This window comes from Ochlerotatus camptorhynchus, unplaced genomic scaffold, assembly GCF_037179485.1.
Source record: "Ochlerotatus camptorhynchus isolate MF236.1 unplaced genomic scaffold, CSIRO-AGI_Acam_v1.1 ptg000367l, whole genome shotgun sequence".
NCBI classification, from domain to species: Eukaryota; Metazoa; Arthropoda; class Insecta; order Diptera; family Culicidae; genus Ochlerotatus; species Ochlerotatus camptorhynchus.
The window spans coordinates 1,246,464-1,534,821 of NW_027040855.1; the positions used below are offsets into that span (position 1 = coordinate 1,246,464).

The window sequence follows — 288,358 nt, forward strand, 5'->3', positions numbered from 1 at the left end:
ACAAATCAATAGTTGCTGTGTACAACTGTGCTTGCTAAGCATGCTCCTACCAAGCTATAGATAATTTAATTTCAAGTAACTTTGTTGAAAAAATAAATAAAATTCCAAAATTAAGATCGAGTGGTTCTGAAAAAAAATATTTTTTTTGCTATAAATTATTTATTTCGATTTTCATTTGAGAACTATCTTCACCGGACTTCAAAAGCATGAGAGGATGCATATTTTAAAGGTTGTTGAGCGTGTTGTATTGCAAAAGTTGAGACGGTTTTGGTGGCATATTGGGAAAGTAAATAATTCCTCCAACAAAATCAATGGATTATTATGTGTCCCCTTGTACCTCGACGAGAAAAACATTATTGGAATGATAAACAATATTGATTGTTTTTACACAAAAAAATACATAATTTTCGTAAAACAACATCTAGCAATTATCGACAAGCATCAAATTATTCGTCTTCTCATGCTCTTAAAGCTCTTCGAAGATAGTTCTCAAAATGAAATCGAAATAAAAAAGTAAGAGAAAACACTGTTTTTTTTTCAGATTCAACCTAACTAAATTTCGAAATAAAAATCATAGAATGATATGTTGATGAGATAGAATTTTGATTTCTACAACAAAGTTTTCTTTTGGCGTAGGTGTTAACTAAGGGTATGTTTTTCAAAATAAAAAATCTTAATTTTTATGGTTTAGAAGAATGAATGCGTCTACAAACTTATAGATAATTTGATTTCAAGCAACTTTTCAGAAAAATTCTAAACGTATAACGTATTGAATGATAGTAAACCCGATTTTCGCTAGTGGGTTTATTCATTTTGCAGCTGTAACGACAATATGAGTTATTTTTTAGGACTCCTTTTTTGCGCCGAACAGAGCCAACATTATTTACTGCTGTTTTGAGTGAAATAGTACATAGTTACGAGTAGTTATTACTAATTTTGAGTCAAATTGAAAACCATAACAAATTGTTGGGTAAAAATTTGCCAATATGCTGTAAAATGATGTAGAACATACGGGTTTCAAAAGGCTCTCAAATCCCAACCCCACCGAGTCCGGATGAGTTCTTACCACTACACTATGGTCGAAAACGCAAGGAACAAGGAACTTACTTCCTTAGAAATATTGTCCATTGATCATTTTGTGTACGTCTGGTAAGGACTGTTACTAAGTAGTAAGTTTTTGAAATAAATATAAAAATAAATTATGGCAATGTTCAAACGCTTCCCAATTTTTTTAAACATCATCATTTAACGCAGCCGGTAACTTAGATGAATTTACAGCTGTTCTTAATAACGCTTTGAAAACGTGTACTAATCAACTAGTTGAGCAAAAGTTTGTTTCTTTGAAGAACTCGAACAGCTGGTACAATTTGGATCTTTTGCGTCTTAAACGGAAAAGGAACAAATGGTACAAAAAGTTTTGAAGATCAAATAATGACAATCATTGGAATAGCTAAACAATCGCGCGTAATAAGTATTCACACTCGCCTCCCTTAGCTCAGTCAGTAAAGGCGCAGCTACAAAGCAAGACCATGCTGGAGGTGGCTGGGTTCGATTCCCGGTCCGGTCTAGGAATTTTTCGGCTTGGAAAATTTCTCGACTTCCCTGGGCATAGAGTATGATTGTACTTGCCACACAATTATACTAATGCAAAAATGGTACAGGCATCGAAAGCTCTCAATTAATAACTGTGGAAGTGCATCTAGAACACTAAGTTGAGAGCACGCAATAAGCTAAAATGCGATAAGCAATAAGCTTGAAATGCGAAGAAGAAGAAGAAGACTCGATAAAGAAAACTCGTTGTGAATATGTTCAAAGAAAGATTGATCAGCATCAAAACAACTGCAAAAAGTTATGGAAATCATTATTAAAACCTGGTAATTGCAAATCGCGTTCCATAACCTTAAATGGCACATTATAACAGTCAGAACAAGTAATTGCAGCTAAGTTTAATGATTTTTTTGTAGACAGTGTTTCATTGATTAATCAACCCATTGAATTGGTCATTGAAACATTGTTGAACACATTAGAGAAAATATTAGAACTTGTTGTTAAAGGCCAGCTGCTGGAGTATTTAAATAGTAATAGTTTGTTGATACCAGAACAATATCGGGAAGGTCATTATTGTGAAACTACGTTGAATTTGGTATTAGCGAAGTCGAAAAATAACTTGGAGGGTAAAGATACGATTGTTGCTGTTTTTTGGATCTTAAACGCGCTTTTGAAACAATTTCTAAGATCAATCAAGCGCTTTGGAATTACGAGTACTGCATATAAATGATTTGAAAGTTATTTGTCTGACCTTGGAGTGTACCAGGGGCCTCATAGCCTAGTCTGTAAAGGCACGGTATTACCAAGCCGGAGGCGTCGGGTTCGATTCCCGGTCCGGTCGAGGGAATCTTTCGGGTTGGAAATTTTTTCGACTTCCCTGGGCATAGAGTATCATCGTGCTGCCACACAATATACAAATTCATGCATTGGTATTGCCATCGAAAGCTCTCAATTAATAACTGTGGAAGTGCAATTAGAACACTAATTTTAAAGGAAGCAATAAGCTAATGTTAACTAAGCAATAAGCTTGAAATGCGAATAAGAAGAAGAAGAAATGGAGTGCACCAGGGAAGTGTATTAGGACCCCTGTTATTTATTATGTATATTAATGACTTGCGACGTGTTTTACAATTTTGCGACAGTAATCTTTTTGCAGATGATAAAGTTTTAATCATTGCAGCTAAAGGATTTAGATGATGCCGTTTTACATTTGAACGAAGATTTTCGTTCTCAAAGTAGATGGTTGAAGTAGGGTAATTGATTCTGGTTGGACCTATCCAAAAACTGATGATGGTTGGACCTATTTTTCAATCGCTAGTTTAGTCAATCTTCGCTAAGTTTTTATTTTCAAAGATCACTTTACTATCATAAAAAACTCTTTTTCTTCAATTTGCATGGGTAGTTTATTGAAAAAACTTCAAAACAATTGAGTTTCAATGTGTTTTCAAATCAGTTCACTTTTCACGCATTAGCTCGTCATCATGCCTTACTTTCAAACATACAAAAAAGGAATATTTTTCACATTTATTTTTATTTTCATGCAGCAAAATACTGCTTTAAGGTGTAAACAGCACGTTAGTACGCCATTTATCCATTGGTTTCACTAAAATGTTTGAATAATTGATGAAATTCGAATAGATAAATATGATCATGGTTGGACCTACGCATGATGATGGTTGGAATTATGTGTTTCCTAAGACGGCCGCTAGGTGCGCTTCGGTTTGTCTACATCCTTCATGCGCAGCTGATTTGAAATTCGATTTCGTTTTTTCCGAGTGATCAGTTTCTTCGATTGAAAAAATGGCTAAAGAAAAGAGTTATACGGTCGAAAATCTTCAAGAGACTTTTCTTTTAGTAAGAAATAAATCACTTACCGCGTATCAGGCACAGAAAAGGTACAATATTCCGAAAACGACGCAAAAATTAAGGGAAGCCGCGGCAAGAAATATGAAAGGGAAATAGTGTTGAGTGTTGATTTGGAGAACCAGCTAGGGGATTGGGTTTGTATGTGCGCTGCTTCTGGCAGTCCCAAGACGGCCTAAAAGATCTTGGAAGCTGCGAAAGACCTTGCGTCACTAGTTGGGCGTAAATTTAAAGGAGGAATTCCATCGTCAGGTTGGTTGAAAGGGTAACCACCGATTTCCGAACTACCACGGAAGCGCCGAAAGAATCTATTAATATGAATTTACATTAAGCACTTCACATACACCTTCTGTGTGTGAATTAACTTGAAATAAAATGTTAACAAACTAAAAATTGCTAACTGAAACTTATTTCCGAAAAAAAAACTCCTAGTAGAAAAAAAAACTATAAACCGGAATTAAGTTCTGATATTCTGTCATTTTAAGCCCCTAAATTCCCCGGAGGCACCCAGAACAGGCCCGGAAGTGGCCAATGTGGTCCAAGGCACTCAATTTTGTTATTGATCTTGTTATCGAATTTGGAAGTAATGTAAAGTGTCGCATGATAGGTTTTATTCCTTCCATGTCAAAATTAGGTCCATGTTCCATATACCCTGGAACTTGTTCCGGCCATATCTCTGGAACCAGTTGACTGATTCCAAAAATATTCAATAGCTTACAATGGGACCACAATACCTATAGTTTGACGGTAAAAATTTCCAAATCGGGTCAATGATTCCCGAGAAAATGAGCCCTGATGTAGCTATTCATGCGTGGAAAGTGAACTTTTTTTTAATACAAGTTAAACTCAAATTTCTTTATTTTTTTAAATAGCAAATTCATAAAAACTGCATAATAACAGTTTTTTCATGATACCAATAAGCTCTAAACAAAGTTTTTGAACAAATATGGGCTAAACTAGCATTTGCAAAAATAGGTCCAACCATCATAATTTTTTAGGTCCAACCAAGATCAGCATAGGTCCAATCAACATCATAATTCTTTGCTGAATAAAAACGTTTTATAAAATCATTTGTTCATAATATTTAACTTTTAATGTTATTATAAGAAACAAAAGAGGTAGATATTTCCCCTAACCATGCATTTTTCATAATTATATGTTGAATTCATATAAAAAAAATACGACATGAATATTGACGTCGTGTGAAACCGGCCTAAATAGGTCCAACCATCATCAGTTACCCTATAAGCAGTTGTAATTGAATACAAGAAAAACAAAATTTATGGTTATTTCGCAGAATCGAGTAATTGATAACGTCTCTGTTGTAATTGATGATGAGACTATTGATCGCGTTCGGGAGATTAAATATCTTGTCGTGATTATTGATGACAAATTTAAGTTCAACTATCACATTGACAATGTCATCAAGAAAATTTCTCCTCATCTTAACTTTTGCCCTTTCATTGTATTTCTGGCCAATGCAACACAAATATCGAGATTACAGCGCTTGCAGAATAAAATAATGCGTTTGATTTTGCGATGCAATATCCCAATTTCCTCAACTTTGATGCTAGACGCCTTACAATGGTTGTCGGTTAAGTAAAGATTTGTATATTTGACAATGGTGTTCATTTTTAAAGTAGTTAACGATTTGCTGCCTCGATATTTGTTTGATCAAATTAAAAGAGGAAGTGACTTTCATGGATATAATACTAGAAACGCGGTTGAAATAAGAACACTACATTTCTTGACTTGTGCTTCACAAAATTCATTATATTATAAAGGAATAAATGTTTTCAATTCGATGCCTAGACATATCTAACGTTCAGCAACACTTACAGAATTTAGAAGACACTGCATTTCACACGTTCAAACTGTCGTTTGAACAGTTATCCAATCATATTTTTTTTTATGAATTGACAAATTCTGTATCTTGACGTTTATTTTGTATTTTGTTTTTAATAATTATTGTAGCACTGCAAAAACTATTTTTGTTCGCCACGATGGTGATGATGGATTTTTAATATTTGATTTAATAGTAGTAGATTAGTTTAAAAAAAAGAATCTACAAAGGTTTGAGCCTCGCGCGCGTATTACGGATATAGAGGACTGAATTTAACATTTGATTAAAAAAAGTATGCAATTTTGAAGCTTATTTGGAAGGTACTTTGAGTTAGTAGTAAGTTTTCTGGCAAATGTTGGGGGTTCGTGAGCATTCCTGCCATTGCTGAAAATTATCTTCTTTCCTTTATTTAACATCGGTCTCTGTTCCCCAATCTAGTGCCAATCACCGACGGACATCGATTGCCATCCATTGACGGCAATCGAATGTGCAGGAAGGCAGCTTCCACACCTGCGTAGGATATCGCACCCATTCAATACCTCAGCTGGGATTGAAACCAGACCCATTGGGGTGAGAAAGCAGTCACGCTTACCACTACACCACTGGCGTCGGCTACTTGCTGAAAGTTATGATAGCATCACATTGCGGGGTTGCTAGCATTATAGGATGCTTTGTTGATTGTAAATTAACTCTTGATTGCTTGTAAAGGGTGATACGGTCAAAATTTGGTCAAGGGAAAACGCATGTAAATCGGTGAAATCGTTTATTTAAAAAATCAAATTAAATTTCTTTTTCAAGTTCAATTAGTATAAAATTCAGGAAAAATATTCAGTTAGGCTTCCGCTTTTCCAAATCCGAATTGCCGGGCCTTACTCTTGACCCCTGCCATCAGATTTTGTACAGCCACCTTGTCCACCTTCTTCGCCGCAGAAAGCCAGTTTGCCTTGAACTGCTGCTCGCCCTTAGCAGTTTTTTTGGTCTTCTTTAGGTTCCGCTTGACAATAGCCCAGTATTTCTCAATTGGGCGGAGCTCTGGCGTGTTGGGAGGGTTCTTGTCCTTGGGAACCACCTGCACGTTGTTGGCGGCGTACTACTCCATGGCCTTTTTACCGTAATGGCAAGATGCCAAATCCGGCCAAAACAGTACGGAACAACCGTGTTTCTTCAGGAAAGGCAGCAGACGTTTATTCAAACACTCTTTCACGTAAATTTCTTGGTTGACAGTCCCGGAAGCTATGAAAATGCTGCTTTTCAAGCCACAGGTACAGATGGCTTGCCAAACCAGATATTTCTTTGCGAACTTTGACAGTTTCATGTGCTTGAAAACATCTGCTACCTTTCCCCTTCCTTTTTCCGTATAAAACTCCTGTCCCGGAAGCTGCTTGTAGTCGGCTTTGACGTAGGTTTCGTCGTCCATTACCACGCAGTCAAACTTCGTCAGCATCGTCGTGTACAGCCTCCGGGATCGCGCTTTGGCCGTCGTATTTTGTTTATCATCGCGATTTGGAGTCACTACCTTCTTGCAAGTCGATAGTCCGGCTCGTTTTTTGGCTCGATGCAAGGTTGTAGACGATACACCCAGCTTATTTGCGGCATCTCGGAGAGAGAGGTTAGGGTTTCGCTTGAAACTACCGGCAACTCTCTTTGTCGTCTCAGCGGCTTCCGGTTTTCGATTTCCCCCCGATCCAGACTTCCTGGCTGTCGACAAACGTTCCCCAAACACTTTAATTACATTTGTAACGGTTGATTTGGCAACTTTTAGCGATTTTGCCAACTTTGCGTGCGAGTAGCTCGGATTTTCGCGATGCACGAGCAAAATTTTGATACGCTGCTCTTCTTGCTTGGACGGCATTTTGACAACTGAAGAGTGAATTCCAAAATCAAAATAGGAGCAACATTCTACACACACACACCTTCAAAATGAGGGGTGTTCAGGTTTTTTAAATGCAAAATTGAAAGAAATACGTCAAGTTGATATTGACCAAATTTTGACCGTATCACCCTTTAATACTTATGAATATTTTAGGTGGACAAAAAGGCAAACTAAAAGGTTGACGCCTGAGCTTTTCCACATTTATATCGCTGTGAAGCAACTGTAAACTCTTGAGGAAATTTATATCTGTAACTGAAACCAGTTCGATTTTGTTTGCTAACCTGGTTAAAATATAATATTTAATTATCTTAAAGATAAATCGTCCAGCTCAGACCTTTGTAGGTGTAAGTGGTGGGACCATCATCATAAGATTAACGTATTTTAACCGTTGCTACATTGCATATAAATACACAGCAAAAAATAAATTTAACTATTACATCCAAGAGAATGCACTTCAGTCATGTCAAAAATCTCATGAAATGTTTATGACCACACAAATAAACAAATGCAATAAAAGCAGTGTAATGTCAGTTCATGCACTGTATTAATGATAATTTTGTCCTTTTTGGTAAGTAATATACCACCAGCGGCGCCGGTGGTGTAGTGGTAAGCGTGATTGCCTCTCACCCCAAAAGGCCTGGGTTCAATCCCAGTCGGCGCCGCCGGGATTTTGCTGAGGCATAAAATTTCTGATCAAGCCTTCATTCGGAAGGGAAGTAAAGCCGTTGGTCCCCGATTCATGAGTTGATAATTAGATAGGTAGGGTCCAGGTGTGGGAGCTGCCTCCCTGGCGTCGGTAGCATTGGTGCTCAGCACGGAAAACAAGATTGACGGAAAACAAATCAAGAAAGAAAAAAAATAATCAAAAAATAACAACTAAGAAAACCACAAAAAAAGTGTTTTCTTATTTTACACAGCAAAAAAATAATTTTGATATCACGTCAAAGTGGATGCACTACAATCATGTCGAAAATATGGTGTAATATTACTTGCTAAAAAGGACAAAATTATCATTAATACAATGCATGAACTGACATTACGCTGCTTTTACTGCATTTGTTTATTTATGTGGTCATTACAAATGTGATATCAAAATTATTTTTTGCTGTGTAACTAGCATTGTTCGAGGTACTTCTTTAAGTGGGATTTTGAGCCCAATTTTCCCCCACTCTGCAACGCTGTAAATTAATATGATGTATAGAGCTATGCTTTCTCTGACTTGGCAGTAGTATAACAATCTTATCAAACGCACTATCTAAATACAGCTGTGCTCGATAAAATAGCAGCGCATGCCGATTTGCATACACAGCAAAAAATTAATTTTAATATCACATCAAAGTGGATGCACTTCAATCGTGTCGAAAATAAGGTGTAATATTACTTGCCAAAAAAGAAAAAAATATCATTAATACAGTGCATGAACTGACATTACGTTGCTTTTACTGCATTTGTTTATTTTTGTGGCTATAAAAATTACATGAGATTTTCAACATCCTCTGGAATGTAATATTAAAATTTATTTTTTGCTGTGTCCAAAATGACCAACTTTGACGTGATGTAACTTTGGTAACTTATGATCAATTGAGCTGAAACGTTCGCCAAAGAACTACAAATATGTTCAATATTTGTGATGTTGTATTATGAACAATTTTACCTGGTGTCTCACTTTCCGGAAAGTGCTTAAAAAAATTTAATATTTTGTAATCGTAAAATTGAACATATTTGTAGTTCTTTGGCGATCGTTTCGGCTCAATTGATCATAAGTTAACAAAGTTACATCATGTCAAAGTTGACCATTTTGTATGAAAATCGGCATGCGCTGCTATTTTAACGAACACAGCTGTACATTCAAGACGATTACTCTGAACCTAATTTCGTCTGCTTCAGAAGATCTAGCCGCACCGAATTCGCCCGCCCTAGCGATCGCACACTTTTCTCTCTATTTCTCTCCTATGTTACACCAACCTTCCAGCGGCAGTCACAGAGCACCGGCATTCATAAACAACGGACGGCGACGGCAGCACCAGTCAGTAGAGCGTATGTAGTAAGTTTACAAGAAGCTTCTCTCCTACCGTTCCGAGTCCAACATCGCTAACGTCATCCGCCGGGCTCCTTCACTACTGAGCGAGAGTGTGTGCCGAGCATGTGGGGGAATGCGTAGCATCAAACTTGTTTTCATGCCAGAACATCATCACCGTCCTCGCCGTCCATCCATCCATACCCACACACATCGCGTCGTCGCGTCGGGATCGGCAGTGCTGCTGAGCATTATCAGAGCCTCGAGGTTGATCCTCTACACACCACCACCCTACTACGTACCATCGCAGTCGGGAGCGGGAGGTGGTCGTCGTCGTCGTCGTCGTCACAGCGAGAGTATGCTGCGAAAACCTGTGTGGAGAGCCGAAACAAAACAAAAACAAAAGACCGACGGTTCATTGGTGTGTGTGAGCCGAGTGGCGCCCGAAGCCGAATGCAGGAGGAGGTGCGCACGCAAGCAACATAAGAAAATCCGCAATACCCACTACTGAGCACGGAGGAGATAGAGAGAGTGAAGGGACCCGAAGGTCTTCGGTTGGTAGTGTGAGTTTTATGCTGGGGGGTTTTTCTGAATGGATTTTCTTCGGGCTCTTTCTCTCGCTCTCTCGTGGTTGACTAACGCTTGTGTGCGTGATCGGTGGGCGAAGGAGACTTCGGGTTGTGCGGGTTGACGATGACGCCTGCCAGTGTATGCTCTCAGCCACCGCCGCACGGCTAACACAGGCTAGTGTCGGTTTATACGCGAAGCCGGCTGGAAGCTATATCACTTTTTATGTTGAACACACTCTCCTTCAGTTTTTGATTAGTCAAGAGTCCTCCTTACGGTTTTAGATTTTTGTGTACTCTTTTGTTTCAACCTTTGTTAAACGCAACAAAGCATCGATTGTTTGTCAGCGGGGGCAAGTAAGAGGAAATTGACACGCGAATCTTGCTTGAATCCGGTTCCGGTGGGACACGTCCGCAGTTTGCGATTTTAAGGATTCGGTTCGGATTGTCTATCACGACAGCCCACAACAGTTTATAGCGGAGAGCACGTTTTTCGTTGAGTCGCACACCCACTCGCTGCGTCGCATAAGGATTTCCAGAACGGAAGCAGTGATTCATAACAGTGTCCTGTTTACTTTGAGTTGTTTTCAACGTTCTGTTATCGTTCGGAAAAAAGCAATAAGTCGAAACGTAAGTTTGTTAAGTTTGGAACTGATCGGAAACACCAAACAGTGATAACCCAGAAAATACTCATTCATAAGAATAAACCGGTGCAGAAGCAGTCAACGAGTAGCCGAAGTTGTGCATGTACACAGTGAACGAGTTTTCAAAAACACATTTTTTATCAGTTTGATTGGTAATTAATGCAAACGAAGAACGAAAAAACGAATTGTGATAATAGAATGTCAATGACCAATCGGAGAAGGAGTGCAGTTTACGAATGATTTCATCATCCAGCAATGTCGATTCCGGAAGATACTATCCCCAGAGACCGGAACAGTGAGCCGATTCGGTCCCGGAGATCGACTCTGGCGTAATACAGAAACGCACGTGAAACTCGGCGGCAGCAGCACCAGCGGCGGCAGTCAACAAAACATCACTCAGCAGCAACATATACGCGCTAATTTCAAAGTGCCGCTGGCTCCTCGACTGCAAAACCGAACAACGAATAACAATTTTTCGCTTAAGCTACCCGTTTTTGAAAGTCCATTTTTCCGCAAGTTTACTAATCAATTACAACGATTACAAGTTTTAAGAAACCGCCAAAAGTTTATTCGCATTACGAGACAACGATTGCTGTTCAAGTGCTTTTTTTCTAAATACAACAATTTTTACAACCTTTAAACGTCACTTTTTAACAAATTTAAAATCGTTACAAAACAAATATTATTCTAACAACCAATCGCTTCGTAAAACTCGCTATCAACTAAGGAAAACCGCAAAGTTATTTCTACTTACAACCATAAGAATCGAGAAAAAGTGTCTTATTTACAACTAGAAGAAGTAGTCGAAACCTACAGATGTAAGAAGATTTTATAAAGTCTACAAAGTGATACTGAAACAGAAAAAAAAAGTGTGTATCTCCCCCAAAAGCGAACGGAAGTCAACTGAAGCAACACAAAAAATATGAATTAGCATAGTGAGTAGTTAAAAAAAAGCGAGTGAAAAGTGCCACAAATGACGATGAAGAAAATATGACACCAAGGTTGGGAAACTTATGCAGAAAACTATTTCGGTTTGCACATTAGTTTGCAATAAACTGAGTTGAAATAGTGATAGTGGTAATAAAAATATTTGGCTGACGAAAATACAAAGAAGAAAAAAATATCAAAACGGAACACGTCCAGATCTATTCAACCCGTTCAAAGTGACACCAGCCGTACCGAGGAGCGCAGATAGAGAAAAAAAAACCCTTCATCGAATCCATCCAAACATCCAAGCGGAAGAAATAAATTCGTCTCTTGTTTTTATATGGTAAGTGTTTTGTCATCGTTTTATGCTGTTTTTGCGTTCCGCATTTTGCCGGCAGCATTAGAAATTGGATGGACCTGCTGCCCGGCTTAGTGGAGGTTGAGCTGGATCCGTTGGGTGGACGTGCGGCACATGTGCGTGCCTCCCGCAAAGAGCACGTGGTGTGTTGGGGGGGCTCCAGATGAATTTCCAACTGGGGTAAAGTTGTCTGTTATGGTCCCCTTGCGGAAAAATTGCAGCGATTTCAAATGTAAATTCCATCCTTGTCCAACTCATCTGCATCGGATTCATGAAAAATATTGCTCAAATACTAATTGAAGCAACGAGAAAATTATATTTCAGCGTTAAACACGCCATGAGCTGTCAAATGAACAATAGGGTGTTCTTTTGTGAACCATTTGTAGTAGATGGCAGTCAAATAAAATGTGACATTTTTGCCCGTTTTTGAATTAAATTTAATATAATTCAATGCCATATATTGTTTCTTTCTTGTATATAAGCCTAATTCGCATGATTGAGATGAATTTCTTCCAGACAGCGTATCATTTTTTTAATTCCGTGTTGGGTATATTCATCACTGCCACCATTTCTTAAAAATTGTGACATATTCTCCGTTGTAATATGGCTCTGTCAGAATTTCGTGCCACTTTTATGTGAAGCGACCGACATGGACTAACCAAAAGCATTTTCCCAGCCAGGTATTACATTTCGAATGAAATTTACTACTTGGCTGGGAGCTGAATTCCAAATAACAAAGGGTTCTGCCAGCCCCTTATCCAGAAAAATACGCCTTTTATTGAAGATTGCTGTACAATACCATACTAGGTGTTCAAAGTCTTCCTTTTTTATTCCACAGAGACAACAGCAGTGACCCTGAGATCTTTCTTTGATAATTCAAGAATTCTAGTCATTGTGATCATCGGATTTATAAACCGTTTCGATTTCCTAGCAATGGAAGTATTGTTCCAGTTGGTCTCCACTTTCATTTTTCCCATTTCATGATCTCTAGTTTTGATGATGGTTGTCAACTTTAATGCAGATTTTCGTGGGTAAAATTAGGTAATTTACTTATTTTACGTTTTAGTCATAATAGGCAAAGGATAAAAGTGTACCTAAGTGAAAAACATAGCTGAAACAATAAATAAAAGATTATGAATTTAGTTTTAAAGCCCAAAACAGCTACTAAGATAGACTGATGCAAAATTTGAAATTTTCGCTCCACAATGTTCAAACCGTTGGGTTCTGATTAGCCTTAAAAAATTGAATTCATTTAGTAAGAAACTGACCTGGCACAAACCATTTGAAGTTGACATGGAAATTACTATGCAAAAACCAAATATTTAGTTCATATCTATCTAACAATTCACCATATCGCTCTGCTTTAAAAAAATGATAGATGTGCTTGTTGAAATTTTCTAAGCTACAACTTTGTTGAAGATCATTTTTCAATAAAATGCAAGGAACAAAAGTTATTAATGATTCAAGGTAGTCTTATGATTATGCTCAATCAACTGTTCAGCAGGCAACTTTGGTGTTTTTGGGACGTAGAATAGAGCGTTAAAGTCATGGCTACTATGTCACACTGTAAAATACAGTGTTACCCACAAAATGTTATTAAATTGTCAATCTGTTGAACAATTAATAAGTATTTAAATTGACGATTGGCTAAAAATTCATCTTCCGCAAAGTTGAAGCTGAATTTCTCATAAGAATAGCTATAGAACTTTTTAACAGAGCAATATGGAAATAGGCTGGAAGTCAATGAACAAAAAGTTTTGTTTAACCATAGTAATTTCCATATAAACTTCAAATGGTTTGTACCAAGTCAGTTAGTTATCAAATGAGTTCAATTTTTGAGAAGCTAATAAAGACCCGATTTGGAACCACTTGAGCATTGTGGAGCGAGAATTTTAAACTTTGTATCAGTCTAGTGTCCATAATAGGCTAATTTACGCTAAATATCTGCATAGAGCAGCTGATTCTTGATGAAAAGGGAAGATCAGCATGAACAGAATTAATCACTCCGTCATTATTTGATCGAATAATAATTGGTACTTTAAGGCAGGGTTTCTTCCGCTCACTTTGCTATAAAAAATATATTGCGGAATTATGGAACAGTTAGATGTTATAATGTTATTTTATACTTTTAAGTAACAAGAAGAAGTTGTGAAGTACGTGTTTGACACAAAAAAACGTGCCAATTTCGCTTTCAGATAGTCGCAATCATCGATTTCACGAATCTTAAAATTGCTAATAGTTTCTCTCTGAAAGCAATATTGACAGGTGTTATGTGTATTAAACATATTGTTTAAAACCTCTTTCTTGTAACATAAAATTACAAAATAACATTATTACATCTAACTGTTCCATAATTTAAAAAAAAATCAAAGTGTGTCGAAGCAACGTTGAGCATATTTCAATTCGTAAACAATTCATTTATGTAACGGGTTTGCGACGAAAAGTAATATAATAGTCATAAGGATTATGCAATATACCTTCTTAACGTTAAATTTCCAAAAAAAAAAAATTAAGTGCGCGGAAAAGCGCAAAATGTTTGGTTTAGGATCATAACAAACAAGTACAGCAGAGATCATCTGTCATAGCAATAAACGAAAAGGTAGAATCATATTCAACAGCTTTTTCATGTGGCTAAGCCTTTATTTTGTTCAACAAGCCTACACGCAAAAAAGAAAAATGTCATTTCCTACATCATCTGTACATGTTTTTTTTACAGCAAATGTACTTGCAGTACAGTAGTTACTATGAACTGGACTGCCGCTCATGGCAAGTCCGTTCCATAGCACAAATCAGCATGCTGATAAAAACACGTTAAAAGTTTGCTTCTCACCATTGCTTCTTACGTAATGGGACAACTCGTTTGGCTATTTGTCCAAACTTTTCCAGAACAAAGTTGTTGAGTTCATCTAGTATTATGAAAATATGGGTGATTAGCTACCATCTCCAATGAAAAAAAAAACAGTTGCGCTAAAAACGCAAATGGGACCGACTTGCGATGAACGCCAGTGTAGGTGACTGCACAAGTTACCATAGGCTCGTTATTCCGCCTTTTTGGCTATGTACAGCTGAACAACGGCTATACCAGTGTTCTTGTAAGTTCATATGAGGCCCGTATATAGCTAAAAAGGCAAAATATTGTGCCTATGGTTACTTGGGTGTGCAAGTAACTTTTTCTAGAAACGAACTTTGTTCGAAAGCTTTGCTAACATGAAGATTACAAAATTATTTGAAAAACTTTTCGTCGATCACATACCGGCGGTGAACATTGCGAATTTCAAATAATTGTTATGCAAATCTGTAATACAATCAAACGTTTCCCAGTTGAATCTACTGTTGGCTGGTTAAACCGCTGTACAGCTCAGACATCAAGAAGCCGTATAACAATGCAGATAGGGTTAACTATCCCATTTCCGGCCTATTAAGCACAACCCGCACTTAGTCTTTCTTGATCTAGCGTAGTATAGCACCAAACGGAATTTCATTATTACTGATGGCTTCCAAATGTATTTACCTTTCCGTACGTACCGTAAGATTTGATAAAGATAAACAAATTTTTGTGATATTGTTAAAAGTCTAACACTGCTTCTTGACGCCAAACTCGGCCTTCGGATTCTAAACTCGGCCTCACGCATTGAAACGCCATTGAAACGCCAATGAATTTACTTCGGCCTATCGGATGAAGGTAAAGAATGATTCAGTCGGAGCGCTTCATTTGTATTTGAGAATATTGGGTGAAAACATTCATATCACGCGTTCTTATTGACTTCGTTCGGTAATATTTGAACTAAAGTATCGTACCAAACGCATAATTGACCTGTTAACGCCAAAATCATGAATTTATTTTATGTTGCCTGCTTGATAGGCCCAAAATGGGCGCTTAGGCCGAAGTAGTTTTCTACCCTACCGCATATAAGAATAAATTTCATCACATAATGTTTCATCGTCTATAATGCAAACTTCATTTGTCCTGTTCAGTTTGTAAAATGGACAAACACTTTCAATCACAACCTTTTTATCCGTCTACATAACTTGATGCTGCCTTTGGCAAGTAAGAAAACTCTGCTAATAAGCAACTTGGGAATGATTACAAACAATAAATCTGAAGCAGCATGTATTTTTTCGAAATTTTAAATCACATATACAAATTTTGTTCTCTCAATCAACACAGAACTTTTCACATTTTGTTCTAACTCATCGATTTGACAAGTGTTCATGATAACATTTTTTACTTGGGGCTGTTCATAAACTTCGTAGACAGCTTAGGGGGGAGGGGGTTGGCAATCATCCACGGCCCATACAAGTTTAATTTTTTGTATGGAAAATTGTCTACGCAGAGGGAGGGGGGTTCAAGAATCCCAAAAAAACTGTCTACGTAGTTAATGAACAGCCCCTTAAATACTTCCGTGTTTACATAGAATCTCATTGACAAAATTACTTATTTATACGAGAAAACTTACAGATGGAAATATTGAATATAGATCCTGCGTCGAATGTTCATTCTGAAGCTATACGTTTGACTAGGGAGTGGGACATTTTGCCGAAGGACGTTTTGCCGTAGGACGTTTCGCCGAAGGTCATTTCGCCGAATGGGTCATTTCGCCGAATGGAACTTTCTAAAAGTTCAGTAAATTTTGAAATCAGTCTCGAAAAAATATCAAGAAGGTTCGATTTTTTCAACCTGGTAATGCTTCCTTTCTTTTGAACACGAGCAGTTCTTTTGAGTTGTACTAATTTCGGAAATGTTTAAATAATCAATGCGTCACATTTGAAAAAAAAAAAATGTTACCTTACCATTAGTTCTTTCAATTTGTGCTGATTTCAATTTTTTTTTAAATATTCAATATTTTTGATTTGTATAAATGTTTCTTGGTTTTAAAAATGAGCAGTTCTTTCAAGTTGTACTGATTTCAGAAAATTTCAAATAATGGAAATTTTTGATTTATAGGAATGCTTCCTCATTTTAAACATGAGCAGTTCTTTCGAGTTGAATTCATTTCGTTATTTTCTAAATAATCAATATTTATAGGAATGCTTCCTTCTTTTAAACATGACAGCTCGTTCGAGTTATACTGAACTGACTTCAGAAATTTTTAATAATTAATATTTTTGATTTAAAGAAATTCTTCTAACTTTTAAACTTGAGCAGTTCTTTCGACTTGTATTGATTTCGGAACATTTTTTTATTAAAAATGTATCAAATATTTTTATTATATTTTAGAAATGAACCATTCGACGAAATGATCCATTCGCCGTAATGTCCTTCGGCGAAACGTCCTTCTGCGAAATTAAACAGCCCGAAGTCAAACTACCCCTCAAATGACTTTCGAGTAAATTTCTATTAACTGATATTATTAAATTTGGGTTCACTGAATCCTAAGCAGATGCTCAAATTTGTGTGCAAAGTGTATTTTCAGCAGAAATTTCAGAACAAGAATTCTTAAACGGTAAATTTGCACCTAGATGTAAGTAATTTATTTTAAATGCACAGTAAATTTAAAAAAAAAATCCTCTGATTTCACAAAACTCCTCTGATGCCTCAATATTGACAACAGTAAACCGTCATTTTTAAAATAATTCAGATTAATTGACACTTAGTTTAGTGAAAAACACTTCTTTCAACTTCAGGACAGCAATCGTTGCAACCTTATGCCCGTTTGCTTGAATACTACATTTTTATGAGAAAGTCGTCAAAGCAATCATTGGAGCCTCATGATGAATAGCTATCAAGATTTTTCTTGAAATCCATCATGGAAAATGTTCTACGTGACATCTAAAAACGCAACCCACCATGATCAATTTTACCTGATTACGATTCGTATTTGACTACCTATTTTCAAACTGTTGTGTACTGTACAGCATCGAACCAATTAATCTGTAACATTATTCTTTAAATCAGTGCCAAGTTTTTTGAAATCTATTCACCACGAATAAAGTTATATCAGTTGGGTTTTATTTTCATTTTACAAGAAGATTGGGTACTTTCTGGTTTTTGTTTTGTTTCGCGGCCTACAGTTCCATCTTCTCTATTACCAAAATACTCATATTAAAGTGTTTGAGAAGCTATTTGGAAGACCGGAAGTCCTCTGATCATAAATTAGTCCGCTGATCATAAATTAGAAGTACCGTAAAACGGGGTATCTTTGATAATGCGGGCATATTGTAGCTTAGGGTATTTCCGTTAATATCGTAAATAGTTGTCATATTATATGTGTTACATATTTTACAAACATATTAACAATTTTCGTGTTATTCGCCTGTTTGAAAAAGCTTAACCACCACAAATTTAATATTGTATTCTTATTGCTTATGAAGTTTTCTGATTATTTACTCATTCAAAGTTTCACACTTAAAGAACTAAATTGTTTGAGTTTCACTCATTTTTTTTTCTTCATTCATCGAGCATTATCAAAGTAACCCCAATTAAAAATACTGAAGTTCGGTCACAAAACTAAAAAAATAGTGCAAATGCTTTAATTTTTGTTCAACACATTATTTACGAATTAATTCTTGGGTCCTCAGTACTTGTTTTAAAATATATAAAATTTGAAAAACATTCATTGCTGTAAAAAATATTTAGAATATACTTTGAAAAACTACCAATGTTACCCCGTTTTACGGGAAATGAGTTTTGGGACTTATAACTTTTTTCGCTGTGAAAATAATAAAGTAAATTTTCGACCACTCGAAATAATAATGTATTGATTAGACAAGATAAAAATTACAGCTCATCTAGGTACAACAAAAGGTACAACCCAATACACATGTTATCTTCCGCTATCCAATAAGGCTTCTCCATTAGAACGGGAGCCGTTTCCAGTGGTTTCATTGTATGGCAGTATTGCCAATGGGGGGTAGAGTGCTTCCATTGCAGCAATGGACACAAAACGTGGTCATCACTAACACACTCATCACGAAACGGTTGCTCTCCAAAGTCGACGACTCATCGGCCTAAAGAGCTGCTGAGGAAAAACAATGAGGAGGACCACATAATGGCTGCTGCCAAGTAAACAGACGATCGCGTGGCACACATCAAGAGCGGCCTGCTTCTGTCGACAACCGAGTGAACACCATTGAACCAATAAACCTTAAATATTTTATTCAACAGTTGCCAATATTTGAAAGCTTTTGACGCACAAATTGGAAAGTTACAGCACTTTAAAGTTTTTTTTTTATTGAAGAAAAATTACCGAGATTACTGTATTATTGCCAGTAGTTAAGGCGAGCAAGAATGTTTTTTTTTTCAGAAATAACTTATAAAACCATGACGAAACAATTTTCTATCCGCAGTACATTTACGGAAACAAACTTTGCTTGAAAGCTTAACTAACCTAAATTACAAAAAAAATATTTAAAAAACTTTCCAACGACCACATATAGAATCTGTTCACGGGGTGAAACGTTCGAATTTTGAAATAGAATCTATTATTTTACGGTTAAGTATATTGTTGGCTAATTATACCGCTGTACAGCCCAGACAATCAGAAGCCGTATAACAATGTACCGATTTAATCGTAAAATTCTACAGGTTTTTAATCAACATCGCATAAAAGAATTAAATTCCTCGCATAATATTTAAATATTATCGTATATAATGCAAACTATTGATTTACCATTATACTAGCGATGTACCGAATAATGCTATTCGGCCAGATATTCGGCATTTACACCAAAATGTCATCTGATATTCGGTCTTATTTCAGCCACAAGTGGCCTGCAAAATTTTGAGTTTAGCTTGATATTCGGCCTAAGTATTCGGTGAATGGATAATATTTATGTCAAATATACAGTGCCTTCCCATTCTTTCCAACACATTATTTTGCCTTCTTTGCTTGCTAAAAAATCAGTCCAGTGCTTATTTCCATTTCTGATATCACTAGACCATCATTTGGAGATCCTCTCTGCGTGGTATTTCATGAAAAATTATCCAAAATTCACTAGCTTAAATTTGAAGAAAATTTAGCTAATGAAGTTGCATTGCCAAAAACGGAACGCACTGTATTTATTTGAACTCTAGATCCCAAAATATTTGAACATTGCCCAACTGTGAAGTATCTCCCAGCTCAGTAACGCTATTTCTATTAAAAAAATAGATAAAATTGTAACTTTCTCAGATACAACATTCATTTTTTTCAGTTACCGACGGCAGTTGATAAAAATAAGTTGTTAACTATTTTTATAGAACAATGGCCAGTCACAACAGCCACAAACAGTTTTGCCTAATATCATTTCAGTACTCTAAACAGCCAAGTCGGAGCCGGCACATTTACCTTTCCAATGGATTGCAGGTAGTTTCAAACGCCACAGATCTTTAAAAATACAATCAACTTTCCACAACTCGATATTCTATAACTCGATATTTTCTATAACTCAATGGGTTCAGCGGTCCCTTCATTTTTCCTTGTATTGTACTCTCCATAAGCCGACATTTCCACAAGTCGATGCCTCCTTTGGTCGATGTTCTGTGTAGCATAATTTTGGTTCTAGAACTCGATGTGTCAAAGGCAAAGCTTCTCATTCTGATTTTAAAATTAAACATGTTTACTTCAAAAACATGACAGCTGGTGGTCATATTGAGTACCACATCCGACCATGTTCCAATTGTTCTTCAGGAAATTTTCCGGACCTTTAATTAATATCAGAATACCATGAAACAAATCAATCCAGTTCTATGAAGAGGTCAGGGCGATAGCGCCTCCTGTCATAATGTGCCAAATACCTTCGGAGAAGTGATCAGCACACGTATTGCAAAATACGGGAAGGCTTTGTATGTGAACGTCTATCATAACTTCAGACTAATCCTGGTATTGTTTCGGGCATCCTAGGTGCAAATGGCCAATACTTATCATGAACTAGAACCGTTCATGTGACCCATCAAATTGTTGGCAGTAGTGCCTTTGTTCACATTGCACAGCGGTCTAGGAATAAAGATCAGGGGAAAATAAATATTTTGATCCAGAAACTGCAACCTTACTAGCATAGTGGCTTCTGTGAAATTGATGTTTATAATAAGGTTTTTATTTTAATAATAGTTGCAGCCCCGTAACGTGGGTAGATCACCTTTTCGTGGTACGTTACGGGATGTAAGATCTACCACCGATTCCTAGTCCTGACTACTTCAAGCTAGGGGAACAGGATTTTTCAGTATTCCAAGGAACACATCTTAGTCCTTGTTACTTTTTATGCCTTGCTGATAGTGACAAAACTCGGCTTTGTCCACCGAGTATGATCTTGAAATAAGGAAAAAATAAATTAGTTAGTCTTCATCTATGTAATTCCTAATCTTCTATTCGTTGTTCCCTAGTTTGAAGTGGTTAAGGCTAGGGTTCTGATGCATGGTCATTATTGGTGTCATACCTTAATTGTGTTGCTAAGGAATCCAATTTTGACTGACAAAGGGGCGCGGCTTTGGAGGGAGTTTCAACACTCCGAAGGGTATAAATAGCGGGACCTTTCAATTAGAGTCGGATCCTTGCGATAAATGCAAGAGTGGCAACTTTAAAAAAAATCGAATACTTCATCATTTCTCATTAGTGATGGAGGAATACGACATGCACTAAACTAATGACACGGGATTAACTACAATAGATCAAATAACTGGTCGCAGTGGTGTTAGGTCCCGAACAGAGGAAAAAAAAAAATCATTTCAGTACTCTAAACAGTCCAGTCGGAGCCGGCGGGTTCGATTCCCGGTCCGGGTTAGGAAATCTTTCCAGGTGGTTTTAAACGCCACAGATCCTTAAGGCCCAAGCGCAATGTGGACGGAAGCGGAACGGAAACGGAAAGTTTGCCAGTTGTCACAAATGGCATCAAGATGCCTAACCGAAGTCGATTTGGTTCTAACTAGTTTTCAATCCGACAAGTAGGCTTACTCAGATCGGGTTTTTCCACTGCCGCTGCCGTTCCGCTTCCGCTGTCATTGCGCTTGGGCTTTTAAAAACACAGTCAACTTTCCACAGCTGGATGGACTTTTTCCATGTTTCGTACTCTCCATAAAATGACCTAGCTGAAACTCATCAGTTATTTACTGAAATAACTTACAGGATAAGAATTACTTTAACTTTGTGTTTGAAGTAAATTAGCTCGAAAACCATGAGAACTTGCATCACAATGCAGCTGTGTTACAGTGTTAGGATCATAAATTACTAATATTGGACTAGAATTCCAGTTGTTCTTTGGAGTTTGAAAACCATTCATATGATCTTCATTAAAACATATTTTGGAATCTTGTTTTGAAAGGCCGTACAATGGTCTTGTAATTGTAGCAAAATGTTGCATAAATTTCCAGAAATAACTAGTTAAACCTAAAAATATTTTTACATCTTTCACGCATACAGCGGTAGTCTTGAATTTTCCAGTTCAGGTACAAAATGGTACACATCTACGTTTGGTTCCCTAGCAAAGAATGGCAGCATCATCGACTTTTCGACGGGTTTGAAACTTCCACAAGCGTTTTGTTGGTTGAAGTACAAGTTACCTTGATTCAGCGAATCCGACGATTGAAAATTCCGTGCGGCTCCAGAAATTCCTTGTCCCAATTCATGAACTGGATCTCCACCTCCATGCGATTCAACACCGGTCGGAAAACTGGATGAACAGCGGTTGCAGCAGCATTCATTGCGATAGAAACGGCGATACCAACAATCAATACGAAACTATCGATTTGAAATTGGCTCACTACTTCCCAAGCAAACGATTAACGAATCCCATTCTTGTCGGAATTCTAGTACTACACTATGTTTGTTTTGATTCTCTATGAATGTTTGACAGATAAAATGAGGGGTTCGTGGATTTTCCCATGTTTCGAGGGGTGCATCGATTAGCTTGGGACCGAAGATAGTACCAGAGTTGAGCCAAAAAGTTGAGCACATTTCTTCGGGACCTACTAGTCTTAGAGTTACCTCTATGGCGATACCGCTTCATCCATCAGTCTGCCTACTATGATTATGAATCACTACAAAATTTGATGTTCTGCCAAAGCAATACAAACAAAACTTCAGCAACATTTTGATATGCTGTAAAAAGACACTGCTGAAAAAAATAAAAAATAAATCAACAAATGTAGATCAAAAGGACAGCAAAATGAAACCAAAAATTGATACCATATTTGTTAATCGTAAACTGAAATTAAATTATGATTTCAATCCAAGGGGTAAGTCACTCAGCACATTGTGCCGGAATTATATTGTACACAGCTTGGGCACATCTATCGGCATTTTTTCGGCATACCTTTGGAACAATCTCGTAGGCATTAGATTATTGTAAATAAAATGGGGGCAATGCTGGACAACTGTCATTGAAGTTGTTTAGAACATTACGTGCTGTTTGACTGTATGTTCAGGAACATCTTCTAATTGAATATACCAGAGAAACTCAGACCAGCAGTTCACTTATAGATCTGTATACGAAATGTAGGTTCTAGAGTGGACTCAATAGGAAGAGGCAGTTAATCAGACCTCATTAGTACCCTTAATTCAAATAATGCTGCAACTCTCACAAAACAAACTAAAGAAGTCTATTAATTACCCACCGGTTCCAACTCTTTCCGGTCGAAAGGCTAGGTTTCTGGTCTGCCTTTGAGGGCATTATAAAACACTAAAACACAGAACTTTTATTACTCTATGGATTACAAAACACCGAAATTTCGCACACCCGCCACTTCCCGCGTCATCCTCAATCCGATTTATCCTTGCGATTTCAAATCAAAACATTCAAGGTGTCAGAAATACCGGGTTTCCGGGATGGGTATTTTACAAACAATCGCAGCTTGCTCTATGACCGGCACAATCAGCATACTTGCGGCACACTGACAAAAAAGTTGACCCAAAATTGGTGTGCGGAGTGACCTAACCCTTGTTTCAATCTGATGTTGACGTCAAAATCTGATTTTGATTTGCCATCATTTTTAAGTTGTACTTTGCTCGGGAACGGTGTACCAACCAGTGTCTGCTTTTATCATTTACCATCACACGTAAGGAGCGGCGCCGGTGGTGTAGTGGTAAGCGTGATCCCAGTCGGCGCCGTCGGGATGTTCTGAGGCATAACATCTCTGATCACGTCTTCCTTCGGAAGGGAAGTAAAGCCGTTGGTCCCCGGTTCATGAGTTTGATGGGTCGATAGGTAGGGTCCAGATGTGAGAGCTGCCTCCCTGGCGTCGGTAGCATTGATGCTCAGCACGGAAAACAAGATCGACGGAAAACAAATCAAGAAAAAAAAAATAACACGTAAGGAATAGCACTTCAACCCAGTTTGTTTTGTAAATCTTCGCTGTCACGTTCAAGCGAAATGAACAAATGAGTTCATTATACATCATCGAATACGCGTTTTTAGCTATTAACTAGTGCTTGATTATCCAACCCAAAATTGTCAAAATCAGAAGCGATCCTCAAAAGCAAAATAATCAATTTTATTTTGGATAAAATGATTATTTTGAATATTGACGAACCCAGAGTCTAAAACCTCGAGATTATCATCAATTCAGCCTGAGGCAATAAGTTTTCAGCGCTATATTTGTGTAAAATGAAAATAATCATTTTGAAATTGATCTTCAAAATAATCCCCACCAAGATGAAGACGAATATTAATATTGACAACAACACAGACGATAATGAATATCCAGCCACGAACGAAGAAAAACAAATGTGGATTTCGATACTCAGAGGTTGCCTTAATCAAAAGATTGTTTTTATGTCAAAATTTAAGCTCATGCAGGTAGTTGGTCTATGGGTTAAGGTTGTCTTCATTTTCTTATCACCACTGGTACCAATAGCTATTTCATGACGGCACCGGTGGTTGAGTGGTGAGCGTGACAGTTTTCTCATCTCAGTGTGTCTGGGATCAAACGTCGTTGGGAGCTTTATGAGGCGAACAAATCTCTGGTATCTCGAGTATAGTATATAGAAATTAATCCATTTTAAAAAAAGCATCTGATTTTGCTGGACAGTGCCGGGTGATACAGCGGGCCTCGCATACCAGAAACCTTCTACCTACCGAGAGAGATTCGAACCTATAAATTCCAAACAAATGCTAATTCTCCCCCACCGAGACGTGTTTGAACGACGACCACCAAAGGGGCCTTTCTGGCGCAGGCAGGTGAAAGCTCTTTGCCACCAACGCGCGATCGGGCGTCCTCCATCGCCCTCAAAACCCCGTGGAAAGGTCTTTTGTGAAGTTGTTCCTTTGTTGCGTCCCGTTTGCTTTTTATAGTTATTGACCATCGGTACATACCAGCCGACCAGCCAGTCAGTACACGCGTTCACGAGTACATGTCTATTTGGTCAATCAAAGCTCACAGGTCATCAATTTGAACTATACGGTCTACGTGCGGTCTCCCTATTCCTACACCTAGCAGCAGCAGCAGCAGCAGCGGAGGCGGCGGGGGTGAAGCCAATCGAATACCTTACCCGAAGCCAACCCCGAAAATAAGGTACTTGCATGAAGAAAAAAAAAACAGACAGTCGAGGAAAAATTATAATTGAAAATTACCTCGAGCGCGAGCCGCACGGCACACAGGGGTGGTGGTGTTATATGTAAAAGAAGGTGTTAAAAAGTGCTGAACGTGCGCGCTTGATGGGACGTTGAAAAGCAAATGAAACAAAAACGACGACGTTTACATACAGCTATAGAGCCAGCCAGCGCCAGAATGCCTAAATGTGTGCTCATATGCCCCCCATCGATGCGAATGGGCGAATGAGCCGGAGGTGGGAGGTTGTGGCGACAGGCGAGGGAGAGAGTGCGAGAATCCGCTTTGCTATTCATTTATTCTGCACTCGAATGAAATTAAAACCTTTTAAAAAGCGTCACTCCAACAACCCAGCGAACGAACAGAACGAGTGAAGGTGGGTGAAGGAGGTCCCTGCGTGTAGGGATCGAACCATCAACGATGGAAAAAGTTTATTAAATATGGATTTATGCAGGTATACCGTCGTCGTCGTCGTCGCCGTCGTTGTCGTAGAGTGTCATGTCACTATTAATGTGTGATGTAATGGAAATCGGCGCATCAACGCGATTGGTAAACAGTTTAGAATTTGTTTTGCCGCGCTCTCTGACATGCGCTTGCTTGTGCCGGGTTGCGCTGCGTTTTGTGCGATGCACCTCCGGACCTGGGAACGAAAAGTGGAACGGAATGGGTTTGGGATTTGCCAAAATTATGTAAAGTTATGCGAAGGAACTTCCTGCGAGTTTGGTAAGGCGAATCGCATAGCTGCGGGGCTGAGATACAGGAACTGGGTCATCAAAACAAGTCTAATGAATTCAACGGGAGAGAAGAGCTGGTTAGATAACGGAAGGTTGGTCATGGGATTCAAATTTAACATCTCAGCCGGTTGCAAGCTTCTTCGCATTGAAATGTGTTTTTTTTAGCAAATCTAGAGCTGGGGTGAGTTATTACAGTAGTAGTGTCGTTGCATATTTCGTTAACGAATGTGGTTCACATTTGCTAAATATCCTGAGTGTGTAATTTGATATGGATGCTCAATTTCTTCGCATTCTTTCCGTCTAAACCCATCTGACACTGCTCGCCGAAGCAATCGATTCGTCGATTTCTCTTCACGGACCTAATTGAACCTTCTACTAATCCTTGAGTTTTACCCTTCATTTGAACCCAGAACCTAAGAGGTAAAAGCCCCTTCTTTCAAATGATGACAGTTTTTTAGATAGCGATTTTTAGTATTGATATTTACTTACTTTGCCATTTGATCGAATGCCAATTGAATGAATGGGTCAAGTGATTTAATTGTTGTGCTAACTGAAATAAAATTTTATGGTTTCATCAACCCCTTTACCAAGTATCGTTAATAAATTAAATACCTGACCATGATTTATGTTTTCGCTTGAGGGATCACCTTGACCTCGTGGAGTAAAATAGCTCAGCCTAGAGCTCAGCCTGTTTATTAATTAATTTTCCTTTTCTAATTCAGGAACTTAGAATTTGATAAAAAGCCACGTTCGGCCTATCTTACCCCGAAGAAATTGACGAAGAGTAAAATGCCCTAATTTATGATACCTCGAACGTAAACATAATTGTTTTTTCAAGAATTCAAGGACACATAAGAAACGCTGCCATTAAGGCATTTCTTGAGTAATTTTTGTTTTTAAATTCACTGAATCAAGTAAAGAGTGAATAGAATCACAGTAGGCATTGGTTGTCCGAATAAGTTCATTTGTTTACATCATGGTTTCACCGGAGCAAGCACGTCACGATTCGATCCTCGAAACGATAATCAAGGTCTATCCGCTCCTGGCAGTTTTCGATCAAATTCCTGGGCAGAAATTTTACACCTCAGTTGACCGGACGAGTGCTCTGGGAGAATGTAAAATCAAAAATAAGTCGAAACATTCTCTACTTCTGGGACCATGAACCAGCAAATTTACCCGAAGGAGTGCCTAAGGAAGAGACTACTGCTTTTTCTTGAGCAGCATGAGGTGGATTACCTATTCTGGTCGGACTTGACAAGCTGCCACTATTCAAGCGTACAGCGAAAATGGCGTCACAGTGGTTCCCAAGGATGATGAATCCGGAAAATACTCCGAAACTAAGGGCAATTGAGGAATACTCGTTAATTGTGAAGCAAGGGTATACTGAAGAAAAAGGGTTGAACTGCAATTGACCTGAAAGATTTCAAGCGGAATGGAATTTGGCAGTCAAACAAGTGGGAACAGGGCTCGTGCAAAAGATGATGGGCCGTGTACGAAGAAAAGTTCGAGCAATGCCCTACGATAAGAAGGAAGACTAAAACAATGGTCTTACAAGAAGCATAATACCTACTAATGTATAGCTGTTACATTGAACTATGAAAAATAAAACGCACTTTTAAACCCCAACAAGATTTCCGTGTCCAGATTTTGTCATCCTCGTGGTCAATCTTTACTAGATCAACCACGACTAATATAAAGACTTCAGCAACGAAACGTGTCCAAAAAGATTCATTCACACCATGCACAATCTAATTTTATCCATGTTAGATGTTCGAGGTTTCCCAAATCGTTCTGGAGCTCTAGATCAACCACGATTGGAACAATGCCCTCAGCAGCGAAACATGTCCCAATAGATTAATTATCTGCATCTGCAAAATTCACGCTCCAATTATATGAATATTTAATTTTTTTTTTTTGGTTCACCAAACTGGTCTGGATATCAGACCAAACGATCTACTAGGACAACCACGACTGAGACAATGTCTATAGTAGTTAGTTAAACTCGTTCAGGCAGTCTTATAGAGTCTATAGACTCTGATATGAACATGGACATGGACATATCTAAAGCACCTGATCTTCAATTATTTTAACATGAAATTTACGTATTTTACACATGGTGTAAGAAAAATTTGTTAGAACTAAATGTTTATAAATGCACTTCTATATCGTTCACAAGAAAGCACGCTGTAATACACGGCACAATTACTCTTGACCAGAATACAATCCAAAGATCCTATCTAGTCAGAGACTTAGGTGTTATCCTCGACTCCAAGTTAACCTTCGCTGATCACTACAATAACATTATCTACAAAGCAAGCAACATGCTCGGGTTCATCAAAAGGTTTAGTTTGCACTTCAATGATCCCTACACAACTTTACGTAGCATATGTGAGGCCTCTTCTCGAATATTGTAGCATGGTTTGGGCTCCATATCATGATACACATGTAAACCGCATTGAATCAGTTTAAAAGCAGTGCTTGTTTTCCGCTCTAAGAAAGTTGGGTTGAACGAGTTTTCCACTTCCATCTTATGAATCTCTTTGTATGCCAAAGCATTTAGATGAGCTGAAAAAGCGATGTTCTAGGTACCTCAAAACTTCCAGTACATCAAATCAGATGATCTACTACGTCACAAACGACTAAAACAATGTTTTAAGCTACGAACCAACCAGACAACCAGATTCATGGAGTGCACATCATTTACGATCCATTTACATGTATTTAAGAAGTTTTAGGGTCTCCAAACCGTCTTGGAGATCAAATCAAACGATGTACTCAATCAACCACGACTGGTACAAAGGCTAGGATAAATTACAAGCTAGGACAAATGATTTAAATCTATGGATAATTTGGAAAAATTAAAACATGTTTTATCCATGAAAGTGGACCCAAAATAATAAGCATAAACTCAATAAAACATCGTAGGTTCTGGTTGACCTTTGACATGTTCTATAAAAAAAATATTGGGTTGATTACTGAAAAATAAGCTGTTTAAAAGCACCGTAAAATTTAACCGACTTTGGTAATCTAAACTCTGTTTGTAGACAATCTGATATGCATAGAAAGGGATCATGAGAGATGGATTATTGATTCAATTAATCTACTTGTACATGTTTTGATGCTGGGGACATTGTTCCATACTTGGTGATGTACCAAAGCAACACACAAGTTCTATAACAGTTTAAATAACCTTTGTATGACTGGTTTTGGTTGCATAGATGTTTACTCAACATAATGTCACGAAGATGTGTTGCTTGGGTTATAGATCGAATGATCAATGAAGAACTTAGAACATCTTACACACAATGGAATATCATATCAATTGATGCACAGAGGCTCCATGAAAATGTTTGGATAAAGGAAGTGGTACTCCTCTCTCTACTAATAACAGGTAACCGTAGCGAGCATAGGCGAGGGCCCACGCTCTGGGCCCGCTTAGATTAACCTTGGTTTGGATATATTCTGCTTGCTAAGGACATTGTGCAAGGCCTGGTTGATCAAGTAGATCATATGATCTAAACTCTTGAACGATTTAGAAGACTTCAAATATTGTTTGGACATGGGAATGGATCATGATCAGTCTTGTAAGCGGTCACCGTAGTCGACACATTTTCTGTGCTAGTTGACTGCCTTTACTGCCGATACTTGCAAAACAAGCTATCAAATTACACTACCAAACTAAATTGTCATATGACAGGCTCTGTCGTACGACACTGTCGCTGATTATGATAGTTATTTCAGGGCATATGTCATATGATAGTTATTTTAGGGGAAACATGTCAGAAGTGTATAACTCGAAACGTAAACAATGACTTTGAACGTCGATTTCTTTTGAATGACCACACACTCACGGAATCTGACTTCACCTGCTCATAGAACAAACATTGCTCTGTCAAATGATCTAGTTAGTTTGAGTGGATGTGTTGTCATTCGTAAAAAACTGACGATCCAAGTCATTGGTTACGTTTCGAGTTAGACCCTTCTGATATGTTTCCCCTGATTTGATAATTTTCTTTTTGCTCGAATGTTGTTCTACCGTTAGTGGTGTGTAAGACAGACGACGGTAGAGCATGAGAGTACGAATACAAACAGACTGTCACACACGACAACGAAACGAGTGTACTAAACAACGTCAACCGTTTCAACCCCTGATCATGATACATCTAGATTTTATGAATATGACTGAGTACCAGACCACAAAAAGATCAGTACCCAGGTGTTTTCAGCAATTTAACCAAGAATAAGCACTCCAGAATAGTTTGGATGGCCTGGGCCATCCCAAAAAATGATATATTTTTTTTAATATGCTTGGGTAAAATATTTTATATTTTAAGCTTGTTTTGTATGCTTTTTATGAAAACCACCATCAAGACTTTAATCTTTAGTTAATCGTTGTGTAAAGAAAAATGTCGTCCCGAAAGGGTCCTCAGAGAGTCACAAAATATATTGCGAGAGAGCGCAGCCAGTGTTACCAATATAATGGTAAAAAAGTCAACCAATTACATTCAAAGAGAGATTGGGAACGCCATAATTCCAATGACCTCATCCGACATGATTCGAGTGCCTTTGAGGACGTGGTAAGAACCTTGTTTGAGTCAAAACTAATTATACGACCTATCAAACCATATGAGACTTCGAAAGAAGATCATTTTAAATCAAATTTAGTCTCTAGAGCAAAATGGTCACACACGCACATGTTCTAGGTATCCCACGAGAAGTGACAGGATTCTGACTTGAGCAAAAACTCATAATGCGAAACGTAACGTGATTACAAGATGAATGGTGATCATATTTAGTTTTCAGCATTCCTATGATAACAACTATACATGTTCCGAATGCTGCCGTAAAAGTGACCCAATGATGTTACATAATTTATATCAATATTTAATATCATACATGATAATATTATACACAAAGAACATTCAAAAATATGATATTGAGTTCCCAGAACTGCATTGACCATTCTATGTAAATCAACGGGTTGGTCACTCAGCACAGTGTGCCAAAAACACAGTAGGGCACACCATGGCTCACTCGTTTGGCACCCATGGTACATATTTTTTGTGATCTCTAAAGTAACTGGCACCACTGCATTATTGCTGCGCATGCGCAGTGAGGATGCGTCAAAATTTGATTATTGACAAAAACAATTTTCGGTATCCGCCACAAATAATTTCGCCGGAGCATCCAACTAACCCTTAGTGCTATGATCCGCAACCGGAACAACGGAAAACGCCGACATCACGACGCCGACCGGGTGGATTTAATATAAATCTTTGAAAACCAACGCAGGAGTACAGAAACTGCCACGGAATTGGGAAGTTTATGCACTTCTGTATTGACTTCCAGATGTTTCACGGATTTTGAAGCAAAACATTCACTAACATTGCCTGTTGTAGAGCTCCAGATATAGATACGCTATCCGGCACACAAACACAACCACCAACCGGCCGAATCACCAGGAAGCATTTAACGGTCAACCTGGAATAGTTCAAGATCGATTAAAATAGAATCACTGCTACTCCACCACTAAACGTTTTAACCTCCGTCCTCGAATAAGATCATTAAAAATGAATCCAAAAACATATTAATTAAATAACAGTAAATCATTTTTTTTAATAAATTTTCTTGACTTATTCGACATTGGACATGCTCATCCTCATCTTCACCATCGACATCATCCAATATCGAAAGGCTGTGCGGTGACGTGGACAGTCACGTATGGCTGGAGCAGATATTTGCATCTAAGTAGCCCTTCTACGAATGTAGTAGATCCTGAATGGTGATCTGGGTTTTGGGATTCTTGTCGACGGATTTCTTCAACGTCCACGGATGGGTTCTCGAAGAACAACGACACGTACAGTGTCACACAGAGAGCCCACATTTCCAGTTCAGGGCAGGAGTAGCGGTTGCCTAACAACGCTTCCAGACTGCAGTACTTGGTCGTGCCGTAGAAGGTTGAAAAAAGTTGCCCTTCCTGTACGAACGTCGCCGATCCGAAGTCGATCAGCTTGATATGGAAATGGTGATCGATGATTACGTCCTCGTCTTTGATGTCCCGGTGCAGAATGTTCAATGAGTGCATTCCCAATGTTCCTCACCAGCGTGTAATGTTTGCTGTACTCTCCGTGGATCAAATCTGCATGCACTGCGATATATAGGAGACGGAACTGGGCTGATCAGAGTGCAGTACTCCTGATGGGCTGCCCATTCTGTTGATCTGGCGTTGACGTGAACATTGTCTTCGACAGCTCGTACGGTTTGATATATAAAAAAAAAAACATTTTAATTGTCAAAATACCGGGTTGCCAAACATACAATTATTCACATACAAAAATCAGTCCGATGACATGGCACTCTTGGTACTTGAGGCACACTGAGATAAATGTTGTAGCAAAATAAGTGTTTAGAGTGACCACTAGACTGATGCAAAATTTGACTTTTTCGCTCCACAGTGCTTAAATGGTTTCAAATCGGGTCCTGATTAGCCTCCCAAAGTTACAACTCATTTGGTTCGAAACAGACTACGCACAAGCCATTTGAAGTTTACATGTAAATTACTATGGGAAATCTCAACTTTTTGTTCATTGCCTTCTAGTCTTTTTCCATATTGAGCTGCGAAACAGTTCGATAGCCATTCTTATAGAAAATTTTCTCAGCTACAACTTTGCTAAAGATCGTTTCTATGTAAAACGAAACAGGAAAAAGTGATTAATTATTTAAGAGATTGGTAAACTTATGACATGATCAAGCAGCTGCTCTGTAGGCAACACTGTATTTTGCAGTGTTACATAGTAGCCATGATTTTTGTGTCCTATTCAACGCCCCAGAAACACCAATGTTGCCTGCTGAGCAGTTGGTTGAGCATGATCATAAGACATCAGCGCATTGAACCATTGATAACTTTCGATCCTTGCATTTAATCAAAAATTGGTTTTCAGCAAAGTTATAGCTTATTTCCTACAAGTACAGTTGAAAGGTTTTGAAGCAGACCGATATGGTGAATTATTAGATAGACATGAACAAACATCTTGGTTTTACCATAGTAATTCCCATACAAACTTCAAATGGTTTGTGCCATCTCAGTTTCTCACCAAATAGGTTCAAATTTTGAGAGGTTAGTCAGGATCCGATTTGGAATCGTTTAAGTATTGTGGAGCGAAAATTTCAAATTTTGCATCACACTAGTAACTACCCCTTGATGTGAATCTAATATATCAAAAATTAAAAAAAAGAAGATCATCAATTGGGTGTGCAATATCTGTCATGATGCTAACTTGGGTCTAATTAGTAGCTATTGATTGTGATTTTAATCATAGCTCAACTAATCGTTGACCAGCAGACTAAATTCCATTGTCACCAAACGTAAAAGACTATCCTTTCGATAACAATAGATCATGAAAACTAACTTTCCATTATCACATGAAAATATTTCAGAAAAATTGATGTTCTGGAAAATGGATGAAATGGATGGCCTACTGTTCGCCTTAGGCCTATAAAGGATCGCAGTAGGCCGCGATTGAAAGCTGACGTGTTTTTCTTTTGCGGCGTATTTTTCGACAGCGAATTAAACAGTTTATTTAGTTTTAAGTGTTCAAAAGTTATTATTTAGTGATTTAGTGACTCGGTTCCATTGTTCAGTGTCGGTTTACATTGCCTCCTGTTCTCCGAGCTCGGATTCCACACTATCGGTTCTATTGAGAGATTCGTCACCTTGGGCGAGTTTGAACTCGGTCCGGTTGGTGAATTATCCCGGGAACGTGCTGATAATGTGCCCGTCGCGAGTTTTGGTGGCGATTTGGTGGCCGACGTTGCCGTGAGTCAGCAGGTTTCAGCCGGAGTCAGAGATTGCGAGCAATCTGAAAGATGCCTCGCTGGATACGCCCAAGACTGGACGGGTGGTAGCTGGTGGCCGCTAACGGTTCCTGCGGAAAGCACTAGATGCGAACCTCCTTCCAGATGACCATGGCAAGGCAAGAAAATTTGTGTTCGTTGAAGGAAGTATTACGACGGTGAATCACGAAATGAGATGCAAAGCGTAGGGAAAAACAAAACTACGGAACCCATGGATTGGAGGATCAAATTAACATGATGAGACCAATCCAAATCCCTTTTTACAATTAAAAAAAATCATAAACTAAATACGTGCCAGGATTCAAAAGAACATTTTATAATTTAATACTGATATCCTTTTGATAGAGGTAATACAAACATGCGGGGCTTATTGTAAGTGAAAGTAACCTCGGAATGGGCGTGGCTCTCAAGACATTCTGAAATGGGTTGCTAGATCTTCAATAGAGCTATCACCTTCTAACTCCCGGACTAAAGCTGTCTACAATGACCATAAATGTGACATTGTAGAGAGAGTTTATCCATAATAACACTGCCGGCCAGTGGGGTTAGAATTATTTATTTACTTTATATTTATTTTATATTTATTTATTATTTATTGGTTTGTCGTCAATCAGTGTAGACCGTTTTACAACTGTTGTGCTATTTTTACAATATTGTCTTTGTTTATATTTTTTTATAATATGTCTCTAGAACAATTTAAAACATTACTTCTAGCTGACGTTATGCAAGGAATTAAAATATTGCTTTAATTTGGTTTTTGTCATTGTAAAGTCAATGTTATCGCATTGCTTATTATATGTATCCATCATTTGGTTCAAGGGTCCAAATTTGGCATAATTCGTACGATGAAGATTTGTAGCAAATATATTTCTATTTCGTAAATGCCTAGGTGGTGTATATAAATTTAAGGATGATAATAGTTCTATTGAATCAATGCGATGTGATACGATATTGCTTACGAAATAAATCATAGCAAATTCACGACGCTCTTTTAATGTTTGGATATTTATGAGCATACACCCAACCTAACTTGCGGAGTGCATACAATAGAAACTGCTTTTGAACGGACTCTATCCTTTCTTCGTGTGTGATTGAAAAAGGAGACCAAACTATGCTGCAATATTCTAATATCGATCTTACATAAGCAATGTACAATGTTTTTATCGTATACGAACCGTGAAAGTTATAGCAGAAACGTTTTATGAAACCAAGCATGTTGTTAGCTCTGTCAATAATTGTATTATAATAATCGGTGAAAGTAAGTTTTGAGTCCAAAATGACACCTAGATCCCTGACTTTATCACACTTTTCTACGATCTGGTTTCCTAAAGTGATTGATATATCGGGTAGGATTCGTTTTCTACTAATGGTAATTGAGTTACATTTTTTATATTTAATTGTAGCAGGCTTTTATGACACCAAGTATGGAATATCTGTATTGATTGATTGATTGATTTCTTTATTATAGAGACTTTCAGCCGTTGGCTGGTTCGTCTCTGAATATCTGTATTTCCTCTTTGAATGTGATGATGTCTTTTGCATCTTTTATTTCAAAAAAAAAGTTTAATGTCGTCAGCATTTCAATTTCTTAATAATGAAATATATGTCATTGACGATGAGATTACATAAAAACGAACCTAAATGGAAGCCTTGAGGAACTCCTGAAGTGACATCAACGGGATTTGATGTCTTTCCTTTGTATTTTACTATTTTATAACGGTCAGTTAAATATGATTCAAGCCACTTGAGGAGTGCGTAATGAATTGCCATTTTTTTGAAGTTTAAAAAGAAGCCTGGGTATGTCAATTCGATCAAACGTTTTGCTGAAATCTGTATACAACACTTCTACATGGTTTCCGTTATCCATTACATTCAAGGAATAATTAATTAATTCGAGCAAATTCGTAGTTGTTGAACGGCCTTTAAAGAAGCCAAGTTGCATAGTAGTTATTCTGTTTTTTATTTGAAGAAAGAGTTTTTCATTTACAATCGCCTTGAAAAGTTTCGGAATGCAAGAGATAATAATTGAGGGAATACACACACACACACTGTTCCCCTTAAACCTATAAATGTATGCTTTTTCGGCCTTTTTGAAAATAGTCCTTGATCTTATATTGCTGGCTGTCTTCTTTTTTTTCAAATCACTTTGTGTTACTACTACACATGACGCAATTCTCTTTATTTTCGAATTTTCTTTTAATTCGTAAATTAAAACAAAAAATGTCCCTCAATCTAAAAATACTTATTTCTCTTCGTTCAGCGAACACAGAATAGCGAGAGGAAAAAGCCAAGCAAAAAAAAACAGGAAAAGTACTCAATTCGTTTAATTTGTATCACCATCATAATTATCACCCCTAGATGTGTATCTCGGGCACCTAATTGGCAGTTGAAATCAGCAATACAAATTATGGGTGGGAAACTTCAAAAAGCTACGATGACTATTAGACGAAAATTCTTGCACTTAGCCAAGTTGCTATGACCGGATAAGTTTTAGATTTTCCATGTTTCAGGGATTCAGACAAATCTTAAAGCTTCCGGCACTCATATTCTGGAATTTGAGGGGGAAAAAACCTAAAATCAATTAAAAATGCATGATTTTGAAACCCAGAAACCGCCCGTTAGCTTAATGACTTAACACTTGAACGGAGCAGTGGCATTTTCAAAATCTTACAGCACATAAGTAAGAGTCCTTTTTTTTCTCTAGATGGGTCAAGCCCGGTGGTAAATATTTTTTCACAATCGCTTTCGGCACTTCTATCCAGATCTTGGTTTCAGTTCCTAGCAACAATCTACTAGCGCTTTCAACTCGAAAACTAATCCGTCAAGCATCTTGGAAGCCACCTCGCAATTCAGAATTAACCAGATCCAACCGGATCAAAATGTGCAAACGCTTCGATTCGACCTCCGAGTAAGCGTTTCAAAATGGGGATCCCGTTTAAGAGGATTGCCCCGCTCGCGCGTTCATATTTAATCAGCGCAAGGTTATTCGGCACGCATCGAATGAACAACTACATCCCCGCTTTTCGGAGTCAATCGTGAACCGCTAATTAGCCGTCCAAATCACCTTTGTCACACAAGCTCACATCCACACTCATGCGAGAGGAGTCCACCCCTCCCCCAGCATCTTCGAATATACAGGCGAACTTTGCTCGCACGCCAAGATTGATTGATTTGCGTGGAGTCTATTATTGAAGCCCGCAGCAGCTAATCCATCCATGCAGCTTCTGCGTGCCAAGTTTAGCCTAGTTTTGCTGCCTCACCTCGGATCATTTCTCAAATCTCTTTTGTTTTGTCTCGCTCGGGTCGAAAATTGAGTTCCACACCGCATCGTCGTCGGTCGATCGTGAGCTTATGTGTATGATAAATTTGACACGAAACGCATTTGCTACCACACCGCATGTGTAGCCCTGCGGTCATGACAGATGTGGCCGAAAACAAAAATCTCGTTTCCAGCTGTATGGCCGGTTATTAAAGGCAACCAACCACCGCTATCTCCTCTCGAGTGCTCTAATGACCATCGCTACCGCCACCGCCATCACCTGACAGGTTGAGACGCTTGGTCAATTGTCGCGCATTTTTCTCCATTTTCGCCGTCTCTTGCCCTCTACCATCAAGTCAGGGTGATTGTGAATTGTGATTCTTTTTTTCTCGCGTTTTCGGACTGCACAAGTGTTGCTATTTTGAAAAATTACACCCAATTTGTCAACTTCTGAATGTACCTAAGTGCTACGATGACGACGACGTTGCGAGAGAAAACCACCCCTCAAGGGCCCTCGGGGGGTTGGCACTTGAAACGAATGGCTGGGAGTTGCGTTTTGCTGCGATTTCAACATCCCAGCGCGCTGAAAACTATGTCAATCCCATCGCTTCATCGCCACCTTCAAGATCAATCAATCCACCACACCGGCTCGGAACCAAGAAGAGGCAACTATTCCGGGAATCACCTGACCAGCCATAATTCTCCCCGGCACGACTAGTTGAGAGCTCATGGCGCGGGGTTTCCTGGTATAGACCAAGAAGAAAAGATCCCGCCGACTCGATTACCATAAATTTCACCTGGCGAAAACAATCGCGCAAATATTTTATCGCAAACGCATCTTCCCTTGTTTGGGAAAGCTCATGTACCCGCACACACACGTTCACACATCGGAGAAGATCCCTCCTGATCTTGTGAACTCCACCGAGCGTAGCCTCCCTCTGGAGGATGGCGAAAGTTTGGTCCAAGTCTCACATTTCACCAGTCAGAGTGGTGTGCACTGCGCAAGATTGTGGGTGCGCGATAAGGTCCCAAGATTTGTAGCTGCCCAGATCTGGCCCCGGCCGACTGCGACCCCAACGATGTGATGCGGTTCTCGAGCTCCGCGGGTGGGTGCTCGCTGCATGGGCGCGCAGCCTCCACAGCCAGGCACTAACTTCACTCTTAATTTAAAGTCAAATCAATTTAATTTCTTAATTTCTGCTTCTTTCGCTTTTGAAGCCTTCCTCATAGGACCGTGGGGGAACGGCATGGAGGAGATTCTTACCTCTCGAGACGTTTCTGGGAGTATTTAAAAATATCCCATATGTTTAGTTGCTTGTCTCGATTTTCGGAAGAGTCGTCGTCGAGTCAAGTGTGCCTTTCGGATCTCGAGATCTCGAGGAAGCAAATTTTTCTCACGCGGCGAGAACGGAGCCTTCGGCGCTGAATGTTTTTCAATTAAGCAAAGAAAGGAAAAGAAGTACCTCTCGCGGTTGGCCACTTACAGCCTCCGATTGGGAGGGGCCACAAACACCGGCCGCCGTCGCCGCCGCCGCTCTGCCATCGTACAGAGGTCGAGAATAAAAGCGTCAATTAATTAGGCCATGACCAACAAATGTTAATGGAGTTCCGAGCGGCGATGGCCATGGCCGCCCGCCGTCTTGGAAGTGCGCGAGGTGAGCCGACCAGAGGGACATTGTGAAAATGGAAGTAAAAGCTTCGGGCGTGATTGCACGGCGAGTAATCGTTCAATTAAGGCACTTTTTCTGCGGCGAGATTTATTGAACTGTCGAGAGTGCAAACGGTGCGGTGCACAAGGAAATCAAAGTGGGAGAAAGTTAGCCCCGCGTTCTGAGTAGGATTCTCTTCTAAGAGATCAATGCAATTGGAGTTTTAATTGAAATCACAGCTCAGCATCGATCGTCGGAGGAAGGGAGGAGAGCTCTGGAAGCCAATATAAGAAAATGCGTTGGTGGTGGCGATGATTGCTGCGCTTGTAAGTGGCTGATGTCAATTGAGACTTCTATTAGCAGCAATTAACCTTCCCCTATTTGGGTGTGAGTCGGTGGGTTCTGATTTGATGCTGGGCAGCCGTCTGATGGCGTTCGATGTGTAATTGTAGCTAGATGATGGTTTGTTGATAAACGTTGCTTATGGACAGTCCCTAGTATTTACATCTGGTTGAAATACGAATGGTAATGTATCTGAGTAGTTGAAAGTTATACTCAAGACAAAACATATTGCTTTAGAATATTCAGATAGACTTCAGTTCCTACTTTTAATCTAGATTCGATAAAATTTTGCTGTCAGAAGCAAACAATGCCAACACCATTTTACCAGCCAGAATTTTTCGACGTAGGACTACGCCTTTGATTTTCATATAGGGGTACACTTTGTGAAAACCGAAAATCGAACAAGTAACAAAATTATGAAAGATTTTGAACGTTAATAACTCAACTGCCCCTGGACCAATTTCAATAATTTTATCACCAATCGATCAGAAATATTCCTATGCTTCTAGAAAAATTAATACTTTATCATTTTTTAAAATGTCACTATTGAAAATTGCACGAATGTGCAACTGTTGCTATGATAATTAAAATTATCACCGATTGCCTGCGAAAAGCGATTTCCCTAACACAGATTTCAAAGTTGAATTCCATCCGGTCTCACCGAACGGTTTAAATTCAAGCACGGTGGTGTTCTACAGAACACAACGAAAGGCTGCCTGCTGATCGGAATCAGTAGCTCTTCGTAAGTCGCGGTGGGGCATCTATGCCAATAGCGTCATATTAAAGAGTATAAACAGAGAAAACCCCGCTCAAATTCCTATTCCTACACAAAACACAAGCTCCTGCTGCAGTTAACAAATAAGATTTATTGTATAAGACCATGTAGTCCTACGTCACCATTGCGTATAACCCCATAGGGCTGTCCCTTGTAGTTTTTTTTATCACACTGACGCAAATATTGATTTCATTTTTGGTTCGACGTCACTCAAATTGGGCAAGGTGGGCGGTGGTGAAAAACATAAATAACAAAGGACAAAAAAAAAATAATGTATGAACACTAGGATACGTCAACCCTTTGTTCCTTACTGCTCTTTCAATGCATATATCCTTAAGAACAGTATAAATTTGAACAAATTTTGGTTATAATCTCGATGTACGGGAGAATTTTTAAATGTTTTATGTGAAATATATAGCAACCGAAACGATCCTATACATTTGCTTTCCAAAAAAACCAACTATTGCTCAAAGTTCTTCAAATCTCGGATTGAAAATACTATACAAAACAACTTTGTCGAATACTCCTAATTTAATAATAATAACACATTTTGATTGAATGTAGTAACTCAAGGCGGGAGCAACCGTCAACAATGCTGATGATGGTACAGCATGCAACACCACCCTACTACTTCTTACCGAATTGACTACACTCAGAATAATTTTCACTTCAATGCTACGTGAAAACATACGTAATTTTTTTCCATCGTACTTTATATATATGAGCTACGTGATTCTCATGTAGGGGTACTGTAAAACGGGGTATCTTTGATAGTATAATTTAAAGATTAAATGTACTCGTTGTGCTTTTTCCAAATTAGAAACATTGGTTCCATATTGTAGCTTAGGGTATTTCCGTTGATATTGTGTATAGTTTTTATATGTATGTGTTACATATTTTACAAACATATTAAAAAACAACTTTCGTGTTTTTCGCCTGTTTGAAAAAGCACTCAAACCATCACTAATGAAATGTATTTCCGATATAGCCATCACAAATTCAATGTGGTATTCTTATTGTTTATGATGTTTTCTGATTATATACACGCAAACCAAAAATCTATTACAATGAATGTTAGTTCCGTTTCCTATCATCCTCTGTTCATGAACATCGCAACGAATGTTAGAAATTGACCATGCAGGCGATGTGTCTTTTTTTATTTCGTGTTCCATCTAGGTTTCGACTATACCAGCAAGCTTGTAGAACGACGTACATTGTAGAACATTGTAGAACGACGCACACACTTGTCTCGAATCTCTCCAGCAGAAAAAGCATACGAATTCGAGCATTTTTATTTCGTGTTGCATCTACGCTTTCGACTATACCAGTAAGCTTGTAGAACGACGCACATTGTAGGACATTGTAGAACGACGCACACACTTGCCTCGAATCTCTCCTGCAGAAAAAGCATACGAAGTCGAGCATGCGAGAAAATGAGCGCTTCATGTTTGCTTTTAGGCTAACCATATTCAGAAGCGTGGAGAGAGCAGTGGAGAAAGCGCAGGTCTGATAGTCGCAACGTCCGTGGTTCTAGTCCAGTCGGCAACCTTTTTTCTATTTTTTTCGACATAATTAATTTCACTCACTAATACAACTCCACATTTTTCGGTCTCCAATTTTCTTACATCGGACCGCAGCTAGGTATATCGCATCCTCGGTTCATGCGGTCTCCACTTACATCCTCTGATGATGAATCCCACATAATTGTAAGCGAATCTTACATCCACCGGTTGGGTGTACTCATTCAAAGTTTCATATTCAAAGAACTAAATTGTTTGAGTTTCAACCATATTTTTCTACATTCATCGAGCATTATCAAAGTAACCCCAAATCAAAATACTGAAGTTCGGTCACAAAACAAAAAAAAATAGTACAAATGCTTTAATTTCCTTTAAACATATTACTGACAAACTGACTCTTGGATCCTCAGTACTTGTTTTAAAAATATAAAATTTGAAAAACGTGACGTGAGAAGCAAAACAATAGCTGAGTAAAGAAGAATTGCATTGTATCACACTATCGCCTGGAAATGCTTTCGACAATGTGAGGCTTCCGGTAGCAATAGACGTCACTAGAACTATTCGACAGCCGCAGACAGTATATGAGCAAGTCCAACGCACACTCTTTTGCCTGTGAATTTGAGTATTGTATGAGCTAGGTAAAGGAGAGTGCGTTTGATTAGTATTGTCACATTTAGGCCATCGTTCGGACATTTTGATCCGTTTGTCCCGAAAATCCGGTAAAGGAAAACGAGTATCGGAAAAACAATTCCCTGCGATTGAAGCCCAGGATTTTGTTGTTTCTAATGGTGTAGAAAGAGCATTTAATTTCAAATAGCTTGCTTTTTTCCAGGAAAGTGGCATTTCCTCTCATAGAGAATATGGACTTGAGGTGTTCGATACTACTGGCTATTTATCCAATCAGTGTATATGTGCTCAAAACGCAATCTTGCGCCTATGATTTCTCGGGAATTTCCCAAAAAAGTATAAAGTTTGTTCCATTTAGAATTTGGCCGCACAAAAAAAGTCATTTCTCCAAGGGAAAATAAAGTACAAAAACGCTAAAGGTATCATTTTGTAGGATTTTTATTAAGCTTTAATGGAAAAATACAACAAATATTATTTGTCAGCTTTTCGGAACTTTTCGCGGAATACCTCTCATCATGTTTTGCACAGTAGTACTGTCAACCTCATCTACCATCTTTTTCTACCACTTCTCCAAATCAGATGGTGGTTTGATTGTTTCGCCACATTTCTTCAATTTGCGCTTGATAATTGCCCAAAATTTTTCAATGGGACGAAAACCAGGACAATTTGGTGGATTGATAATTTTCTCAATAAAATCGACATTATTCTGCTTATAGCATTCTATGACATCGCGCCTGTAATGGCAGCTGGCTAAGTCAGGCCAGAACTTTACGGGACCTTCGTGTGATTGAATAAACGGCAAAATTATGTTCTGAAGACGCTCTTTCTTGTAAAGTTGTCCATTCATAGTCGCTCCAGGGATGAAAACCTTTGTTTTCTTTCCGCAACTGCAGATGCCTTGCCAAATCATCAACTTGCGAGCGAATTTATCTGCAAAGACAAGTTTGAATTTATCCGGAGCATCTCCCTTACGTTTAGCAAAGTAAATTTTTTGGAACGGGATTTGTCCAAAGTCCATTTTTACGTAAGTTTTATCGTTCATCAAAATGTGAGTGTGAAATTTTTTTTCACGCCTGCACGTTCCATCTTCGATAAACTTTTGAACAAGTATATGAATCCTGATGAAATTTTAACTACTAAATAAACAATCCTTCCGGATTGAAATAGTTTCTTGCTACGACAACTAGAGGCGCTACAGTAATTAAAAAGAAGCGGCCAAATACTAACTGGAACAGACTTTACTATATTTGTATACCAAAACTTTCTTCAAACATGATGGTATACATAAACTTCCTTCTTCTTCTTCTTCAGTTTTCAAGCTTATTGCATATCGCATATTAGCTTATTGCGTGCTCTCAGCTTAGTGTTCTAGATGCACTTCCACAGTTATTAATTGAGAGCTTTCGATGCCTGTACCATTTTTGCATTGGTATAATTGTGTGGCAAGTCCAATCATACTTCTATGCCCAGGGAAGTCGAGAAATTTTCCAACCCGAAAAATTCCTAGACCGGATCGGGAATTGAACCCAGCCACCTCCAGCATGGTCTTGCTTTGTAGCTGCACCTTTACCGACTGAGCTAAGGGAGGCCCCCATATGATTGTCAAAAGTTTGACGCATGATTTTTCAATTTCCAAATCATGCGTTAAACATTCTCGCTGTAAACTTGTCACGGACATAGTAATTGGACGCGTTTGTTTTACCACGTTGTCACATTATCTTGTTCCTTTGCTGACCGGTTCACAAGGGTTCACATGTTCGTAGAGCCAAGTGTCCTCGTTTTTTAGTTTGATTTATGATCTGATCGGAAAGTGATACGAGTTCTCCATATATTTCCTCGTCATATCAAATGGGTCATAAATTCTTCTTATGACAAAAACCTGCAAATAATCGGCAATTAAAATTAAAATCGAGTTCTTCATATATTTCCTCATCATATCAAATTAATCAGGAATTCTTCTGAAGATCTTCGGTCAGTTAGAATGTATTTCAAAATAGGCATGATCAGGAGTCATGTCAAAGATCTTCAAATGATCAGAAATTGGAATTAAATCCTTTGAATATTCTTTAATCATATCAGGTTGACCCGGAATTCTCCCGAATTATCAGAAATTATAACGCAGACCTATGACTCAAAGGAAATTTACATCGAGTTCTCTATATATTACCTCATCATATCAAATTGATCAGAAAATCATCCGAATTATCAGAAATTATATTCGATCAGTAGATCTTCCATAGGATTTCTGATAATTTGGAAGAATTTCTGCTCAATTTGATATGATTAGAGAATACATGGAGAACTCTATTTCAATTTCCTATTAGTCGAAGGTCTTCAAGATAATTTCTGATAACTTGGAAGAATCCCTGATCACTTTGATGTGACAAAGAAATGCCTTACCTTACCAATCAAGGTAAGGCCTTGTTGTCCCTGCTGTCCGAAGAAGTCGTCTCCACTCTACTCGATCCATGGCCACACTTCACCAGCCTCGTGGTCGCCTTCTACTTGGTCCAGTGGCGTCTCGTCCATATGTGCACCTCGTGCACTGCACAGTCTCAAATTTTCAAAAAGTAAGATTTATATTTCATAAAAATTGAGAGGCAAAAATTTAATACTCAATTGAAACCATTTTTGTCCACCCTATTTATTGGTTTCATATGGATAGTAACTGAATTATCCACTACATCACTGGATAGTAGCTGAATTGTTTACCAAATCGCTGCTCAACCTCCGTTTTACCCACCACTGAAAGAAATGTACGTAAAACAGAAGCGAGGCATAGCGATATTGTTTTCACGTACGGGCACGCTGGGATTTTACCACATGCAGACAACACTCTTTTGGGACTTCTATGGCGAATGAGCGACACAAAACAAGCAAGGAAAATATGCCTTCGTTCTACCAAAGCCACCGCATGCTTAGTTCTCCCAGTCTGAGCACTTATGCTTGTGCACCAGAAACGCTCGTATTTACAACCAGATCAGTTGTATATGTATTGAAGTCCCGTAAGCATAATTGCCGCTGTGTTAGTGTTTATTTTGTGCACTTCTATCTTTGCACAGTTTAAAGAGAAGAGAATAAATAAATTTTAAATTTTTAAATTTTCTCACTACCATGTCTGCATTTTATTCAGTATCCTCAGAGCATTGATGGAATATTGTTCATAGCATAGTGCAAAATTAAATAAGAATCATACACATGAGACTTAAAAAGAAAATCAATGTTTCTATGCAAGAGTAAGCAAAACTGGTAGCAGAACTGTTTCCCATCATCATTTCGTTTATTTTTTTATGCAGGTACCCCCGTCGAAAGATTTGTATCCCATTTTTTTTTTATTATGCATCAAAATTGGCTTCTACTGTTACAGACAAAATATAAATAAACTAGGTGCACAACTAGTGAATTTTCTCACGTGACGCCACTGACTTGGTCGATCGACCTTGCCCGCTGCGCGCCTCTTCTTCTTGTTCCAGTTGGGTCGCTTTCTAGAACTATTTTCACTGGGTCGTCGTGCGGCATTCTTACGACGTGCCTAGCCCTGCCATAATGCGTCTTTGAATTTCTCTGCTGGTATCATTTTCGGCGGTCACCAGTGAGCCCAAATACACAAACTCATTGACCACCTCGATTTCCTCACCATCAATCTAAACTCGGGATGGGAGGCTAACATTGTCTTTGATGCGTTGATAACAAGTCCAATCCACCTAGTTTCAGCCTTCTGTGTGATGTACGTTTCCACCATCGTCTCAAAGTTCCGTGCCATGATGTCAATGTCATCGGCGAAGTCAAGAAGCTGGATGGACTTCCTGAAGATCGTGCCACTCGTGTCTATCCCAGCTCTTCTGATTACACCTTCTAACGCGATGTTGAATAGCAGACACGAAAGGCCATCACCTTGCCGTAACCCCCTTCGAGATTCAAAGGGACTCGAGTGTGTCCCCGATGCTCAAACAACGCACATCACTCGATCCATCGTCGCCATCCGGAAATCCGTACTCATGAAAAAGAAATACTAAGAGCATTAACCAGTAAAATCACTTTAAATCGTCAAAAAACCTTTAAACACCAAATCACTTAATGAACAAAAAATCTTAGATCACTTAATGAACAATGAAACACCAAATTTCCAAGAAATATTAATGCTATTTTGCTTTAGAAACGTCAAATGACATTCAAAAAATGTCATCTTCTTCTGTTTTCTACCGATTGAATCCATTCTTTCCGAAATACCTACTACGTTCACTTTTTTAATGTTTATGCTAAGCTGGTCAAACAGGACTGCCTACGGAATTTGGCTGTGCACTAGGAGCATGTTAAATCCTTGCCTTTGTTTTGTTTCTCGGAACAGTATTGATTTGTCCGTTGGGTGGATTGATCGCATCGAACAGTAATACCCATATAGGCCACGACCCGGTCGAAAAACGCTGTCAATTGCAGTGTTTAATGTTTAGTACAGTAAACCGAAAACATAACCATTCATCGAAAACGAACTGTTATTTATGCAGTAGTGAAACTCAATCCTCCTCCGAAAACCTGAATGTTTGTAGCTCAATATTTACATTTCAATTCACCAATAGTTGACGCCGCCCTGAAAATGATCAAGAATGCACAACCACCTTATTCCTGGTGGCTACGAGAAGCGCATGTGACTTTTCCATTCGTAGTTGTTAATGTTATTGTTTGCTAACAACACACCCGAACAACGTCCCCCAAAGCCGGGTGCCCGCGCGAAAGTGCTTGAATATGGTATTTTTCGCGGTGGAGCTTTGCCAAAAAGAGTGCTCCCGCGCACGGGTGCGCATTCTTCTGGGGCAAAAACAAACCTTGTTTTTGTTTTGCAATCACGTGGTATATTTTGCTTAATTCAGACTGCTGGTGTCATTCATGCTCATAGGACTTCATTCACCCCTGCTCGGTGCTGAAGTTTGCATATTTGGGAGTTTCGGGCCGTTTAAGTACGAGGATGAAACTCGAGAGATTTTACAAGGAGTTTGAAAAGATATAAATAAGCGTTACAGTCGGTTGACAACCGAAAAATGCAGTGAGATTTAACCGGACTGTCGGCGCGCGGCAGACCACTTTTTCAACCTTTATCGATCTGTCAACACGAATTATCGCTGACGGATCGAATCAAATCCCCGTTCCATCTCGAGCGCATGGCGCGAATTTTGACCTGAGGCAATCACTCCCTCGCCTGCCTCTCAGAAAGGAAACCCATCAATTTTCCACCGGGTTGACAGGTTCAAAACTCGGTCATGGCAACAAAATAAAAAAAAAGAGTGACAGAAAGCTCTTGCGTATATCCCTTGGGTCGCGTCCACACTCGCACACACACAAATGATCAATCCAATCGCCCATTTCCTGTGTCGAATCCATTTCTTGCTTGGAGCCCAACCGGCATCAGTGGCGGTAGCGGCAGCGACGGCGGCGACGGCGACTAACGAAAGACATTAATTTATTCCGCGGGCTCATTTACGGTCCCCAGAAAGTGTCCCATCCGCAGTTCCAATCGGCTGCAACCGTCCAGTGGGTGGAGCGAGGGAGAAGCAGCGTGGGGAGAAGAAGCTTTGAACGCAAAATTATCCCACACTTTTGTGACCGACATCCGGTGCGATCCGGTCTTTCCTCCGGTCGGGGTGGATCCACCGAGAGTTGCGGCTATCGACTCCGGACTTGACGCCCCGGGTCCGATAAATTGCCATCGGGGCAGATTTAGGTTTGTTTCTTTTTGCTGTCGTGGTGGTTGTTTTCCCTTTTCTGAAGCTAGGAAGCACAGTTTTATGGCCCGGTTCTTTCCTCTTGTGTCACAAAAAGATGCTCGCTCGCTGCTGAAGTGGTCGGTCCCCCTGGGGACTTCATCGGTGATGCAAATGTGTCTCTCTACGGGGGAGGAGCAGATGCTGGCTGGCTGGCTGGCTGGCTGGCCCTCCCGCAGCATCAGCAGCATTGGAGTGTGTGTGTGCAGAGGGTGGGGTTTGTAACGCAAGGCAGAGATCGAGATGTTGTTCGGCGTTTTTATGGGTTTCCGCTGCCGGCCGACGACCGATCGGTGCTCCCCATTGCAACATAATTAATCCGATTGATGACTGCGCGCGAGTCGCAAGTCGTTGTTGTTTAGTATGAATGCTTGTGTTATTTTCTGCGCATTTTCGGGAGGGAACTTGTGGGGATTGTGGTCTGTGTGGGGAAGAGGAGGGGTGGTCTTTATGCGGTGTTTCCATGCCCGGGAGGTGGAGATTTTTTGATCACCGCGGTGGCACCAAAAAAAGCACGCCGGAAGTATCGATGGTTTTGGGATGGTAGTGTTTGTGGTTACCGCTGAATGATGGTTCGCTTGGAGCGATATTGTTGGATTTTGAATACGTAATAGAACGATTTAGTGGTAAAATAGGGTCATTCAAAGTAACGACTGTCTCAACGTTGTAGACTCCACAAACGAGAATGGTCCATTTAAATCAATAACTGCTCTCCACTGAACACGACCTTCAAAACCGATAACTGTTTGCTCAAATTGCTCCTCGCATATTTGGGATACCATCTGGTGAATCTGCAAACTGTTCTGCCAATATGCATCTTCTTCATCCAGCACGTCCAATAAATGCGTCATACCTCCTCGAAAAGCAATCCAACAACCGAACCAGGTAACAATTAACCCCTGGCAGCTAAACGGGGAAAATTACCGCGCGTAATTCCCACACCACCCGATCGATCGGCCGACCGGTGAAGCAAGGCTGCTACATCACCTCTCTCCCTGATCTAGATCATCTGCGCCCGCGGGAGCAGACAGCCCGCAAACCGACTCGAATCCGATTGAGCCGAGCTGTTCCACACATGCAGCACACACCGCCAAGCGTAACATTTTATCAATTTCATGCGAAACTTTCCCCGTTGCTACCTCCCGCATCGGAGCCCACGAAAACCTTCGCCCTCTCAAATGAGAAAATACTGTTAATCTTCTATTTGGAATATAATTATAACATTCGCTGCTCTTCGCAAGCCCACCTTCCCGCCCCCAGTTTCTTGGTGTTGGTCCAGCCAGCCACTTTCATTCGAAAACTCCTACACCACCGCCACGCCGCCGCGCCAGTCAGTGCGTTCTCATTTCACACATCGATCATCGTGCCCATAAACATATCGAAGTGGTTTTTGGAGCCCGTGAAAACAGAAAACAAAACAGAGCAACAGTGCAACTCATCATCATCATCGTCCAAACTCGTCAAAACTCGTACACTGGCCAGAGAGTCGAGTCCCACTGTATAAGAAGCATAATTTTCCTAATGTTATGTTAATCGAAAAACAAATATTTGCGCCCCTCCGCCGCCGCCTGCCAGCCGGCTTGGAAAGGGTCTCTTTTGGCACCTCTCGGCTGTTGAACTGGTGGCTCTGGCTCCAGCTGTTGCTGGTGCCGTCTGGATCGGACAGTTATGGGACCGATCATCCAGCTAATTCGAACATGGAAAGCAACCTTAGCTGTGGTCGGTTGGATGGTGGACCTTCGACGTATGCATATATTGTTGAATTTTACAAATGTCCAATCCCAAAAGGGTTGTCGCACATAATTTCCTGTCAAATGTCTTAACTTGATCACATCACAACTTCCGGCAACTTTTTCGGTATGATTACTGATTGTGTCTGCTTCCATGAGATGTTTTAAGGGACAGCTTACTCAGAGACAAACCGACATGACACTCAATTCTGACTTATGCCCGAACATCGTAAACGGCCGATTTAAATGTGCAGTGATCCAAACTGTCAAAACCATAGGATTTTTTGATCTAGATGAAAATAATTTATCCAGAATAGATCAGACACGAGCCAATTCATAACTTTTGCATGTGGGTTCATGGCTTAGCTATATATTTCCGGCGAACACGGAGCCAGATGTCATTGATTCTTTTTGCTCCTTTGCGCGTTTTGATTCTTTTTTTTTATAATGGAAATCTTTTTTTTTTCTCCTTAGCTTCCTTAAAAAATTACATGCAAATATGTTTTGTATATCATCGTGAAAAAATGGGACCCTCTACAAAACCAAAAGGTTGATGTTTTGTGGTTTTGGAGTCCATTTTTATGACATGATTACTTACGAAAAATGTGTTTGCATGTGAATCTTGTTAAGAAAAAAAATTAAAAAACATATTTTGTTAATATTTTTCATATTTTTGCTCGATATTTTTCGAAAAATCAATGCGTAATTAATTTTCAGAGCGGTGAACTTCCCCTTAATATCATTTTAATTTTTTTTTTTAATTTTGGAAAAAGATATAAAAAATTTAATAAAAAACACTTTTTTCTTATTTTTCAATTAAAAAATAACGTGGAAAAACATGATTTGTAAGTCATCATGGCATAAAGTTTAAATCCAAAAAACACAAATCATCGATCTTTCGGTTTTGCTGAGAGTCCATTTTTTCAGGAACCGATAGCAAAAAAAATTTACGTTTAAATTTTTTCAGAAATCTAAAGAAAAATCTGTTTTTCTTGGATTTTTGATAAATTGTTCCAAAATTTTTCGCGCCGAAAATAAAAAGTTTAAAATGACTTAACACACCAAAGTATCCTAGAGATCCTATAGACCATAGCTTAGTCGGTAAAAGCGTAGATACAAAGCAAGACCATGCTGGAGGCGGTTGGGTTCAATTTCCGATGTGGTCGAGGAATGTTTCGGGTTGATGAAAATGCTATAGACCTACAGAGTTACCAAAAGTACACGAGAATATGAGAAAATTGAACATGGAATGTGGAATTTCGGAACATCAGACTTCTGATAAGTTATCAGGATTAAATTGCCTATAATGAGCATGAGCATGAGTACGGTTGACCGCCCGTGGATTCAACTCTGTTATTTCCAGATCAGCTGTAATTACACAGAGAACCAATAGATGTTGCTTGGGGCTAGCGATCTTCCTCAATGTGTAAATACCGGGGATCTAAAACTAGCAATACCAGCGCCGGCTACGTTGGAATGTTGGTCAAGAAAAGAATGGGTAGGAATATGTTGACGTAATACTCTCTTTAATGAAAGCCGAGAACACCTCTGTGTAGTGGGTGACCTCGGCGTAGTGGTTAGCATCCATACCTCTTCTCACGCCAAAGTCACGAGTTCAAATCTCACCCCCAGACAAGTCACGAATGACCCAAGAGCGTTAAAGTGACTATAATAAAAAGAAAAAGAAAAAAAAATGCCTCTGCTGTAAACGAGGTGCAGAATTGCTGTCCTAACAATTCACTAAATATCGCGAAGAAGCTTGGGTTTGAACCCACGGACTTCTGCTCAGTAAGCAATATCGGTCACCACCAGGCCACCCAGCTCCTTATATTACAAAACAATTATGATCAAGTTTCCGTTCAACTTGTTGTTTCTACGTTTCGATGCCGGCGGTGACCTAACCGACGACGACAACAACTACTCTTGAGAAGGATTTGCGATGGATTTCCGATCAAAACGTCTTACCTAAATCTCAAATATTACTTTCTTTACGTACCCGGCTCTCCAACCGAATTTTGTTACGCTTTACATCATATTATGAAAGAAAGTTGTACCGTATGCGTGATAATGTTTGCACCATTGAGCAATGTAAAAATTAAAAAAAAAATCTCAAAAATTTCGAGTTTTTTTTTTTTTTTTTTCAAATGAGGGATGTTTCTCAAGGTCTTAAACTATGTTAATCATGGATCGAATTTCCACTTGCTGCAATTGCGGCCTCCACACGCTTCCGGAATGCATGGCAGGTTCTAATAATGTAGTCTGGATCCATTTCTCTCCAGGTCTGGGTCAATGTTTGTCTGAGGCTTTCTGTACTCGGGTGGCGTTTAGAACAGGCCTTGGCCTTCATGACGTGCCATTTTGAGTAATCCAGCAGATTAAGATCGGGGCTGGATGGCGGCCACATATCCTTCGCCCAGAACGGAAAGTGCGGTTCGAGGTGTGGCACGGAGCCCCATCTTGTTGAAATACAACATTTGGCTTCGGACCGTACTGTTCTTTGATCCACGGAAGAACATACTTACTTAAAATCCCGATGTAGATCTCCGTGTTGACCTTGTCGCCTTCTGGAATGAACACCGGGTCCATTTTTTTTTGCCATCGGAAGCCATCAATCCAAACACCATAACGCTAGCAGAATGCTTGGTCAGACACACGTTCTTGTGCTCGTCAGCCACATCTTTTACTGGAAGAGAACTAATATACCAGTCGGTTCTTTAATTTGATGCGGGTTCGATGGTAAACATACTCTCGTCAGTGAACAGGATTACCGGATTTTTTCGCTTAAGGAAGTTCAAGATTTTCTTGCGTCGTTCGACTCGTAGCTCTCGGATGCGGTTGGTAATCATGTGAGTTTTTTTCCGTGCCCTCGACTTCGCCCCGCAATCTTCCTTTACGATCTTCCGTGCCGTAATGTCACTGATCCCGTGTTCCTTTGCCATTTTCCTTATTGAACGCACTGGATTCACCCGAATCTTCCTTTTGATAGCAGCGATAACCCTCGGAACCCGAGCTGACCTCGGACGACCTGTGGCCACCTTCGTGGATAGTTGTCCTTTTTTTCTCGGTCTAAAACCCTTTTGACGGTCCACCGGGACACTCCCACGGCGATTGAAATGTCTTTTTGTGAACTAAGTGAATCATTTTCTTTTATACACAGCCTACTACGGTATGAGCTATAGGCTACGTGCATGCAAAGTAAACCAAGGCATTGTATGCACAGGTGAAACGGAAACTTTATTTGTACGATGGTGCAAACATTATCACGCATACCGTATAAGGTGAAGGATTGAACACATAATGTTCTGCTCAGTAAGCAAAATCGGTCACCACAAGGCCATCGAGCTCCTTATGTCACAAAACAATTACCACCAAGTTCCTGTTCAACGTTACTACAATAAAAACTATTCTTGAGAAGGATTTATTATAGATTTCCAATCAACGCGTCTTTCCTAAAACTCGAATATCGTCTCTTTTAAGTTCTCGTTCCACCAACCGAATTTCAATACGCTTTATCTTATTTCAAGAATAAATTCGATTCACTCTAAAACTCTATAATGTGAAGGAGATTGAACCCTTAATTTTCTGCTCAATAAGCAAAATTGGTCGCCACTAGGACACAAATTAGGATCAAGTTCCCGCTCAACTTGTTGCCTCTAGGTTTCGATCCTGGTGGCGACCTCACAGACAACGACAAACACTGCTCTTGAGAAGGATTTGATATGGATTTCCGATAAACACGTCTTAAGCAGACGATCTTCTATTCAGTAAGCAACAGTGGCAACCACAAGCTAGATGAGAACCTCATTTTTTTGAGTCGTTATTTGATTGAATTAAATTCAAACGAATAACTGCAAAGATCTCATCCGAATGATTTGTAATAAGCCAGCCTCCTTATGTTTCATAAGCTTAAAATCAATCGTTCTTAGAAGTTTACCGCTTACGATACATCCATATAGATTTCACTATCTCCTGGCCAGAAACTGCATCCCTATTACCAATCACACTCCATAAAATCAAGAAATCAAGAACAATGATAATAAAAGTCTAAGACCGTTTTAAAAAATGTGGAACGCTTAACGATTTTGCGTGTCATCTTTGGGCAGGGCCATGCTTATCTCCTCTGTATCGGTCCAATGCAAGTTGTATTCTACATTGGAAGTAAAACAATAATGTCATCATCATAAACCTCGATTCAAAGTAAAACGGTTTAATACACCACCGCGCCCCTGGTGGTTGGAACAAAAACGTTTGACAGGCATTTGTTGATGTTTCATTGACGAAAAAATTGGTGAAAAGTTTTTCTCGATTAATCGACGCATCCTGAAATTACGGATCATGGAACTTGAGGAAAAAAAAAAATTGTTCATAAACATCTAGAGAACCCTTCGTGGTTTGCCTCAAAAATAGCAAAAGTGTTAAAATTCCCAAAGTCAACGGTGAGTCTTGTAATCAAACGTTACAAGGATACTCTGAGTGTGGATAGACAAAAAGCGCATCTATCATAAAAGTAGCACTAGGGACAAAGAGCTGCGGAGAAAGGTGTTGAGGTACGTGAAAAGCAACCCTGGTGTCTTCATACGTGATTTGGCAAAGAAATACGATTCCAACTTTTCCACCGTGCATTAATCCTTTCAAGAAAAGGATATAAGTCTTTTTGTGCCAGTAAACATCCGAATCGCTCCCTGAAACAACATTTAGTGGCCTAAAAGCGAGCACGATTACTATACGAACGAGTTTTGACGAAATTTGATGACTGTGTTTTAATGGATGACGGAACATGTCAAAATCGATTATAAACAAATTCCCGGACGAAAATTTTACCTAGCAACTGGTCGAGGTATAAGTTTGTTTTTGCTAATAAGTTTGCTCGGAAACTAATGATTTGGCAAGGAATCTGCAGTTGTGGCCTTAAAACCAAGGTTTTCATCACATCTCACACAATGCGTCGAAGGTTTACATTAAAGAGTGTCTGAAAAAGCGGATTTTACACTTCATTCGGCAACACAAGACCAACGTTATGTTTTGATCGGATCTAGCCAGATGGACTCTAAGGAAGTACTAGAATGGTATGCTGCAAACAATGTTAATTTCGTCGCCAAAGAGATTAATCCTCCGAATTGGCCTGAGTTCAGACCGATAAAAAAATATTGGGCAATTGTCAAGCGAAAACTTCGAGGATGCGGTAAAGAAGTGACAAATGCACAACAAATGCGTTTAAAGTGGAATAAGTTCGCCGGTACAGTGTCACAAGCGAATGTGCAGATCATGATGGCATCGATCACAAGTAAAGTGCGACAGTTCGTTCGAAACGGAGAAATGTAGTAACTTGTTATATATCGTTTGAAAGCTGAATAAATACCCTTTTGTTTGACGTTTCGATCAACCGTGTATGCTGTTTAATTCTTGAGTTATGATCACTTGAATGCGTCCAAATTTACTTTGAATCGGGCTTTAAAGCATTTAAAAATATCCAAGAAAAAAGTTTCTCAAAAGTTATGATTAAGTTAGTGAACTTCAGAAAAACCGTTCTAGTTACGAATGTTTGAAGTCATTGTTTACAAAAGCTGTTGCGCCCTAATTCCAGCTCTATCTAGATATATCGATCTTCCATGCATGTGAGGTTAAACCGTATTAGTTCAATCCAACATACAAAATAGTTTCATAATATTGCATGTCAAATGCATGCATTGCAAAATGTCAAATTGAAACAATTGATCTTCTTTAGGATACAAAATTAAAAAAAATCTAATTTAATGTGAACGGTCATTAATAACATTTCTTCTCTTTTACTTTGCAGGTAAGCCAAAACAACAAGTCTAAGTGCACAGAACTGCCAAATTATCTACCCCACACAAGTTTCCGGTTACGTAATCGGAGAACCAGCTAATCGAATCAGCTAGTCACATCATAAGGTATTGCTAGCGCTTAATTTTCTAGATTTTCAAGATCAGCACTACATCGGAAAATTCACCAAAACCACCCACCCCCCACCTGTCCATGCTGATCGCCAATCAATTATCCCACACCCAGCGGATCACGCACGGGAAGTTTCCCCACCCATCGTCGATCCATTGGACCCCATCCGGCCCTCAGAACCAATCATTCATGTTTCCTTCGACACAGCACACCGCTGGAAGCTACGGATGCGCACCGGTCCGATCAGTCGGGTTGGTCGGTATACCGCAGACCTGTCGTTTTCCGCCTTCAACTTGCTTGCAGGTACAACAATCCACCTATCTCTCACACACTGCTCCCAAGTGACTCTCGCTAGCTTAGCATAAGCACACCATTTCCACCGCCGCAAGCGATCACCGATTCAACGACCAAGACGGCTACGACGACGCCACCACCTCCAACTTCAACAGGCAGTGAAGAAATAATGACACCCAGCATCCAGTCGTTGTCTTTCGTTTCTTCGTTCGTGGTCAGTTCCAGGAAATGCTCGAAGGAGCCTTTCCGCCCCGACTTCCCCGCCCCGTGTCCCAGTCGTCACAATCTATGCGCGCCGGTCACATTCTGACGACACAGGTTGTCGTAAAACGTTCAACGACGAAGACGATGGTCGGTCCCTCGCACGGCCATTAGCAACGGGCGATTGTTGATTTTTATACGGCAGATTTAAATCTTGCTTTTTTCCTTCATTCCGAAGCCCGATTAGATGTTTGTCTCCTGCTCCGATGCTTCTGCGACTGCGATCTACGTGCGGATGTGCGGAGAAGAAGCAACTCGGGGTCCCGGCGGCAGTGGACTAGTTCTCGCGAACAGAGCAATGCCATGGGAACTTTGGTCCCACCACCGTAATCAGAAGTGGCGAGGCTGAAATTAGTATCGTGAATTAATTAGTCTTTCGCCGTTCGAGGGTCCCAACCCGCTGCGCTGCGATGGCTGTGGATCTTTCTTTGCTTCGGGGGGCGAGCTCGGTTCGGCTGCTTTATTGATTTCCGATGTCGTTAGCTGATAAGCGCGTGAATTGAATGGTGCGCTTCATTTCCGCTTAATTAAGGGTACGCAACGTACCCTCGGTCGTCGTCGGTTGGTCAATCGCCGCCTTCGGCGGTTATGGGTGAGTTTCTAGTGAAAGTGAGCGACAACGATGACGGTTTGGTGATTACTGTGTTGAGCTCCCAATCGATCCTTGGTACTCAAATCCTGCTAAAGTCACACCGGAATTCCAGCCTCTATGAGTCACCGCCATTCACTCAAGATCCATCAGTCATTACCTACCGATATGTCGGTATACAAAAAAATACGACCCATCAAGAAGACCCCAAACAACGGCGAGTGGACCTCTCGCACCCCACCATCATCAAAACACCGCACCCGCCCGATTCCACTTTCGCACACGAAAATCAGCAGCCCTCTCAACAGAAAAGTGAGCATCTTGAGGTCTTGATTGGAAGAAAAGTACTTTGTCCGCCGAATAACTGAAAGGCCATCGACGAACATGGCGGCGTTGGCAGCAGCAGCATCAGAAGCAGCAGAAACAGCAGCCTTTTTTTTAGTGATGTGTGCTTCTTCTCTTTGGAGCACTTGTTCACACGATTAATGACGCGCTCAAGTACCTGTGAATCGACAGCCGCCGCCACCGCCAGCAATATCGCAAATCGGCGAGTCCTTGCCGCCGACCGACGCCGTCCCCGTCATCTTCTTTGTCGTGATTTTGATGAATCTTGAATGCTTAATTTTGAGGTCAGTTTCCATCGGGGAAAGGTCAATCAATGAAGCAGGTGAAAATGGACGGCTTAGAACACGCGCTCCAGGTCCGTCGTCCAGGTGATTTGGGAATGACTCAGCGCTAATGCAATCCTAGGGCAAATCAACAAATTGGTCCGGTCCGAATATGGAGCAAAAGCCAATTCCACCCATTATTGCCAGTAGGGTGCTGGGAAAGGGAAAATAAATAAAATCCTCCTCCAATGTGAAATCCTAAATTAATATTCATTTAGGGGTCTGCATAGAGAGGAACACAACTCTGGACGATTGGTGGAGGGGAGGAGGCAAAGGGACGTGAAAAAGCTCAACACGCTGTTGATGTTGTTATAAATGTTCAAGTGTATAAAATTCCACTTATGTACGGTAATATGAGAGCTGCCTTCTTCAGGCGGACCGTGTGAAGGCAACCTTCTGTATAGAGTCTAGAGTCGAGACGGGACGACACGGGGCGAGACGAGACGACTCAAAGAACGACGAGAGAAATGTGAGGGTGGGAAGCCGTTCAGTTTTCGTTTTCCAGAAGTGGCTCTGCTACTCTGCGACGACCGCATACATACCTGTGAACGAACGACGACGACGACAAGAGCCCAAAAATTCCCGGACCCTTGGAATGCCTACCCGATGGAGGGGTCGTGAACACGTGGGTAGGGAAGGATGAGGGGGATTTTTTGAGTGTTGCGTATGACTGAGAGAGGGAGAGAGGTGGGTGAGTGTGTGAGACGTTGTTGAGTTCAGCAATTGTGTGGATGCTGTGGCTTGGGATCCATCCATGCTACTCTTCATCTGCACTGTTTTGTCCGAACGAGTGCTGTCGTGGCTGAGTGCGGGTGCAAGTGAGCTAAATGAAGTTCGGGAAAAGGGTTCCGGAGCAATCCACGTAGATGGGGCTGGGGAGTTTACTGATTGAAGGGTGTAATCGTGTAAATCTGTTCAAAAAATCGTGTAGTAACACATTAAGCCATAAACTTCCAAACTATCAAAAAAGTGGCTTTGAAAACCCCAAAACAGCCAATATTTGGATTTCGAACTCAGATAATTTTCGCACGAAATTTAAAAAAATGCAGACCAAAATGTCTGAATTTATGCGACCCACCTGAGGGCAGCCTACGAACCACCGGTGGGTCGCGACCCATAGATTTAAAAACACTGCACTAGAGTTTTATGATGTTCCTGCATTTTCCTTACAGTTAAATGAACTGCCCTGAAGTTCTGTGATATTTCCTGATATTCACGAATATCTGTCATATTTTTTTGCAATATTCCTTAAGGTTTTGGTACTGACAATTACGGAAACCCTAAACATCTTTAAGCTTCCCAGAAAATCTGTGGACTTCTGTGAAATTTCCAAAAAATGCCAAATGCTTCAAAAAAAAAAAAAATTCAGGCTTCCCTGAGACTCCTGGAACTTCTTACAGATTCTCAAAATTTTTACTGACGCTCATGGTGCTGTCCTATAGTTATCGCAACTAACTTGCAACAGCATCTTAAGTCAGTCCAAAAGTCTGGACGATACTGAAGATAATGTGACAGCCCTTTAGCTCCCTTGAAAATTTCTAAACATAGCTTCTTCCCTTAGGATCTTGGAAATTCTTTAAGGTATTCACAATTTTCCTCAATTTATCTTGACTTTTCAGAAATTTTCTTCACTTGATATCGCAGGAGCTCTGCAGTTTCCCCGAAACTGATGGAAACACCTTGAAATTCTCGAAGATTCCTGAAGTCAGAATTTTTCTTGTTCTCCAAACTTTTCTGATATTCTCCAGACTATCATACATTTTTAGAACTTCTTGGAGGTTCTCACTATTTTCCTGATTGTAATGGAACTGACATAAGGTACTCGAAATTTAACTGATGCTCTCGGATTTTCCCGGAAGATCCCAAGTTTTTCCTCGAGAACTGCTCAAAGTGACTTAAGTTCCATTAAAATGTTCAAACTCAACTTAAGGTTTTGCAACTTCAGTAAAGTTCTTGTAATTTTCCAGAACATAATGTAGCTGCCCTAAACCTCTTTGATCTTGACTGCAGTTTTCGAAATTTACTTGAAACCTATGGAACTGCCCTGCAGCTATCGGAACTTAAAACTTCCATGTTGTTCTGGACGTTCTGGAAGTTTTTCAGAAGTGAGCAGTTCCACGCCAAATGAGGAATCGGAAAAACACGACCTTCTCCGGTTTGCATGAAACATTGCATAATTGTTTGCTATGGGAAATCATTCGCATGTTTGCTTGAATTCGGCCATTTTGGACCTTGCATTTTTTTTTTCAAACTGGCGTCTTTGACATTTTTCAATATACGGAAACCCACTTTTTCTTCATGTCTTCCTCAGATTTGACCTCCTTGCGATGCTTCCGTAGTGCCTGCTTCATATTAGCCCAATATTTTTTCGTTGGGCCTTAGTTCCTGTGCATTGGGGTCGAAAGTGACCGCGTTGGCATCGTACCACTCCAGGACAACATTTGAATGTTGTCCTGGAGTGGCACGAAGCTAGATCCGGCCAGAAAACCGTAGGGCCTTCGTGTTGCTTCAACAGAGTAAGCAGACGCTTCTGTAAACACTCCGTGAGGTAGCTCTCCCCATTTACAGTCCTGGTTGTCTCGAACGGCGCACTCCGTTTGTCACATGAGCAGATCGCTTGCCAAATCATGTATTTCTTGGCAAACTTTGAAAGTTTCTGCTTCCTTACTTCCTCTGGAACATCAAACTTGTGATGTGCGGTGAAGAACAGTAGCCTCGGAAGCTGCCGTAAGTCCGCCTTGACGTAAGTCTCATCATCCATCATGAGACAATGAGGCTTCGTCAGCATCTGGGTGTACAGTTTCCGGGCCCGTGACTTTCCCACCGTATTTTGCCGTTCGTCATGATTTGGAGCCTTCTGCACTTTGTACGTATGCAGTCCCTCCCGGTCCTTGGCTCTCTGAACGAAAGATTTGGACAGATTAAACTTTTTGGCCACATCCCTGACCGAAGCATTGGGATTCCGCTTAAACGCTTTCACGACAAGCTTGTGATCCTGATCACTAATAAAAAATCCTTTCTGACCGCATTTCTCCTTCCGTTCGATGCTCAGAATTTCGCAGTAACGTTTAATCACACAACTCACCGTTGACTGCACGATTCCGAGTTGTTTTCCGATGTCCCGATGAAAGAGTTGAGGAATTTCCAGGTGCTTGCACAAAATCAATTCGCGACGTTGCTTTTCGGGTGATGCCATTTTTTCCAACTTTCGAAAAACTGACAGCGATAAAAACACCAAGGGGGGGAGGTGGCTGTCAAATACGAACAATCGTCGCCTACCTCGCATTAAACTGGTTCCAAACGTTCCAATTTCATACAAGAATGATCAGTAGGCTGATTTGACAGCACGTCTCACCCCAGAAAAATACAGTGTAAACAATACACTCTAAACTACTTCTACCCAAAATTTCAAGAGAAAATACCCAATGGGTAATTTTCTACTACGTTTTTTATTTCGTGATGCAATTTGATGTGGATACCCTTTAGGGGAAATGGATGTAATGTCGGCCTAAATGCCCCTAATTTGGGCCCATACATAAATTCAGCAATCGACTAAATTTTCAATGGCGACCAAAATATCCATTAGTACCGTCCCAATGACGTGTGTTCATCTAGATAAAATTGATAAATAGCAGATTTTTAGCGATGAGCCCAATCTTAGATCCAAAGTTTAACGTTTGAGCCATTTCCTCCATTATCGAGGAAATTATTGTACATGGATACAATGATTTCACTACATCACTTGCAATTCCGGTTGTATGAACCAATCTTAATATTTTTTCCCATCTCTTTTCAATGACACCCCATTAGCCATACAAACGTTTGCCATACATATGGTTGCCATAATGGACATTAGCCATGAAGCTATTTTCGAATGTGGATGTTAGTTATAATATACGTTGGCCATAATGGATGTTTGCCATAAATTCGAAAATCCGCTCCAACATTCGGTGCCTAAACAGAAGATAGTTTCATTAACTTCTGTTCAAATTCCAAAACCCGAAAATTTCAGGAAAGTCCAGTGAACTTACGAAAACATCAGATCTATTTTGAAAACTTCACTAGTTCAAAGAACTTCAGGGAAATTAAATGGTTTTCAGGAAAGTTGAATTTGTTTCAGATAATTAGGAGAGCTCCGTGAACATCAAAACAGATCAGTTTATTTCAAGGAAATGTTGATATTTTAAAGGATTTCCGAGATGCCTGAGCTTCATGTTTCACAAATTTAGGAAACGTAAGGGAAGTTATATGAACATTAGAACATTTTGAGAACATTTTATGGGAAACTCCGTTCTTTTTAATGGCAGTGCCAAGAATTAAAATTTTGAAAATCGGGAAGATCAGAGATCTTCAATGCTAATGATACAATAAATTCAAAAAAAAAATGTGCGAGCACTTAAGAAATATCGTAATGTTCAAGAAAGTCCAGATACACTCATATATGATTATAAATATTCAGGTAGTCTCATTATAATCAGGGAAGTTCCGAGTACCTGGAGGATGTTCAGAGAACTCTAAAACAGCCAAATTAACTTCAAGAAAATGTCAAGAACTTTTAAGGAATTCCGTGGAATTATGGAATATTTCTAAGTGCATTTCAGGAATGTCCCGAAAACTTCAGGGACATTGCGAGGTCTTCAGGGATGTTTTATGAATATCAGAAAAATTTGCTGGATCATTAGAACATCCCCCAGCAATCTCTTTCTTCCGGAATTATGTCCTTGTTTCTTCTGACTGTTCCATAGGTGCTCTGGCTTCCGAATTTCTGCATAAAAATCTTGAAATCTACCTTAGGAAGTGTCTGCCAGTGTTTTTAGGAAGTTCCTTCCGTCTTCTTCTGGAAGTGTGTCCATAAGCCATAGGTTTTCGACTTTTATTCGAAGGTTTTTCCGAACTTCTTCTGGTTTCCCCTAGAACCGGCTACTTCCGGAATTTACTTCCATTTTCCGAAGCTTTTCTGGCTTCCTTTGGATGTGACATCCGATTTTTTTTTCGATCGTTTCTTTGAATATTCACTAAAAGTTTCTCAAAGAGATAAGTGATTTGTGATCATTTCAATTGAATGTTCCTAAGAGATTGTATCTGCCAAAGAACAGCTCATGATATAAAGAAGGAGTCAGCTACAAAAGAAAAACTATTTGTGAGTACAGTATTTAACCGATTTTTCTAGTCCCCTTTTTGAAAATCTGTTCTTATATTCTACGTAACCCATGCGCTTTTTCAGTTGTTTCATTGTACCAAAGTTTATCTTAAACATCCATCTTGTAGATGAATGAAAAGAAAAAGATTTGAAAATACGATTATGTGGAACAATTGACAAATCAAGAACAACATGTGAAAAGGGCATACAAGCTTTTTGTAAACAAACATTCTTATGCCCTTTTCACGCCACCCATATGGCATCAACGCAAACCATTAACATTAGCGGGTAGGGGAAGCTTTCCCCTTCCCGATGATGTTGTTGTTTTGCGTGGGTGACCCTCGGATGGCGAGAAAAGGGCCTACAAAGCTTTGTTTACAAAAAGCTTGTATGCCCTTTTCACATGTGGCTTGAAATGAAAGTCTGATGCGTAAAAGAGCTGACAAGATCGGGTCGTTACTGTATTTCAATTGTTTTTTTAAATAATAAACTAATCTTTCAAAGAACAGCTCATGATTGAAAGAAAGAGTCAACCTTCATAAGAGAAATTATTTGAGAACATTTGAATTGAATGTTTCAAAAGATGCATCTGTCACAGAAGGAATCAACTCCAAGAGATAAATAATTTGTGATATTTTCAATTGGATTTATCATATAAAAATGTCTGTTAAAGAACAACTCATGGTATAAGCAAGGGAGAACTGATTTGAGAGCATTTCAATTGAATTTTTCACTTTTACAATTTGTTTTATATTACTTATGCGTGAAGTCAACGATTTACATATTTGAAGATGTCAATTTTAAATAACAGACTTGAGTGGTATTTTTTATACGATAGATGAGGAGATGAAAGTATTGAATAGATAGTTCCGTTAGAGTACGGCAATGTGAAAATTGCATATAGAGAGTAGAAAGCGAGCTAGGACAACTTTTATGAATGAAGGTACAAATCGGTTTGCTCATCTCTCTTTTACCAAACTCCCCCGTTGGAGAGGGATGGGGAGGGGTATCTTCCCCGCTACCACTGGCAAAAAAGAGATGATCACCGACACGCTCATGATTCCTACTTTCAGATAAGAACTTTTTTTTTGTTAATTACTTTATTTGTACAGGCTCAATCGAATAAACTTTACAGAGCCAACTTATCATTTTCTTTATACCTATAAATGTCTTATAAGATAGATAACAACTTGAGTGCGGTGAAAATCGATAGAACTGTTTCAAACACATCGACGGTATATGAGCGTGTCGGTGATCATCTCTTTGATCTCTCAGGAGGAGTCAGCTCTAAGAGAAAAATTAGTTGTATGAATTTCAATTGAATTTTTGAAACTAATTTAACTTTCTAAGAACAGCTCATGATATAAATAAGGCGTCAACTCCAAGAGAAACATAATTTGTGAGGAATTTTCAAAATATTTTATCCGATAAAGAACAGCTTATGATATTGAGAAGAAGCCAACTGTCAGATGTTATCTGTCAAAGAACAGCTCGTGACGTAAAGTATTAGTCAAGAGCAAATGATTTGTGAGCATTTTAATTGGATTTAAAAATAATCTAATGCAACTAAATTATGGCTATCGTCTATTCTGGCAATCATCTGTATGGAAATCGTACGTATGGTAGCCATCCCTATGGCTAACATATTTATGGGTATTGTCCGGTCACCTTTTCTTCGATGTTCTAGCCATAGGAAAGCATTTTTCAAACAAGTTGAATGCAATTTACAACATCAACAAAACCAAAAACATTGGCAGTGCTGATTTGTGGCTATTGTGCATTCTAAATGCTGAGATCTGGCAATGAATATTTGCATAGCTTTTTGCATGCTAATTTACAACAGATATGCATTCAAATTGCTTATATACAGCAAGAAGCATCGGCAATGCAAATATGAAGTTCATATACTGAACATTCTAATGCTTCCAAGTGTTACCAGAAACCCCCAGAAACGTGTACATCATCCTTGGTTTTCCCAACCAAATCCACCGATCGCAGTCTTCGATAATAATGTTGACCATCGATCCAGTATTCAAGAGCACTCAGAACTTGTGAAAGTCCTTGCGAAAGTCCTTGCGGGAATCTCTAACGTAGACGGCAGCAGTATCGAGTAGAATTTGGTGACGAATCGGATCGGTGCTTCTTCAAGAAATCCATAATGGGAATTTAAATAAATAAATGATTATCGAAATTCTAGCATTATTCTAACAGACATTTCAAGAACTGTTCGAACGACTTTTTTGAGTCACAGCTCAAATGAGATTGGAAATAAGTTTCCACCAGATTTTAGCAGGGCAACGGGGATCCCGAACAGTACTTAAAGCTACTTGTAGATGCGGTTAGCAGCGTCATGAGTCGTTCAGGCGAATTGTGCGGGCCACGAAGTGAGAGTCATGCCAAATCTCAGACAACCTTCCAAATGAATTTATAAAGATAATGTTGAAGACTCTTTGGAAAGTTCCTAGATTGAGCTTTAAAAGGAATTTTAATAACATTAAATTATGGACAGTTTTTTAATTAGTGCAAATATCCAAAACCTCTTAAAAAAGGAAAGCTAGTTTATTGAAGAGCACCGCTTGAATGCTTCCTGAAGAACAATTCAGACTTATTCATGAGTAATTCATGGAACGTGAGGGACGTGCCCCTAGTTGTCTCCCTGAAAAATACACAACAGCACTGGAAGCTCGCTGAACATCTACGGGACATACTCTGAACGTTCAACTACCATTTTTATGAAGCTATCCCGGAAGGTTAAATCAGTTGAAAAATTATGTGTGCCTTAGGAATCATCTTTTAAAAAGTCGATAAACTCATCACCCTCTGGAAGTTGAGTCATATTACGAGCCCAAGAATATTCTCAATATACTACTCAGAAAGTACTTCATCTTTCCCTTGGAAGTTTACTAATTCTGAACCCCGGGAAGCACAACCCGGACCGGGAATCGAACTGCCATCTCCGGCTTGGCAATACCGTACCTTTACTGCCTAGGCTGTCTGAGGCCCCTTGCTCATATTAGCAAGGAATCTCCAACTTGTCAAGGAATGGAACAAGCGGACTCACTTTCTGAACTGTGTTGTTAAACGGTGAGCAACGACTATTGTATGCCCATCAACAACAAAATCAAATTTACTTTAAATCAACAAACCGCTCACCTCAAAATTCCAATACTTCTCCGAAAACTCCCCATACAGAACTGTTCCTCCACATACCTACACACACTATCAAGTGCATAAATATTTATGTACCCAAAGAGACGTGGGAATTTTATTCGGGTTTCGTATCGTATTACGCTATCTCTCCCCCGCTTCCAACCGGGTATGACCACATTGGACTCTCGAGTTCTGGCTGTTGGTTGTTAGCTGATGCTGCTGCTGCTGCTGACGACGGCGACAACGATGATGATGATGATCATGGGCTGTGATCGTTTTGCCTACCGTCCTCCGTCTGTGCTCGTCTGTCGGTCATTGGTTGAGCTCAAGCTACAACGCCGACGACGACGACGACGACGACAACGACCACGGTGGCGATGTTGTCAACTCACTGCGCGTATCTAAATTGACCCATGATTCACTGGTCTTTCAACTGGTTCCTGGCTCCGCCATCCTACGTCTCGCCTCGTCGAATCCCGATTGAAGTTCCCGGTAGGTACCTCTGCTCGTCTCAATAGAGCAAATCTGTGATGATGATACCGAACGAAACAGATCCCCAAGTTGATGGCGCGACGCACACACTCTTATACGCATCTGTCAGTTCTGTGTGATCTCTGGTCCTCTATGGAGGGAGTCAAATCAGAAAAACTAAAAGTCAAGTTTAATAACGAACTAATTGAGCGAGACGCGCCACGCAGCAGCATCCGAGTCGGTCCGTCTCCGTCTGTCACACTCCGGTGATCTCTCTCTCTCTCTATCGCTGTCGCTGTCGCTTCGACGAGCGAACGTGTGTGTGAATTTGTGCGGGTGACGTTCAGACCGTGTAAAATGATCTGCCTCTGCTCTGTGTGGAGAGTTCAGGGATCTGTCGTGCCTTTGTTTCTTGTTTTGTTCTGCGAGTAGCACGCTGCGCGGTTATATGCGCTCGATGGTATCAACAAAAGCATAAATAAAATAATGTAGTGAAACAAGCTCGGATTCGTGTAATTTGCCCCATGGTGAAGGCCTTCTGGTTCGAGCGCTTTGATTAATCAAATAAATATAAATCAAACAATAAAATGGGACGTCACTCCCCCCGGTGTGGTATGTCTCAATCTGATAAGTTCTGGTGGAAGATTTTTTCGCTGCCCGAATGAAATCTGATTTTGTCGTTAAACTTTTTCAATCTTCGTTCGATCTCTGAGGGACACTAATTTGAAGCGACCATCCGGAGTTGTGGCACAGCTCTATGCTCTGCAGGTACAAAGCTTCCTCTGGGATTCGGTTGGACATCATTTCAGCTAATCTAGTCGAAGATCTGGTGAGTTCAAAATTCTCATCTCCGAGGACCCACCCACCTCCTGAGTGTCGATGATCCCGCCCCAATAAAACTTCCATCTTTACGACTGCTCCATTTCGCTAACAATCCTACCCGAGTCAATAATAATAAAAGCCAATCCAACCAGCCGGGAGCGGTACATCGGCTTAAGGAAAATTGCAACATAATTTTATTCCTCACAGGCTTCAATCCGATCCGCGACTGAACTTGAACTACTGCATCGTGCGCACAATGCACATGGGACTGCAGCGGCATCTGCTACTACCAGGTGTGTCCGATCCAATGCACTCTCACTCCATTGCCATGGGCTGCTACTGGTGCTGCTGCTGGTAGCAGAATCCGCGAGACGCGGTGAGATTGAGTCGAACAAATAATATGCTAATAAGGCTATCATTAAGCGGTTCATTTTTCCACTACCTCTGGATCGATTTGAATGAACGTGGTCTCGCTGAGATTCCCGCGGGGGAAAACGGGGCAAATCAGACTAGCTCCCTCGTCAAGATATGGCGGGTGAACTCTCGTGTTGTCTGTGTCGTCTAGCTCTCTGTGTTTATATCGAGTAATTTATGTAAATGATGTCTTTCTTATCGCGCCGAGCATGCACGTGTTTTTGCGTGTGTGTTGGTGCAAGGTGCCACAGCGCAAGTGAAGGTGCTGATTGGTTAATTAATCCTAGTACAAGCAGGTACAACAACAACAACAACGACGACAACGCTGGGGACTCGTGCTCACACTTGCTAGCTGCTGCTGCTGCTGCTACCGAACCGAGTCCGAAGGTGGAAAATCGAAGATTTAATGGTAGATTTCCGATAATTGAATGGTATGTCCACCATGCATGGCACCGCGCACTTGGCGTTAGGTATGGAAATTATGGGCTACGATAACCGGGTCCCCGAAGTAGCTGCGTGGAATGGATGAAGCCGTTCCTCGGATTAGCACCACACTGCACAGGCTAATGAAGGCATCAGCACTTGCACGTATGACTGGGTGTGATTCGTTGTGTGGTCATAAACATAAATCTTTCCCCTGGTTATGGCTCAGGTCTCAGAACTAACGCAAATGAGCGTTCAAATCGTGTTGGTTTGGAATTGTTCTGACGTTCTTGATTAAAGATTGACTGAGTTCAAATTTAGCTGATCTTTGCAAACATTCGTAACTAACACAGGTCAGCCAGTTATGACCGAGGTCTATTATCTGCTCTGCAAAAGCTTCCAAATGCACTTCAGTTGGAACCGAACAAACGTTTCAAATCGAAGATCCGCCGTGTTCAAATTTAGTACTATTTCCCACAAAAAAAAATCGCATTCCTCGATTCCCACCATTGCATCAAATTCCACAAACCAACAAAACCTTTTCAAAGGCCAATCCGCCAAAGCCCACCTTACCATTAAACGGCCCTAACTAGCACACACACCAAACGGTGAACCATCAACTCGCTCAGGATCGAGCCCAAAAATACAGAAATAATTAAACCGCTCGAGAAAAAAAAACAATTAATTTTATATTCAGCCGTTCTCTACCCGTTTTCACATACTGCCTGCTCCCCGTCAGCTCTCTCCACCCCCACCGGTATTTAATTAATTAAGTGTATATGCTTCGAATTTTTACCGGAGGTATTTGGCGATCCACCACCCGCACTGCCCATCCTATGCTGAACATGTGTGGCTGTTCGATTGAGGCAGGAGCTCCGCACTGCTTCGATTCGACTGTGTGTGTGTGTGTATGTTTTTTGTTTAATCCACAAGGTGGTAGCGCGCAAAAGAACAAAGCGACAACATGCGGATGAGGGGCCGCGAATCTCATCGAAGGAGTGTAGCCGAAAATTGGCACGATTCCCGCTCGCCCCCTTCAGTGGTGCCCCTCGGCGAGACCCCGGAACCGATGCGGCTGATTGAAATCTAAGTGTGTTTTTTTTTATTAATTGTATCTTGGCTGCGCGGAATGATAGTCTCACTACAGTGCCGCTGCCGCAACCGCGACCGCGACCGCGGATGCCACTCTTTGATGCACTACACGTCCTTCTGCGCGTTTTAAGCTTAATGCATCTTGCTGCTGCCGAAAAATCCTTCTGAACCCATTGGGGCTAGCCGACGCCGCCATCGCCACGCCACCATCGTCAACGGTAGTAGCCGGAGGTATTTTGATGACGTTGCCACTGTTGGACGGCCCTGAGCACGCGAAGAAGTAGAGAGTGAGAGATCGATTCATGATGTATTTATCACATTTAATGACCGTGAAGATGATCTACTACCAAGAAATCTAGTCGGGGACCGTCAAAGTAAGTTCCAATTAATGTGTAGGAACTAATTTTTGGCAAGAGGTGGAATTTTTATCGCCCTCGTAGCTGAGGAGACCTGTAGGAGCCGGATCGATTTCCGACACTTAGACACACACACAGACACATATATATACGTTAATATGGTGACGATTGATGTCACCTGTTAGGGGCATTCATCGTAAAATAGTGGAAATTATTCATATTTCTGTGATGTCGATGCGGCAGAAGGGGACACTAAATGGCATCTGAACACGCGATGGATTGGTTCTGCTGTGTCGTGGGTGTGAAGATTGTCACGATGTCCCGATGAGGGTGTCGGCGTTGGATTCAGGCGGCTGTTGTGCCAGATGAGTGGCTTTTGGACAGGATATGTGAAATGCGCAAGTCAAGTGGAGGTGTTGTTTTGATCGGATTTTTGAGATCCCTCAATCCGATAAGATTTAAGCCGCCTAGGAATGATATCTAATTTTGACGTGAAATTTGAAGCGATCGTGAATCAGCTATGGCACAGGCTCTATAGTTGCCAACCAGCTGGGTCTGGGCCAAACTTCTCCTGGGTCGTTTGAGAATCATTTGAATCGGTCTGGTTGAAAATCTGACGAGTTCAAGGTCTTTACCTCAAACCGAAATGGGATCGGGTCAAAGCAAGTCTTATGACACTGTTATCTATCATGATGTTCAAAAATCTACTTGACGATTTCGGAAGCTTTTCAGAAAGGAAAAATAATTCGAAAAACCTTGATCATCAGGCCTTGAATGCAGGAACTCCTATCGGAGGCTATATAGTAAAATAGCAGACAAACACTGCAGCTCATAGATTTGATCTCGTTGAGATGGCTACTTCGAGGACTTCAATAAATGACTCAAGAGGATCTCTAGTGCAAATTCAGTAAGTTCGTTGTCCAATAAATTCGTACAAACTTAGAAAAAATCATGTAAATTTAGGTGCTCTGAGACTGACATATATGAGCGCCAATTTTGACATAGAATTGAGAAGCCCAATAAATAAGTGTGGAAGACCTCTATCCTATCTAGCACAGAGCCAATTAAAGAGAAATCTTAAGGAGCTGTCCAGAGCAGAGCTGGAAAGCACCTCAGAGCGTTAGGAAAGCAACTTTGTGTATGCATCTCACAATACTCGACAAAGAGTGTGTGGTTCTCCCATTTGCATCGCACACTCTTTTCCAACTAACCTGTGAGAAAGCGATCCACACAATGAGCAGTACACTCCGTGCGGCGCAGTGAGCGAACATAATACAACAAGCGGTAATGTCTTCTTTGAATTCTTTACTGTCTTTGCCTACCACGACTGCATGTATAGGAGATGAAGAAGGGCATAACGAAGAAGAATTTTGTATTTTTGCTGGGTTTTCCATTTGCAACCAAACACTGAGTGGTGCTCTTTGCGTCGGAGCCTTCTAAGCGATGACTACACATTTAGCTTTCGTTATTTTTTGAGTGTGTGTCTGTCTTCTCTTGTGTGCTGCAAGGTGAAAGACAAGCAAAACTTTGTCGTTTTCGTTTTTGCGGTGTAGCTACACCGGTGCAACACTTTTGCACCGAAACCGTTCGGTTTTGGATTTGGTGCTACACCGGTGCAACACTTTTTCTGCACCACTCACGATGGTGTAGCTATATGTTTATCACAGAACACCAATACATGCAAAAAAAACTCTCGTTTTCGTCGTGACGCAGCGATTACAGCTGATTACAGCAAAAAAAAAAGAGGTTGGAATGGAAGAACTATTTCATTTGTTTGAATCCTCTTCATCGGATTCAGAGGATGAATATTGTATGATGCTTAATATTCTTAACAAAAGAAGAAAAACATTGCATCGAATGAAAGAATTTCAGGTGGGCGTAGTGGATCGTTATACAGATATCATTTGCTTTTTAGAATAATCAAAATGATGGGTTAAAGGAAAATATACTTATGGTTTGCTGAACTTGACGGTTTTATCCGTCTCCGACAAACGACTGATCACCGACAAAGTTGTGCAAGGTCTGGTCGAAGGCCTGAAGATGATCGCTTGCATTGTTAAGACGCTGCAGGACCTGAAGTCAGTTAAACCGAAACCGTTTGCTTTCACCAGACCACGATGTGTTGTGCAATCCACCTACTGCTATTTCTCGACAGTACTCTAGCCAATTGAATTTTTTCTAGATAACTACTTCATTATTGACTTCAATCTAATGCTCTGCTGACGCCTGAGATATCATTAACGAGATGAATCTTTTTGATCCACCTTGCTCCCCTTCATTGGCCAGAAAATCCACCCACACTCGCTTTTCCTGTCTAGGTTCTCTTGGGCCATTTTTATTAAATTCCCACATAAACAATAACCATAACCACAACCAATCGACCACCAGTAAAAAACAATACTTTCTACTGTAACTGATAAAATAGAATGAGGAAATCGCAAAAAAAAAAATCATTGTTAAGATACTCAACAAACTCTCTTGTTTACAGTAAAATCCTCAATCGAAACTATAATTCCACCCGAAACGAAAATAATATTTATCCAGCGGCAGAAAGTTAACAGTGACAGATGATCCTGATATCACACACACCAATAAAGCTACACCGCAAGCGTTCGTTAATTCGGTGCAACGTGTAGCACCACACCGGTGTAGTGCAACGCAAAAACGAAAACGCTTGATTCTCACTTTGTATGTTTCAGAAAATCAGTACATTGCGCGCATTGAGTGATCAGATGACAGCCCTGGTCCAGAGTATTAAATTTAGGCGCCCTTAAGTTTTAGTAAATGAAAAACTTTAAAGACTGCAGATTTCCAGGCCAACTTAAGTTTATGCGCATGCATTAGACTGATGCAAAATTTGAAATTTTCGCTCCACAGTGCTCAAACGGATTAAAATTGGGCCCTGATTAGCCTCCCAAAATTTGAACTCATTTAGTGAGTAACTGAGTTAGCACAAACCATTTGAAGTTTATATGGGAATTACTATCGAGAAACCATAATTTCGATTCATATCTATCTCAACATTCATCAGTTTACTCTACTTTAGAAAATGATATCTGAGCTTGTTGAAAAAATTTTCAGCTACAACTTTGTTGAAGACTAGTTTTCGATCAAATGTAAGGAACAAAAGTTATTAATGATTCAAGTCACTGATGTCTTATGATTATGCTCAATCATCTGTTAAGCAGGCAACATTGGTGTTTATGGCACGTAGGATAGAGGACAAAAATCATGGCTACTATGTCACACAGCAGAATACAGTGTTGCTCACAATACAGTTGCTTAATCTTGCCATAAAATTATCAATCTCTTAAACAATTAATAACTAGTTAATTTGACGTTTGGCTGAAAAACGATTTTCTACAAAGTTGTAGCTGATTAAAATTCCCATAAGAATAGCACCAGAATTTGTTAACAGTACAATATGTAAAAAGGCTAAAAGACAATGAACAAACAGTTTTGTTTTCCCATAGTAATTTCCATATAAACTTGAAATGGTTTGTGCCAAGTCAGTTTCTTATCAAATGGGTTTAAACTTTCGGAGGCTAATCAGGACCCGATTTGAAACCGTTTGAACACTGAGGAGCGAAAATTTCAAATTTTGCATCAGTCTAGCATGCATATTTTGTTAGTTTTCCATCGAATAAAGCAAAAGCAAGACTAAGAACAATGATCAATTCAAAAATATAAAGCAATCGATTTTTGACCCGATACCGTGGACCCTCGGTAATCTGACCGTTTTTAATCTGAACACTTTTTAGTTTGAACTCCGCTAATCTGCACGCCGTGCAAACTAACATTGCTCAAACGTCATTTAGCACATGGAATGGAGAAAAGTGAGATGGAACAATGCGAAACGGAACGCAGAATCAAAGCAAAGCAGGCAAATAAGGCTACCAGAAACTCGCTTTTCCGATGGAAGTTCTAGAAGTTCAAACTAAAAATGAACCCCGGTAATATGAACGAAGTGTCGCTCTGATCCCATTTCCATTCACTGCTTGAACGCTTGATGAGAACCTCTTTTATCAAACTAAGATGCTAAAATAACAAGTCCCCGGCAAGGTGACAGATAACACCTTAGTTTCACGTAGCCACTTGCAAATAGTAGATGTCGTCACACGACGTAAACAAAGGGATTGTCCTTCACCACCGTAACGGTATTTCTCTATGGAAAACCACCTTTTGTTTCACCATGTGTGGATGCCAAACAACAGACTAGAATGTCATATGAAAAGAGCTAATTTATGATTTTCGTGGTGAAGTGAAATAAATCCATACAAGTTGAACCGAGTTTCATCTTCTTATATCATTGAAAAGCAATTAAAATTCTTTGGTTTCTTCAGTTATTTTTTGCTCTTGAATTTGATTATCCTTCAGATTATTGCTTTCAGCATAGTTGTTTCCCGTGTTTCTCTTACGAAGTAAGTAAAGCAAACTGCTGAAATTTTAAATTAGTTAAAATGCATATATAGCAACATAACATAGTTAGCAATGCATTTAAGGAATTCGAAAAACGTACAAAGTTCACCACTGTACTCTTTTAAGCTAGTTCCTCAAATTGTACATTTTGCAGTACTAGTTGCGTATAAAGTATCTCCAACCGGTGGAAAATAACGATTTTAAATTGACTCACTACTTGAATAGCCTATTGGTCCCAAACAAATCGATTAACGTACCGCATTCCAGTCGAAATTCTAGTACTACACTATGTTTGTTTTGATTCGCTATGAAATTTTGACAGATAAAATGAGGGGTTAGTGGATTTTCCTATGTTTTGAGGGGTGCATCTATTAGCATGGGACCGAAGAGAGTACCAGAGCTGAGCCAAAAAGTTGAGCATGTTTCTACGGGACCTTCTGGTCATAGAGTTACCTCTATGGTATCTCCCCACTCCGGCTCTCCTCAATCCGAAATCACGGTCTCTTATGGAGCTTTTTTACAGTGGTAACATTGATTTGTATAGACTTGACAGTCAGATTATCAAATTTGTCGGATTAGCGGGGGATACTGAAATGAGTACGCTCTTACTCGCAGGAAAACCACTCTTTTTTGTTCATCATCGACGATAATAGCAATAGCATCGAAATCACCGATAGTATCCTCGCTCAATTCTAATTTGTTTCGATTAAATCGATGAAAATCACAAATTTCGTTTTACAAATCATATGTTTAAACTTTAGGTTCTGTTCTGCTCAAAGGCACACGAAACTTCAAAATAAAAAAGTTTCATAAACTGATTATGAATTGTGCATACGACTGAAAATCAAAACGACATTTCTCGCTGGCATCACTGGACTTCCTATGTCACTAATGTTAATTTTGACGACGGACGCGCGTTCCGGTTTGGTGGGCGCGTGACAATTAGATAAATTTTAAGCTTGGATTTTATTTATTGTACATCATTTCCGCATTCGCCCTATTCAGATAATCCTTCTGAAACTGGTGAGTTTGACAGAATCACCAGCATCAAATTGTCGGTAACCATATTTTACACTGGCAATATACTGGAGTTGTCAAGTCAGGCCAGTGACAAGGCCTATACCAACAGCAGCGTTTGACAGTAGGCAGCATGTCCCGGGCTCAAATCATTTATTTTGCTGTGCTGGGCCCGCTATCACTGTATAACATGTTGCCTACGCGCAACCGGGTTGTAAAATAACAACAGCAAAAAACTGATTGCATAGCGGTGGTCAACATAACATCGATTCATACAGATAGGGCCTTTTGACATTTTCATCTGGAAATGGGAAACCCGACAGAAAATAATATTTTTTCTAGCTCGTTCTCTTCTTCATCTTCTACGTAATCTATCATGATAAGTGAAGAAGGCAAGGAAGACGTAAGCTTCCTGCCCAGACAACCAGAATGCACGTATATTCAAAGTTGTTTTCGTGATATACAAACATATATACAAACAAACAAGTCGTATAGAATGCAAAGAAATGGCTTATACGTACAAAAGTGGAGGCCATATACGTGCATATTTTCGTTTAATTTTTAACGAGTTGATTTAACATCATATGCGATTTGATCTGTAATAACAAATCCATTTTGAAAAGTCTTACGATGTAATCCGATTAAATTTGTGATACAGTACGACGGAAAAATGAGTCATCGCATATAAGTCGGAAATTTGCATTCTATACGATGTTACTTAAACATAATGTGAGGTATGCCATTCTAATTTGCGATTTTGACTTAAACTGTATCAATTTACGATACTGTCTGTACATTGTTATACGACTTCTGGTTGTCTGGGTGTTGATTCCATTCTCTCCCAAAGCCACACAGAGCATGATTTTTGACATCGCTCTTTGTGTGGATAGGTGTGGATTACTTTCTCCCAGAGAAGTTGAAAAGAGTATGCGAAGTAAATGGAAGAACCACTCCACAGTGGTTCCTAGCTGGCCAAAACCACAAAAATTATAGTTGTTACACAGACAAACAGACGTAACTCTTTGAAAAACTTGTTCTTGAAAACATAGTATCCCAAAACATATAACCTCAGTAACGACATCTATCTGGCTTCTCGCGGAAAACAAGCTTGCTCGCTAACTCGTAAACAATATTGCATAAAATTTCTATAGAATATATAGAAACGTCACAGTGATCCGATGCCAACGCTGCGGCGAGTAGTTCGCGGAACTGATAATATTCAAATCAACCGTTAAATGCTTGAACGAAGATACACAATGAAGAGTTACGGCTGTTTGTCTGTGGTTGTTATTTCAATATTTTTGATCATTTTTACATAATAAGAGTATCTTGAATTGAATGATTTGTGCAGTTCTGTTGATTACATATTTTTTATTGTTGTTATAGTGTAGCGATATCACTTTTTTTTTTAAATCGTAATGTTTCTTGTTACTGTTTTGCTCAAAAATAGCAAAACATAATGTGTTTATCAACTTGATTGCTTCAGAAGAAATATTCCTCGGTTTATTTCACGTCAAATGGATGGTAAAAAAGAGTGTCTGTACTGTTTTAAATGACAGTTTCTATTAAAAAAAATTAGCAAAAATGTACTTTTTCACATTTAGACTGAGCAAAACATATGACGAACACATCCACCCACTATCCTTTAGTAATTAAAAGATAGTAAGAAAAGTTAGCTTTCAGATAGGCTTTAATGTGTTTTGCGATTTTTTGAGAAAGATGTTGAAATTAGGAATAACAACCCTAATAAAAAATAACCATAAACGAACGATAACCCAAATCATTGAACTATTCCACAAATGGTTTGGATGATACCCAGAACACGTCGTTAAGCAAATTAACCATACAATTTTTATTAGGGAAGTTAAGTATTCTTTGGAAAATATCCGTTTCTTAGCTTTATAATTTGCGGTGTATACTGTAGCAAGCTTCACAATACCTTTTCAAAGCACACCATTACGCACACACATACACACACGCACCATATATCTATCTCTTATGGTCCATGAGTTATGATTTTTTTTAAACAAGCAGGTTAGGGTGGCCCCTAGACAATCGGCATTCTTTAAATATCTTTTAATCTACGTTCATTTCTCATTAAATTTTTATACTAGACACTTTAAGAACTTCTCCAAAACTTGTGTTCTCAATCCCGACCCTGCCATCCATTTGTTACAATTTATTACTCCTAACCTCGAGATAGCCACGAGTAATCGGCTTTACTAAAGTTAGTTTTAAGTGATTTTGTTATGTAAACCATGAATATCGGCTCCGCAAAACTACAGCAAGTGAGTCTGAAAAAATAAACGCATTATTTAAAAAAAAACTTTAAGAACTTTTTATCACGCATGTTTTTGTTAAGTTGTTACTTCTTTTATTTGAAAAGTTATGGCTGGTTTTTGCTGAAAAATATTATTTTTTTTTTAATTAAATTAAATTCTTTAAACAGAAAAGCTCTTGCAGTTTTTTTTACCAACAATGAAGAAAAAAACGATGCTTCCAATCAAATTAAATGTTTGAAAATCGGTTTGCTCTAGTTTGAGATATTGGCAATTGAAAAGAGCCATTTTTTCGAAGAAAATAGCCTTTAACTTTCTAATCAAAAAAGATAGTAACCTAGTTGCTTGAGCAAAAATATGCGTCATCAAAAGTTCTAAAAGCAATCATGACAATGTTTTTACGAGTAATTAACGCATGAAAAGATATACAAAGAAAACCAATTTTAATGGCCACCCTAACCTGCTTTAAAAAAAAAAATCATAACTCGTGAACCATTAGAGATAAAAACGTTGTGTCTTCAGCAAAGTTGCTTTAAATTGATTGTTCTACAACTGTTTACAACACTGCTTTGATCTATCTCAAATAATAAAAAGGTTTGTATTTTTAATTCACTTATGGTATGGACCACCCTAATTTTACGAACCAGAACATATTGAACAAAAAATATAAAGCAACTTTCCCTAATAAATCATATACCTAAAACTGGCGGCTTAGCGCAAATATTTTTTTCTTGAATCCTGATGAATGTGGGCGTCTGTATAATGAGAGAGAGAATTACTAATCCTTCTCTCTCTCATTTTTTTTTTCTTCCTAAATACGTCTTTGGGACCTTTGTGCATTGATTTTGGTTCTACTATACTCCTATTTGTGACTTCTTGATTGTGAAGTTTTCTTCGTACAGCTAAAAAACTTCTATTTAAACTGTTTTTTGCCTATTTGCAACAATTTTGAGGGTTTGGCCAACTTTTGTTCTAAGGGGAACCACTGTGACTCTCTCTTCGTCGTGATACATGCAAGTGGGGGAGGTGGCTGTCAAATACGAACAATCGTCACCTACCTCGCATAACTGGTTCCAAACGTAAACAAGCCATAAGAAACCTACAGCGTTTGTTTACGTTTGGAACCAGTTTCATACAAGAATGATCAGTAGGCTGATTTGGCAGCACGTCCCCCCCCCCCCAGGATGCATGCAAACCAGGGGCCTGGCTGGCGGCCATGTTTTTGATGCTATCATCTGCCCTTGTCTTTCTGCTTATAACACGATTTTCCGTCCCTTTCCACCATGTATACGTCAGGCGGGCCGTATTTAAATAAGGCCCGTGATGTTGCCTACTGTCAAACGTATAGGATTGATATAGAGCTGCCAGACACCTGATGCAAACCAACCCTGCTCAGATTAAGATTGGGCGATCTTCAGAGAAAGATCAATCTTGACGGATCGATCTTATATTTGGCTCTTGAATCGATCCACTGATTAAATCGGTACCAAAGAATCGATATTTGAAAGATCGATTTTTATTTTTTTTAATACGCTTGTTTACGTTGGTACGTCCTTTACAACATTCAATTAAATCGTCGGCTACCAATTTTTCTTTGCATAAAATGCACGCAAAGCAACGAGCAAACGAAAACAAAGAGAAAATGAACGTCACACTTGCTCACTGTCAATGTTGTCAATTCAGTTCAGTAATAAATTTTTACCATTTTTGTGTAGTTTTGAATCATTGATGATTAATCAATCAAAATGTATCATTCTGTTTCTCCGTGTGGACAAAATGTGTCGACAACGAGCAATGAGCGCACAAACCTTTCAAATGTTACTGTATTCGTAAATATTGGAAACGCAAATAGTGACGTTATTGTAGGGTTAACTACTCCATTTTTGGCCTATTAAGCGCAACCCACACTAAGTCTTTCCCAATCTAGCGTAGTTTAGCACCAAACGGAATGTTGATATTACTGATGGCTTCCAAATGTATTTACCTTTCCGTACGTACCGCAAGATTTGATAAAGAGAAACAATTTGTTGAGATATTGTTAAAAGTCTAACACTGCTTCTTGACGCCAAACTCGGCCTACGTATTTTAAACTTGGCCTGACGCATTGAAACGCCTATGAATTCACTTCGGTCAATCGGATGAAGATAAAGATTGATTCGGTCGGAGCGCTTCATTTGTTTTCGAGAATATTGGGTGCAAACATTCATATCACGCGTTCTTATTGACTTCGTTCGGTAGTATTTGAACTAAAGTATCGTACCAAATGCATAATTTACCTGTTAACTCCGAAATCATGGATTAATTTGATGTTTTCTGTTTGATAGGCCCAAAATGGGTGCTTAGGCCAAAGTAGTTCTCTACCCTAATCCAGCTAATAACATATGGAGCGATGCTGATGTTGTCGTTATGTTCGTTAAATTTACCCCGCAGTCTGAGGTGAGAGTAAATCGCTTACTCGATGTAAATACGCTTAAAAAATTGAACAACTATTTATTTTTGAAGATCGAAAAGATCGAAAGAAAAAGTCGATTTTTTCAATCTTTTCGTGGGCAAAGAATCGATCCGAAAAATCGAAAATCGGGATGAAAAAGATCAATTTTGCAAAGATCGATCCAAGATCGCCCAATCCTAGCTCAAATCTGTTTCTAAAGTACAGTGGACTCCTCCGGACCTACTCCGGTACTCTGCAGGAAACTGAAATGCCCGAGCCTGAAAAATATAATCTACTTGTATAAGAAGGGTGGTTATACAACTAGATTTTCTTTTCCAGGTTCCCATGTAGATTTATTTTCAAATGAGACTGATCCATCTTTGTGGCTGCAAAAACGTTTTGTGAAGAGATCAGCATCAAGGTTTTTTTTTAAACATGGGAATCAATGCCTAGTCTAAAATATACTTCTTCAACGGAAAACCTGTTGGTATACCGTCCGCTGGAAAGAGTTGTGTGGATCAGGACGACAACTAAAATAAGAAGTGTTCTTCCACAGCGTAAACTGCGGTTGAAAGATTTTTTGGTGGAATTTTCGCTGAAATCTGTTTAATGGATCGAGATGACCACTGAGATTGGAAGCGTTCTTCTACAGTGTGGTGGGACCCCAGCTATATATGTTTGAATGGATCGGGATGACCGCTGAGATCAGAAATGTTCCACCACAGCGTGATGGCAAGTGTTGAGTAGACCAGGAAAGTGTTCAGAGGATCAGGATGACCACAGAGATGGGAAGTGTTCTTCCACAGAGCAGTGGGACATATGCAAGTAAGTCTTAAGTTAACCGGGATGACCATTGAAATGGTAAATGTTCTTCCGCTTTGAAACAATCTACTAATTCTGAGTTTAGAAATAAATTCAGAACTACTAGCAGATTCAAGAATGGCTATTTTCTGTTGAAATTCCTCAGAAGCCAGATACTTAGCGAAATTTTGTTTTCTCTCTGTAGTGAACAAACCTTCCAAAACACTTTGGCATTCTCAATACCAAATGAGAGAACTCTTGAGCTTACTCTAGTGAGGATTAGGCAGCTATGTTGCTGCTAAAGAATTGGATACGCAAAAATCTATGGGAAACATGAAATGACATCACATGAAACTCAATCGAGTCTTTACTTACTACGATGAACTTAAAAATAAATGCTTTTTGTGCATGATGTCTACGTATCCACAGTTTATCGTTTATTCAATACCAAACTGATAGTTTACCTTTGTTTTGAATATTTTCTATGTTGAAATGACTACGATACCCATGAATTTTTGGGAACGATAGAATATCTTTATACAAGAAAATGTCATGCATCGTTTCAGAAGTTGACTTTTGCCTTTCGATAAAGCAAAACTCCAGCAAGCTATTGGACCAACCACCTACCGAATGCGATCGTGTCGTAATAATCGAAAGTATCCACAGACGGCAGAAACATTGCTCTGTAGCAATTTCCAGCTTCCCACCTAATCGAACCCAAAATTTCGAGCAGATCAACAGCCATTGCATTGCACTTCATCTGCAGTAGCGTCAGCCGCACCACACCGCTCAGTTTGCTGCTAGCTGGAAACCATGAAAATTAATTTTACTTCCCCTCCCTGTCCATATCACTTTCGTTTATCTCCCGGTCGATTATCTGCGATCAACGTAAATCCCCGCTCCTTCTGCACCGCGACGCCACCACCATCACCCGCTCGCCCGCACTCAAACGCAACTTAATTTTTCGCTTGTTTGTCCAATTAAGTAATCCATACAGCCGTCGAACCAAACCGCGTCTTCCAACCATCCATCGCCCCAAGTCCGCGCGCGCTTCGCTTATTGCACTGCATTGTACCGAACTGAGCGAGCGCGCGTGCGTCTGTAGCTTACCGGATTTTGGGTGTTAATTATTTTCGATTTTCCCATATTGGTGGTGAGCTTTTTCCACTCTCGCACTCTCTCTCTCTCACACCCGCAAGGTGTGCCGGACTCCACCGGTTCGGTGTTTTCCCTTGGCAAGTTTCGCAACTCATCAAAGCTTTTGCACATAAACATAAAACTAATGCGAAATGCACGTACAGAGGGTACCTTACACAAGAAGGTGATTTCGACCATTTCGGCCCTGGGAAACAGCATGGGGCAATTGGTGATGGCTGATGGCTCGACTGAGGCTCCTCCTGGGCCTGGGAGACAGAACAAAGGAGAAGAAAATGGCGGGACAACGACGACAACGGTTGCCGATTGAAATTTATGTCCGAAAGTTTTATCTGTCCTGATGCTGAGCCTGAGATGCTTGGGAGAGCATAAGGATAATTAAATCGTTACTTTACCGAGGATTGCTGCGCGGCCTTTTCGTCGATTTTATTGTTTCACTTAATTATTTGAGGAACACTGACTGGAATGGTCCATTAAATTGGGTTTTCTCACCCTCCGACGATGGCGACGACGATGGGACTGTTTGGAAAAGTGACATCGCGTGGTTTTATGGCGGCCGCGAGTCGGTCGTGGACTTGCTATTAAAATGACGAAATCTTCTCTCGCGCTTGAATGCTTCTTCGTTAGTCGGCGTCGTCATCTTCGGAGGTGTACCTTTTTGTAGAAGCAGCTTTCGGCTGGGGGGGCCGAATGGATTTTGGCTAATTAATCAAAAGGTTGCCGGTACCGCCGGTTCAGAATGAAGGTTGGTTTGGTGAGAAAAAAATCGGAACGATGTGTTTACCGAAGGAGGGTACAATTAAGGCAGTAAGGTCGATTAATGTGGATGTAAATTTCGAACGTTCGGAGTCAATAGGGACTGAATGCTTTCGTTGATCGATTTTTTTTATTGACGAAAGCAGTAAGCATTCGCCGAAATTTTATCCGTCACTAAAGTATCCTGCACAATTGCTTGCTTTTACTTTCACTTGGGCGTAGGTCGAATATTCCTTTTGAATTTCTTGATTTCTTTGTTGAGACTCCACCGCCATCAGCCTCTGGGTCTGTGTGCTCGATTCCCATCCAGTACTTGATAGAAGATTTCGGTTCCGATCCTTCGTAGTGTGGGACTGATCCACCTCCGTTTCAAATCTATTCTCCGTTGAAAATCTAAATGTCTTACATCATTAACTACTCAGACACAATGAAACGTTTCAAAGTAAAGACAAGGGCCTCCCGGATAGGATGTAACCCAAGTAACAATTTTGGTTTTATGAGGGTTCTGGAGACCATGATTTAGACTTGTAGCATGCTTTAAAACCTCGATAAAACCTGCAATGTTACTTGGGAATAAAGCGAGCGAGCCCCATGGTATTGAGGGCAGTGACATGTTGCCACCAAAGTTATGGGATGCATTAGTGTGGCCTGTGCGCAGACGGGATTGTGTCCGATGGTCTGGCGGGTCCTTCCAGCTGTGAGTGTCCCATTTAATTTTTCGTAAGAATAAGCTCCAAGATAGGAAGCAGTCCAATGTCCAGGAGCTGTGGATGACCTTGAATACCCAGTGTTTAGCTGGAACTTCTCGGGTGTGTAAAGATGCTTGCCATCCTGAGTTTGCCAGGTGATCCGTACCAACATTGTCGGGTATTCCGCAATGACCCGGAATCCAAACGAAAATTGTATTTCCTTGGGCGTATTTTGGACCGCTTGTATCCAAACATATTTTGTCGTGTCAGGTTGGTAAGGGTTGCTATAATACTGGCCTAAGGTGGTTCTGATAGCCTTGCCACCTTGTATAAGATGATGCGCGATGCAAGTAGATGCGACAAATGAAAGAAGATTTTTCGAAGATTGATTCGCTAGTGTGAGATTTGTTGAGCATCCAAACTTGAGATTTATATTAGTAGTAAAATTTACGTTTACTTTCTGGTTTTTTATGTTTCAACATTTGGCTTAACATTTCAATTGGTTAGCCTTTGGCCCTTCATCTTTGTTCTAGTTAATTGGTTATTCTAATGGGATGATTGCGTTTAGCGCTAATTTACAGGATACCCTTAATGGGATTGTTTTGGGTTGAAAATAAAAATTTGATAACCTACCTACTTGAGCACAGGAACCTACCTAACTACTTAAACTAGGTTGCCAAATACCGAAAGATGCGGTGGTTTGATCGCAGACAGGCGACTCTGAACCTTTCCAGCGTGGACGTCTTTCGCTCCTCGAGTGTTTGAAGACCGGCCAGGTGGTGAATCTCAGAATTACGAGTTCGCGGTGGACTGTTAAGGATCATTCTGAGGATCTTGTTTTGGATCCTCTGAAGCTTTAGGTGGTGGCACTTAGCACAACTCTCCCAGATTGGCATACCATACTCAATAGCCGGCAAAATAATCTGCTTGTGGACAGCAAGCTTGTTTTTGATGGACACGGTGGACTACTTGTTTATCAGAGGGTAGAGATGTTACACTTGGTGGATGTCTTGTCCACATGGGATCGGAATAGCTATCGAGGGTGAGACCAAGGTAGACTACTTCACTCGACCATTCAATGGGAGTGCTATCAAGATGGATCTTGACGATAGCAGGCGGAACAAGCCGAGGTGAATTCTCGTGTGGAAACAGAATGGTTTGTGTTTTAGCTGCATTGATACAAATCTTCCAGCTCTTGAAATAGTCGGACAGAACATCCAGGCCTGATTGTAGTTTACTTGCCAGAGCACGGATCACTCGACCCTTATAGATGATGGAGGTGTCATCTGAGAACATTGACAGGATACCACCACCCGGCAGGGGAGGAACGTCTGACGTGAAGATGTTGGATAGGATAGGCCCAAGCAGGCTACCCTGAGGGACCCCCCAACACACAATTTTAGCAGCAGATCAGCTTATACAAGCAAATATTGCCTTACGTACCCAATTTTTGCCTGTATAAGCTAGTCTGCAGCTAAAACTGTTTGTTGGGCCCTGCATCAACGTTGAACATATCAGAAGGGACATTGTTAAAGTAGATCTGGAATGATCTGCCCGACAAGTAGTTTTTGATGATCTTCACAAAGATTTAGATGTGTCGCCCCCCTCGACAAAAGCACCCGCAATACTTCAAATGATTATTGCATTGCTCGAGCCCTATAGACTTCTCTAAGGTTTATGAATTGCACAAGTCTGGAGAACTTCGAGATTAGGGCGTAATTTATTTTGTAAACAAACACTTCACTTGACGATTTCTCGCGAATTAAAGCTCAATCCAAAAAACTAACAACCCACACAGGTAGATGAATGGTTCCTCTATTATTTGGTATAGTTTGTTTACGAGATTGTTCTTTTATTCGCGAGAAATCAGCGATTGACATGTTTGTTTACAAAAGTAATTACGCGCAAATCTCAAAGTTCTCCGGAAGTATTAATGCAGAACTTTGAGTGAATTCAAAGGTTTTCTTAATACTTATAATTTACCCCAAGTTCTGCACTAATACATGTACATTTCACAAATGTCAGAGAAGTCTATAACAATATCCTTTCAAATTCCGGAGGAGTGCTTTATGGTTGTAATCGTCATCAGACGATGAGCGTCCATATGACTGAAGGATGATATTTATTTGAAAATTGGTTGGACAACATACAGTTCTAAGAGGAAATAACAATTTAAGAATAGGATTACTTGCAAATGCTTTAAATTAGATTTTTAATTCGATTGTTTACATTTCCATATTGAATAGCTATGAGCAGCCATTCATAGTTACCAAAATCGTTTGCTGGTAGAGGAAACTTCCTCCACCACGAAGTAGACAATTTTCGGTTTCCACGCTTTACCAATGTTCATACCGCCTCTGATAGCGATGACTATGTTTCCACCTTACTTGTCAGTTCAGATCAGCAAATGACGTACGATAAAATTATTTACATCATCGTTTTGGATGATTTGCGTTGTGGGGCTGAACCAATACCCGGAGTGCACAGCCCGGGATCTGCCGATGGATTAAAACTAACAGCCCGTGGCTTAGGTTGGTTACCTTCCGGAGCTAGACGTTCCCCCGGGGTCGTAGATAGTTTCAGACGTCCTGCTCAATTACTTACGTTTTTGAGCAATTTTGGCCATTTTTTGACAACCAAAACCGATTTCAGAGGACTCTGAATGGGATCATAATTTCAATTCACACAAATTTCATCATGCAGTATAAATTGTTATAAATTGCGTGGTTTTAGAAACCTCACATGAACTGCTTACAGGTCCAAAAACTGGCCAATATTCTTCGAAAACGTTTTTGAGCATTATTGATTATTTTGTATATCCAAATTCGTTTCCGATGGACTCTGAATTTGTTCATATTTTGAATTCGCACAGATTTTTATCATGACGTAGAACATCATGATCAGGGCTCTACATTTTTGAAGCTCTAAAATGAACTCGAGTTTCATCTCTTTCATACAACGTGTTCAACGCATCATTTCTATATCAACTAGCGAGACTATCAGCACGAAACGAAAATGAAAAAGAAGCACGCTTAGAACGAAAGGATGGCTGTGGATTTTCTCATCATCGCTTTGCTCACCGCTTTCAATGAAAGTAACGTCGATTTTGGAGTTGAAATGAAACCTCATTATGGCTTTCAATACCTTTCACCGACACTCTATCACCGCTCTTTCAATTTGTTTAATATGCGTTATGTCCCGTTCTCGTGACTTTTTTTTTTCGATAAATATTCGGATGGAAGATTAATCAAACATAGAGCTTACCGTATCGTATGCGTGATAATGTTTGCACCATCGTACAAATAAGGTTCCCGTGCATACAATGCCTTGGTTTTCTTTGCATGCACGTAACCTATAGCTCATACCGTAGTAGGCTGTGCATAAAGAAAGTTATTTACTTAGTTTGACAGTTGCACCATGTAAGAGATGAACTAGCCTCAGGCTAAAAATCTCTAAAATAAAGGAAAAAAAAAAAAAGTTGCACCATGACGAAGTGGCAGCGTATTCGTGATTTGTCCTACGCGCAAATGTCGCAGAAAGACATTTCAACCGCCGTGGGAGTGTCCCGGTGGACCGTCAAAAGGGTTTTGGGCCGAGAAAAGAAAGGATAACTATCCGCGAAGGTAGCCACAGGTCGTCCGCGGTCAGCTCGGGTTCCGAGGGTTATCGCTGCTATCAAAAGGAAGATTCGGGTGAATCCGCACTGTTCAATAAGGAAATTGGCAAAGGAACACGGGATCAGTGACTTTACGGCACGGAAGATCGTCAAGGAAGATTGCGGGGCGAAGTTGAGGGCACGGAAAAAAGCTCACATGATTACCAACCGCATCCGGGAACTACGAGTCGAACGATGCAAGAAAATCTTGAACTTCCTTAAGCGAAAAAATCCGGTTATCCTGTTCACCCGCGAGGGGCCTAGATAATTGTGGAGCGGAGCCTAGATAATTCTGGAGGGGGCCTAGATAATTCTTGAGGAGGCCTGGTTCCCCTGGCACCACAATTAGCTACGCCAATGCTGACCAAGCATCCTGTTAGCATTATGCTGTTTGGATTGGTGGCTTCCGATGACAAAAAAATGAACCCGGTGTTCATTCCAGAAGGCGACATGGAGGTCTACATCGGGATTTTAAGTAAGTATGTTCTTCCGTGGATCAAAGAACAGTACGGTCCAAAGCCAAATGTTGTATTTCAACAAGATGGAGCTCCGTGCCACACCTCGAACCACACTTTCTTACAGCCCCGATCTTAATCCGCTAGATTACTCAAAATGGCGCGTCATGAAGGCCAAGGCCTGTTTTAAACGCCACCCGAGTACAGCAAGCCTCAGACAAACATTGACCTGTACCTGGAGAGAAATGGATCCATACTACATTATAAGAACCTGCTGTGCATTCCGGAAGCGTGTGGAGGCCGTAATTACAGCAAGTGGAAACTCGTTCGATGATTAACATAGTTTAAGACTCTGAAAAACATCCCCCCTTTGAATAACTAAAAAAAACTCGAAAATGAGATTTTTTTTAATTTTGACATTGCTCAATGGAGCAAACGTTATCACGTTTGCGGTATATCCAATGTTGAGCCCACTAAGCACAAAACGCCTTTTGCCTCAATCTTTCGAGTGGATTTTTTTTTAAAATAGAATGTTTTTGCTTCAAATGACTTCTTAATTTATTTACCTTTCCATACGTACCGTAAGATTTGATAAAGAGAAACAAATTGCTGAGATATTTAAAAATCTAGCACAACTTCTTGACCCCAAACTCGGCCTACGGACTCTAAATTAGGCCTAATGCATTTCGGCCTATCGGATGAACATAGAAATTGATTCTGTCGGAGCACGTCTTTTGTTTTTGAGAAAAACGGGTGTAAACATTCATATCACGCGTTCCCATTGACTTCGTTCGGTAGCTTTTGAACTGAAGTATCGTACCACACGCATAATTGACTTGTTAACTTCGAAACAATGGTTTTTGTTTTGCTCGATAGGCCCAAAATGGGCGAGTAGACCGAAGTAGTTCTTTACCCTATGACGTGTAATCTTCAAGTGTTTCACATGAGAAATGCTTTAAATATATATTTCATTTCCGTCATATAGGGGAAATGCAGGTAATGTCGGCCTATTTGTCCCCAATTTGGGCCCATACATAAATTCAGCAATCGACTAAATTCTCAATAGCAACCAAAAATATCCATTAGTAACGTCCCAATAACTCGTTCATCTAGATAAAATTGATAATGAGCAGATTTTTAGCGATGGGCCCAATCTTAGATCCATAGGCCAACATTAGAGACATTTCCCCTACGTCATGAAAGCTCCGTTGATGTGTTTCATGAAAGATGAAACTATCAAAGTCAAGCGCTCTTTGACTCGTCCGCTTGTCCTCACCGAATCTTGAAAGAAAGACCAATGAAGCAACTGAGGTTCTAGAATACTTCGAAGCTGTTCGACTTCAACAGAAAAATAAAGCAAGTATCTTCGTCGCATCGATTTTGTCGATTGAAGCTAATACTGTAACGCTCAATTACCTGCGTTTTTTTGGTCCATTCAGCCATTCTTTAGAAATCAGGAACAGCATCTGACTCGGTGTGTAGAAGCCGGAACAAATCTGTATTATGCAAATAAAAAACTACTCCCATTAATGATCTCCAACTGACAGCTGAGGGAATACCAAGATTTGGAAATTGGCATATCATGAACAACAGTATCTTATCTACGTAAAAGACTCCAATAACCTAAGCTATTACCAGTTGACAGATGTCTTCTGCCAGCTCAAATAACCTAAGCTCATTACCAGCAAAGCTTCCCAGAGACCTGCTGCTGATGTCAACCTTATCCTGACACATTTTCCGAATTTCTCCTCAGCTCCAAAAACGGTCAACCAATTCCTGCTGACAAATCCCATTAGATCAGAGTCCCGAAGGCCGACCCTACGGTACCTGCCCAATCCCTTTCCACCGGATGAATTTTCGATTCAATGTGCCGGCAGCTTTTGTCATCATTCGCCGCCCCGGAGCCGCCGCGCCGCCTGAAAATCAATAAATTAATCTGATTTCAGCTGTCAACATCCGTTAAATTAGCGCGCTCTCATAACTGCTTTCCGCAAGCAGTGGGTATCATCCTGCACATCGTGATAGACACAACCACTATCCATAGCGCAGGTACAGCGGGAGTAGACAGTTACACCCGTACAGTCACAGTCAGTCAGTGGCTTAGTCTCGCTTATGTCTGTTTTGTAGAGATAAAGGAAAAACTAGCCGCCCGATCCGACACTTTTATGCAACTCGAACCCCACGTCCGTCCGTTCGTCGCCGATCGCGAGGATTTGCTCGGCAAGTGCCAGCAAAGCTAGACAAACTGCTACAACTGGTTGGCAAAGCGCGCTCGCAGTGCAGGCAGTCAGTGAGGGTGGAAAGGCGACCAACGACGACGGCTTGTAAACTGATCCAGCTAATAATGTCATTCAATTCAATTTACTTTGTGGTCGGAGATTTGTGCGTTTAGCGAGTTGATTTGCTGTAATTTTGTACTGCACTCGCATGCCCGTATGCATGTTTCGCTACGCACCCAGCGAGAATTTCTAGGGTGCAATTATCATGACGATTTGGAAATTGGAATCACTCGAATTCTAGTTCAGCTGCTCGCACAGACGGGTATGGTCAAACCAGCACATGCGATGCAATTGGATCGGCAGTGTGAACGACTTCTAGCGAGCTCGGAGACGAGTTTCCGTACGAACGACAATCGCCGTCATCATCATCATTATCATCATCCTCATCGCCAGTATCATTATCGTCATTGGTATTAATAATGCTACTATTTTATCCGCGCGCTAGTGTTGTCCATGCACAACTAGTATACACAACAATTTAATATTAATTTCCACTGTCATGCAGCCGTCACTGAGACCCGTTGTCGTCGCAGTCCTCTCCATCGTCGGTGTCGTCCCAAAGCTAATAAACCTGTTTCCCTGCTGTTGCTGGTGCGACTGATGGTACACATGAGATCAAGTGAATCTCCTCCCGCGCAGCTGGTTCCAGTCGGGGCCCTACCTAGCCAATGGGTCGCACTATACCATCGCCATCGCCACCGCCGCCGCCGCCGCTAAACCTGAATCAAGCAACTTGACACTGCGGGTGCAGTGACTGTGTCCCCACAGACAGGGCTGATCCCGTCCAGTTCATATTATGTGCACTCTGGGTTTTTTCCAAAGCACTACACCCCTGAGCGGTCTCAAATCGAACCTCAATGGATCCAATGGAAAGGAGACAGACACACTGCACGAGACGACCGACGACGACGCTTAAATAGATATAGGGGGTGTAGACTTGGCGCACAAAAAAGGCAACCCGGGCAGGCTGACTGCAGGTTTGTGCCTTTTTTGCTGCTTCCACATTTTCTCTGATATCGCGTGCATTCTTTGAGGCTGCTGTGGCTGTTGGGGATGGTTGAGTGTTGTGCAACCGCATCACAAACTCGCCGTCGTCGTCGTCGTCGTCGTTGTCGTTCGTCGATTCGTTTGGGCTTGAGCTAAATATATGTACGAGCAGGCATGCGAACAACAGGTTGAGGGTTTGGCTCGCGCGATCGCGTTTGTCACTCTAGGGGCTCTGATCGACGACGATGTTGGTGGAGACTTGGCGAGTGGCTGTAGCATTTGCTTGCAGCGATCGAGACGACAGGTGGAAATTGATGTTGGTTGATGCGAATTAGTGGGGAAACACGTCGTCGTGCGAGGGTGAGGTAGCAACAGTGTTGCTGAGGGAGGGTATATCGCTTTAAATGCACTGTGATAACATATCATCTGAGTAACGGAGCTGCTGGATGGTGAGTTACGAATGGGACAGGATGTGACGGGATTTTATTGATGGTTTTCTAAATAGTTACATTTTTTTTGAGCTGATGAGTGGTCAGCATTGCACGCAAAGGAATGGCAACAAAGTTCTTGATGAATATATTGTTCATCATGGAAAGTTATCGATCAAAGCCAATTGTTGATCGAGGTAAGCTTAAGATCAACTTCTTGATGGTTGTCGATTGAAGCAGATTGTTGATAAAGGCAAATAGTTTAAACAGAAAAAAATTTCATTGATGAGCAAGGCAAAATGATGATTAATGCAATTTTTTTTATCTAGTTTGTTTATTTGGAAGGCTCAATTGCGTTAGCTTTACGGAGCCGATAGTTCATTGTTCTTTGTTTGTAACAAAATTCACTTAATTTTATGTCTAGTAGGAGTTGGGCCGAATACTCGCGGCTTACTCGAGGTTAGAGAGGTACATTGTCGAAGGTTAGGATCAGGGGAGGAGCTTGGGGGTAAGGTTTCGTTGTCTCATCAGAGCGTTGTCGCCAGTATGAATAGTAGTGCGGTTCTAGTTTCGTCTGGAGTTCGACCGGCTATGGTGCGTAACTGTGCAAATTATTGATCAATACAAACTTTTGATCATGACAGAGTCCTGATCGAAGCCGGTCGTTTATGCAGCCTGATGGTTGATTAAAAATAATCATAGCTAGAGACAGATAATTCATCATGGCATATTGTAAAGCATGGTAGATTGTTGATAAAAGTAGATCAGATTTTTTGATAAAGGAAGATTGATGATCAAGTCAAATAATTGACCATCATAGATTATCCATCAAGGCAATTTATAGACCACGGCGGATTGTTAATCAAGGCAGAATTTTTAATAAATATTAGGTTATGGTTAATATGGTAGATCGCTTAAACAGGCAAATTTTGAAGTTTTGAAAATATATCATCATGGCAAAATTTTGATCATAAAAAATTGTTTTTTTTTTTTCATTATTCAACGTCGGTCTCTGCTCTGCATTCGAATGCCGATCACCAACGAGTGTCAATTTCCAGTTGGCGATTACTCACCGACGGCAATCAAGTGCCAGGGAGGTGAATTCCACACATGGAATCTATTGAACCCATCCCAAGTAGCATTGCAAGTTTTATCGTGGTTTTATAGCATTCTACAAGTCTAAATAATGGCCTTCAGAACCCTCAATAAACCCAAATTGTTACCCGGGATCAACCCATTTCGAAGGAAAATGTGACCAAAGATTTTTTCGCCTCAGAAAAATCCGAACGACCTCAGCTGGGATTAATCTCAGACACACAGGGGTAAGAAAGCAGTCACGCTTACCACTCATCCATCGGTGCCGTCATGACAAATTCTTAATCAACAATTGAGGACAATTTATTGATCTTGGCATAATTATTGATTGAGGTACGTTGTTGATCAAGGCATGTAGTTAATCAAGGCAGATTGATGATGAAGCAAAATTGTTGAACAAGGTAATTTGTTGGTAAAACCAAATTGATGAATAAGGCGTATTGTTTTTTTTTTTTTTATTAATTTATTTGATAAGGCTCAACCGAATTAACTTTACAGAGCCGAGTTCACTATACAATACATCTTAAAACTTTAGTCAAAAGGTACAACACAATAAACATTTTATCTTCCACTATCCAATAAGCCTCCTCTACCAGAACGGGAGCCGCTTCCAGTGGTTTACTTGTATGGCAGATTCGCCAACGAGGGTCAGAGCGGTTCCATTGTAGCAATGGACACAAAACGTGGTCAGCGCTCACACATTCATCACGAAACGGTTGCTTTTCAAAGTCGACGACGCTTCGACTTAAAGAACTGCTGATGAAGAACAATGAGGATGACCACACAATGGTTGCTGCCGAGTAAACAGACGACCGCATGACACACATTGAGAGTTGTCTGCTTCTGTCAACAGCCGAGTGAACACTGAAGGCGTATTGTTGATAAAGGCAGATTGTTAATCAAGGCAAATTGTTGTTTAGTGGAAATTGATGAACAAAACTAATTGCGAATTTACTCCACCACGTTGTTGATATCAGCAATTTATTAATCAAGATCAATGTTTTATCCAGACCATAACTGTTGACATTTGCAGATATTTTGATAAGTAAGGATTGATGATCAAGTCAAATGATTGATCGTGGCAAATAATTCATCAAGACAATTTGTGACAGAATCCCAAGTGCGCAAAGTACGTGGTGATTCTGAGACACAGCATGCCTGGCATTGCCTGTCCCTTTGAGCACCGCCACGCACTTTGCGCACTTGGCGTAGTGTCAGTCAATAAAGGCAAATGGTTAACCTTCCTAGTGCATTGGGGTCATTTTTGGCCTGGAATCACTGTGTTTTTCTTAATGCATTACGACAAATTGCTAATACAGGTCAATTGTTCATCATGAAAATTTATTTGATAAAGGTAATTTAAATTATCAAGGTAGGTTGTTGGTCAAGTCATGCAGGTAAATAATCTTGAAGTATTGTTGTTCAAGGAACATTTTAGATCAAGACAATATGTTGGTTCAGCTTGTGTATTGATCAAGGAAAATTTATGATCAATATTGTTCATCAAGACAAATTGTTGATTTATCATAGTTGTTGATCAAGGCAAATTTATTCAAGCAGATTGATGATAACAGCAGTTTATTGATCATCTTCATATTTTGATCATGAAAAGCTGTTGATAAAGACATTTATTTAATAAACGAAGTTTGATGATCAACACAAATTATTTGCAGATTTTTAATCAAGGCAAAATCAATAAAAATCGACAGTTTGTTTTGAACGGTGGACCCAGCAGCACTTGTTTCTCTCGGCGTTGTCCCACTATCGACAGATTTTTGCTAGGTCACGGTATTCTTTTGCTGATAATCGGGCATAATGTTGATCAAAGCTGATTGATCATGTAGGAAAATTGTTGATGGATGGAAATTGGTGAATTATATTTTTCGAGGCAAGCATTTGGACAAGATTACTTTTTTATCAAGGAAGGTTTATATTTCAAACGGATTGTTTATAACGGCAGATTATTGATCAAGGTCTCAATGTTTGATCATGAAAAACTGATGATAAAGATGGTCATAAAAAATTATAGATGATCAAGTCAAATGATTGATCGTAGAAAATCGTTAATCCAGGAAATGTTTTAATCCAGTTAATCTGAGTAGATTTTTGATCAAGGAATTTTTGTGATCAAGGTAAAACATTGATCAATACAAATTGTTGGTCAAGTCATATTATGGATCTAAAAAAATGTTCTCAAAACTGATCGATGATCAAACCATTTTTTTATCGTGGTTGATTGATGATCAAGACAGATTTAGATCTAGTTAATAGATGATCAAGGTATGATTGTATATAAAGACAAATTGTTGATCTAAGCACCGTTTTAAAGGGTAGATTGTTGGCTAAGATTAGCTGTTCATCAAGGTCAATTACGTTGATCGAGGCAAGATTATTGATGAAGACGACATGTTGATCAGGGCAGTTGCTAATAGGAGAGAACAACCCTTGGGCAAAATGTCCACTTATAGAAAAATAACGATAACTTTTCCTCAGATAACGGATTATGCTTGTTTTCATCTGGAGGTTTCACAAATAATTCCTGATCATCAAATCATACATTAACCTATTTACTCTTATAAAAAATATTTTGTGCAAAAACATGACACAGATTATAAAACCATCGACTACAAAATAAGCTTTTGGCAGCATGTATCGCAAAAGAATGGAACGAATTCATTTATCGTAGGCGAAATGGCTCTAATGTTGGCCTATGGATCTAAGATTGAGCCCATCGCTAAAAATTTGCTATTTACCAATTTTACCTAGATGAACGCGTCATTGAGACGGTACTTATGGATAGTTTTGGTCGCTATTGAAAATTTAGTCGATTGCTGAATTTATGTATGGGCCCAAATTATGGGCCTTTAGGCCGCCATTACATCCATTTCCTATATTCCACGTGGAACACTCTATTGAGACCTTATTTCTGATATAAAATAAATTTATAATAATTTGAAATACCTCATGTATTTTCCGAGTAATACAGATTCATAGATATATTTTGAGTGAACGTCTTTACCTTGATGCCAGCCATACAAAGGTAATATGAACTGTTATATAACATGTGTGTTTCTTGGGTTGTATTCTCTTCTCTACATATCAAGCGTAGTCCTTCACACAGAAAACAACTATGTATTTTACTTGTGATGTAAACATTCATGCGTGTAAACTTGCATTTCATTTCACTCAAGCCAAGAAACATTGCTTACAAAGATGAACGATTGCATACAATATTTTCAGCATTGCATGAAGTGCCTCAGAACTTTACACGATTTACAATGTAAGCTTGTATAATATGTGACGCTCCATTTTTGTGCATCATATTGAACCGGAATAGGACGTTGACTCTACTCACTGAAAAGGTAATACACCGAGTTTGTGCTATCCATCACTACGCAGCAGTAAATTCGTTTGTATAATACAATTCATTTCAATCGTGCGCATCACTCTCGGATACTTCCTGCTTTCGAAGCTCACGGAAGAATGGTAGTAAATATTTATGGAAATATGTGGAAATGTATTGGTTTCTTGTTGGAAATACAATGTAAAGTAAAAAGTAATAAACAGGAAATGTGAAGTAGTAAAAATATTCACATCTATGTATAAATGTCTAGCCGGAAAGCTTTGTTTACCCCGAAAAAAAGATTTCACTATCACTGGAAAAAGTGCCATCTGATGCAATACAACGCTTTGGATCAGTGTTGGCAAAATCATCAATCAAATAAAAAATTTCCACTCTCATACGCTCTCAATATCACGGGTGATATTGGAATAAAATATCATCCTTTTATTTTGCGAGACAAATCACAACGTGCAAGACTCAAGCTGAGCGCTGACTCGACACAAAAATTATTCCGTTCCACATCGTTTCCTTAGAAAGAGAAAGTATAGTTTGCTATCTTTTTTTACTCTTCACCGATGGCAGACACGAAGGGACTGCTGCCAGCCGCTATGGAAGTTTCGGTTGCATTCGGGTGTAAAGCAAAAAGCATTAAACTCAATCTTACCACAGTTTGGTAAGATTTGCAGTTGGTGAGTTTGGTTAGCTTGATTTTCCGAGCAGCAATATCACAGCTTGCAAAATCAACCGCAGATGTTTGCTTGTTGATTTTTATCTACGAAAATCAAGCGTGATCTTGGGCATTGGTGAGATTTGATTTTTTGATATTTTTCCAACACTGATCATGCCCTATTTACACTACTTTTTCGAACTGTTTTATCATAAAATGTAGTAATTAAGGACTAGATATCTGAATTTTATTCAACTGCTGAAAAGTATTTTAACTTTCCAAGGAACATTGCACCTGGTTTAAAGTTCTCTTATCCAGGCTTGCCCTCAAATGTCCCAGGATTCAACAATTGATGTGAGTAGATTCTTTTGCCCTTGGCAAATATGCCTTTTAACTAACTAAGCGATCGATTCAACGTTGATGGTGAATATGAGAAGGAAAAAAGAGTGTTGTGAGCAGAATTTTTACCGTGAGACATAGAAAATTAACCACTTTTGCACTTTTCTTGATCAATTGATTTATCTAAGATGCTCTAAAACTTTATCCTGTTTCGTTTTTGCAAGGATCATGTTGGTGTTTAGGAATATTGTTGTTGAGAAAAATGGAAAATTAGAATTATGCCTTAGTGGTTATGATCTTCCGGAAGATCAGGGACCATGCATTAACTATGTCACACGAAATTGAGACTAAATTTACCACCCTCCTCCCTATCGTCTTGTTTTTCATATACCTAATGCATTGCTTGTCACATATTCTTGCACTCTCAATCTCCTTTAGAACGAAACGTAATATATGCACCACCCCTTAGCTGAGGTACAAATCAGTTCAGATCTGTGGAAAAGACAATTACCGACCGAAATAGGCTTTTACAATGCACCAGTAATGTAGAGTATGCCTCACGAAACGAAGATTAATTATTTGATTCATGTGTTTCACTTATACATTTTTGCCAAAACATCAACCTTATTTATTCCATCAGATAAACCACGTTGGTCCTATTAGCATTTTTAATAGAAACTAACCGATTGATTCAACTTCTGGTGGTGAATAGGAGAACGTCAAAAAGAGTGTTTTGAGCAAAACTGTTTGCCTTCAGAAGTGCTGTCAAATATTGAATCGGCTTCGTAAAGCTAACGCCATTGAGCCTTCCAAATTAACGAACTAGATCTAGAACAGTTCTGCTTTGGTCACTCATTTAAGCTAACAGTCATCGTCAAGGCAAACCATGTCAATTGGCAGTGACAATGCTGTAAGTGAATGAACTAATTGGATAACAATAATGTGACTCAGAATGCACGAAATTAAAGTTTTTGTTACCAGATGAATCTTTGTCATTGACGACAAAATGAATGAGATTTTTCACGTAGGACTTCGTCTGTGATTTCTATATGGTAGTACACTTTGTGAAAACTGAAAATGGAACATGTAACATAATTATGAAAGACTTTGAATGTTAATAACTCAGCTACCCCTGGGTAATTTCAATAATTTTATCACCAATCGGTCAGAAATATTTTTACGCATCTGTTAAATATAAGACTTGTTAAATATATGCCTACGAAAAGCTATTTCCCTATCACAGATTTCAAAGTTCAATTCCATCCGGTCTCCCCAAACGTTGTTTATTCAATAACCGCGCGGTGAGTGGGGTGTTCTCCAGTACACAACGAAAGGCTCCCCGCAAGCGGCGAGCTGCAGCCCACATGAGCATCCATAGGAGGAAGAAGCCGCACCGCTATTGATCGGAATCAGTAGCTCTTCGTGAGTCGCTGTGGGCCATCTATGTCAAGCGCGTCATACTAAAGAGTATAAACAGAGAGAACCCCGCTCAAATACCTATTCCTGCACAAAATACAAGCTCCTGCTGCAGTTAACAATTAGGATTTATTATATAAGACCATGTAATCGTACGTCATCATGGTGGACAACCCCATAGGGCTTGTATTTTTGAGGATCAAGTCTATCAGTGACCATGTGAATAACAATTTGGTTTGGACTTCCGCGCGAGTCTGTCCATGTCAATGACAAATCTCAGCACTGGCCTTGAGACATAGGAAGCGTTTTCCACCTTTTCACTTTTCCTGATAAATTGATTTAACTGCGATGCTCCGAAACTCAATGTGCAGTTGAAAAATTAAATTTTGTATTGTTTTTGCAAAGATCCTGCTGGTTTCAGGATTTTTTTTTTTTTTTTTTTTTTGACTAAAATGGAAAATTAAGCCTTGGTGCTTATGTGTGTGACCAGTTGAGGTACATATCAGTTCAGATATGTGGGAAATCGTAAAATCCTTATTCTGTTGTAAATAATCGGTTTGGTTGACGCTTCCTCTCATGCCCACCTAGCGCCCTCTACATTGGTGGTACATTGGAATAGCCTATACATATAATAATGCAGAAAAGGTATTTGTGACCATTTATACATTTCATTTGACTCATGATCTTCATTAACTGTTTTGCAAGGCGTATGCTTATTAGTTGACTTCCCTTATAAAATTTGTATGGTTATTTTGCTTAACGACACGTTCAGGGTATCATCCAATCCATTAGTGGAAAGGTTCTATCATTTTGGATTATCGTTCGGGTATGGTATTTGTTTTATTGGGGTTATACATTTTATGAATAATCAGCAATAGAAATTTGCCAAAAGGTATAAGGGGATTTCTATCCCTGCAGGCGAGTTTGAGAGGAAAAGTCAATCAAGATTTTTGTTAACATAGGCGAATCCTCGGGCGAATCCAATTGGCAAATCAAAGTTGGCACTCGTGGAGAATAGAAGAACTATAACAGTGATGATGGTTTCAAAATTTTCCACGGGGAAGTATACGAATGCAATCTTTAAATGCTTTTATTTTGCAAATGGAACATTTTATTTAAATCTGGTTGCTGCTACAGTGGTAGAAAAGCTCAAATCTATGTGTACACCTAAAAATCTGAAAAGAAATTAATTTTTCTGTATTATTTGTCTATTGAGTAGTCCTTAAGTTTTCTACTAACATAGCATCAACCAGATTTAAATAAAATGCTCCATTTTCAAAATAAAAGCATTTTAGGATTGCACTCGTATACTTCCCCGTGGAAAATTTTGAAACCATCATCACTTTCATAGTTCTTCTATTCTCCACGAGTGCCAACTTTGATTTGCCAATAGAAACTAAGCGATTGTTTCAGCCTCTGGCGGTGAATAGGGGAACCCTCAAAACAATGATGAGGGTGGAAATTTTAACCGTGAAGCATAGGAAGAATACTCTCTAGATGCGCATCTCCATAGAATAAACCTCGTGGGCAGCAACATCTGTCGGTGTGGAAACGGTTACGATGACATCGATCACGCAGTTTGGCAATGTACGAATAATGACGCCGCCAGAGAGTGAATTTTGAATACCCTCGAGGCCCAAGGAAGACAACCCTACACACTTATATTTTTTTGCCGAGATTCCAACAGCCGAGCAGTTCTGCAATTTATTTTGCTGAGATTCAGTAAAACAATTGCCAAGACTCAGCTAACAAATAACATTTTGCTGAAATATCAGCTAACAAACAGATATTTTGCAGAGATATCAGCAAAATTAAATGCCGAGGTAATCGACTGTTGGAGATTTTACCGAGCTAAATTAAGTGTGTATATCCCTATCAGAGATGTGTTGGGAACTCGCGATATCTGCATGCAGTCGATTTATGTGTTTCTGCCTATGTTTAGTATAATAATATAATGCTTTGTGTTTTGTCTCTCTTTATTAGTTTTTGTTTGTCTGGTCCTCCCGCCTCGATAAGTCGCATCGTCGCCCACTAGAACCGCACTACCGTTCATATTGGTGACAACCTCACCCCAAGCTCCTTCCATGATCCAATCCTTCGACAATGTACCCCTCTAGCCTCGGGTAAGCCGCGAGTATTCGGCCCAACTCCTACTAGACATAGAATTAAGTGAATTTTGTTACAAACAAAAAACAATGAACTATCGGCTCCGGAAAGCTAACGTGATTGGACCTTCCAAATAAACGAACTAGTTAAAAAAAAGCATAGGAAGAGGAAACTATTTTCACCTTTCCTGATTAATTTATCCACCGCAGGTGCTTGAAATCATCATCCACGTGGAATATTTTGTTTTCTGTATCGGGTTGGCAGTGATCCGGCTGGTGCTTCCATATATTTTTGATGAGAATAATATCAAGATGTCCCAGCGGTTATGATCTTCCGGATTTTTTATGTGTGGTTACTTCAGCTGTAAATCTGTTCAGATCTGTAGATAATTGAAAAATAAGCTAACACCCGATGGAAATTTGCAAGTTGTGCAATAAAATATATATTATTTTGAGTTTTGAAAATCGTCATTATTATGTAAACAAATGGATTGGATGATATTTACTCTCAAAATCGGCTAGCGCACTCTACATTGATAGTACATTGAAAGAGCCTATTAGAATAATGATTCTTCAAAACGCAAATTAAAACAGTTTTTACTGAACACTCACAAAGCACATGATAACTCAGATTTACCTCCGACAAATTCACCCCCTGAAACGGCGCCGGTGGTGTAGTGGTAAGCGTGATTACCTCTCACCCCAGCAGGCCTGGGTTCAATCCCAGTTGGCGCCGCCGGGATGTTCTGAGGCATCCCTAATAAAAATAACCATAAAAGAGAACTTAACGACGTGTTCGGGGTATCATCCAAACCATTTGTGGGATAGTTTACCCATCCGGGATACAGTTCGATTATGGTTATTGTTTATTAGGGATAACATCTCTGATCACGCCTTCCTTCGGATGGGAAGTAAAGCCGTTGGTCCCCGGTTCATGAGTTGATGGGTCGATAGGTAGGGTCCAGGTGTGGGAGCTGCCTTCCTGGCACGTCGGTAGCATTGGTGCTCAGCACGGAAAACAAGATCGACGGAAAAAAACAAACCAAAAAAGGAAAATTCACCCCTGGATTTGTTAGTTTCAATAACCGGCATCCCGTTGATTGATATGCACGCCAACTTTAAAATACCCATTAACGAGTAAAAATGCACCCCACTATATTGGGTAAAAAATTTACCCATTTAATGAGTAACTGTTTCCCATTATTGATATTTAGTGGGAAACAGAAACTCATTATATTGGTGAAAACTTTTCTCTCAAATGGATGAAACTTTACTCATTAATGGAGATCTTCAATTTACCGTGCAGAGGGATCTGCGAGTGAGTGCTTTCGTCCGCTTTTACCACTGTCCTTCCGCCATCAGTGAGTGTGAGAGAATGACCGAGGGAGAAAGATCACTCATCGAACGAACGCCCCCACCAACACCAACGCTCTGCATTGCAGATGTTGGGCCAGTTAATCCTGCCGCGCAAATGTCAGTCTATTTTTACATTGTTTGGCTTGTTTTTCACGGAAATAAGTGTTTGCTGGTGAAATTAATAAAAAAAAGTGCTTGTTTGTAAATGGAAAATACTGCGAAAGTAACGTAAACCTCGCTGCTCGTTTCTCTAATCCACAATAGATCAACCAGAAAGGTATTCAGCGTTTACGTTTAGCTCAATGAAATGAAGCAAATGGCGGGGGTGTTCCGATATCCCTTCATTCGATAACACCGTACTAAATTCCCCATTTTCTTTTTCTCTTACAGGTAAGGACCAAATTCCAAGCATCCCAGTGGACCGTAGGTACCCGTTTTGGACTTGTTATTTCGGCTAGTGGAAAAAAAATGTGTTGAGTTTAGAATTAGGCATCTGATCGGCATCTACAAACTCCACCGCGCACCGGTTTCAACCTGCTGCCAAAACATCAAACACGGAACCCCGCGCGGTGGCTAGATTATGCATGCAAAATTGGACCACCATCACATTTACCGTTCTGATCTACACATGTACGCATTTTCCTATTACTCCTCCTACCCTGTAGTGTGACCTCAATTCCGTTTGTGTGTGGCTAACCCTGCGGAGCCACCGTGACGACGACGTGTCTTTTTTTGGTAAAATAGCTTTTGCATCTCGAATAGTTCAACACGTGTGAGCCCTCCCTCGAAGCACCCTCCGGCGACGTTGTTCAACGTGTGTTTTTATTTAGGTAGTCGAAGGACCAACCGATTCGAGATCAAAACAAAAACGTGTTCATTAATAAATTTGCCGAACATTGCGCCGGGCAGCCTTTTCACTCACTTTGCCACCGTCGGGTGGAGTTAGTTTGGTGAACCAATAAAACCAAATCAAGCTAAAATTTGAAAACGTCAGAAAGTCACATCGGTTGACGGTTTTGACCAAATTGTAGCCTGGCATCCACGACGTCACTGCCACTGCACCGGGTAACAACAGGTGTTTGATTAATCGAACAGATTATTTGTGTTTTGCTCTGCGGCTGCTTTTTGGGGCTGCTGCCGCGCACCATTGGCAAACATTAAGGATCTGGCACGAATTAGGCACTTCAGTCGCGCCGTCGTTGCTGGGTTGTTTAACCAACTGCAAAAGCAAAACAAACTGCTACCCCCTAATCGACAGTCAGTGGATTGCCATTTTTTGCGTTTTAGTTTATTGCTGCACCGCTTTTTCCCAATTCAACTCTGATGCTGTGCGTTTCATCAAACATGATGGATTTTTTTTTGGTTGTTCGTTTTCGTTTATTTTGTAATGTGGGGGGGGGGGAGGGTGCGGCGGTGCAGAAGGCTTCCAGTTGTCAAATTGTGAGTCCGTAGTCGAATCGGCTGTATTATAGACTAGTTGTGTATTTCTCAAGGATTTTCGCCACAGCAGGTTGATTGAGTCGCGTGGCGTAGAGCTTTTGAAATACAGGTATAGGAATGCCGAAACAGGCTCATGTTCAAAAAGTTAATTAATGTGTCACGTTTATTTTTTTGTGGCACGATCGATGTTGCCCTAATGTTTCATGTATGTTTGGTTGCTTTTGGTTTCACGCATTTTTTCTCGATTATCTGGATAATTAACGTATCAATTATAGCCACAAAATTTACTCCCTTGATTTTGACTAAAATTTGATGTAATGTTTCAAGTAACGTATGTTCGATTTCCTTAAGCACTGGCCAGGCTGAGCAGTTCTAACATGAAGAGCTTTGAGTGTGTTGGTTTATTTTCTTTAAATTCCGTTATAATTTCTTATCTTTTGACAGATACGCGTATTTCGTCTAATACTTGCAGACTTCATCAGTGCCAAGTACTCAACACCACTCAATTGAAATTAAATTTAAATTAAATAAACCAACACACTCAAAGCTCTTCATAAAGGGATTCCGTTAAGAGGTTTGACAAATTTTAAAGATTGTGTTATAACATGTTACAAGCCTTATCTTGGTGACATTTTTGCTGTCGATAATTATTATAACATGTGATAAATCTGTAGTCTGAACGTGCTTAATTTCAGCCTAAGTGTATCTAATATTGGGCCCATACATGCATAATTAAATGAGGTAAAATGTCCTATTATGTACCTAGCTAGCAGCCGGCGCTGGTGGTGTAGTGGTAAGCGTGACTGCTTTCTAACACCCCAATGGGTCTGGGTTCAATCCCAGCCGAGGTCGGTGGGATTTTTCTGAGGCATAAAAATCTCTGGTCACGTCTTCCTTTGGAAGGGAAGTAAAGCCGTTGGTCCCGGCCCATGTGTGTTTGAATGGGTGCGATATCCTGCGCAGGTGTGGAAGCTGCCTTCCTGCACATTCGATTGCCGTCAATGGATGGCAATCGATGTCCGTCGGTGATTAGCACTAGATTGCGGAACAGATACCGACGTTGAATTAAGGAAAGAAACCTAGCTAGCTGATTTAGCTATTGACGATAAATTCATAGCCTTTTAATCATTTTTTCAGCAATGATTGTCAATAAGGTTCAAGTTTATCCTTTATTATTACTGATGTAAATCGGAGAAGCTCGGGTCAAAAATTCATTGTTTTTGTTTTGCTATTTGGCCAAGAACTGCATTTATACAAGTTCGAGTCCACCGTTTTCTTTTTAGCGAAAGTCTGGAATTTAGCGGCCACAGCTGCAGATTCTTTGTCAAAAATTGCACGAATCGTTAAGTTGAGTAAGTCCAAAATCTAAAAATATTCAATTTCTTGAAGTTTTGTGTTCCATGTTCAAGTTCAAGATATTAAAAATTTTCAAAGTGCCAGAATTAAGGAAAAAATAAATGATTTATTTCAACTTTGTACTTAATTTTATGAAACATTAGAGATCTTTATTGCAATCCCATTAACATCACAACAATTGTAATAACTTTGGAGAAGTTCTTAGAAATGAAAAAAAGTAAGAGGTTGTATCCAAGATACGACCGTAGATTTGACGTAGGATTACGTGTTCGGTATCAATAGTCGGCGATTGTGTTAGGTTAAACACTTTTCCCATCACGGAAACGCCTCGTTTTCTGATGAAAAAATTACGCATTTTCGTGCATAAAACGTACATAATTTTTGATTTATTCACTAAATAATAAAAAAGGAATAATTGATTGGAGGAATTTCTTGCTAAATTTTTTTAATCGAGAAATATTCGCGGTCAATCATATAAATGCGAGATTTTCTTGCTTTTTGCTAGCGTCTTACCTTAATTCAAAGCGTTTCTGGTTAATTGACAAGGTCATATGGTATTCGGTCATGGCGAGAATTTGTATGTACCACTTCAATACTGGTACGCATTTGTTCAACACGGATGAGGCTGGCGAGCTGTATGTTGTTTGGGACGAGGGTGACGTGCTTGGCATAGATGGCCCTCAGTGGCTCACGACGAGCAACTGAATCCGATCAGCAGCGGTGCGGCTTCTTTTGTGTACTGGAAAACAACGTCAATGTCATGCGCCGAAAGCACGGCTACTGCTACTGCTGGTGACGACCGACCAGACACCACCACACACGGTGATTTAATAAGCACCGTTCAGCGAGACCGGATGGAGTTCGATTTTGAAATCTGTGTTAGGCAAAGTGTTCATTTTAGTAGATTTGTAGAAAAATTTAGAATCGATTGGCTTGTTAAGAATTGAAATCCATCCGCTATTGACAGAGTTCTAAGTGGTCAAAACCTGACCACTTTTCGTAACACGGTCGATTTTGGTTTTTTTGAAATTTCACCCCCAATATGTTGCCGAAAGACGTAATCTTACGTCAAAAATGCTGAGAATTTCTGTGAAGCTCCATAAACAATCTGCGGGAACATAAAGGAAGTTACACGCTGAAAATATGGGGAATTTCTTCTTCTTCTTCTTATTCGCATTTCAAGCTTATTGCTTAGCGCATATTAGCTTATTGCGTGCTCTCAACTTAGTGTTCTAAATGCACTTCCACAGTTATTAATTGAGAGCTTTCGATGCCAATACCAATGCATGAATTTGTATATTATGTGGCAAGCACAATGATACTCTATGCCCAGGGAAGTCGAGAAAATTTCCAACCCGAAAAATTCCCTCGACCGAACCGGGAATCGAACCCGCCGCCTCCGACTTGGTAATACCGTGCCTTTACTGACTAGGCTATGAGTATGGGCAACTTACTGGAAGATTTAAGAACGAACTGAAGCTCTCAAGCGAACTTGAGAATTATAGAAAACTTGAAGGGTATTGTGCAAATTATTAAGAAGTTCTAAGCACCTCAGAAAAGCTAGATCTAGAGATATTTGAAGAATTTCAGATCTTAAGAGCAGTTCCCGCAACTTTAGTCCAGGCTTTTGGATCTATAATCGTAAATTAAGAAATATTTACGATTGTTCCATGAAGGATAAAAAAAAATCGAGAAACCTTAAGATGCTCCGAGAATTTCAGGGAAGTACAGATAGCTTCAGAGAATTTACGAAAACTTCAGAAATATTGCAGGAACTTCACAGAGGTCCAGAGAATTTCAGGGAAATTTAAATGTGTTTACGAGAATTCAATTTATTTCCGTGCCGAATATCTTCAATAGAATTGAGAGCTTAAGGGAAGCTTCGAGAACATCAAGACATATCAGAGAGTCAAAGGGCAGTTCAAATAATTTCAAGGATATTGTAGAAACCTTAAAGAAGTTTCGAAAAACTCAGGGAATTTCCAGAAACTTCAGTAAAGCTCCGAGAGAATTTCTGGAACGTGATAAAAATTTCGTGAGAGTATTTTAAGAGCTTCAAGAACTTCAAAAAAACGCGAAAATTTTGCTAAGTTGATAAGAGAACATCAACGAAGATCCATCAATTAAGCAAGCAGCGATATCTTCAAGAAAATTTAGGATATTTTTAGATAGTTTCATGATATTCAGTGAAGTTCCAAGTACTTCGGGGATGATCAAAAAGCTTCAAAATAATCCAATTAACTTAAAGAAATTTTTTGCGACTTACAACTAGTTCTGTGGAATAATGGGGTATTCCAAGAATTCTATGATTGATCCGAAAACGTCAGAAGCGTTATTATTATTATTATTATTATTTAACTTTATTAGGGAGGCTTTCAGCCTTGGGCTGGTTCGCCTCCAAGAAGCGTTATGAATATATATATATATCAGACAATTTGCCGGATTATTAACCATTTGTCTGTCTCTTGGGGTCAATAGGACCCCAGGAATTTTTTGAAATCTTGATTATTCATCAAACTGCCTCCTACACTGAAACAAAGATAATAGTTAGGAATACTATTTTGCAGAAAACACTTATTTTCAGTATAACTACGCTTAATATCGTTAAATCTACCATGATTTCAGTATAGTTGACTATAAATATAATCAAATTTACTACCATTCTGTCAAAACTACTATGCTGACTCAAACGGTATAGTAGTTTTGATAGAAAAATTAGTCAAATTAAATGAATTTCGTTTCTGCACAAATCTATTGGTGGGAGTATTTAATTTAAACCATAAATATAGTATTTTTGCCAATGGATTTTGTTTCTGTGTAGTTGAGACATGCTTCGAATTTTATTTAAGATCCGATTTGAAGAATTTTCGCAATGAACTTATCTTTATTTAAGAGATGAAAACACATTTAGAGAACATCAGGTAAGCATAGATACATTCAGGAAACATTAGTGAGCGTTTATAGTGGTTATAATACTTAAGGAAAATTGTCGAAACTTCAAGGCAAATTAATTTATTTCAGTAAAGTTGCGGGTTCTTAAAAAATGCTGATAAATTCAGGGCAGTCTAGAGGACTTTAAAGAAATTCAGTAATCGTTTAGGCAGTTTTAATAACACCTGGAAACTCTTGACTATTTAAGAAGCCATAAATTAGTGTCGCTAGTTCAAGAGAAGTTTCATGAACTTCAGAGAAACCTTGAGAACTTCAGTGAAAATCATAGTGCATCACGGAAAAAACGCTGTAGAAAATTACCTAGTAGACTGATCCTTTTCAAACTTTCAGGCTATAAAAATATAACCCATTACACAAGTAACAATGTCGGTTTTATAAGGGTTCTGTAGACCATGATTTAGACTTGTACCATGCTTTAAAACCTCCATAAAACATGCAATGTTACTTGGGTAGTAAGCTTTTGGCATATTTATTTCATTCAACTTACCATAGCCGTACGCTCGCACCTTACGCTTAGCTCCACTCATTAGGTTCTCTACAACATCTGGCTGCAGCTTCTTCTGTACGGAAACCCACTTTTTCTTCATGGCTTCCTCAGATTTGTCCTCCTTGTGATGCTTCCGTAGTGACTGCTTCATAACAGCCCAGTATTTTTCGTAGCGCCTTAGTTCCGGTGCTTTGAGGGGGTTCATGTGCTTGGGTACGAAAATGACCCCGTTGGCTTCGTACCACTCCAGAACAACATTTGAATAGTAGCACGAAGCAAGATCCGGCCAGAAGATCGTAGGGCCGTCGTGTTGCTTCAACAGAGGAAGCAAACGCTTCTGTAAACACTCCTTGAGGTAGATCTCCCCGTTTACAGTCCCGGTAGTCACGAACGACGCAGTCCGTTTGCCACATGAACAGATCGCTTGCCAAATCATGTATTTCTTGGCAAACTTTGAAAGTTACTGCTTCCTTACTTCCTCCGGGACATCAAAGTTGTGCTGGGTGGGGAAGAACAGTAGCCCCGGAAGCTACCGGAAGTCCGCCTTGACGAAAGTATCATCATCCATGATGAGACAATGAGGCTTCGTCAACATCTGGGTGTACAGTTTCCGGGCGCGTGACTTTCCCACCGTATTTTGCCGTTCGTCACGATTTGGAGTCTTCTGCACTTTGTACGTATGCAGTCCATCCCGGTCCTTGGCTCTCTGAACGAAAGACTTGGACAGAATCAATGTTTTGGCCACATCCCTGACCGAAGCATTGGGATTCCGCTTAAACGCTTTCACGGCACGCTTGTGATGCTGATCACTATTAGAAGATCCATTCTGACCGCATTTTTCCTTCCTTTCGATGCTCAGAGTTTCGTAGTAACGTTTAATCACACGACTCACCATTGAGTGCACGATTCCGAGTTGTTTTCCGATGTCCCGATGAGAGAGTTGAGGATTTTCCAGCTGATTGCGCAAAATCAATTCGCCACGTTGCTTTTCGGGTGATGCCATTTTTTACAACTTTCGAAAAACTGACAGCGAGAAATATAATATAAACAATACACTCTAAACTACTTCTACCCAAATTTTCAAGAGAATTTACCCAATGGGTAATTTTCTACAGCGTTTTTTTTATGATACAATTTGCTGTGGGACACCCTTTACATTAATTATTTCGTACAAATTCCATGGCATTTGCGGGAGCACAAAAACTCCAGAAATTTAGAAAAACTTCGAAAACTTCACAGGAGGACAGTGGTCTTTAGAAACATTTCGAGACCTTCATAGAAATCTAATTTTTATGAACATTAGCAAAATGCGGGAGCATTTGAAAGAAGTTTAGTAAGCTCCGAAAATTGGAGGAATTTCAGGGGAAGGTCAGTTCCATTAGTTTCAGAAAATTTGCGGGAAATTCAAAGCTGTTATCAGATTTTCAGATAAATTCAGAGACGTTGAAGCGTTAATTGAGGTCTTCGCATAAGATTCAAAAGTTCACGGAAGCTTAAACATGTTTAGGACAGTTCAATTCAATTCAGTGCAGCACAACAAGATTCATGAGAACTGCAAAAACTTTAGAGAAGTTTGACAATTTCAGAAAAGAAGCAGTTCCGTTTACATTAGAGAAGTCACATAAATTTTAAAGAAGTTTAGAGAACTTCAGCGAATTGTCAAACCTTTAGATGAGTTCCATGATCGTTAGAAAAGTTGAGGAAACTTTAGGAAGTCGTATTAAGTTCAGGGAAGTTTAAAAATTTGATGCGAAGTATTGTGAGCATCAGGCTAGTTTCTAAAACTACAAAAGAACTTCAAGGCAGTTTAATTAACTTCAGGAAAAATTTAGGAACGTTCAAGTAGTTCTGAAGACCTCAGATTAGCCCATTCCATATTAAATGGAGATTTCCATTGAAATGTTGCTAAAAATTCCGTTGAAACTATCCTCCAAATTCAATTTTCTTTTAGTTTTCCTCGTAATTACCTTGAAATTCTCCACAATAAGAAACCCTTTGGAAAGATTCTCCTGATATTCATTGAATTCATTTCAGATTTCCTTTTGGATCTGCTTCCTTCCCTTAGAATTCTACTCACATTGAAAGTCTCCTAAGAATTCATTGGCATTTCTCCTCACAAATTCCTTAGATTGCTTCTTATATTGATTTTAGATCCGAATTCCTTTGAAGATGTCATGGAGTTATTCTCAGATTAAATTGTAATCCTACTTTTATTATTTTCAAAACATGTTCAAGGCCTTATGCTCCGGATTCGTTTTCTCCCACAAACTTTATGAAGTTATCCTCAGAATGCCTTGTAATCTTCCTTTGAAGTTCACACGAGTTGTGTTCCTTAGAAATTCCTAAGAGTTTTTATTAAAATTTACTTTTAATTCAATTCAGAGTTTCTTGAAATTCTACTCTAAACTGCCAGGCTTCACATAAAATCTGGAATTCCTCAGAACTACCTTGAAAGCATATTGCATTTTATGTTTTTCTGAAAGATTTTTTTCTCAGATCTCCCTTGTAATGAAGTCCTTAGAAATTATAATATTCCACGAGGAATTTGACTCCAGATTCTTGAAAATTTCTTGAAGTATTATAGCTTTTAAATCCAGATCTAGCTCAAATTTAAAATTTGTAGGAAAAATGAATGTTCAAAAACCAAAAAAAAAAAACATTTCAAGCCTCTGATTTTTATTAAATTTTTTTTTTTTTTTTTTTTTTTTGTTACTGAAGATCAATACACTGTGGATCTATAAAGTCCAAAATTTGAATCAAAATAACGAGAAAAATTAAAAGTTTGTATTTTAAAATTCATTTTCTTCCTTAAAATATCATTAGTAAGAAAATTATTAAATTCTCTTAGACTTCCAGGTATTTTAAGTAAAAATTAAATTTCTTTAGGATGCCCGGTTTTCCAGGTTTTTGCAGTTAGTAGACATTCTGACTAATACCGTGAATTTGACCATACACTTTCTATTGAATCTTTCGCTTCAAAGATTCATATCGTACTATTTGGTCACCTATTTCTTCAACATGGTCACTAAAATCACTATTTTTGACAACAGTGATTGCTACCAGCCCTGAAGTTGGAATTTACCTTAATTTGTAATTTTGTCACACTTCTATCTTTCTTGAATTGCTGCCAAACTGGTCCATACAAAAACAGGCTTGTTGTTCATTGTCATAGCCGGAGACGATGTTTTATAAGAGACGCCCGATGAGAATTAAAATAAATCTGGTTGCACGGCCAGCTAAGTTATTTTAGCTACAAGGTTTGGATACTCAAAATTTTGTGTTTACTTCGAGTGACTTTTAATTTGAGCGACTGTCGTCTGCTTCAGTTATATTTTTGACCGAATCAGTAGTATCGGTATTCAAACGAAGTATTTGGTATCTGGCGTTGCCAAATGTGTACATATGTGTCTAAATTTACGGGAAACCAATCTTTACTATCAATAGCTGGAAATCGTTATTCCTGTCATGCCTTTTTCGGGAACATTTTCCCTGCACCGAAAAAAAATTAAATTCAACAAATCGCATACAATATTGCACCAGGCAATCAAAATTCACCAGTTGATGTCCATACTGTGAGTCTAAAAATCTGACAAGCTTTCAACTAGATTGATTCTAGCATCGCCGAAAAAAAAACCGTAAACTCCACACTTTCGGCAATAATCCCCGCAGAGCACATCGACACATTGTTGGGTGGTCAATCCAAACCACCCCATCCATTCACCGCTGCTTCCCCAATCCGCCGAGAGAACAAATCACTATAAATAGTGTTAAGCCTCCCATAAATCATAGATTTTTGGCACCATCCAACCCCGACAGTAGTGTGGCAGAGCCCAAATGTGTACGTTTCACACGCAATAAATTCCACTGCCATCGCTGCGACTACTCCTGCTGATGGGTCTACCCCGATAGGCGTTCGACGTGACTCCCCTGTGCAGTATCCCTCCACTAGCCAGATTCTGCAGCGGGGCTTCCACTGATGGGTCATTGTGGTCTGCTATCTCTGCTGCCGCTGCTGCTGCTGCAATGTAGCGCTCCGGTGATGTATTGGCTCTATATGGAATTAAACATGTCAGAGAATAGGGGTGGCGAACGGAGGGAAAATCAATCCACTTGGCTCTCGCTCTCTAGGCCACTGCTGTACGCACGCAGCATCATCAAAAAGTTCATCAACGATGGCAAATGGGCCTCATCGTCGTCGTCCGTCGTTAACGTGGTCGTCATAGGCTCTAGGCTCTGACACGGACGGGATGACGAATGAGCCCCTGCATAGATGGCGGACTCCCCGATGGCAGCGAAATTGCGTCGATCGTAACGCAGTTCGGGCTTTCGGGGTGCGAAGCACTACCTATAGGCCTTTTTCAATAGCTACTTCTAGTACTCTGCGAGTTTGGCGGCGAAAAGGATCCCCTCCTCTTATGGTAATGATCGACCTCAAATGAAGTATGCCCCCAGGGATGCACTGCACAGCTCCGCAAAACACCTGTCTTCTGGGAGTAAGCTCATGCGAAAGACAACCCTGCCCGGGCGTCCATGGATCGCACCGAAAATCTGACAAAAAGAGTGGCACTTCCTCTTGCCGTCGATGCTCTCTTCTTGGAAGCGACAATAATGCACGGTGAATGGGAGTACTCTGCTGGTCAGCAGCATCCCAGTTCTGTCACTGGATACGGCAGCAGCAGCTGATGGCGACGATGATGACGACTATTGACTGGATAATAAATTCAAATTAAGCATCACAAAAGGCGATCCACCAGCTATAACACAATGACACCCGGCCCGGTCCTCACAAATGGATGGATTGTGTGATGTGCGTGATTTTTTCCTCTCCAGAGTGCTCGCACTACCGACCGTCATCATTCAGCAGCGGGTTCTACGGCGAGAGACGGCGACGAAAGGGGGACATTCGTGCACACATAAAACTCTGCTAGAAATTATGTCGCCACACACTGTAAACCGCCTCACCGTCCCCCCCCCCCTCAACCCCTCTCGGCCGTTACGTCGGATGCTGCTGAGCTGAGCGTGATGTTTGTCGCATTCGGGGGTGGGTCATTGAAATTTCTGCCGTCGTCGTCGTCGTCGTCGTCGTGGGCCACCAGCGCAGCGAGAGTGTGGGAAAGTTGTGCCTTTTCGGCAGCTAGCTGACGACACCCATCCATGTAGGCGCGCAGATTCCGACCAGAGTGACAAGGAAAAGATTTCGGTATCTAGCTGAGGGAAGCACGTGCTTGGAATCCGTGAGCCGGGTGACCGTTCGTTACGTTGCTACTTCTGTCTTCTCGCAACGGATGATCACAAACTTCTGCAGTAACTGGAAGTAAGATGTGCTGAAATGCTTAATCGATAATCTCGTAAAGTTCGACATGGATTCTACTGCGCCGAGCCTATTGCCAGTTCTTATCGATTAGCCGAATAGTGATTAGCTGGGTGATGCGGAACTGTCAATTTCGTGTAAATTAGACATGATAGTTTAGTTTTCTTTATTATTGAGACTTTAAGCCGTGGGATGGTTTGTCTACTAAAAAAATTACATGATAAATCGGGAAAATTTAAACCAAATAACGTGGAACAAGCTTCTTATAGAGAGCTGTGCATCGTATCATAGGCCGGTGTTGAATCAACTACTTTCAAATTCAAAATTGCATAACATTCTGCAGTCATAGTCGCCTTGGCGTGCAGATTAACGGGGTTCAAATTAAAAAGTGTGGGTTACCGGGGGTCCACGGCATTAAGGCATTTTTAACTTAAGAATGGTAAACTGCGGGTTGTGCTTTTTTTCTTGTAAGTAGAGGCATTTTACAACTGCGTCCATTACTTACAACAAACAATGCGTCCAACAAACAATTTTAGCTGCAGACTAGCTTATACAGGCAAAAATAAGCTGTATAAGCAGATTTTCAGCTGTATAAGCTAATCTGCAGCTAAAATTGTTAGTTGGGTTGTTGTTTGACCCATATTTAATGTGGTGCTAGTCGCATATCTTGCCACATTTAAGGTGTGATAGACATTGGTTGACATAGCATGCAGTCCCACCTAGATTCAACTCGTTTTATAAAGTCTAATACCCAGTTGGGATAGCTTTGCCAAATTTCAAAGGGTTCTAAGAGCCCTTTCCAAATATTGGCATTCTTTGATTGACCAGTGCTCCGCAATTGCAGAGTATATTTTCAGCAGTTTCGTTTTCAAAATGACAAAAACGACAGTCGCTAAACTGATTTTCTTTTGGCTTTTCTGGATGTATCCTTGGCATTCCAATTATATTCTCCATAGACGTTAAGCTTCCATCCTCAGAGCGCACTCAGGGACTCCACAAATTAGTTCCGGACCGATGAAGCTCGATGCAGAAGCTTGTCTGGCGGCGAAACATCCATCGGTGAAATTACCCATTCGGCGATTTTTTTCAGTGGTGAAATGTCCTTCGGTGAAATGACCCGCTCCCGCTGTAAGCATATGAGAGTTCCAAGTTACCGACTAAAATACAGTCAAGTTTTTTTAAATTTCCAATCACCTTTTATCTGCAAAATGATTTGACTTCGATTCAATCGATTCCCCGCAACATCAAAGCGAACCCAAATTTCCTAATCTCAATATGGCACTAATCTCGTACAAAGCTTTCCTCTCTGAAATCTTTCTACCGCCCATTCCCACTAGTCACGGCATTCCTCCCGCACTAATTTGCTTAAGTGCTACAACACCTAACGAGCAGACGAGAGGTCCTAATCCTTCAGCGACGTACCGGCAAGAAGCCCCTCAAAGCTTCTAATCACCAACCAAAAACGCTTGCCTACTGCTGCTGCTGCTGCTCGGTTTCGGCTGCGAGACCCACCGAGAGCCATCGAGCAATCAGCCACAACAACAGCTTGCCACCACCATCACCACCGGCAGCAGCAGCAGCAGCAGCACATGATGTATCCCAAAATAAAATAAAAACCCAACCACCAACGAGCAAACACAACAGATGGTAAATTTATATTCATATACATTTAAAATAAGAGATAAAAAAATTATTTAAACATAAAATTATGGTTTGTGTATGTAATTTCGGGCTCAAAAGCAGCTTTTTCTGCTCGCTCGCTCTCTCACTCCCTTACTTCTTCACTATTCGTATCCAAGTCTCTTAGCTTTTCGGGGCCTTCGCTGTCCTGTCCCGTCTCGCACTGTTCCACCGCACCCCCGGAATGTACTTGAGGGCCTTTCAGCTATTAATCTGTCGCCACCCCCTCTATCTTGATGCCCCCTCGCAGCAGCAGCAGCAGCAGCCGCAGCCAGATCTCAGATGCGAACTAATGCCATATAGAGGCGCACTTGACTCGTCTTATGCTCCAAGCGGGCGAAAAAAAACCCAACATCCATATTTGAGGCTCTAGGCCGGAGCACACCACTGACTGCAGCAGTGACTGGTTTGGCGGGCTTGGCGGGATACGAAAAACTTTTTTTTTCTCTCTACTCCTATTATAAAAATGGAAATAATCGTATGACACAGCGAACGACAGCTTTCTGCGCTTATGCTTCTATCCGTACGGTTCTACTAAAACGACGTATGCTCGCTCGGTAACTGATGGTAAAAGAATTACAAACTATTACGTCTCGCTCCTCTCGATGACGACGACGACGAGCCACCCACTAAAACTGGTTCGAGACGCTGATGCGTGGCTTATGGCAAACGACGACGACGACGACGACGCATTGATATATGGATCGGAGACCGGCTCGAAGCCCAACCAGTAAGTACTTGTTTTGTGGCTTACTATGGAAATGGATATGCCCAGCCGAGCAAAGAAAAAAAAAAGACAAAAGTAGTCACAGGGGCATGGCATTCCTTATTGCCATCCAACTAAGGGGAGGTATGTGTCACTTTTATGCGTGAGAGACGGGGCTGGCATTCGGACGGACGACCTTGTCAAGCATCAACCAACGAACGGAGAACACAAATCATGTGTGAGTTTCGAGATCAAAGTGTAACGAAGGGGGAGGTGGGGTAATTTTTTATACGATCGAATAAAGAAATTGAAACTTTGAGCCACCCTCAAAGCCACTGGGGTACAGTTTCCATTAGAAGTGACACGCGGACCTGTTCGTGCTGCCCATGCAGGTTGAAGTAGATGTACCAAAACGTCGTCAGTTTGGCTACAGCGGGCTAAAAAAAATAGTTGCGAGCGGTGACCAAACTTGGACAGATGTCAGATGTCAGGTGGCACCTTGGGAGGTTCGGGGATTGTTTGTTTTGAGCAGCTCGAATTTCAGCAGGATGCTTAATGGCAATCGTTTGGAACAATCCGATTTCAGAGGTGATTTCTAGTTGGAACATAATGTGCTGCGTTGGATTTGAATTGCCACACGCAAAACAAATGTCTCTTACATTCAATGTAAGGTTGGATTTACTACATCCTCTGCATAAGTTTCATACAACAAATGAATGGCTTTTCTTGTAATGAATTGCAGACACGAATGTTTTTGTTGGCTCTTTCATTGCCTCGTCCTTTACCGTTTGGTACATACGGTCTGGATAGAGCAATGAATTGAATATAGCAGTGCTTTCACACTCAGTCTAAGCAGTCAACAATTTTACGCTCTGCTCACGAATCATGAAATCACTGATTGCGACGCTCTGAATGCGAAATTGACAGGTTGTATGTGAAGAGCTTTGAGTGTGTTGGTTTATTTCCTTTAAATTCCTTTGACAGATACGCGTATTTCGTCTACTACTTTCAGACTTCTTCAATGCCAAGTACACAAACACATACTTTACAAGATTTTCTTGAAACCTACAAATACAACATATCACTATAACATCTAATAATTTCATAATTCCGAAATGCATTTTTTTGTATAGCAAGTGAGTGGAAGCAACCCTGCTCTAGGTCATTTTGAGCAGGATTTCAACGAAAATCTGATAATAATTCTCATGGAATTCTAATGTGATATCCAAGAGATATATTTTGGTATAATACTATTCTGTATTCTAAATGGCGTACCAAAAGATTTCCGAAGAATATGTGTTCTGCAAAAAATTCCCAAACTGTTATGTAGAGAATTTCTTAAGTATACGGAACAGAAATATACGATTACTAAGGTGAATTCTGAATTTAAAAGTAATTCTGAAGACATTTCGGAATGATCCTAAGGAAATCCTTGAGAAATTTGTAATGACATAGTGGCATATAGCGTTGTTATGATATACTTCGTAGATTGGATACTACCCGAGCAAAGTTGGATATCAAAATAATATCAAAATGATATCAAATTATGTTTTTGAAATCATATTGATCACATATTTTGAAATACTATTTTTTTTTTTAATTCTAGTTGAATTCATATTTTGATATTATTTTGATATTTCTAAAAAAAAAATAGTTAAAACAAAATTTGATATTTTATGATAAGAGCATCCACATGTATCACTGAAATCTATTTATTTTTTTCTTAAGAGTCAATCAGCATACTTGCTGTTTTTTTATAAACATCACAAAGACAATTATGATTTTTACAGTTATAGTTTACAACATTTATTGATATTAATCTACATGCGAATTTAATTAACAAATCGGTATAAGATAGAAATCGATAGAACTGATTGAAAATAGGTTTGTTTTTATTTTGAATAAATGAAAACTCATTGATAACATTTTTCGATTTTGAATCTAGATATCAACTAATAGATTTCAAAACATTCAGATTACTAAATTTGATATCATGATATCAAAATAATAACTAATTTAGTTTATTTTTATTTTTTGTTTTCCTTCCATAGTTATAATAACATATTGATTACTTATTTTGTTTATTATTAACGAAATTACTGATATCAAAACGCATTCATAGATTTATTATCAAGAAAACACGATTTGTTATCTTTTTAATATCCTTCATATGCCATTTAGATCTCATTTTTGTTATGATTACTGTTAACTCGACCACACGGTAGGCAAAGTATGTTATCACGAACGCTTATATCAAAATATCAAACTTAGTTTTCATTTTGTTTTCATTCTCTGCTCAGGCACCGACTTAGCGACACCCTCATAAGTGCTACGGAGTTGGAGGGTTGGGTAGGGTATTCGGTTAGGATTCACCTCAATTTAGCGATGCAACCAAAAGTATGTATTGTTTATTTGTTGTTTATTTGATCTCTCGATAGCCGGCTATCGAAAGAACATATTCATTTTGTTTAGTGATTGCTTATTGGATTATGGAAGATAAAGTGTTTATTGTGTTGTACCTTTTAACTATAGTTTTACAATGTTTTGTATAGTTAACATGAATCATCGGCTCTGTAAAGTTAATTCGAATGAGCCTTATCAAATAAATTAACATACACAAAAATTTCAAGGTTTAAAAATCAATAAAAATATTCAAAATGCGAGACACTGACAAAAATTTGGCTCTAAAAGAAATATTCTAGATTCTACTATGAGCAATATTCGAGGTATCAAGAATATTCATTAACAGAAGTATCTAAATATAGCTACAAACAAATAGTAAGGTTCCAATCAAATTCCAGGCTATTTTCCGGATTTTCTCGGTTGTTTTCGATTCCCGGTTCCTCCGGTTTTCCCGGTATAGTGACCATCCTGCTTATGACCCATTCGACCTAAAGACCTCTTTGGCCTAATGACATTCAATCTAATGGCCCTTCGCTACTGGGAATATACCTAAAGTCAGGTGTTGATGGCTACTTCTTATAAGGTTAACAAAATACCGAGGATTATACTATAACACTCGCCTACATTTTCGAAGGGCCGTATATGCTTTTGTATGCGTGGGCGAGCTACCAGCTACGCCAAATCAACGATGAAATGCATTGCTTACAAAAGCAGATACGTCCCATCGAAAAAGTAATCGAGAATAGATCAAATAAACGGTTGCAGTGGTAACGGACCCTACAAAAAAAAATTGCACTTAACCCTATATTTAACATCAGATAAAAAATCCATCGATTTGTGGAAGATCAGCAAGTTCTCTGATTAAAAGTAGCTTCAAAAGACATTTCAGACTAGAGCAGATGTGTAAACGGTAATTGCTTTTTACTAAATACATTCGTGTAGTTGTCGTTGGCTAAGCTAAGAGTTGATCCCCGTTTTTTACCCCAGACTTTTTATAAGCGATTGTTGCGTGTCTTTAGTCTTCACACGGAGCGATTTTATAGCGACACAAAATTGGTTTGAGTCCATGGTAAAGGGGAAACCCTTAGGAGAAACAAATAAAACAGAAACGGAACTAAGTACGATATTTCGAATCACTTTAGGGTTTGGTGAACTTGACAGAAGCTCCATGAACACCTCGGAAGTTCTATGAACTGTTCAGAAGCTCTATGATCATCTCTGAAGTTCCATGAACATCTCAGAAGTTTCATGAGAGTTTTGGAAGTTCTATAAACTCATCGGAAGTTCTATGAACTGCTCGGAAATTCTATGATCATTTCAAAAGTTCCATGAACATCTCAGAAGTTATATGATCACCTCGGAAGTTCAATGATAATCTCTGAAGTTCTATGAACACTTCGGAAGTTTTATGAACAGCTCGGAAGTTCTATGAACAGCTCAAGAGTTTTACAAACATCTCGAACATTCTATGAATTTCTCGGAAGTCCTATGAAATGCACGGAAGTTCTATGAACTAATCGGAAGTTCTAGGGATATTTTAGAAGTTCTGAACATCTCGAAAGCTCTGTTAACTTCTTGGAAATTCTATTTTTTTATATATCTTTATTAAAGAGACTTTCACTCCTGGGCTGGTTCGTCTCCGGTCGGAAGTTCTGTGTTTAATAAAGACAATAATAAAAATACATCTTGGAAGTTACTATCAACATCTCGGAAGTTCCATGAACTACTCGGAAGCTCTATGAACTACTCGAATGTTTTATTATAGATTTTAATTTAACATCTTGGAAGTTATATAGTGATATTTGATTGCTGAGTCTCGGATAATGCTTAGCTGAATTTCATCAAACAAATGAAATGTTTGCTGAGATCTTAGTGAAACTTTTTTTTTGCCGAGATTTGCACAGCCGAGCTCGGTAGAAAAAAATTAAGTGTGTATGAACTACTCGAAAATTTTACGAACATCTCGGAAGTTCTATGAACTGCTCGAAATTTCTATGAATATCTCTGAAGTTCTAAGAACTGCTCGAATATTCTTCAACATTTCGGAAGCTCCATGAACATCTCGGAAGTTCTATGAAATGCTCGGAAATTCAAGAACACCTCGGAAGTTCTACATCTCAAAAATTATACAAACACCTCAAAAGTGAACCAGCGCCGGTGGTGTAGTGGTGGGAATTGTCTGAGGCATAAAAATCTCTGGTCATGTCTTCCTTCGGAAGGGAAGTAAAGCCGTTGGTCCCGGCCCATGTGTATTGTGTTGAATGGATGCAATATCCTACGCATGTATGGAAGCTGCCTCCCTGCACATTGGATTGCCGTCAATGGATGGCAATCGATGCCCGTCGGATTGCGAAACAGAGACCGACGTTAAATAAAAGAAGACCTCAGAAGAGAACTGCTATGAACTGCTCGGAAGTTCTAAGAAATTCTCGGAAGTTCTATGAACTGCTCAGAAGCTCATTGAAATATCTCGGAAGTTCCATGAGAGCTTTGGAAGCCTATGAACATCTCGGAAGTCCTATGAACTATGCTTGGAAGATCTATGAACTGCTCGGAAGTTCTATAAACATCTTGGAAGTTCAGCGAACTATTCGGAACATCTATGAACATTTCTGGAATATCTAGCAAATTCTAAGCACTTCTCTAAAACCCTGTGTAGTTCACATAAAGTCCTATGAACTGTTGAAACGAAACGAATACAACGAAAACGGGAAAGAGAGTTTCTTAATGCTGTTAAAGTTCTGTGAACTTGTCAGAAATTCTATGAATAAGTTGGAAGTTTTGTGAAGCTGTCCAAAATTCTGTAAACTTGTATGTAGTACTGTGAACTTGTTTGAATTTCAGTGAAATTTTAGGAAGATAAGTAAACTTGTTGTAAGTTTTATGAACTTGTGGGAAGATCTATGAACTTGTCGAACATTCTGTGAACTTGCTGGAAGTTCAAAAATGCAAATCACGCCTCTCAGATATGTTTTAGAGATATCCGGTTGACCAGGAATTATACCAAAAACCTTCAGTTGATCAAAGATCTCCAAAAAGTCCTTTAGATATTTTTTCAAGTCTTATGTCAATGGATGGCAATCGATGTCCGTTGGTGATTGCGGAACAGAGACCGATGTTAAATAAAGGAATGAAGACCTCAGAAGTGAACTGCTATGAACTGGTCGGAAGTTCTAAGAATTCTCTGAAGTTCTAAGAAATTCTCAGAAGTTATTATTATTATTTAGCTTTATTTAGGAGGCTTTCAGCCTTAGGCTGGTTCGCCTCCAAATATTCTCAGAAGTTCTATGAACTGCTCGGAAGCTCATTTAAATATCTTGGAAGTTCTAATAACATCTTGGAAGTTCACTGAACTATTCGGAAGACCTATGAACATCTCTGCAATATCTAGAAAAAATTCTAAGCATAAAGTCCTGTGTAGGTAGTTCACAGAACTGCTGAAACGAAATGAATGCAACGAAAACGGAAAAGAGAGTTTCTTAATGCTGTTGAAGTTCTGTGAACTTGTCAGAAATTCTATGAATATGTTGGAAGTTCTGTGAACCTGTCCGAGATTCTGTAAACTTGTAGGAAGTTCTGTGAACTTGTTTGAAGTTCAGTGAAATTTTAGGAAGATGAGTCAACTTGTTGTAAGTTTTATGAACTTGTGGGAAGACCTATGAACATGTCAAACATTCTGTGAACTTTTTTTTTTTTCCTTGATTTGTTTTCCGTCGATCTTGTTTTCCGTGCTGAGCACCAATGCTACCGACGCCAGGGAGGCAGCTCCAACACCTGGACCCTACCTATCGACCCATCAACACATGAACCGGGGACCAACGGCTTTACTTCCCTTCCGAAGGAAGGCGTGATCAGAGATGTTATGCCTCAGAACATCCCGGCGGCGCCGACTTGGATTGAACCCAGGCCTGCTGGGGTGAGAGGTAATCACGCTTACCACTACACCACCGGCGCCGCTATTCTGTGAACTTGCTGGAAGTTCTATATTTTTATTATAAATATTAGCGATCCTGTTGAAAGATCTTGAACAGGTCAAAAATTCAAATCACGCCTCTCAGATATGTTTTTATCAGGTTGACCAGGAATTATTCCAAAAACCTTCAGTTGATCAAAGAGCTCCAAAAAGTTCTTTAGATATTTTTTCAAGTCTTGAGAATGGTCAGATATTGTTCTGAAAGGCTTCAACAGTTCAACAATTCAAGTCTCTCGGATATTTTTTAAAGATATCAGGTTGACCAGGAAACGACCCAGAAAAGGATGGCATTATGTTTTGACTTTACATGATATTTTCGATAAAATACCACATAATACAAATTTTAGAACTACCCTATAATATTGGTCCCATGTACATATGTAAGCGTACCCTATTATATTATGATTTGCCTTATAAATGTGACAGAGTTTAATAAGGGGTTCCCAGTTTTCCCTTCGTTTCGAGGGGTGCTTCAATTAGCTTGGAATCGAAATTCTGGTACTTCCTGAGCCAAAAGATTGAGCATGATTCTTTGGGACCCCTTGGTCTTAGTGCAAGTCTATGGTGATACTGCGTCATGATTACCTTGAGATTTGTCAAATAACGTAAATATTGCCATAGTTTGCACGGAAGTATTGCACTTGACAATCGCAAAATCAAAACAAACCCCTACAACAGCAAGCCAAGACCACCGCTATAAAAAAAACAGTCGCTTCAAAATATTCATCGCTAATTTGTTTTTTGAAGATTCGTTTAGTCGCCGGTAATTGAAGTCCGTGTGAACAGGTAGGAAGGATCTCATATTGAATATTTTCGGGCTTCAAAAATTCGTCGTAAAACTCGCCGCGTGTGTTCAGCTAAGGGTGTTTTTGCAAGCGAATATAAAAGATAATTTCATTCTTATTGACTCATGATTTACATTACATTCCTCTTTCTAGTGATGTATACACATTTAATAAATATGTATCGTATGTTAGCTGTAATAGTTGATAAAAATCACTTTTCAATAGTGTGTTTTTTGCACGTGTGACTGGTGGAAGATTAAAGCCTCATAGCACAAAACCTGTGGAGTTGACCTAAAGACTACCTCGTTATTTTATAAATTGCTGATATGGTTCGAGTGACACTTGCCTTTGATAAAAAAACACGTCTACTGAGGATTCATATTTATGAAAAAATCATATATCAATGAAACAGTCATCGGTCGTCATTGAAAAGCAATGCAACTATGTTCTGTCAATCTAATTGACTTTTATTGGTTCTGTTGTCTTGTGAATTTTAGCTAAACGGCCTCTTTTCTGATTTTTATCTCTCAATCTATGAAATATACACGAAAACTATGTTGGAACGAAACTTCTAGAACAATATGAGGAACATTATGCCGTACACTACACATTTTTATATCATATGGGTGGAAAATTCGTAGAACAAATACTTTAAAATTCTTCACATTTTAAGATATCTTCGAGCATGAAACTAAGTAAAAATTCAATAAAATCACTACGAATAGTCAACCTTTGACCACAAAGTTGGTAGATAACACATTAAGCTTTGCTATGAAAGTTGTTAAAGCAGCTTTCGTTGTTTCAGTCTCGAGATACAAATATTATAAGCCGTAAATTACCTTGAAAACATAAAATTAACTAGAAGCACCTCTAAATCAACACCGATTTTGCTGAAAATTTGCACAAAAGTTCAAATTAACATGACGAACAGTAATCACGGTTGACCCGTTACATTCCGAACATTTCGTTTAAAATGAACAGGTCTAGTCTACAGCTCCCATATTTATTCGCTATTCAGCTAACTATAGTGCAGTATTTTTCGATAGGTCAAATCTGAAGGCAATCAAATCATTACCTTAAACTTGTGCTGTGCTATCGTATAAATCAGTAACAACATATCAAAATGGCCCAGTTCTAAAGGATAAAGAACGACTTTCAACAACGAATTAATAGCCAACAATTTTACGAATATTAGCCCACGAAGCCTCAATCTCACGTATGCAACATATAACTATCACGCAAATCAAACAAGATGTCGACCTTATCCATCAAGAAAGCATCAAAACCATCATCGTTGTGGACGACGACGGCACAAGCGATACGAAATCGACAACGACGAAGAGAGCCATGTGAACCGACCTCCATCGACCGAGGAGCCAAGGAGCCCAGATCCGATGAGACGGAGAACGTTTTACGGCTGGTGGGAACTGGTCAACCTCAAACGTCTCTAATATGCTAGCAAATGCTATTTACCCAGCCACCCCAACGAATTAGGACGAGAGAGACCAACATGAAATCAACAGCGAAACGCAACCACACATACCCTTCCTAATAACTCCTAAAACGGAGGTCCAGAGTATAGGGGAGCAAGTGGATGACGGTCGGCTCTGCACCGAAAAATTAATATATTATTACCCTATTCGATAAAATTTAAATGTTTCGTTACGACTGACAGCAGCAGCAGCTAGCCGAAGGACCGACCGCCACACCGCACGGTTGGATCTTTGTTGCCTACTTCTTCAACCTTCCAATCCTTCGTCATCGTCGTGGTCGTGTTAACCGAGGCCTCATTGTGAAGATAGACGTTTTGTTGATTTTTGTTTTTCTTCTCCACTCAGCGCACGCGGTTTTTCTAGATTCTCATCTTTATATTGTTGCTATTATTGTTATTATTATTACTATTATTGCTAGGTATAGCAACAGGTATATCTATCGAACGAGCGGGCTTTTGGGCTTCCCGTTGTCGTCCACCCGCACAAGCCAGCGAACCTGTTTCGATTATTACTTGATCCGAGCAACACGTATCTAAATTCCCATGTGTGCATGTGTGTGCGTGCGTTGTTTTTATATCACTTCGTTTTATTTATTATGATCGTACCACCGTAAGGTTACTTTTAGGAGGCTTCGGATTCCACCACCAGGGCCCCTTCCGTAGCTTCTTTATTGCTGATTAACTCGGCTTTTACAGCACCCTCCTTAGTTCGACCTTTGAGGTTCATTCTACTATCCCGAGAACAAAGTTTACTCAGATGGATCAAACATTGTTCCATTCCGATCGTTGTCAACGGCCACAGAGAGGTCACGAGTGTGGGTGTGTGAGCGCTTACTACTCCGATGTGGTAGATCCAATCTCTGAGATACTGCTGATGGTAACTTTTTTTTAAGGCTTCTGCCGTTCTTCTGATGTTTATCGGAGATGCGCACCCATAATAATACAAGAGAAGCGCAGCTCTTTGAACCGAACGGAATGTACCTGTTTACGTGTAAGTTCCTCCTCCGCATTCACTCGCCTCCCCCGCTCCAAGCAACCGTCGTCGTTGCCGTAGCGCAAGATCAGGGTCCTGATCTTCACTCACTCACTTCACGGCGCGCTGTGTTTATTGTTGTTTCGTTTTGTTTCGCGTGTTGTTTTATGCTCTCGCTCTCTTTGTTCTACCTCTCACCACCTCATTCGCGCTCCTCGCCGATCATCTCGCAAAGGTCCCTTCGGACTCTCTCTCTGTATCTCTCGCCAGCCCTGGTCCTACCGACTTCGATTAGCATATTTATTGCGTTTTAATAAAAATTTATGTTTTGGATAATCATTGAAGATTCAGGCTTTTTCTCTCTTTGCGTGTCTCTTTTCCCCGTTCGTTTATTAATTACATGGTTATTTAATTTATGTGCGTTTCTGGGGTCACTCACACAGCAGCAGCAGCAGCAGCAGCAGCGGGTGGATGGAACCGAACGGACATAGCTAAAGAGTCTCCAGGGTCCGAGGAGGCTTGATTAATCTATTGTTTCCGTTAGATCTATAAGTAGGCAGGTGAATGTTTGTCATCCAGGGGGCGAGCGTGTACATATCAGCTCGGGGTCTCACCAGAAGGGGACATATAGTGTGTTGTTTGGATTTTTACGATTAGGAACGACACCGACGACCGCAGCAAATGGAAGATAGATATCGGAGCCTAGGCCGGACCGGTTGTGGGAGACATTATTTATGTGTATGGTTTTATGGATCTCTTTCACTGGCCAGGTGAAAGCCCCCCGCCGCCACCCGAATGCCAACAACGGACGGACGAGAGTTCAAACCTTTGCTGGTGTGTCGTTGCTCGGATGAGGCTGGAATATGATCTATAGATATTTATGATTTGAGGTCTTAAGTGAGTCATCTGACAGGTTGCTGTCTAAGGAGTTATGCAATAAAACGTCGCGTTTTATACCTTTTGGGGAATTTTTATATGCTGGCTGTAAAATGTTCGATGGACGATCATCGTCGTGGGCAAGTGTGTATGTGTGTGTGTTTTTTTTTTTCGGTAGAATCAGCAAAAGAAAGTAGAGCAGCCACTCCTCGAGTCGATCGGATTGATTGGTATCGATCTATTTTCGGGATATGCAAATAGATCGTTTTATTGATGTCATAATTTGATGAAGATTTTCTGGTCACAACGATTGAACTCAGTTTACACAAGTTTTCAGCTTTCTCCATGAGGACACACTCTTTTCATAAAGTTTGAAACAGCTTTATAGGGGTATAATAAGTATTCGAAAAATACTTCTATTTTCAAAGAAGGTCAACATCTTTGTAGAAAATTTAGAAACGTTATTTTTCGGTTATAGGGTACCAGTAATGGCTTTAAATTCCTATTATGGTGTGTTTCTACTATGGCAAACTGATGATCCATCTACCATAATGAGAACACGCCAGAATAGGAACATTTATCCATGACTGGTACTTGGTACATCTACCTTACCCTTTGTTCGGGTCATAATCACTGCGATCTATTGTTATATGTGCGTGTTTTTTGTTTAGTGCATATCGTAGTACCTCATTACTATTGAAAAGAAATGAGGTTATCGTTTTCTACACAGTTAAATCATACATACTTGCTCTTCTCATAAGAAGCGTCATTCAATTGTCATGTTCCGCAATATTCGAAGCGCTCTAGGACCTTTCCAAAGACGCGCCCTCTCATCATCAAAATAGGTCTTACATAAATCCTCATTCATTTGTGATCTTCTGTATAATTTGAAGAGTTCTGGGACCTCTCCAAAAACGCGTCTTCTCATCAATCAAAGTAGGTTTCACATGAATCCTCATTCAATTGTGATGATCCGCATCATTTGAAAAAATCTGGGATCTCTTCAAATATACACCTTCTCACCAATCAAAATAGGTCTTCTTAGTAAGAAAATCATGCGATGATACTGAATTTGCATCGGGACCCTGGTCCGAACCTTTCCTTGTATCCTTGTATCTCAAAATCGAGGTTCATAACCGTCAACAAGAAGAGCTTCGGGCCAGATTTCGATGTGGTATATTATGATCCTCTTACGTACCACGGAAAGGTGATCTATCTACGCTACGGGGCAAAACATCTACCTTATCTGTAATAATATTGTTTTCTTCACCGGCAAATGCAAGGCCGTAGTCAGGTTTCCAAATCGAGAGCGTTCAACGCAGTAAGGTCAAATGGGTGATTAAATTTCAATTTGAAACATCATCCATACTTCATCATACGACAGCAGTATTCTTTTCACTTTGAAGAAAATAATAACAAAAACTGCAAGAAGGAAAAACAACGTTATAATGCATAATCAACCAACGATGCCAAAAATCATGTGTAGCAATCATATTTAAAAAAAATGTAAGTCTCAAACACAAGGGAAAAATGTAAGTATCCGAGAAAAGGATAACATTTTTTAAATTCAGGAATTTTCTTGGAATTCTCCGCCAGATTCATTTGGAATGTTCATAAAATTTCTCTCGTGAAATCTATTTGACCGAATGCCGTTTGGTCGAATGCCATTTGGCTGAATACTTGAAAAGAGATTTCCAATTTTTTAACACTACTAGATTCCTAAATGGCAGCCCTGTGTATCTTTTTCTGCTTTCCACACTATGAATATGGGATTCATTATTCTTTTAAAGATAAGTTTTTAGTTATTTAATTGGTATTTTTTAGTCACCCTTTTTTAACATGAGCAGTTCTTTGAGTTTTGTTGTTCTAGTTATTTTTTTCACAGTAAACGCAGTGTGCCATAAAATTAAGACAAATCAGAGTTTTAAAAAATATGAGATTTTTTCTTCCTTCATCCATGAGCAGTTCTTTGGAGTTTTGTTGTTCGGCATTCGGCCAAACGGCATTCGGCTAAACGCCATTCGGTCAAATGGCTTTTGGCCAAATGACTCAGAACCCTCTCTGGTATTATCCATAATTTTTTTTCAATTATGGTCAAGGAATTTGAGCAGTTCTTTGAGTTTTGTTGTTATAGTTATTTTTTTTTTCACAGTAAACGCAGCGTGCCATAAAATTAAGACAAATCAGAGTTTTAAAAAATATGAGATTTTTCCTTCCTTCAAACATGAGCAGTTCTTTGGAGTTTTGTTGTTCGGCATTCGGCCAAACGGCATTCAACCAAACGACATTAGACCAAACGACCTATTTGGCCAAAAGGCATTCGGCTAAACACCATTCGGTCAAATGGCATTTGGCCAAATGACTCGGAACCCTCTCTGGTATTATCCATCCAATTTTTTCAATTATGGTCCAGGATTTTTTTCCTTTTGAAAACTCTTGAAATCCACTACACAGTTCCTTTAGAACTGTTAATAATTCGTGAAAGAGTTTCTACAGAATTATATTACAATTCTCTTAGCACTCATAATTAATCTTTAAATTTGTCGAACCTCTTAACGACCCTTTATGAAGAGCTTTGAGTGTGTTGGTTTATTTCTTTAAATTCCGTTATAATTGCTAACGTCAAAAGATAAGCAATTATAACGGAATTTAAAGGAAATAAACCAACACACTCAAAGCTCTTCACTCATAATTACTCTCTTGGAATTCACGTTAGAATAACTTCAACATTTCCTCTAAAATGCACTTGGAATTTTCTCTTGCAATTCTTCTCTCAGGATTCCCTTGAAACTAGCTCTCATAACATTTTTCAATCAATTCCCTTGAAGCTCTCCTCAAAATTCGCTTTGATTTAGATGTATAGCTCCGACCGCTTTCCTTTGAAATGCTTCCATAATTTCCTTGAAACTCTCCTCTTGGAGTTTCTTTAAATCCTCCTCGGAATGTCTTGAAATCGTCCTCGGAATTTCCTTGAAACTCTTCTCAATATTCCCATTGAAATCTCCTTGAAGTCTCCTTTAAATAATGCTATTGCACTGCCACTCACAATTCCCATTGAATTTGTATCAGATTTCACTTAGAATAATCCGAAATATTTCTTGAAATCCTCCTCTCAGAACTGTTCGGCATTCTCCTTGGAGTTCCCTGGGGTACGAAGATGCACGGGTTTAAAGATGTGGAACTCCGCGATCTAGGCCTAATTTACGGTTTATGAGGATTTGGATCGCCCAACTCCGCTTAAAATTGGGATTTAAGCCTATTTTTCCAAGATAAGCAAGTATCAAGATTTGAAACACCTACATTTTCTTAACTGTTATGTGCTTGACAAAAAAACCCGAGTACCCATTTGAATGACACGGTGTAGAAAAGGGTTGAAATCACGATTTAGGCCTTATTTACGGAGGTAAACGGACATAAACGAGTTTGAAGATTTGGGCCACCCAACCACGTGGTTTAAACTTAATGTACTGAGATAAACGGGTTTTAAAATTATGAACACCCAAACCTTAAAATCACAATATAGGAGATAAACGAGTTTACAGATTTTGAACATCCAGGTGCCCCTAAAATCGCGAATTAAGCCTTATTTTTGGAGATAAATGGGTATATGGAACATTCCAACATCAGTAAAATCAAGATTTTGGCCTTACTCACGGAGATAAACGACTTTGGACTTTTGGATCACTCAAGGATACACAAAATCACGATTCAGGCCTTATTTACGGAGATAATCGAGATTTGCAACACTCAAACACCTCCAAAATCTTAATTTAGGCCTTCTTTACGGAGATAAACGTGTTTGAAGATATAGAAAACCCACCCTAAAATCTCGATTAAAGCCTTATTCACGGAAATAAATGGGTTTAAGGATGTGGAACACAATTCACCCTTAAAATCGAAATGTAGGCCTTATTTACGCACACTACGAAAAAGTCATGTAAATTTCCGTGCCCTGAGACCAACACATGCAAGCGGCCCAAATGACATAAGAATCAGTTGAAAGAAACGAGAAAATAAATTCAATCAATCGTAATTTTCGTCGAGTTGCGTATGTTTCGGTTTGGGAACACTTAATTTTACATGACATATTTGTTTACGTTCCATAATTTACGTCAAATATGGATTACGTCTCGTGTTAAAATTAGTTATTTTTAAGTGTGCGGAGTTAAAGGTGTTGGAAGATTTCAAACCCCCACAAACACCCCTTCGATTGTGGCTTTATTTACGGAGATAAATGGCTGTAAAGATATTTTTATTTTGTATTATTGAATGGCCGTGCTTGTTCGGGGGTGAGATTTAAACTCTTATCCTTTAGCGATGCTAACCACTACACCGGCCCGTACTAAGCTTGATGATTTGGAATTTTTTTTAGACCTCATTAATGGAGATAAACGGATTCGATGATTTGAAACACCCAAACTCCCAATCATCCTTGAAACCGAGGTTTAGCCCTAATTTCACGGAGATAAATGGATTTGAAGATTTGGAAAACCAAATCGCTGCTTAAATCGCGATTGAGGCCTTATTTACAGAGATAGATGGGTTCACCAAACACCCTGCATATTGCGTTTTAGGCCTGGTCTACGGATTTGAATATTTGGAACTCCCAAACACCCTTAAAATCACGATTTGGGTCATATTTGCTTAGAGATTATCATCCAAAATTTCCAATGAATTTGTATCAGATTTCTCTTGGTATTCCACCAAAAATTTCTTTAAATTCTAATCTCAGAATTTCTTTGAAGTACTTCTTGAAATACTTCTCCGAAGAAATTCTTTGCAAGTCTAAGGAATTCTTTGGCAGCAGTTTTTTTTTTCGGTATTCCTCGTTGAAGTTCGTTTGGAATTCTCCAAGGAAATACCTTGGAATTCTTCCCTGAATTTCCTAGAGACTTGCTTCTGTACTTCCCTTAAAGTTTCCTCATAGTCCATATAAAATTATTTCAGAATACAATATGAATTCATTTTTTTTTTTCAGAATACATCCCAAAAACTTTTTGACATTCTCCTTACAAATACCTTGGAATTCTTGGTGGTTACACCCTTGGAATTATAATTAGAGCTCCATTGGGATTTTCGGCAGAGTTCCCTTCATAGAATTCCCTTAGAATACTCCTAGAAATTCCTTGAAATACTATCAAACAAATTATGATATCCTCCTTCCAAAATTCTCACGGTTTTTAGAAAGGAAAAAAATCTCGGAACTCCCATGAAACACTCATCAGAAGTCCTTAATTCTCTTCAGAACTCCTTTACAGGGTGGCCAGCAAACCGGGAAAACCAAGAATACCGGGAAATATCCGGGAATTGGAAAAGTAACCGGGAAAACCGGGAAAAACCCGGGAATTCAGCGAGAGAACCGGGAAAAATAAATTAACCATACCATAGGAGCAAATTTTTACACAATATTTACATTTACATTATTTACACAATTTTAGAATAAACCATTAAAATAGAGTGATCCTTTACCAAATGAATGTCTTGCTCTATTTGCTGCAAAATTTTCCTTAGTTTCCCGTCTTATTGTTTTTAGAATTTAATCACTCAGCAATATTGCAAATTGATTTTTGTTGTCTCAATTTCAGATGTAAAGTGCATGGTCCTTAAAAGAAAATATTGAAGATGCTGGACTTTGGAAGCAAAACCGAAACTGAATTATTCTTTTTCGGGGTTTTAATTTTTCGTTGATCAAAATTCTCATGATATCAATTCCAGAATTAACTTGGAATTCTGTTATGAATTATCTTGAAATTGTTCTGAATAAACCAAAAAACACTCCGGGTCATAATTACCGTTGAATTCTTTTTGGAATTTCCTCGCAACCCCTTATAAGAATTTATTTGGAATCCTTCTTAGAATTCCCTTGAGCCTATTAGACTTTTATTTCTTTATAAATCTTTTCAATCTTTCTTTTAACTCTATTTAAAACAGCAGTAATCTATCGAAAATTTATTTAGAAACCGCTTGGAGTATTTTAAAGAATTTCTCTCTAATTACCAGCAAATCTTTTGCAATCAATTTTTTTGGAGTTCTGTGATGAATCTTTCGCACTAGGGTTGAAATTATTGCCAGAACACTCTTAGAACTCTGCTTCTTGTTGAATTATGATCATAATTCTCTTGGAATTCTTCTTAAAATTCATCTGTCATACAAATCTCCTCAGAAACACGTAGGAATTTTCCGCAAAGTTTTGTTTTCACCTTCTTTTGAAATTTTCTTAAATTACCTACCAATTTAATTTAGAACTTGCATTCTTCTCCACAGAAATCCGTCCAAATTCATCTAACAATTTCTAAGGATTTCATGTCAGAATAATTCTGGAAATCTGCGCAGAACTTCCCTTCTAAAACTGTGTGGGAATCCTTCTCAATATTTGTTTGAAATCAACACTTTGAATTCTTTTCAATTTTACTATAAATTTCAGGGTTTTCCCGTTAGATTCTATAGATTGTTATGTAATGTTTTACAACCCTTATAATGCTTCCAAGTCTCAGAGCGTGACAATTATGACTCCACGACTCATAAGTAGGTTTTTTTTTCAAATCTGTGATCTTGAAATTTGTTAAAAATCTCACATTTTAATTATTTTTACTCCAAATCTTGCATGACGAAGATTGTTATTAATCACAAATTTAAAATACAAGTTCTAGTTTCAGACTCTACACAAATTTTAAAGCTCCAGAATCTTGGGAATCTTCTTAAATCACTTTTTTTATCTTTTCAGTAAATTCCTTTCAGCACGTTCTTAAAAATGCGTTCAATTTCATTTTTTTTAATATTAACAACCGGGAATTTTTAAGATTTGAACCGGGAAAACCGGGAAAAACCCGGGAATTTCAAAATGAAAATTCACTGGTCACCCTGCCTATAGAATGCGCTAATGCAACGGTTCTCAAACTTTTGTCGAATACGTCCCACTTTAACGGCGCCGGTGGTGTAGTGGTAAGCGTGATTACCTGTCACCCCAGCAAGCCTGGGTTCAATCCCAGTCGGCGCCACCGGGATGTTCTGAGGCATAACATCTCTGATTACGCCTTCCTTCGGATGGGAAGTAAAGCCGTTGGTCCCCGGTTCATGAGTTGATGGGTCGATAGGTAGGGTCCAGGTGTGGGAGCTGCCTTCCTGCCACGTCGGTAGCATTGGTGCTCAGCACGGAAAACAAGATCGACGGAAAAAACAAACCAAAGGAAAAAAAAAATTTAATGATTATTTTCCTGAAACACAAAAACAGAATAGCATTGAAACAGCTGAAAAACGCCCGCTTCAGCAATACCTTCAGACAAACTCCTAGGAAGCGAAAAAATTTGTCCACTCGATGATATGAAATATATGATTTATCCTCATGCAAAAAGCAACTTTCAAGGATTTCATGTAGGTACCCCTGATGATAATAGAGAAATAATTGACGAAGCCGTAATTTTCCCTAGCAAAAACGACAAAATTGCGCTTAACGTCAAATCAGTTTAGAAAGGCCATTTAATGTAATCTGAAAACGCTATTCATCGAATTGTAAGTAGTATTAAAACTAATTACAGTAGCACCTTAAAGCAATTAAATAGTAATGAAAATACCTGTCTTCACCTTTCTACACCAAAATTACCTTAAATAAAATCGCAAAAAAGTTCTAAAAACATCCTGAACCCCTAATCTTGAAACCCTCAAAATATCCTTTAAAACGTCAAAACATTAAGAATTACCTCACATTCGCTAAATTAGCCAACAACGACTAAATGGCTTAACGATTACGTCTGAACTTTGATAATCTTGGAAACGACAACTCTCCTAATAATCTCAAGAATGGTACCAAAAACGTCAAAATGAACCATAGTCAATAAGTGAAGAAAATTTGTGATAATTTTCGCAAATTTTTCATAATTCAAAATTCAAGCCGTTTTCACTAGCAAAAAAATAATTATTGTTTTTAAGGCTTTATTTGGATTATCCCAAAATAATTTTAAATTCAGCTAAATTAAGTAAGGTTTTATGAGGGTTCTGTAGACCATGGTTTAGACTTGTAGAATGCTATAAAACCTCGATAAAACCTGCAATTCTACTTGGGTGTGACTTACCAGTGGGTCGTGACTCATAGATTGACAAACGCTGCTCTAATGATAATTCTTGTCTCATAGTATTTTTATCGGAATTCTCTTGGAATCATCATTTCCACTCCCTTTAAATCCCTCTCAAAACTACTTTCGAATTCGCATCAAAATTATGCTGAAAACAACTCAAAATATCAGAATTTTTAAACCAATTTGTATTTCAGCATCTTGATTTTTTTTTTTTAATCTTGGTCCGTGGAAATTTTTTCAAGACTGATATCTTGGATATTTCTCATAAGCCCAGAATCTTAAAAATTTCTCCAAACTGGAAATCTCTTTAAAGTGTCCTAGGTCAAAAATCCGAAAAGAAATTAAATTACCTAAAAAAAATATACTCTCTAAATAATCTGCCAATATCGAACGGCTACTGTACATAGAACACGGGTGCAGTGGAATCCCTATCTTCATTGTCAATCCGTCTCGTTCGGCGATTCTATAAGCTAAATTTGCTTAGCCATCCAAGATTTTTTTTTCACTCAAATTTATAGTTTCTAGAGGAGTTAAAAGAAGGAAGGGGAGGGTTATTAGTCCCATCATACACCCCTTTTAGTTACGTGAGCGTTACTCTTATTATCTTCAGAATCCTTCCGAGTCTTCTTAAATAAAAATAAATCCTTTTGATGACAATCAGCCTTGCATAGGAAGCAGTTGTTTTGCAGTTCATCGTAAAACAGTACCTAACATAAGAACCAATCTGCATCTGAAAGGAGACTCAGAGATCCTGTGAAATGTGTTTTTCCTTTCCATGCATATCCGTAAATAGGGGAATTTACGTATTCTCGGCAACCTAAGCAGCGACCTTCTTTCAATAGCCTTTTTCTCTATGGAACGCACACATATACAGTATTGGTTTGTTTACAATCTTTTGCTGCCAGCTGCTCTAACAATTTCAGTCGAAATAATTGTCAAAAACTGTTTTGAAACGCTTTTACAAAGCTCCAATCTTCTCTAGTGAGAGCGAGTATTGTCGACAACCAGCTTTTCTTCGGCAACCGTTCCATTTGAACTGCATGTAAATCTGCTGTTCTACTATCGGCAACTCGAAATCAGCTACAATTTGTAGTGCGTGTGTTTCATTTCAATAAAACCCTGCTAGATTGCTTTTTCTCAGTGGTAAAAATATAGTCAAATTGAAGCTGAAAGCATAAAGAATCGTTTGCATGCATTCAGAGAAGTGTTTTCGTAAGAAAATCCAGTGAAAATAGTGTTTCAATTTGGATTGCCGAAAATAGTCTGTCATGCCGAAGCCGTCATTTCCCCTACTTCAATACTGAATCGGTCACGGACACGGTGAATGGTGTGATGGTCCTTGGTTCGAAGAAAGCTAGAATTCCCGATAATTCCTCCGTCAGTACAGGATGCAGAACGATAGCTCGACTTGTTGCCATTAACTTTACATCATTGCCTTGAAAAAGTCTGTTTAGATTTTGGCATGTAATGGCAAAGGCAGAATGCGAATAAACTTTGCCACTAATGTATTTAAATAGATCTTGACGGTGGTTGGATACAGGAAAAGGTAGCTCTATTGGACTGTAATTTAGTATCGTAGATCTGGGATTGGAGACTCATCTTCTTACGTTCAGTTTACGGTGGAAGAAGATGAAATCAGCAGAGTGGATTGGGGTAAAACATTCTTCAAAGGATTTTTGCAGAGGTAGAGAAGATCTAACTTCCCTTACCAATTAGAAGTAAAGGAATGTGTCAGATAGGTTGACTTCACTGGCTGAGTCTAGCTTGACTGCAGGTGTCGGATAAAGGGTGTCCACGATGAAATTGCCACACACAAAATTGATTCGCAAAATTCGAGTTTTCATCCGATTGCCATCAAATTTTCAGGGATTGAGAAATAACTATTAAACTTCATTTTACCATTTTACTCGTATTTTATTTACAGTCCATACGCAAATGCCCGCACCTTGGCCTTAACCCCGGCCATAAGATTCTGCACAACCTGTGAATCAACCGTTTTTTGCATGTAAACCCATACTTTCTTCAGTTCCTCGACTGTCTTCACTACCTTAGGTCGTTTAAGAAGGTGCTGCTTCATAATCGCCCAGTACTTCTCGATGGGGCGGAGCTCCGGAGTGTTGGGAGGGTTGAACATTTTCGGCACGAAATTGACCTTATTGTCCGCATACCACTTCAGCACGTCCTTGGAGTAGTGGTATGAAGCCAAATCCGGCCAGAAGATTGTTGGGACGTTGTGGGCCTTCAGGAGAGGAAGCAGCCGCTTCTGGAGGCACTCTTTTATGTACACCTGTCCGTTCATCGTGTCCTGGGTCACGAAAGGTGCACTCCGCTTCCCGCACGTGCAGATGGCTTACCAAACCAGGAATTTCTTCGCAAATTTGGACATCTTCTGAGTGCGGACATGCTCCGGAACGCTGAACTTATCCTTGGTCGTGAAAAACAGGTTGCCGGGGATCTGTTTGAAGTCGGCCTTCACATATGTTTCGTCGTCCACGATGCAGCATTCAACTTTTGTCAGCATGTTGAGGTACAACTTCCAGGCACGGGTTTTGGCGGACTTGTTCTGCTTCTCGTCGCGATTAGGGGCCTTTTGTACCTTGAACGTTCGAAGCCCAGCCTTAGTTTTGGCCTTCTGGACAAAACTTCGGCTTAGGTGCAGCTTCTTAGCCACATCCCTAACGGAGGCGTTCGGATTTCGGTTGAAGGCCCCAACTACGCGGTTGTGATTTTTGGTGTTGTACGGAATACTTTTTCCTTCACTTCTGGGCTTCCGATCGGTGGTCAACCGTTCCTCGAACCGCTTAATCACTCGCGACACCGTGGAATTCGCGATTCCCAACGTTTTAGCGATGGAACGATGCGAGAGATCCTTGTTCTCGTGATGAATGCGCAAGATTTTATCACGCACGAGCTGTTCTTTCGACTCCATTTCCGCGAGTTTTGATCACAGGACTTTAAAACTTGCAGGATGTAAATAATGCACTATGAACTAAATCCACCCAAATTTTCATTAAATTCTACCCAACGGTTAAAAAGTTAGAGCAATTTCATAGTGTGGCAATTTCATCGTGGACACCCTTTAGAATGCTATAAAACCTCGATAAAACCTGCAATGTTACTTGGGTGTGACTTACCAGTGGGTCGTGACTCATAGATTGACAAACGCTGCTCTAATGATAAGTCTTGTCTCATAGTATTTTTATCGGAATTCTCTTGGAATCATCATTTCCATTCCCTTTAAATCCCTCTCAAAACTACTTTCGAATTCGCATCAAAATTATTCTGAAAACAACTCAAAATATCAGAATTTTTAAACCAATTTGTATTTCAGCATCTTGATTTTTTTTTAAATCTTGGAAATTATTACAATACTGATATCTTGGATATTTAATTCTCATGAGCCCAGAATCTTGAAAATTTCTTCAAACTGGAAATCACTTTAAAGTGTCCTAGGTCAAAAATCCGAATAGAAATTAAATTACCTCATCTTAAAAAAAAATATTCTTTCTTTATAATCTGCCAATATCGAACGGCTACTGTACATAGAACACGGGTGCAGTGGAATCCCTATCTTCATTGTCAATCCGTCTCAATCGGCGATTCTATAAGCTAAATTTGTTTAGCCATCCAAGATTTTTTTTTTCACTCAAATTTATAGTTTCTAGAGGAGTTAACAAAAGGAGGGGGAGGGTTATTAGTCCCATCATACACCCCCTTTAGTTAAGTGAACGTTACTCTTATTATCTACAGAATCCTTCCGAGTCTTCTTAAATAAAAATAAATCCTTTTGATGACAATCAGCCTTGCATAGGAAGCAGTTGTTTTGCAGTCCATCGTAAAATATTTCCTACATCTTACTGATGTAAAACAGTACCTAACAGACGAACCAGTCTGCATCTGAAAGGAGACTCAGAGATCCTGTGAAATGTGTTTTTCCTTTCCATGCATATCCGTAAATAGGGGAATTTACGTATTCTCGGCAACCTAAGCAGCGACCTTCTTTCAATAGCCTTTTTCTCTATGGAACGCACACATATACAGTATTGGTTTGTTTACAATCTTTTGCTGCCAGCTGCTCTAACAATTTCAGTCGAAATAATTGTCAAAAACTGTTTTGAAACGCTTTTACAAAGCTCCAATCTTCTCTAGTGAGAGCGAGTATTGTCGGCAACCAGTTTTTCTTCGGCAACCGTTCCATTTGAACTGCATGTAAATCTGCTGTTCTATTATCGGCAACTCGAAATCAGCTACAATTTGTAGTGCGTGTGTTTCATTTCAAGAAAACCCTGCTAGGTTGCTTTTTCTCAGTGGTAAAAATATAGTCAAATTGAAGCTGAAAGCATAAAGAATCGTTTGCATGCATTCAGAGAAGTGTTTTCGTAAGAAAATCCAGTGAAAATAGTGTTTCAATTTGGATTGCCGAAAATAGTCTGTCATGCCGAAGCCGTCATTTCCCCTACTTCAATACTGAATCGGTCACGGACACGGTGAATGGTGTGATGGTCCTTGGTTCGAAGAAAGCTAGAATTCCCGATAATTCCTCCGTCAGTACAGGATGCAGAACGATAGCTCGACTTGTTGCGATTAACTTTTCATCATTGCCTTGAAAAAGTCTGTTTAGATTTTGGCATGTAATGGCAAAGGCAGAATGCGAATAAACTTTGCCACTAATGTATTTAAATAGATCTTGACGGTGGTTGGATACAGGAAAAGGTAGCTCTATTGGACTGTAATTTAGTATCGTAGATCTGGGATTAGAGACTTCTTGCGTTCAGTTTACGGTGGAAGAAGATGAATTCAGCAGAGTGGATTGGGGTAAAACATTCATCATAGGATTTTGGGCAGAGGTAGAGAAGATCTAACTTCCCTTACCAATTAGAAGTAAAGGAATGTGTCAGATAGGTTGACTTCACTGGCTGAGTCTAGATTGATTGCAGGTGTCGGATAGATGTCGGGTCTGCATCGGGTGGCTTCAATCCCACACGCAAAACAAATGGCATGAACATCAAATGTTAGTGTGGTTTGCTTACATCTTCTGCATGTTTTCTTGCAACAAATGAAATTTCAATCCTTACAATGCAAGAAGCCAGAATTTTACCAAACAAGTTGGCAGTCTACACTTACGAAGTTAACTGGTTCGAAAGAAATTTACTCACATTCAAAACTTCACAAGTCTCCCCAAGTATTTGGCTGACAAATATTGCCTCAACCGCTAATTTATTCCGAAAAACAAACCTAATTACTATCATTACCGCAGATAAATCTGCGATAAATACAACCTTATCGAACCGACACCGTTTGCTTTCTGTTCGCAGCTCTCGTTCGATCAAATTCCAATCAACCGTCAACACTAACCTCAAATTAACAACCACTTTGTACAAACCCCCACAGCAGTATATATTTTTTTTGTTTCTACACCTTCGAATCTGAACAGAAAAAAAAACTCACGCCACTGACCGTAGGACTACTGCATAGCCAGTCAGTCAGCCTGTTGAGCTATTAGTAAACACAGATTTTCTATCGGGCCTGGTCCGGCCCAGCCAAGATCTTGACCCAATTCATTAGTGTTTGGCCAACAGCACACAGCCAGCGATCGATCCGAGCGCACCACGTACTTCAAGAGATGGCTACCCCCAACCGATTCAACCTGTTGTTGCTGCTGCTGCTGCTGTTCTCTTTTTGGTCTCTCATCCATACTGGTGTTGCCCCATTCCAACAACAACAACTACCTCAACAAGGTGGCGAAACCGGCGAGATTTGATTAGTTAAACTTGTCAAAACTGTAATAGACTGCCTTTCAATCACTTCGATCGATAACCTCCCCATCGTCACAAATTTCAAGCTCGTCGACTAAATTTCGTATTCTTCTCCTTCATCTTTATTTTCAGGTAAGCCACCACCACCTGTTTTGATCCGATCGCAGCAGCACCGAACGCGCCATTATCGATCGTGATCGATTATTATTCAATCGCAAAGCAGATAATTTCTCCTCTTCCAAACTGCGTGCGCTCGCCCGAATAGGGAAAATCCACAACAACGACGACGATGCACTTTAAGGTCTGTACTCAAAAAAAAAAAAAAATCGATGGTCGTTGATCGCGATGTTGGATCGGGGGGAGGAAATTCATTTTGTCCGTTTGCTGAAAACCGAAAAAATTGGCGCAATGCTATGTGAACATACACCGAAGGTGCGTCCCGCTATTTCCTTGATGAGAGCCGCTGACGATGAAGTTGACGTCTTCGACGACGAAGACGATGGCGAATTGGAATGGAAAAACCTTTTGCGCGTTTGCTGCTGTGCTGCCTGCCACACACGCCGGGCTCTAATTGGAGGAAAAAATTGGCGCGAGCGATCGATTGCGATGTAACCGTGAGGGTTGATTGGTTATTTTGGCTGTGTGGCCTGTGTAGGAAAGCTACAGGGGTGGCAACCTGGCATAGGTGAGATGCATCTCGAAAAGATTGAATTTTGATTCAGTGAGATGAGGCCGGGTTTATTTAAATTAAATCCATTTCGAATCGAAGCTAATGATGACATTTTTCATAGGATTGGTCAAACTGATCAAATTTCTCTAGACAATCTTCAAAATTCGCAGAACAGAAAATCAAATTATCTGTAGATTTTGGACGTCAAATTAAAATATGGCTTTGATCAATACCTCATCATCATGAAGATTTGGAAGCTCAAGAAAGACACCTCCTCCTCCGTTAGAATTGAATGCTGGGAACCCCTAGAAGAGTTCGGACACATTTTGAACACATACACCGAAAAGTCGCCAGTGATCGATGATTGTCCAATCTATAGAAGCTTCAGCCCAAAGTGCACCACCGTACCGTGCGCGTGCGTTGAACCATGACGAGCTATTAATATACTCGTGCCTCCAGCTGTGTGGCACCACAAAAACACGTGTAAGGAAGCGGTAACTGCAAATTGACGATCGTACCCAACAACAACGTGGTCGTCATAGCTCGCAACTGCCGAAGATTTGTCTGTTGGCAAAATATTCCGGGGAAGTTTGCCTTAATCACGCACCCTGGAATCTCGCACTCATCATACCACCCGCATTGCATTGTGTAAGCAAACGCCCAGGTAAACAAACTGGCCGCGTCCGATTGTTTTCGGTTTTTAATTAGCCGGACGGTTTTGAAAACACAAAAGTTCCTCGTCTTAATGATCCACCGCTGGACTGAAGCGACAAAAATGGGGCCCCCCGAAAACTTTTTCCAGAAAATTTATTAACATTGATTCCCCGTGAAATTTTTAATACTTCCCCCCACGAAATTCGACTTTGTCGAGATTGTTCCGTACATGATATGTGGGGAAGGTGGTTCTCGATGTCTTCTTCCTTTTTTTTTTGATTTGTTCATCATGCCTACAATAAGCGAGACTAGTAGGTGTATTTGTTTCGGTTGATTATTTGGAGCAACAAAAAGCCCCCCAAAACATAGGCGGCGTCCTACCGCCACCGCCACCGCCACCGACGCCAAACAATCAACTTAGAAGAGGAGGTACAGGCTTGTGTTTTTGGTTTGGGCCGCAACAGAAGAAGGAAATGTAGAAGACGAAGCTTACACACAGAGAAATCGCGCGCGCTAATAGAGGAAATCATTAAGTTTGGGAAGAGATAAATAATTCAAAGTCGGATCGCCGAACCAAATGAGTAAATGAGCCGCCGCCGTCGCCGCCGCCGCTAACTGTGGTGGTGATGGTGGCGAGAGGGTTTACGTGTTGTAGGAGGCTGAGTTAGAGCTAGTGGAGATGCTCGTTGAACTGGCTCAAGGTTTTGGAAGAATGTTGCGGGAGTTGGTCTTTTCTCGATCGCGATGAGGTCGCGAACGAGCGCTACCTGGAAAAGGGACAGAAGGCGTTGATTTTGATCTATGAATATGGAAACTGAGAAGATAATTACGCAAATTGAGGGTATGCGGCGTTCTTGGAAATGTCGAAATCCTAACACTATGTTTCCGGGCAACCGTTTGCCGGATTGTGATTCTCAAAATAGTTGTTTTCAAAATAATTTGCTGTCTGAGAACTTGGCACTGGGGAAGACTATAAGCAGGGGAGGAACTACGCGTATCTGGCAAAATATAAGTAATGTAATCGGTATTATGTGGAATTTACACAAGCTCTTTAAAATAATTGCATTGGTCAACAGTCAAAATTTCAAAGTTTTGTGCCGGTAGGCCTACCTCCGGCTCTGGTACATACTGAATTACATTAACACTATCGATACAAGATATGAAACTACCGAAAATGATTAACTGATGGTGTGTTTTTTTTTTTCTCCTTGAACTCACAAGAAACATACCTCGTACCTTGGAATCCTCTTCGGGATTCTCTTCGATCTCCCATAATAATTTCCTTGAAATCGAATATAGAATTCCAATAATATTATCTTGAAAATTAAATTCCTTTAAAAAATTCACTTATTTTTAATAACAAAGTAAAAAGAGGAAGTAAATCCTCTTAAGCCTGCTGCTTAAATTATCTTTAGAACACCCCTTTAAATTATGTTCATAATTTTCTTTGAATTCTCGTCAAAATTTTCTTGGAATAATCCTTAAAATTCCCATAAAATCCTCCTCAGACTCACCTAGGGATAACATTATTCTCCTTAAAGAAGCTGTCATGGAATTATTCTAAGAATTTAATCCAGAGCTTCCTTTCTTCTTCCCAGCCATTTCTTAGAATTCATCTCAGAATTCCTTAGGGCATAATCTCAGTATTATTTTGGAACCCTGGTCAGAACTCCCTTAGGTCGTTCATCAGAATTTTGTAGTGATTCTACTAGCCTTTAAGCTTGATTTACAATTGAAATTCCTTTTAAATTATCTTTAAAATGTCATAAATATCCTCAGAATGATAAAGAATTTATTTTTAATTGCTGGATTCCTGAATATTTTTTCAAGTTGTAGTGCCTTGAAACCTTTCCAGGATAGAAAGGTTTTTTTTTGTCAATCCGCGATCTTGTAAATTTTCAAAAATTCCACATTTTAAGTAGGGGAATTTACGTATTCTCGGCAACCTAAGCAGCGACCTTCTTTCTATAGCCTTTTTCTCTAAGGAACGCACACATATGCAGTATTGGTTTGTTTACAATCTTTTGCTGCCAGCTGCTCTAACAATTTCAGTCGAAAGAATGGTCAAAAACTGTTTTGAAACGCTTTTACAAAGCTCCAATCTTCTCTAGTGAGAGCGAGTATTGTCGGCAACCAGTTTTTCTTCGGCAACCGTTCCATTTGAACTGCATGTAAATCTGTTGTTCTATTATCGGCAACTCGAAATCAGCTACAATTTGTAGTGCGTGTGTTGCATTTCAAGAAAACCTTGCTAGATTGCTTTTTCTCAGTGGTAAAAGTATAGTCAAATTGAAGCTGAAAGCATAAAGAATCGTTTGCATGCATTCAGCGAAATGTTTTCGTAAGAAAATCCAGTGAAAATAGTGTTTCAATTTGGGTTGCCGAAAATAGTCTGTCATGCCGAAGCCGTCATTTCCCCTATTTTTCTCAATCTCATATTAAAAATATTTTTTTTTTTTTTTTTTTCATTTTAATCTAGGATGTTCAAGCTTTGAAAAACACATCTCGAAAACAAAATCATGCTCTCATATGCCCTTACAAATGTCAAATCCTCAGAATCTTGAAAAAGCCGGCGCGGGTGGTGTAGTGGTAAGCGTGACTGCTTTCTAACACCCCAATGGTTCTGGGTTCAATCCCAGTCGAGGTCGGTGGGATTTTTCTGAGGCATAAAAATCTCTGGTCACGTCTTCTTTCGGAAGGGAAGTAAAGCCGTTGGTCCCGGCCCATGTGTGTTGAATGGATGGGATGCGCAGGTGTGGAAGCTGCCTTCCTGCACATTCGATTGTCGGCAATGGATGGCAGTCTATGTCCGTCGGTGATTGGCACTAGATTGCGGAACAGAGACCGACGTTAAGTAAAGGAATGAATGAAGAATCTTGAAAACTGTCTTGATCTATTTTTTTAAAGATTTGTGTTAGTTAGACTACGGAATGTTCATACATCTTCTTATTACGAGATTTCCATCGATTTTTTCTAGATAGCAGTTGTTACAACAATTTCATAATTCATTTTTTCACTCTTTAAAATTCAGTCAGTAAAAAATCAAATTACAAACAAACAGCACGGCTTTTTTAAAGGTCGCTCAGCTACCTCTAATTTTTTCGAATTTGTAACCTTCATTCTTAACGCAATGGACAATGGCAAGCACGTGGAAGCTCTTTATACTGACTTCAGTAAAGCATTTGACCGAATGCAAACAATAGGAATGGAATCTTTACAATAGCAAGCAAACAAATAGTTCGTCTTCAAAATAAACTTTCAGAACCTATTTCGGTCACCTTTGGGGGGGTGCCCCAGGGTTCTCATTTAGGCCCAATTCTTTTTATTTTGTACGTAAGTGACATTACCTAAGCTCTTCATGCAAATTAGTTATTCTAGTGACACAGAAGAATTCCAGAATGAAATCGACTTATTTAACACTTGGTGTAGTAAATGTCTACTTTAAATCAATGTAAAAAAATGCAACGCAATTGAATTTAGCAGAAAAATAGAAACACCTCTTTTTGAAATATGCTTGGGCAACTAAAATGTAGAAAAATGTTAAATTTTAAGGGACCTAGGTGTAATCCTTGGAGTCTTGGATTACACCTAGGTCCCTTAAAATTTAACATTTTAACACTCACTTTTGTAGAACATAATAATACAATCATAACGAAAGCAAATAGTATGTTGGGCTTCATTAAGGGATTCAGCTTTAATTTTCAAGAACTACACTATTAAATTATTATATATTACATACGTAAGACCTATTCTGAAATACTAGTATGGAATCCGTCCATTGCCGTACACGAGGAACGCATAGAATCCGTCCAAAAACAATATATTTTATATGCCCTTCGCAAATTGAATTGGACCGCATTTCCTCTTCCATCATATGAAGCACGCTTCACGCTTATCATCTTACAACACTCAAAGATCGCCGCGAATTTGCAATGCCTTTTTTCATCAATGACATTATTTCACATCGCATAGAATCATCAGAAATACTTTCACAATTAAACTTCCACATACCCTGCCGGCATCTACGAACACGAAAATTATTATCAAAACAAATTACGCAATCGAATTATTCGACAGTATAATCTACACTGTGAAGTCATTAGCATCACTATGTCAAAATAATAAATTAAAACCCAATAATAGAAATAATGCATAGTAGAGGATATGGCTCTAATGTTGGCCTATGGATCTAAGATTGGGCCCATCGCTAAAAATCTGCTATTTATCAATTTTATCTAGATGAATAGCGACCAAAAATAATCCTCCTCAAAATTACTTGAAATTTCATGTCAAATTTAATTGGTTATTCTTCTCAGAATTTCTTCAAAATTATCCCTAGAACTCTTCCACAATTCTCAGAGTTTCAAAGTGTCAGAATCCTAGAATTTTGTTTAAAGTTCAAGAACCTTGATTTTTTATCTGAGATCTTTTAATTCCGCCATATTGAATATAACGAATTTTATCGAACTTCAATTGGAATGGATTTCGTTAATCTCAGTCAACACAATACAGTCCGAAATGAACTTGGACGCACGCTGGATTTGGTATTTTGCAATGGTGAAAATGATTTCGATATCGACGAATCCGCTGTGCCGCTTTTACCTATTGATGCTCACCATCCTTCCTTAATTCTGTCGCTATCTGCTCCCCTTGACTGGCCATCTCACTCAGCTTGCAACGCGGATGATAGAGCAGGGTTTCTAGACTTCAAGAAAATTGATTATGTCTCATTACTGTAGTATCTTTTTGATCAAGACTGGGCCGATGTGTTTGAATGCATTGATGTTGATGAGATGACTGCATTTCTGTAGCATTATTCAACATTGGTTGAAATCAAATGTTCCTCTCAAAAGACGACCAATTTCCCCAGCTTGGAGTACTCCTCAGCTTAGAGTGCTGAAGCGTGAGCGTAACGCAGTCCAGAGAAAACTACGTCGTCACAGAACAGCTGACACGAAGCGTGACTTCAAGTGTGCCAATATCGATTGCATTGAACTTAATAATGCCTTGTACAAATCACACGTCCTCAGAGTCCAGTGGAATTCGCGGCGTAACCCCCGAAATTTTTTGAGCTTTGTCAACAGCAAAAGGAAAGATTCGAGTATACCATCCAACATGCTACTCGATGGGAAAGAGTCCACTTCTCTTAGCGAAGCGTGTGAGATGTTTACTAAACACTTTGCACATCTGTCTTCGATATAAAAAAATTGACAAGTGAGTTGAAACTGAATCTGCTGCCTCTGATACGCCTAGTGACTTAGTGTAACTGAACACATTCGAAGTAACTCGAAATATGCTCCTTTCAGCACCAAGGAAACTGAAAACCTCACTCTCTCCTGGTCCACATGGAATTCCGGCAGTGGTGTTCTACCGTTGCTCAGCTGCCTTAGCAGAACCTTTAGCAGCCATATTTAATGCATCCCCAACATTGTGGAAACTGACAATAAATGGGATATTAAGAACTATCGAGGTATCACCAGTCTTTCGGCAGCGTCCAAATTGTTTGAAATCATCTTGAGCGAATTTGTCCTGAATCGCTCGAAGAACTACATTTCAACTGACCAGCATGGATTTATTCCCGGTAGATCGGTAGCTACTTACCTTTTGGATTTCACCAGTACATGCATCACCGCGATGGAGGACAAAGCACAAGTCGACGTCATATATACTGATCTGAAAGCCGCAATCCAACAAAATCGACCAGAAGGTTTTGCTATGCAAGCTTTCCCGACTAGGAGCATCTGAGCAGCTTAGGTCGTGGTTACATTCCTACTTGACTGGACGAACTCTTCGAGTACGACTAGGATCTTGTGTCTCTTCTACATTTACCAGCACCTCTGGAACACCTCAGGGAAGTAACCTGGGTCTACTTTTGTGTACGTTATTCTTCAACAATGTATTAGCTTTGTTGGGAGTTAAATGTAAGCTCGTTTATGCAGATGATCTAGAGCTATACGGCATAGTTCACTCATTTGAGGATTGCCATCCTCTTCAAGCTCTGCTGGATTTGTTTGTGGATTGGTGCCGTCGCAATAAGCTCATCATCAGCGTTCCAAAGTGTGCAGTGATGACGTTTTACCGCTCTAAGATTTCAATCCTTTACGACTACTGCATTGACAATGTAACGCTTCGCAGAGTAGAACGCGTATGTCTGATCTTGGTGATTCTTGGTGGACCCACAGTTGACCGTCAATCTTCACTATTCCAATCCCAGGCGAACCGTCAACTGGGATTTATTTCGAAGATTGCACGAGATTTCAAAGACCCTCACTGCTTGAAGTCACTATACTGCCCATAATCGCAAGTCATTCCCATCTGTAAAAAACTGGAAATAAGAAAACGGCGTTCAAATATTTTACAAATTTTTTTGATTTTCCAGTGCAATGTTATGGAATGCATCCATGTTTACCCAAAAATATCGTGAATTTTTTATTTTATGGCCGAAATCTGAGTGGGACTGACTTGCGATTACATTTAACGTCAATGAGAAAAATGACCGCAAGTCAGTCACAATTCCATGACGATGCTGCATTAGTATTGAACAGTAGAAACAAGATACCATGGTCCTATAGAATGTCATTGAATATTTCTGGATTTGTTCCGCTGGTTCCAGAGCAATGGCCGGAACATATACTGGTGAGTATGGGTCTTCATCAGACCAGAGCTTTTCATAAACGTGCCAAATCCACCATGTGATAAATCAATTTCCATGAGAATTCAAAAATAAGATCAACAAGAGTCATGATGAGTGACCAGCACCATGTTGGTCAACCCCGGACATGTTCCGGGTATCCCCGGGGAAGTGGTAAATCCTTTTTAAATCAAAATCCATCAAGCGATACATAAAATCAAATGAGAATTCAAAGCCATATCCATTGGCGGTCAAACTGAGTATCTTAAGAACTATGTTGGCCAAATCCGGACATGTTCCAGATATCCTTGGGGAAGTGGACAAAATCGGTCTAGAGACAAATCTCATGATGCGATTTCAACAAATTTTTTTTTTTCTAATGAGACTGACTTGCGGTTACTTTTCGCTGTGGGACAATTTGACTTGGTATTGTTTTTCATTTTTCTTGAACAAACCACCCTTTTGCAATAGCACATCTCAAAAAACATAGAAAGATGAACTAAATAATGATGCTAACTCACAATTCATAAAAATGCAGATGGGACTGACTTGCGATTACCCGCAGTATATTACTCTTTAGTTCGGCCCATACTTGAGAATGCATCTGTGGTCTGGTCTCCATATGAACTAGTGTGGAATCTCCGAATAGAACGTGTTCAGAAAAGATTTTTGAGGTTGGCTTTGCGCAGCCTGCCGTGGCGCGATCCAATGAATTTGCCACCTTGTGCAGACCGATGCATGCTATTGGACACATTGGAACCGTTTCACCATTTTTATGTTTTCAGAACGTTATTACACTTCTATGGTCATTTATGATTTGATATGGTATTTATTACCATTTTGTCGTTGTAAAAGCTGTTTTGTAGTTATGGCTATCGTTGTCAGAGCATTTTGCGTCCTGGAGATATTGGAAGAACTTCCTGAGATTGACCATTGAAGTCGTGGGAAATTCAAAAACATGGAGGAGACTGATAATCTAAAAGAACAATAACTCTAGAAGAAATCCGAGACTGGAGACTGAAGACAACGGGGTCAATTGCGAGTAAATTTCGAGCAACATCTTGCAGAAGTGCAAAGAACTTTAAGACGAAGTTCAAAGCACTTTGAGGAGATGTTTTCGGAGATTTTTAATCTTGTTCAAAGCAACTAAAATTACGATTCCATGTAGTTACCGATTCTCACCTGTTCCCCCCCAATAGCCATCCTTCAACCTAGCGACTAAACCAGCAAAAACCAAAAAGTACTGCTTCGAGATTGCCCGATAATTCCCTGATCGATATTGATTTTCCTCCCGTTCGATGAGATAATTTCAATCCGAACTTTTGCTACCGTTTTCCACTACTGCTCTCGAATGGAGCCAAACCTTTTTGCCTCCCAGCTTGCAGTTTGGTGAATTCAAACCACGTACCTACCTCTAGCCGCAGCAGCAGCAAGTGATAATTTAAATAATTCATAAAATCACGCCGATAATTGTTTGTAATTGTAATTGAACGTTCAATCAACGGCGTCCCTGGGGCGTCAGCTGTCAGCAGATGGTAGCCACCGAATTTGGCGAGATACAATAATTGGCCCACGGCGGCGCTCAGTAAAAATGACCGTACCAAAAACCATCATCCGCTGGTTGGTACTTTTAGATCGAATCGTTTGCAACCGTTTCGTAATAGTTATAATCTGCGAATGCGACTGCGAGAGAGTGAGAGGTGAAGATGAGAGACAACCCGAGGAACGGCAAGTTCGCTGTTTGGGGCGATTAGCCCCGGAGGGGCGAAGATGATGAGATTTATTCGTAACATTTCCTCGAGCGCCGCCGCCGCCGATCGCCGAGAGATTGAAAAATTGGATCGAGAAAAAGGGAAAGCCACACACTCGGCCCAGGCCACTTGCCACTTCTTCTGATGCTACTGCTTGTTCGAGTATCATCAGACCTTAGGTAATCTGCAACAGGAGGAAACTACTTTAAATTTCACACCAATTTGTCGGGTGTTGGCTTCTCCCATCATCCATCGGTTGCGGTCAGGGAGCCCCACACTTGTGTAACAGTACTTTTTCGGCTGCTGCTGTGGCGCTGCTGACGTAGAGGATTCGAGTGTGCAGATTTCGCTCCACCTGGGGGGGCATTGTTTCAAGCGATTGCCACCAATTGATCAATATCTTCCGGTAAGCGTTCCACGAAAATTCCTTGCCCAAACAGCACTTGACTTTTCACGATTTTCAAATTTGAAAAATCCCTCACTTTCTTTGGACGGAGCGCTTGCATCACCAACCAGGTCGGCCATTCATCAACCCAAGAACCTCCTTACCATCATCTCCTCAACCCATTAGGCCCAACAAAAGAGTTGGACAACCGTTTCCTTTTGAAGCCCTGCTGATTACCTGCGGGCAATTGGCCACAAACAACTACCTGACTGACGGTAGTTCCCTTGCTGCTGCTGCTGCTGCTGCCGCCGTTGTTGTTGCCTGTGTTCGTTACAATTTCGCAAACAATTAATCATCCGCGGAACGTAGTGAATATAATTGTCCGCCCGGTCGATACAAACTAGCAGTCAGCGTCCAGATTCTGCTCCTTCTCCTCCTCCATCTTGCTGTGGATCGACGGCGACGGAGCAATAAATCATTACCTTGCGTGCCACCCCCGCGTGCTTGGTCTGGCTGTGGTACCCAAGGGAAAGTTCTGCGCATTGCGGCCAGCGCGGTGTGGTGGTAAATTTGAGCATGCATATATGCGAGTACCTACAGTGTTCATATAATCATCAGGTGTCATTGGCTGAAGCATGTGAACGGCCGGCGGTAGGCTGGTAGGTCCCTTTTTTTTCTAGTAGGAAAACTGTGGGAAGTGCCACTCGTTTTAAGCTCCGGCTGCTCGGCCGGCCTAATCACATCTGTCACACAGGTGTCAGACGCAATTAGAGACAGACGGCCATTTGAAACAATTAAAGAAGATCGACGAGCCATGTGTCTTGGCGTTGCTGCTGTCGCGGCCAGCGACGTCAATCGACGGAGGGATTCTTCCCAGATGATTGTAGAATGTGGGCTCTCTCAGCTTCACCGTGTTCGGTTTAGCTGACCAAGTTTAAAGTCAATCTTAGCTTGCATTAATTACTCAAGACTAAGTAGATTATGGCTTTCGTCAAAATAAGATGAAATTGGAAGTTGATCATTATTGAACCATTGCCACTTCTGCATGGATTTCATCAATTGAATGAAGCTAATGAGTGGAGTACGCATGCTAAACTTTATCGAAAATAATCGCCTTAATTAATCAAAGTTGGTAACCTTTCCTTAACCTAGTCATTAAATGTACACACTTGTACAATGGAAGATTTTGGAACCTCTCAATCAATAACTGTGAAGTGCTAAAAAAACACTATGTTGATGGAAATTTGTAATACGTTCCATTTGCAAGATCGTTAGTCAAAAAGGAGAGAAGTATGACTTTTGCTTCTTCTTATTCATCGTCTTCCTAGCTTCCCTGTTACACGAGCTTGTGTCTGATCTCAACTTAGTGAAGCACTTCCACATTTACCAGAGAACCCTTAAGTAGTGTTGGGAAAATGTCAAAAAATCAAATCTCACCAACGCCCAAGATCACGCTTGATTTTCGTAGACAACAATCATGATTTTGCAAGCTGTGATATCGCAGTTCGGAATATCAAGCTAACAAAACTCACCAACTGCAAATCTCACCAAACTGTGGTGAAATTAGGTTTAATGATTTTTGCTTTACACCCGAATGCAACCGAAACTTCCATAACGGCTTGCAGCAGTCCCTTCGCGTCTGCCATCGGTGAAGATTAAAAAGAGATAGCAAACTATGTTTTCTCTTTCTAAGAAAACGATATGCAATGGAATCATTTTTGTGTCGAGTCAACTCTCAGCTTGATTTTTGCACGTTATGAATAGTCTCGCAATATCAAAGGAGCTTGTTAAATCAATATCAAGCATGATATTTTGTTCCAATATCACGCGTGATATTACGAGCGCATGAGAGCGAAAAAATATCAATTCCAAAAGATTTAGTACAGAGACCTTCAGAAAATTAATGAAAGCTTCGGAATTATTTCAGAAACTTCACAGAAATCCAGAGAATTTCAGGGGAGTTTAAAGGTATTCACGAGAATTCAATATATTTTAAAGCAGAACCGAGATCTTCATTGGAATTGAAAGCTTTAGGGAAGCTCCGAAAACATCAAGACAGTTCATAGAATTGAAGGGCAGTTAAAAAAATTCAAGGAATTTGCAGAAACCTTAGAGAAGATTCAAGAAAATTTTCGGGAATATCCAGAAACTTCGGTTTGCTCAGAGAAAATTTCTGGAACGCAATAATTATATGAACATCCGGAAAATGTGAAACTATTTCAAGGGTGTTATATCATGGAAATTTAAAGATCTAAAAAGTTTCAAAACTTCTGCTAAGTTGATTAGAGAACATCAACGAAGTTCCATTAATTAAAAAAATGCGAGAACTTTTAGCAAGCACCGATATTTTCAAGAAATTTAGATATTTTTACATTGTTTCGTTATATTCAGTGCAGTTCCGAGTATTTCGAGGACGATCAGATAACATCACAAAAATCCCATTAACTTAAGGAAATTTGCAGTCACTAACAAGGAGTTCCTTGAAATTATGGGATATACTGATAATTCTATGATTGATCTGAAAACATAAAAATCAACTCCAGTAAACTTGTGGGTTCTTTTAAAAAAATACTAGGATATTCAGGGCAGTCTAGAGAATTTTAAAGAAATTTAGAAATATATTGGGCAGTTTTTAAAAATATCAGGAAACTCTAGACTATTGAAGGAGCTATAAATTAGTTTCAAAAATTGACAAAGAACTTCAGTGAAAATCATAGAACTGTATTAATCATTTCGTTGAGGGAGCTTAAAGAAGTTCCTCTAATTTCAGAATAACTTCGAAATCTACAAAAAAGTACAGAGATCTTCAGAAAGATTTCAAGAACTTAATAAAAGTCTATGGCACTTGAGGGAAGATCCGAGAACTCCAGTAACTTAGATGGACATTTCGGGAGCATTTCAAATAAGTTTAGTAAAGCTCCAAAAACAAGGGGAAGGGGAGTTCAGTTCCATGAATTTCACTAAATTAGCGGAAAATTTCAAGAAGTTCCTAAATTTTCAGAAAACTTTAGAAAATTGTTAAGGTTTTCACATAAGTCCAGAAGTTCACGGAAGCTTACACATTTTTAGAATTAAGACCGATTAAATTCAGGGTAGTACAACAAGCTTCATGAGAACTGCAAACACTTTAGAGAAGTTTCGAGAACTTCAAGAAAGATATTAATCTCGCTTAAAAGCTAAAAAAAACTTCAAGAAAGAACAGACATCCTCAGAGCAGAGATATTCTAGAGCAGCGAAATTACATAATTTTTAAAGAAGTTTAGAGAAATTTAGTGAATTTTTCAAACTTTAGAGAAGATTCATGATCGTTAGGAAAATTTTGGAAACTTTAGGAAGTCCGAAAACGTTGAAGAGATGTTAAAAACAATGATGAGAAGTATTTTCGGCATCAGGTTAGCTTCTCAAACTACAAAAGAACTTCAAGGCAGTTTCATTAACCTCAGGAATATTATGAGGAATTTTCAAGTTTTTTTTTTTTTACTAGTTCGTTTATTTACTAGGCTCAGTCGTGTGTGACACTTTGCGGAGCCAAAATCAGTAATGTTTGAATTTACATTTTAAATAGCAGTAGTTTTAGGTTAGTATTGGGTACCAATTACTCGTGGCGGGCTCGAGGCTAATGGGTAACAATTTCGATTGGAAGGAGCTAGGTAGGAAACTGGTTTCTGAATCCTCCTTCAGATACTACTCTCGGACGGTTGACCAAATCGTGGCTGGGCAGGGGCAAGTAGCACAGGAACAGGAGGATAATAAGACTGGGACACAATGGCGGGAAATTGTTTGGAAAGGAGGGGGTGGTCACATCAAACTCTAACATCAGACAAACAAAGGAATTCGTAGATCGCTTGCATGTAGGGAAGATCACGTGTTCCCAATACATCTCTTACTTCACGGAAGGGTTGTCTACCTCGGGCCACTAGGGTATCCAATAGTCGTGCTCTGGAGGCGTCATTACCCGGGCAATACCAAACTGCGTGATCGATGTCATTATAACCGTTTCTGCACCTACATATATTACTGTCAACGAGGTTTATTCTATAGAGATGTGCGTCTAGCGAGTAGTGGTTGGACATAAGTCTTGACATCACTCGAATGAATCCCCGACTTACATCCAGACCTTTGAACCACGCTCTCGAAGAAACATTTGGAATAATGGAATGTAACCACCGCCCAAGAGAATTACTTGTCCAATCGTTTTGCCAACTTAAAAGAGAACTCTGACGTACTAATGGGAAAAATTCATCATGTGAAATTCTTCTATCATAAATCTCGCCTTGTTCTGCGCCCACCTTTGCGAGAGAGTCTGCCTTCTCATTGCCTGGGATTGAGCAATGTGAGGGGACCCATACAAAGGTAATCATATATGATCTTTCGACCAGCAAACTCATCTGCTCCCTTACCTTTGAAAGGAAATAAGATGAGTGCCTACCTTGTTTCATCGACCGAATAGCCTCAATCGAACTGAGACTATCCGAGAAGAATTTTCAAGTTGTTCTGAAGACCTCAGAATACATATTCAACGGAAATTTTGCATATTCAACGGAGATTTCGCATGAAAATTCGCTTGGAGTTCTCCTCATCAGTCGCTCGTATTCTCCAGAAACTCTCATGGAATTATTTCAGAAATACACTTGGAACGTTTGTCTGCATTCTCTAAAAAATATCATAAGAATATATTTAGAATACTTCTCGCAACTATCCAACGAATCAAATTTTCTTTTAATTTTTCTAGGAATTGCCTTGAAATTCTCCTCAGTAAGAAATCCTATGGATAGATTCTTTTTTAATCGCACTCTTTTTCTTGGAATTCTACTCACATTAAAATCCTCCTAAGAATTCATTCTCATTTCTCCTCACAAATTCCTTAGATTTCTCCGCATAATTTGTTTGGCAATCTCTCCTGGAATGATTTTTCGAATTTCTTTGAAGAAATCCTGGAGTTATTCTCAGATTTAATTGTAATCCTCCTTTTAGCATCTGCTTCACCCCCTAAGTATTCATCAAAAAATTATGAGGTCTTATGCTCAAATGTCATAGGAATATTAAATGTTTTTATTTTAAAATGCATTATTTTCGTTGGAATATCCTAAGTAAAAAAAATTTAAATTTCCTGAGTAATGATAAGATTTCCTGAGACTTCCAGGTATTTTCAGGAAAAATAGAATTCCCTGACAATTCCCGGGTTTTCAGGATTTTCTAGGCAGTAGACAATTGGAGGTTTAGTCATAAACTTTCTATTGAATCTTTCGCTCTAAACGTTCCTATCGGACATATTTAAGTGAATCTTTTAAATTTGTCGAACCTTAATGGTATTCCTTTATGAAGAGCTTTGAGTGTGTTAGTTTATTTCCTTTTAATTCCGTTATAATTGCTTATCTTTTGACAGATACGCGTATTTCGTCTACTACTTGGTGGCTGTACTTGGCACTGATGAAGTCTGCAAGTAATAGACGAAATACGCATATCTGTCAAAAGAAAACGGAATTAAAAGGAAATAAACCAACACACTCAAAGCCCTTCATATTTAAGTGTTTTTGAGATTCTAATTGAATAAGTCTAAAACATCAATCATTATTTTGGTATGCCATCAGAACGACTAATTTTCTTCCCTTAGGTCACTTTTAAGTCACTTTTTACAACTATAAGTCACTATTTGGTCACTTATTCCTTCAACATGGTCACTAAAATCACTATTTTTGACAGCATTGATCGCTGCCAGGGCGAACAGTTAAAAAAAAGGAAGAGAAATATGAACGCGAAAAGATGTGGACGACGATAATGTCACGGTTTAAGGGTGTTCCAAGTCGTAGGTGGAAGAGGTTCGAAGGCAAACGTATTTCGGTTGATGGCTGCATTTTGAATGAATTCGTTGAGGAGTAGTGGACCAGATCTTACGAAAGAAGTGGATAGGTTGGGAGCATCATACGGAGAGTACCAAAAAAAGGAAGAGAAATATGAACGCGAAAAGATGTGGACGACGATAATGTCACGGTTTAAGGGTGTTCCAAGTCGTAGGTGGAAGAGGTTCGAAGGCAAACGTATTTCGGTTGATGGCTGCATTTTGAATGAATTCGTTGAGGAGTAGTGGACCAGATCTTACGAAAGAAGCGGATAGGTTGGGAGCATCATACGGAGAGTACCACAGAGAGCTTCTGCTGTAGATGGTTTACCAACCGGAGAATGCTTTGGGTAAGGGATCGAAAGGATAACCGCTCAGATTCATTCAGGATTGGCACGATCGGGATGTATGGGTCGTATAAGAAGATGGTATAGCTCAGTATGACACTATGAGAAACGCAAACGGTATGAAACGGTATGAGAAACGCAATCTGCTAGATCTCTAATCCGGTGAGATTGTGTGGAATGACCAAAGATAGTTTGCAAGTTTTCCTCACCAAGAACATCATTGCCAAACTGCAGTTCCATCGAATTGCGAATGACTGAATTGGGGATCTTACCTTTAAAAAAATATTGGATGGGTTTGATGGATCTAAGGCTTGTACTCGAACAAAATGCACCATTTTATCCGTGTGTAACTTTTTATCCGTGGGTAAAAATTGATGAAAATCTGGGTATGACTAGTTTGGAGTGAATTGTTTACATGTGCAAAATCTCATAACAATCAGTTCAGTGGTTATTGAGATGTCATCGAAACAAGCAGAAAATCGCCGGAGAATTTTGCGCGCCGTCATGGAAAATCCGACTGCGACCATGAGATGGATCGGAAGGACAACTGGGAATCACCCATACAACTGTGTCTCGGGTGGTAAAATCGTTTAAGGAGTCCCAGACGACCAAGCGGCGGACTGGAAGTGGAAGAAAATCGAAGACAGCTGACCCTGTGAAGGCCCGGAAGGTGTTGGATTATTTCAAGCGTAATCCGAACCTTTCGATTCGCGACGCGGCTCTGAACGCAAAGTGCTCTGCCTGGTTCGTTCAGCAAACCATGAAACGAGCTTGGCTTCGTGTATTCAAGGTCCGGAAGGCACCGAACCGGCGTGATCAACAAAACACGGCGGCCAAATCCCGCGCAAGGAAGCTGTATCGAGAGTGGTTAACGAAAACGATGTGTGTGGTTATGGATGACAAAACCTACATCAAGGCAGACGCAAAGCAGATACCGGGGCTGGACTTCTACGTTGCCAAATCACGGTTTGATGTTTCGGAAGACATGAGGAAGTGGACAAATTCGCCAAAAAATACTTGCTCTGGCAGACCACATGCCAATGCGGTAAACTGAGTAAACCGTACATCACGATGGGTACCATCAACAGCGAAATTTACCGCACCGAGTGCCTCCAGAAGCGTCTGTTGCCCTTCCTGCGGTCCCACCGAGGCGAGACATTATTTTGGACGGACCTGGCATCATGCCATTACGCGCGATCGACGTTGGATTGGTACAGAGACAATAACGTTTGTTTTTGTACCAAAAACCGCCAACCCCCCAAATTCACCAGAGATTCGTCCTGTGGAAAGATTTTGGGCCATAATGAAGGTCAAAGTTCGAAAATCGTCCAAGGTGCTTAAGAATGAGCTGGAGTTGAAGAAAGAATGGATGAAAGTGACCAAAAAGGTCGGCTCCACCATTACACAAAATGTAATGAGGGGTCTTAAGGGAAAGTTGCGGGCTTTCAGCGATGGAAAGGAAATTGAATAAAGTATTAGTTCATTCCCTGAAAGTTTCAAGAAAATCCGACTTAAAATAAATTTTTGGCGAACACTTTTGTCTGGTCCCTTTTTTTTCGAGTACAGGCCTTATCGAGATATTTATTTATTTCCGAATACTTTTTAAAAACATCCAAAAGCAGCAGCAGCTGGCTAGTTATGAGCGATCCAAGGCTCGAACAAGAATGTGACAGACAGTCACACCGTGATACACACTAAAATGTATATGAGTGAACAGTTAGATAATTCGGATTCATTCAATATAATCGATGAATAGTGGATGAATATCAGCAAGCGAGTGTTATTATTCTTTTCAAATCGATTATTTAAAAAAATCTAAATCATGGAGCAAAACTTATTGAAACCTGTTAAATGAAATGGAGAATGGATTAATTTCGTCCTCCTCGGTAAATTGTCAAACTGCTGAGAAAATCCACACCAAACAACAAACTATTTTGATGAATTTAAAGTGTCCAGATCAGAAAAGTTACCATTCTTTATTAAGTTTTCAAATAAACATAAGATTAAAAATCTTTAAAAAAAAATTCTTCATTTTCCAACAAAATGTTGTGTTTTTTCAGTGTTTATTTTTATCTTAAAAAGCCGGCCCAGTTTCCTACAACTTTGACTCAGGCGTCATTTCATTTAGATGGATTCGTTTTCGTGCTATGAGTTATTAACAAATATCAAATACGCCATTTTGATGGCAGAACTCCAGTACCAACCGAGGGGGGCGACTCTATCTACGATGCAGGAAAAATTTTGTTTTGCTGTGGTTAGCTGCGCGCACGCTGAATAGATATGAAGAAGATTGTTGACGATTTTGAAGATTTCCTGCAAAAAGATGATGCGCGATGCAAATAGATGCGAGAAATCAAAGAAGATTTTTCGAAGTTTGATTCGCTAGTGTGAGATTTGTTGAGCATCTAGAATTGAGATTTAGATGTGTCGCCCCCCTCGGTACCAACTTGGTTCATAGCCCCCGCCTCGCGAAGAATTATGCGATATTTCATGTGATTCTGAGAGGTAAAGTCTGAAATTCGTTTATCTTTTCGCTATTTAGCGTGGATTTGCTCTTGTCAAAGTTGCTTCCCAAATAGCACGCTCCGGTTAAAACAAGTTGCAGCAACTTAATTAACCGTTCTGTGGCTAGTGCTGCAAGCCTTCAACATAATTTACGTTTGGATCGTCAATGAGCGATTACTTAAAAAAAAGTACAGTTCAAAATGATACCCATTGCGATCGTTGGCAATGAGTTGCAATCCTGGATCACACCTAGCACCAGAAAATATTCATGAAAGCATTGCATCTCTCAATCAGATAACTTAGGTAAATGCTTGTCCCATTATACACACATCCATTGACTGCAACAGCATGGGTAAAGATCTCACTTCAACACCACCGGTAAGCAATTGGAGACGGTTTCGCCGCGCGCATCGAGGACAGATCGATGTCGTGGATCTACCTTATAGAAATCAAGAATCAAGAAAAGAGACATCCTACAGCTAACTGGCGGAACCGCACGGTGTATGTAAGGAGGTGCATAGCCGAGAGACAGACCTTCCGAAGGTTATACCTACCTTATGGCAACCGCTTTTGTCCGGCGATCCGATACTCGCGGATCTTTATTATTAATTTTCCTCTCAAATCCATTGTCGACGATGATGATGACGATGATGTTGCTGAAGCCTGGGTGTTGGGTGTGCGAAACAATCAACCGTGCACGAAGTGGTATTAATGAATTTATAAATAATTAAAATTTAAGGCCGATATGCACCTCGGTGTAAGGATGCTTGCTGTGAATAAGCGGCAAGCTGGGGATTGTCTACGAACCTTGATGATGAACGCACAGACAATAACAGTGCGGTGGGGACGTGCGGTGGCAACTCCTTGCCATTGATCTCCGGAGACTACCATATTTGCAGTAGCAGTTTCAGCTGCAGGCGGAACGCTTTTCACAAAACGTACAATGAGACAGCAACTTGTCGTCCGTGCCCGATTCGTTGTCGGTCGGTCGGTGTGGCACTTGAGGTGAGGACCCGCCGCGAAACCAGTGTGTGACTATTTGTTGTCTACTATTAATGGATATGCTCGATCGCCTCAAGGGGAGGGGGAGGATTTCAGCGAAGGCACAAGCGGCAGGTGCGCAAAACAACATTGACAAATCAGTAGCTTCTCAAGGAGCCGTAGAGACCGCTGAAGTTACTCAACCCCCGCTTCGATTTGAATTGAGAAGAAGGAGGAGAAAAGCTAATTGTTTAAACAAAAAGTCCGTTCCATTATCGATGAGTACATTCCAGTACACAGAAACACAGAGAGAAAGATGCAGTTGGGGGAATTAGTTTTCCATTAACTTCATCGAGACGTCGATTTGTTAGCGCATGAATGTGAATGTGTGTTCAGCAGCCGTTCTGAAGTAGTTTGCCGACACAAATAGCTTCGAACTCTCCCTACGTGGGTATTCAACATGGCCACGGTAGGCAAATTGCTAGGGGTGTGGCCCAAAACAGCTACATGCATTCACAGCATTGGTTTGAAAAATGATAACGACTTATCAAATTGTAAACATTCGTCCGACTCCGATTAACCTCTCTTTCTCTTTTGCGGTTGATTTTTTCGCCTCGAGAAATGGCGCCCCCTCGAGAAATAAGAGCCAGCTCAGTGGAATTGCGGCAAATGTCGTCTTCCCTACGGTGTAGGCCGGTATGTAACTAAATGCGCATCTAACAGCACAATGTTGCACGCGTGTTGAACCTTTGTTCAGCGCCGACCTGCTGTCGAAATGGCTAATCTACACGATGCTCCTCCATGGATAGCCGAAGAGCAGCACGAGGCGTAAAGGTGTAACCCGACTACTCAATCAATGTAATTACCATATCTTTTATAATCACACCTCGTTCGGTGATTAGGCCGTGGTGGTCCAAATTGGCGCGCACGAGCATGCGGGGGGCTTCAAGACCTTTGCGCACCATACAGAAAAGACCCCAACCAACCCACCCACTCCTCTCGGCTTTTTAATCCAAACGGTCCAGCGCGGAGAGCTGCGATCTGAAGAAGCTGGATGCGAGCGAAAGAAAGGGAAGAACCATCAGCGTGCAATTTTCACCAGCTAATCATCGCGTTATTCCCGCTACCGAAGCGGGCCTCACCAGGCAGGGGGAGGCCGGCTCTAATGCTAGGTTATGTTGGTACCTCCGCGACTGTAAGTTCCGCCAGCGCGGTGGCAAAGAAGCGATGTTTATCAATTTTTTCACGGCATTCGGTACCGCTCTTTCCCGGTACGCGGTGGTGGTACGGCGACGCTTTACGGAAGCGTCACTTTTGTCCAGAGTGTCTATACGAGTAGCGGTGCCGGCCGTAAATTAATTCGCATTAAATAATCGATAATTGTTTACCTTTTTTGAACCGTGGCGGCGGTTGGTGGCGTTCAGTTGTCAAAATAAGGCGTCGTGGAAATTTATTACCGCTGCCGACCCGCGTGGCCATTGTGGTGTCAATTTTGCCTCAGTCTGTGAACTACCGTGATCGTGAGGTACCAGCCGTAATGAAACGAACAGTACTATGGCGAAGGTTAACCACAATTTGCAGTTCTATGAAAATGGAAAGCTGTGTGCAGGGTTGCTTCTGCTCACTTGCTATAAAATGTTTTTTTTTTCGGAATTATGAAATCATTGGTGTAGGCAGAGTTCGAATCCAAGTCGGCGTCGTCGGAATTTTCTGAGGCATAAAATCTCTGATCACGCCTCAGGTAAGTAAAGCCGTTGGTCATCGGTCCATCAGTTGATTGCTCGATAGGTAGGGTCCAGGTGTGGGAACTGCCTCCCTGGCGTCGGTAGCATTGGTACTCAGTACGGAAAACAAATCATGGGAAAACATTGCGTTTGTATTGGAAATCAGCTATGCTGTTTTGAAGATAGAGCGCTGCACGCAAAAGTTCAGTATTTTTGTTGTCAGTCCAGAGAGCTAGTTTATACACGGGGACTTTATCCCTGTCAACCTCATATCCCAAGTAACAATTCAGTAACCATTTGGCATCGACTCTGATTTATGATGGTTTTATAACGGCAATGAACAATCCATTTAGTTTGAATACAGCATTTCAAAGTGTAAAACATTCCTGCTTAGTAGTTCAGCTTTTTGCTGTTTTAAAAACCTTTTATAGTCCGGCAAGAAAGTCAAAAACTGTCTTGTTATAAAAATAAATTTAAAGCAGTTGTGAATCCCTCCTTAAAACTGTTCCCTAATTCAAGCATAAATGTCATTAGCAATTGTTTATTAATGTCTTGATAAAATATTTTAGAAACGTTTTATGTCATTATAAAAGCAACCATAAAACCATTAGGTTTTTCATTAGAGCAAAAAGCATTTATTGTTGCTTTTTAGGCTTTTTAAAGTGCATCATAAACTCCCCAATTACTCCGTTTGCACTTGAGCTTGAAAGATGGTTCCTCATAGTTAATAAAAGCCAAATTTATGACAAGGAAATCTAGAATGATAGACGAAGTAGGATGAAGAATTCAAGTCAATTTCAGCAAAATTTACTTCTTTACAAGAACCAGCACACCATCAACGACTGAGCATCTGGCAAAGAAGAGTAAAGTGAGCGTGACCTTCGAATTCATCAAACATTGTCGAAAGTTTAAAAACATACCAGCATGCTTGGCATACACAGTTTTACTCAGGAACTACTCATTTGCTAATAACTTTGCACAGAGTTGACGAAACATAGCTCTGTTTGAAGCAGTCGATAGAATAGAGTTTAAGCTATATATATGTAAAAACATGAGATTTTAATTTTAGTAATAAAACGGAATTTGATTTTGCGTTGCAATAATGAAGTGAGAAATGCTCACTGCACATCTCAGACTTTGAGTGTAAAAATTCATTGGTGTTGATTCAAATGATAAGATTTATCTACTCTTTGCATGTCTACAGTAAACTATGATCCTAATCTATCAATTACTTTAAAGGAAACCAAATTTCAACAACTGAGTTAAAAGTTATTAACAAATGAGCAGTTGGTGTGTACAACTGTGCATGTCAAGCATGCATACCAGCCTTCTCCAGATCTTGCAAATAGATGACAATCGAAATAACAACCGACAGCAAACCACTGAAACTGTTAGTTAGCAGAGATAAGCTGGTTTCTGATTCATAGCAGCGGTTTTATTCGGCGAAAGAATCAACTCTTCGAAAATTTCATTCAAGCGTACATCCCTGCATCGTTGGATGGTACACTTCTGTAATCATCCGGAATAAGGGGATCTTTTTCGGGAACCATTGCGCTTCCAGCTGTTCGAAATGAGAAATGTTGCAAAAAAGTATCGCACAGTATCTGAGTAACTGCTCCCAATCCATCGGGAGAAAACCGCCTGGAAGAACCCTGGATCCCACAGCGCAACTATCGAAAGATAAACAAACTTTGACGTTTAACTTTTTGCAGGCTACTTTGCCTCCATAAATGCTGCCACAAATCTGAACGGGTTAGGATCAAGCAAAATGGCTTTAGATAAATGCAATTCAGTCTGCAAGTTTTCTTCATAAAAGCCATTTTAAAACCTTATGCATTTGTTAAGAATTTCTTGAAAGCAAAATAGCTTTTTCACAAATGACTCTTGAAAATCAACTTTTAGTTTGCTTGTTTTTTTTTACAATCTTTGATTTTCAATCTATGGTTCCTTGGATATAACTATATTTTGATAAATTTGGCAATGAGCAAACATTTAAATGCAAAAATCATAGAAAAATAACGGTTTAGTTCGATCTGAAGAATATTTTTTTTTCAATGTAAAATAATTAGTCAAATCGACGTTTTACGAGAGTGGACTTATGTTTTCACGTACATTTCACATAACATTTAATAAGGCACTTAAAACTAAGCCACTTAATTAGAACTATTGTAATAAATTTGGATATTCAACAAGATTTTTGTACCATCAGTTTCTATTTTAATTATTTTGATAAGATCAGATGCACAAATCCTTTTCTATCTTGATTGATGATTTCCTAGTGGATTTAGCAAACGGCTAAGGGAAGTGGCTCGGAAAGAGTTTTTATTGTTGCTAAATAGCTTCTGTTGTAGCTTTCAAATGGTTCTCAATGCATTCATCATAGGGGACGGCTTCGGCATGACAGACTATTTTCGGCAACCCAAATTGAAACACTATTTTCACTGGATTTTCTTACGAAAACACTTCGCTGAATGCATGCAAACGATTCTTTATGCTTTCATCTTCAATTTGACTATATTTTTACCACTGAAAAAAAGCAATCTAGCAGGTGAATGTTGTTTTATAGCTGCTTTGTAGTATTTCATAAAACTTAAAATGTTACTTGGGATAGATGTAATACAAGGTCAGGAACAACAGCCAGCTTGCTGGTGCCAGAATCAAAAATATTGTAAACATTGATGAGCAAACGAATGACGACGTCACGTCAACACAAAAATCCGTACTGCAAACAGCAGACGTGTCGTCACAGAAGACCGCTGTTTCGTGTAAACATATAAACATTGGTATAAAATACGAACACCACTAAACATTTCCCCATTTCACTAATACCAATAAGCCGGTTACAGTTTTCACTCGGCTGTCGACAGAAGCAGACCACTCTCGATGTGTGTCACGCGATCGTCTGTTTACTCGTCAGACGACCATTGTTCTTTCGGTCGATGCGTCGTCAACTTTGAAAAGCAACCGTTTGCAATGAAAGTGCTCTACTGCCATACAATGAAATCACTGGATGCGGATCCCGTTCTGATGGAGAAGGCTTATTGAATAGCGGAAGATGAAGTGTTTATTGTGTTGTACCGTTTGACTATAGTTTTACGATGTTTTGTAAGGTGAACAAGAATCCTCGGCTCTGTAAAGTTAATTCGATTGAGTCTTATCAAATAAATTAATGAACAACACAAAAAATAAGCTGGTTTCATGAAAATTAGGTATTATTTAACTGTTTTAGGATTCTGGAATATGCTTCCACGAATGATGCAGAACCATTATGACGGGGCCGTCATCCAAGATCAAAAAATCTATCCCAAGCTCAGGTCCCATCGTCCTATTTAGTTCCATGTGGGAATATGATAAATGACTTCATCAAAACAGTAACAAACCCAACCACAACATGCCCTCCTGAGTCGCTTCGCGCTTCTCGCTCCTAGCTCCTAACTCCTCTTTATTTTCGGAAACCGGGAGAAGCTGAACTTGAAGTGTGTTTGTAATGCTCCCGTAGACCGGAGGGCGCAAAAGACAGATTCGTTCATATCATTATCTTTATTATTATTGCTGTTATTATATTGCTTTTAATACATAGTTAGGGCCAGTTTTACCAGCACGACTTCTGGAGCTGTAGCTCTGCTTCCGCAGCAGGCTGCCCGTCATTTGTTCGCATTTTAGTCGATCGACCGCGGTGGGAAGCAGCCGTCGTCGTTTGTTTGCTGCTGCTCGCGAGTCAAAAGTGGTAAAGAAGTTCATATATTACTGACGACGAGAGAGTCCAAAATGCCTCCGGGATGCTGCGCCGTGGCTGCCGTCGTCGTTGCTCTGATTGAAGCAGCTCATTTTCCCGCCGTGTTTGGCACTGCGGGCGGGTGTGTCTGTATATGACCGTGGAAGGAACCACAAGAAATTCATTCATCTTTGAAATTTCCCCCCGAAGCAGTTAATTGCATTTCGTTGCCACGGTGGTCAAATCCGTCAAATCCGTGCTGTAACGCAACACGAAACCGAAACTTGGAGCTTGAGTAAGTCAGTAAGCGAACGGCTCGGCCAGAAACCGTAAAGTAGCGACATTTTGATAGATTTGAATGGCCTCTCTGACTTCTGACTGATCCCCTGCTAGTCGCCTCAGGTACGTCGCGCCTAGACGATCCACACGCAACCATCATCGTGGGCAGCTTGAACTAGCCTTTGGACCCGAAGGAAAATTGATTAACTTGTGGAATTCGTTGCCTTCGTCAGGTTGACGAGCGCACCTGACGACGAATGGCCAACGATTGTAGGAGTCACGAGTAGTCAGCAACATACCACCACGCAACAATGCGGTCTCCGTCAATCGGAGGATATGTTCAACAGGACGGCGGTGGAGGCACAACAACGGGACCGAGCATTCCTTTGGCCTTCGGGTCGGACCGTCGTCGCGTCGTGTGTGCGTGCTATTTCGCGTTCCATTTCCCCTCTGAACCCGACCGGGGCAGATGCGATGCTTACTAGAAGCTCTTGGGCCCACGATGTATAGGAAGGGAACGCAAAAAAAAAAAATTACGAAGAATTATGCCCATGACACGTTTACTGCACCTGGTCATGCGATATTAAATATAATTAAAAATATATAACTACTTGTTAAATTAGAGGTATGAATTTATTAAACGCAAACACCTACGTTATTTATTGCCCCCGTGGTCATATTTTGCCGCGGTGAGCTGGGCCCCCAGACCCCACCTTTCAAGGTTTGTGGGTGTGCTGCTGCCGGTCGTCGCCGTGTGGTGGATGTTCGCACGCATATCTTTTACGACCCTTCCTAAGCCCAAGCGATAAAGGGGCAGCAGTCGTCCGTCGGTAGTTATGTTTCGGAATGAGGATATCCATGAAGGAAATAAGGACTGTAAAATACCGTGGCACACATTGGGCTCATTTTCATTTACTTTTTCCTGCTGTTGTTATTATCGACAATTGCACGAACAAGTGCCGCACTGGGTCTTGCTTTTATCCAGGCGAAAGGGTGCGCGATAACAGGGTGGGATCGAGGTACAAGTTGTATGAAATATTCAATTTATGAGCACCTACTCAATGTGAATTTGAATTCTACTGACCGCTTGGGTCCATTATGCACGTCGTATGAGGTGATGTGACTCGCTATTGGCACGTCGGATGAGGTGACTTTTCATTTGATTTCACAGAGACTCACCTCACCATCATTTCACTGTCAACTCAGCTCAAACCCAATTACGAGCTTCCCTTCGCGATTGCCATAGTCAAACTGGGAAATGCGATTTGGACCGAGCAAAATGAAGTTCGATAAGATTCGAAGTGCCGCAGAACGTTTGAACTGCTACTTCGAACCTCACGATCACGCGTGGGAACTCCGCCGCTCGGTGGATCGGCATCTTTGCATCGACAACAACTACGAAAACAAGACTAAGGAAACCGCTAGGCGCCCTCCACAAAGCTAATCGCCGAAATCATCATCGTTAACCTTCCTTTCGGCGATTAGCATCTGCATATAAATATGTATATACATTTTCGGGTTCCGTTTAACCAGCATCTTCCATGGGCCAAAAAATCACCTCCCGGCACAATATTGCCCCGGTCCGGAGAAAGAGCCAACCTTTGCGGTTCATTCCGACTCCGACTCCGACTGTATGGAAATGGCAATGGCGTTGAGCCGTCAAAGTGGCTGACTGAGATAATTACCCTACCGTTTTGTTTGATGATGACTGCGTGTATAGGTGAACGGCAGCAGCAGCAGCAGCAGCCGCAAGTGCTCGGCAGGGCTCGCCAACCTCGTGCACAATAATTAATGCCGCTCAAAAGGTCACCTGTCCCGAGTTCACCATGTGTGCATGTGTGAGTTTGTGCGGCTGAAAAATAGAAACATTAATCTTTCTTCAAAAATTTCTCCGCCTCACCTACCTCTCCGCAAGGAACGAAACGGACCAATAAATTACCACCTCAGGCTGCCAACGAAAAGAGATAGAGTCTACACTACTGTTTTCTTAATTCCTAATTAACTTATAACCATGTGCGCCGGTCTTCTTCCGATTCTAAGTCGAAAGCCGACACAAACACCGCCCGTAATCATGCGCGAAATGCGCCTTAAGGCGGCTAACCGAGGGGGTATTCCATCAAATCCTACCATGGACAAAAGGCTCGAACACAAACAAACATTCCGCCAAAAGCCGCGTGCATACACCAACATAACCTAGAAGAGTAAATTGAGCATACAGCAATCCGCGGGTGCGCAGCGCACCCCCGAGAGTTGAAGAACACAGCAACGCAGCACTCAATTTGACTCATTGCTATCAATAATTAATCAAATTTGTACTTAATTACAACTGTACTCACCGACTCAACGCTCGCCATGGCTACCTGCTCAGTGCACTCTCTTGGCCTAGTATGGCGATTGAACCTGCTGCTGCTAGGTGGCGGCTAACGACCCAACAACCGTCCATTGTTTACGACACAGTCCTGGTGCGCTCACTGGCTCCCTTCGTGACACACACACACATCCAATAATAATGGCACAAATCTCTCGCGAACCAATAGCTCCTTGGGGCAGCGCGCGAGACGACCCCTCCCCGATCTAATCAATCACGTTTCGAACTTGACAAATGATCGTTTGGGTGTGAGTTGTTGTGCCTTTGGGCAGCTTCGAGTGAAAATAGAAATTATCGACTCAAAAGGGGTGATTAATTTGGCTATCCGTCAGTATTGCATCCCATTTCCATCAGCTTCGGGCGGTGTTAGCCGCGGTAGTAGGCTCGGTAGCCGCTTGGTGGCGTGCGGGCGGTGGAAGCTAGAAAAAAAAGCAGGATTAGCGGGTTTATTACAACGCTAATTTGAATTAAGCCTCTTCTTTTGAAATCGCTCTTAGCAGCAACAGCAACAACAACAACCAGGTGCCGATGGTGATTGACTGCCTTTTGGAAAGGTTTGGCCCCGTCACCGTCGCTGCCGGTGCATATTTCTCACGAATTGTCCGCTGGGATGGGAGATGCTCCAAGATCCCATAAATCAATCTGCGCTGACAAGGTGGTGCCGTAACTGTAGGTAAGCGGATCGTGCCTTTCCTTCCCTTTGGCTCATTTGTATTTAATTAAAGCAATTTTATTGAGCGCTTGATGGCAACAGGTGCGGAACAGACCGTGCACTTATGACATCGATTGCAAATTGTCAAAACAGAGAGTCGTGTATGAAATGCCAATTTGTGGACCTCCCACCGATGCCATGACTGTTGCAAAGTAACAATGCCACCACATCCATGTAAACGCGCTCATTCGATATTACCTAATTATTAAAATACCTTTCCGTCTAACCTATGAGCTTGACAACCTTCTTGTTTACTTGCGCTGATACTGCGCGAGCACTCCCACCTTTTCGTTCGCTGGGTAAAGATTTGCAGTTTGCTTGTTTCCCAGCAGCTGGCTGAAATTCAACTTGTCAATGTGGGAAAAGGGGGGTAAAATGAAAATTGCGGTGGAATGTATTTCATTGGCTGATTGGCAATTTGGTGTGAATTTTACTTCGTTGATTTGGAACCATTTTTACTTACGGATGAGTAACTCTTTCTTAGAGTGTAGAAGCCATGTAACCTTTTTTGATACATTGGTTCCATTCCCATAAATGGGTAACTTTTGTTTAGCGTGTTCGGGAAGAAGACTGTAACGGTCACTTTCAATTTCATTTCTCGCAAACATCAAGTAATTCACGTAAATCCAAGGGAGGGATGTACTGTCAAGTTGGCCTATTAATCATGCATGTACATGTTGTTGTTTGGAACCAAGTATGCAAGGTCCAGATAGGCAGCGATTGTTCATATTTGACAGCCACAACCTTTCCTTGCACAAATCATTATTACCAATACCGTTAGTTTGAATAGCAATTAAACGGCGCTTATTTAGAATTGGTTAAACTGGTACCCATCTGGTCACTCCGTATAGAGTGCCAAAAACAGATTTGAGCACATTCTTTGACACTGTTTGGCACCCATGCTTAGATTTTTTTTTGACGTAGGACTACGTCTGTGATTTCTATATGGGGGTAAACTTTGTTAAAACTGAAAATTGGACATGTAACGAAATTATGAAAGATTTTGAATGTTAATAACTCAGCTGCCTCTGGACCAATTTCAATAATTTTATCACCAATCGATCAGAAATATTTCTACGCATCGATAACAATCGTCCAACAGCGTCGAAATAACTAACAAATCCACCAATTACGTACAAGCATATGCTGCTTCCCCAACACAGTCATCAAAGAATCGTTTCTAGACGAAACATGTCGATGTAGCATTACTGCTTCCCCAACAACAGGCATAGAGAAGAACTATGACCTGAAAAAGGATCATAAATTCGCCGAAAAAAAGTGTTATGCGTCTTTCTGCTAAAGGCTAAGATTTACCAACTTGTTGAGAGAAGGAGTTTAACGAGAAAAACTAAAAAGGGAAGGAGCTTCAGCTGGGTGGAAACTGATATTCTGCGGCCTTCCAACCTGTCGCAGATACCAGTTCAACCAGCAGCAGACGGGTCGAGACTCTTGCGAGTGCCCAATCATTGAACCGAAGAATATGGGATTGTCCGGTCCGATTTGCTGATCCAGCTGCCTACACGTCATCATCATCTTCCAAAGACTTTAAGCCTGTACTACCATCGGCCCCCAACCGGTCACCATGATTTTCCAAAAGAGTCAAATGTATGAACATGTCTCATGCAAAATTCATATCAAAAGGTTCTTTTCAGGGCAATCATCAAAGTCATACTAAAGAGTATAAACAGAGAGAATCCCGATCAAATCCCTATTACTACACAAAACACAAGCTCCTGTTGCAGTTAACAAATAACATTTATTATATAAGACCACGTAGTCCTACGTCAACATTGCGTACAACCCCATAGGGCTGTTCCTTGTAGTTTTTAATGATTTTTAAAGTAACTGGCAATACTGCCCTTATCCTGTGTCAAAATTTAATTGTTGTTGACACAATCCAACTTTTGGAAACCGCAACTGTTAATTTTCGCATAGTCCCATTCGCATAACATTGGTAACTGAACTCCTCAAAAGTGGGGAATCGCTAATAAAAGTGCGGTTTTACGTTGAATCGTTTTGGTGTTTTCTGCGCACTTATTACTTATGAATCAATGAAAAAGAGCGCCGAACCTAGTTCCGAAAACACTGACATGTTTTATCGAAAAAGCGTTTCCACACTTATAATAACTCTAATATCCCTACAGAGGTGCCCAAAGGCGTTACTCACCAGCCGTTTTCAGTGCCGTTTTATTGTAATTTTAGCTACTCAAACTAACGAGGTTTTACGGTAGCAAGGAATTATTTAACCTAGAGAGGGTCTAGTATTAGAGAAGAGCGGATTAGAAACAAACTTCCTTGGCAATCTATGCCTAGGTTATTTCGAGCAACACTGCCAATGCAATCGAGATAGGCGCTGCTCGATTGGTTCTGGCTTTGACACTTCGTTTGGCTCTAAACCTGCCACACCGCTCCGCTCTTATACTAGACCCTCTCTAATTTAACCTAGCTTTTTTGACACTTCAGGGAACTTGTTTACAATTTAGAATTTAGATGAACGAAATTTTTTGTTGATGTTTTTCTGATTTTGATCGAAGCGAACTTGCACTTGCGGATGTCGGTTAACAACCGCAAAAAAGTTTTAATCCCTGCAAACAAGCTTCCCGAACTGTTAAAACTGTGCTGAGATGTCCTCGTGCAATGATCTACCCGAGGAGCACACTTCCATTAATAAAAGTTGCAGCAACTTGTTTATGACTAAAATAAGTCGTAAAGAAATTTCTACAACCGATATGTGAAAAGCGTGCTACTAGGGTATCCGGCTTTCCATGCTCGTTAATAGCGGCCTGTTTGTATGAATAAATGTATGCTTCACTGTGCTTTTTAACACTAACTGGAGGGCGTATGTTGTTCCATTTTCTTCTGTTCCTGAGAGAGAGAAAGAGAGGGGTCAAAATCCGAACATCCAGATAGTGTCAAAAATCACAGTGAAGGATACATTTATTCATACAAACAGGCCGCCATTAACGAGCATGGAAAGCTGGATAGATTGGAGATGACCTTCTCTGTTCGATAGTGTTGTTACTTTGCGTGATAGAATAGTAGTTTCCGAGAAATCGGTGATTGAAGTGAAAAGTGACGGTTATGTTGTATAGAGGTAATAAAATGAGGCGCCCTGTGTATTCTCTGTGAAGCAGTCAAAATTCTACATTGGAAACAAACCCTATGGCAACGATTTCTCATCATACAATCGCTAATTTGTAACCATCTGAAAGCAAAATTGAACATTGAGAAGAAAAAGTTCACTTTTCCTATAGTGATTCCCATATAAAGTTCAAAGTTTGCATTCAAATAAACTCAAACTTTGGGCCAATTATCTGATTAAGAATCGATTGATCTTGGATCTTTTTTAGAATCGATTGACCATGGACCGTTTTATGGACCTTCCTAATAAACAGTATTCGTAACGCCTGAAGATAAACTGGTGAGATTATCCTGTATTGAGATCTTATCTTGAAGAATCCTAGAGATGATTCTAGGAATCGTTTAATCTATGATTTACATGTTCTCTGAATCACCGTACATTCTTCGTCAGTTCTCAAAAACGTTTCTGACTAGTTCATCAAATGTCGAGAATCCTTAAAATTCCCAATTTATGCCTTCCAAATGTATTTCATTCGAAGTTTCCCTAGTAATTCAATATACACTACCGATGATAAGTTTAAGGACACCCCAAAAAACCATGCAAATATGTTTTGCTCAATTTTCGATCTCCAAAGGTTATTTGAATGGTATGAATGGTATAGCATAAAGGAAGGTCCATTAATTATGTCACGCAAATTTGGCCCATTTTCAACTCCCCCTCCCCCCTTTGTCACATATTTTATATGGACCTTAATTGTTTTTTTGTAAGGCTCGTCACAGTTTCCAACCCCCCCCCCTCCCCTAAAAGTGTGACATAATTAATGGACGATCCCTAAGTGTTCTACTAATACTTTTATTTCAAAATTTGGCCAACCCAATTCTGAGAAAATCAGTCACGATTCTTCAGAGTAAATTTTGAAAAATATTGTAACTTTGGGTGAACTTTTAGCACACAATTTGCCTACGAGGAAAGTTCCATTCAATACCTTTCAAAGGATCTAAAGAGAACGAAAAGTGGACGTAACATGACAGAGATATGAACATAACAAATTTGTCATGTGTCCCTAAACTTATGCTCGGGAGGGTACTTGTCAAGAATTTTTCTCGAAATTTATTTGTGTAGGAACTCCATGTTTCAAAGAGAAGTTCTACAAGATTCTCTGAAGTTATGAAGCAAGCAATACTGTATCCTTTCTTGTTAAATCCTTTTGGTAAGCATGTAGAACTTCTTTGAGAAGCTTCAAGAACATGGGTCGTTCAGAAATCTTATTTTAGAGGTCTAAGAAATACTCTTGGAATTGTCAGACTTACAAGCAAGAGTTTTCAAGAAAATCTCTGCTGAATCTCCCAATTAAGTAGAAGTTCAGAAAAATCTAGCTGAAGCTTCCTTTGAATTCCCATGGGAAGTCCTGCAGGAGCTCCCTTATGAAATCCAGGAGAGACTCCCTTGAGTGGACCTCAAGAAAGGTCAAGCCATGTTCAGAACTTTAAAAAACCCTACATTTTCCCTAGGAGAACCGTTTTACCCTCAGAATTTGCAGCTCTCGTCTCCTCCAGCAGCATAACGAACAAGTGCTCGACCCGCTTCGCGTGCGCAAACATTGCACACCGAGTTTCCTTTGGTGGGCATAACTGTTCCTCTCGTACGTCGTCGTCGTCGTCGTCAAGTGCCTCAACTGAACTCACCCACTATCCACATGAGGCAGCATGCAAACATTACAATCCCATCCCTACAACAGCAACAAAACCCACATCCAGGAGATGTAAAACCAAAGAAGCGAAAGACAATAATATAAATTTGCATTCATGCAGTACCAACCTACCAGTAAACTGCAAATCTTCACCTCCTCTTCCTCCTCCTCCTCATCGCCACTCTATAGTCGAGAGGGACTTGGAGAGCCGAAACCTTGAACCGCGCATGTATGCCACACACCACCAGTATGCATCGGCAGCAGCAACTTTATACGGAGGAACGATGAAACTGCTTAAAGTGCACTTTATTTGTTGTCTCCATACATCCCCGGGCCCGAACAGGTATAGGCATGCATTGGCAAGGCAATCGAAGTCGTGCCCCCGTGGCCAATCCTCCTGTGTAGCAACGATGGCGGGTCGGCGGTAGTTGTCATCCCAGCCAGAGAGTGCACATGGCACATGCTGCTTTCGATGTTAATTTATTGGAAGTTTAGAGGTCTCCACGGGCTGTGAACATAAGCCAGTGCCGCCGCCGCCGCAGTTGCGGTCTGGTTGTGACCAAGTTCTATGAATGGGATTAAGCCCGGCCAAAGGTGGGGGAGTCCTTCGCGGGGTAGGCTTTTCAAAGAAATGACAGCTATTTGTTTACGTTTGAGTGGTCGCCCCGCCATAGGAACAGGGTGGCAAGTTAACACATACGGGTATCGTGCAAAGGGGTACCGAAGAACAGTATGTGTGAATCACTGATTTCGAAATCTGGCAACCCTAACCTCACATGCTCACATTCCTTTTATGGACTTTAGCACACTAGACAACGCCACCGCCTCAGACGACATTCGGTGGCAAAATGGGAATAAATCTTGCGCTGCCGACGACGACGCTGAAAGAGTCAGCCGTTCGAAAGATTAATGAGACTCTATTAGATTTATTGGCCTTAATCGTTCTCTCCCGATAATGGTTAATTTTAGACAGTTTTTCTCGCCTTCGTCCGTACGAAAATATCCAGGAGCTGTGTGCCAACCAGCCAGCCTGGAAAGAATGGTTCATTGACTTTGCCGAAGTCGGAGGCGGTCTATTTCGAGAGCAACAAACGCACGGAATTTCGCCAATTATTTCAATGCACGATTAGTGTTCTATTGGAACCAGTCACCCCGATCCTTCCGCTCCTCCTTCGGCTAGACATCACCAAACCCCGAAAATTGGTTTTCATGCACATCAAACGACCGATCCGCAGATATAAATTAATTAAGTTCTATTAATAATAATGCAATCGCAACCCGTTCAGAGCGGCGGAGGGCCATTCCGAACGATGTACCGTTTGTCACTTTTCAAATTCTAGACTAGACAACACTCCCTCGGCCTCCGCTCGGAACCCCTTAATCGAACCGCACCCGCCCCGGCGAGGTGACATTTATAATCCTCCTCGCCAATTGCGCAGCCAGATCTTCCTGAACTCGCAGATGACTCATTGTGTCTTCAACCGTACACACCCGTACCGTACGATTCTTCGGTTCAGCCTTAGTGCACTTTTCAAAACAGTTGACAGTTCCTTGCGCACCCGTCGTCTGTTGCGCCAAAATCGCGCTAATTTTAGAACAATGTCCTCGTTAAGGACCGCCTTTCACTCGCGTGTTCTCTCTTCTTCGACTGCTTGGCGTTTTGCTCATTCAAAACACGACCCACCGAAAACCATTCCCAACACCCCACCCCCAGCCCCACGCTCTATAATTACTTCAATATCAAACTTGGCTATGCATAATTTATTCTACACGTTTTCCACCGCCGCCGAGGAGGTGTCTGAGGTTCACCGCACCCGCAGAGAGAAAACAACAACCCGAACCTCCTCCGCAGCTACAAAAAGCTACAGCTCAGGGCTGCTGTCGTTGTTGTTGCAAACCGAAAACCCCGTACCAGAGACATTCATCTTTTTGTGCTTAAACATTGCGAATCTCCCAGCATCTGCCTCAGCCCCAGCCCCAGCCCGCTGTCGCAGTCGTCGTAATAAAACATAATTTGTACCGATGCACCTGTTTTAACTCTTTAATTCCTCTTTCTTCGCTTCACCTCGCGGATTCCGTTGCATGCTGCTGAAGGAGCCAGCAGAAGCTGCAACGACGGAGACGACGACGACGGCCAGCAGCATTCGTTGGGTGCTAGCTGGTGGTGCATACCTTTGCCGAATTGAAAATTACAAGCGACTCGTATCGGGTCAGCGGCGTGCAACGGGTTTGGGTTTGAAGTTTTGGGTGGTTTGACGAATGAAGATTCAATTTCTTTCTATTTCCGGGTGATGAGTGGAAATTGGAATTGCTAGTTTGAGTCAAAAGCTGACTAGGCTGGTGTATTTATGGGAATGACCCATTAGACTCATGTGATGTGGCCATTTTTGACATATGTCGTAAAAATGTATGTACCCTTGAGCCCTTATGTTCATGTAGTTAGCCTATTTTTGTAATACATACAATAATATATTTGTAACTGAATATTAACCATCGAATTTTAACAGCGAAATTGTTTACAAGCTTGTATGCAACATTGATAGTTTATGCGATATCGCGCTTAAATTTAAATGAAACATCATGTAAATTTACGCCACATCTATCGTTAACTTCACGTGCGCTAGATATCGCAGAAATTTACAGCAATTTTTCAAACGACGTACCAATAAGCCTGCTAACCCCGTTAACTAAAGATAATCGTCAGGTGGCCCAAAAATGACTCACTCGCTGAATGTTTACCCGTTCAATTTTAAGGCACTCAATCGAGTTTGAAATCGACAGGAAAGGTTTTTCACATTCTTTCAGCTTCTCGGCTGTTTCGTTCTAAGTGCTAGGGTAAACGTTCCTATAGTTGCGGTACGTTAGAAGCGTTAGGTTCCTACAGTTGTGCATGGAGACTCAATACACAACTATGGGAACCTAACGCTTCTACCGTACCGCAACTATAGGAGCGTTTACCCTAGCACTTAGAACGAAACAGCCGAACAGCTGAAAGAATGTGAAAAACCTTTCCTGTCCTGACAATTGTGGTCTGAAAATGACATAAACCAGTATACCAGCCCCACCGTGCCAGAAGCCGAGACGCACCATAGAAAATTCACCGGAAGCATCCAGTTCATCGGATCTAGTCCTGCCGAAAAGTACGGATTGCCGTTGTCATCATGGAAGCCCCCGAGCCCCCGCCAGCGACCTGCAGCCGTCCCGGCCCTGTGTGTGGGCCTGGTGAAGGGGTCTTCCCATCACTCGTTTACGGCAAGTATGAACTCGTACATGTGATCCGCCGCTTGGTTTCAGTTCATCTTCGCTTTCAGTTATGGCCACCACTTCCGGACTTTCTACGCCAGGTGATCATTCGCTGTGTAATAGTTCACCGTAATATTAGTGAGTACCACCGTTAGTATTAGTGAGAAGATTCACTAATACACGCATTTTACTGGTTGAAAATAAAAAACAAACGGCTGTCAAGTCGAACACTTTGACAGCTGATTTCGTGGTTGAAAATAATAAACAAATCGTTTTTACACGGCTACGCTAGCTAGTTTGTATTAGTGAGATCTTGCGTCGAGAAGTCAATGATTCATCAATTGAACGAAGTATCTGACCTATTTGACTTTGACATCAATGCCTCCAGATTTTGTCATCGGGGGAGAGGTAGCTCATCGATTCTTCCGGTTCGCCTCCTAGCATCGTGCTATAAGGTACCAGGCGATAACCAGGATAGTTGATCGATAGCTCGATGACGTCATTTCGTTGGCGTCTGCAATGGGAAATTCTCATAGCAGGCGTTGACGATGGGACGTTGTCGAGTTGTTGAATAGCAACTATCGTGGTAACTCACCGAATACCTGTCGATCTGCCAAATTTGGAAAGACGTCTGCATTGAATTGTCTCATATAATAATATTCCGCCCACTATATCACAAGAAATTGCGAGTAGCTGAGTGGAATGGAGATAAGTTAAGCATTGGGTACAGGACCAAGTCTCCCCTGGGTGGTGCCAGAAGATGAGCGCAATAGAATCATCAAGTTGCCATAAGGCACGGAATGAGACTATTGCATGGCTGCGTAGTCAAAGTCTTCCATTCGTTTGTCATTTCAGGTGGATTAGAGCAGGTTTAGGTTTAGGGTGGGCGTTGGCCAGATTTGGATTTTTCAGATGAAATCCTGGATAGGACCCTGTCATTGAACGTCGCGTGAAAGTGGAAGTTAATGAAGGCCTAAGTACTTTTTCGTAGTTTTTAGTTTTCCGATTTGAAAGATCGTCGGTTACTGTGGCCTGCTTACTGAGCAGAAAAATGCGGTCCCTTGTCCTTACATATCAAAGAGATTTATGGTAAAATCGCTTGTGTATCGTGTATTTTTCGAAACTCGTTGTTGTCGTTGGTTCCGGGTTTGAATGGATACAAAAATTTGAGCAACGGTATTATGTGATATGACGGGCTCGGTGGCCTTAGAGCAACCGTTTTTGCTTACTGAACAGAACATCATGAGTATAATCTCAGGCCTATCCACATTCAAGATTCGTCAATCGTTTTATTTGTTAATATGACTACATGGTAATAACAGCAACTCGGTGATTAAAAAGGTGCTCGTCTGCCTAGTGGCAAACGTTTTGGCTTACTGAGCAGAAGACCGTGGGTTTAGTCCCAAGCTCCTTCGCGTTATATGATCGTTAGGACATCAATTCAGCTTATCGTTTACCAAAACGAACCCTGCTGCAAACCCAACCCTCTTATCCAACATCCAAGTGATTCCTCGTGAAAGTGCAGAGGTGTTCTCGGCTTCCATCAAAGCGAGTGTCATGTCAACACAATCCTTCCCATTCCTTTCTTGACCTGTGTTCGGGCGCGGCCGGCGCTGGTATTGCCTAATTTAAGATCACCAGTTTTTACACATTGAGGATGATTGCTAGTCCCAAGCATCGTCTATTGGTTATCTGTGTAATTACAGCTGATCTGGCAATAACAGAGTAGCAACCGAGGGCGGTTAATCAAGCTCAAGCTCAAGCTCAATGCCTCCAGATTTTGTCATCGTTTGCTGTCGGCCAATTTTGAATGAGTGACTACATTTAGATTTACATAAGTGTTTCATTGAGACTACCAAGTCAGATGGAATAATAATAATAAATAAATAACAAAACCAAGGCATAATGGCGATTCGTTTTACACGTTCTACACCTCACAGTGCACGAAGAGGATGCAAATTGAGAAGCTGTCATTCACCTTTTGACACATATTACTCTTTCTCTTCTTCTTCATTCCTTTATTTAACGTCGATCTCTGTTCCGCAATCTAGTGTCAATCACCGACGGACATCGATTGCCATCCATTGAAGGCAGCTCCCACACCTGCATAGGATATCGCACCCATTTGTATGCCTCAGACAAATCCCACCGACCTCGGCTGGAATTGAGCCCAGACCCATTGGGGCTAGAAAGCAGTCACGCTTACTACTACACCACCGGCGCTGGCTTACTCTTACTCTCTAAGTCGACCTATGATTGTTGTGTTTTGTACGGATATATGGCTTCGTTTCTCCTGGTCATCACCAATACCAATGCGCTTTAGGTGAAGCTAAACTCCTCGAAAAAATACGATTTTATTATTCTAAAAATACTAAAAAAATATATCGAAAATTAAAAAAAAAACAAAAGTTACATCTCTATTACTTAAAAAAATACGTATAAAAACATTTTTTTTTAGGTCCTCCCCAAGTAACATTGCAAGATAAGGGGTTTTATAGCAATCTACAAGTCTAAATCATGGTACTTGAATAAAAATTATATGAGTGGTAAGCATCCCCTTAAGGGGAAGTTTACCAGCCCGAAAATAAAAATTTACTTTTGGCACGTTTTTATTTTTCTAAAAATATTGGGAAAAATTATCAAAAATCCAAGAAAATCAGTTTCTTCCTAAGTTTCTTGACAAAAATTACATGTAATCATATTTTTTTCTCTATCTTATCATGAAAAAAAAATTGGACTCTCAGCAAAACCGAAAAGTTGATGTTTTGTGGTTTTTTGAGTCCCACTTTATGCCATGATGACTTTTTGTTTACCTAAATTTTCTTTAGAAAATAAAAAAAATGTGAATTTTTAAGATTTTTGATACATTTTTCCAAAATTTTTAGGAAAATCGAAACATAATTATTATTTTTCAGAGCGGTGCACTTCCCCTTAATTAGAATAATACAATACGTCCTAAATTGAATAATACAATTCATTTATTTATTCAGAAAGTATCGTAATTCCATCAACTAAATGTTCGTTTCCTTCCTTATTTTTCAGGTAAGCATCAAAATATCGTCAGAAACATCAACCAGTTAGTATGTTGAGCGGTCAAATTTCCGATAACGATGATTACTGAGAATGGGGTGAGTAAAATCCTTTGAATCCGCTTATTGACAAAAGTTTTAGCTAATGTCAACACCTACAAAAGTTTCGTACATAATTTTACGGAATTCTGTTCATAAAAAAGTCAGTGTCAAACGAATTTAAATTGATGAACGAAATTAATGTAAATGATTTTCCATGCCTGGCTGTCAGCCGCCAGTATTTTTGTTTTGATTTGATCAAAGTTGGTTAAGTGTACAATGATTTTTGACAACGTGCGAAGAGCATATCATTTTGTCCAAATTTTTTATGCATTTCAATTTTAACTGCAGTGAAAGAAATAGATTTAAAATATTCTAGCTCATTTGAAGAAAATTCTACATACAATCGAATGGTAGTATTGCCATGATGTAAACTGAACAATTGCAACAGCAGGTTCATCACCAAAGTTTTCAAATCGCTGCTCCGTCTGTCACTTCGTTTGTGATTTTACTCAGCGTATCCCAAGTAAGATTGCAAGTTTTATCGTGGTTTTAAAGCATTCTCCAAATCTAAATCATAGTCTACAGAACCCTAATAAAACTATGGGATGGGCAGTCATGGTTTATTTTTTGAATTTGTGTAAACGGAACTCAAACCTCTTCAAATCCAACCTTCACACACCCCTGTCCGTTTGCCCGGCTTCAGAATCGCTCTTCATGTTTACATTCCCTCGAAGAATCGTCCCTTGTGCGACGTTGCTCGCTTCACGGAGACAAAAGTCAAAAGACGAAACCCGTTGTCATCTTCCTTGGTGTGGTTTTTTTTTGAAGACCTTCCGCCGACCATGCCTACCTCCCACCCACCCACACACACACACACACACAGTGAACCAAATAACATACCACTCAACCCCGTTGTTCGGTACGAAAACTATTTGTTTATTAGTTCGTTCTGTTCTTCTCATCTCCGCATCCTCTCGCCGGCCGGGGAAAACGATTCTGCTTTTTCCGCGGCGTATGTCGGTCGGTACCCCTCAGCAATCGTCTTCCCATCTGTAATCGCGATTATGGTGTGCGATGATGGAGGAGTGCTTCCCATGGTTTTCGCGAATTGCGCTCTACCGCTTACCACGGATGCTGCTGCTGCTGCTGCTGCCGGTGTGTTACATATTTATGTTTTGCTCTTTCTCTCTCTCTCTCTCTCTGTCTCTGTCGATTTGGTTGGAGAGCTCTCAGCATGTCATTCCGCTGCCCCCACCAGAATGAGTGAACGCTACTTCTCGTTAACTTTTTGCTACTGCTGTAAAAGTCTCCCCCCACTGCGCTATGGAGTGTTTCCTTTTTTTTCCCTGATGATCAGAACTTCCTCCGAGAGCAAACAAAACCGCACAACCTCCAGATTTTTATGATAGTGATCATTTCAGCACAAACATACACAAGACAAAAACCAACACCGCCTCCACCTTCACGGATCGTTGCAACTTCCTTCTGACTGTGGTGGTGAGGGCGAGGGAATCGGTTGCTCTACTGTTGAACCCACAACACTGCCCCGGAGAAGCACTTGTAATGACAGCGATGATTGCTCGCGATAGAGAGATACCTAACCACGTGAAGTTCGGAAAACACTGACGAAAGCGACGGCGACGGTGGGTGGTGAGAAGTAAGATCCGAGAAAGATGATTGTTATAATTATCTAGCCCCACCAATAAAATATCGGTTGAGTGATCTGGGCTGGTTACGGCGAGCTGTGCACGGCTGGTACCTTCAACTTGGCCTATAACTAGCACCTTACATGAGAGAGTCAGTAGATTGGTTTGTTAGTTGGTTGATCGAAAGGCGATATAGTGGGGGCAGGGGTAACAGAAGTAGACTAAATTACCTTCACGTCCTCCCTCGATTTTGCCCGATGCGATCGACCAAGCGATGCTCATCGTCGTCAGGTGCGAGAGTAAGCTACCTCTCTTCGGGTTGCATAATGCCTGCTGGTGGCGCGGTGAGTGACGGTCATTCTATGGAACGACCTCAACCCAGGTTGTTGGGTTGAATTGATCCCCAACGTTTACGCATTTTTTTGTTTCGTCTTGTGAAATGGTAGTGCGTTGTCCAATGTGCATAATGCATGAGGACAGTTTATGATAAAATTCAGACAATCCGATTATAAGAAATATAGGGTGTCCCAGAAAGTAACACACAGTAATATCAAAATGTGTTGTTACTTGAAAATATTTTACACCAAGGTATTTCAGAGAAAATTAAAGGCAGTTTTGGAAAGAACTCTTAGAGATTTTAAACTATAACTTCAAGCTACTTGTGTGAGTTCAGAGAAGAATTTTAAGAAGCTATGTGGAAAATTCCTAGTCGATTGTGAAGAGAATCCCAGGATCCGTGAAAAATACCAAGGAAATCGAATTTTGATGGTACAATTCCAAATGAATTCTGATTATAATTGTATGGGAATTCCAGGATTATTCAAGGACTATTCTGCCGCTCATGGCAAGCCCGTCCCATAGCATAAATCAGCAAGCCGAGAAAAACGCGTTACAAGTTTGCTTCGCTCCATTGCTTCTTATGTAATGGGACAACCCGTTCTGCTGTTTTTCCAAACTTTTCCGGAACAAAGAAGTTGGTGTTATCCAGCACATTAAAGTATGGCCATAGTAGCACGCTTGTCGAAAATCATTTGTTTCAACTTCCATACGACTTATTTCAGTCGTAAGCAAGTTGTTGCAACTTTTTGCGACGGGAGTGTGCTACTCGGGGGGTGATAAGCTACAATTTCCATTGAAAATATCAGTTTTGGTAAAAACGCAAATGGGACCGACTTCCAAGGGTCAAATTTCGAATTTCTAGAGAATTTTGAGGAAATTTCTAAGCAAAATTTTAGATGAATTTAGAGGAGAACTCCTAGATAATTTGAAACCAAATTTCATGACAAATCTGAACGAATTGCTTGGGAATTCTAAAGAGAACTCAAGCGAATAATTATTAAAGAAAGCTTCGCAGAATATCTTAGGATTCATTTCATGATTTTTTTTTTGGATTTATTTTTAGGGTACACACTACGAAAAAGACATGACACACATAAGATTCAGTTGAAAAGGACGAGAAAATCAATTCAAATAAACGCATTTTTCGTCAAGTTGCATATGTTTCAGTTTCAGGGCACTTAATTTTACATACCATGTTTGTTTACGTTCCATGATTTAGTCTCGTGTAAAAATAATAGTTTCTTAGTGTGTAGGGTAAATGACGGCTTCGCCAATACCTTAACCTATTCCAAGGGGTAAACAACGTCCTTGAGAGCTCAATTTTGGCGTGTGTTTCAGAGCATCTATTTGCCAAACTTGAGTGCTCTAGGACTTTGTTTACCCTCCTGACGATAATAGGTTTAGGTATTCCCGAAGCCGACATTTCCCCTTTCCCAGAGAAAACCTCAAACTTATTTAAAAAGAATTCTGTTAAAAAAAACTATATTCAGGGAAATAATTTCAGAGGAAATGCTTGGCAATATTCTGTAATATGTAAAGATGTTTAGTAAATTTTCAAGGTGGTTAAAACATAGACACATTTTGAAGAATTCGAACAAAGATCCAAATTTAACCCAGTAACAGTGCTGCTGTCTTAGTAATGACCCACTTAACCTTTTGATACCTTTGGCTTTCGGTTTTATGTTTAATTTTAATGTATAACGCACCACAGGAAAAAAAAATCCGAAATTCCGGGAAAAAACGGGAAATTGGTAATCGGAATTTACTGGTCACCATGATCTAGGTATTTGAATCGATTTCGAAATGTGAAATGTGTTTTAATTTTTTATGAAAATCTTGCTTACAATTTGTACGCAATAATCTTCACAATTCAGTCACTTGTACGGAGAAACACATACCTACGTGTCCGGCAGTTAACGTCACATGTACTATTCAAAACTTTTGATTGTGTAAAATTAAGAAATATTTTAAATATTGCTTGAAAACTGCTTTCTTGTTTACAAATCATAATACAAACCCGGTCGGTAATTTGAGTGACATCTTTGATTATTTAGTGTCTTCGAGAAAATTGCAAGAAGGTCAACTTTGTGCACAGAAAAAATCTGAGTTTTAACCATCGCGTAAACTATTCACTCGGTTAACTTTATGCTACACCGATTAAAAAAAATCTGAATATTACTAATGATGTAAACATCCATGCGTGTGAACTTGTATTTATTTTCACGCAAACATTCAACTAACAAGAAATCTTGCATACAAAGATGAACGGTTGCATACAATATTTGAAATATTTCATGAAATGTCTCATAACTTTACATGATAAATGATGTAAACTTGTGTGTCCACTTATGTGCATCAAATTTAACAGATATTTACACTACTTTTTCGAACTTTCGTGCTCAAATTATCATGAAATTTTGCAGGGCTGGTAGCGAATCACTTTTAAGTGACTTGGTCACTTTTTTCAAGCCAGTCACTAAAAAGTCTCCTTTTAAGGCCAAGTCACTTAAGTCACTTTTTCTTGTAATCATTTACTATTTTCAACTTTTTTTAGCGTTAATTTATTTCAAGATTTACCATTTTTGCTTTGTGACTTTTAATCGTCTTTCTCTATCTACAGAGTGTCTACTCATTTTTCAAAATAAATTACCTTAGTTTTCCAGGTTTTTTCCAGAACTTTAACTGATTCCAGGTTTAAAATAAGAAAGCTTTTTTAAAATGCGTTAAAAATACGCGTTTTTTTTTGTAGATCAATTACAACAGCAATTAGCCCATACGTTTTAAAGACATGGCAATCATTTTTAAAGAAACAGCTTTACAATCAAATCCACTGAATTGTGAAGTTTATCACTAACTTAATTTCTCACTTTAATAAAGTTAAACAAAAACTTATCTAATTTGAGTAAGTTCAAGATATTGAGAATTTTCAAGGAGCCGGAATTAAGGAAAAAAAAGTTTGTAATTAACGTTATGAAAGCTTATAGAGATCTCGATTGCAGTCCCATTAACTTCACAACAATTGGAGAATCTCTGAGAATCTGAGGAATTGAAGGAAATGCTGAGAATGACAGTGACGCTCAATAAACAAACTCCGGGAACATAGATGAAGTTAACACGCTGGAAATATGGGAAACTTACTGGAAGCTTTAAGGACCTCAAAGCGGTTAGCATCCAAAAAATTTCAGGAACTTTCATGAAGTTCCTCGAATTTCAGAGAACTTCACAGGTGTCAAGTGAACTTGAGAAATATAGAAAAGAGGGGTATTGTGCAAATTTTTAAGAAGTTCTAAGCACCTCAGAAAAGCTAGATCTAGAGATCTTTGGGGAATAGCAGATATTAAGAGCAGTTCCCGTAACTTTAGTCCAGACTTTTGGAGAAGTTTAAAGATCTATAATCGTAAATTTAGAAAGATTCTATAGATTCAGGATAGTTCCATGATGCGCTGAAAAATACCGAGAACCCCTGTGTAGTACAACAAGCTTCTTTAGAGAAGTTATGTGAATTTCAGAAAAGAACAAAGATTTTCAGAGCAGTTCCGTTAACATTAGAGAAGTCTCATAAATTTTAAAGAAGTTTAGAGAACTTCAGCGAATTGTTAATCCTTTAGAGGAGATCCAGGTTCGTTTTGTGAAATCGAGGAAAATTGTATCAAGGGAAGCTTAGGAATTTTATGAGAAGTATTGTGAGCATCAGGCTAGTTTCTCAAACTACAAAAGAACTTCAAGGCGGTTTCATTAACTTCAGTAAACATGTGGGAACTTTCAACTAGTTTTGAAGACCTCAGAATAATCCATTCCATATTCAACGGAGATTTACATTGAAATATTCCTCAAAATTTCGATAAAGCTATCCTCCGAATTCAATTTTCTTTAAGTTTTCCTTGACCACCTTTTGAAGAAGAAGAAACCCTTTTGAAAGTTTCTTCGAATATTTATTGAATTCATCTCACTCCTTCGCTTGGAATTCTACTCACATTGAAAGTCTCCTAAGAATTCATTTGTATGTCTCCTCTCCAGTTCCTTAGATTTCTTCTCATTATTTGTCAAGCAAATTCTCCTGAATTTATTTTTTCCGAATTCCTTTGAAGATGTCCTGAAGTTATTCTCAGATTTAATTGTAATCCTCCTTTCAGTATTTTCAAAAAAAAAATCCATGGACTTTTGCTCCGGATTAGTTTTCTCTCACAAACTTTATGAAATTATCCTCAGAATGCCCTTAGAATTTTCCTCTGAAGGTTACAGGACTTGTGCTCCTACTTTTAATTCAATTCAGAATTTCTTGAAATTCTACTCAAAACCATCAGGCTTTACATGAAATCTTAAATTCATTAGAACTACCTTGAAAACAGATTGCATTTGATGTTTTCAGAAAGATTTTTTTCTCCAGAAATCCCTTGGAATGAGGTCCTTAGAAATTATAATAAAATTCCACGATTAAAGTCTCGCAACTGTGTAAATTCCATGCGTAACTCCAAATTCTTGAAAATTTCTCGAAGTATTATAGCTTTCTAGTCCAGAACTAGATCAACTTTAAAATTTCTAAGAAATATGCATGTTCCAAAACCAAAAAAAAATCATTTCAAGACTCTGTATTTTTTATAATTATTTGTTACTGTAGAATAATCCACTTTGGATCTATAAAGCTCAAAGTGTGAAAAGGAAATGTTTGTATTTTATAATTCATTCTTTTCTTTAAAATATACTTAGTAAGAAAATTATTAAATTCTCTGAGACTTCCAGGTATTTTAAGGAAAAATGAAATTTCCGGAGGATTCCCGATTTTCCAGGTTTTTGCAGTTAGTAGACACCCTGGGTTTGCATAAACTTTCCATTGAATCTTTCGCTTTAAAGGTTCATATCGTACATAAGTGTATATGAGATACTTATTGAATAAGTCTAAAACATCAAACATTTATTCGGTGTGCCATCATAACCACTACTTTTCTTCTCTTAGGTCACTTTTAAGTCACTTATTTCATCAACACTAAAATCACTGGTGTTGAATACTTGGCACTGATGAAGTCTGCAAGTAGTAGACGAAATACGCGTATCTGTCAAAAGATAAGCAATTATAACGGAATTGAAAGGAAATAAACCAACCCACTCAAAGCTCTTCATAAAGGGATTTCGTTAAGAGGTTCGACAAATTAAAAGGAAAAATTACTATTTTTAACAGCAGTGATCGCTACTAGCCCTGATTGTAAAAATTTACGCCAAATATAGCTTTAACTTTGTGTGCGCTATAAATCGCTGAAAATTACTTGATTTTTTTTTTAAATAGTGTATGTTTTAATTTGCAGTGAATTTTCATCCAGCAGTTCTGTTTCGTAACTTCGAATATAGCATTTTGAAAACATACTTTTTTCCGGTACCGTTGATCTTAGGGTCATGTCGAATATAGGTGCTGGAGTTGGTTTATCATTCAAAACATACAAAACAGACATACTTTAACAAAAGTCATCAGCATTTTCTCATGTTATGGAAACGATACTGACAACAGCAAAACATTATTTCAACAGCGGAAACGCAATATCCTAGATCGCACCAAAATAAGAATGTACTAACGGAACAAACGGAAATCATGCAAATATGGAAACTAAATTTACATCGATATGATCGATTCCATCAAATTTAATGTACTTCCCGAAGGCCAATTTGTTACTTTCGAGACAATTGACCACTTTGTCAAGCAGTTTTGGCGTGGCTTTCTTCCAGCGGTTTCACAAAACTGGACCAACTAATTTCTATTTTTTTGTGAAACGCACAAAACTTGGCTACTTTTCTCGAGGTTCTAGAAGAAAAAATCTCAAAATAATGTTTCATTTCAAAGTTCGAGTGGTAGTAAACGTCATTTTATCTGCTCGAATGAAGTAATTAATTAAAACTGCATAATTTTTGCAACGGTTTAGTGCATTCTTTTTATTTTAGTTTTGCTGGCTTAAATAGTGCAAAAAATTCAACGGGCTACGTGTTATACACAGGAAATAGTCTTAAATTTTACATGAGATGTGCATAGTTTTACTGGATAAATTTGTGATTTAGTTCAAACAAAATAGACCCTTGCAAGGAATACAGCTTACAAGTTGGAAGTCAGATGGCCGTTTCTAAACAATATATGAAATATTTCAATGTTTACATTTCATTACTTTACATGATCTATAATGTGACATCTACATGACATATTAAACAGAAATTAACACTACTTTTTTTTAACCATATACTCCATATGTTCCTACTCGCAAAACTAATTTCTCTTACATCCAATGTAAGGTTGGATTTATTACATCCTCTGCATGTGCAGCGTACAAGCAAGTCTTTCCAGAATGTATTTTTTTTTTATAAAACGAGATGATTTGCCAGACGCAATGCATTTGGGGAAACAAGCTATGTTCGAAAAATAAGCTAACATAAAAATTACAAAATTATTTTTAAAACCTTCCGACGACCACATCACAGAATCTGTTCATGTGGCAAAACATTGCAAATTCTGCATACTTTTCTTGCAAACCTGTAATATATTTATAATCTGTTATCTTTTGTATTGTGAAATCGGCCCGACCCGATCATACCCCTACCAAAAGCAATCCCATGTAAACTCCCAGAACAAGTGTAAATGAATTGTTTCGCAGCACCGACAGGCAAAAACACCTCTCTCGAAGGCAACCGCAATTTCAGCAGCAGCTAAAGTAAAGCATTCAAAAAGCCAGGATCGGAAAGTTTCGATCTCAATTTACCATTAGCAAATTGAAGGTTACTAAAAAACGAGGAAGCTCTGAAAGGCGACCCGTATGCGAATATCTCTGGCTTGCTGTTGTTATGAAAAAAGGCCAAGAATCAAGGCGTCCTCGGGCCCGGGCATCAGGCGGCGGCAACATGGAACCGAAAAAGCCCCCCCGAAAAAGAAAAAAAAAATGGGCAAAACTTTTATCCAATGCCACCACAGCAGCTCCCTGTTGTACTCGGCTACACTTCTACCACTTACTTGGCTCCAGGGCTTCCTCCGCGCCCCGTGCGGCCCACGTTCCCACCTACTGCTGCTGTTGCCTGCTGCTTGCCTTCTTAAATATTTTTATTTATTATTTTATGTTTTATATTATTTTTGCTCCCAACCTCGACCCTTACCCCCCACCCTTCCTTCCCGCCTTCAACCTACCGTCCAGGATTCTACATCATCTCACCCATCATATTGTCTGCAATGCGCTGCTGCAATTTTTATGCTGCTGCTGTTACTGCTCGCTTTACTTTTTGTCTTCCACTTGCTTTTTTGTGTGAGCCGAGCTTCCTTCGCTTCCTTTTATCTTTTTGCTGGTAATGCTGCTGCTGGTGCTGCTCCTCACACACGTACCGACTCTCACTCAAACATACCAACCAACCCAATCGCCAACTCCCAACTGCCGCATGGGAGTAGAAGAATTCCCCCCCTTTCGCACCACTTGCCCGACTCTTAACCGCCAGAGACCTTCATCAACCTAACCAGCACCGGCAGCATCCAGCAGCAGTACCGTGACGGGAGCCAAGCTATTGTCGCATTTAATCCTCACCTCCCTCTCCCTCGCCCCGAGTATAGAGTAACCCTTCCATCACCCACCCGGGCTCCGTTTCCAATTCGATTCACTTTCTTGATGGTCGACGACGTCGTCGTCGATGTCGTTGCTGAGCGGAGCGCAGAGAGCTGATGTCTACCGGCGAGATCGCCGCAAAACGGGCAAACCATCACACAAAACGAGCAGCGAGAGTCGTTTGTGATTTTATTTTCAATAAATTTTATTATTAGCATATACACATTCGAATATCGATATCAATCAATTGATGAATAATTTACACCAGATGCGCAACGTTTCTGCTGCTGAGCTGCTGATGGTCGTTTTGTGGCGCTCCGGATGGACCACTATGCATATAGCCACTGGCAGAAGCGTTCTGATGTTGATGTTGATGATGATGATGGTGGGTCGCACGTTGTTGTCGCATTTATAACGTCGTCGTCGTCGTCGTCGGCTCGTGTGTGAGCGACGGACGACGGCGAAGACCGACGCGAGATTACGACTTACTCTGCTGCGGCGTGGCCAGTCACCGGCACTATACAGCATCAGCAGTTTCGCCATAAAACAAGCGCGTCAAACTCCCGTTAAGTCCAACCAGTCAGTCCGGGCGGCGGAGGGAGGCTCGCACGCGCGATTCCAAAACCAATCAGATATCGGCCAATCGATGTCGGGGTATAAAATGGTTGATTGGATAAGACCGTGACAGATCCACGGTGGTGTAAATCTACTGGAATTGTATTACCATTTCGGATTTTTGGGTATAGGAAATTTCCAAAAAGTTAAATTTGATTAAGATGCAAACAACAACAATTAACAATGGTTGTATGAACGTGTTCTGATCTTAGTGGTGATTTTCCAGAGCTTGTTGAATATTTGACTCGTACTGAGAATGCTCTATTCCTTGTTTTTATATAGTCAACTAGAAAAAAAATTCGGAGCAGAACTCACTAGAGAGGTAATTTAATGAAGATCCAATAGGATGTAAGGCAGAACCATGGAAATTATAAGAAAAAAACTTAAGAGGGTGTATTAGGAAAGAGAGTACGTGTAATGCCATATCAGCAATATCAATGAATTTTAACGAAATGTTCGGAACAAGCGGTGGTTTTAGCAAAATTACCCAGGGTTAAAATATCCTTAGGAAACTTCAATTGAAATAAGGTAGCTGCAGTAGTCATGGCTAAACGCATGTTTCAGTTATGAAATATGGGAATCCCACAGGTGATAATTAATAATGAATTAATAATAATAGATTAATAATGATCAGAGTGTGGCTCTAAACTATCTGTTTTAAGAGGGGTAACTGAAAATTCAATTGGATTTAACGAAAGCATTCTATTTTATAAAGTAATGAAAAAAATCCCAAAAGAGCGATCCATCCCTGTCTGCGTACGAACTACTATACAAACCGCTACCTGACTAATCTGCACGGTTATTTTCATGCTGCTATCGTTCGTCTTCCATTTGTTGATTCTTTGGATGCTTCTGAGCCTTCCGCTCGGAACAGGAATTCATTCGGTGCCCCTTAATTTTACAAATAAAACACACGTTCTTGTTCCCTTGATAGTAGAAACGCGGATGAAATAAGAACACCACATTTCTTGACTTGTGCTTCACAGAATTCATTATTTTTTAAAGGAATGAATGATTTCAGTTCGATGCCTAGACACATTAAACGTGCAACAACATTAGCAGAATTTAAGAGACATTGCATTTCACACGTTAAAACTGTCTTTTGAACGGTTATCCAGTGATTTTTTTTTTATGAATTGACAAATTATGTATCTTGACGAAGTTATTTTTAACAGATTATTTTGTATGGATAGCTGTTATAACGACTTTTTAATAATTATTGTAGCACTGCAAAAACTATTTTGTTCACCACGATAGTGATGATGGATTTTTGATATTTGATTTAATAGTAGTAGTAAAAAAAATAGTAGTCTGCAAAGCTTTGAGCCTCGCGCGCGTATTACGGATATAGAGGACTGAATTTAACATTTGATAAAAAAAATGCAATTTTGAAGCTTATTTGGAAGATACCTTGAGTTAGTAGTAAGTTTTCTGGCAAATGTTGGGGGTTCGTAAGCATTCCTGACATTGCTGAAAATATTATAGCATCAGATTGCGGGGTTACTAGTGTAATAGGATGCTTTGTTGATTGTTCATTAACTCTTGATTGCTTGTAATACTTATGAATATTTTAGGTGGACAAAAAGGCGAACTAAGAGGTGGACGCCTGAACTTTTCCAAATTTATATCGCTGTGAAGCAACTGTAAACTCTAGAGGGAATTTATATCTGTAACTGAAACCAGTTCGATTTTGTTTGCCAACCTGGTTAAAATGTCATATTTAATAATCTTAAAGATAAATCGTCCAACTCAAACCTTTGTAGGGGTAAGAGGTGGGACCATCATCATCATCATCATCATCATCATCATCATCATCATCATCATATAAACGGTGGAACGTGCAAAAAGTAGTCAACTCAAATGTAGTGCATTTCTGTTTAGCGTTCACTTTAAAAATAACAAACGTTGATTTTCGAAGGAGTGTGTCTATGAAATCCTTTACCATTTGTGGTTTTGGAATTTTGCATTCTGTTTTTAAGAAGGCTACCAAACAAGAGGCCCAGCATTTTAAAATTCTGCACGTGCATTTGTTAAATTCAAATCTATCTTTCTTAAGGCTGATTTCAAACAGCTTCCTGGTCAAGAATATTATCTTGCAACTGGAAGAGAATAGTTCAGGACAACTTAAGCAAGACGAAAAATCTGCCAAATTTTTTAGAAAAATGTTTGGTTGGACAGGTGATTGGTACTGGTGAGCTGAAGAGCAATTATCTTTGTGACAGCTGGCATCATCATCATCCAGAATATTTACGACAGCGAGTGTTTGAACAAATGTGTATTACCTTTTATTAGAAACTACGAATTCCCTAAGCTGTATTGGGCTGATCTTGCGCCTTTTTATTGCGGTAAAATTACATGAAAATTGTATAAAACCAACAACGTTGCAGTTGTAGCTAAAAACTAGAACTCGCCATATTCATTATATTTCGGCCTTTTTTTTTAAATATTAGATAATCATCAAGAGAAATTCTCAAGAAGGGTCCACAATAAGTAGATAATACAAAAAAAAAACATTATACCGAAACGGCGTACATTACAAATTACTTAGTTTAACAATACAATAAGGTTGTGCAAAACTTAATCGAAGAGTTCAACCGCAAAGTCCATGAATACGTATTTGGCAAAGCATAGAGTAAACTCAACAATATCGGAGCTTCATGTAAGAGTGAGCTGCCAGAACGACATTTTTTCCTCTGTTCGGGACCTAACACCACTGCGACCAGTAATTTGATCTATTGTAGTATATCCCGTGTCCTTAGTTTAGTGCATGTCGTATTACTCCATCACTATTGAGAAATGATGAAGTATTCGATTTTTTACAGTTATCATTCTCGCATTTAACGCAAGGATCCGACTCTAATTGAAAGGTCCCGCTATTTATACCCTTCGGAGTGTTGAAACATCCTCCAAAGGCGCGCCCCTTTGTCAGTCAAAAGTGGATTCCTTAGCAACAAAATTAAGGAATGACACCGATAATGACCATGCATCAGAAACCTAGTCTTTGCCACTTCAAACTAGGGAACAACATAATAAGATTAGAAATCTCATAGATGAAGACTAACTAACTCATTTTTTCCTGTTTCAAGATCATCCTCGGTGGACAAAGCCGAGTCTTGTCACTATCAACAAGACATAAAAAGTATCAAGGACTAAGATGTGTTCCCTTGGATAACTGAACAATCCTGTTCCCCTAGTTTGAAGTAGTCAGGACTAGGAATTGGTGGTAGATCTTGCATCCCGTAACGTACCACGAAAAGGTGATCTACCCACGCTACGGGGCAGAATGACATAAAACAGATAATTAATATATTAGCATTATTTTCCTGGACTTAATTTTGTGTAACTACTTTTTGCTCGTTCCACCCTTTAGGTACACCTTCCTGAGGGAGGAAATGCAGCCAGTTGGGAAATTACTTTTTCACATCCACATGTCAAAGCACAGCTCTGCTGGGATTTTTTCCCGGATGACACGCTTCACTCTGCCGTATTTTCCTAGATTCAACGCTAGATCGTGGTCACGAACTTCTGGCAGAAGGTCATTAACTGTCACATATTGAACGTCTATTTTATGAAGAGAAATCTCTCGTCAGCTATCCTGTATGCCGCTACCATTTGAACGGGATCCGCGTTCAGAGATTTTACGAAATGACCAATTTCGTCCATTGTGGGTCTCGCACTACCATTTCCGAAGGAAAACTTGACTGTATTCTTAATTTCAACGCCACTTGTTATCAAATTGTAAACTTCCAAACGCAACGACAAAAGCGATCATTTTGCAGGCAAAGAACAAAACCGCTCAGCTCTTAATCACTAGATCGAGTAAACAAACTGTCGATAGCGATCGATACCAAGAGATACAACTGCTACTGATACGAACTGATCAATTGGAACTTATGACGCATGAATTCATCAGGTTTTTTTTTAATATTTCAGGATTTATATATTGCAAACATTGCCGCTTTTTAGGATTACTTCAAAATAATGTTTTTATAATTTGAAATGCAATAAAATCGGCAGTGACTTACAACGACACTCAAAAGCGACGAAAATTCAATAACGGAAGGAGTTGTAGTTGAGTGGTAAGCGTGATTTCGTGACTCCATATGTTGATGGGTTCGATAGTCGCCTACTTGCGCTCGATTGCCGTCAGCGATTAATCACCAATTGACAATCGACGCGCATCGGTGATTGGCACTCGGTTGCAGAACAGAAACCAACGTTAAAAAAGGAAAGGAATAGGTGCGTGCACGGGAGAAGAAAGAAACAAGCAGCAAGTTATCTCAAGCAGGTAGAATGATATAAAGTGTTTGGATGTAACTCGGCTCCGTAGATGTTTTTGGCCAAAAAAGCGAAATTTGGGGATTTTTTGACGTAGGACTACGTCTGTGATTTCTATATGAGGGTACACTTTGTGAAAACCTAAAATGGAAGATGTAACAAAATTATGAAAGATTTTGAACATTAATAGCTCTGCTGTCCCTGGACCAATTTCAATAATTTTAGCACCAATCGATCAGAAATATTTCTACGCATCTGCTAAATTTAAAACTTTATCATTTTTCAAAATGTTTTTATTGAAAATTGCACGAATGTGTAGCTGGTGCTAAGATAATTTAAATTATCACCGATTGCCTGCGAAAAGCGATTTCGCTAACACAGAATTCAAAGCTGAATTCCATCCGGTCTCACCAAACGTTGTTTATCCAATCACCGCGTGGTGAGTGGTGGTGTTCTTCAGTACACAACGAAAGGCTGATCGGATTCAGTTCCAATCACCGTGTGTGGTGGTGTCCGGTCGTTGGCATCAGCAGCAGTGCTTTCGGCGCGTGCAGCTGAGCTTTGTTCTCCAGTACACAACGAAAGCTGTAGCCCACATGAGCATCCATAGAAGGAGGAAGAAGCCGCACCGCTATTGATCGGAATCAGTAGTTCTTCGTGAGTCGCTGTGGGTCATCTATGCCAAGCGCGTCATACGAAAGAGTATAAACAGAGGGAGCACCGCTCAAATTCCTATTCCTACACGAAACACAAGCTTCTGCTGCAGTTAACAAATAACATTTAATATATAAGACCACGTAGTCCTACATCACCATTGCTTACAACCCCAAAGGGCTGTCCCTTGAAGTTTTTTTTCTCGGAAAGTAAGCGACATATTTCAAATCGGGCTTCACATATTATACGTTTCCTGGAGGTGTTTGGTCCCCAGGACGCCGCTCATAGGAGGAGGCCTTTTTAAAAAGACGTTCCACGGTGGCCACGCTGGCACCAGCAGAAATTATCTAAACTCAAAAATTTCAAAGAAGTTGCATTAATAGTCAGTAAATTCAGGCGGTAATCGATGGATTTAAACATTTTTCTTTCAAAGTTAAAAAACTAAAAAACAGCCTAAAAACTGACTTAAATTGGCTCTAAAAGATCAAATTTCATGGCCTTAAATAAATAGCTCTAAACAATATACAAAAACAACTGAACAAATCGGATGTATTGAATTTGAGTTATCACGGAGACCGACTTTGAAAATGAGTTTTCGAGATTATCGCGTTTAATGTTTTGAGCTATATTCCCGTTCTCATGGACAGCCCAAGCATCACAACTTGTCATAAAGGCAGTGGCGTTGCGTCCACATGTGCAACCTGTGCACGACACAGGTGTGAATAATTAATTTAAAAAAAATGCGTTCAGATTTTTATAGATTTGATGGTCACATTATAGCTGTACTTCTTTACTCCAGACCACAAGTGACCATGAATACACTATTTTATAGTGTGGCTCAATTAAATCTTCGACCATGGTTTGCTTCAAAAATTTTCGGATTGTCTGCCTAATTCCTAATGCATTGATTTCTATGCATGTCGATATCACTACCATGACAAAACTCGTGCACCTAAAAGCGAGCTTTTCTGGGTGGCGGGTGGTAAGTTTGTGAATGGTCAATGCCTGATGTAAGCCCAGCAGACCTTCTATCACCTCTTGAAACATACCACAAATTTTCCACAATTTATGGCGGTTTGCACCACTAGTTGTAATTGAAACTTTCAGCAGTCACGCATCAAACGGGAGCAACATGGAAACAGCAGTCTGGTACGCTTTGAACGTTATCTTACTTACAGACCAGTTTGAATGTGTGAGTTTAAATTAGAAGAACATTTGTGATGTATGGGTGCCTAAAGCGAGCATTTCTCGCTGTGCACTTGGATATTTGATTGCAGGCAAAGAGAGTAATGGAGAAAGAGAGCGCAAAAGATCGCTCTTACTCTCTTGTCAGTTGTAAATCTCTCAATTACCGATGGTTGCACCTGAGCGCCTGTCAAAGCCTGTCAAAGCTTCCCCTGGTTCATTCTGATAGTGTTGTTCTGATGAATAAAGAGTTGATTAATTCAAGTTTGCTACCCTGGAGGGGTCATGAATTTTCTCTAGATTTTGACGATGTTTTGTATCAAAAAATGTTTTCGGAAGTGTTTGACGGATATTTTTCATTACACTTCAGTCAAAAGAGTTAGCCTTGTGATAGAAACGAGAATTAGTTAAGTTTTGCAATTCCTCCTACTTCGGTTTGCGTGAATAGAGGCATACAAGTTTTGTTTACACAAGATTATAGGCCCTTCAAATATTGCGTTAGGTAGTGATTCATATGGTAACTGAGAATATGTCCCTCAAATTCATGGAGCATTGAAAAATATACAAAAACTAATAAGCTATAACGAACAAAGTATGGTGCACAGGTACGTGACGCCAATTTGCCAAGGAGGGCAATGACTTTCGAGAAATCATCGAGAGAAGTCATTGCTTACAAAAGCTGTTACACCCTAATTGCAGCGCTATCTAGAATTTCGCTCTATTTTCTCACCAAAACTCTACGATGAATGTATTTAAACGATTCCTTAGTCTTTCAGCATCAATCTGGTTACATTTTTATGACTTAGCAAACCTATTACGCCAGGCTTTTCTTCAAATGAAACATATGCATTAAAAATACGGTTTCGATTTCGAGTTGCCGATAATAGAACAGCTGGTTAACACGCAGTTCAAATGGAAAGATTGCCAGAGATAAAGAGGCTGCCGACAATAGTCACACTCATCTGAGAAGTTTGGAGCTCTGTGAAAACGTTTTCGACCCGTTTTGGACAATTCTGTCGATTGAAACGGATAGATTAGCAAACAGCAGATAAATGTAAACAAAAATACACGTCATATGCGTGTGTGACGCTGAGAAAATGCTAATAGAAGTGCAGACGCTTTTTGGATTGACGTGAATACGTTAATTCATCTATATAAGTTTTAAACACTTTTTTTTATTTTGTGCCTAAAATTACAAGATTTTTTTATTGTCTCAATTTTTCCTGAACATGTTTGTCTGAATTTTTGCAACAACTTTGTCTCAGACGTTATTTTTATTAGAAACGACGCTTCCGAGTTATGATTTGTTTAAAAAAATCGAAAACGCCATTTTGAACTTTTTTGCGAGATTCAAAATGGCCGAATTTTTGCTCTAATGTGAGTTATTGACCATAGCAAACAATTATGCAAAATTGTATGCAAATTCTAGAAAATCGCATAGGGGAATTTACGTATTCTCGGCAACCTAAGCAGCGACCTTCTTTCTATAGCCTTTTTCTCTATTGAACGCACACGTATTGGTTTGTTTACAATCTTTTGCTGCCAGCTGCTCTAACAATTTCAGTCGAAAGAATTGTCAAAAACTGTTTTGAAACGCTTTTACAAAGCTCCAATCTTCTCTAGTGAGAGCGAGTATTGTCGGCAACCAGTTTTTCTTCGGCAACCGTTCCATTTGAACTGCATGTAAATCTGCTGTTCTATTATCGGCAACTCGAAATCAGCTACAATTTGAAGTGCGTGTGTTTCATTTCAAGAAACCCTGCTAGATTGCTTTTTCTCAGTGGTAAAAATATAGTCAAATTGAAGCTGAAAGCATAAAGAATCGTTTGCATGCATTCAGCGAACTGTTTTCCTAAGAAAATCCAGTGAAAATAGTGTTTATATTTGGGTTGCCGAAAATAGTCTGTCATGCCGAAGCCGTCATTTCCCCTAAGTGAAAGCACAAAACTTGCTTACAACTTGTAAGCAAGTGACTTGTTTGACCGTTCCCATCTCATATAACATTTAAAACTCCTTACTGTGTGGCTAAGAAGCGATTAATTCGCTAATCAATCAAGCCCAGGGCAGTACTTAAATAATTACGACTCAAGGTTCCTGATCCCATTACGTCCATTGTTTAATGGTTACTGCAGAATGCGCTATCAAGCTGCGATCTCTGGGTGAAAGCAAACCTTTCAGCACAAGCAAAAATACCTAAACTGTGCCAACTTACTGACCCACACCAGTGCCAATCGTCCCTTGCAAAGTTTTTCACAAAAGGTCGTTCTGGTCCGCTGCCACAATCCGTAATTAAATCTGATAACCGAAACGTGCGCGCGGAAGCAACATTGTTGCAAAAGGTCCATCAACATTGCATCGATGCACGCACGCACCTCGTCAACGCAGCAGCAGCAGCATCCCCCAACCAGCCGCGGCTTGCAACGAAATTAATCCGTTAATAATAGAACTTGCTTGAGCGTTAAAACATCTTGACAATTGATGGCAATTTAGATTGGGCCCCCATGCGCCTAGTAGCACGAACCGGGAGCCGCACCGCCGGCCGGAGAAGGATTCCGCATCCGCGCGCTCGGTCGGCCGGTCCCGGAGCGGTTGGTTCTGCTTTCGGAATTAATTAATGACGAGATGAGATTATTAATGTGGCAAGTGCAATTAGTATATATGCTAGATTCAATTTACGTCTGCACTGCGCGCGGGATCCGACGAAAACATGTTGCAACGTTGGTTCTGCTCTGCCGGAGGGGGAAGGGGTGACCAGACACAACATGCAGCAGCATTCGGATCAGATGTGCAGACTTAGATTAATGTCCAAATGTCGCTTCCGAGCTGGGACAAGTGCTGAAGAGATGTGTGAATCACGGCTCCTTCCAAGCGCATCCAAAAATGAGGGAGTACACCTCGAAACTTCTTTGTTCCATCGAACCCGTCGTCGACAGCGACGTCGAGCAGGTTTTTGACCTGGATGGTGGAAAAGTTTCTGTTTCTTTGCGGATGGCAGTTTTTCCAGAGAAATTCCTCAGCGGGAGTCGAACCGAGTCGGGCGCGAGTTCCTCTTTCACTTTTTTTTTTGCGTGAGCTATCAGTATGTGCAGCAGTAGCATAAAACGATCAAGAGACAACGATGCCGGGCTGCGTTACGTGTCTGCAGGAGCTTCAGGAAAGGAAGAAAGGAATTCATTCTGAACTCCCGTCGTTTTCTTCGTCACGGTGGTGTTGCGATGATGCTGTGTTTGGTTTTTCTCACCATCCATGGCCATTGCCGGGAGGATCCCGCGATAGTTGGGAATGGGAATTCATTCACATTGCAATTTTCACTGTCTGCTGACTCGTTGCCTGACTGCTGTCACTCTGCCCTCTGAGTATTATCAGTATTTTGAGAATGTGTGCGCTGAGTTTTCCCAGACCATCCTTCTTTATGGGCTACTGTAGAATGTCTTTGGTATACTTTTCCTTTGAGCTTCGCAAGTGATGGAAGGCACGAAATGGCCGTTAAAGATTAAAGGTTAGACGTTTACATATGCTTACTGACGTGTTACGAACAGTGTTAGCCTATTTTTCGATTGTTTGGGATTACGTTGCACTTCACGCACTTTAATCGTTCCTTAAACGGGGTAATCACAGCCCGGTGCACTCTCATTAGAGCTAATCAAATTTTCCGCTTGCCCGAAACGCCTATTAATTAAAATCTCCTTCGCTGGACCATAGCGGACAGGTCGTAAATCACTTCCTCCCACCAGCTACGACTGCCTCCTCATTCCCGGCCAGGCACCAGGCACAATCCATTGCAGTGCCAAAAACTACGCGAAAGCAATAAAATTTAAAATATATCGTCCTTAACATTCAACTTTGCCTGTCAACACACAAAACTTTTGCTCGTGTTCCACCCGAGCCCATCGCGTCGTCATCCACTACGTCGCGTCTTTGGAAGGACAATAAAAATAAAAAGTCCTACTTGACGATGAACTTATAACGGCGGCTAGCGGAGGCGACCCATTGCAGTTAATTTCTTCCCGGAGTTTTCTTCCCCTTGGCTGCTAGGAAAAACCAATGACTAAAGAAGTGAAATTAGTTTTTCCAACTTTCCCTTTCCGTTTGGAAAGTCTCGAAACGGTTGGATGGATGGATAGATCGCCGTTGCGAAATGCATAAATCAAAATGCAAATGGTCCCCCAGGAATGATAAATCGCAGACACGACCCTCGGCCTCTGGCCAGGCCAAACATTTGCTCTCTCCAGTCACGATCCGCCCAATTTTCCTCCGTCTCCGACGACGACGACGAATCAACAACACGCATTGTTCGTTGGTGATAAGTTTTTATTTGCTTCTTGGCTTTTCCTGTTCAATTTTTCATCCGCCCGAAAGCTCGCTTTCCCGCAGTATCCCGCTACCTAACTGCCGCTCAAGCCCGAACGACCGTCGAGTGAGTGGGAAATTTTTGCAGCAGCAGATTTTCCTTTTATGATTGCTTGTTTCGTTTAGGATTTTTTTTTTCTAACAGCGGAATGAAAAGAAATTTGGCTCGGGATCAAATGTGTGCGTGTGTGTGTGTGTGTATGTGTGTGTGTATGGAGGATTCTGCTTTTTGTGATTCACAAAGCTCACCCGAGACAATTGATATAATGCAATAATAAATAAACAAGGGAGCAATGCGTTCGTGTTCCGCATGAGGGCGCTGAAATTTTGAGAATAAGTTTTTTTAGTGGAATTAGTTGGAATTGGTTTCATTACATAAGTGTATATACACTGTATTACTATTCATACAGTTTAAAAAGGTCCTCTTTCACTGCACATTTCCATGACGTCAAAAGCAGATGCAAAACCAGACTGAATCTTCTCCGTTCTATCGCTGGACGGCACCCTGACAGTAACCGGTCAGGGCTCCATCGAAATTATTTGTCTCGCCCGCGATCTGCTAATCTCCAAACTCGCTCCCACGTATCGAGAAGCTATCCGTATTTGTTCTGGTCATCTTCCGTCCACATCTAACATGGCAGCCTGCATCGAGAGTGGAATGTGACTGACCAAACAAACTATCTGTAAGCGGCAATAAGTTTCGCCGAGAAGACAGTTGGCCGTGACGAGGGAGTTTTCCTCCTCACCGAGCCAAAACTACTCTTTTCTGCAACTGCCAATCTGGAGCTCCCCCCAGTGTGCAGGGTCCACTGGTTCGGAGCCAGGGGTTGGAGCCTGCAAAGACCCGTAATTGACTTGGAAATTAAGAAGACGTTTAGGGCAGGATCCAACTCCCCCGCACTAGTGAAATCGGTAGCAGAACTTCAACGAACCGTATACAACGGTCATACAATCCGATATGCGGGCGTGTCGGTATAGGAATTACAGACTCTCAAATGTCTGTATGCCACCGACCAGTACTCCGTCTTTTCGGCAGAGGCTGCCGCTGCTTTCATCGCTGCCACTACACCATCCAGCAGACCAATCGCGGTTTTCACGGATTCCGCCGGTGTAGTCGAGGCCCTCACATCGGACATTTCCAAACATCTCTGGATCCTGGGTATTCAGAAATACGCACCAAACAACACCGCTTTTATTTCGATCCCTGGACACTGTGGTATCCGTGGGAATATAGAGGCTGATCACCTGGCGGATTCCGGAAGAGAAGTTCCTATGTACATACGGGAGGTCCCAGCCAAGGATTTCAAAGGTGATCTGGGAATCGTGCTTAGCCGATTGGCTTCGCTCAAGAGATACTTTCATCCAAAAGATCAACCACCACACACATAGGTGGGAGGACCCACGAGACCACCGTACCCAGATCGTGATGTCTCGCCTAAGAACGGGGCACACCAACATTTCCCATAACTTTACTGGGAACGGCCTTTTCCGGAGGATGTGCGATATCTGCCACTGCCCACAATATGAGGGGCCCCGCAAATTTTATGAAATACCGGGAACTATCAGAGATGCCCTTAGTGAGGACCCGACAAGAACCGCGGCATTACTTGGTTTTCTCCGAGAAGCCGGACTACTGGAAAGCATCTAACACTTGTATATTGAACCCGATCAAATTCTACACAACCCACAAAGACCAACCTTAGCTTCTCACCTGAAAACGAACATGAACGACCGACAATACCTGACCCACATTCTATTTCTCTTATTCATAACGCCAACGACAACAACAACCGGACGACAGTCATGACAGCAACTACGACAGAAACAACTCTGATAAAACTAAAACTATGATTTTAGGGAGGACTCCCTTCTGGGGCTCCCACCTTCTAAACTCTGTTATTAGGGGCTCCCTTATGGGGCCTCCACCCTAAACTCTGTAACTAGGGGAACTCCCTTCTGGAGTCCCATCCCATTACAAACTTTGTAATTAGGGGGGCTCCTTTCCGAAGCCTCCAACTACGTACGAGACGAACCAGTCCAAGGCTGAAAGTCTCGTTAATAAAGAAAACTAAACTAAACTAGTCATAATAACATATTTAAAACATTTACTGCAATCTGCAAACAATCGTCAACTCATATGTCTTATATGAAAGCAGGGGGCCACTCAACCGGGAGAATCGGGAATTGAAGGCAAGTAGACATCTCTTTTCAGAATTCCCTTGGAATTCGTTCAATGAATTGCCTTAAAAATCGCATCCAAATTCGCTTGAAATTATCCTCAGAATTCTCTTGGAAATTTATTCAGAATTTCTTAGAAATTAACCTCAAAAATTCTTATAACTTTACATTAAATTGGTCTACTAGTTAGATCTGCTTGGAATTCCCCTTAGGTTTCTGCTGGATTCTGGAGTTCCTTATTCTTCTTCGCATTTATAGCTTATTGCTTATCGCATATTAGCTTACTGCGTGCTCTCATCTTAGTGTTCTAGATGCACTTCCACAGCTATTAATTGAGAGCTTTCGATGTCTGTACCATTTTTGCATTAGTATAATTGTATGACAAGCATACTATATGTCCAGTGAATTCGAGAAATTTTCCAACTCGAAAAATTCCTATACCGGACCGGGAATGGAACCCAGCCACCTCCAGCATGGTTTTGCTTTGTAGCTGCGCCTTTACCGATTGAACTGAATGAGGCCCCACACTATCTTGAAAGTAATCCAAGGTTTGCCAGTGAACCGGGACAACTGGGAAAAACCAATAGACCTTAACATGTCCCAACAAACTTTGAAAGTTGAATAAGAGATTATTCAAGCAAAAATATGCTTCGTCAACTAAAGAATTGCTTATTCAGCTCTTAATCATCTTAACCCAGAGAAATTCTGTTCAAGCTTCAAATAGCAAAATCTATTTATCAAGACTGAATACTTTCAGCCCATCGATAAGTGGAATAACGCATGATCCACATTGTAAAGATTCACTATTTTCAGCTTTTCTACAGGCTAGAGTTGTGGTTTGAACCATTTAGTTTATCAATTCAATTTATCTGTGTAATAATTATTCACAAGCATTCTTCCAGGTTAATCCAAGAATAGTTTGATGATGATAAATCTTCCTAATATTCACATTACAGTTATGACCCGATCCTGTCAGCCTCTCCGCGCATCAGACTGTTATTTTTCAGTAACTCCACATAATTGTGATTTCATATCTTCCTCCTTCAAGATGGATGTTTAAGATACACATACTTTGCTAGCTGACACAATGGGGTCTTTGCTGTATAATTATTCTCTTTTTTCAGCCTTCATTCAGACTGGATCTATTGATTTAAATTATTTAAGTTTTCTTCCAGCTTTTAGATAACGGAACATCATTGGATTTATACTGTAATGATTCACTCTTACAGTTTTCACCCTGGTTTTGTCTGTTGATTTGATTTTCAGCTCTCAGTCTTGGGCGGTCAATTTTGCTCATGCTCATGCTCTAAGTTTACTTTCAGCTTTTCGCTGATGGAACGTCTTCAGATTTATATTATAATGATCCACCATTTTGTTTAGGCTTCAGGCAAATCCAAGTATAATGCATGATAACACTGATTCATTTAAAACCATGGTCGCATCACTTATCAAGGTGAATCCTGATCCAACGAACCCAACTTACTAACAAAATCTCCTTTCCTGTGTCTTTTGTTGAGGTGCAGAGGTAAAAACGGCCCACAAACAACAAAGGTCACTCTAATATTCCTTCCCTTCCACCTGATTGCATGGACGTTATTGATCTACAAAATATGGAGTCACTGAAACTTGTACAATGAGAATGGACGGTCACTCCCAGCCCCATTCAGTTGATTCATTGTTCAATTTCACTGATTTTGATCAATCGCGTAGTAGCAACCATTGATATGTGCAGTCAGTCTAAGCTAAGCTAAGTTAACCCATAGAAATTCTGTTCTAATTTTTATTTGAGCTTACGCAAAACTCTCCTTAGAAATCCTTTGGAATTCTTCGCAGAATATTTTGGAATTCTTTTCTGAATTTTCTTGAAACTTCTTTACGAATTTCATTCAAACTATTTAGATTTTTTTGAATTAACCTCAGAACACGATTACTTCGGTGTGCTTCTTGAACTTCCCCAAAGTTCTCTTCTGAATCTCCCCCAGTATTCATTTGAAATTATCATCAGAAATCCCTTTTAATTTTGTTTATAATTCTCTTGAAATTCTTCTTAAAATATATCTGCTATTCTCCTCAAAAATCACCATACCAATCTCAGAATTAACGTGAAAGAAAGAACGAAACAAAGAGATAAGGATTAGGCCCAAGTAACATTGCAAGTTTTATCAAGGTTTTAAAGCATGCTACAAGTCTAAATCATAGTTTTCAGAACCCTCATAAAACCCCAATTGCTACTTGGGGTAATTCATATTTGATTCCATTTCCATAAAAGCTTATCCTTGACAGATACGCGCATTTCGTCTGCAATGTGCAGACTTTGTCAGTGTATTGTACTAATATTCGACTTCATCCTTAATTAGTTCAAGACACTGAATAAGTCTGCACATTGTAGACGAAATATGCGTATCTGTCTAGGATAGGCAATTAAGAAAGTGGAATTAAGTGTGAATTACTAATCCATCTCTTTTTTTTTTTTCTTTATACAGCTATTCCACTTTAGACGCCCCTATTCCAGAAATTTGAAATCTAGTAATAGCTCCGTTGATTCCGAGTTTTTTTCAGAATTTGGTCGAAATAATTCACCGTCGTAAATTTGCGCTTCTCAGAATAAAGCAATTTAAAAAGTGATCATCCCTAATATCTGTTGACCGATAATCTAATAATGAACACTGAGTACAATCGTGAAGATATTGTAGTGAAGAGGTGCCGGTTGGAATCAATTGTTTTCCAATAACCAGTTACCGAATTTGTAAGCAATATTATATAATGTTTATATAAGCTAATAAATATATTATTATAGCTTTGTAGCTGACTCAAAGACATCAAAACTATATCTTATCTGCTGACAGAGTCGGTCCGATGGCTTCCGCCAGCACCTCTCCGCAATACCATCCCTTTGGAATTTTCAAAATTTTATAAAAAATTCTTCAAATTATGAGAACTCTGTACATTTTTCCAATCCTTCTAAATTTTCCAGGGACTATATGTTTTTTGCAAATGGGGATCTTGAAATGTTTTGAAAATGTGTGATCTTGGAAATTTTTTTAAAGCCTGCATTTTGAGAATCTATCTCAATCCCTTATTGTTGGGAAAAAAAATCCAATCCTGTTTTGTTTGTTCTAAATCTAGGATAGATTTTTATGAGTCAAAAACCTCGAAAAAATTTCACACTCGAAAACTCTAAACAAATTTCAAAACCTCATAATCACAATGTGTTAAAACATTTTATTGCTCCGAGGTCTTAGCATCAAATTCGAGATTTCTAAAACAATTTCTAAATTTAATCTCTATCTCTAAATGCTGGTATAAATGATACATTCAGCAGGCTGGCGTTCGGCTATGCAACCTTATAACAAATCCTTGACTATGATAATGTGTAAATTTTGGCTCCAAATCTCTGTTTTTTTTTATATAATTCAAAAGGTATATACTATGTGAGTTTACACGTATGACATTTGATTCTCAAAAATATCTAACAGTGGCGTCGCCCTAACCTCAACCTACCTGTTCAGCAGCTCTCAAAACGTAAACAAATAAACAAATATTGGTATCAATTAATACAAATCAGTGAAACTATAAGAACCTGTGCCTTTTGAAACTGATTTGAATGGAAAATTTAATGGAATAGTTAATCAAACAACAACAATGACTCATAAGGAACAAACATAACTTTATTTAGAAAAAAGGTACCTCATGTAACCAATTTTCTACGTTGGACACTTTTGCGACCATTTTTCAGCAAACTTATTTAATTTACCCATTAGGCGCTTTCCTCACTTTGTCTCTTTCAGAAATACCCTTTTTCCAATAATTGGAACATAACAATTAAAAAATTATTGCATTTTCATAACCTTCCATTGCCATCCGAATCGATCAACAAACGTGTGACCTCAAACAACTCATTACTGCTGCCCAAAACCTGACAAACCACTCACGTCTCCACACGTGAATTCTGCACAAATTCAAAAAACCCATTTCACTCATCATCCAACTCTCCGCCCATCGTTCCGCCGTTTTCAATCAACGAAGCAAACGACGCCCATCAATTAATGCTAACTTTCATTCTTTCACCTGTCCTGATCCAACCAGATCTCCACCCGCTCTCAAAATTCGCACACACACACACACACACCTCCATCGTCATCAACATCATCATGGTTGACCAAATTGCCTCCGGGTACCATCATCATCGCACCGTAGAATTGCGACTCGTCATCACCAAGATATGATTATTTACGAATGTTTAAGTCAAATATTATCATAAGAAGCTTTATTATGTTAATATCGTTGTCTCTTCCCTTCCTCTCCCCGTTCGATCATGCTCTCTCGTTCGCCTTTGATAGCTTTTGATTCTTCCTCGATTCCTGCTGCGGTTTCGCTCATTACACTTGACTGCGGCATTCGCTTCTGTAGTTTGCCTCCCCCGAAAATACGACCAATCGACCATCGCCAGAGCAGCCAACAAGCTTTTGTTTCTGGGATGGAACGAATGGAGTAGCAAAAAAAAAGAGACACAGATTCAAATAGCTCCTCTCGATCGGACAAAAAAAAACGCTTTAATCTCGATTCTTATGTTCGAAATTTAAATAATTCATCCCCTTACTACGACATACATGGGGTTCAAAGGCTTTATGGGCCGTCGTCGGCGGCGGCGGCTCAATTTTCGGGACCATATCATACCGCAATCTCTCAGAACAACCCGCGTAGTCATTGAAGCGTATGGAGCCAGATTGAGGCTGAGTCCTGAGCTGTCCTGAGCTTGGAAGGTGGCACTTCGAGAGCAACTTCATTACGAAAACAGCGGCGACCCGCGGAAAGTTGGAGGCTCACTCACGCTTTAACTGGAGTGAGATATTTCCGGAAAACATCGAGATTTGAGCGTGATTGCATTTGTAAACCAACACCGATTTCTCGCTAGTAAAAGCTCAATTTTGTGAACAAACTATACCAAATGATTGAAGAATCATTCCTCTATCTGGTTGTGTTCTAGATTTCTAGGCTGAGCTTTTATTCGTGGGAATTGGCGATGCAAGGGTTTGTTTATAAAATCAATTACGCCCAAATCCCAAATCACTCCGGATTTAGTTGGTATTGAAAAGTTACGTTCGTTGTGGTCGTTCCTTGCCAACCCAATGAATCAACGCAACAATCATTGAAATCTGAATTATAGGCTTATTCCATTTTGGTTTTATGAAGGTTCTGTAGGCCCTGATTTAGACTTGTAAAATGCTTTAAAACCTCCATAAAACCAACAATTTTACTATGTATGTTTGCTGGGGATATAAGGCCGTTCACCGAAAGTGAGATAATTCCGAGAGTAACATCTAGAGCGTAAAGTTTTTGATTTATCAGAATAAATGCAATAGCACCGCACCATTCTTTTTGGTTCCCTATCCACACGGTTAACTCCAACGGCAAAGACAAAATAACCACAAACATCAGTTCGCTCAAAAATATGCGTTTGCTTTCGCGCACTCTTTTGGATATTCTTCGAACTTTAATTGTTTAAAACAGTGATGCCATAAACATTAGCAAATCGATATTTTTCCGCTCTCATACGCTATCAATATCACGCATTATATTGGAGCAAAATATCATGCTTGATATTGATTTTACAAGCTCCTTTGACTTAGACTATTCACAACGTGTAATGTTGAAGCTGAGAGTAGAATCGACACAAAAATGATTCCGTTGCACCTCGTTTTTTTTTTTTAGAAAGAGAAGGTATAATAATGCCATCTCTTTTTTTTTCTTCACCGATGGCAGACACGAAGCAACTGCTGCCAGCCGTTATAGCAAAAAATATGAAACTCAATCTCATCACAGTTTGGTGTGATTTGCAGCTGGTGAATTTTGTTAGCTTGATATTCCGGGCTGTAATTATCACAGCTTGCAATATCAACCGCTGCTGTTTGCTTGTTGATTTTTGCCTTAGAACATCAAGCGTGATTTTGTTCTTTGGTGAGATTTGATTTTTTTGATATTTTCCCAGCACTGGTTTAAAACAAAATTATTGGTGAATAAATTCACATTGAATACAGGGTGGTCAATGAACCGGGAATACTGGGAATTAACCCGGGAATTCAACGGGAAAACCGAGAAAACAAAATCAATTAAGCCTACTGGTTATAAGTCGTATGTTTATTTATTAGGAATGCACAAGTTTATTATAATGATGTGTTTTTCTGCACCAACTTATTGTAAATTCTGTGCAAAACTAATTTTGATATTGCCATGCCCTAGTAGCACGCTTGTCACAAATCGGTTGTGGCAACTTCTATACAACTTATATAAGTCATTACCAAGTTGCTGCAACTTATTGTTACGGAAATGTACTACTTGGGGTATCACTGAGTCATGAATATTTCAGCTTATGTATTACTTTTGCAAATGGTTTAAAATTAATCTATTCAAAATAAATCAAAAGTGTTTGCTTTTCCATAATTACCGTGCAATTTTTCTTGGTAAAATCATGAGATTTTCCTAAATCTCACAATAAAATACCCTTTGCACTCTACTCGTACCTTGGAATAATCTTTGAAATTCCCCTTAGAATTCATCGGAATTTTCCATAAAAATCCTTTAATACTATCCTGAGAATGCAATTACTTGAAATGTTCTCAAAATTTTAATAAAAACTCTACTCAGGCAAGGATCCCAGTATCTGGCGACCAGATTAGAAAAATTTTCTCAGAAATTTAGTCTATTTATAAATCTCATTGAATTCTATTGGAATTATTCTTAAAATTCACAAGCAATTCGCCTCACGATCTCCATGAAATTTCACCGTCACGTAGCCGCTCCCTGTAAGGTTCTTTTCACAAACTTTATGAAATTATTCTAGGAATTACTTACGAATTCATTTCTGAACTTCCTTTCTTCTTTCCAGAAATTCTTTTGAATTCAACCCAGAATGCCATAGGACATTCTCTAAATTATCTTGGAATCCTGGTCAGATTTCCCTTAGAATGTTTACCAGAATTTCGGAATTATTCTTTCTGGATTTCACTGGAATTAATACGTATATTCCATTTCAATTCTCCTTAAAAATTCCATAGGTATTCTCCTCAGAATTCTATAGAATTCCATTCTAAATTTCCAGCTCCCTTTACATTCTTCAAAGCTGCAGAGTGTTGATTTTCAAAAATCGTAAATTTTCAAAAATTGTAAATTTTCAAAAATTGAATATTTCGAATATTATTCTCAATCTTATCTTTTAAATAAAATCAGTTTTTTTCTAACTCTGAAATCTTGATGTTAAATTAAAGAAAATAAAAATTGTGAAGCTTAAAAGTCTTGGGCATTTATTTTACTCAATATTTCGACATTTATGTAAGTAAAGACTACAGAGTGTTCAAACCAACTAATATTCTTAGAACTACTCAGGGATTTACCATGAAGGCCTCTTCACAAGTCTCTTAGGATTCTAATTTTGATAGGACTTATTTTCAGAATAATTTCGATATTTTGGTTTTAATCAAAACTTCGTTGAATTGTTTTCCAAGATTTTCTCTGATTTTTTTTGCAATAATTTTGCAATTCTTTTGAATTTTCAAAATCATTAAAAAAAATCAACAAATTATCTTATGTAAAAAAGTAGAAGGGTCTGTGTCTAGGGGCTCGAAAGGAAGCTTGACGTCGGACCGCTAGTGGACGGAACAAGTATGAAGAGCATTTAGTTCTTTTAATTGATCGATCATCTATTATCTTAACTCTTTCCGAAGAACCTTGCGATAACGCTTGGCGGCTTCTTTACCAAGACCACGGTCAGTCATTGTTGCTTGTTAGGTAGAAGAGTGGACTACCTAACCTACCACCAGCTTCCTACTTCTGCTATTGCTGCTTCTGCTGCCGCCCTACCACCCCGTCCGAAGTGAAAATGAGTTGAGGCTAGACAGCAGCGCTCTTTCATATCTTTTCAGGTTAAGGTTCAATTTACTTTGATGCATTTTCAAAAAATTCGAATGCATTTTTTTTTCGACGCATCATGTCATTTTGCATAAAGCTCACGTCATTTTGTGTAAAATAGCAGAATGATGTGCAACCAAGTGGTACTTGATTTAAGACGACTGGGTTTGGGAAGAACGTTTATTTCAAGAAAACAGTGATAAAGTTATCACTTTTTATTTGTACATTGGACAATGCTTGATATTACCACTTTTTCAATATTTTCTTGTTGAAAATGCTAGTGCCACGTGGGAAGTGGCGGGTGCGCGAAATTTTGGTGTTTTGTGTTCATAGGATAATAAAAAAAAACCTGTGTTTTAGGGTTTTATAATGCCCTCAAAGGCAGACCAGAAGCCTAGCCTATTGTGATTTGACAAGCAACGGTCAATCAGCGGCCGGAAAGAGTTGAAACCGGTGGGGAACATTGTTTGAGACTGACTATAGAGGATGATGAGGATGAGAAGTTGCAGTATTATTTGTATTAAGGATAGTAATGGGGTCTGATTAACTGCCTCTTTCTCTTGAGCCAACTCTAGACCCTTCATTCCTTTTTCAGATCTATTAGTGAACTGCTCGTTTGAGTTCCTCTGGTATATTCAATTAGATGATGTTCCTGAATATACAGTCAAACAGCACGTAATGTTGTGAACAACTTCAATGACACTTGTCGAGCAGTGCTGTCGTTTTATTTACAACAATTCAATGCCTACGAGATTGTGCCGAATGTGTACCGAAGGTATACTGAAGGTGTGCCGATGGATGTGCCCAAGCTGTATCGAATCTAATTTCGGCATAATGTGCTGAGTGACTTACCCCTCGGTTCAACCTTTATTTGGCCTGATAGCGCTCGGCTTACTGACCTTCCATGAACCTGCTTCTTTGTAAATGTTGGCGCTTTAAAATCATTAAAGGACTCGTGAATAATATAGTTATTGGAATTGATACTAAGTATCTAGCAAATAACGGGATATTGCAATGATTTCAACACTTTCGTTTTTGGTTGAATATTTAAAACCGGGAATTTTTTTGGTTTCGAACTGGGAAAAATCCGGGAATTTAAAATTGAAAATTTACTGGCCACCCTGTAAATAGCAATAAATTGACGGTGCTTTGAAGACTCTGATAGTATGATTTGACCATTTTTGGCGTTTCAAGGGCTTCTTTGCTTTTTAAGCATTGGCGCTTCAGAGCTATTTTGACGATTTAAGAATAGTTTTACGGATTGGACTAGATGCCAATACGAGTTTTGAAAGCTTTAATGGCATTTTTAGTATGTGGCATTTTGGTCTATTTTGAAGCTTATTTAGGGGCTGTTTGGCATTTCAAAAAGCCTTTTTTTTGTGATTTTCGAGATATGTATCGACTTTTGCCGTGAAATTTTGCGTTTTCGACTATAGTGCCGTCGAGGTGATGTTAAAAGTGTCTAACATTGATAACATGTATGATTTTTTTTTTGTGCGTAAAGAAGCTTCATACTTGAACATATTTCCAAAATTGGTTTAATTTTTGGACAGCTCTCAAAAGGTTAACATTCTTCCGGTAAAATTGGTTTTCCGAATTCACCATTTTTGGGCAATGGTTTTTTAGAAATAAGTTCCAAAACTTGATATTCACTGGATTGTTTGTAGATTCTGCAGTTCAGATCAGGGCCAAAATGATCCAACTTTGATTGATTTTCAGAACTCATTTGCGAAAAGTTGCAGATTTCAGGCGTTATTTTTGGCAACTCCCAAACAGTGATCATTTCTCCGGTCAAATCAAATTTGACAAATTTACATATTTGATTACCATAAATATTATTTTGGAACAAATACTTCCACTTTGTTATGAGAAAATATTGCACTCATCATGGACAGCATTCGGATGTAATATTGATCCAGAAATAATATGTGATGAATTTGGGTTAAATTTTTTTTTTTTTTATTTTTTTTTTTTTTTGACGTTTGGAAATTGAGTGCCAATTACCGACGAGTGCAGATTGCAAATTGGCGACTAATTTCTGAACAAAAGCCAACTTCAACACCTGTAACCTATGGAAATCATCAACAGTGTTGATTCAACACATGCGCCAGGACCAACGGCTTAACTTCCCTTCCGAAGACAGACTTGACCAGAGATTTGTTCGCCTTAGAAAATTCCAAACGAACTCAGATGGGATTGAACCCACACATTGGAATGAGACAGCAGTCACGCTTACCACTCAACCACCAGTACCGTCGATTGGGTTGAAGTTATCCATCTTTGATTGAATTTCTGAATTTAATCGTGAAAAGACGCTTCGTACTTGTGCAGATGTCTGCAAATTGTGTTGATTTTTGGACAGCTCCAAAAAAGTAATAATTTTACTCTCAAATCGAACTTGAAAAACAGTTGATGATGACATAGATGAGCCATTCAATACACAAATCGGCTACTGAAATATAGCCCAATATCCCTCTTACAGCACAGCGTCCTGAACGATTCTCCCTCGCCGAAATACAGGTTGAGATGAAGGCAGACAGAGTGCAAAAATGAGCCAGCATAAGTTGGTGATCCCCTCTTCATTCTACCCCAGCAACCACAGCCACCCAGAGCCACCCATCCATCCGTCCAAGCAAGAAGGCATCTCCGCCTCCTGTATGCAATTTACATGCTCTGCTGCTGCGGTTGTGTGCTCCTTGCCAACCAACCGACCAACCGGCCGAATGCAGATAAAAAGGAGCTGATTTCTCGCCCACTCACCTCGCATGATCCCACCACCGACGGACGACTGACTGTTTCATTTCGTTTCAACTTTTTTTTTTCGGTGGCCAACATCCTCAGAGAGTGTATAGTTCTCTTGGGTTGTTATCTGCCCACTTTTTTTTTGTCTGCTGGCTCGGAAGGAGGCTCCCTCCAGGTCCAACCAATTTTCGACTGGCTGGCTGGCTGACTGGGTGCTTTTTTGCAAGTGCCCTCGCTCACTGTATTTCAACCACCTCCTTCGTAAGCAAGAAGAACAAAAATGATGGGAGGTGGGAGGTAGCCTGCCCCACCACACACGTCTTTGGTCTGCTGTGGTCTGTTGAGAATGTTATTAACTATAAAGATATTTTTTCATAAAATGCTTCTGCAGATGTTGGATGGCTGCTGTTCGCTGATGAAGATGATGGCCTAAGGGTGTTTTCGGTTGGTGCCTTTTCCGTGCGAATGAAGCGAAAGAGCAAGACAGAGCGTAGCAAGATAATAAGATCTGTTGGTTTCTCATGGGCTGTCGCGTCCAACGCAATCCTTTCGGTCTGGAGGAGAGTTCTAACTGCCTCCTACTAGAAGATGTCAGCCAAAATCTTACCGCTTCCTCAAACAATCAGGCCGAGCAAATAATTACCTGCATCCGTCCACGCATGTGTTTGACTTTTACGGCTGTACCCTTTGGGGCCTTCGAACCGGGCGCAACTTATAATAATATATTTATAAACATGAATGTGCCCTCCCTCTCTGTCTCGTTCCGTGCATCCTTGACTAACTTGACCAACACCACGGGGGATGAATTGTGCGTATATCAACATCAGCAGATGCCTCCGTGCGTCGTGCATCCCCCGTCATTCATCAGGTTATCAACTCCGGGATGCACCGGGATGGTGTGATGGATGCGAAGGCTCCCGGCTGCTTCCGTTCACGATGTTGCTCGACGACGACGACGACGATGATGATGGGAATTGACTCCACTTCATTCTTACCTTCATACTCCCTTTACCAACAGCATAAACAACATCCGCGGCGCGTCATCGAAGGAAGAATCTTGAATGAATAATGACGAAACGATGTGTAGCATAATAATAGACTTCCAGCACCTGAACTGCATCGGTATCGGCATCGATACCGAACGTCGTCTCATCTTGTGGTAAGACAAATAGCCGGCTTGCAGATTCAGTGTACCACCGACGACCGACCACCATCAACAGCATCTTCTAGACGAAAGCGATTACGGTGACTGCTGTGTGAAAAGTGGTAGCTAATTATGATTTCCAATCTAGACTAGAGCAGCAGTCAAACCACCGACGACGACGACGACGACGACGATGATCATGATGATGATGCTGCGGGTTTTCTCACCGACCAACACCCGTAGGCAGCACCAACTCCATTGAGCACCACGATGATGAGGCTGTTGGTGGTTGCTGATGGTGGCTACTAGTGTTTCCCGGTTGCATATGATTCATGGGCGTCTGATGATATACTAGTTTTTTTTTTTTGCGCTCTTCTGTGGTCCATTTTGATGCGGCGATACATAAATCATGAACGTCGCGACGCATTGTAATTTTTGTTTCTACTGCAATATCTCTCTCTTTTCCGTTGACGAACTGCCTTGTGCGGAAGTGATAGTGTGGTGATTTACAATTGCTGGCAGCCTCCGTTATTTGGAAGCGATTATGGCCATATTTACTGAGATAATCGAGTTTAAAGATTTGAAAAATCCAAATCATGGTTGAGGTCAAATTTACGGAACAAATCAAACAAATGAAGACCCCTCAAATCTAAATTAAGGCCATTTTTTCCGAGATAAACGGGTCGAGATAATCAGGATCTTTAGGTATAGCAGTTCAGAATATGTGCATTTGGGATACTCAGCAGCACTGCCTAGCGACAGAATTCCGAATTTATCTGTCCACCATCCAATAACCCTTGACCTTCTGATCAACTTTGCTGAAGATATTACCCTTTTAAATAATAAGATCTTGATACAAGGTTTATATGACTTCCAGTGAGGTGCGTTTTGAAGGTTATTTATGATCTGCGATTTGGATGCTGGTGTGATTTGATGTGCCCCAGCACAGATTATGGTTTTAGTAAGTTAGGTTCTGGTGATTTCTCCAGGAGTATCCCGAGCTTATCCGAGTTTGACTAATGTGGTTCACGGAGTTTAATTCGATTTACACTGATTTGGTCTTTCAAAGTTCATGTGATTTTATGTGCCGCATTGCAGATTTTAATTCAAAATAATTTCTGGACAATTATCAGATATGACCAATGATCTGAGTTTTGAAAGATTATTTGACTTGGTGTGCCACGTGGCTAACTTAAGGTACAAGGTATGCAAGTTATGCATGAGCATGCACATATTGTGTACTGCTGTGTTTCCAGATCCTGATAATATAGAAGGGTGATGTTTTCGGCTATGTTGGTCAGGTGGTCAAGGGCTGATGCGAGGTGAACTTATCAATTCTGGATTCTGCCACTAGGCGGCTGTAGTGAGCATCCCACATGCACATATTCTGTATTGCTGTATCTCAAGATCCTGATTATTTAGACCGTTTGGCAAAGTTGATCAGGTCAAGGGCTGCTGGGTGGTTGAAACTAATTTCAAATTCTGCCACTAGCTGGTGCCAGGTTAAGTGATGATCCATTTTCTTCTGACGGTTGGGGCATGAGCACTAACTCTTGTCCTAGCCTTTTATGACTTATTGCTATAGTGCCATTACTCGCTTTCTGAAAAGAGAAGAGGAAAAGGAAAAGAAGAAGGACAAAGGGAAAAGGATTATGTGAAATCTATGAACATAAACAATATTTTTGATCTGAAATATACAATATAGAAATGCAGAACGGCGTGGTGGTCACTACCCGAGTTTTATCACTAAGGCCTGTGCTCGAAAAAAAAATGCACCAGACAAAAGTGTTCGCCAAAAATTTATTTTAAGTCGGATTTTCGTGAAACTTTCAGGGAATGAACTAATACATATGGATTATGTTTCGGCGTAATTACTTTATTCAATTTCCTTTCCATCGCTGAAAACCCGCACCTTTCCCTTAAGATCCCTCATTACATTTTGTGCAATGGTGGAGCCGACCTTTTTGGTCACTTTCATTCATTCTTTCTTCAACTCCAGCTCGTTCTTAAACACCTTGGACGATTTTCGAAATTTGGCCTTCATTATGGCCCAAAATCTTTCCACCGGACGAATCTCTGGTGAATTTGGGGGGTTGGCGGTTTTTGGTACAAAAACAACGTTATTGTCTCTGTACCAATCCAACATCGATCGCGCGTAATGGCATGATGCCAGGTCCGGCCAACATAATGTCTCCCCTCCGTGGGACCGCAGTAGGGGCAACAGACGCTTCTGGAGGCACTCGGTGCGGTAAATTTAGATGTTGATGGTACCCATTGTGATGTACGGTTTACTCAGTTTACCGGATTGGCATATGGCTTGCCAGAGCAAGTATTTTTTGGCGAATTTGTCCACTTACTTCTTCCTTATGTCTTCCGGAACATCAAACCGTGATTTGGCAACGTAGAACTCCAGCCCCGGTATCTGCTTTGCGTCTGCCTTGATGTAGGTTTCGTCATCCATAACCACACACATCGGTTTCGTTAACCACTCTCGATACAGCTTCCTTGCGCGGGATTTGGCCGCCGTGTTTTGTTGAACACGCCGGTTCGGTGCCTTCCGGACCTTGAATACACGAAGCCCAGCTCGTTTCATGGTTTGCTGAACGAACCAGGCGGAACACTTTGCCTTCAGAGCCGCAACGCGAATCGAAAGGTCCGGATTACGCTTGAAATAATCCAACACCTTCCGGGCCTTCACAGGGTCAGCTGTCTTCGATTTTCTTCCACTTCCAACCCGCCGCTCGGTCGACTGGGACTCCTTAAACGATTTTACCACCCGAGACACAGTTGTATGGGTGATTCCCAGTTGTCTTCCGATCCATCTCATGGTGGCAGTCGGATTTTCCATGACGGCACGGAAAATTCTTCGGTGATTTTCTTCTTGTTTCGATGACATCTCAATAACCACTGAACCGATTGTTATGAAATTTTGCACATGTAAACAATTCACTCCAAACTAGTTATACTAAGATTTTCATCAATTTTTACCCACGGATAAAAAAGTTACACACGGAAAAAAATGGTACATTTTTTTCGAGTACCAGCCTTATTATCAAGTCATAAAAAGTAACAAGGACTAAAATGTGATCCTTTGATTACTGGAAAATCCTGATGCTTGGAACTAGCAATCATCCTCAATGTGTAAAAACTGATGATCTCTCAAACTAGGAAATACCAGCGCCGGCCGCGCCCTACAGCAGGTCAAGAAAGGAATGAGTAGGAATGTGTTGACGTGACACTCGCTTTGATGGAAGCCGAGAAATCCCCAGCACTTCCACGAGGAATCACTGGGATGTTGGGTAAGAGGGTTGGGTTTGCAGCAGGGTTCGTTTTGGTAAATAAAGATAAAAAGAACGATCTCACCGAGTGACCAAGTGAATCTGTATCATGCTGCCAAGCAATGTTCCAGCGCAGTAGTCCAAATCGTTTGCTTGATGAGGATCAACATCCGGTCTGGCTGTCTGGTAAAACTTGAATGAAATGTCCTGAATCGAATGCTCTCTTGATAGGTTCATTACTCCAACTTGCTCCTCAGTGTATGAGCAGGGACGTAGCTCTAATATTACATTGATAATCTTGCTGGATGGCTGCTATCTAGGCGAACTCGGCAACACTCCCTTCACCCTTTCTCCTCTATCCAACGCTGATCGATCGTCCATCACTCCTCCCCACCAACACAAAAACAAACGTCACTTCCTCTTTCAAAAAAGCAACAAAAGACTACATCTATACATCAAAAATAGTTTATTGTCCGATAAGTCCATTCCGGATTCACAATCATTAATGCCTTGTCTATCAAACAATCACACTCGCGGAAAATAAAAAAAAAAAAAAATCGTGACAGCTCTTAAAATGCCAACCGATCTCAGCAGGGCCTACTCCGAATCCTCTGCTGTCGGCAGTTGATCACTAGAATCAAAACCATGATTTATATGAAATAGATACAGTAGTCATGATTACCATGAAATTGAAAATGAGTAAGTGGAATTTTGTTGACGATATAATTTGAATTCTGATGAATGTGGGCTTTTTAGTGGAATACCTGTATAAAGAGAGAGAGAGAGAAGGATTAGTAATTTCCATTTAATTCCACTACCCCTTATTTGCTTATCCTTGACAGATACGCGTATTTCGTCTAAATTGTGCAGACTTTTTCAATGTCTTATACTAATACTCGACTGGTGCAGAATATGTGCAAGTTGGGTGCTCACTAGCGCTGCCTAGCGGGAGAATTACGAATTGATCTGTTTTCTATCCAGCAACCTCTTTACCAAAGACATCATTCTTCTAAATAATCAAAATCTTGAGATATAGCAGTACATAATATTTACATGGTGTCCTAAAAAGCACCCCAGGTTTCCAACTACGTGAAGTCTGACTTTAGATCCAAAATAACTCAAAGTATGCCATGAACAGAGCTGGTATATATCACGGCCGTCATGCAGTGTTGGCAAAATCAGAAATCAGTTGATATTTTTCCGCTCTCATGCGCTCGCAATATCACGCGTGATATTGGAACAAAATATCTTGCTTGATATTGATTTTACAATTAGCGGTGCCGGTGGTGTAGTGGTAAGCGTGATTACCTCTCACCCCAGCAGGCCTGGGTTCAATCCCAGTCGGCGCCGCCGGGATGTTCTGAGGCATAACATCTCTGATCACGCCTTCCTTCGGAAGGGAAGCAAAGCCGTTGGTCCCCGGTTCATGAGTTGATGGGTCGATAGGTAGGGTCCAGGTGTGGGAGCTGCCTTCCTGGCGTCGGTAGCATTGGTGCTCAGCACGGAAAACAAGATCGACGGAAAACAAACCAAAGAAAAAAAAAAAAAAAAAATTGATTTTACAAGCTCCTTTTATATTGCGAGACTATTCACAACGTGCAAAAATCAAGCTGAGAGTTGACTCGACACAAAAATGATTCCATTGCACATCGTTTTCTTAGAAAGAGAAAGCATAGTTTGCTATCTCTTTTTCATCTTCACCAATGGCAGACGCGAAGGGACTGCTGCAAGCCATTATGGAAGTTGAAGTTGCATTCAGGTGTAAAGCAAAAATCATTAACCTCAATCTCACCACAGTTTGGTGAGATTTGCAGCTGGTGAGTTTTGTTAGCTTGATATTCCGCGCTGCGATATCACAGCTTGCAAAAACAACCGCAGTTGTTTGCTTGTTGAATTTTGTCTACGAAAATCAAGCGTGATCTTGGGCGTTGGTAAGCTTTGATTTTTTTGATATTTTCCCAACACTGCCGTCACGTGATAATGAGACAACAGGTCCTCTCACTATAACGAGACGAAACTATCTATAATTAGCTTTCTTGTCACTTTCCAATGATCAAGCATTCATGAGAATAATTCTTGTGCGGTTTTGCCATCAACATTTCTATCTGATTTAGATGAGTTTAAGTAAGTAGCCATATGTAATCGGAAGCGAGAATATATTTTTAAGATTTCCTCGGTAAAAGCTCCTTTAATAACAATTAATGAGCTAGTAATTACGATGATCACAACACAGTCACATTCTGTCATGACAAAAACTGCAATGAGTTTTTGAATCTCTATCACCGATTTCTCATCCGATGCCCTCCCCATGGACATGGAGGTTGACGGTACTGAAGCAAAGGGTTATGTTTAATTTCTTTATATTTGCAACGATGATGATTTCCTATAGTGACACATATCACCTTCTTAATGCTTCAGTATACCTCAAACGATTAATTCTTGGTTGTTAATAGAACTTCCTTGATGCAATCGGCTGCATTATGCAGACTGAGCAATTCTGATTATAGTATCAGATTTGTTCTGTATACAGAGGAACTGGGAGGGCTTATTAAAAACTTCTCACCAATAAAGTAATGATCTTCTTGTAAATTTTTCATATAATTTTATTAATATTTTATTTTATTTAAGCATATTATTTTTGTTACAGTCAATTTGCATTAGCATATGATACAAGAGATTTAATATTACTTGCTCGTTTTCGCGTAAAATAATCAATATTTATCTTACTTGTAATTACCTTTGAAAGTTTTTTTTCAAGTTTTTTTTTTGTGATCTGAAAATTTACCCAGTTTGGTTAGAAGTTTCGAAGCTAACGCATGTCCACAGGCCTAATAGAAAGATAGGCAGAACAAGTGTATCATTAAGAATCGTTGCATGCAGGGTTGCTTCCACTCACTTGCTATAGATGAGTGATTTTCTGAGTTTTGAATTCGTTAGATGTTTTAATGGAGATTTGTACTGTTGGATGCGGGTGGAGGTTGGAGGGCGGGTGTTTGACGCATAGAGCCTGTCAATTTCGCTTTCAGAGTGTCGCAGTCAGCGGTTTTATGATTCGTGAGCGCTCACGATTCGTAGAATCGTTGATTGTGACTGCAAGTGGATTTGACGGGTTTTGTGTGTCGGACGCTTGCTTTTTGGCCTCTTCTTGTGTCTAATATGTGCAGAGTATCATTATAACGTCTAATGGTTTTGAGATTCCTGGTGGCGTGAAATATATTTGTGAGAATATCTTTTTGAGATTTTAGCAGTCACGTTTTGTTTGTAGTTTATATTTTATTTATTTCATGTAATTATCGTAAATAATAGTTATTCAAAGCGCTGTGGATTATAAGATGCTCGATGACCCTCGAGGGATCGATTTTGCTTACTGAGCAGAAAATCATGGATTTAACCCCAAGCTCTTCCACAGCACAATAAATCGCCACCATCATTTGTATATTTGATATTAAACATTAGCCTCGGAAACTATTTGCATATCAAGCGAAAACGTAGTCCTGTATTGTCGCGAAGCGTTATGGTTCTGAGATGCTCGATGACCCTGGAGGGATCGTTTTTGTTTACTGAGCAGAAAATCATGGGTTTAATCCCAAGCTCTCCATCATGACTCTTAAAATTCATTATCACTAAACAAAATTAATATGTTCTTTCGATAGCCGGCTATCGAGAGATTAAATAAACAACAAATAAACAAAACAATACATACTTTTGGTTGCATCGCCAACTTGAGGTGAATCCTAACCGAATACCCTACCCAACCCTCCAACTCCGTAGCACTTATGAGGGTGTCGCTAAGTCGGTGGCCTCTCGTTAAGTAAGTACTACATCAACATTTCCTTCCCTATCCCTAGTTATGGTAAAGATGGGCGTGGCCGAGAATAGCGACAGTCATGCTTCTGTTACTCTTGTTTAGATTGGAACCAATGTTTACTCCCCAGCATTATTCCTGAAAGTAGTCTAACTGAGAATTTCAGAAGAGACGTGAGTGTCGCTAGTATCCAATCTACGAAGTATATCATAACAACGCTAACGCTAACGCTAACGCTATCACCGATTTCTCATCCGATGATAGTGACAGATGTATCTCTGTAAATATCGCGTGAAATCATTCATTGAAAATTCCAATTCAGCTTAAACAACTTATCTTTATCCAATTCGAAGGTACAGTGATGGTGGAACCCATATGTTACATCAAATGCCTATGACATTGCTGTAAAGTGGCACCCCAGGTTTCCATTACAAGGTTAAGTGTGGAGGATCACATTGACAGCTTCCGGATGTGATCCAGATGCCTCCGAGGAAGTGGGTGGATCCTTAATTGAATCAAACACTGGATTTTTTTTTTTATTTTCCATTTTCAAAATTCTATGACCAAAAGAAGTAATCGTAAAATATTTAGAAAATTCTGAGACTTTAAAAAATTAACAAGATCTTGGATTTAGTCAAAGTTTATGATTCAGAACACTGGTTGGCAAAGCGGAACTTTTGACCATTTTCAATTAATTGTACACGCAAAAGACATTTCTTTTACATCCAATGTAAGGTTGGATTTATTACATCCTCTGCATATGTTTCATATAACAAATGTAAGGGCAGTTCTTACATTGGACTGCTTCATGCAAGCAAGTTTTTCCAGAAGCATATTTTCGTATAAAAACTTCACGAGATGATTTTCTAGACGCAATGCATTTGGGAAAACAAACTTTTTTTTCAAAAATTAAGCTAAAATAAAAATAACAAAACTATTTAAAATAAAACCTCTGCCGACCATATTACATAATCTGTTCATGAGGTCAAACATTGCAAATTATGCATTCTTCTTACTTCTTACATTCTCCGGTAGGGTGTATGATTTTCACTCCATGACGATGTTTTAAAGGAAAAGTTGTTCGTAGAATTACGTCGGTTTGTCTGTCCTAATTGCCATTACTTTTAAAACAGAACGATCATGTTCAGATAAGTTTAAATCTGCTTTCAAATAAATTGCAGTATGTCATCATTAAATATTACAACCAGTGTTCACTCGGCTGTCGACAAAAGCAGGCCACTCTCGATGTGTGTCACACGATCATCTGTTTTCTCGGCAGCAACCATTTTGTGATCCTCCTCATTGTTCTTCATCAGTAGTTCTTTCAGTCAATGCGTCGTCAACTTCGGAAGGCAACCATTTCGTGATGAGTGTGTGAGTGATGACCACGTTTTGCGTTCATTGCTGCAATGGAAGCGCTCTGACCCCCGTTGGCAATACTGCCATACAATGAAACCACTGGAAGCGGCTCCCGTTCTGATGGAGGAGGCTTTTTGGATAGCGTTGTGTTGTATTGTATCTTTTGACTATAGTTTTAAGATGTATTATATAGTGACCAAGAATACTCGACTCTGGAAAGTTAATTCAATTGAGCCTTATCAAATAAATTAATAAACAACTAAATATTACAACCATGTGTAAGTAATGAACCCTTTCATGTATCAGTCCATAAGTGGAAAATTGATCATAGCCAAATCGTTCAATAGTCATTAGCGCACATGCAAAAATCATTAGATTATCATCTACTAGCCCATATGCTACTCACACTGCTGCACACTGATTACAATCGACCAGAAAGAAAAGAAAGTAAATCCCGAAATTCTCACGCCAATTGTGCCCATTTCCCTGTATCACCAATTCGTGCTGTGCTTTAATATATTAACGTCTCTTTAAACTGATCACCTGCAAGACGCGAAGGAAGTTCATTCGAGACGGCACCAATTCGTGGCTCCTTTCGATGATCTACATAACAGTAGTGCTTTAGAGAGCGCGAACCCTTCTCTGCCGTGTTGAACAACAACGCTTTGCTCGTAAACCGGGGGCCAAAAATCATTCAATTGATCGCTCCTCGTCCATCTCAAGTGTCGATCTTCATCTCGTTTTTTGTTTGCCTTTTTTTTTCCTGGGACCCATCCAGCATCATCACTCGTCTCGCGCAGTCCCACGGCCGCCGCCGGCAGAGCCCTCTTTCCCCGTCGCTGATTTCAGAATCATACCGGATTTTATTGACGCGCTTACTGTACCAACAATTAACGTCATTCAACGGCTCCACGGTCCCGCGGGACCACCTGACGCACTTAATGACCGCTGATGCTGGGGCTGCTGCCGTTGTACCACTACGGTATGCTCTCGTACGTCAGCCTTCTAACTAGCGGGACCCATTCGAGATTAGATTAGCTTTTTCAAATGATTTTATTCCCATTCCAATCGCCGAATGCCGTCGCTTCTTGTGCATCCCCCCCCATCCTTGGGATGGCAAAAGGGGGTCTCAATCAGCGACGAAAAAATTGCCCATGGACCGGTTCACTCAGGAGAAATTATTTCCACAGCGGAAAAGCCCTGCTCGCAGTGCGCGATGAGAAGAGAACAGCTCACCCCCTGGGCAGCCGCTGATAGCGATAATAATAATCAATTCATTTGATTAATATTATAATAATTATTATTGCCTTTGTCCCAATCCGAGCGGGGTGCAACCCTTCGGACCAATCAATCGGTAAAAAGAAATTAAAACTCGTAAAATAAATTGAGTCCCCATGGTTTCCATCGTCATCGTCGGCGTCCCCCTACACCTGTGAGCGTGCTGAGTAAGCCACACAATCGAAATGCAAGGGGACCCGAGAGTCAGTGATCGCGCGCCGCAGCCCAATAATGGCAATAAAAGCGATCATGGTGGTAATCAATTTGGATTTCGGCGTTCCCCGCGCGTGAGTTCCTTCGAAACAGGACAGAGACGGAATCGAAGATGATCGAAATCCAATCAGTATGAAAATTATCTTCGATTTTTGACCGAAGACATTACGGACACCTTCGAATGGGGTGGACCCAGAACCGAGAAGAATAGTACCAACCAGTTAGCCGGACCAATTCTTCCCGACCGAAATCAATAAATTAGAGAATTAGGCCAATATTTTAATTATGGGAATTTAAATAATTAAGATATCTAGCCAAAGGTTCGTGGTGGCGACGGCGGCGAAGGTTCGTTGATGCTTTTAATTGGGATGGTTCGGATTCATTCCCAGCGTCCGTCGTCGTCCACTTGCGTGCTCTGATTGGGAATAAATGGACCCGAGGGAGGTCATAAAACCTGGACTTACCGAGACACTAATTAAGTGAGAAAAGATATGGCTCTGATAGGATTACGCGTCACGTCGTCGGTATATTGATAATGGGGTTGTTGTTCGTGTCCACCGCACCGATCGGTGTGGTGTGGTGGAGGTGGGTTATCGAGTAGCGGCTCCCGCTAGCGATGCCATTTTCGGGGTGTGAAGTTAACTGTATGTTGTTCGGGCGGTGGATCTGGCGGCAAGCGATTCGATTGTGGGATGAATAATTTTGTAATTAGTTGATTTCCGATCTTGTAGTGACTCGGGAAAGCCGATCACGCTCGTAATCGGGGATTGGAATTGATAATTATCGGGTGAAGATTCATTCGATTGGAGCGCGTAGGAAACTGAGGGGTTAAATTTTTGTCATCCTTTTGGTGTTAATATGTCAGGATTTATAATATCCTAAGTAACAGTGCAAGTTTTATCGAGGTTTTTAAGCATTCCACAAGTCAAAAGCAGTTGTTGAATAATTTGTATTCCATAATGTTTAGCTCATTTCTGTAAATGCTGTGACCTGGACTATGACAATAAATGACACACACACACATAACATATTTTATCCAGATACGCTCACAAATAACTCCCTTTATTATTCATTAAATAAATATCAAATCAATCAAGAATCAGTTGTTCTGTTATAATGGCACTGAAGCTGCTGAGCATAGAAGACTATATAATTAAGTTCAACGTTTTATCAAGACGAAATTCGATGCTACCAAGATCAACTTTGACGACGAATCAACATTAACTAACTTCTTCACCCTCTTTCTCCATCTCTTTTCCAGAATTCCCCTGTTCGTCGCTTCGGCCAGTAACAGCATCACTGACCTAATGACTATGGCGGATGGTAGCTATGACCCAATGGGGCACATCCAGACGGGTCGTCAGCATCCTCACTCGCACCATCCGGCTCATCATCACCATCACCATGGTAGTACCGGTGGCGGTGGCGGCGGCGGCGGTGGCGGAGGTGGTGGCGGAGGTAGTGGCGGTTGCAGCGGGGCCGGCAGTACATTCCTACAGCTAGAACACCTGCAACAGCTGCACCAGCGCTATCAGCAACACCAACAACAGCAGCAGCAGCAGCAGCATCAACAGAGTCAACAACCTTCGCCCTCTAGCTTGGAGAACAACAACAACCTTCCCTCGGCGGCCAACCACAATCTGTTCCGATCGGAACAGAAGAAGCACAAACGGAAGCGACTGTCAGCGGTGCTGGACAAGTTGCACCACAACGGATCGGCTGTGAACCACAACAATAACAACGTCGGTGAAGGTAGCATTAAGATGAAACGCTCGGAGTCCCGTTCCAGCACGGAAGACTCCGCCGAAGATGTGTTTCCGTACTCAGCGAGCCCTCGTATTAGCATAAGTCCCCTCCGTCTGAACGAATCGGACGAGAACAACATGAACCAGGTTCAGATAAAACAGGAACCGCAACAGTACCTCTACAAACAGCTACAGTACATGAACCCGCTAGCATTCTTCAACTACTTTCCGCAGCAAACTAAGCTCCTGTATCAGGAGATTGCACGACAGCGGAGTCACTCCGATTCCGACCTACAACAGTTGCCTCAGAAACTTCCGGAGACTGCACCGGCGGCACCTCCCGAACCTCAGGAACCTCAAGAATACCCCTTGGATCTGTCCATGAAATCGACACTGTTGCACAGTTCTCCTAGTCTAGACTCTGTGATCAAACAGGAACCGAAGTTGACCTTCACTCCGCCCCCTCAACCGCTGCCATCGATCGTCAAAGGTGACGTCGCGTCCAATAACACCAAAAAGTCCGCAGCTGCCTGCTACAATCTCAACGTGTCTCCCGTGGTGGAAGAGATGCCACCCGGTTCGGACGTTGCCTACATGTGCCCCGTGTGCGGTCAGCTGTTCTCGCTGCAGGACCGCCTAGCCAAACACATGGCATCCCGCCACAAAAGCCGTTCCAGCTCAACAGACATCACCAAGTCCTACATCTGCGAAGTCTGTAAACGATCGTTCGCCCGATCGGACATGCTCACCCGCCATATGCGTCTGCATACCGGCGTCAAACCCTACTCCTGCAAGGTCTGTGGTCAGATCTTCTCCCGCTCGGATCACCTGTCCACGCATCAGCGGACCCACACCGGCGAAAAACCGTACAAATGTCCACAGTGCCCGTACGCTGCCTGCCGGCGAGACATGATCACACGTCACATGCGAACGCACACCCGCTACGACGCGCAACGCAGCGGAAGTTCCAGCGGGTCTCCAGCCGGAAGTCCCGCCTCGATGGACCAGAAACCGCTACTACTGCCGGTGGTCAGCCTCAGCTCGGGCGCCAGTGCTCGGGTCATCAAGAAGGAATCGGCCTTTTCCACCAGCCCAGGAAGCTACGTTATCGAAACCAAGACTGAATCCTAGATGAACTCACTCTCAAACACACTCACACACTAGCGCAGACAAAGATATAGATACAGAGAGAGAGAAAGAGTAGTTTTCAGTGTTAGTAGTTCCCATCTGCATTCCTAGTTTCCTAGCAGTTTTACTCTTCCTTCATTAGTAGTTGTGTTTCGGTTTGCCAATCTCTTGTTGTGTTAGTAGGTTTAGAGTTTCCTTTCTTTTTTAACTATCCAAGCAAAATGTATTCTAAGAAATTTGAACTATTCCCGAATTCATTCCCAAAATCGTAGAAGTTTTTGAACGTAGGATTAAATCTCTCCCCTGTTTCCCCATTGAAAATACTGAACATACAACAAAACAGAAAACAAGAAGAAATCTCAAAGGTTGTGAATTTAAAAAAAAACTAGAATAGAAGATCTTTAGTCGTTAGTTGAACGAGATCGTGCTTTCGTTATTCGCGTACTTCATTTCATTAGCCCATCTAACTCCCCTGTCCCCTAGTCCCTAGTGATTTCAAACGAAGGCGTGTGCCCCCACCTGCACATGTCCAAGATTTCAGAAGTGATGCTTGCCACGACGGTAATTAGTGATTTCCAGTCTCGAAAACATTCCCCTTCCTTGATAGATTCCGGTAGAATACTAGTGACATCTGTAGGTAGAAAGCAAATAGCACTCAACTCGAATAAAACACACACACACACGCTCACACACAGATACTGAAACAACAAGAAACCAACCCAAAAGTACGCCTTGAACAGTGTGCCTTATTGTGAGTACGAACAACTACACAAAGAACTAGAGAGAAGAACACTTTTTTACCGTAGAAGAAGAAAAAACCACACACCCTACCCCCTCCTCTATCCTACCCATAGAGTTTATCCTCCTACACCGATCCAATTCCGGAGCATTTCCTTTCTTGCCCCAAGGGGGATGGAAGTCAGGAGCTCCCAGTTCCCTGCCACCTACGCTTCCGGTTGATTTCATTATTACTACACCACCGCCATGTGCTAATACCCGTTGCAGCTACTACTACCACTACTACTAATGGATGGTGGACCGGGTCCGAGGATCAGACCCCGGGTGGCGGTGGTAGTACACACTAGTCAAGTTAGGACCAGAGCAGTAACCGTGCCACAAAGGGGCTATATATTTATGATAATTATCTCAAGAGAGAGGGAAGGAAGCGAAGGAAGGACCGACCAAGCAAATGGTCCCGGAGCCATTGGCCATAGAGAGCGAGAGAAAGAACGCAAGACAAAAGCAGAAAAACTGCTGCATGATCTTAATTTAAATTTTCAATCATGCAAATTGAATATTAAAGCCGGGGAGGACTTGTTGCCTCGGGTTTTTCCTTTCTAGCACTACTGAAGGAAGTACCAGCTAAACGGAATGAATGTATGTTTTCCGAGCCCCGAAGCTTTATGTTTCTTTTGTTTTATTTTCCATCGTTATTTCCTTGCCTCGAACCTTCCCCCGAGTTGCCCTTTTGCAGTCGCCGCAGCAGCAACAGCAGCAGTTGCGGTAGAAAAATTCTTCATTTCCGACCACGAAACACCCCCGCAGTATAATCAGTTTTACGCCGCCGACGACGACGACGTCATTTGGCAGATTGTCAGAATTTGTAATACCTACATATACCGCTACTTGCGCTAATTTTTATACAATCAGCCAACGAAGGAATGTGTCCTGTGTGTTGGAGGTGGTGGTGGAGGAGCCATCGCGTGCGAATGTGGGAGGAAACTAATCATTTACGTGGACATCAGGGTCACACGGGTCACGCATGCATATTTCGTTCGTCACGGTATGTCACGGAACGTTTTTTTTTTTTCTTGATACACTAGGGTGTCCCTTAAACGTGTGGCTTGAAATAAACGGAGCAGTTTCAGGGATGAGTAGTCGGTTGATGGCTTATCGTGGATTTACGAAACATTGACATCGCTGCTCTCGATTTTCACGATTTCTTTGACAGATATGTAGGTACTACTGCTGCACTCCGTTAACCTAGAAGAAGAAGAAGAAGAAGAAGATGAAGTACATGGCAAGTTCAATCATACAATACAATCATCGATGGTATTAAATGGATGATTAAAAATTGAAATTCTGCAGCATGATCATTTCTATGAATACACAATTACTACAAATATGCAATGCTTAACATCCGCATTTGACCACTTTGTCAAGCAGTTTGTTCAAGAAACGCGCAAATGATGGCTACTTTTCTAGAAGAAAAAATCTTAAAATAATGTTTTATTTCAAAGTTTGAGTGGTAGTAAACTTCATTTTAACTGCTCGAATGAAATGGTTTATTAATTATATATTCGAGCAGTTTTGATATGGTCTACTACCAGCAATAAATTCCAGATTTTTCAAACTGAGCATAAATGAGACCCAAAAATATCAAAAATTTGTTCCACGACAAAGTTTGATTGGTGGGAAACGTCATTTTAAACTGCTCGAATTATGTGATCCATCAACAACTTCATTTACTTCCGCTCGAAGTTCCAATAAAACATCATTTTAAGATTAAGTCTTCAGATTATTTTGAGATTTTGTATTCTAGAACCACGAGAAAAGTAGCCAACATTTGTGCGTTTCATAAAAAAAATAAAATTTAGTTGGTCCAGTTTTGTGAAATCGCAGGTAGAAAGTCACGCCAAAACTGCTTGACAAAGTGGTCAATTCGTAATTGACCACTTTGTCAAGCAGTTTTGGCGTGACTTTCTACCAGCGAGTTCACAAAACTGGACCAAATAATTTCTATTTTTTTATGAAACGCACAAATGTTGGCTACTTTTCTCTTGGTTCTAGAAGAAAAAATCTCAGAATGATATTTTATTTAAAAGTTCGAGTGGTAGTAAACGTCATTTTGACTTCTAGAATTAAGTGGTTAATTTTGAACAACATCTATCACATTGAATCATAACTTTTCGAGTTCATTCTGAAATCTCGTCCATTACACGACCGTTGAGCATAGCAATGTTTGAAAACTTAAGATGATGTTCTGATGTCGCTGATAATGTTTACTGAATTTCTCTGAGTTCCGTTTACTAAAATTCGCAAAAAACTACGGTCACTCATAGACTGAGTGAAATTTTCCTCATATTTGAGCAGATTGCCGCTCGAATATGAGTAACATGTACTCATACTCGAGGAAAAATTTACTCCGTGACCGTGGATACATTTACACACCATGTAGATTGCATTTACACACTTAGTCGAGCAGCTTGTAAGATGTGCTTCTACCAGAGATTACAAAAGTGAGCTGATAAATTGTAGATTTTTCAGGGAGAGCATAATTAAAATATTTCCTCGAGGTTCTTGATAAATATTGATTTGATTTTATATAATGTTCCTTCTGTGGTAGCAAACATAATTTTAAACTACTCGAATGATGTGATTAATTAATCATATTTGCGAGTAATTTTGAGACGACCTGTTACGAAAATGAAGTAACAAATCCCAGATTCAAAATATTGTTCCAAGTGGCAGGCGCGTAGGCTACATGTTATACCGTGACAGCGGGCCCAGCACAGCAAAATAAACTATTTGAGCCCGGGACATGCTGCCTACTGTCAAACGCTGCTGTTGGTATATAGGCCTTGTCACTGGCCTGGTTCCAAAGCATAGTTCGAGTATAGTCGCTATATTCATAGTCTGGTGGATAGAATCCCGGGAACCAATTGAGCTGTCAATTAGCGGAACCAATCTAGCAAATCACGACCAAAAACAGAAAAGATCACATCAGCTATTGGGAACAAAACTTCGGAAACCCTTTCCTTGTGACTCGAGGCTCGCCTACGCAAACTAACATCATCTTTGGGTTGGGTAAAGTTTGCCCTATCCAATGATGCTGGTAATTTGCGTTCAATTAATCATATTGTCGAGCAGTTTTGAGACGACCTTCTTCCAGCGATTTTACGGAAATGAAACAATTAATTCCAGATTTTCCAAGCATATTACAAATAAGACACTACTTTCTCGAGGTTGTAGAACAAAAAATATCAAAATATTGTTCCACGTTAAAGTTCGAGTGGTAGGAAATGTCATTTAAACTGCTCGAATGATATGATCCATTGGCGAGGAAATAATAATCAACGTTTTGTTTATAAAGGTTGATGGTACCTTTTCAGTTGTAAGTCTACAGTATATTGAATTGGTTCCGATTTTTGATAGATCTAAATTCTATCCGCCAGACTATAAATATAGCGACTATAAGTTCGAGTGGTATGAAACGTCATTTTAAACTGCTCGAATCATTGGTTTCATTGTGAAATATACTTCTACTAGGCTCTGATTTGATTCTTAAGTGTATTTAATACGTTCCGCTCTTAATTTATTAATATTCCTCAATATCGCTTAGACTGGAGCTACTCATGAACTGAGTATAAGTCTGCTGGAATATGAGTGATATTTACTCATATTCTAGCATATTCAGTCTTTGAGTAATCGCAGTTTTAACGGAACAGAGTGAATGAAAGTCAAATTAGAGCTGAATTATTCTGCCGTGTTCTAGCTGAATACACCTAACAAACATTTAAAGCTGAATAAGAGCATTTCAGACAAAAAGATAATTCTTCCGATAAAAAAATAGCTTATTCTGCTTTTAATCAGCTGAAATTGTGTGTTTGGATTGTGGCTCTGCACCAAACAGAAGTGTGCTAGTAGGACAAACAACTTCCAATGAGTGTTGTCAAGACTGAGGATTAATTTGTTAATCAACTGAATGTTAAATATACTACGGATTTGCGAACTCAGCCTAAAATTCTATAGATTTTTCAGAATCCAGGGGATTTTTTCTATCCTTTTTGAAAAAAAAATCAGGCAATGCAACGTTTTTGCTGCTTTTGGAAGACTGAAAGTGCTGAAAATCCCAAGACAGCCCCTTCTTTACACCAGTCGCGAGCTGTCAAATATATTTTTATTAGATTTTGCATTGTTTACTGGAGTGGAAAAAAACATACCAATCTACAGATCGTACTTCCGATCGTCCAATACAGCTTATGTCGTCATTAGCGACATAGCGAGACCAGTGATGCCAACGATGAATGTCACTTTGAGAGCGGTGTACATTCCATCCGAATGTGATCCGTTACGACAAAGTGAAAGCTATACGGTAAGAAAAAAGTACTCAACGACCAGTTCACTTTTACCTACTTTTGACTAAAGAGCCTGAATTTATAAAGAGGCGACATCTTATCCATTTGACAGGTCTTCTGCTCGATTGGAATGACTTTTCCTATGACTTTTACAGACAATCGATTGTTCCAATTCTGACATGTCGTCTCTTTGTAAATTCAGGCTCTTTACTTTTGACTTGTCTCGTTTTCTCCTTCTAATGTTGTCAAAATCGGAAGAGCAAAACCACTCCTCCTGTTGAGTGTGTAGTTAAGTGTGGGAACCCAACGCTGAGTATAATCATGTTTACCTACTTTTGGGTGCAACTAACTTACTTTTGGGTCGAAAGCGAGTGGAAAATTCCATACGAATTGCACACAAGTAACTGTAAACTACTTTGAAACGCTTTACTTACCTTTGGCTTCATGCAGATGAGTGAAAAGAACTTACTTTTGGGTACTTTTTTCTTACCGTGTATATCTATTGTCTAACTGTCTAATTTGCCGAAGTGCCGGATGGATTCGATGTCAATTATACAAGGTCTGGCCCAACCGGCTTATTGGTGTAATGAAATGTGAAAATGTCTAGTGGTGGTCGTATTTCATCGCAATGTTTATCTTTTTACACGAAACAGCTTTTTTCTGTGACGACACGTCTGCTAATCGCAGTATGGAATGTTGTGCTGCCGTGACATCGGCATTCGCTTGCTCAGCAATGTTTACAATATTTTTGCTGCTAACACTAGAAAGCTGCCTGTTGTTCCAGACCTTGTATGATTGACATCGGGATGGATTGTGTAGCGCTCTTAAGAATTGCAAAAGTATTGCTGTAGGCAGGGTTGTAAGGTAGTTTTTCAAGGTATCAATTAGCTAATTAACCCCTTCATTTGAGCAGTTAAAGTGAATTTATTTTCTCACAAAATACCCCAAAAATAAAGGTAGTTTGCTCTATCAGATGCTGGTGTTCGATTGTATTTATATTTTGTATTTGGGCTATACGCTGTAAGTCCGTTACTCTACTTAAAAACAAGACACAAAGTACATGTTTCACATATTACAAATTAAGCTGGTTTCTACCTCTAATCACTTCTGGCGTCATATGTGTAGAAATTACATCCGAATCCGTTCATAAATCTGCTTGTAGGCTCGTGCTGCGTGTAGGTTATTGACCTCAACGGAGGACCGAACACCCATCGGCAACGAAGAAAAACCGGGCTGGTTTTGAAGCTGAGCCGATCATAGAGGTTCACCAGACAGCAGAGGTCTTGGTATGCTGACAATTGTTCTCCACTCCATCTAGCCTTTGAAATTGCACCGCATACTGTGGTCGCCATATTATGCTCGCAAAGTCGAGTTTGTACCTAACGAGGCTAATGTAGATAGTTAGGCTGTGTTCCATTTGGTGAATTTTTACTTAAATTTGACAGATGGAAAATTTTCAAATAAACCTGCTATTCCAGCAGACTTATTTCTGACAGACAAGGAATAAATTTTGACAGACGCTTTCTCGAAAATCGGCCGATCAACAACAGAGGGATTTTCGAACATCTTAATTTATTTTCGAAGTGTCAAATCTAAGTGAAAATTTTCCAAATGGAACACAGCCTTAGGATTGCATGAGGATCAGTGTACGTCATAACGGAGCATTTGTTTGGATTTACACTAAAGAGGGTATAGTATAAGAGAGGAGCGGACTGGCTGATTTTGTGCCAAACGATCTGTCAAAGCCAGAGCCAATCGAGCAGCGCCTATCTTGATTGCATTGGCAGTGTTGCTAGAAATCACCTAGGCCTTGCTAATTTACACTAAGTCCGTTTGCAACGACACATCTTTCGAAGTTGTGCAAATCCTGTTGAAGCAGGTGGTAGTCACCGGTGACTTTCATTGGCAGAAGAGAAAAAATTAAATCAACTGCGTAGATGAGTACCTACTATTGCCTTAGTAATGAATGCGGGCAGTTTATTCAAAACCATGACAAGAAGAAGTTGATCCAGATGGCTTCCTTGCGGAACTCCTGAATGGACGCCAAAGAAGTGGGATGTATTGTTGAGCACCCTGACATACTGTATCCTGTCTTGTAGATATGTCTTAATCCGTTGCGTGGACGTGTTTTAATTCTCGAGAGATTTGCGTTTAAAGCCATTGTTTACGTTTGGTTGTTCCGCCTATTTCAATGGTAGATCTAGATATTCAGTTGATAGTTTGACGCAGCGTATCACATCTGGATATTTTTTGCGCCGACAACTTCAAGATTTGTTATAAATATGAATTTTTTGCTATCATTTCAACCCTAGCGTGCGCAGCAATGATGGTAAACATCTGTCTTACTGATCCCGTAAGTTATTTTATTCATTTGAGAGCTGTTTTGGGCCTGTGGAGCACCTTAAATTAATATACATACATGGGTTTTACAAGCCAAAGAGCAATCTTGAGCGAGTTTGTCAAGAGTTTACTAGACGTTTCTGATCAGCTGGTCTGTCAATACATACATGAAATTTGACACGAGGCAATAGCCTAACGACTGAGCGAAGCAACATCAATATCATCACTTCTGTCAGGCATACTGGCTCCTGTCATTTCATAAAATGGACTATAGGCTTATCAAAATTGCCTGATTTACTTTGAGCGCAGTGTGCAGTGAGTAAATGTACTTTTCTGTTTTGCATTTTATTTATTAAATGAATGAATCTAAAAAAACAGTGACCCATTGAACACGATAGCTTGAATCGACAATTTGTCTTAAATTGCTTTACGCCAGATTTCAATACCGCCTTCTGTATTCATGTTCAACTGAAAAGCATATTCAAACTGCTTTGGTCACGATGACAGTTCGTGATAGTTTTGACGTTCATATTTTTCGAATCAGGATCTCCCTACCAGGTTGTTACTTTCTCGAGCAACCTTAGAACGCCCTTCTAGCACTCTTATGGCGGTAAGGTCCAACTCTGATTAACTTACAATACCGACCCTGTTTTGATGATCTGCAAAATGTTGGGTTAGAGTCGTGTTGTTGTGTTCGTGAGATCGGGTTTGGAGAACACAATTTATGGCAATCGAATGCCCAGGGAGGCGCCTTCCACACCTGAGTAGATTTCGCACCCATCAACACATGGTCCGGGACCAACGGCTTTACTTTCCTTCCAAAGGAAGACTTGACCACCGACTTTTTCGCCTAAAAAAATTCCAATCGCCTCGGCTAGGATTGAACCCATACACACTGGGGTAAACATTTAAATCAGCTTTAAGTTATTAACCCTACTTTTTTTTTACATCGCTTGGCAGTACAGTGCCTTATATTTACCGTACAGATCGTAGTGGCTTATATTAAAGAGCCTGAATTTATAAAGAGACGACGTGTCGAAATTGGAACAATCGATTATCTGTCATTCCAATTCACAAAGTCATATGAAAAGTCATTCCAATCGAGCAGACTCTAGTTTGAAATCTAAGATGACAATTGAATAGTTGTTGCAAAAATATTGATTTCTTAAAATAAAATATGCACACCAATCGATTTGTAGGTCGTTTGTCCCAAGATCTGATCCGGAGACACCCTAATCAAATTTCTCCAGGACCATTGCCCATTTAACGAAAGGGTGAACCGAGCGTCGTCGGTCGGTAGCTGGGCAGGAATAGCCGCAATCTGCATTGCACCCGGGTTGCAGTATAAATTTTGAGTATGTATGCTTTAAAATAATATAGTTTACACAGTGCGAGGCAGGGCATAGAGAGAGAGAGAGCGAGTAAAAGCCACCCCCTCACAACGCCCCTTGTTTCACAGCAGCGGCAGCAGCACAGAAATGGCAGTAAGGACGGCTCTGTTCTACCATAACAACTGTAGAAGAGGAGGCTCATATTTCACCCAAGCAAGAGTTTCTCCTAGCGCCTAAATCCTGGGAAAACGAAAGCCAACCAGCGTGTATAAATACGAAGAAGTGGAGTGAAAAGTGCATAAAGCTCGGCTTCCAACTACTGGGCACACACAACTGCAAAACGAGCAAGGATGAAAATTTATAAAAGCATTACTGCACACGGTCGTCGTCGGTGTGGCGTCATCACTGCGTTCCGGGGTGGTGCGGGGGTCTGGTCCGGGTGGGAGCCAGTTAGTAAAAGTTTTCCCACCTCTCTGCTTTGCGCTGCTGCTCGGTCCAAGTGGGGTGAACAGCGAGACGATGGGAGGGTGGTCGTAATTACTTTTGGCCAACGCTAGAAGAGCACCAGTGCCAGCACACGCAGTGATGTACGGGTTTTTCGGTAAATTGTAGGATTTTTTGGAGGCCAACGGTCGAACTGGAGTCGGTGCTGTCTGCCAAGTTTGCCCAAAACTGCGGAACTGTCAGGATGCGCACAACTGTGTGGTTAGGGAAGCGTGGTTTCGTGGGAATGGAGATCCGTAGAGACAGTGTGGCGGATGCACTTACCAGGAATATACGCACGCTCTCCGGTGGGGAGGTGGCCGATTTGTGGGGACCTTTCGCAGGAAGGATATTGAATGTAAAAATGCTGACGCGTGGGGAAACTGGCAGCAATTTTGAACCAAACAGATCTTGAGAGTCCCATTCAGAGGTCAATTTTAGTTTGCAACTGTCCATCGGAATTGTTAGATGACGACGTCGAACAAATTTTAGGCATGCTTAGCACTCATCAAATGTCAAAGAATGTTGTAATGTGGGGTCTTTTTACGTCAAACTTGACCGAATTGAGTTGAAGGTTACGTACGGTACTGAAAACAAAAAAATCATGGAGATTTCAATTTGCATTATCTGACAGTTACTCTGGCAACTTGTAAAAGCAGGATCTGTCCATGTAGAATGCAAGTAACTTTTAAATTCATGCGGTAAATTGATAGTTATTTAAGAGTCAACTCGTTCTGTGAGTAGAATCACGGTGCTCCAATGTCACCTCATTAGAACGAATTGTAGACCGGATCGCCTTCGATAATACCACTAAATCAAATCACATCGTAAAACTTTTCCACCGATGAAAGCGTTAAATCATCTCTAATGCAATCTAGTTGCTTGCTCTGGAGACTGGTCTTTTCTTGCTGGCTCCTCCTCCTCCTCCTCCCCATTTGGCAACGTTTCAAAAACGCTTTTTGTTTGCACGCGTTTAACCCGATTCCTCTCCCACCCCAACCCCTTGTTGGTGAGAAATCTTAAAGCACTGACAGAAACATCTTAAATCTTTGGTTCAATTGCTAAAACGACTTCACTGCTCGGCAGAAGGAAATTCTTTCGAACTGGACTGATGAGTTTTATATCGAATCAAAAATTGAGCTACGATGGTGTTGTAGCAGCACTTCTTTTTTTTATGAAAACGCGTCCAAGGACCAATACGTCTTTCTTTCGATTTGCCTGATTGGTGCATAAAAAAGCTAAACTGAAAAAATGTCATTAGATATGGTATGAAATTCACCTCTCAGTTCTTATTTCCGAACAAGTGCTAATCGCTACCTACAGTAAATGGAAAACCATTAGATTAAATACTAAACAAAACACACAAACACATAGACGCACGTGCAAAGCGCCCGGGCGAACGAATACGCAATTCTAATAAAAAATGTGCCAAATTTACCGTTAGAGAAAAAAGAATAAGAAGAATAAGAGTAGCCAGATGAATTTATATTAGAACAAAACGTTGTAAAATCGATTTTAAATTAATTCTTATCACATCAATCACACGCAGCAGCAAATAGCCTAATCCCGGCGCCATAGCGGCGAGAATAGCTTTGAATCCGCCTGCGAGAGCGCGAAACAAACAACCTCCATTAAATGCAATAACAAAAAGAATTACTATCCTGTAGAATAGAGCGCAACGAATGAAATAGCAAAGAAAAAAAAAACAATACGCGAAACATATTTGAAAAAGAGATCTCATATATTAGAGCTTCGGAACAAGCAAATTACTTCTTTGTAAAGCTAAATAACGACTACCTTATTGCAGCAGCAGCAAAAGCAGCGCGTGTAAACACAGGCAACACACACACACACACACTACACTAATCATCTGTCAGAATGATTCTGAGGGCATTTAATAAGTTTAATTTTGTGAAACTTTAGCAACCGATAAGCTGTTAGTTATTGCTATTATTATTTGTTTAACTAGCTAGTGAGGTGGGCAACAACGAATGTATTTTATTTTCATTTAATTAGTTAACTAGAAAACTTGGTTAGGTTATTTCAATTTGAAAGAAAGATTTCTGTGTAGTAACTGGTGTAAATAGGGATAATTTTAATACGGATAAAAAAAACTTCTAGTGCGGTCAACACACAGGGCCAAACGAAACTGAATCGATTCTCGAACTATTTTGTCAAGTACCTTAAACGAAGAGAGTGGTTATTTTTAAGCAATCATTTGAAAGACAACTCATTGGTTAGAATTTTGAACGGAAAAAAGGAACATGATAAAAAACGAAAAAAATATAAAACATTTCTAAAATGTGTTCTTGCGTGGGGATGCTTCAAACAAAATGATTTCATCATGGAATAAGATTCGTATAGCTAAACTTTGTTGAGGCTCGTTAAGTTTGTCATCCTTGCTGAATAAAAAAAAATCTTTGGTATAAGTTTTAACATTTCCTATTATTATTATTTATTGATTTCCTGTTTTGTCGGTAAACGATAGAAAGAAGCAGCGCAAAAGATACTGTAAAACCCCTATTTATTGTTTAGCGTAAAAGCCCCAAGAATTTGCTCATTTTACTCTGTAATCGTGTAAGCTACAGTTTTGTGAACACCTCCCCATGTCTGTACTACTTCGTTCTAGCGTTGAACTTTATTGTAAAAAGTTCAAGTAAAATCTTTTTTTTTCAGTTGCAAGGAAAGAAAACCAACTGAGGGAAATCACTTGTTGTAAACAATTCGAATAAGACGTACACTTATTAACTTATAACACAAGCGAAATATTGTATTTGAACTACTTTTTAAGTTTACTTTTACTTATTTATTGTTAAGTTAATTTTTGTAAAACCTTTTTTTAATTTTTAAAATCGAATGGAAAAATGTTTCGTTTTTACAGTACAAAAACAAAGAGAAATTTTGGCAAATAAATAAAAAATGTTTTAAATAAAATCACCCCCTTATAATTTTCATTTCCTAATTTCACAACTTCCGTTTCACTTATCACTCCTTGGTTCGTTATGCGTTTTCGTTGGCTTCCTGAAATTGCCGGTGGCAAATCAGTTTTGTGATAAACTAACAATGCAGAGTGGAAAGATCGACCATCCCCCTGGCCAGAGCGGTGACAGCAACAACAGCAGCAGCAGCAGCATATAACACATTTCCGTCTCGAATGTTTTCAACATTTTTCATTAAGTGCCTTATTGTAAGTAGTTTAAAAAATGCTAGGAAAGAAAACAGCTATAAAACTTGTCAACATCGCATTGATTTTACCGACTTGTTTTTTTCGTTCTGAGCAGAAAAACGCTTCCAATGTGCCATATATATATTCTATACTGACCGACGACGGAGACGACAGTCGATTCAAAGTTAAACAAATTTTACCTTAAAACCAATACAGCTCTACCAGAAGCAACATACGTTTACAATTCAAGCGCTTTTGAAGCTAGATAATGAAAAACTTATGAATTAAATAAATATTTTTTTCTAAAACATCACTTAACATACACAATTTTTCAGTGACAACTTAAAAAAAAAAACAAATAAAAAATGACTTGAAAAACATAAAATACAGCATTTATATACCGATAAAGTTATTACAAGAAAAATTTCAATTAACTTCTCCAAACATTTTTCACTTTCTCTCTTTATAGTTAAATTACAATCAAACAAAAAAAAAACAGTTAGTCCAATTTTATGAAAAACAATTTTCTTCAATGCAAGTTTTACACAACAATAAAAAAAAACAACAAACGCAAGCCCCCTGTGTAATGGGTAAGCAATAATTAATTACTTAAACAAAATATTCAAGAGATGCTAAGGATTCCGATGGAATCGATGAACAACACACGTCTCTCACATAGGTAGGCTATACAAATATGATATGAATATTAAAAATGAAGATATTTTCTCTCCCTTCTTATACAATCAAACATTATGGCTCTGAAAGGAAAAATAAACAAAATAAAAAAAAAACTTAACTGAAATGCAAATTTATTACCAATTTGATATTAATTTAGCGGCATGGATAAGTGACAACCAGTTCTTTGAATATTATGTTATGGAACACGGAAACCAAAACCAAATAGCGGAAATAATACTATAATAAATATTTACGAATTTACTTAACGCATCCTGGCTTTCACTGTAAATTGAATATCACACACCGATTGAGGCACATTTGAACTAAGTATATCATCGGTAATTACTTATTACCTAAGGGGGCTCCACAAGGTTTGCTTTGACTCAGCCGCTGATTGTGACTGGCAATTAACAGATTTTATTGTATGCAGCCTTTTCTAGTAATATTGTAAGTTTTAACCTTCTTGCAGTTTAAATCATGCTCCTCAGAACCCTCTTAAAATTGTTACCACTCACGCCAAAGTTACGAGCTCAAATATCATCCCCGGACAAGTTATGTATGGCCTAAAGGGGAAGCTCACCGTCCCGAAAAAAATATTTTAATTTTCCTAAAACTATTGGTAAAAGATATCAAAAATCTAAAAACAAAAACTGCTTTTTTCAATTTTTTTTAAGAAAATTTTCTTATAAAACTTTTTTATGTCATCATAGTACAACAATCCTCGAAAAACGAGCTTTGATTTTGTTTGTAGTCCAACTATTTGATTATGAGATAAATAACAAAAATATACATTTGAGTTTTCTCACGAATCTGAGGGAAATATTGATTTTCTTGGAGTATTAATCGTGTTTCCAATATAGTAGTTCTAAAAATTGTTTTGCTGTGATGTTCCCCTGTCTATAATCAAGTTATTCCATGAGTAGCTAGCTCTGAAAACCGATGTGTATTTTGAATACACCACTGCCTGTATTAAAATTTACTGGGCCCAGGTGGAACTTCAGAATCTAAATTTTTAGTTTGACTGATAGAGATATGAAGACTTCAGCTAAGTTGTAGGTTGCTTCATAACTAAAAACTTTGAAGAAGACGCCATGTCTCTATCTGCTTGCGATTTTGAGTTATGATTATGAAGCGTTTCTTATAGAAGGGAAAAACGCAGTAGGCTCTGCCCGCGAACGGTTGGTTTTGTTTTCGCTGGCGCTGATTTCATCTGTTTTTCGCATATTTTTTAATTGTACCAAATCAAACAAATATTAGTTTTCGCGTGTGGATAAGTGTAAATTAAGATCTATCACGTCTTAAGATGTTATTTTTAGTGATGTTGTAATTAACGTGAAAAATCTGGGACAAGAATTTGTTTCGAGTAGCTGTGTTGCTGTTCCTAGTCCTAACAGGCCTATTTTAAAGTATGACCACCTTGGTGGGATTGGTTTGATTTGAATTGGAAAAAGGAGACTACTTATAACTACTATTTACAACTACAACTAACCTACAACTACTATGTATACCTAACCTACTATATACAAATTGCTTATCAAAGCATGTTCTGATAAATTACATTTTTGTTCAAATTTAGTCTTAATTTCGTTAATTTTGGAATCTATTTTGGCAATGCCTGCCTCTTCATGTAAATTTGTTATTCTAGTGTCGAAAGGACGATCAAGAACCATCCTCAGCACTCTATTCTGAGCGACCTGGATTTTGTTCCTGTGAGTCTGTGCACATGATTCCCACACCGGAGCTGCGTAGAGGATCGCAGGTGCTATGATTTGTTTGTAGACGGCCAGTTTGTTCACCCTTGAGAGGCGGGATCTGCGGCAAATCAGCGGATACAGACTCCTAACCAAGGCGGAACACTTGACTACGGTTTTCTCCACATGCGAGCGGAATAGGAGCTTTTCGTCAAACAACATCCCGAGATAGGTTACTTCGGCGGACCACTCAACCCTTGTGCCATCCATGATTACAGTACAAGAGGGAGCCGGTTTTAGTTTGGGTGATTGCCGATGAAGGAACATGATTGTTTGTGTTTTGGAAGCATTGATTTTGATTTTCCACGTGGTGGCATAATCAGCAAAGGCGTTAAGGCATCGTTGAAGTTTGTTCGTTATTTCGCGAGGCATCCTTCCTTTGACGGCTATTGCGGTATCATCTGCGAACAGGAAAAACACGCAACCGTCTCGAAGGGGAGGAATGTCGGAAGTGTAAATGCTGTAAAGCAAGGGTCCCAGCAGACTGCCTTGCGGGACTCCTGCTGGGATGGAAAACGTGTCGGAAAGACAACCATTCAACGACCTTTGCTGGAGGTAGCTACGGATGATTTTAACCAGATGTAATGGAAAGTTGAAGTTACAAAGCTTGAATACAAGCCCATTGTGCCAGACATTATCAAACGCTTTCTCAACGTCTAACAAGGCCATGGCTGTGGACTTGGATACAGCTTTGTTACTTCGGATGTTATTCATCACCCGCACTAGCTGGTGATTGGTGGAGTGCCCCTTTCTGAACCCAAACTGTTCCGGAAGGAGAATGTTATTTTCCTCTACAAACTTGAGCAAACGATTGAGAATGAGTTTCTCAAACAATTTGCTCAGCGCTGAAAGGAGGCTGATTGGTCTGTAGCTTGAAGGCAATGTTGGATCCTTACCGGGCTTGCGGATTGGTATGATTTTTGCTACTTTCCAGATGCTTGGAAAGTAGTGCAGTTCCAAACATCTGTGGAAGATAGCGGTTAGAAGAGACTGCACTTTCATGCTGAGTCTCTTCAAGATCAAGTTGAATATACCGTCAAACCCGGGAGCCTTCATGTTCTTGGTGCATTTCAGCGCTGAGCAAATCTGTTGTACTGTAATCATATCCGCCGGAGGCACGACACAAGGGGAGGCATCTAGGTTTTAAACGCATTGCGCAACCTGATCTTCGAGCGGACTTTGGATAGTCGAGCCAAGCAAATGCGATGAAGCGACATGCTTGCTGATCGCATTTGCTTTCTCCTGTGGGGTGATTAAAAGCCGATCGTCATCATTTTCGGCTCTGAGAGGTGGAACGGGTTTGGGATGAGTTTTCAGGAACTTGGCTACCTTCCAGAATGGTCTGGAGCGGTCGTCCAGATTCTGGACAACACGCCCGAAACTTTAATTTCGGAGTGAGTCCATTCTGGAAGCAATCTGCCTGTTCAGATCGGCCATTTCACGTTTTTTGCCCAGGTCTCCAGTCCTCTGAAACTGGCGTCTACGCACATTTCTCAATCGAATCAATAATTGGGTGTGGGAATCAATAGCAACAAACTTACAACGGGTGATGGTGGACAGGTCCTTCTTGAATTTAGCCGCTAGTCCACTGCTAGCGGCACACTGTCGAGGGCAGTAGACGGCGATGAACTGCACGTATCCAGTCGACGACTCCACCTCCACACCAAGGGCCTCGATGATAGAGGTGCGGATATGGTACAGAGAGTGGTATTTTATTCCTTTCTTGACGACGACCGCAACACCACCCCCCCTGGAGCTGGTGCGATCAAGCCGGATAATGTTGTGGTCAGGCAACCAGAAGCTGTCGCCGGACTTTAGATGGGTCTCGGTTAAAAGGCCCACGTTGATGCTGTGCTTGCGGAGGAAGTCGGCAAGCTCAATCTTTTTTGCTCTTACAGAGCAAGCATTCCAGGTGACGATAGTTAGCGGTTTAGACGCCATACTGGATGATGAACTTACTGAGCACTTGGATCTGTTCGGGCTTATTGCGGCACTTACGAAGAGCACCGGACATGTTGACGAAAATTTCCATCAGTTCATCCGCTGAGAACAGATCGGGGTTGTTGTTTTGCGCTGTTGGTTGTCTCCAGAATCCAGGGGGGATGGAGAGCTTTGGCCAGCAGAATCACCGGAAGTTGCTTGAGCGGGATGCACCCGCGAATTCGCTTGCCTTTGCTGAGGAACACGAAGAGGCGGGAAATCCTCCGTCCGAAATGCAGGGACTTTGTCCTTCTTGCGTCCTGGTTGGTTGTTAGTTGAAGCCTGTTTTCGGATGCGTTTAAAGTTCTCGCGTCTGGAGCACTGTCTGTCGGAACCTTGATGTGCACCACCACAGTTGGCGCATTTTAACGCCACGGCTCCATCCACAGGGCAGTTGGAAGTGGCGTGTTCATGAGCGCAGTTGCTGCAGCGTGGCTTGATGTTGCAGTTGCGGGTACCGTGTCCAAAATTGAGGCACTGCTGGCACTCGGTCACATCGCGATGGCCTCCACGGTATGGCTCCCATCGTACGATTATGGAGTAGATTGAGCGGATAGCCTGCAGCGCATTCAGCGTCACCGTTCCCTTCTGGAAGTGCACCAGGAAAAGACAATCCGGGTACATCTTCACGTTTTCGTCTCGACTCGTCATCCGAAAGACAGCGATTGGGGACAGCTTGTACCGGTCCTTGAGTTCTTCTTCGATCGCCTTGGGATCAACATCCGGAAGACCCCTGATGACTACCTTGAAGGGCTTTTCACCGGGGATGTCGTGCGTGAAGTATTCCGCATTGGAATCCTTCAGGAATTTGACTGCGATTTCGTATTCCGCTTTCGTCCGGAGCATCACCTTAGTGCCGATCCTGCTGATCTTGTACTCAGCTGCGATGCCAAGCGATGCGAAATCGCCAATGAGCGTCTTGAGTGGCACTACCTTCACCACCAGTGGAGGGAGCTTGACTTTCGCCGCACTCGGGCCGGCAGAATTCTTGGTTTCGACGGCGTCGCCGAAATCACCGATGTCGCTGGCGTTCGTCGCGGTAACATCGTCGCGTCCGCTCGTACCATCGGACTGTCCTTGGTTCTTCTTCCTCTTTTTCGTCCGCTTCACCGGGACTGGGTTGATATTTCCAACATCGGTGGGCAGAGTAGCGTACCTATTTGATGTAGGTACCGAGCTACCCTCACCACTGTTCTTCTTCTCCGCTTGGTCACGAAGTCGGCTCCGAGAGCGCCGTCTTCCCATCACGCGATGCGACCGACACTACTGACGACGCGACGTGCAGTATATCAATCTTATCTAGATGAACGCGGTACTGATGGATATTTTAGGGCGCTATTGAAAATTTAGTCGTTAGTTTAATTTTAGATATGGATGGAATGATAATGATAACACTGCACTGGTTAATTTCTCGGAATTCAAAACACGCCTACACTAATCAACCACCATCGGGTGTCTTCCACTTCTTTTGAGCTAGCTCTGAAAACCGATGTGTATTTTTTATACACCACTGCCTGTATTAAAATTTACTGGGCCCAGGTGGCACTTCAGAATCTAAATTTTTAGTTTGACTGATGGAAATATTAAGACTTCAGCTAAGTTGTAGGTTGCTTCATAAATAAAAACTTTGTAGAAGACGCCATGACTCTATCTGCTTGCGATTTTGAGTTATGAACAGTGATGCCACATATACAGATTTATCTGTAATGATACAGATTTTTTTCAATATTTTGATACAGATATCTGTATATGCAGATTACAGATTTTTGAAAAATAAACGGCGCCGGTGGTGTAGTGGTAAGCGTGATTACCTCTCACCCCAGCAGGCCTGGATTCAATCCCAGTCGGCGCCGCCGGGATGTTCTGAGGCATAACATCTCTGATCACGCCTTCCTTCGGATGGGAAGTAAAGCCGTTGATCCCCGGTTCATGAGTTGATGGGTCGATAGGTAGGTTCCAGGTGTGGGAGCTGCCTTCCTGGCACGTCGGTAGCATTGGTGCTCAGCACGGAAAACAAGATCGACGGAAAAAAACAAACCAAAGGAAAAAAAAAAAAAAAGATTTTTGAAAATTATACAGATTTTTCAGATTTTTCAAATAAATGCATAAATAAATTACATATATTTTTTTATATTTATTATTTACGATAAATATGTAATATTTTTCCCTTCTAATCAACTTGAATTCAATCTGATCATCAAATCCAAATCGATTTTTCACTAAATGAATATTATTATTTTAGCTGCGAAATGACCACTTTGTCAAGCAGTTTTGGCGTGACTTTCTACCAGTGATTTCACAAAACTGGACCAACTAATTTCTATTTTTTTTTTGTGAAACGCACAAATGTTGGCTACTTTTTTCGAGGTTCTAGAAGAAAAAATCTCAAAATAATGTTTCATTTCAAAGTTCGAGTGATAGTAAACGTCATTTTATCTGCTCGAATGAAGTGGTTAATTGCCTTGGAATCTTTCGAATGGACTTCTGATGTTCAGATGTTCTGATTTCTCGATATAAGGGTTTTTAGTTTTCCTTTCTATTTGTTTAATTAATCATATCACATGGTTACAGATATGAAGGTTAATTAAATATATTTTTCGTCAAATCGATAAACAAGCCATTTTAGAAAACCAACAAAGGGGTTGATTAAAGTTTGTGAGTCGAAGAGTCAACTTGATATTTTTATATTTGAAAAGCATACTTATTGAAATAAAGATTATTGCATGCCATTCGACTAAATGTCCAGTAAAAGTTCTGTGTTATGTCCAATGTCCAGATAAAAGTTTTCGTAATCTCAGACAAAAAAAAAACAAATTCTAGGAATTTTTGATAGGGGAAATGTTTGGTTTAGCAATATCTTAACCTCGTCAGGGGGTAAACAAGGTCCTTGAGAGCTTAATTTTGGCATGTGGATACATTGTGTTTTAGAGCATCTATTGGCCAAATTTGAGTGCTCTAGGACTTTGTTTACCCCGCTGACGATAATACGTTACGACATTTCCCTTGGTTAATTCATTACGGAAATTTTCAGCCGAAAACAGATTTGTCTCTCATAACTGGTACTTGATGTTTTGTATTTTCAGACTGTAGAAGAGATACAAAACACATCAAGATTGTAGGATTTCAAGATTTTTAAAATAAACAAATTCTTTAGAAAGCAAACTTCATTAAAATGCTACGAAATTCGCAAAACTTCTATAAAGTTTGCCGCACTTGTACGTTTCGTGATGATTTTTAGCGAAGTTTCACAAACGAATTTTTTTGAATTTGTACGTAACTTCCACAACTATTCCAAGTCCACTAGGCTTCAAAAAAAGTTCCCTGAAATTATAAGAGATTCCTGATCAATAATGAGCTTCCCTGAAATAAAATAATATTCCTTTAACTTCTACGAATTTTCCACTTCTACGCAGTTATCAGAACTTCTCCAAGTTCCTTCTTTCAACGACATTTTCTGAAGATCTATGATGTTCCCATAATTATTACTAAATTTCCTCAATGTCTACAATGTTGCCTGAACTTTTTAGAAGTCCTTGAAGTTTTACGAAGTTAAAGAAAAATCCCTGGAGTCATGGCCAATTTATAGAGCTTGAAGACGTTTTATTTTACCATCGATCAAATATCGATATAATATAGTTTCTCAAAATGTTTCTTCTAGTCCAGAATGTAGGAAAACTGGTCAACATAAAGCACTTTAAAAAAATCGTTGTTTATGGTCCAATTTTATTAATCTCAGTTAAATAGTAACATTGAACTTGACAAAATACCGGTGAGTCAAAAAAAAACACCAAACATTCTGGGGGAGGGGGGGGGGCAAGATATTTCTGAAGAGGCCTGGCCCCCTTGTCACCCCATTAGCTACGCCAATGAAACTTTAGTAATTTTTTATGATTCTAAACTTAGAACAAACTGAACTATTTTGAACGATGCATTTGCTCAATGGAGATTTACGTAAATCCGCACTGAGACCATAAAACGGAAATTATACAGATTTTTTTTACAGATTTTTGTCAGCAAGGTACAGATTAAAAAAAAATTTGCGATGAAAATACAGATCTAAATTTGAAAAATGTGGCATCACTGGTTATGAAGCGTTTCTTATAGAAGGGAAAAACGCAGTAGGCTCTGCCCGCGAACGGTTGGTTTTGTTTTCGCTGGCGCTGATTTCATCTGTTTTTCGCATATTTTTTAATTGTACCAAATCAAACAAATACCTATTAGTTTTCGCGTGTGGATAAGTGTAAATTAAGATCTATCACGTCTTAAGAAGTTTTTTTAGTGATATTGTAATTAACGTGAAAAATCTGGGACAAGAATTTGTTTCAAGTAGCTGTGTTGCTGTGGTGTCGCGTCGGTCGGTTTTTCATTTCGTTTATTTTTGGTGCTTTGCCTCCCTCCCAAGAAGAGTTTTACCGGGTATTTTTTTTTTCTTTTCTTGGTGCTGGCGTTCTGCCTTCCGAAGGATGCACGCGAATTAGGTGTCAAGCAAAAATTCGGTGCAAATGAAAAACTTCGAATGTGATTCAAAATGTCGTGTTGGGTTGCAAAAACAACGCGGAAGATTTTTTCGATTACCGCAATTGAACAAACACCGGTCCTTTTTCGGAGGCAGAATTTGGTGGGATCCATCTGATTTATAATCAATCATAAATGCATATTTCCATATATTACTAAATACGCGCCAGATTTCGAAACATCACATTTCGAAATCTGGAAGTGTGTTTGATGTACCATTATTCATATGATAACGGTAGTGTTTACATGCGGGGCTTATTGTATGTGAAAGTAACCTTGGAATGGACGTGAATTACCAGGCATTCTGAAATGGGTTGCTGAATCTGCAGTAGAGCTATCGCTTTCTAACTCCCGGACTAAACTTGCTTATTATATCAAGGATTGTTGTAAGCAAATTTCTTCCGTAATACCACTGCCGGCCAGTGGGGTTTAGATTGAATACACACACACTCCCACACACACACACACACACACACACACACACACACACACACACAGACACACACACACACACACACACATATACACACACACACACACACACACACACACACACACACACACACACACATGCACACACACACACACACATACACACACATACACACACACACACACTCACACACACACACACACACACACACACACAGACACACACACACACACACACACACACACACACACACAGACACAGACACACACACACACACACACACACACACACACACACACACACACACACACACACACACACATGAAGCGTTTCTAATAGAAGGGCCTCACAAATTCGTTTTTTGTAAATAGTTCCGAAATTATTTATTTTAGATGACTATAATGTTATGCAACTTTTTAATTATCAATAAAATTCACAACTTTACTGAAGACAAAAAAGTTCTATCTGCAAAACAGAAAATGTTTTAGGCAATATCAGCTCTCAAATAGTCGAATTTCAAGCATCCACAAACTTCAAAGAGGCAAGAAGGGGCAGACGACTCATCAATATGATGAAACTATAGTAATAATACTATCATTTCATCGAGTAGTCATTTGTATCCCGTTGTATCCATGTGAGCTGACCAACAGCAGTTTTTGACAAACCAACAGTTTTGTTTGTTAGTTTTTGACATGCCAAAGCAACCCATGATTAGCAGTTTTTAACTGTCATTCGAGCGTTATGGTATAAAACGTTCGTTGAATTTGCGTTCATCAGAGTAAAAATTCGTTTCCAAATGACATTCTGAAAATTGTGATATGTCCAACTACACAGAATGTAAGTCAAATATTTGTTTACTTATATAAATGGTATTGCGTTTTGTTTTCTTGATATTCTGCCTTCATGTAATTTTTGTGTTTTATTGCTGGGGAATGGTTTTTGAGCAACTACCAGTCAGGCTAACGGAAATGAACGAGAAATGTAGCATTCAATTCAGTCTTTAGACGGCTCACATTTTTTTACTACACATAGGGTAGAGAACTACTTCGGCCTAATCGCCCATTTTGGGCCTATCGAGCAGAAAACTTCAAATAAATCCATGATTTCAGAAGTTAACAAGTCAATTATGCGTTTGGTACGATACTTTAGTTAATGAGCTACGCAACGAAGTCAATGAGAACACGTGATATGAAGGTTTGCACCCATTATTCCCAAAAACAAAAGAAGTGCTCCGACCGAATCAATTTTTATTTTCATCCGATGGGCCGAAGTGAATTCATTGCCGTTTCAATGGCGTTTCAATGCGTTAGGCCGAGTTTAGAATCCGTGGGCCGAGTTTGGCATCAAGAAGCAGTGTTAGACTTTTGCCAATATCTCAACGATTAGTTTCTCTTTATCAAATCTTACGGTACATACGGAAAGGTAAATAAATTTGGATGCCATCAGTAATAAGAACATTCCGTTTGGTGCTAAACTGTGCTAGATTAAGAAAGACTAAGTGCGGGTTGTGCTTAATAGGCCGTAAATGTGGTAGTTAACCCTACTGTGAATAAACCTAGGTTAGAAACACTAATAAATTAGAGAATGATTTCCATTAGGGTAGAGCGCTACTTCATCGTAATCGCCCATTTCCGTTCTATCGATCAGAAAAGATCAATAATATCAATGATTTCACCATGTACCAATTAATAATAGGTTTGTTCCGATGCGTTAGTTCATTGGCTACAACATAAATCCTGTTAGAGCGCATTGTATGAATATTTACGCTCATTGTTCTCAAAACAAAAGAAGCGCTCCTAGCGAATCCCCTTTTTCTTCGTTTATCCGTAGGACGAAGAAACTCTAATATCGTTTCAATGCGTTAGGACGGAATTGAAACTCGTTGAACGAATTTAGAATCAAGAAGCAGTGTTAGGTTTTAAACAATATCTCAACAATTTGTGACTCTTTATCAAATCCAACGGTACGTATGGAAAGGTGAATAAATTTGCAAGTCATCTTTGACAGAAATGTTCCATTTTTTGTTTAAACTCGTTCAGAAAAGAGAGGTAAAGCGCGGGTTGTGCTTAGTAGGACGGAAATTAGATCAAAAACCCTATTTGGCACTGAAATAAATGTTGTTCCGTGAAATTAAAGCTTTCCCCGTAATGTTAATTTTGGTTGTCTAGATTGTTCACATTTGCCGTCGTTCTATTTTTGCGTTTTTTGTTGTAATTTTTATTTTGTAGCTGAATTTACTCCAGGTTGGACTGCCTGGGAAAACAGTCTCCGCACTCACGGGTCAGGATCGGTAGAGGAAATTTAAAAGGGAAGTTCCTCGAGTGATGATAAACGTGAGTGGGGTTGTTGTGTTTCGGTAGAACGACGGTAAGCACCAAACTTTCGCTTAAGACCGTTTGACGCGGCCTCTATCTGTGAGGATCTCAATCCCTCCCTCCTGGGATTTCAGTCTACTGGATTGCCCTAACCTAAATTTCGGTCTCTTTTATACATAAACCCACCCTGAGGTTGGTTTCTTACAGGGCAAACTAAACCTAGACGAGTGGTCCTCTTCGGAGGTGGCGCTTAAGCCACTCGTTATTGAGACAGGAAGCGCATTCAGTGGTCAAAAATCTCACAGGTAGCGGGCATGCGTTACACCGTGTGAGAGGGAAATCACAAATCGAGTGTCATCAAAATACATGCCATGTTGAGAGATTGAGCTCGAGATAGAATTTTCTCTCATAACTTTAATTTTTTTGGCTCTCTGGGGATGGTTAAAACTGTACGAGAAAAAAAAAAACATTTTCATTTAATTTTAGCTTGTTTCACTAATTTCCTGGAAAAAAGTGTTGGGCAAAGTTCATGACTGATTAATTTAGGTTGTTCTCAAGGTGTGGGGGGTTAAATGGTCTAAAAAATGCTACACTATTTATGGATCGTCCCTTATTTTACTTCCAAGCCTGTGTCCCAATTGGCTAGTTAAATTTAACTAGTGGTTAAAATTGACAGATGGAAATTTATCGAATAACCCTGCTATCCAAGCGTGGTTATTTCTGAGTTAAATTTTCGCAACCGTGGCTAAGTTCTGTTTGAAAACCGATCGATCGAAATCACAGGGTTTTTCGAAAATTGAAAACAACTTTCGGAATGTCACTTTTAACCACGAGTTAAATTTAACTCGGCAACTGGGAGACAGCCCAAGAAGTATTTGTAGAACGTGGGATCGTTATCACATCACTCAAGCGAGGTTAATCCACTTTGGAGTGCTTGCGCCATCGAGACGACAGGGCTCGCTGCCAGCAGCCAGTGATCTCTTCCTTTCCGTCGCGCAAGGTTCGAGGCTCAAACTAGTGAGCATGGGAGATTCATCGTCACGCTACCGAAGAAAGAGTCAGTCATCTCCCGGCTAAATTATTCGGAGATGCTATATGCTATGAATGCTATAATTCAGGAATACCTCACTCTTGGTCACATGAAGGAGGTTACTGAAGACGACGAAGTTACAGGAGTTAGGTGGTACTACCTGCCACACCATGCTGTTCCTGTCAGGCATCAACGGGAGCTTCACTAAACGATGCTCTCTTGGTGAGCCCAGTAGTCCCTGATGATCTGCCCAGTATTTCTCTTCGCTTCCGTATGCACCGCATAGCTTTTAATGCTGATGTCGCAATGATGTATCGTATTATTGGAGCTTAACGTCGTGATTATCCTTTTTTTTTTCATTATAGTCACTTTAACACTCTTGGGTCATTCGTGACTTGTCCGGGGGTGAGATTTGAACTCGTGACTTTGGCGTGAGAGGTATGGATGTTAACCACTACGCCAGGGTCGCCCCCCCCCCCCCCGTGATTATCCGTTGCTGAACATCAAGTGGAGATTTGCCTCCTCCGATCCATTCCGCACATATGAACTTACCACAGTCACATACGGTACTTCATCCGCATCGTACCTAGCCACTAAATGCCTGCAGTGTTTAGCAGATTATGGAGAATCGACGCATTTTATAGCGACCAAGGAAATCAAGGATTTTAACGTCGATGACATGCTCACAGGAGTAGTAGGCAGGCATGGAAATTCATTTACATTCATTTCATGCAATCATTTACATTCATTTGCCTCTAACTTTTTTCTTCAACAGCAAACCGCAAAATGATGCATAGAGCTTTAGGAGGTTTTGTTATTAGCTACAAATTTTGTCCGTAACTCAAATCTGTATCTCTTATGCATCACGAATTAGAGCGGGCAGAAATTGTTACTGTTTTTCAGTGAATTTAAAATACATTCACTGAAAAACAGTAGTGGCTTCTGTTCGCTCTGGTTCGTCATACATAAGAGATTTGGATTTCAGTTGTTGACAAAATTTGTAGCTAATAACAAAACCTACAAAAGCTTCACACATCATTTTGCAGAATTCTATTGGTAAAAAAAAGTTAAGAGCAAATGAATGTAAATGAATGAACGAAATGAATGCAAATGATTTTCCATGCCTGGTAGTAGGTAGTTCGCGAAATCATCAAGCAGATGGATTCAGCGGGTTTCACGCTTCGCAAATGGAACTCGATCAACAAGCAGCTTCTCGAAGTCGTTCCGGAAAAATTGAGGAATGGATGATCAATCCTAGATCTAGGTTCAAGCTGCCATCAAGACATTACATAGCGCATGGTCGATTCCAACGTCTCTCGTCTGTTCAATCCACTCGGTCTGGTTGGACCAGTCATCATCCAGGCCAAGATCTTCATCCAGGAACTGTAGAAGCAAAACTGCAGCTGGGATGAACCTCAGAATTCGGATCTGCAAGCGCAATGGCAAGAGTATCGACGAAACCCTAGACAGGGGATAACTCGGCTCGAGGATCGATGAAGAGCGCAGCTAAATGCGCGTCAGAGTATGAACAGGACACATGAACATCGACATGTTGAACGCATACTACACATCGTACAACAGTACGATGTACACATTTTTGAGTGCCTATATTTATCACTTACTTCCTATGCAATATTAGTTGTTCGGGACTACTTGATTTATGCTTAACAGTAGAGCAATTCTAAGCTGATAATCACAATTTCACTTTTTTCAATCGAGAAAAAGTGACATAAGCTGCGGGCAATATTTAGTAATCATGAACGCTAATGGCTATAAACTCCAACTCGAATTATCCTTTAATACCGTCCCTGATTGGAGGATATGCTAAATGTTTGTTAAGGATAGTTAACATCGACGTTGACAACAAAACAGTCTGTTCCAAGGATAATACCGGGTGGAGCTGAATAATGAACATTTATGGTGGTAAGCTCAAACCGGTATTACCCTCGGATCATGGTTGATATCAAGCTGCTTTGACGTCGACATCAGAGGTAATCAACAAAACTCTAAGCAAACATTTGGCCAAACAAGGCCGGAATTGAAAGTTAATCCGAGGTGGAGTTTATAGCCATTATGTCACTTTTTTTTTCGATTGAAAAAAGTGAAATTGTGATTATCAGCTTAGAATTGCTCTACTGTAAAGCATAAATCAAGTAGTCCCGAGCAACTAATATTGCATAGGAAGTAGCCCAAGTAACCAAAAGTTCTGATAAAAGGCTATTCATGGCTTAAGCAGCTTGGTTGGAGGTGGTCTATAGAATTCTAAGCAGCCTCATTTTTAAGTCGTTATAAGAACTTGAAAGTTCCGGTACCATAATTGAAGAGCATTCTAAGCAGCATCTGGCGGAACTTTGACGGAACTTTTAGAAAATAAATTAAAAATCCTTTACACCAATTCTATATTTAGTTCGCACTTTTATGAAATTATTTCTAAAGGCCACGATGCCATCAGTAATAAGAACATTCCGTTTGGTGCTAAACTGTGCTAGATTAAGAAAGACTAAGTGCGGGTTGTGCTTAATAGGCCGTAAATGGGGTAGTTAACCCTATCGTACCAAACGCATAATTGACTTGTTAACTTCTGAAATCATGGATTTATTTGAAGTTTTCTGCTCGATAGGCCCAAAATGGGCGATTAGGCCGAAGTAGTTCTCTACCCTACTTTAGTTAATAAGCTACGGAACGAAGTCAATGAGAACACGTGGCATGAAGGATTGCACCCATTATTCCCAAAAACAAAAGAAGTGCTCCGACCGAATCCATTTTTATTTTCATCCGATAGGCCGAAGTGAATTCATTGCCGTTTCAATGGCGTTTCAATGCGTTAGGCCGAGTTTAGAATCCGTAGGCCGAGTTTGGCGTCAAGAAGCAGTGTTAGACTTTTGACAATATCTCAACGATTGGTTTCTCTTTATCAAATCTTACTATGTACCGTAAGGTAAAGGAAAGGTAAATAGATTTGGATGCCATCAGTAATAAGAACATTCCGTTTGGTGTTAAACTGTGCTAGATTAAGAAAGACTAAGTGCGGGTTGTGCTTAATAGGCCGTAAATGGGGTAGTTAACCCTATTAATGTGTATTTGATTTCAAGAGCAAATTTTCATTACGTCGAATGTAACAAAGGTAAACAAAGTCGAGCTATCAGTGTCAATCGATTCTCCTGCTATTACACTATATACTGTCCGAATATAGGATCAAATCCCATTTTTAAATTTATTTACCAGTTTTAAATTGCTTTTTGACGTAATCACCTTCCGATCAAAATAGTTTTCGATGTTACTTAAGTCACCCAATTTCTATGGAGATGCCGTTTGACTTAAGTAACAGCGCTGAGAAACCCGTGAAAAGTGTACGTTCGTCGTTTCGCTTTCTCATTATTAAAGTGAATAAATCGAACTGTTTGTTGCTAAGATGATTTCGGTGGTCCTAAAATGATGAATGGGCTGCACGTAAGGAGACGTAATTGATAATTCTCCCGAATATCCTGGTAAATACGCTTTGACTTAACAATAGGGGCCACCAAACGACGTATAATAACTTTTGACTCAAAAACCAGTATTTTTTAGCATGAAAGCTAGCGATTTGCATTTGTATGATTAAAACCCTGCTAAATATGTTAAACATTGCTATCACTATGAGATTATATGTGTTTACTTGGAAATAGGAATAACTTTTCTGTCATCAAAACAAAACTTTATTTTTCTCGGATCGGTGCGAATGTTACTTACGACATAATGAAAATTTGCTCTTGATTTATCAGCATTAGTAGTAGAGAATTGGAGCTGTTTGAAGAATTAAACCCAGTCCTTCTGCGCGAGAGCCCCAGCACGAACCGCTGCGTCATCTGAGACATAATAAAGTGAGCTGTTGTCCCGCCTAATGTTGGAGTTTTCAGTGCCAGCTGGCTGACTTGAATACAAAACACAACACCTTGATGAATTTTAAATCGGTGTTTTCCCTGGTCCTGGTCCAGTGGTTAGCAATCATAGATCGCATGCCGAATACACGGGTTCGAATCCAGGAAGTTACTTTTTGATTTTTTTATGTTGCATAAATATAAGAATTTTGATTTATTCGGGCCACTTGGCAAAATTTTGTTACTAATAAAGACTTGTGCGGATGGCTTCATGTGGCTTGAAAGTTCTGTCGGAACTTTATTTGAACTTTATGGAACTTGAAAGTTTTGTCAGAACTTTATTCGAACTTTATGGAACTTGAAAGTTCTGTCGGAACTTTATTAGAACTTTATGGAACTTGAAAGTTCTGTCGGAACTTTATTTGAACTTTATGCAACTTGAAAGTTCTGTCGGAACTTTATTTGAAATTTATGGAACTTGAAAGTTCTGTCAGAACTTTATTCGAACTTTATGGAACTTGAAAGTTCTGTCGGAACTTTATTCGAACTTTGTGCAACTTGAAAGTTCTGTCGGAACTTTATTTGAACTTTATGGAACTTGAAAGTTCTGTCAGAACTTTATTCGAACTTTATGGAACTTGAAAGTTCTGTCGGAACTTTATTCGAACTTTATGGAACTTGAAAGTTCTGTCGGAACTTTATTGGAACTTTATGGAACTTGCAAGTTCTGTCGGAACTTTATTTGAACTTTATGGAACTTGAAAGTTCTGTCAGAACTTTATTCAAACTTTATGGAACTTGAAAGTTCTGTCGGCACTTTATTTGAACTCTATGGAACTTGAAAGTTCTGACGGAACTTTATTTGAACTTTATGGAACTTGGAAGTGATTTTAATCGTTGAATGTGGAACTTTTGGTTACTTGGGAAGTGATAAATATAGGCACTCAAAAATGTGTACATCGTACTGTTGTACGATGCGTAGTATGCGTGTACTAGTGTTCATGATTAGTAAACATTTCCCGCAGCTTGTGTCACTTTTTCTCGAGTGAGTGAACTCAAATCCACCCGTGCACTCGTCCATAGCCATCGATCATCACATAAAAGTCGTTTGCTCAACTAAAATCTCAACATACCACGTTTTCCGTTTCATGTCTTGCACTTGTTTAGCCGATTTTCAAATATTTACTCACAAGTTCAAATCAATGATCTGCTCATTAGTGCCAGTGTGAAAGTAATTAGTACCAAAAGGTAGCAGACCTGCACCCCATGACACGTGCTCTCCTCCTGTTTCTTATCCAATTCGTGCGGGTGGTGCGGGTGAAAGAGCTTGGCACATAGGTGGTACAAGCACGATACAACAGAACACTATATATGCCATCAGCGAAGCACGCCGCCGCCACCATGTCGTCCGAAGCCAGGCACAATTTCTCGCCACAGACGGCAAGGTGATGGCGTTAAGGCGTTAACTCGATCACTCAAAGAGGCCAACAGACCACTCGAGCAACATGAACTTCCGTTTATCTATAACAGCCATCGATCGTGTTCTTCTGCCGTTCGCCAGCAGCGCGGAAAACAATTTTTTCGTTCGTTTTCGTGTGTTCGACATCGACGATGACTTTTATTCTTGTTTACTCCCTCAACTGGTCAAGTCAAGATGTCTCTCGGGATGCTGGCTGACCATTCCGAGCATTAAATACACCGTCACGATCGCTGCCATCATGGTGTGAAGTAAAGATTTTTTTTTAACGGTGGATGATGTTTTAACTGTTCCAGTGGAGAGAGTCACATACATGTTCATGGTCATTGGTTTCTATCGTTCCCAACCATTTGGAGCTCCAGATCTTCTTCTTTCAAATCATCAACACCTGCCGTTGTTAATTGAACTAGCGTCCGTTTGGATGTTATCTACAATGTTGTGGGTGGTATTGACTATTTCAGTAATAATCTTGATTTTTCGAAGCCTTCTTTAAATCAAATTTTACTTGCAGTGAATGTTGTTTTTAAGTCAGTGAGCCTCCAGCCCAAATAATCGCTTGAATTTCTGACAGCGCATCGCACTTCTTCGAAGGCCCTAATTAAATAATAACAATAAGAAACTGATCGCTTATCGAGCAGCACATGCATTAAATATAAAATCGAACAGACTCTCCCAAAAAAAAAACGAAGACGATCACGATTTTCTGCCCTTTGAAGATGCTCCCAAGAAAACTCGTTCCCTTCGGTTGATAACTACCTACACACTGCCCCGGGGCTACTCGATTTTAATTTTCGTTCATTCATAAAATCATTCATTCGTCCTGCCGCTCCTCGCCATTTCCCACCACGCACCATCGCGATTTTCGCGTTCACTGTCTGACTTCGACCATCTGTACGATCAACGGCATGATCGCATCGGTGCAGATCATATGAATGTTCCATCATAATTTCTGCACAACCTGATGCTTGGCATGCTCGGCTGCACCGCGGAGAGCAAAAAACAACAACCACACGATCCATACATACGTAGGCGCGATCTTCAGGAGCACGCAGATCCTGCCACGAAAGCGATGCACTGATCGTTCTCCAGGAATCGATCGCGCATATTCATCCACATTCGTTCGTCCGTATAATAATGCTCTCAGTGCTTCTGAGGATGCTGGCCCTGGCGGAGGAACGATCTCTTTTACTTATTGTTTCCTCCCTCGAGCATTTTCTCGGGAGCTCCCAGTCAGTGATCGAAGGTCCTCCTCCTCCTGCTTCTTTTCTCGTCCATGGCAAGCGCTTCGTCTTTTGTTTTACTTCTCAATAATAACAATAATAATGCGAAATAATCATCATCATCAAGCGAGGTCTTAAATCAGACAGACTTGCTTCAGCTCCCGATGGGGTGTTTTCGTTTCTTCTTCTTCTTTCTTCGTTTGCTTTCCACTGGCCAAGAGGTAGATGGTCGGGTATGTTTTTTTTTTCCTTTCGGAACCATCGGATTTTCTGAACAGGAGAAAAACAGAATACTTCCAACACGAAACAAGCGATAATGCCCAGCAAATGTATGCGTTCCAGAGAAGAAAAAAGCATGGTACTACATCAGAATTATGAATGTAATACGCTTGCTCAATTGTATGTTCTCTTATGTTCCTAGTGCGATGTATGTACGTTCATGGAACGATTCAAAATTTGTGTTTAATTTCCAGGCCATAGTGGAGTACATTTGCGACGTTAACAGTTGAATGGAAATTGAATATTTCCTATGACGGATTTTAGTTCAAATAAGACCGTGAGGTTTCGATTTGAGCCCCATATTTCAAGATTTATGTAAAAATTACAAATGGATACGCAACGAGGTCTTGTACAATAACGTGTTTTTTTCTTGGACAATACTCACATTTTTTTTTCGATCGCATCTGAGCGGTTCCAGGCAAAATAGGCAAATAAAATAAATTATTGGATCAACCTTCTCAGATTTGTATGAAATTTAACGTAATTGTTTGTTATGTCAAAAGTATTTTAGGTTATTCTGTTAAGATTTCAACATATTTAAAATAGGGATACTTTTGAAATTAATTAGACTAATTTAATTTATTTTCGAAATCACCCGGCTTTGCCATTTCAGCAGTGATGGCAAAATCATAAATCAAATGATATTTTTCTGCTCTCATACACTGCAAAAAATAAATTTTAATATCACATCAAAGTGGATGCACTTCAATCGTGTCGAAAATATGGTGTAATATAACTTGCCAAAAGGGGCAAAATTATCATTAATACAGTGCATGAACTGACAATACGCTGCTTTTACTGCATTTATTTGTTGTTATGGCCATAAAAATTACATGAGATTTTCGACATGATTGAAATGCATCTTCTTGGATGTAATATTAAAATTAATTTTTTGCTGTATACGCTGTGTACTGAGGGGCGCGTGCTCATCGATTTGACTGCGTGGTAATGAAAATATCGTTCAAATATTTATTATTAATGAAAATATTTCCAGCGGTACTGAAATAATAAAAAAAAAACAATTAAGTACACACATAGAAATACCTAATCTTACGCGTAACGGAATCCATCTTTGGCATGAAGAATGGGACATAAACAAACATGTCATGTAAAACTAAATGCTACGAAACTGAAAAGTTCGAAAGTACGTTTGATTGAGCTGAATTTTGTGTCCGTTATGACTCAATTTTTTGTCAAAATTGACGCTCGTATATGTCAGTTTGAGAGCACCTAAATTTTCAACAATTTTTCTAAGTGTGTAGCATTGAAAACAATAAACAAATAGTGGCATTGGATGTGTTTTAAATTCTAATTTTTGACAGTATTTCTATTAATCATAAAATTGAAGAGCCAGCGCCGGTGGTGAAGTGGTAATCGTGACTGCTTTCTAGCACCCCTATGGGTCTGGGTTCAATCCCAGCCGAGGTCGGTGGGATTTTTCTGAGGCATAAAAATCTCTGGTCACGTCTTCCTTCGGAAGGGAAGTAAAGCCGTTGGTCCCGGCCCATGTGTGTTGAATGGGTGCGATATCCTACGCAGGTGTGGGAGCTGCCTTCCTGCACATTCGATTGCCGTCAGTGGATGGCAATCGATGTCCGTCGGTGATTGGCACAGAGACCGACGTTAAATAAAGGGAAGAAAAAAAAAGTTGAAGAGTATACTTAACGTAATGAATGGAATAATGATAAGATTTTAAATATTTGTTTATTGGGCTGCGTAGTATTGAAAGATTGTTGCGTGCCTCTCTATTGGAACATAATATCATGATTGATAGGGTTGATGCATAGATTTTGTGACAAGCAATGCATTAGGCATAGGAAAAATGTCGCTATAGGGAGGGGGGTAAATTTCTGCTCGATTTAGCGTGACATAATTAATGCATGGGCCCATATTGATTTTATAAGCTTCTTTGTTTTGCGAGACTATTCACAACGTTCAAAAATCAAGCTAAAAGTTGATTCGACACAAACATGATTCCGTTGCACATCGTTCTCTTAGAAAGAGAAGATATACACACTTAGATTTTTCTACCAAGATCGGCTGTGCAAATCTCGGCAAAAATTTTTTTACTGAGATATCAGCAAACATTTCATTTGTTTGCTGAGATTCAGCTAAGCATTATCCGAGACTCAGCAATCAAATGTCACTTTTGCTGAGATCTCAGTAAAACTTATTTTGCCGAGATTTGCACAGCCGAGCTCGGTAGAAAAAACTAAGTGTGTAGTTTGCTATCTCTTTTTACTCTTCACAGATGGCAGACACGAAATGACTGCTGCCAGTCGTAGTGGAAGTTTCGGTTGTAAAGCAAAAATCATAAAACTCAATCTCACCACAGTTTGTTGAGATTTGCAGCAGGTGAGTTTTGTTAGCTTGATATTCCAAGCTGCGATATCACAGCCTGCAAAATCAACCGCAGTTGTTTGCTTGTTGATTTTTGTCCAGAAAAATCAAGCGTGATGTTGGGCATTGGTGAAATTTGATTTTTTTTATATATTCCCAACACTGCAATTCAGATAGAAATATTTATGAGTCAAATTGTACTTCAATTCCCATCGGTTGTTTCAATAGTATTTGAGGATATTCCGTGCATATCTATGCATATTTTAAAATAAATTATTTTCTTTATTCATAAGCAACATCACGATCACTTGCAGGCTTGAAATTAAAAAAAATCTTCGCAAGTCTTCGTTAATATCAACTGCGGGAAAAAACCGAAGAATTTCAAATGTATTCAAAATGAATATGGCGACCCTGCTTCAATTAAACTTGATTTTGAATTATCATTTGGTTTGAGGTGTTGCATGATGAGCTTTAGTCCCAGTGCTGATAAAAATCATTTATGGGGTTCAGAATCATAAGAGCCTTACTGCAATGATCGATTTTCTCGCATTACTTGAGTGAACAAATTTTCCGAAATTTGTCCAAGTGTAGAAAAAAGATAAGCTTGCAGAAGCAACATCAAACCCACAGCTTAACGTTAATCCAGTCGAGTTATTTAAAAAAAAAAGAAAATCGATTAATAGAATCGCTCATTGCAGTTAGGCCCTTATGATTCTGAACGCTAGATTTATTCTACACTCTACAAACCAATCAGAATGACTCAGCGATTGAATTTAATTGACGCAGAGCATTTTCTTTCCATGCGAAATTTACTCATATTTGGGAAAAACCTGCAGGAACTCATAGCTAATGAGTAACTGCAGGTTTTCCCAACTATGAGTAATTTTCGTATGGAAAGAAAATGCTCTGAGTCAATTGTATTCATCCGCTAAGTTGTTCTGTTTGGCCGGGTGCACATAGCTGAAAATGAAGACAACCTTAACAGATTGTCCTACCTGCATCAATATCCGAAATACTTATTTTGCATCATACTCATAAATTTGATTATTTTGGTTTTGATGATCACTCCTGGTTTTGATAATATTGGGTTGAATAATCAAGCATCTATGTCAACAAACGCAAATTCGTTAATGTACAATGAACTCATTTTTCATTTCACTCGTATGTGACAGCAAAGATCTTCAAAACCAACACTTTTCATCTACACTGGGTTGAAGCGCTACTCTTATCATGTGATAGTGATAAAAATAGACACTGCTAGTCATAAACTGGCCATTTTCTGGTGGTGCCCGGGTCGTAGTGCTCCGTATGAGGCATGCGTACGTCCACTGCCTTTCCATTCAAATAATATATACAGCATTTATTTTTCTGCTGAAAAAGGATTTCTCCTTCGCAATCCGGTAAGTTTCTCACTTCTGAACGGGATCTGCATCCAGTGCTTTCACAAAATTGGCAATTTCTCCCATTACGGGTTTCGCACTTCCATCGGCGAAGCTGAATTTGTTCGTTTTCTTTATTTCTACGCTGCTAATTTTAGCTTCCAACGGCAACGACAAGAGTGACTGAGCTGCAGACCATTAATAAAATGAATAAGAACAATAGCTTGAACCGAGTATGTGTACAAATTGCACAGCTATTTCTTAAAGTGCAAAGATTCAAATTATCAGAAATATAGCTCTATAAAACTACACAATATAGATCTTCTAGGTGTCATAAACATTCATAAAAATTTTGTTAGTGAACGTATTTTACGAATTTTAACTTATACTATACTTTCCAATTGTGACCTATGGAATTCCCATAGACCATAAATGGAACACATCATAATAGGAACGAACACCCATGACTGGTACATCTGCCTTATTTATCTTTGTCTGGTACTGTATTCTTCTTACAAGAAATGCATGGATACTATTCACTGCAAACTGTATCATACAAGTAACTTGTTCCTGACTCACTAATATCACGCAAGAAAATTTCTCAGTTTCAATGTGAACCGGAAGCCCAAACACTCAAAGTGCCACTAGCGTAGTGTTATCATGCCTACTGTTCTATTATAAAGATTGTAAATAAACATAAATCTCGATTACTTTTTCGAAGGGACGTATCAGCTTTTGTAAACAATGCATTTGATCGTCGGTTTGGCGTAACTGGTAGCTCGTCCACGCATACTAACACCACTATCAGGTAGGGTAAAATTTTCCCTATTTGATGGTAGTGTTAGCAGTGTTGGAAAAGTTCGCGATATTTATTAGTGTTAGCATGGGTGGGCACGCTACCAGTTTTTTGCGAACCGACGATCAAATGCATTGTTTTCAAAAGCTAATACGTCTCTTGGAAAAAGTAATCGAGAAATATATAAATTCAATGCGAACGCTTCTGCCATAGCATGATGGCCCGATAAACGACCGTGTTTTATATCCACCAACGGTAAGCGTGCATAACGTATAAACATTCCTGCCGTGCACGATCATAAGCTTATTTTAAACGCTTTATTCCGGAATCCTTATTCTAGAAGCCTTATCCTAGAAGCCTTATCCTAGAAGCCTTATCCTAGAAGCCTTATCCTAGAAGCCTTATCCTAGAAGCCTTATCCTAGAAGCCTTATTCTAGAAGCCTGATTCTAGAAGCCAGAATACAAGCCAGAATACAATCCAGAATAGAAGCCACGATTTAAGCCAGAATAGAAACCAGAATAGAAGCCAAAATAGAAGCCAGAATAGAAGCTAGAATAGAAGCCAGGATATAACCCCGAATAGAAGCAATAATAGAAGCCAGGATTTAAGCCAGAATAGAAGCCAGAATAGAAGCCCGAATAGAAGCCAGAATAGAAGCCAGAATAGAAGGCAGAATAGAAGGTAGAATAGAAGCCATGGTTTAAGCCAGAATAGAAGGCAGAATAGAGGCCAGAATAGAAGCCAGAATATAATGCAGAATAGAAGCCAGAATAGAAGCCAGGATTTAAGCCAGAATAGAAGCCAGAATAGAAGCCAGAATAGAAGCCAGAATAGAGGCCAGAATAGAAGCCAGAATAGAAGGCAGAATAGAAGCCAGGATTTAAGCCAGAATAGAAGCCTGATTCTAGAAGCCAGAATAGAAGCCAGAATAGAAGCCAGAATAGAAGCCAGAATAGAAGGCAGAATAGAAGCCAGGATTTAAGCCGGAATAGAAGCCAGAATAGAAGCCAGAATAGAAGCCAGAATAGAAGCCAGAATAGAAGCCAGAATAGAAGCCAGAGTAGAAGCCAGAATAGAACCCAGAATAGAAACCAGAATAGAAGCCAGAATAGAAGCCAGAATAGAAGCCAGAATAGAAGGCAGAATAGAAGCCAGGATTTAAGCCAGAATAGAAGCCAGAATAGAAGCCAGAATAGAAGCCAGAATAGAAGCCAGAATAGAAGCCAGAATAGAAGCCAAAATAGAAGCCAGAGTAGAAGCCAGAATAGAAGCCAGAATAGAAGGCAGAATAGAAGCCAGGATTCAAGCAAGAATAGAAGCCAGAATAGAAGCCAGAATAGAAGCCAGAATAGAAGCCAGAATAGAAGCCAGAATAGAAGGCAGAATAGAAGCCAGGATTCAAGCAAGAATAGAAGCCAAAATAGAAGCCAGAATAGAAGCCAGAATAGAAGGCAGAATAGAAGCCAGGATTTAAGCCAGAATAGAAGCCAGAATAGAAGCCAGAATAGAAGCCAGAATAGAAGCCAGAATAGAAGCCAGAATAGAAGCCAGAATAGAAGCCAAAATAGAAGCCAGAGTAGAAGCCAGAATAGAAGCCAGAATAGAAGGCAGAATAGAAGCCAGGATTTAAGCCGGAATAGAAGCCAGAATAGAAGCCAGAATAGAAGCCAGAATAGAAGCCAGAATAGAAGCCAGAATAGAAGCCAGAGTAGAAGCCAGAATAGAACCCAGAATAGAAGCCAGAATAGAAGCCAGAATAGAAGCCAGAATAGAAGCCAGAATAGAAGGCAGAATAGAAGCCAGGATTTAAGCCAGAATAGAAGCCAGAATAGAAGCCAGAATAGAAGCCAGAATAGAAGCCAGAGTAGAAGCCAGAATAGAAGCCAGAATAGAAGGCAGAATAGAAGCCAGGATTTAAGCCAGAATAGAAGCCAGAATAGAAGCCAGAGTAGAAGCCAGAATAGAACCCAGAATAGAAGCCAGAATAGAAGCCAGGATATAAACCAGAATAGAAGGCAGAATAGAAGCCAGGATTTAAGCCAGAATAGAAGCCAGAATAGAATCCTGAATAGAAGCCAGAATAGAAGCCAGAATAGAATCCAGAATAGAAGCCAGAATAGAAGCCAGAATAGAAGCCAGAATAGAAGGTAGAATAGAAGATAGAATAGAAGGCAGAATAGAAGCCAGGATTTAAGCCAGAATAGAAGCCAGAATAGAAGCCAGGATATAAATCAGAATAAAAGCCAACATAGAAGCAAGAATATAAGCTAGGATTTAAGCCAGAATAGAAGCCAGAATAGAAGCCAAAATAGAAGCAAGAATATAAGCAAGAATATAAGCCAGGATTTAAGCCCGAATAGAAGCCAGAATAGAAGCCAGAATAGAAGCCAAAATAGAAGCCAGAATAGAAGCCAGAATAGAAGCCAGGATATAACTCCGAATAGAAGCTAAAATAGAAGCAAGAATATAAGCAAGAATATAAGCGCATCAGACTTTTATCGTTCATAATTTCACATAACCGTAATTCCAAATCTTTCTCAATCACCTTCAAGATGGATGTTGCCACCTTTTCGTCACGTTACGGGATGTAAGATCTACCACCGATTGCTAGTTCTGACTACTTCAAACTAGGGGAACAGGATTTCTCATTAATCAAAGGAACGTATCTTAGTCAGTAAATGCCTAGTGACAAGACTCGGCTTTGTCCACCGAGGATGATCTTGAAACAAGAAAAAATTGAGTTAGTTAGTCTTTATCTATATTATTCTATGTGATTCCTAATCTTCTATTCGTTGTTCCCTAGTTTGAAGTGGTTAAGACTTGGGTTCTGATGCATGGTCATTATCGGTGTCATACCTTAATTTTGTTGCTAAGGAATCCAATTTTGACTGACAAAGGGGGGCGCCTTTAGAGGGTGTTTCAACACTCCGAAGGGTATAAATAGCGGAACCTTTCAGTTAGAATCGATTCTGGGCGATAAATGCAAGAGTGGCAACTATAAAAAAATAGAATACTTCATCATTTCTCAATAGTGATGGAGTAATACGACATTAGATAGATTTTCAAAAAGGGAGCTGACAAAATCGGATCTTTCCTGTATTAATGATGTTAAAAATAATTCGATAACGAGACACACTTCTAGGTTTCAAGAGAACACGACTATTTGCTAGCATTTTCCCCGTAAATAGATTATATTATTTTTCAAATGCAAACCAACACTCCCCCCCAGAACACAACAGGCCGACATTTTGAAGTCAAAGGTTTTATGAACGGCTAGAAAATTTACGACCCCAGCAGTGGCATGGTTCAAAACAGCAAAATGTCTTAATAATCGTTTGCCATTATTTTCGCAAATATCAGTCCGACGACGGGGCCACTGTAGGGGTGATGAAAGTTTGCATTTCACTGCCAGATAGTATCAGGGAACCTGCCGTCAACGAACCAGCCAGCGCGTAGTATCTAGTGTTCCTCCAAACGCACCCCGAAAATCGTCTCCTTGCACTCGTAGTTTAACAACCATAAAGGAGTGTGTACGCGATGTGCCGGTGCAGTTCGGTTCAACGGGCATCCGCAAAGTAGGTATATGTATCTCGTTTGCTCTTTGTGCCTTACTCCTCGTGGGACAATAAATCAAATCACGATCCAACTGCGAGATACAAGGCCAAGAGAGATAGATTCTAGCTCCGATGATGGCTGCTGCCGCTGCATTGATGGTGGTGGTGGTGGTGGTGGTGGCGGCGTCGGTTGGTGGAGGTGGTGCAAGTGCATATTTGGCCGCCGTCGGTCTAGCAGAGCGCCAGTGAGGATAGGATTCGCTCCATATAGAAGCGGAGCAAGCCCCTTTCGGGAGGGCATTGCAGCGTATTCTCGCGCATTCGTGTTTTCAACGGCTACAAAAAAGCAAGGAGAGCAGAATCGATCGTAACTGCGAGATCTAGGAAGAATGAATTATTGCTGCAGATGTTGAAAGACGCAGTGCCTTTGGTATCTCTAACGCGTTTTTGGCCGCTCTCCGACGACCCATCAGCAAAGCGTCGCCGTCGCCATTCTGACCGGTACACCAACACCACGCGCTCGAGACCGATTGTCATCTAATTACATTATTTATGGGATACGCGCGGGAATTCAAATGCACGCTTTAACTCTTGAATATTTGCGCCCGCTCGTTGCAACCATAGTGGTGAGTGGGCCAAGGCAGAACGTTGCGGGTGGTAGTAGGCACCTGGGGAACTCTTTCCATCGACGGTGGATCTGTAGATCATGGGGACCGGCCACGCAACTGAATTCAAAGCATTTCTCAACATTTGGCTATGCAACTGGGCTATGATTATTCGTCTTCTTCTTCTTTTTCATAGTTTTTCGTCCCGACTCTGCTCTGAACAGTTCTAATTCCATACCATTTTTCTCTTGAAAACACTTCATCTCCAATTCACCAAAAATCGTTTAAGAAGTTTTTCAAAAATATCTGAATCAAAATCCTTACTTGGCATGTGTATGAGTTTAAAATGCAGGAGATCAATTTAAGTTCGTCAATTTATCTCCCTCCAACACACCTGAACCAGACACGTCCTCCTACGGGCCTGCCAGGCATTGCATCGCACCGCAGACGCGCGGGCTCAACCCAAACTAAAATGCAATCGTTTATCTTCCGCTGATGCGAGAAAATTGATCGTTAATATCCAAAACTTGCTCTCGATACCCACCCCCTTAATTTTTGCACATCTTTTTTGCTTTTTACTGCAAATTTTGGGGGCGAAGCAATTTCGGAGCCCTTCTCTTTTTTCATAAATGCTGCTGTTGCAGCACCAGCAGCAGAAACAACACCGCCGACCGACAATGATCCAGGGCCATTAATCGCCAAGCATAAGAAAAGAAAAGAACCTCTAGGTACATATTTCAACCCAAACATCTACCTCCTCTGCATTCGGTAATACATCATCCTCTCGCATATGTATGCACACGCATGATAAGCACCTCCAGCCAGAACTACGGAGCACCGGTTGAGCAGTGAGCTCGGTAGCTGTCTAACGGGCAGTGTTGCCAGTACGAAGGTGACGATAAAATTTGAGCGTAGATACGCCACACAATGTTATTTTTATGGTATATCTTGGCCGCCCAGCCTCGGTTCAATCTTAGCCACATCGGCTTTTTCTGATTGGAAAAAATCTCTGGTCACGTCTTCCTTCGGAAAGGGAGTAAAGCCGTTGGTCCCGGTCCCTGTGTTGATAGGGGCAGTGCACCGAGTGCACCCTACACGACAGAAGTTTCGTCAATATTTCCATCAACATTTTCAACAATATTCTCAAGAGGATTTTGCGTCAATATGATCATCAATATTTTCTTCAGCAATATTTGCATCAATATGATTGTTAATACTTTTGAGTATTGACAATATGTTTGCCCGTGTAGTGCCAGCTAGAAACCGACGTTAAATAAAAGAATCAGGAAAAAAAGAATAGCCCACGGTCTTAATCCAATGCATGCATATATGTTTGCTTTTATACTGTGTATGGCCGATGTACAATGCTTTCACCGGCTTTCACTAACATATGGTGGGAATGCATTAGAAAGAGTGTTCCGTCATTGGTCAATAACGTTGGTAAATTTCTGTTACTTTTTGGATTCTGATGAAGCCACCTGGCACGGATCACTATAAAAGAGAGTTCTACCACCCGGTGGAAACTACCGATTTTAAATGTGCTCACACTGGACTAGCCTAACCGGTACCAAGTACATCGATTAACATGCCCCATTTTAATCGAAATTCTAGTACTATACTATGTTTGTTTTGATTCGCTATGAAAGTTTGACAGATAAAATGAGGTTTTCTTATGTTTCGAGGGGTGCATCGGTTAGCGTGGGACCGAAAAGAGTACTGGTCTTAGAGTTACCTCTATGGTTCTACTCTATTGAATGAAGCGTTTTGTATTTATTACACAAAATAACGCATTATCGGGAAACCTGGGGGTTCACTAAGTAACACCACAGGTGTTACAAAAGCGTCATAGTCATTGCTGAAAAAATATGTCTACTGTTTTTAAAATTTAAAGCAGGCCAATCCTTTTATATTTTTTACACATTCCTTGCAGTCCATACCCGAGCAGGAACGAATATCTCGATACCTTAAATTGGTATGGATGAGCCTGACATAAGAGGTAAAATGCCAAACCATAATTCCAAAAAAATGTTCCCACAATACCATTCTAATACCAAATTTTGATAATACAATACCAAAATCCAAATACCAAGTTTTGATATTTACAAAGTATTTTGTATGTAATTTTGTGGTATTATTCTTTGGTATTTAACCTCTTAAAGGGCGAACACGAAATTATTGCGACACATTCAACAGGGCATAACTTTTTTACCATTGGGTAAAAATCCACCAAATTTTGCACACTTTCTCATTGATGTGTATTGTGTACATGCTGTCAAACTCGAAGTCGTGTTTTTCGATTCAACGAAAATGGAGGTCAACCAACGCGAGTTGAGAGAACAAATTCTTTCCAAACACCTGGAATTTCCTGACCTGTCGCACCGGCAGTTGGGAAAAATGTTGAACATTCACCATTCAACCGTCTCCAGAGTGTTGAAGCGGTTCCAGGAGCGGTTGACGTTGGACCACGGCAAAGGAGCTGGAAGAAAACCGGGACCGGAGAACAAAAAGACGGAGGGAAAGGTGAAGCGGATGATTAAAGCAAATCCCAACGTCTCAAGCCGTGATTTGGCTAAAAAGATCGGCATGTCGCAGAGCTACGTCCAGAATGCAAAGAAGAGAGCTGGACTACATACATACAAGGTACAGAACTTCCCAAACCGCGATGAGCAGCAACAATCGACGGCTAAAACTCGGGCACGGAAGCTCTACGAGAAGATGCTGACAAAATATGGCTGCTGTGTGATGGACGACGAAACGTATATAAAAGCCGATTTTAAGCAAATTCCGGGGTTGGAGTTTTTCAACGGTAAGAGCAAGTTCTATGTGGACGACAAATTTAAGAAGAAGAAAATGTCGAAGTTCGCCTCCAAATATCTCATTTGGCAGGCCATCTGCTCTTGCGGACTGAGGAGTGAGCCTTTCGTGACAAAGGGCACAGTAAATGGCGAGATCTACAAATCTGAGTGCCTCGAGAAGCGCCTTTTGTCGTTCTAGCAGCAGCACGACGAAGCTCCGCTATTTTGGCCAGATTTGGCATCATGCCACTATTCTAAAAGTGTCCTGGAGTGGTATGAGGCCAATTCTGTCCATTTTGTTCCAAAGGACATGAATCCGCCAAACTGTCCGGAGCTGCGCCCGGTGGAGCAGTACTGGGCAATAATGAAGCGGGAACTTCGGTAGAGCAAGAAGACAGTCAAAGACGAGAAGGACATGTTAAGAAAATGGAAAAAAACTGAGAAACTGGTACCGGATGACACTGTAAAGACTGTGATGGAGGGCATCAAGCGAAAAAGCGTTCAATTTTACACTCAAGGCTCCATCGATTAACTTTTCTTTTGATTTTTGAAGTAAATATATGTATAAAACTACCCTAAAATTTTGGTTTGATTCTAAACATTATAAGAAAATTGGCATGACATTTTCGGTGTCGCAATAATTTCGTGTTCGGCCTTTATGTCATGCTGGTGTATACCAAATTTTGATAACAGGTCAGGATTAGGTATTCATTAGTTATTTTCTCCTGCTCGGGTACTCGGGTACCATGATAAAAATGTGTCACAGATTGCTAGATGTTAAATTTTTCATGACATTTTTTTTTTATTATTTTCAGAAATCATGGTTTTTTAAGTGCATAATGACATTCAGTCATCAAAATCAAAAGTGGGTATCAACAAATAAGACCTATAACCGATTAAATACAGTATACGCCTACTGTCGATCGTATTGAAGTTATTGATGATTTTCTAGAGCAATTATAATCATATTTTTACCAATTTATATTAAAATCTTTATATATTTGCAATGACATACAAAAACGATCTATGAATATGAATTATTAGGAAAAATAATCTAGTGAATAAAGACTGTACTCGAAAAAATGCAACACACAAAAATGAAAAATATACCATATTTGTATGCATTACCTGATAGAGCTTCGTTTTCTGAGTACAACGATATTTTTATCGATCCCGTAGACATTCATCTCGATTTTTAAATCAAGATTTAAATTTTTGATCGTTGACACTAAATCTATTCGATGACAGCTCGCTCCCATGCAAAGTCCCACCAAGAGGCGGTGAATTTTAGCTAATGTTTATTTATTTATTTAGTTATTGTTTATCAGTCAACAGGTAAAATGTTTACCCCAATGACAATGTTTAAAACTACGCTTGTTTGTTTCTCGTGACACGTTGAAATCGTACACCGGTTGAATACACGAGACATGCTTCGCAAAGGTTCGTGTAAGCCATAATTAGTTCTTGCCGGAGGGATGGTGATAAACGAGTGCGACCGAAGATTGCGACGACGTGTGTTGATGTTCAAGAGACTAAGAAGCGTAGGACTGTCAATGTTGCCTTGCAGAAGATCCCCAACAAAGCACGCTTTTGCCACGTTGCGTCTTGCTTCTAGTAATTCCAGATTTATAAGTAGACAACGGCTTTCATAACTGGGCAGGTGGCAGGTTGAATGGATCTCCCCACCTAAGATGACATAGAGCGAACCGGGCGAATTTTCGCTGAGCACCTTCGATGCGTTGAATTTCATTCTGGTAATAAGGAGACCAGACGATAGACAAATACTCCAAGATAGGGCGCACAATTGATTTTTTTTGTTAAAGTCACTTTAACACTCTTGGGTCATTCGTGACTTGTCCGGGGGTGAGATTTGAACTCGTGACTTTGGCGTGAGAGGTATGGATGTTAACCACTACGCCGGGGTCACCCCCAGGCGCACAATTGAGCAGTATAAAGCTTTTAGGCAGTAAACGTCCTTGAACTTTTTTGCAAAGCGAAATAAAAATCCTAGTTGCGATGAGGCTTTAGACACAACGTACGCGACGTGATCCTTGAAGGTTAATTTTGTATCAATCAGAATCCCCAGATCCTTGACTGTCGAATCACGTTGTAGATTCACGCCTCCCAAAGCATAGCTAAAATGGAAGAGTGATTGCTTGCGGCCAAATGAAATAACCGAACATTTGGACACGTTCAGCGACATTCGATTAATATGGCACCATTCAGCGAAGGCTTCCAGTTGTTGTTGCAGAAAAAAAACGCGTCTTGTGGTTGCTTAATCATGTAGTAAAGCTTCAGGTCATCGGCATACGAGAGTTTTAGGCATTTCAAGATCAAATTGACATCGTTCATATACAGCAAGAATAGAAACGGCCCCAAGTGACTTCCTTGGGGAACACCGGACCAAATCGGAAAGGAGGGCGAAACGTGGTCTCCAATTTTGACGGACATACTTCGACCGGTTAGGTAGGATCGAAGCCAGGAAAGCAAGTTACTGTTCATTCCCAGCTTGTCGAATTTAGCAACTGCGATTTGATTAATCATTTTATCAAACGCCGCGGATAAGTCTGTGTAAATAGCGTCTACTTGTTGACCATTTTCTATTCGGCGGATCACGAACGAAGTGAAACAAGTCAAATTAGTTGTCGTCGAACGGTTAGGCATAAATCCGTGCTGATCAACCGAAATGTAGTGGCGTAGTTCTGAACCAGCTTATGCAGAACGATCACCTCAAACAGCTTACAAACAATCCGCTTGCAGCCTTTCTTGAAAACTGGGAAAACATACGACTGCTTCCAGCAGTTTGGAAATACACCAGTAGCCAAAGATAGGTTGAATACTCTAGATAGTGGTATTGCAAGTGTATCCGTTCAGCATTTGAGGACAAGCGATGGAATCCCATCCGGACCACATCCCGTGGAGGATTTTTAATCCTTTCCGGCTGAAATAACCATATCGTTCGTGATCACGAACTGTAGCCCAGAGGCCGAAAGTCGAGGAACATTTCTGGTGGCGACGGCTACATCCTGCGGGTCGATGTGTTCATTAGTGAAAACATTGCTGAATTGAGAACCGAACAGGTCGGCGATGTCAGTGGTGGAATCAGCTTCGAACAATCCGTTGAGGGCAGTCCGGATTCCATCCGTTGGTCATTGACGTAACGCCAAAAACTTCTGGGATTTGTCTTGAAGCGCCTTTGCAGATGGTCCTGATATGCGTTGTACAAACGATTATTAAGTTGGTTGTATTCAGTGCTCGCCGCCATATATCTCGTTCTCGTGGAGTCCGTGCGATACTTGCTATGTCGTCTGAGAGCTGTCCGCTTCACAGTCTTAAGATGCTTGAGGTCAGCATTTGACCAGGCTGGCTTAGCCGGCTCGTGTCTAGACTTCACGGGAACGAACTGATCGATGGCATACCACAGGATACCAGATATGGTCGACGCAGCGAGGTTGGCATCACAATTTTTAAGCACCTCGTCCCAATCGACATGTGCGAGGAACTCGTTCATGCTGTTGAAGTCAGCCTTTCTGAAATCATAGGCGATGCTGATGAATTCCATCAGTACAGGAGGATGATGCCTGCAGATTTTAACGAGCGGTGATGGAGCTTGCATAACTGTGCTGTGCTCGCAAAGTTCCTCACTGACGAAGCATAGATCAAGCGTACGATTGTTTTCATTTACAATTCCACTCATTTGTCTGAGTCCAGCGGTGCTATACGTATCAAGCGGCTTCCGTGATGCCAGGCTAATCGAGAATCGTGATGTAATCGGGAACAGGGAACCATGAGGACTACGCTGCCAAGAGATCGAGCTCAAGTTGAAATCGCCTAGGATGATAACGTTGTCTCTTGGCCCTAACTGCGTTATCGTACTTATTTAAAATAGTTCCAGTGTACCAAAATTGATGAAATTTTGGATTTCGGTGCCATTTATAATGCAGATAACGAATATCTATTTACCTCAATACCCCTAAACAACTCAATTCATTTTAAGTCGGATATTTTTGAAACACTCAGGGAATAAATAAACACAAATTAGTTATGTTTTTGCAAAGTTGGTTTGTTCAACCTCCTCTCCTAGGTTACATGCCCGCACCTTGGACTTAACGCCACCCATCAAATTCTGTGCAACACTTGCGCCATCTTTCTTACACACTTTCATCCACTCTTTCTTCAAATGCTTGTGTGTTTCCGGAGCTTGCTTTTCATTATCGCCCAGAATGTTTCTATTGGGCGAAGTTCTGACGAGTTTGGCGGATTTGCCTCCTTCGGCACAAAAACAACATCGTTGGCTTCGTACCACTCCATCACCGGTTGGCACACAGCAACAAATTAATGTTGATATCACATCAAAGTGGATGCACTTCAATCGTGTCATAAATATGGTGTAATATTACTTGCCAAAAAGGACAAAATTATCATTAATACAGTGCATGAACTCAGAGTTGAAAATTATCTGGGGAGAATCACCCGGGTGCAATAGATATCATTCTCTGGAGGTGAATCTCTGCTTGTCTCCTCGGAGATTTCTCCTGGCACCACTGGAGAGATTTTTAGGCACAGCACGAGAGAGTGAGAATGTTGACAGTTCACTTTTTGTCTGTTCATACACTCACTTGCGTGAGAAAGATTGCAGCGCAAATGCGTTATTGTTTATCCAAATATTCCGGCAGAGCTTGACGTGAGTGAGTGAAAACATCAATAAAACGACTGAAAAACGTATACAAAGACAAGAGCGTAGCCAGCTTTTGAGCTAGAAGGGGCGAAAAAAAATTACTATGGAAAATTTGGCCGAATGCCATTTCACCGAACGCCATTTCACCGAAAGCCTTTGTGTTGCTGAGTTTAGTGCGGTTTGAATGTTGTGCTTTGCAGGGAAAATGGAAAAAATATTAAAAGTGGTCACCGTATTCAACTTGAAGCGGCATCTGGTCAATATTCATCGAGTGTTCTGGTGTGGCTAGATCGCTGCTCCTCTCTCCATTTTCGCTGCAGCTGCTGACGGCATTCCAAGTGCCTTCCTCTCGACACATTTCATCGACGACATTCTCCAAGTTAAGGACGGGCATCTCCTTCCACAAAACTGCCTCGAACCTTGGACAGTCGAAGACCACATGCTCTGGCGTTTCATCCACGTTGCCACAGTCCGAAAAAAGGGGTGACACTACGTGTCCGAACCGATGCAGATACTTCCTGAAGCAGCCGCGGCTAGACAAGAACTGCGTTAGGTGGAATGTGACGTCTCCGTGATTTCTGTTCACCCAGGTCGAAAAAAATCTGTATTAGTCTACGTGGTTAGGTTAGGTTATCTTTAATAGCGAGACTTTCAGCCAGAGGCTGGTTCATCTCTTTATTAGTCTACGTGTCCATCTACCTTTCTCTGCCGTGTTCCACTCCTGTTGCCACTCAGCCAACGACTCCGCTCTCACAACTTTCCGTACTCTTCAGGCTTCCCTCGCACTCGCGGTCTTCCACTTTGAGGTTATGGCATGCCCCCGACGGTGATATCTTTCCGCTGTACCGCTTAACAGTTACTGTCCAATAGAACTTCCGTTTTATGATGGATCATCTGCAGCTTCGATCGCCTCGGTCGCCAGCACTTCCACCTTTTCCAGCGTCTCGCCTGTTACCGTCAAGACGATGTCGTCCGCAATTCCAACGATCTCAACTGCTTTGGGCAGCTTCAGCGTTAGCACGCTGTTGTACATCCCGGTCCGTAGCGTTGGACCAAGGATGGAGCCTTGTGGAACTCCCGCTGTGATACTAATCGATCTCTGTCCCATGTCTATCTGTCGACTAAACTGAAGCAAATTTCAATAATGGTGCGCTGATGCACTTCCCGTATTCGCATTTCCAAAATGTGTACACCAAATTTTAAAATAATTGACTACTGTACGTTAATAGAAAAAGTAACCTTTAAAAAATCTTTGTATGCAACAAACCTAAAAGAAAGAGAAGACAATACGGGGGCGAAAACGAATAACTCGACAGTGAGCATGCATAAGGGCCTATACGCGATGATCGATTCTCTTCATCGATTTTCTCTTTGCATTCCCAACAAACAATTTTAGCTGCCGACCAGCTTGTACAAGCAAAAATTAGCTGCATAAGGCAAATTTTGGCTGTATAAGCTTATCTGCAGCTGAAATTGTTAGTTGGGTTGCTACAGCTAAGCGCAACAATTTTGTAGAATTTATTCAATGTAGAGTTGTAACAGGTTGCATTGGCTATCAAAAGCAACAGCAAACGCACCGACAAACGTTAAATCTAGCGAGTTATTAACAAAAGAGAAAATCGATGAAGAGAATCGATCATCGCGTATACGCCCTTATGAATGCTCACTGTCGAACTTTTCTGTCAAGCGAACCAGCTCGTGATTGGCCGATTGAAAATGCGTAAGATAGAGATAGAGATAGAAATAGAGATAAAAGAGTAAGAAGTCGGTTGTCTCCTCTTCCTCTTTGCAACAAACTAACAACCAAAGTCTTCACCGGGGTGATTCTCCCCGGTGAAGCAAACGAACTCTCTACGGTGCTCCCTAGTGATCACTCATACCCTCCGGTGTGATGGACTGGTGGAGGTGCGAGGTCAGAAACTGTATTTGTTTGCGAAGTGGGAGAAGCGATAGTAACTGAAAACAAAATAAAGATCTCTCGGGTGAGTTTGCTTTTGTCATAGTGCGAGGTGTCTTTTCAACTCATCCCCCTGCTTACACTGGGGAGAATGGCATCCCTACTGACATTACGCTGCTTCTACTGCATTTGTTTATTTTTGTGGCCATAAAAATTACATGAGATTTTCGACATGATTGAACAAAACAGCTTGCTGAATTTGCCGCACCCAAAGATAGCCTGCCACACTAAGTACTTTGTGGCAAATTTGTCGACCTTCTCTTCGGGAACTTTTCCGGAACATCCAGGCGGGACTTACCGACAAAAAACTTCAGGCCGGGGGTCTGCTTTGCGTCCGCTTTAATGTACGTCTCGTCGTCCATTACGATGCATTTTGGCTGCACCAACCACTCGCGGTACAGCTTCCTGGCGAGGGATTCAGCCACCATATTCTGTTTATCGGTTCGGTTAGGCGCCTTTATTACCTTGAAGACATGAAGTCTGGCCCACTTCATTGTTTGCTGGACGAACCAGACGGAAGAATTGACCTTCTTGCCTACGTTCCGAATCGAAAGGTTCGGATTGCGCTTGAAACAATCCCTCACCTTCCTTGCGTTCACAAGATCGGTTGTCTTCGCTTTTCTTTCGCTGCCAGCTCACCGTTGGGTCATCTGGGTCCCCTTGAACGATTTTACCATACGGGACACCGTCGAATTATCGATTCCAAACTGTTTCGTGAACCACCTGTGGGACTGGCCTGGATTTTCCACGACCGGTGTCATAATTTTTGTCGAAGCACTTCTTGCTTGGAAGCTATCTCGATAACCACTTGACAGATTGTGACGAGATTTTACACAGGTAAACATCCCAAGCAACACAATTTGTCATAAACGGGTTTACAAAACTTATTTATGACAATATCAGCGGTAAACATTTACGTCTAGTCACTTATATACAACTTATTTATACCGAAAAAAGCGCGAGAGGTGGGATCTATATATAACATATGCTTGACTTGCGCAACTTAGTTATGACTATAACGCAACCTACTGTATTGGACATGTTGTAAATTAATTTCATCCTTACTACGAATGGAATTTGTTTATCATCAATTTACACAACTTATTCTTCTGAGGAATTTTATCGTGCGAATAAAGTGCCTAAACTGAGATTCCGTACTGCAAACATTTATGCGGTTACAAATTTATGGTAAATCTATACATTCTACTTCTAAAAAACTCATTGGTTCTTAGAAAAAGCTTAATATAATAAATTTAATTGCATCAAAAATCCTGGATAAAATCCCCCAACATTGCAAAAAACAAAAACAAATATAATATCAACTTTATTTTTCAATTATCTTGCTTTTCTCTGCTACAAAACGTACATGTGATGCTGAAATTAAATGTTTTTTTCATTCTATACATTGCTTCATTGGTCAGCCATATTGTAGTGCAGTTTGTAGAATGCATTGAGAAATTTCATAATTGTTATCAAAACATGTTTATAACACGACAAACAAGAACATTACTTGTATTGTATATTGAAGTTATAATTAGGTATGGAAACTCTCAATAGCCTATTTATAACACTTTTATAACTGATTGTGTTTAGTAAAAACTTGCTAGCCTTATATACAACATGTTTTCATATGTCATTTTTGGAAACATGAGTACAACTGAAATATAACTAATTAATAACATATTATAAATAAGTTATATCTCAGATGTATTCATGTTTCTAATAATGACATATGAAAACATGTTGTATATAAGGCTAGCCAGTTTTCACCAAATACAATCAGTTATAAATGTGTTATAATCTGGTAATTGAGACATGCCATATCAAATTATAACTTCAAGATAACAAGTGCTTGTCAGAAAGGTTGAATACTTCACAAACAACAATACAACGCGTCTAAAACAGGATGTTTTAGAAGCAATTAATGTATAACTTATTTACAACTGGATTTTTTTTTATTTTTCATGCAAGATGTTGCAAGTGTTACTTGGGATTACACTCAGTTTCACTCAAAATTTCATCAATTCACCTATGCAATAAAAAGTTATACACAAAAGAAAGTGTTGCGTTTTTTTCGAGTACAATCTTTAAATCAAATTTTAAACTTTTCTGCTAGTTATCCAGATGCTTATGAACATCAATAATTAGCTCAAGCCTAAGGTCTTATTTATCAATTAATGTCTTTAAAATATTATTATTTTTTAAACAAGTACTGAGGAACCTAGAGTCAATTCGTTAGTAATGCGTTTAACGGATATTGTGACCCTACATCACCTTTTTTGTTTTGGGATTACTCTGATAATACTCAATGAATGTAGAAAAACATGCGTGAATCTCAAACAATTTAGATCAATAAATATGAAACTTAAAATGAGTTATAATCAGAAACATCATAAGCAATAAGACTAGTGGCGCCGGTGGTCTAGTGGTTATCGTGATTGCCTCTCACTCCAAAGGGCCTGTATTCAATCCCAGTCGGCGCAACCAGGATTTTTAGGCATGAAATCGCTGATCACGCCTTCCTTCGGAAGGGAAGTAAAGCCGTTGGTCCCGGTCCATGAATTGATGTGATTGGTCCAGATGTGGAAGCTGCCTTTTTGGCGTCGGTAGCATTGCTACTCAGCACGGAAAACAAGATAGACGGAAAGCAAATTATGGTAAAAAGCAATAAGAAGACAACATTGAATTTGTGATGGCTATATCGGAAATACTTTTATTAAGTGATTGTTTATTGTGTGATATTATATAAAAACTCTAAACAAAATAAAAGGCAATACCACAAGCTACCAAATGGATCCAATTTTTTCCAATTCGGAAACACTGCAAAGAGTAAATTAAATTAATATACTCTACTATCAAAGATACCGCATTATCAAAGAAACCCCAAATGGCCACTAGTGCCATACCTGTTAAAAGTCTTCTTTATAAGGACTGTATCAAAAATTTGTAAAAAGGTTCATCTTGTCCATCTTAAGATCATAACATATCTTAGCTTGAAAGGTTTTTCACAATTTCATAACTTCAACAGTATGTTGTATTGTTCGCAATAGGGTGTAACCTTACGAAAAATTTTACTTTTGCTGGAAATGCTTGCAAAAATCGCAAGATTTGGTTTGCTTTGGTGTGTTGCATTTTCTATGTGGTGTACGCTTGTATTGATAGCAGGATTTCAAGCAGCCATGGACGTGAAAATGTAGGATGTTATAAAGCTGTATAAATTCGTATGTAATCTTTTAGTAGCTGAAATCTCTTCGAGTGAAGGAAACATTTGATTTTCGCAACATTTTAGTAGTACAAAGGAACTATACTTGGAAAATCCGTTCAATATCAAGGCTTAAACGCATCACTAGGACTCGAGAAGTCCTGAGACTAAAACCTACGTGTCAGCTGTGATTCATTTTCGTAAGGCATGTAGGTAAAGGAAGAGAGATTTGCATTTAATTATGCTAAGTTGAAGATAAATATATACTATATAATATACTGATGACATAAATTGACATAAATTCATGCAAGCGTTCAATCGTTGAGACAATTTTTTTAAATTGACAGTTACTTCGAATCATCCTGCAGAGTTTAGTGTTTCTCTTTGTTCAAACATAAGTAAAACTATTAAGCGCTCACTTGTTCCGTGTTGAGCTGGGGGACAGCAATCTCTGTGAATATGGACAAGGTTACCAGGACGCAGATCACATTATTTGGTCTTGTGTATCGTGGAGTCAGATCTGAGTTGTACGATTTACTACGATGTTTTGGCTGGACGCAATCTGGAGTTTATGAAACTTATATATGTTTTCTTAAAGAATATTAACCTTAGATTGTGACAGGAGCACATACCGTGGTAGGGGTAAACAATAGCTGCAATTTCCAAACCTACGACAGTGGATGCCTTCCTTCGAATAACAACTGGAGTGCGGTAAACATCGGTAGAACTGTTTCAAACACATCGTTGGTACTTGAGCGGTCAGCGATCATTCCTTTTTTGTCAGTGGTGGCGAGGGGGGACACCCCTCACCATCCCTCTCCAAAGGGAGAGTTTGGTAAAGAGAGATGATAAAACCGATTTGTACCTTACTTAAAAGTTGTCCTAGATCGCTATCTACTCTTCTATATGCAATGTTCACACTGCCGTAATCTAAACGGTACTATCAATTCTATACTTTCATCTTCTCCTCATCTATCGTATAAAAATTACCACTTCAGTCAGTTATTCGAAATTAGCATTTTCAACTATGCCAACTTAGATTGTGAGTTTGATTGCATTTTGTGTGTGTTTGGTTTTTTTTTTAAGTTTGTTTTGTAATAACAGTATAATTATTCTGCTGATATCAAGTTGAATAGGATTAGGTGTTAAGAATGTTTTAGAAATAGTGAAATTGTTGTATCATAAGTCATACTTCAAATCTCCTTCTCCCTCTCCAAATCCATAAAATTGTCACCCACTATCCTCGAGTAGACCGCAAGTATTCCTTAATTCCTTTAACTTTATCTTTCAGGCATTAATAATGCATAGTGGAAATGATAATTTGGCTCTGTAAATTTTAATCGATTGAGCCTGTACAAATAAAGTGATTAACTAAAAAAAAAATAACCCAAACTTGAATCGGATTTTTAAAAAAATTGCTCAAATTCTCCTCAGATTACGTTCAAAATTTGTCAAAGTTGTTAAAACATAACTGCTATCATCGCTCAAATAGTGTTTTGCCAACACTGCTCACCATCGTAAGTAAGTACGCTCCTAAAGGATGCGAACCGAACCGAGGCTGATTGCGCTGGCTGGCAAGACGATCGGTATAAATTTAAATTTTAAAACAATTACCTTCGAGCCGTGTTTTTTATTCCTTCGTTTTTCGGTGGGAGAACTTCTGTGGGTGATATCGCTCTTACTGCATTCATGACTCCCCCGGCACTGACGGGGATGCTGCTTCACTGTCTGCTGCCAGTGAAGTGGTGGGTGCAAGGGGATACATTGCACAATTATGCTTCTCCTTCGAAAGATACAAGAGATACAACTTTTTTTTTTACTGGGTCTGATGATACTACTACTACTACGCATTGAGTGAAGTGACCTCTGTCCACCAGAATTTCCATCAAGTGCTACCACTGAGGAAGATATCAATATAAGAAGAAGATTTTCTTAAAGAATATCGATTTTCACCTAGGAGGTTTGAACCTAGCACCTCTTGAGTATAAATCCTTCCACAATCAACTGCGCCACAAGATCCTCCAACTCATTCAGAACCAGCCAGCTCGAGGGACCCTCAGTCCGGATGCCTGAGATGCGTTGTTTCCGTTTTTCTTTTTTTCCCCCGCGTCATCTCATATTCCATGCAGCATGCAGGTAGGCTGAAGTTGCTGCGCTGCCACCGCCGGGAGATGGAAATCACGCACTCGGTTTTTGCGCTTCCTTGCCACGCCGCACAGTGGAGCAGCCAAGCCACCGACGCAGCGCGACGCTCGATGCACGGTTGCAGGTTTCGGCCACACCAACACGCAGTGGGCGAGCCTCGGGCTATGTTCGTATTAATATGATATTAAATACAAGCCGTACACTGCACGCTGCTACACCGGCTGAAGGTCCGATATGGTAGCTCAGCAGCAGCAGCAGCAGCACGATACAGGGTAACATAAAAACCCAACCATTCTTCTTCGATCTTCCGCCTCCCTTGGTTCAAGCTTAATTTTAGGTTATGAATGGGTTTCGTGCTTGATTTTGGGTGTTTCTCCCCCAAATTGGCCCATACGAGTGCACCCATTACAGGACAACGGTGTTGGAGTGTTGCATTGAACCCTGCTGTATGATGGTTGTAAGTAAACACCTTAACGAAATTTTCGGTAAAATGTGATACGTTCCTCTAACTATTCTGCACTTATTCGGAACTAATGCACCGAAAGATAAAATCTACAAAATGAACAAAAAGCATAAACCTGCTGCAACTGCACACGGCAGTAAGCCCCTCTCGAAAATGCTGTTTGCTCCAAAGTCATTTAATAAATTACGGTCGTAATCATCCGGGAAACCGCACAGCAGCACATTTCCCTTGGGCTATCACTACTGAACGGGGCGGAAAAGTAGCATGTAACGATGGATCATTCCAAGAGATACTACATACTTCGAACCACTTGCACCGCTGCTGCTGTTGCTACTCTGCAGAACATGCATCAGCGTGGGAGGCAGCACAGGCTGGTTTCTGCTTGCATTCGAGAAATGTGGTACCCCGTACATAGATGTTACTGCAGTGCTCACTGTCTCTCACTCTCTCCTTGTATCTTTCGCTTTCGAAACCAACAAGTACCCAACGATTCTGATGGACCGCTTGGTTGCGGGCTGGTAGGAATGGTTGACTCTAAATCGCCCTCGGGTTTGTATTGCGAAGTGCAACTGATAATAAATGACTCCTAAATCACTGCCCGAACATGTAATTGCTCGCAAAAAGTGCATGCAGCGTGTAGTAATTTGTATTGGGAAGGTGAATAAACGATGTTCAAAGGATTTCAATTTTCAATTTTAACGATGGTTTATTCAATGAAATATTTACCCGTCTTATTTTGGGACAACTCTTGGAGCCCACGTTATCAAATATTGTTATCTCCGGTAATGTTTAGCTGATATATTATCTTGTTGGCAAGTGTATTAGTTTTTTTTTCAATTTATGTTGAATTTGTAAACATACCATTTAAGGAACTTGCTTCAACCAAGTTTCAATCATCAACCATGAATTCAGAGACGCAAACATTGGCGCAAATAAGGGTGACTGGGAGGCGGGGGGCTAGACCTTGAGCTAGTCCACCCCAGAGAATTTATGAAATAAATACCGGAGCAATCTATTTTTGCATTGCGGAGGGGTTGCGGAGGGATTCGATATCTAGACTAATCATATCTTCTGTAACTTTGAATTTCTTAATTCACGATTAATGATTGGCATTCATCTTTTATTCAACTTTTCGCTACACGCAGACGTCTCAGATAAAGGTCGAATCTCTTCGTTCGTTTTGAAGATATGACTTAATTTTGAAAACTTTTGCAATTCTGCGAAGAAGTGTTTCGGATCTTTAGAATAATACTAAATAAACCTTTTCATTTTCCATGACTTCGAAAAGCATTCAGAGAACTTTATTTAAATCAAATTGAAAATCCATGGATATCAACTCAGTTCTATAAAACTCATACGAAGTTTCCTGTACTTCTACAAAGTTTCTTGAATTCAATTCCATGAACTCAAATAAATCTCCCTGAACTTCTTTCTAATCCATTTAACTTAGCCTCTATAAAGTTCACTAAATTTTGTGGGAATATCTGCGAATTGCTGGAAAGTTGCGCCCACTTCTACGAATTTGTTTATAGCTTAAACAAAGTACAACTATTTTTTGTCCAAGATTTCTGAACTTGTTAATTTTTCCTATGTCTCATTCAATGTTCCTGGAAATTTGACCATGATCTCAAATCACCACATTGAATTTCTACTATATTCCCATCAACAAAGCTCCCTGAATTCCACGAAATTCTCGAAAATCTAGCCGAGCTTCTTTGAAGTTCCCTGGACTTCTACATAGTTCCTTGCTCTTCAAAGAAATTTTACGAAGTTTCTCGATTTTCTTATTAATCCGTTCAACTTGTGCAAAGATCGTTGAATTACTATAAATTCGCTGCCCTTCTATGAAGCTTTCCGAACTTTTAAGAGTATCGTTCATTTTCAGTTCCCTGCAGTATTATACAAATATTTGAAATGATATGCACTGCCGCTCATCGCAAGTGTCGGTGTTTTAAAAAGACATTTATTTAAAAAAAATTCGGCAAGTCTGATATTTTGGCTCATGCAAGTAGAGGCCTTGTTTACCAGTTAGAAATATTAACTTCTGCTTTGTTTATGTTTACATTCAGCACCATTAACACCAGAACACTAGATTTCTAGCTGTCAGTTCCAGTGACAAACGTCTCTCGGATCAGCTTATTGTTATTATCTTTTATTTCAATGAATAACTTTAGTGTGCAAGCTGGCAACAGGTTTGCTTTGTTTCAATTCAACGTGTTTGTTTTTGATTATAATTTTGACAAGTTCATTCGGGATCGCCTTGTCAAATCCAGTCCGCGTTTTAGATACACATATAGTTGGTTATAAAAGTGTTAAAATGAAACCAAGAAATCACGAGGAATTATTTGCGAAAACTAACCGAAAAATCAATTTGCCTAATTAAACAACGTTATCTATCGGACATCGACGCAAAAAGTTGGTACTACCCGAAAAATGTAGTCTTTGTTCCTTCTCTCTAAGTGAAGCTCATAGAAGTGCATCAGTATAAACATGGTCAACGTCTTTCAACGAGGAGTGGAATGAATTGCCAATGTGACGTATGTATAGCTGCTCGTGTAACATTTACAAATCTATGCGGCTTACAGAAATAGGCGAAGAAGCGTGGTAGCAACCGGTGGAAACTAACGATTTTAAATTGGCTCACTACTTGACTAGCCTATTGGTCCCAAGTAAACCTAAAAGCGTACCCCATTCTAGTCGAAATTCTAGTACTACACTATGTTTGTTTTGATTCGCTATGAAAGTTTGACAGATAAAATTAGGGGTTCGTGGATTTTCCTATGTTTCGAGGGGTGCATCGATTAGCTTGGGACCGAAGAGAGTTCTAGAGCTGAGTCAAAAAGTTGAGCACGTTTCTTCGGGACCTTTTTGTCTTAGAGTTACCTATATGGTGGTAGGACTTCAGCGAGGGAGGTCTCCAAAAAGGCATGTTTTCCGGAAATTTCCAAAGGCAAACGGCATTTATGTACCCTCCTTGAACGACACAATAACCTTGTGCAGCTTGTGCAAGGTGAACAACCACGAACCAGCAATTCAGTTGTTGCATCCTATCTGAGAAAAAAACCGTTCAGATGAAGATGGTCCCGTAACTCTTGTTAACATAAGAGGACGTCCTTTCCGTTGGGTCACAGGTTCATCGACTTCGCATACTAATAAAATTCTATTTGTTGATGACTTGTTCCTAATAAAAAACCAAATGCAATTTGAGCACAAAGAAAACATTGCAATTAAGGGGGTAGTTCACTCTGGCGGCATGAAGAATAGGTCATTTTCACGATTTTTTTTGAGGGTAAATAACGATCAATTCAAAAGAAGGAATGTATTGTTTTGTCAATTGAAATGTCCTCTTTAAATGAGTTTTTTTTTTGGCGCTATTGGATGTCTCCTGTAGCCGCTGCACCAGGTTCCCCAGGAGACCTCCCGTCTGAGTCGTCGTGGGGCGGGACGTCTGACGGTCACACCAATTTTGAAAACATCTTTTAGAGATAATCGCGGCAGCAGCTGGAACTACTAAGACACGCCGTTTCACCGGTAACGGGCGGGTACTCCGAGCGCTCACCTGAGCGCGGTTGGAGCGTCTGGACACGAGTCCACTAATCGGCCTATAACTTTGGAACGATGTCACTTGCGGACTTGCGGTCAAGTCTATGTCAAAGTAGACATTCTAAAGTATTTTTTTAACCAAAAAAAAAGATTTTTTGAAATTTCCAGAGTGGACTACCCCCTTAAGCAGTGCCCTCCGAGGAATGGACATTGAAGTCCCCTCTTATCTTTCCCAAAAGATAAAAAATATGAACCAGAACCTCAAGGAGTTGTTTTCTGTTGCACATCTTCCATTCGAATTTGAGCAGACCAGTAAGGGGTCTCATAGCCTAAAGGGTGTCCACGATGAAATTGCCACACTATGAAATTGCTCTAACTTTTTAACCGTTGGGTAGAATTTATTGAAAATTTGGGTGGATTTAGTTCACAGTGCATTATTTACATCCTGCAAGTTTTAAAGTCCTTTGATCAAAACTCGCGGAAATTGAGTCGAAAGAACAGCTCGTGCGTGATAAAATCTTGCGCATTCATCACGAGAACAAGGATCTCTCGCATCGTTCCATCGCTAAAACGTTGGGAATCGCGAATTCCACGGTGTCGCGAGTGATTAAGCGGTTCGAGGAACGGTTGACCACCGATCGGAAGCCCAGAAGTGAAGGAAAAAGTATTCCGTACAACACCAAAAATCACAACCGCGTAGTTGGGGCCTTCAACCGAAATCCGAACGCCTCCGTTAGGGATGTGGCTAAGAAGCTGCACCTAAGCCGAAGTTTTGTCCAGAAGGCCAAAACTAAGGCTGGGCTTCGAACGTTCAAGGTACAAAAGGCCCCTAATCGCGACGAGAAGCAGAACAAGTCCGCCAAAACCCGTGCCAGGAAGTTGTACCTCAACATGCTGACGAAAGTTGAATGCTGCATCATGGACGACGAAACATATGTGAAGGCCGACTTCAAACAGATCCCCGGCAACCTGTTTTTCACGGCCAAGGATAAGTTCAGCGTTCCGGAGCATGTCCGCACTCAGAAGATGTCCAAATTTGCGAAGAAATTCCTGGTTTGGCAAGCCATCTGCACGTGCGGGAAGCGGAGTGCACCTTTCGTGACCCAGGACACGATGAACGGACAGGTGTACATAAAAGAGTGCCTCCAGAAGCGGCTGCTTCCTCTCCTGAAGGCCCACAACGTCCCAACATCGTCTGGCCGGATTTGGCCTCATGCCACTACTCCAAGGACGTGCTGAAGTGGTATGCGGACAATAAGGTCAATTTCGTGCCGAAAATGTTCAACCCTCCCAACACTCCGGAGCTCCGCCCCATCGAGAAGTACTGGGCGATTATGAAGCAGCACCTTCTTAAACGACCTAAGGTAGTGAAGACAGTCGAGGAACTGAAGAAAGTATGGGTTTACATGCAAAAAACGGTTGATTCACAGGTTGTGCAGAATCTTATGGCCGGGGTTAAGGCCAAGGTGCGGGCATTTGCGTATGGACTGTAAATAAAATACGAGTAAAATGGTAAAATGAAGTTTAATAGTTATTTCTCAATCCCTGAAAATTTGATGGCAATCGGATGAAAACTCGAATTTTGCGAATCAATTTTGTGTGTGGCAATTTCATCGTGGACACCCTTTAGTCAGTAAAGGCACGGTATTACCAAGCCGGAGGCGGCGGGTTCGATTCCCGGTCCGGTCGAGGGAATCTTTCGGGTTGGAAATTTTCTCGACTTCCCTGGGCATAGAGTATCATTATGCTTGCCACACAATATACAAATTCATGCATTGGTATTGGCATCGAAAGCTCTCAATTAATAACTGTGGAAGTGCATTTAGAACACTAAGTTGAGAGCACGCAATAAGCTAATATGCGCTAAGCAATAAGCTTGAAATGCGAATAAGAAGAAGAAGAAAGTAAGGGGTCTTCTCCAAGAGTCTTGATGAAACCAGTCATATCAGTGCCAACATTCGCGAGAAATTGACGGCTAAAGTCATTGTTTACAAAAGCAATTACGCCCCTTTGAAATGTTGGCACTGATATATTGTAACGACGTGAAGGTTTTAATCGAGTATGTTGAACATGAAATATTTCTATCTAATACTAATGTAATCTATAAGATATGAGCAGATTGAAGAGGAGGATCATTTAAGATTACGTTATCAATCGTAGAAAAGGAGTGAAAAAGGGGGAATGTAACTAAAGATACAGGAGTGAAGAAGTTGTTTCTTCTTGCAGTAATACCCAGCATTCCGGAAAAGTACACCACACGGGAAAAAAAGAGTTCCCATATTCGTGAACCACAGCCGTGAACCATAGTTCACGGTGTATATTTGAGAAAATTTTGTTCTGGATAGTTGGCCGTGATTTTTAGTTCGATTTTTTTTCCGAGCAGCAATCGCAGGTGACCTAAAAATAATCAATCTTTTGCTAGGTATCATGGGTCACAGTTCAACTTATCCTTGTCCTTATTGCTGCACAAGTAAGCCCATGCTTTCTCAAGAGAGCAAGGTTCCAAGAACGTTGGACTTAGTAAATACAAATTACGTAAAATGGAAGACTGATGGTACTGATGATAAACGAGCAAACCATTTTTATAATTGCGTTCAAAAACCAATGTTGTGTGGAGCTTGGAATCAGGGGAGTTGTTGGGATTATAAACGCCATTTACAAAGGTGTAGAAGTTGCTGATCCAACAACTGCTGAACAGTGGGTGAAGCTAAGTTCATGTCAACGTCATAGCAAGTATGGGTTTACAGGTAGAAACTGCCGCAAATTTCTGGATAAGAGGAGTTTGTTGAAATCTGATGGACCACTCAGTATTTTCAGAAATCCAAGAATTCAACTTAACCCTTCTCTTATTATCATTAACTTAATTAAGCGACTATTTGTAGGTACTTGACCGTTTTGCTGCTGAGGTGTTCAAAGCTTGCCTTCAAGAAAACTTAATTTCTGGATATCTTCAGAGAATTGAAGCGTTTGCAGAGAGCTGGATTCAGTCAGGACTACCTAATAGCTTAAAGTTCCATATCTTACGCTTCCATGTTGTAGAGTTC

The 288,358-nt window shown here is 40.1% G+C and overlaps 1 protein-coding gene, 1 non-coding gene and 1 pseudogene across 3 annotated transcripts; 2 read left to right on the plus strand and 1 right to left on the minus strand.

The window, feature by feature from the left end:
• Positions 1-9,877: 9,877 nt before the first annotated feature.
• On the plus strand, positions 9,878-228,431 carry LOC135709876 (zinc finger protein 37-like). 2 transcript variants are annotated; one of them, XM_065232314.1, is made up of 2 exons: positions 9,878-11,624; positions 224,311-228,431. In XM_065232314.1, the coding sequence occupies exon 2, from the start codon at positions 224,357-224,359 to the stop codon at positions 225,923-225,925; it is 1,569 nt and encodes a 522-aa protein (XP_065088386.1). In that variant the 5' UTR covers positions 9,878-11,624; positions 224,311-224,356; the 3' UTR covers positions 225,926-228,431. The 2 variants fall into 2 exon arrangements, with proteins under 2 accessions (XP_065088386.1, XP_065088387.1); XM_065232315.1 differs by lacking the exon at positions 9,878-11,624 and adding an exon at positions 100,687-100,889.
• Positions 53,403-53,508, minus strand: LOC135709957 (U6 spliceosomal RNA). Its single transcript, XR_010518383.1, has one exon. It is a non-coding gene; the product is annotated as a U6 spliceosomal RNA (small nuclear RNA).
• Positions 228,432-252,480: 24,049 nt separating the features above from the next.
• Positions 252,481-252,629, plus strand: LOC135709956 (5.8S ribosomal RNA; annotated as a pseudogene).
• The last annotated feature ends 35,729 nt before the right edge of the window (positions 252,630-288,358 follow it).

Bases quoted from the DNA above. Each gene is read 5' to 3' on its own strand.
- LOC135709876 (XM_065232314.1), top strand. From the start codon at position 224,357: ATGACTATGGCGGATGGTAGCTATGACCCAATGGGGCACATCCAGACG.